Here is a 233,674-nt window from a genome sequence, read left to right as displayed (position 1 = left end):
GAATCGTTGTCCAAATGCTGTGAGAAATACAAAAAAACCTCATCATCGTCTGGTTGTCTCTGCTAAACAGAAAACATTTGCATTACCACTTCCAATATTTTAGTTTTGAAACCATTATTTTTAGCCAAACCCTGGGGCCAACTCTTTTGCCATTGAAAAAACACCAAAGTTAAGACTCGAACTGAGCATTGCAGTTCTCAGTTCTATTTAGATTGATACCAGCATTTGGGAAAAGCATGTTAATTCTGCATGTTAATTCTCTTCTCTGCTGAGAAGAGAATGATGTTGCATTGGAAATACTGTGGCATTGCATAGTAACTGAAAATTGTGGGGTACATGAATAAAAATTGCACCAAGAGGAGGAATTATTTTGTTTCACTTTGGATTTCCTTGCTCTGTTAACAGCTTCAAATGACTTTTTCTACAGCTAAACTAATTCAGAAGCAACTGTAACTTCAATTAAAGTTTGAAACTTGTGCATCTGTCATAGAATGACAATTATTTCCCCAAGACTTCTTCTCCCTTCAGGCCCAATCCAAATATCTTCAGTGCATTGCAATTTCCTGCCTTGTCCTTGCAGCAAAAACCAATGAAGAAGATGAGGTCTGTATGTTTAATTTTAAACACACTAAACTCATCTCTTGTGTTCAAGCTGTTTGTGTTCAGGTCACTCAATCACTTGGGCACAATGAGGAAGTGTTAACTTGTTCACCCTAAGCGGTCCTTAAGGGCTGCCAGTAACACTTTCAGTCCTGTTTCATCGTTGTTTGGAAGACTTGTGACCTTTAGGGATGAAGGACTTGTATTTGCTTATGGAATGGATGTGTTTCCCTCCTCCTGCTCTTAAACCTCTCTCCTTTCTTCAGAACCCACAGCTCACAGTAAAGCTTAGTCTGGAGGGGACACTCAAGATGCACACACATGGTTTTGTGTGCACAAGCGTGCTGCTGTTCCATTGTTACAGGTCCTGGGAGGGTGAGATAGGTGAGACAGAGCAGAGGTTCTTCAGAGGAAGCTTAAGACAGGTGAGTTTGCTTGGAGTCAAAACTGGTTTCTGAACCTGGTGAGGAAATGACTCAGGTCTGCACGTCAAGGTGAACGTGTAGAACCAGCAACTGCCCGTGTCGGTGTGAGATTGCACAGGATCATCTCTCATGGCAGAACGCACTGATGGACCCTTTGGACATTTACAGACAAGAGCCAAAAGCGTTTCAGATTGCATTGATCCTCTTCCTTCCATTTTGAAAAAGAAGAGGAAACCTAGGAGCTGGAATCGTGCACATCTCTTCAAATGCCTTCTGCTGCAGTGAGATGCTCTCAGCCTTTCGTAGGATGTGTCACACTGACGTTATTCTTCTTTTCCCCTCATCTAAGGAGGAGAAGCTGAGTCAATGACCACAGGAAATGAGAGAACTGCGGCAGGCCCTGTAAAACAGGCCCAGGGAAGCAGAACTAACGAGAGAGGGAACGTGCATGAGTGATGCAGCGTTCAGGAGGCTCCCTGGGCTGGCTCCGGTCACCGTTCGGATGGGAGCTCCTAGGAACGTGCTCTTCTGCAGGAGGGTTCTGCTTCGCCCTCTGGGACCCTGTCAGCTCATCAGATCCCTTCACAACACAGAGAAACACACACAGCACTGAGTAGGATGTTTGGGTTCTTTATTAATGTTTTTTTTTACAGGTAATACCATCGGTGAGGATACGGAGTGGCTGTAAATGCTCCCCGGCTGAGATCTTGAGAACGGAAAGAATGCTACTAGATAAGCTTCATTGGGACCTTTACACAGCAACACCAATGGATTTCTTACACATTGTAAGCACTACGTTTTGCAAACTCTTTTTTCTTTAAAGAAACAGCTCCTTATCAAATAAGACTAGAAAACACAGATGCGCACACACACACACGCCCACACATCCTTCCCAAGATGCTTTGAAAACTACCTGTTCTTAACTAGTTCCAGATCTTTTGAAGAATGTTACAGTGATTTTTTTAAAATTTATTTCTAAAATTTTCTATTATTTAAAACCTTTCATTTTGCTCAAAAAATTACTCTCATCTTCAAAGGACAACTAAAATGGACATTAAAAAGATTCTCATAATGCACAACTATATGCCATTTTAATTTTTTTTAAATACACACTGCAAAAATATTTCTAACTATTTCCATTCTATTAATACTGTACATAGAAAGCTGTCAGAGTTTTGCTACATTTCACACACAGGTTTTTCTTAAACCATTTTCCTTTTCACTCCCCTAATTATTCACCCTTGTTTTAGGCAATGAGACTACCCCAATCTGGCACTTAGTTCACATTGCAGTTACTAAACATTTGATAGAAACAATGAAACTTTGTCTTCTGGAAATGATCATGTGCTAATAAGGCAAAAATCATGTGATACAAACACATCCTGGATCCCTTCGTTAAGGTTATGTGCAAATATTAAGCCATCTTAGGCTGCTGATTGTGAAAACTGCCTTTCTTAGGTGCTTGTTTCCTCGGTAAAGTCAGGGTGCAGTCACAATTATTGATTTTACTCTATTCGTATCTGCCGGCCCGAATTGAATCTCCTGGATAGCATCTGGATAACGTAGAAACTTCAGAAATTGTTCGGAAACACAGACCTTGTACATTCATTATAAGCTCAAAAAGCCAGTTCCATTGTTGGCAAGTACAAACACAAAACAAAAAGGAAGGGGGGGAACCCTTTAGGTTTCCTGATATGAGATGAAATTAGTCTGTACTTCTGGTTGTCTGGTTGATAGCACAGGAAAACATACGAAGTTCACTGACCTCTGCTTTTTTTCTTTTTTTTTTAATATATATATATATATATATATTCTGTTCTCTGCAGTTCCCCGCGGGCGATGTCCCGCCGGCCCCAGCCCCTCGGCGGTGGGCTCAGAGGAATCCTTCCCGCCACGTGGCGCTCTTGACCAGGCAGCTGCAGCACTGGATGGCGTCCCACCAGCTCGTGCAGTTCAAGGGCTCCACGCTGGCCTTGGTGATCATCACCTTGGAGCTGGACACGCTGACTCCCGACTGGTTTCCTGTTATTACTGATCTGCTAAAGAAAGCACAGGTAGGAATCAAAATGGCCTTTGGGCGCAAATCTTGAAGCCAGGACACCGAGAAATTAATAAAGCACACGCATATTTATGACTAACGCTGCACCTGAGCAGCCTGCTGAGACGCGTGTCCATGTTCTGCCTTTCCTGCAGGCCCTGCTAGTGCTATAATAACAAAAAAAGAGAGTAAAACGGCAGTGAAGGGGTGGGACTGGGGAAAGCGCATTCCCTTTGGCTGGAAGGGAGGTTTCCAGATTGCTTGGCCACAGATATCCCCCTGCCCCCTGAGCAAGGAGAGATTCTCCCACAAAGGGAGCGTCCAAGAGCACCTCAAAACCTGCCCACTGCGTTCCCAGCTCCCTCTGAACACTGCAAAACCTCCCAAGTACAGTTCTATGGCTTTCAAAACAAAATCAGTTTGGCTTCTAATGATGCACCAAGCTTTTTGTTTTTTCCCCTAAAATCTTTTCTCCGGTTTGCTAGAACACATGCCTTTTAAGAGAGAATACCCAGAAGGCTAAACACCCATGCTGTCAGCTTATCATCGACCCGTTCTGTGGTCTTGAATTTGTCTGAAATAACCCAGCCTCCTCCTGTCCCTCCTGACTGTTGTCACCTCCTAAAAAGAGGGAGCACTTGCCCCCTTTTGTGCAGCAGTTCAGGAGCTCCCGGTTAAGAGTTTCGCATCAGGGCCAACATCCATATTGCTGATATGCATCGACTGAGTACAGCCTGTCCCTGCCCTCCCCCGATTGCAGAGTTACAGGAGCAGTAATTTATCATGAATTTACAAAAACACAATCTGCTCTTTTCCTTACGGATTAACAGCACTGAATTCATCCACTGCAAAATGCTTGTGGATCAAGAGCTAATGCGTTTGCAGCCATCCAGCACTGTTCATATTTCTGGTCAAGCCCTCCAGGGCCACCCCAAGGCAAGGCCACCCCAAGGCAAGGCCACCCCAGGGCAAGGCCACCCCAGCACCATCCTGCTGGGCTGAAGAATGCCCTTCAAATGAGGTCGAGTGTCCAGCCAGTTTTAGCGCCTTTCACACCTATTATTGCCCAAATTGCTCAAGACACCGTGGAGAGGGATGGGTACTACAGTGGATTCAGACACCTGTAGAGTGAGGAGGGTGGGAGGGGAACACGGGGCCTCGGAGGAGGCAGCTCCCCGTGTCCCCCCTTGCAGTGCTGGAAAGGGACTAGAGGAGAATTTCTGCTTTGGAAGCAGCAACTGCAGAACTAGTAAGTATCAGCGAACTTCTGTCTGATCCAACTGGGCAATACAAATTGCCACAATCTCCATAGCAAAGAGTTTTTACAAACTACAGAGGTCAGTTTAAACCTCTGTTGCACTTTTTAAGACCAGCCTTACACATCCTTTTAAAATAACAGTTTTCTTTGGGTTTTCTATTTGTTTGTGTTCTCATTTTAAACAACAGGCCTAGCATTTTCATGTGATTTATATGCTCGTGTGGACATGTAATCCAGGCAGTACTGGATTAATAACACTACCACACCTACAAATCCTGTCACAGGCCAGGAAAGGGTCCCACGCAGTGATACAGGATCAATAAATAAGGGATGAAACAGGAGCAAGGAGACCCTCATGCTGTGTGAGAGCTGCACACATCAGTGTAGGGAGGTTTCTGTCCTTCCTTCCCTTGCTTGTCATCTTACCTTGCAGGAGAGGAGTTCCCAACACCGAGCGGTGCAGGATTGGTGTCCCGAGCAGCTCTGTTAACAGATAACGCTTTCTAAAACATTACATTTGCCAGAACGGGCACTGAGAACAGAGCGAGCTTTGTGTGCGGGGGGAAAGCCACGCTTTTCTCTCCAAACCACAATGAAGGCAGTGCCCACGTGTTCCAGAGAGAAACATTCGGTGTCAGAGATGTGGTGCAGATGATGTGTGAGCAGACGGGACGTGAAGCAGCGGTGAAAGCGCAGCGGGTCCCACGAGGGACATCAGAGCTTCCGTCCAGCTCGGTGAGGGCACAGCAGACACAGAGACAGGACGAGAAACGTGGGACAAACACACTTACCTGCAGGTTTAGTCCCTGCTGCCTGCAAGGGGCAGGAGCCGCCAGAACTTCCCGTGGCTCCGGTTTGGTTATTTTCAGGCCACGTACCTGTTACTCGCTGAGATTTATTTCCAACTTCTAATTTCTGCCAAGGGCATCCAGAGGCTTCAGCGACTGCTGCGTACAGCACACCCGGGGCAGGAGCTCAGTGCCTGCGCCAGTCGCTGCCTCCACACCGTCCCCTCTGTCCCAGACTCGGGTGGGGACACCCAGGCTGCCTCACTGGGCTCCTGTCACCACCCCGGTGTTCACAGCCACATCTCGTCCACCTCCGGTGACACCACCCAGTACAATGTGGGGGTACGTGGTGCAGGTTTCCCTCAAACCTCCTACTAAGGACGGGTTTTCTGCTGGTCCTACAGCACCAGGACGAGCAGCAGCTGCCCCAGATGTACGGGGTGTGTAGGGGACATCACACTCGGAACACAGAGACTCAGGGTTAACAGAGAGAAACTGGGATAATTGTGAGGGTTGGGAATTTGGACACAGCACTTTGTTGCTCCAGTGGATGTAACTAGGGTACAAAAGGTGTTTTTAACAGGTGTTTGTTAAACAAGTCAGTTTTGGTTTTATTAAACCCAACTTTGGTACAAGCAGGTCATTCCTGAGATTAATTTACAAGGTTGTTTTAAAACAATTATAAACTAGGGCCTTTCCCTGTTCTTGGGTGAAGTTAGACTGGGGCACAGACATCACGCTTATTTTATGTTCCTTAATAAAAAAACCCCCAAAACAAAATCCACAAGTATTTGTGTGGGGGAGGTCAGTCTGTTACAAACACAGAACCCACACCCAGGAACGCCGAGTCTCCAGCTTTAAACCATTGCCCTTCCATTAACATATAACATCTAGTTGTCCTTTAAACTGGTTCCGTTCTCGCCCAGCCCACGGCAGTGGAGGTGCCGGCGCTGGGACCCGCAGGTTCCCGTCCCCGAATTGCGAGCGAGGTGGCAGGAGCTCTGGGAAGGGTGTGGGTGCGCGGCAACCCGAACCAAGGAAGGGTGCGGGATCCGGGTTATAAAACCTGTAAGTCTACAGAAAAAAGCTACACGGAGGAGTTATTGCTGAGAAACATGAGGATCCGGCTGAAAGGTGAGGGGTGTGAGGAGGTTCCCCAGTTACACCCCAAAACCAGCCCCAGGAGCCCCACGAGAGCAGCAGCTCAAGCAGCAAAGTGGGATCGCGCCTGGCGCTACCCCAGCCTGCTGGGTCAGAGTTAACGGCTTAGGACGGGCTCTCGCCCGGAGATTAGCGCTCTGGTTTTAGTGCAAGCCATGCAGCAGCCTTCGTTAGCAATTTATCTGTTGGTAAGTATCTTAGATTTCATCAGAGAAACCTGATCAAAGTTTTCCCAATCAGAAGATACGGTGCATCTTAGTCCTTGCTATATAATCTCTTCTGTGCAACATATTGCAAGCTTAAAGGTGAAAGCACCAATTAATTTCTTCTGCATGAGATGTTTTGGCCTTAATAAATCTTCTAATTAACATGTCTTCCTGATGTTATGGAGCACGCACTGGGAAGACTAAAAAAGCTACAGAAAGAACAAAAGAGAATCAGTATTTAAGTTTCAGTTATTTACATGAAGACAGCATGAAAGGTCAAACACAAATGGAACGGATGCTGCCTCATAGCAGAGAGCACTGGGTGCACGGGGGACATTTAAACCATCGCAACTCAGAGCAGCTCTTGTGGCTGCCAAGATCTGGTCTGGAACTGGTCACCAGAGGATTGATCTGGATGTTTTTCCCCAAGAAGGGATGCGCTGTATGGGATGGGGAGAGCTGTGGAGGAGTATGGGCATGGAAAAGGTTGTGAAATATTCCACGCAAACCACTCGGTATCCACTGCAAAGTCCCCACTAAAGCTTATCCTTCAAAAAGGTAACAGGCTCAAGCAACAACTGTGACCCAGACTCAGCCTTTCACCAGCTGCACTCTTTGTCGGTGGTCGCCACAGGTGATAAATATTAGTATCACACCAGCTCCAAGCACCCGCTCCTGCTCAGCTCTGCGGGTGGACATATAGCATCCATACAGCATCCATACAGCATCCACACCGCACGGCACCGCAGCGGGAACAGCCCGGCCGTGTGAGAAGCTGGGACGCAAACGAGCACAGGAGGTGACCAGAACTGCCCTCTGCCTTTCAGCAAGCTGAGCGTTCAACACAAAAAGCAAAGGTCTCGCACACAAGCCAACTCCTGCAGCATCAGCACAGCCCGGCTGCACGTTGCTAAACAGACTCCAGAAGCAGCCAGGATCACCAGCTCCGCTCCGCTCTCCCAACCGCGGCTGCAGGAAAAGCTCCCACGTGAAGCAACGCTTCAGCAAACACTGTCCAGCTCCTCTTTCTGGCTTTAAGTGCAGCATTGGTCTCTGCCCGGTACCATATAAAACCCAGAGACGCCCTAAAATAGCTGAATACGTCACACACGGCAATGGTCCACAGAGCGGACACCAAGAACGGGCCGTCAGAAAAGCTTCAGCAGCAGCTCTCTGAAAATACAGCCCCAAACCTAAACTGGGCTGTTTTGGCCGTGTTCTGGGTGCATGATGTGCTTCTCCAGGAAAAACATACAGCTCTTGTTAATACTAAACACCACCGCCCCAGCGAATCTACCACCCTCCATCTCTGCCCCTTTTCCACCCCATCCTTAAATCACCTCTTTGGGCACCATTCCCCCGGCAAAACGGACGTAAATCCACCCGCTCGCTTGCCAGACCCCTCCAAGTGATGTACCAACACGCTTCAACACTGCGGCTGCCCTAACACGGATGGCATTTGACTTCATTTCTTAGGATTTCTCTCCAGATTACAGGTGAGGTGCTTTTCTGTGTACTATATGATTAGTTAATTCTTAATTAATTAGCTAATTTTATTTTCGGATGTTCCCAACAGCCACAAGACACCCTGTGACTGGTAAGCTTGCAATCATTACGCTTTATTCCTTCAGAAGGGAACCACTGGGTAACGCAGGAAACCCACTGCTGAAGAAACGACACCACAAAAAACTCAAAATACATGAGATTTAATAAAAGAAAAAGAAAAAAAAAAAGTACAAAGTGAGCGGAAAGAACTGAAAATTAAACAAAACAAGTGAACACGTTTGGAATGGCAAAGGGACGTGGCACGTGGAGGGGCCGCAACCCTGGCCGGTCCCCGAGGCCCCTCCGACGTGACACCGACAGAGCTCAGAGCCACAAAAACACACTTTAAATTAGAAAGCAGACAACATACATGATGGCAAATGTTTACACGATTGAAAAAACAGACAGTTTTTCCCATTAACGTGAACCTTTTACAGATAAATGTATGAAGCAGCTAAAAGGTGGGTAACTGAACAGCTTTGCTCATTTCTGAAGGGCTTTTCACTTCTAGCCTAGAAGATGTAAATCTTCAGACTGGAGTGAGATTCGCATCAGCATGTATTTGTAACTTGTTAAATAAAGATAAGGTACAGAGCTATCCTATATAGCACATACTGAAATCTTGTGTCAGCCTGTAGGAAAAATCAGGTACTGGAGAGGAAAAACTACCGAGTGCCATCAGGGAGGTTACGATGTTGACTGCTCTGGAGAACACGTTACTACAATGGAAAGGTATGTCTGTCACAACATAAAGTCAACGTACACATAATAATAATAATAATAATCATTAAAATATTGTTACATACATTCTGAATGTCTTCATCAGAAAAGCTGGAAATTTCTCCACAATGCCCACGGGTTTGAAGGTTTTTAGTCTTTCGTTATGATTATTCTGAACGAGCTGTTATTCTAGGAGCAAAGGGTGGAGCTCTGCTGAGCCAGGGCAGATGGAACCATTTGCACAGGTCTGCACAGATTTGCCCAGATCTCCCTGCAGGAGATGGGGAGAAGACGAGGGGCTGGGCAGCGATGGCGTTTGCAGCCCAATATCAGCAGTGATGGGTCTATCTCCGCTTTTGTGGCGTTGCCCTTGAGAAGCAACACAACGAACTGAATAGCGCTGCTCACTCGGCCAATTAGTGCACTGGAGTTTCTCTCATTAGCAAAACAAATCCAAATCCTGCCCCTAAGTTGGTGCACGACCGGGCTGCAATCGGGGTGAGCTGGGGTTGTCTCCGTGCATGGAGCAGCAGGTTGGGCTCCTCGTGCGCTTCTCTGAGCAAAACACACGGGCCCTCCTACCATTGGACAGTTACTCTTTAAAACACACCTAACCTGGAGGAACAGCCTGAAAAATCAAACGTCCAGCTTTCAGCAGACTGCTAATACGTGTGCATGACTTTTATTCTGAAAAACAGCCTGTTCTAAAAGGTACCTGCGAGATCTTCATGAGGTTGTTTCATACAAGCACTAAGTAGCGCTGATGTAATTTTCAATATATCCATATAAATGGCCAATGTCCAGATGAAAACGGTTTGACACCTGAGCATGTATTTAGGGGAAGAAACCAAAACAAGCTGGTTTAATGGGACAGGGGAGTGGAAGAAGAGCCCGGGACGGCTCGGGCGCGGGGCCCTGCTCCCCATCGCGAGTCCATCGGGGAACTCGCTGCCGTCTCAGCTTAAAGACAGGTCTTTAAGAAAACAAAATCAGAGATATCCTGCGACATTAATAACTAAATCAAAACGCACACCCCCACACCCGACACTTAGCCAGCCGGTGCTTTTATAAACTCTAAAGACACTATGTGGGGTTAATATAAAATATTTGCTTTCTTTTAGCCTGTTATCTGATGGATGGATGGATTTGGGTCCAACTGTTTTTCTGTTATTCTGTTCAGTTATCATCCTGCCTTATCACAAAATGGAAAAAAGAATAATATTGATCGTAATTATTGCTCTAAGCTCGGTCACCCAGGAAAACACGGCCGCGATTCGTTGGCATGAGGAGCGTCAAAGGAAGCACCTTCTAAGAGGAACGAGCCTATTGCCATAAACAGGGGCACAGCTCAGGATTAGGGGACTCTCCTTATCAGGCACATAAGAAGTTTAAGGTTAAAGAGTCAAAGTAAAGGTGAGCGCTTAAATAACTTTTCCACAACAGTAAAATACGTTGGTAAGTGACAAACGGAAAGTTACACAAATCCTGTAGTTCCACATTATACAACAAACTCTTATGAAAAATCTTTCTATATAAATGTTCTACTTCAGCAGTAAAGAAAATTCTAAACATTGTCCCGTTAATTTTCATAACCACTCTCTCTCTTTATATATATATATATATATATTATAAATGATGTAGAAAGTGTTTAGAGTAATTCAGGATTAAAATATATAATTACTGGGCTAAGATTCCCAGGGCGGAAAGTCTAAGCATTGTGTTTTTCTACCCATTCTAAAAACTTATTCAAATTGAGAGTTTTGTTAGAAAAATAAATGTTTCGGCGTTCTTGATACCGCTCCTCACGTCTGTGAGTGGACAGGGAAGGTGGACGAGTCTCAGGCAGCCACCTTGGCCAATTCAAACAGAAACTCTAGACCACAAGCATTGAGCTGGTGGGTAAGATGAGCTGAGACAGACAGTTACGGTCACTCTATACACAGCTGCTCCATCACTGGGTTTAGAATGAAACACCTTACTTTAGGGATTAGTTGATTTTAACCAAATGTACATGATCAGGTTACTTCCTTAACACCTCCTGTCAGTCCTGTACACACAGCAGCGAGGCCATCGCTGCAGCCACCGAAGATGCTCATGTTCTCTTTCACTTTGGTCCATTCACACAATGTTATGAGAAGGGTCACGGGGTGGGAAACAAGCAACTTAACACATGAAAGCACCAAGTCCACTCTTGGCCTGAAAGTCTGTGTGAGATTAACTGAAAGAAACAAAACATAAAAGAGATATGAATTAAAGTTATGCAAATTAAACAAAAGCAAAATGTAGCGACTTATAACAGAAAAAGGAGGAGAAGGGCAAACAGCGGGAGAGCGCAGCCGCGGCACACACAGCACCCGAGAACCCCAGCACCAACGCTTCCATTGCCCCTCGACACCTGCAGTTCCTCCATCTCCAGTTTTATTAAACCTACTAAAACCACTGTGTGGAAAGAGGAGATGATAACAGGTTCAACCAGCACTCCTAAGCATTGAAACAAGAAAAAATCCCCCCATCCGCAGGCTCACGATACATTGCCAGCCCCTGCGAGGTCCCAGCACCTTCCCCTCGGTCCCTGGCACGCCGCCCGAGCTGCGCTTTTCCAGCCACCACCGAGGAGCCCCTGCAGGCGGCCAAGACCAGCAAAGTGCATGAAACCCCTTGCTATCGCAGACAGAGGGAGCTGGTCCCCGTCACCAGAGCATCCCAGCGAGCCGCACGGCTGGCACGAGCGAGCAGCGCACAGCTCGGTGTGCTCCCCTTCCCCAGAGCAGAGCCGGCCCCAGGCTGCCCCGGCAGTCAGCGCCTAATTCACAGGCTGGTTCAGCTGGGTTCAGCCCTATTTTGAGAACAACTATTTCACAAACCACTCTGGGCTCTGTGTGTGAGGTGGGACGTGCCCAGTGCACGCGGAGAGGTCTGCAGAGCAAAGTGCTTTGGTTTGGTTTGAACACCAACACACCGACGTTGCAAGGAAACAGGTTAAATAATACGCACTGTTATCTTCCATAGGAAGAAACAAATTACCGCAAGTCAGTGTGCAGACCAAGCTCCTCCAGTGCTGCAGCTCACAGCAGAGACACCACAGAGCACAAGATCCCGTCAGCAACGTGAAGCTGAACGTTGTGCTGTCACAAGCAAACCCGGGTGTTGCTACTCCCCATGGTGTTTTGCCTTTTCGCCATTAAAAGGCTCAGAAAGCGTTGCCAGCAGCCCGCTCTGGGTTTGACAGAACGCAGCTCTGACACTTCAGCTCCTTCATGCAAGGGGAAGTAACCAAAAAATGGTGGAATAGCAGATTTAGCAGCCTGCCCGATGGCACGCTTCTCATTCTGCTCCCTAGCCAGTGTCAAGACTGGCTTGAATGGGAGCAGGATCACCCCCACACACCTTTTCTTCTTCAATCTGTTTGCCCCACTCCTGCTCCATCATTACACAGCCAGGCAGCCGAAAGCATTATCACACACCCTCGCCCCGCACTCCTGCCGCCTTCAGCAGCGTCAGGTAACCTGCAGCATCTAAGAGTTCTGCCTTTAGGGGAGAAGAGCTTTCCCGTAAGCGCAACTGTGACTTGGAGCCTTAACGAATTTCTAACACACCTTCAACACTAAGCTCTGTTCCCTTCCTTACAGCTCTGCCTCCAAAAATAAAGGAAGAGCACCTGTCAAAGAGGGACCCAAACCTACAGAATACGGGAGGACAAGGGATGACACCTACAAGACCATGTCAAGATTGTCCCCACTCCTCTGTGCTGGGAGGAAGCAGCTTATTTCTAGTCACCTTTCCGTCAGACATCCATCAAGGATCCTGTGAGGTGACTGTCACAGAGACAAGGGCAAACCCCGCAGGAACCTCAGCCTTCCGAGAACAGCCCCAAACTGCGAATCCCTCCCACCCGCGGGCACCAGCACAGGGGGAGCCCGTCTCTCCTCCACTTCAAAATCCCCCAGATTCCAAAATCCCCCTCTCCATTCGCTCTCTAAGCAACTGAACAAACGTTAAAGGGTCTGAGCAGACACCCAGCTTCCCCGGGGCAGAGCAGAGAGACGCGAGTTCCATCACTTACTTTTTCTTGTCTTTGTCCTTCTTCAGCGGCTGCTGTGAGGTAGCCTGCAAGGATTGGGACTGCAAGGTTTCCACCGCTACTTTCCGCCTGTTGAAGGCGTTCATCTCTTCCTCCAGCTCCCTCCTCTTCTCCTCCACCTTCCTCTTCTCTTCCTGGTGTATCCTTTTTAAGTGCTCAAATTTCTCATGCAGCTGGTAGGAGACAGACCCTCTGAGCATCACATCCAGCACGGCTGTCCCTCTGCATCTCCCGCGGAGCCGCCGTCCCACCTCCCGTACGAATCCCCACCAGAGACCGGGTACAGCAGCAGTGCCCACACGAATCCCCACCAGAGACCGGGTACAGCAGCAGTGCCCGCATGAATCCCCACCAGAGACCGGGTACAGCAGCAGTGCCCGCACCGTGTGAGCCCCTCGGCAGAGCTGCCCTGGGCAACCGCAGCCCCTCCACCAAAACCCACAATCAGTTCAGCCCTGCCCGACCCCACGTACCAAACGGGAGAAAGCGTGAGCCCTGGGCCAGTGCGCTGAGGATCACGGCTCAGTGTCCCTGTCACAGGGATGGGGACACTGCGGGCTCCTTCATCCCTCACTAGTTTTGAAGACAAGGGGTGAAGTCTGCCTAACGTGGACGCTCACCGAAACATCCTGCATCGCACCGAGCAGCACCCGAGCCCCTACACACCGCACAGGACTGGGAATAATGGTTCTGTGGCACCTAAACCAGTGATGCCGTTTTGAAAACATTACCCGTGTCCCCTTCTCCGAGCGAGGGAAGCGGGGGGTGTTTGTGCTTTGTTTGGTGAGGCTGCTCACAAGCTGTGTGTGCTTTCCAGCATTCACACGCTGCCCAAACCCTGAGCCTATGGCTGCATTTTGGGCTCCTCTCACAGGTTTTTGGCACACCCACCTCTCTCTCCTTCTCTTTCAGCTCTGCCTCCGTCTCCTTGACTTTGTTAACAAACATTTGTCTCATTTCTTCCTCTTTCTTCTGGAGCTCGCCCAAGAACTCTTTCCTTTTGGTCTCATACGTTTCTTGGAGGCTGAGGAAGAAACCAAATGAAATCCAGACTCTTCAGTCACCAGTGACTTAGGGATGGGAAAATGCATGTCTGTCTGTGTTGCTTAAAGACAAACAGGGAAGGGAATGGTACCAAAGTCAGCTACAAAGTTCCAACCCAGTGCTAGTATTTTCCAGCCCAGCATTGTGGATACCACCTACAAACCTCCCATTTTTGGGGGGCATAATTACCAAACTACAGCTCTAAATTGCTGCTGGACATGAAGGCCGCTCACCTGAAGGGTTGGCTGTCTGGATCTGTGTCCTTGAAGCCCATCTCCTCCAGCTTGCACCTCCTGTACAGCTCGTAGTGGCGGGTGTGGGTCTGCTCCCGAAGATCTTCCATGTTGACTCGAATCAGCATTTCCCGTAGCTTCACAAAGTCACAGTGACTTTCATTCTCAACTGATGGAAGCAAAGAGAGAAGTCAGCAAACTGCACACGTGGCAGGACAAACAAATGCTCATATAGATGAGCTCCAGAGACTCCCCTCCCAAGGATCTCTATCCATTGTCCCGCACAGGGCACAACACACCCTTGGACGCAGGGATTCCGGAGGGGGCTGGAGCACAAGTGTGATGGAGCGGCTGAGAGACCTGGGGGGTTCAGCTGGAGAACAGGAGCTGAGGGGAGACCTTCTGATCTCTGAACTGCCTGAAAGGAGCTTGGAGCCAGGGGGGTCGGGCTCTGCTCCCCAGGAACAAGCGCCAGGAGCAGAGGAAACGGCCTCAAGTTGCACCAGGGGAGGGTGAGGTTGGATCTGGGAACAATTTCTTCCCCAAAGGGCTGTGGGGCATTGGAACAGGCTGCCCAGGGCAGTGCTGGAGTCACCAGCCCTGGAGGGCTGGACAGACATATACATGAAGCTCTTAGGGACATGGGGCAGTGCCAGAGTTAGGTTACAGTTGGACTCGAGGGGTCTCTTAAGGGTCTCTTAAGGGTCTCTTCCAACCAAAATGATTCTGTGATTCCATTCCCATTGACTATTACTACCTGCCATTAGGAATGGGAGTTCAAAGGGAAGACTGGTTGCACAGGAGGCTGCACAGGACATTTCTGCCCTGTTCAGCACCGGCACCTTCACGCACACACGCGGGAGGGCAGAGCTGGAGATGGTGCCAGCGCCTGTACGGGGACGCGCACAGGGGGTCGCGTTGGGCGCCCGCTCGCAGCACCTTACCCTGCACCACTCCCCACGGGTACTGCCGAGCTCTCACCAGCTTGTTCCCAACCTTCACCTCCTCCGTGCTGCCCACCACGGCGAAGGGCAGGTGAGCCTGAAACACAGCCAAGACTCAGCGCATGGGCTGACCCCTCGGGGATCAGCCTGCCTGGTAGATCCGCTCACCCAGGCACAGGTCTACTGCAAAATGTCCTTCCACTGAAGCACCCATCTCCAATACTCAGGGTAGTCTCTGCTATGAGCTGGGAGGAGGGGTGACCTTATTAATGTTTACAGATATATGAAGGGTGAGTGTCAGGAAGATGGAGCCAGGCTATTCTCTGTGACAACCAACGATAGGACAAGGGGTAATGGGTACAAACTGGAACACAAGAGGTTCCACTTAAATTTGAGAAGGAACTTCTTCTCAGTGAGGGTGGCAGAGCCTGGCCCAGGCTGCCCAGGGGGGTTGTGGAGTCTCCTTCTCTGCAGACATTCCAACCTGCCTGGACACCTTCCTGTGTAACCTCATCTGGGTGTTCCTGCTCCATGGGGGGATTGCACTGGGTGAGCTTTCCAGGGCCCTTCAACCCCTGACACTCTGGGATTCTGTGATATTACAACAGAGAGCAGCGAAGGGCCAGAGCACAGCTTACTAGCAACGCTGGCCGGGCTGAACGAGACAGGAAAATATGGTCAGAACACCAAGACCATGACTGATCTCCGCCTGTCCATTTGTCAGCTCGTTCTTGCAGCTTCTCCGCACGCCAAGAGCGGGGCGGTCCCTGCCGTGCAGAAAGCACAGAGACACCCGCACGCAGGCCCTGGCACGGCAGCTGCTGTGGGCGCTGGAAGGGACGTGTGCGGGGCGCGATGTGTGCTCACCACTCACCAAGCTGCAAAGCACCGAGCATGGCAGGGAAACGGGGAAACAAACGAACGGGGAAGGAAACAAATAAATGGGAAAGGAAACAAATAAATGAATGGGGAAGGAAACAAACGAACAGGGAAGGAAACAAATAAATGGAGAAGGAAACAAACGAACGGGGAAGGAAACAAACGAACGAGGAAGGAAACAAATAAACGGGGAAGGAAACAAATAAACGAACGGGGAAGGAAACAAATAAACGGGGAAGGAAACAAATAAACGAACAGGGAAGGAAACAAATAAACGAACAGGGAAGGAAACAAATAAACGAACGGGGAAGGAAACAAATAAACGGGGAAGGAAACAAATAAACGAACGGGGAAGGAAACAAATGAACAGAGAAACCCCGTCCTGGGGCATTGCAGGAGCGGAGCCCGGAGCAGGCCCTTCGGTAGGATGAAGTTGCAAAAGTCCTTCACATTTAAGAGGAAACGGATTGTGGAACTTGTGGCAAAGTGGCCAAAAATACTTTCATTTGGGGAGAAAGGGGGAAAAAACAAATAACAAAAGAAAAAGCAAGCAAGCATGACTTGTTTTTCTCCCCCATGCACGCAGCTTGCAATTACTTTAAAAAGAGTGCATCCTCCAAATTTTTCATGAACTCAGCAGAAAAAGCCTATTAAAGTGAAGTGCATATCTAGTCGACCCAGAAATCAACTGGCTATTGAAATTAAATTTAAAAAAAGGGAACAGCTGAAAGAAAAGACAAAGAATTTAACCAGAAACAGCTATACAAGAAAATGTTCATTTTGATGAAAAAAGCGACATTTTATTTTAAAAATTAACATGTGAACATCCCAGCCGTTTCTACTGCACTGATTTGGGAGACAGGAAACTGGGAAGTGTTTGCACGTGTGCCAGGTCTGAACCGGACCTGAATTTCAAAAAAAGACAAAACAGGGTCTAACAATTTGTCTTATTTTAAATTGGGTTTCCTCTGCTTACCCTCCTCAAGTCGGAAGGCCAATATAAATCTTAACTGTACAATTTTTCTTCAAAGTTTCGCCCTCCTTAACTGAAAAGTGGCCTAAAAGCAGACAGAATGCATTTTGAAGAAAGTCTTTTTCAAAAATGCAATAAAACAAATTTTAGAGCCGAGCTGAGTTTCTCCAGAGAGCCCACAGATTAAATAAGAGCCACAATTTAATTAACTCTGTATGCAATAGCCTGAGGCATCTGTCAGATCCACAGCTCGACTTTCAAATAGATTGAGCGTCTGGACAATCCCAATGCAACTTGCCCTTCAAACGCACTTTCATGCGGCGATTTGGTTTGTCGGGCCTTTTGGAGGCAAAGCCCCCGGCGGTGTCACTCACGTTCATCACGGAGTTGATCTCTGCGACCGCTTCGTCGTCCGTGGGGAACTGGTAGATCTGCACCCCGTTGCTGACCAGCTCGCTCATGATCTTGATCTTGAACTTGTGCAGCTCGCTCTTGGAGATGGTGTCTGCCTTGGCAATGATGGGGATGATGTTCACCTGCAGCACAGGAGGGAAGGAGCAATAACCCGGGGAGCGGCTCCGGGGAGCGCCGTGCCCGTGGGGTGACCTGGCTGCTGCTTTACGCTTGGTGAAACCAAAGGTGCCACATTCTGCGGCACAAGCCCGGCTGAACACTAGAGGGAAGAGTTTTCCAGGACTAATTTGACTGCGAGACTTCCAGATAAAATGAAAACAAACACATTGTGATAAATACACAAGGAGCAGATCAAAGCCCCTGCCTTTGCCTATGTATGTTGTTACACGCTTGGAGGGAGGCAGAGACAGCACAACTGTCAGGTCTCGAGTCCTCACCGCTCCCAGCTGTGCTGATGAGCCATTTGAGAAGGCAGCGCAAGGATAAAACACTGCAGCGAGCTGACGTGAGGCCTCCCCATGCGGGAGCAGAGGGAGTGGGGACTCCTCCAGCGCTCTCACAGCAGCTACAGATCCCCCCCGAGGATGCCCCAGCCGCTCCATGAGGATCAGGGCTCGGGCACGCTGTGTGGATCGCACAGACCGCCCGGGAAAGGTGCCACCTGGGAGAAGCGTCTTCACGCTGCGGTCGCTCCACTTTGGCTTCGCATCAGCGGACGCCGAGCACGAGGCACCGCACGGCTCCTGGTGTCACAAACCACCCATGAGCTGCGCCGTGGGGAGGTCCCCAAGTCCCATCTACTGCGACAGAGAGCAAAACCCCACGTCCTTCAGGAGGGACGCGGTTCGGTGCGGCCTTGGGACAGCTATAGGGGGGCAGGATCCGCCACAGGATGATGCTGCTGTGCCCAGAAAAGCCACGTGCGACACTGCAAACCGCTGCTCAAACAAACAACAGCACCACTCGTCTGCCTGAACAGCAGCCAAATTCACAGCAGTCATATGCGAGAACTCAGAGAAATCAGGGGAAAGTCAGATTTGCCATCTCACATTTTCCAACAGTCAAGGCTTTTTATCCTACAGGGCAGAAATCTGTAGCAGCCATTTGGTCTCCAACGGGTGCCTGCTAAAATAAATTACGTTGCTTTCCCAGCTCAAGTTCTCTTTGTGGCTCAGTAATTTTTCCATACTTCTTGATTTTTCTGCCCCTGCTGGTTTAGCACTCACTAAATACAAGAGCACTTACTTGCTCAAACAAAAAAAAAAAAAAGTCATCTTAATTTGCTCATTGCAAATCTGAGAGGATAAATTCCTTCTTTTTCTCAGCCGCTGATCTGGCCTCTTTTACCAAGGACCGCAAACCCGCAAAGAACGAGGTCTGCTGGTCTCACCCCACCTCAGCAGGTCCGTGTCCTCATTACAGAGGTAACAAGGGCCATGGCCACAGCTGGGTGTCTCGCTGACCTGCTCAGAGCTGCGGCTCAGACCCACCTGCACGCACAGCGACAGGCTCAGCTCCGGGCTGCTGTGTTACCACCACCTGCCCCGGAGCAGCCGACGGGCTGTGCAGCCTGCACAGGGCTCATTTCAGTCCATTTCCAGCTGGTGTCCCTCCTCCTCTCGTCTTCCCTTCTGGGTTCCTTAATAGTTTAAATTATTACTGTTTTTATTTCGACTTCACACACGCCTTGGAAACCCACCAGCTGGACTCCCACAGTTACCATGCGATACCCGGAGCACTGTACAATTATCTTGTTGTTTCCTTTCTCTGATTTTGAGCATTGGCACCCAAGAGCTGTCTAAATCTAGAATGAGCTCATCCCTTTATAATAAGAAAGGCCAGAAGAGTTTGGAAACAAGAAACAAAAGAGATAGGAGATGCTACTGAACCGAAGCACATGTCTAATCCTGCCCTCCTACAGCACCTTCCACATGTCCACTTCTGCGCAAAGGCCACAGTCTGTGGCAGAGAGATCAGTGCCAATAACCTGACATACAACTAGCTAGAGAAGAAAATGCACCTCTCCTCTCCCTCCTGAACAGGTTTTAAAAGCCCAATAAAAGGAAGTGATGCCAGAACCATGTGAGGTTTCATTGCCCACTCTTATTTTTACACAAATAATGTTTACCTTGGGTTGCAGGTGAAATCCCAGAGCAACATTCTTATATCTCATGGTGGAAGAGCAATAATCTCTGCTTAAAGACCTAGTAATAAAGTCATAAAGCTAACTACTGGAGTGCCATCGCACTGAACGCGGCAGGGGACTGGGAGTCCCCGTGCTGGAGCTGGAATTCCCAACAGAGGAAGCCGGAGCTTCAGACGAGGCAGCAAACTCGCTCGCACGCACATGAAACACAACTCATCAAGCCATTCTGAGCACCGAGTTACTGCTCACCTCCAACAAGAAAACTACCAAAAATGAGCTGAAATAAGTCACTTGGTAGAAGACAACTTTGCTAACATAATAAGGCTACCTGCATTTTTACCCTGTGGAAGACAGCTGGGCTTTCCCCATCTCCAAACTCTAAGTCCCGGTGAAGCCAACAGGCAAATCTCACTTTGGAAACCGAAGGGAAGAGGCACAAACCAGCCTCACGTGGCTCCACGGGCCAGTGACCGCCCAGGACGGGCAAGCAATTAGCCACAGCTTGTAACCAGCACACACTGATCGGAAACTATTCAGGGACAACAACCGGGCAGCACCAGGATGCCCATGGCAGTGAACGGCTCTGCCCTCACTTTCCAGGGCAGTGCTGTGTTTTAAATCAATCAATCAATCACCTTCTCATCTGACACAGATTCCATCTTCTGTATCTTATTTATTTATCTCCTCCTTTTCCCAGGTTAAACCCGATGGAAAGCCAACCCTGCCAGGTCACGCATGCTCCCCGCTACCAGCCAGCCCCATTTCATCCCCCTAGATCCAGTTCTGGAGATGCTTCGAGCCCTGGCTGTAATTAAACACCCCAAACAGCAGCTGGCCATGAGCTCAGCCAAACAAATACTGTATTACAGCACAATGGGAGATTCTGTTTACAAAACAGCTTTACCCAGAAGGGGTTTTGTAAACTTTACACTGAAAGCAAGATTCATTATTGAAACGGTCACGCAGACTCAAAAGCCTGCCCAACACCTGATGCCATGCCAGCGGCACGCTAAAGCAAAGGTGTGACTGAGCCCGGTTCCTACAAAACCCTCGCTAAAACCAGGCTCAGAGGCTGAGCCAGCAAAGCACGCAGCAAAGCATCACCTCCAATACACCCTCCATGATCAACAGTCTCTACTTGCTTATTCATTTCCATGTGCGTGCTCGTGCGAGGCCACCGCACCGTGAAATCCAAGACGTTCTCACCCTGTGCTAAGAAGGGAGATGTGAGCAAAGGGATAAAATGACTTCAGAGAGAACTCTTTACGTGGAAGAAGTATAAAAAGCTTGTGTGTGCACAATGTTCCCATCTCTGCACAAAGGTTTTATTTTGGTGCTACCCAAGGACCACATTAAAGGCAGCCACGGGGAGATGTGAAAAGTAGGGAATGCAGAAGGAAAGGCAGAGACAAGCTTTGCGGGACCACCAGCACCAAGGGGAATCATGCAAAACTTCACTCCATACATATTTCTGGGAACATGTAATGCTGGCATCGCACCAAGAGACAAGAGTTTCTGACGGGAAAGTTTTCGGACTCCTGCTGAAGTGGGTGTAAGAGCCACCACGGTGACACACGGCCCAGGGCAGCGGGAGCCAGCGCCCGCTCTGGAGCGGGGCCGAGGAGAAGGGCCAACAGCCCCGGGCGGCTCTGCGGGGGGAACGCACCCGCCGGGAACGTCCCACAGAGCTGCACAGGGACAGCGGCCAGGGGAGAGAGCGCTCCCGAAACGTAACCCCGGGATCCCCGGTTACTGCAGGGTCCTGACTACCTTGTCTGGCCCTTCTGCGGACTGATCAGCATCTGCCACCTGAAAGGAACCACCTTGCTGCTCAAATACTGCTCTGAAAGAGAGGAAATTCTTGCAAAGGAAAGACGAGATGCTGCTGTCACTGGTGACCTCTGAAGCCTCCTGCAGCTCCCTGGAAGCCAGCTGGGGCAGCTAAAAGTGGGTCAGAAACCTCCGAGCTGCAGGAACATCAGCAGTGGCCGGTTAAAAACAACCCCACTGCTCCCCAAGGCAGAACAGGCTATGCACAAAGAAACAACCCCCAGCCAGACCCGCTCACAACCCACTTGTAGGATCCCTATGACCTCGAGAACTTCTCACCATATTTATATTTTCAGAAGATATCGTGATCTCCTGTCCAGATCACCTGGCACTGCCAGCAGTGGCGGCTCACACAGCCAACACCTCTCCAGCCCTGGGCTCCTCTGTCCTGACCCCCACCCTGGGACACCCCCCAGCCCCTCTGTCCCTGCTGACAGACCAGGACAGTGGAGGTGGCTCCGCAGGAGCTGGAGCACATCCTTACCTGCACACCTGTAAAGGAAAGCTAATAGAGATGCTGTTGATGGCTTTAATAAATACAAACTAATGTGGATAAGAGTCTTACAGTGATGGACACTCTAGACTTCACACAGCTAGCTGGAAAATGGGTTTTTCACCTGAGAAGATAAAGCACAGGACCTCAACAATCACCAGGGCAGATGGAGCTTTACCAGAGTCCTAAAAATGGCTCAGCTAATGTGCAGGAAGGACTCCACGGAAAGAACAAATCCTTGCACATGACAATGTTAACAGAAGCACCACCACTTCCAGAAAGAGGTCCCCACCCCCTTACCTTGCTATCCAACTTCTTCATCGTCACCAGGTCCAAGGACTTGAGCGAGTGCCCAGTTGGGGTGATGAAGTACAGGCAGACGTGAATCCTCGTGTCATGATAGTTGAAGAGAGATCGGCGGATTTTCAGCTCTTCTTGCAAATAGTTTTCAAACTGCGTATCAATGTACTCAACTATAGGCCTGTAACTAAAACCATACCATTAGCAACCCAGATACTGGGGCTCAAAACTGAAGAGTTTGAACACTTATGAAGTTCTCCTAGACTGACATGGTATCATTTAAAAAGTTATAAGACTCAAACAATTTATGCTTAGAAGAGGACAAGCATGGCATTTACACACAGACTCCATAATCCAAAGGCTGCAGGAGTCTCCTGAGCTGCGCTGCTCTAAGGACAGCGGAGCACGGAAAAATGACTATTTCCACACTCCAAACTGTGCCCAGTTCTCGGGGCTGAGCCATCTGGCTGCAGCAGCGCAACATAACCAAGGAGAGACCTTGGAGTCCCAGAAAGGCTTTACCTGGAGCTTGAGCAAGATGTAATTAAATGAGACATGTCCAGAGGCACCGACCGCTGCCAGAACAGATAATTCCCAACCCTGCACTGAGGACAGCGTGTTAACTGCTCACGCTCCCAGAGGACACCATTCCCTGCTGCAGAGACCTCCTATGACCTCTGTCTTTGGCTGCTCACCCAACTCCTTCTACACTCACTCCACAAACCGGCGCCACTGCAGGGAGCTGCTCCGTTAACAGAAGCACGGACACCCCTCTGCGGCGCTGCAGGCAGGACCGCAGGCAGCTCACGCCTAAGCAAGCCCAGAAATGCCAAACAGATGGCACGAGACCTGCCTTTCATCTTTATTTATCTGATCCCCAAATCCAACCGCGTCCACAATCGTCAGCTTCAGGTGGACGTTGCTCTCCTGCAAGTCATAGGTCCGTGGCCGCAAGCGAACCGCGCTCTCGTAGTGACTGGCCTCCTCCGTCTCAAACGTGGTATTGAAGAGCGTATTCATTAGTGTGGATTTCCCAATGCCGGTCTCACCTAGGAAGGAGAAATCATCAGCTCACTGCAGCAGGAATTTGTCACAAAGAACAGTAATTACAGAGCAGAACTAAATTACACTGTGAAAGGTTACTACAAATTGCTCGTGGACAGACATATAATTGTCACAAAGGTAACCGCATTCTTGAAGGCCACCCCTGCTTAACGCAAAGCAAACACAGAGCACTTTGGTCTCATCTCCCAGTGAGGACCACACAGCAAAACGCAGAATCCTCCCTTCCGTGTACCCCGCTTGGCTGGGGATCCTGCACCGGAGAGGCTGGGGAGAGCAAAGTTTTAGTAGAGTCTTTTGAGTCTTCAGGTGAGAAGGAGTAAAACTCAGCTGCTCCTCCTGACAAGGACTATCTGGGTCAGCTGTGGGCCGTCCCAAACACAGTGACAGCTCCAGGGAACCCTGCGGATCGGCACAAGGCAACGGGTGCTGGGTGGGTTGTGGAGGGGACAGGGAAGTCTGACAACGAGGTTTCCTCTCCTTTCTGTGTGATTTCTGACTTTAACAGGCTGCTTTACCATTTGCTCTCTTTGCTTTATCTTGGCACTGAAGTCTCTGGGGAACTGGCTTTTTGGAGTTCTTTTGAGCTGGGAATCTGGGAATTTCAGCACAGAGAATAAGCAGACAGCTCTGAACCTGCTGGGACAACTTGCCAGCAGACTGAACAACTCTTTTTGCAGCAGAAAAGACTCTGGATAAAGGCTCATGATTTGGCTGTGCAGCTGAACTTCGGCCTGCCTGGAAGCCTTGAAGCAGCTTGTCCCTCTTCCACAGCCCAACCCCGCAGTGCCATGTGTCCCACTCTGCTGGAACCCTTTCCCCTCCATCCACACACCACTCTGAAGAGACCAGCAAGCCCCACACAAGGCTGAGCTGCCAGGACCTGGCTTGGTACATCCAAACAGCCCAATAGGGTCCCATTCTGCATAGACACATCATGGACATGTCAGCTTTGAGATGAGGGCAGCCTGTGCAGCCAACAGCATCGGCCAAATGCTTTTCCTCCCACCCCCTCCTCAAAGGCAGCAAGTTGATCCACTAAAGCTTTTGCCAAAAGTATTTCTAATTTGGGGCAATAAATCTTCAAGAGTCACTTGCGAAAGTCACAACTTGGAAGCACCAAGCTCCAGAGAGCTCAAGTTCACGGACATTTAAACGTATTTTTTAAGCATGAGGGATTTCTGACTTGTCTGAAGTCACTGCTGAGGCCCACGGCACGGCAGGACACACCAGAAACTCTGGTCCCAGCCTCGCCGTGCCGCCAGCTCGGCCCGTGTCGGTTTGCAGGGGACGCTGCTCACCCACGCAGAGGATGTTGAAGCTGAAGCCTTGTGTGACAGACTTGCTGACCAGCTGGTCGGGGAGACTGTCGAAGCCCACATGGCCCCCCAGGGAGAGGTTCCTCTTCTCTTCATTCTGGTGGAGAGAAGAAGCCAGGTGAGCAAACCACACCGAGATGGCGAGAGGAGCCGAAGGAACAACCCCCCTCCCGGGCACTGACACGGGAGCTGCTGTTTTGGCAGCCACGGGGCAAACCCTCCAACAGCCACCAAAAGAAAGAGAAGAAAACATCCTGCTCGCAATGGGGAACTGAGAGAACCAAGCCACCAGGCTACAGAGAAAAAACACCAGCGTGAGCTCCAATGGCACGCAGCTGGGAGAGATTAGCAAAGGAAACCCCACCACTGTGTGTTTTAGCACTCATTCCTTCTCATCCTTTTTAATTTTATTTTCTTAAACCCTGCAGCGGTGAATTCAGCTCGACCAACTCAGCATTTTCCTCCCAAGTCCCTGATTTTGCTCCTTTGCTCCTGCCATCAGCAGCAGGGCTTTATTAGCTCGGGCGTGCTGGGTGCACAGGCAGGGCCAGGAACCCTCTGGCTCTGCCATCTGTGAGCAGTTTTCCACCGTTGCCTCCCCCATACGCACGTTGTTCTTCCTCCTGCCTCCTCCCTCCCCCAGAGGAAGACTCTGCTGATCACCTGGAGGAAGTTTGCCTAGAAACTATGAAAATAAACACCCGAGGAGACAACAGGTCTACGCCCTGTGTTAGGCAGCCCAGACCTGCCGTAATTCCAGAAGAGCGGATTCAACAGAAGGGTCATTCCTGTTTCTAGTGGTTACGAATAGAGGAGATTGGATTTGCACAAATATTTCAACGGACGTTGCCGCCTCTCCGCACAAGCGAGCGACGCTGAGCGCAGGGACCCGCCGCGGCCTCTCGAACGCGCTCATCCTGCCCCGGAGAGGCACGGACACGTTTTCAGAGCACGATTCATTGACCCTCGCGGTTTCTTTGGTAAATGAGTCTGTTTCTCTTAATCACCAGCACGCAGTGGAAGATGGGGACGTCTCGCTCAGGTTCTGTCCCCAACAGTTCAGACTTTATACCACAGCACGAAGACGATGAGACTATGTCCTGGTTTTGTTAAAAACAAGTTTCTCTTCCACTGAATTTTGCCTGTCAGCTAAAGCCTTCATATTATCTGCATTTTCCTGGAGAACCAGACACATGTTTTGGTAAACCTAGCAATGGAATGCAAACTTATTGATAAGCATGGATGGACATCTCGCAAGAGGGGTGACGAGAAACAAGTGACCGAGAAACTGGCCAACTGTGTATAACATCCCATTCACGTGAATACTTCATATAAAAATGGGAGATCACAAGGATCTCATCCCTTTTGCCTTTGCTTTTTCCCTTCTGCTTATGGCCGACATTAGGAGAGGACCTTGCTAGTCGTTCCTGCGAACTGAGGCCAGTGACAGACTGAATCCAGCTCCGGTTGGCTGCAGAGTCCAGTCCAGGACTTTGGTTGCCGGCTCTGCTGTTGCTGAGACTTTCAAGATTAGTTTTGTATATTTTGTATTATTTTCTCTATTCTTATTAGTAGCATTAGGAAAACATTGTTAATTCTTCCAGCTCTCTTCTCTCTGTCCTTCTTTCCCTCCCAATCGCCTGTCCTGAGTGGGAAGGGGGGAGAGGGAGGGGCAAGAAAAAGGGGGAAGTGGGGGGGAGAGGGGGTTAACAATACATCTGCCAGGGTTTTATTGTCACCCCGCAATCTAAACCCTCGACAGATGAGCGTTCCCTGAGAAGAGCCTTAGCAGGCTGTCAAATCTAAATTAACTCCAGAGAAAAATAAAAGAAACACCATGGTAAGCCTTGCGTATTGCTCTACACCTGCAATAAGATTGCTACACAAAACATAAACCTTTGCTCGACTGCATCTCGAGTCAAAGTTCCCTTTAGTTCTGCCTTGGGTAGAGCAAATATTCTCAGTTTTGTAAAATAAACCATTTCTATCACAAGAACAACTTGTGAACAGCTGAAGCAGCTCTTATGTCTCACACCCAAACGTCCTGGCTGGCCTGCTTAGCATTTGTTACCAACTTTCAGATTATTTCAGCCCCGCGCTCTCCCAAGGGACAGAAACACAACCGAATTGGAGCGGGGCTCCTGCAATCAATTCTGTTGCATCCCATAGGATCGATCGTTCTCACTAACTAAGTGGAAATAGCAATCATTTAAAGTTTTCCTGTGGGAGAGACGGCATCAGTTACGGTTTTAAGGTAGCCAAGAGTTTAGGTGAATTAAAAAGAGCCCCTAAGATAGGGAAAGCTCCAAGTTAAACTTTCTTCCATCCATCCGTCACCACACCAAGCATCTGCAGGGACAGACCCCACCTGCAGGTGATTCCCTGGCTCAGAGCTCTTTAGGTTTGTTATCCCCTTACAGAAGAGCCGCTGTGTGCGCCGGCAGAGCTGGGGGCTCCTGGCCCCATCTGCCCCTTGGAACTTCGATGCCAGTTCCCAGCACTGCAACGCAGCGGCGGCCAGCAGAGCCGTTCCCAGAGTCACCCGGCTTGACAGTTACACTTTGGGTCTTTTCATTGTAAATAATAAACACAACAACAAAAAAACCACCCACAAGCAGACAAACCAGAAGCCCGGGATGACACTTGGGAAGGGAAATTATAATAAATAAAGGCTGCTGATGGTGATGACGGGGCTGAGAGTGCCCGAGGCTGGGAGGAGGTTTCCAGGCAACAGGCAGCACCACTGCTCGGGATTTTAAAATAGGCTCCAGCTCAGCAAGGCTGCATTTTAAAATAGGCTCCAGCTAGGAGAGGCTGCATTGAGAACTCAGTCATGCTCCAGAGAGGAAACCCAAATGTGTTCGCACAGGCCCTTCTTTTCCTCTTCTTTTTTTGGCATTCAGTTGCTGCTCATTACGGGACAAGAATACACTGACTCAAAACCGCTCGTCATCTCTTAAAGCGGCTAAACCAACAGGCCAAATTTCAGTGAAGTGTCTTTGTCGGTGACCTTGAAATGCGGTTTCCTTTTATTTCTGTAAGCAGCAATAATAACCTGGTTCGGGTTCAAGACGCTGATGATTCCAATGCAGAAACCCGTTTGCTGTGTGTGCAGCGTGTTCAGCTGTCGCTCAGCCTCCAAAGGGATTCTGCTCCCGTTGTTGTGTTAGGACAAACAACCACAACAACTGCTGCAAAGTCATAAGACTAAGAAAAACATGGAAAAAATAAGTTTTCCCTGTTTTATTCTTTCTCTCCAATCCATGGAGCTCACAAAGTTGACAGCCTTGGGAATACAACCGACTTTTCTGCTCACTTGTGCTGTATGGTGCGTTGACTGGCCCTAGGGAGGAATGTACCCAGCACCCCAATGAGCACCCACCAGCACCTCTTCCTGCAGCCACCGTGCGAGTCCCGCCCTTGGGGCTGCCCCGCTCCAGGGTGGCCCAAGGACAGACAGACACGGCTCACCCACCAGCAACGACAGCAAGGTCACGCTCAACATTGAATTCTTTCCAGCAGGAGCGGCCAGCCTGCAAGGCTCAGCATAAATAATCAATCATGAATACAAATGCTGCGATAAATGAGGGCAGCAGTAACGCAGCGGTGTGGGGGGGCTTATTGGTTTAGTTTTAAAGTAGCAAGTGATAGGACAAGAGGAAATGGCCTCAAGTTGCACCAGGGGAGGTTTAGATTGGATATCAGGAAAAAGTTCTTCATGGAAAGGGCTGTTGGGCATTGGAACAGGTTGTCCAGGGCAGTGGTGGAGTCACCATCCCTGGAGGGGTTTAAAAGGCACTTAAACGAGGTTCTAGGGACATGGGTTAGTGCTAGAGTGAGGTTATGGTTGGACTCGATGATCCTGATGGTCTATTCCACCAAAATGATTCTAAAAGCTAAGAATTCCAGTGGGCCGTTTTGCAGGTTTGGTGCCGGTGCTGTGCCCGCCCTGCGGGACAGGGTCCGTGGCAGAGCTGGGGGGGTTTGGTGATGGTGAGAGCCAGGCGGGAGCTCAGCTCTGCCCCGCCAGTCGCTCCGGTCCCTGCCAACGCTCCCACCCCCCACAGCACCCGGTGACAATCGGGTCCCTCATCTCACACCCTGGAAAGACAACTCTGCTGCTTCTCCCCGGGCAAGACCCCATCCTGGGGCTGCAAACAGCCGGGAGGCAGCCGACCCTCCCTGCGGCCCATCTGAGCATCTCACACCACAATAATTACAGTTTGGGGTGGCCCCAGGTGCCAACTCCCACAGTAAACAGCCACTGCAGCCCCAAACATCACTTCTTGGGTCACTAATTGCATCCCATGATGGGCAGCTACCAGAGTTTAACTCGGAGCCTTTGAATGTGCTCTTTGAAGATCTTTTGTGCCTTGAGTTGATCTTTAGGGCTTGAAGCAGAGACATAAGGGGAAAAAATTGTATTTTGAATCTGGAATTTGGTGGGAAACAAGACAGTCATCAGGTCAGAGCAGAATTTATTAATCCAAAGTCCTTTAAACATTTTCACGGATGCTCTTCAGGGCTGAGGAGCAGAGTCCACCAAGGCAACAGGAGCACAAACGGCATCTGGGGGCACGGCCGTGGGAACAACAGCCACCCCGGAGGGAAATCCATCTTTGGCTCTGGTTTGACAATATGTCACAGCACCCTTCTCCTGCCATGCAGCAGAAAGACAGATGTGCCCTTGGTCACACAGACGGCCAGACTCCGCTGAGCACCGCAGGACTGAAAAGAAACCTCCAAACATAGCGCTTCAAACCTGCCGTGCGGCACCAGCCGCGCTCCGTGCAGCGCTGGGGATGCCCTGGGGATGCAGGACGGCACGAACCTGCCCCAGGAACCGAAAATGGCCTTTCAAACCCACATCAGCTTCCCAAGGCCATCCGCAGCAGGGTCCCGCGCACTGAGCCCTGCTGGGAGGACGCAGGAGGCAGCGTCGCTGCGGGCAGCTGCCCACAAACCACATCCGTAGGAGATCATACGTTATTCGGCTCCTTATTACAAGTGAGACAAGAAAAGGCAGCAGAGAGACCAAATCCAGATCGCTATAGGAGGCTCAACACAGCATTCACATATTAATTAGGCTCTTCCTAGTAGACAGAGGGATTGAGGAAACCTGTGAGAAGTGCGTCAGGCTACAGCACCAACCAGTGTGCCTACGATCCTTCAAAAAATAAAAAACCTGATTGCAGTTTCTCTTCATGCTTCACCTCCAAATTAGCACCGGTTTCACTTTGCGTCATTACATTTGTCAGCAACTTCTCAGAGGAAAAGCGGCCTCGTGGCTGGCTGCACAGCCCACGGGGTGTCGGCAGCGAGAAGCTCAGCCCCTGTGCAGCCCCCCAGGACCGTTTGCCCCGCGGGGGCTCCCGGTGCAGAGCAGAGCAGCTCGCTCCGCTTTCCAATGCGCTGCCTCTGCTCTCGCTCTTACACCAGGAGCTGTATGAACAGACTGGGACTTGGATATAAAGCACCACACTGACATCAGCTGCTTGAAAGATACTGACAAGTATAGTTTTTTTCAGTCGATCTCAACAAGAAGTGCTCTTTGGTGACATATGCTCGTGTTCTCTGCTTGAGACAACCGTCGGAGTTTTGTTTTCCTGAAGGAAGCAGGTGAAAGCATACAGATAAACAAAAGCGTAACTGAACGCCACAATCATAAGTAGTGATATTTCTTTTTTTTAAATGGTGATATTTATTTCTTTAAAATAACTTAGCATGATGGGAGTTATAATGTAAATCTACTCATTGCTGTACAAGCAACATGTGAATATGCCCTGTAAAACCAACAGCAAAAAAACACACTGCTGTTTATCAGCTAAACCATGATGTGAGTGAAGAAGACTCCTAGTTTTATACCCCAAGGGAAAACACAGCACTTTTCTGTATCTAATGTGCCTTTTCTCCTTTCTACAGCCTAGCAAACCACAAACAAGAGAGATGAAGAGCTGACATTTTCCAAGGCAAAGCAGCAAACGGGGAAAAAGGAGGGGGACCACAGTCATTTCTTCTGTGTGCTAAATGGAAAGGGTTTACACTTCGGCAACGAGCATCAGATGCTCCCTCCAGCAGCTCCCCAAGCCCCAGGCCTGCGCCCAGGGAGCGCCGCGGCTCTCCTCATCCCAGCTTCTTGTTCCAAGAGCCCAGGGGCACTTGAGGTTACTCTCTGCCTGGCCTTCTGCCACTTACATGTTCCGCAGCAAGAGGATGCGCCGTAACCTCTGCACGGCAATCTTCCACTACCAGGGCACGCTTTTGCTTATAAACTCCTCAATCCCAGGTGTCATCTTGACCTTAAATCATGCCAAATCCACCAGCACTTCGCAGCGCCCGTTCCCGCCGAGCCTGGGTACAGCCCCAGTGCCCACCAGCAGTTGTGCAGTGCTGGATATACCCACGGACACGGCGTTTGGCGCCGCGGGAGCGCACGCGGAGTCATGGAGCAGCGCGCCAGGCACCCTGTGAAGTGCAGAGCAGAGACAGATCCGCTCTCTTCCAATTTGCAATCAAATCAAAACAGAGAGATGAAGCAGCACTAGTGGACAGATTGCAGCTCCCCGATCAGCATGACTCAGGGAGCGGCGAGAGGAAGAGCTGGAGAAGCTCCCGTGCGCCCAGGGCCTTGTGCAGCTCTCCTGCGGTGGACGGGGCGGTCGCTGCTCTGCAGGGGCTGCTCGGCACGGCTGGGACAGCTCACACTCACCAAGCAATGACTTCGCCTTCTCAATGTATATACCAGTGGGGTTTGTAAGGTGCTGTTCCCTTGCCTCCTGAATGGAAATGTGTGGAAGCAGGAACTTATTCGGTCCTGATGCAGGGAGTCCCATTTGCAGCTGAGCTGAGAAAGGACTGAATGAGATCTGGCTATCAGATCCAAGCTGGTCCCATGTACAGCATGGCCTGGCCATGAGCAACCGGGCAGCTCAAAATCATAGAATCATTTCAGTTGGAAGAGACCCTCAGGGTCATTGAGTCCAACCATAACCTCACTCTAGCATTAAAATCGAGCTGCCCACAAACCCATGGAACAGCGAGGTCCTGCTTTGGGGTCCCTACCCCAACCTCACAATGGTGTGATGCAGAGGGGACCTCCCCAAACACGCAGCACTGCAAGATTCCTTACAGAGACGCTGGCAGTTTCACCCTCAGTTCACAAGTAAACTGAGTCACAGGGCAGTTGAGTACCTGCCCAGAGACCTTTGGGCAAACAGCGCCAGGAGCCAAATTCGGGTTCTTTGTCCAAGCAGGCACTCCCTGGGCTGGGCCCGGTTTCTGGATCAACACAGAAAAACCTGGCAAATCACCTCCTCTCTCTGGAGAGCCTTCCCCGTCCCCAAATACCCGCTCGACAAGTGCCACTTGACACGGGCAAAGGAGCAGCAGCAAGTGCAGGCTCAGGTTTCCGTGAAGAAAACATTTCTTTTGCTGAGCTCAGCGACCGGGGGGCAGTAACAGCAACAACACATCTGATGTTTGAAAATCACCTCTGTAGTGCCAGCAACATTCAAAATAGACACTTCCACACATAAAAAATATTATCTTTCTAGTTCTCACAGGCTAAGGTCTATTAGATGTAGCACAGCATCAGTGAACGAGCCTGCACTTCGCAGTCTACTAAGCAGTGGCCCAAGAGAGGCAATAAGACCAGATTTGAGGTTGTCTAGCAACAGAGGATGCTGAGCACAGTAAGTCTGGACAGAGGGCTTAGGAGCAGTAAGCGTGAGCTCAGCTGCCCTCGGCACCTTGAGCTGGGGGGCTCAATGTGGACCTCAGCAGCTCTTGGGCTGAGGTTGTCACACCTCAATGCCACCTGACCCCAAGCAGCTTTGCCAAGTACAAGCACGTAATTCTGAAGGTTTCCAGCTAATCTTAAGCATGTGCTTAAAATTCCAGATCCTCGTTGAGGAGCACTTAATAACAGGCTGGGGAAAGAAGAAAGGGAGGAAAAAAGCCAAAGCCCACTGAGCAAATTTTAGATGTGGGGTTTCTGCTGATTTACCACTTGGTTTACAACAGCAACCTGCTGCGTTTCAGGTCCTCCGCTGTCTCTCGCTCCGGTGGGAATACGTGGCCAGACAGGATGATGGTGTGGGCACCTCTGCCTCCACTTCTCTGTCCCCAGGTACACCCCACCATTCTGGGCAGTCTCCCTCCCAGCCCGCCCTGCAATCTCCCCTGGTAAAAACCACACACTGAAAATAAACCCACCACAATTCTCTGCCCTCCTTTAAACTGCTCTCCTAAGAATGCCAAGAATTTTCCCAGACACTCAAGCCTTTATTCATATCCCTGCAGCTCCCAGCTGCACTCCAGGCAGGCAAAAACATCATGGAAGGAACCAGATGCAGAGTCACCACCAAGACACGCCAAATCGAAATGAAAGACACTTTCCATCACAGGGGCAAGACGACTCAGAAGCTGAGGTTCTCTCCTTTAGCGCTAACTAAAGGTTGTGTTGCCTGAAGTGATGACTCCCTAGAAAGTTTTAGGCCCATTTTTAAGAGCTATTCATAAACCCTGGGGTCAGGGAGGGCATTGCAAAGAGCAATGCTCAGCATTTTGGGAAAACAGGGGGGTTTTATAAATAAATAAATCATTGGTCCAGTTTCGATGTTTCACAATGTCCCATACACCCCATGTTCATCTTGGGGAAGAAAATGCTCTGCTGCACACCTGTAAAAAACCAACGCGCTGAACACCTGCCCAGGTTGAAGAAGGTGGACAGGGATTCAATGAGAAAGCAAAACTCCTTTTAAGGAAAGAATTCCTTCGGCAAACTCCTCAGCTGCCTTCCTGCACCAAAGCTACCGGTGCCGAGGTGGTGTCTGGTTCGCGGCACATTGTCCCGGCAGCCCGGTAACACACCGAGCGCTCCCAGCAGTGAACTGGGAGCAGGGACCTGCACTCCATGCGTCCCCTTGCGCACCAGCCCGCTCGCGCCTGCGCTCCGGAGCCACCGCCGAACTGCAGACACGGCCTTGCCTCCCTACAGAAACACCACACAAACATTAAACACCTCTACAGAATCAAACACAGCCTTAAATCATCGGGTTTTGCCGACTTTCAGAGCGAGATTTGAAGGGAGAGTAGAGCTTCCCATCTTTTCCTATACAACCCACATCCCAGATGATGCATTCGCAACCTGTGAATGCAACATCAGCTTTAATGTTCTGCAAACAAACCAACCCTCTCTGGCTTAAATTCCTGCCTGACTTTTTATAGTAAAAGCAAAATTCCCACAGGCTCCCTTTTCTTAAGTTGTTATTTACCAATTTCCCTATAACATTTACAAAGCCTAATAAATTAATTGTGAGGCCTTTCTGAATTAAGAAAGGATTGAACACGCATTTTGTCCCTACCACAAGCCCTGGATGAGAGTTTACAATGGAACAAAACAGGATTTGCGGCGCATTATACACACAATGTTTTGCAAACATGAACGTTGCCTTTGAGAATAAGGAAAGTTGGTTAAAGCAGAGAAAACTATGGAACCAAGAATGACAGACATTTCCTCCAAAATGACCTCAAAGGATGAGAAAGTTCAGCTTTTTGTCAGCCTGAGAAATCCATCCCCCATGAACTATTCAAACTCAAGAAAGCAAAGCCCAAAACACAAACATAACCCTTCAGTCTGTTTAAAACCAAACCCAAACACGGACAAACAGAAACACACCAGACTACCCTAGTCGGTTTCTTTTCAAAAATATTTATTCAGAAGGTGCTGAGGTTTTTCATTTAATGGAACCTCCTGATTAAGCCTGACAATGGGCTAATCTGATCACCTTATCTAATGAGAGACTTTCCCAAGTTCAGCCCAGCTTGCTCTCACTGGGGGGACCAGCAGGACCAATTCCCTTCCCCACCACCCTGCGGTGAAGAGGAGGAGGAGACACCTGGAAAACACAAAGCCAGGAGAGAAATGGAGTGCCTACCCCTATGGAGCGGTATGGAAAAGAGCTGGGGTAGTTCAAAATAAACGTTGGAAAGGGGAAAAGGATCCGGGTCCCCATCATACCGAACAAGCCATGCTGGATATCAGCCGCCCAGATTATTTGTTTTAGTTACCACTTAAAATAAACATAGCTAATTCCCACATACGTGTCCAGAATTTATTGCCTGATTACTATTATTCAGTATATATTTAGACAAGGGAACAGAGATATAATGGGAACCCAGGCGTTGTGGTCACCACTGTGCTTTTTCCCAGTTTGCGTTGTGCAACCATCTCACAGCATCTCCACAAAGGCTCTTGCAGCTACTGGACAAGTCTCCTTGTGGTACTGCCTGGAAGACACCTATTTCTACAGGAGTTTTACACACCACAGCCACTGAGCTCCAAGGGCTCGACCAGAGTCATCATGCTAATAAGCCAACTGCTATATATCCTATTAACACGTGCCTCCAGAAAGCCTCAGTCTATTACCACAGAATGCCTTTAATCTGAAGACTGAAGGCAACAGAATAAGAAAAGCTCTATCTGAAAAAAAAAGTATATAGCAAAAAGATAAGCTGAAAGAGCTATTCATTCCGTGAGAAACTACAGAATAAACCTACAGTCACCGATACAAGCTGGAAACACCCTTTGGGAGAAGGAGAGTGTTCCTAGGAGCCCTTGTGACTGTGGCAAAGCTGAAAGCCAGGATGAGCTGGTATTAGGAGCTGAGGCTGGGCTCAGCCTGCTGGCAGCGCGGTCTGGATGACAGACCCAGCGACGTCCCTGCGACCCGAGCTGCCCCGCCATGGCCGTGCTGCTCCGCGCACACCGGGCACCTGCGGGAACACATCCGATCTACCACCACCCGGTCGGTCTCCTCTCTGACAACCGGAGCGACCCTGGCTGCTGCTGCGGGAAGGTTTGATTTTTCCAGGAGCTGCGGGAAGATGCTTCTCGGCAGCCCACGGCTGCAGGCGTGTCTGTACAGCCCTGCGCAGGCCGACGTGAACGCAGCCGAGCGGGAGCGGAGGGATGTGTCCTGCCTCGCTGCTACAGCAATAACCAGCCAAAACACCGGGGAGGACATTCCCCACATGCTTCCTCGCACACGTAATGTGACAGTGGCACAGATTCCTCGTGCACCTCATGTGGAGGCGAGGACGGGAGCAGCCCCCAGCCCTGTGATGGAAACCAGCACTGGCTCCCTGTGACAATGTGCTGTGGAGGCTGCGGGAAGGCCCCGAGGCAGGGTGCTCCATGGGAACCTCTCTCCGGCTGTCTGACATCTCTGGAATTCCATGTGTGTGGGAGACGGACGCTTTTTGGCTTCGCAAAGGAATCTGAACATCTAAACAAAGCGGTGCCTCCGCAGCCCTGACCCCACGGGCCCTGGGCAGCCCGGAGCCCAGCCCAGCGACCAGGGGTGTATGTGAGAAGCCCGCGGTTCTCACCGACACCACGCTCCACAGCCCTCTGAAAATCTCACCGTCACCTTGTTTTGGAGGGTGCTGCTTCCCCGTCTGGCCACATCTTTTGCATCCAAATGTCACAAGTTGGAGGTGAACACGGCGGCTTCTGCCAGGGAAGAGGCTCTGGAAGGAAAGCCCATGGAAGGACCGAGGAGAAGCAGCACCTTCCTGATTTTCTTTTCTCACTTGAGCTGCTCTGGGAGCAGAGATGGGCTCTCCTACTCATCTGACACTTTTACGATACATTAATGCGAATGCAAAGCTTCAGGTTTATACATGAAGCTACACAAAAGTGGGGAAAGGGAGAAACAAGGAGGCTGCCCCTGAATGCACGGGCCACACCTCATCAAAACACAGATACAGGACAACACTATTTCTGAGGGTTGCAGCTGATCTGAAACAAGCAGGGCAGCTTCTCCCACCCACAGCCTGAAATGTGCCCACGACATGTTCCGAATAATCAAAGTTAATCACGTAGATTTGCCCCTACCCCACAGAGGCGGGGTACAAACCGTGTGCCCACACCCTGCACACCTCCCTCAGCCTCCCAAATTCCTCTTAATTGCACAACCCAAGAAAAGCCATTCAGCGTCATGCCATCTCTTCCCCTCCCAACCTCCGAGCCAAAGGAGCAGGAGAAGGAAAGAAGACGAGCATGACTGTCACTCCTGCAGACAGAAAAACAGCCCTTGGTTTGCACGGTGGTGACTCGAGCTGACAGGACTGGGGACAGCGGGGGCACTCGGAGACAGGGCTGTGTGTCTCCCCGCAGCTGGCGACAGCGCCGGGATTCTGCTACAGCACAGAATATTTAGGGAGCTTTCGGACTTCCAGCAACGCTGGGGACTGGCTGCCAGCTGCCAGCACAGCACTGACAACGAGCCCTGACACTGCGCCGGCCTCCTGAAAGAGTTATTCTTCAGGCTTTCGTTTGTTCTGCCGATGCGGAGGGCACACACGGCTTCAGCATCTGCCAGCTCACGTCCTCCCACCCACCACCTCGGCGCTCGCTGCCATCGCGAGCGGCTAAGAGCAGCTCTGGAGCTCCCACGCAGAACAACGTGTTGCATCTCTGCTGCAAGAGGAAGAGACGCTCTAAATCCACCGACAGCAACAGCACCGCGGCAGGGAAGGAGAAAAAAATTAAACCAATCTTTTTCTGGACAACGTTTGTTCCCAGCACATACATTCAAAATAAGCGTTCAACAGCGACAGACTGTGGTTGAGCTAATGGGTCCTGTGGTTGAAGCAGCTTCCTGTACGAGGACAGGCGAGCCCCACGGGGAGGGATTGCAGGGCTTGGAGAGGCAACCACCAATTTGTCTCCTCCAGTGGGAGAGCATGTTCCCCAGCCCTCCTTCCCCAAAAAGACACGCTCCAGAGCTGGCCGGGACAGGGAGGGACAGGGCTGCCCCCGCTGGGCCGCTTCCTGGTACAGGGCACCAGCCTGGAGAAAAACCTGTCCCTTCTGTTCCACCCTGCATGGGGGATCACTTGAGTGTTTCCAGGCTAAAGGGAAAATAATTGAACGACAAAAACAGACCAGGAAATTTAAGCCTGGAACTTCCAAATGGTGCCGCTGGCTGGGCAAAAAAACAGGGCAGGGGGAATGTCTGAATCCAAACAAGCCCCAGTTTCCACTGGAACTGAGCCATGGAAACATTTTCCTTGGGAGTTTGATTAAAAGAAAATGTAAGCCTGTGCTCAGGACCTGCAGTGATAAGGTCTCTGGCAAGCGCTCTGCCCCAGCCCCGCGCACAGAGCTGTCTCAGCCCGCTCCTCGTGCCCGTCGCTCACAGACTGGGGTGCAACACTGGCCCCGCACACGGAGGAGCCGGTTTAGGAAACACAAGCTTAGAGAAAACAGCAGCAGCAGAAATACACCAAGTTTATCACAACCCAGGCAGTTATGGCAGGAACAGGCACCATTCAAAGGTCACTCTCCCCCCGGAGCCGGCAGGTCACAAGAAGGGACATTTGTTTCTGTGATTCTAAGGCACGGGTGTGTAAACAGGTAACACCCACAAGAAGCTGCCAAACTGGCCAGACCCCCCAGCTCAGCATCCTGCTACCACAAAACAAATCCCAGTGTCTCTTTCCAGTCAGAAAGATGTTTGGCTTTTCTCTGTATGAAGTGGTGTTTTTTCTGGCAAGTTCTCCTAAGGAGCATTAATTTATAGTACAGCTACCAGTAAAAGGCTGGCTCTCAATCACTGACACGAGGGGACATCGTGTCAGGACTGCACAGAGACAGTGCCCGCAGCAGCTACGTGTGCGCAGGCAGTGCTCTCTGCACGGGACGTCACCCTCCGAAATCCCTGCTCCGTGCACACTGTCACGGTATGCAGACAACGCAATCAGCCACGACATTACCAAAACGTATGGCATAACGTTAAATTCTGATCTCAGCCCAACCTTCGGGCTGAGGACACCTGCTCCTCCGCACATGTGTGCACTGAGAACTCACAGCTGCTCAGCTCAGAGCCCAAGCAACTGCCCGTGCGCCTCCAAGCCAGACAGTGTTAATGCAGATTGTCAAGCGACAGCACTTTGGGAGGCCCATCGGTTTTATTTAAGAGAGAAAGCAACAGACTCAGGGCTTTGCAAAAGCTTCTCAAAAGCAAAACCGTCTTACAGTCTCGGTCTCACATCTCATCCCATTTATTCTCCTACGCGTCCTCAGTCACTTCTCCATCACTCCTTCCCTTCCAGCTTTTCTTGCTTCCTCCGGAGCTTCTGCGTTTCCCTGCTGCATTTCACGCACTTTCTGGCTCCTGCTCGCACGTGGTGGTTGGGCCGTTTCCCACTCAACATACCAGCGTCCTTGCTCACTCTGCCCGCGTCTGCTCCAGCAGACAGCAGCGCACGTGCTGGCTCAGCACTGGCTGCAACAGCAACGGAGAAGCTCGGAGCACTGATGACAAATTCAAGTATTTCAGAATTGAACCCAATTTTATCAGCGTTCTTTCCGCTCTGGTGGTGACTGTAATGAATACAACTGGCCTGGGGTTTCTAGAAGCGATGCCTGCAGACCCAGCCCTGCACAGGGTGGCGATGAGCAACGTTCTCCCAGCAGAAACTTCAGTCTCCAGGGGCTGCGGCCAATCTCTCTCACAAGCCGCACATTCACAAAACAAAGGCAGTCTTCAGCACCGCTGGTGTGATTCTGCTGCCTTAGAGGCTGCTTTCTATGGGCAAGTTTCCTTTCATTTGCTTTTGTTGGTCATTTCCAGCAGCAGCACTCCAAGGGAACTGTATTGTGCTGGGGACAGAGGCGCTCTGGAGGACTGGACAAGGGAAGCTGCATCTGGAGAGTTTTGAAAACACATTATCCAAACCTAAGGGTCACTACATTCCAGGATGTCAGTGTCAGCTGGACACTTAAAAATAGCTTCACCAATCTGAATAGCATGACCTACTGCCTACCAAAAACCTCCTTCAGAGGCTTTTTCTACATTACTTGCCACTGCGGACACAAACAGCTGGTAAAAATAAATTAATTTATCATCATCTTTCTTGCTGGTAACAAGCTATTCCCACCCAGACTTTATTTTCCAGAAAGTGAGGTGCAGTGATATAATACAGCACCAAGAAAACTGTAAACCCGGCAGAAAGAACACCTTGGAACACCTTAATGATGAGGTTTCTGTGATGTTGCTGGAGGAACAGCAGACGCGCTGGGGATGAAGGAAGCAGCAGCGGGACAGCCCTGTGCCCCACACCACAGGGACACGAGGCGCTGCTCTCCCACCGCTCCTGCCGGATCCGCGCTTCCAGGCCAAAAGCAAACTGGTCCAAAGGCAAAGCCCAGCAGACCCCTACAAACTCAGCCCGGCTCCCCACACAAAGCAAGCGGGTTTTCTCCCAGTGGAGCTGGGTGCTAAAGTCACATTGGATCCCAGCCATTTCACTTTGGTGCCCAAATGAGTGCCAAGCACCTTCGGGAACTTTTTTTCCCTCTCTATTTTTAAATAAGAGTGGCAGAGTATTGACACAAGTACACTAAGCAGTCAAGTACCCACACCAAAGAATGCAAGATTAAGATTAAGTAGGCAATGTTTTAGGTTCCCATAACACCCGTGAAAACCTGCACAGGCACCAGGAGGCACAAGAAGTTAAAAGTATTTATATATGATACAAATGCAGAAAGAATTGCAGTGAGAGAGTTACGGTGTTTCCATTCCCTGCAAGTCAGGCTTTCCCTTCACCCCCTCTCCCCAGGGTCTAGAAGCATTTGCTTTCTTAAATGAGAGTCCACAATCAATTTTCCTTTATGCAAGTTTTAAGTAAGTTACAGTCTTGCAAATTCATTCTTGAGCTGGAAACTTTTGGGCCAGGATTCAAAGAAATGAAGCAGAGTTTGAGATTCTTGGCAAAAAGTCGTTTACAGAAAAAACAGTAGCAGGGACTTGTTTGTGCTCAAGCGACATACCTATAATTCAGACAACCACCATTGCTGTGCCCATTTATTTAGCAATCTCACACCAGACATTTTTGACTTTTGAGAGCTATGCTATTTAATGTGGTAAAAATGCTTTTAGCTCTGAAAGGCTGCAAGATGCATCACCGAGCTATGTAATCAGAACCGCTTTCCAACAACAACAAAAAATTCAAGCCTTAGACAAAGAATAGTTTTAAACCGACACAGATTTGAGCCAGATTGACTTCCGATAGCAGTTATACAACATGTGAGCTGCAGAGAGGCGGCGGTGCCCAGGTCACACTCCATATTTGCTGTACAGTGCTCTTCAGAGCCCAACCAGCCTCAAGGGTTTGCTTTACCCGTGTTCCAATCACTGCGTCTCTCTCGGTATTATATACACACCGGTAAGTTACTGTTTCAGTGTTTGGATACCAGTGGTATGTAAACTATCCTTATTTAGGAAGCTCTGACCCCGTTTCTTTCTGCCCCTCGTTGCAGGTGCTTCATTCCTGCAGACACGCAGATATTGGATGCCCTTTGCGAGCATCTTGGACGCTCAAGGGTCACAAAAGGTTTCCATTACCGCTTTCAGCATCAGACCAAGCACCGAGGCCTTGGAGCCTCCCGGCAGCACGGCACCCCCTTCCAGCGCCCCGTACCCCCTTCCAGCACCCCGGATCCTCCTCCAGCCCGCCGTGTCCCGGCTCCAGCCCGCCACACCGGGCAGGACCTTCCCGCAAGGACTCTCCCCCGAGCACACCAGCTTCACCCCTCTCCAACCCCCGCGGCAGCCGAACCCCGCACCCCCGCCGGCTCCTCCCGGCCGCGCCGGGTCCCGCGGACACGCACACGGAGCCGCCGCCCGGCGCATCCTCCCCGGCTGCCCTGGCCCCGCCATCGGCTGGATTTATTTCCCCACACACACACCCCGAGGAAGAAAAAACACAAGTTATTCGCCCCAGGAGACGCGCGCAGGAGAGCGGGGCCGCTGGCTGCTCACCGAGAAGCGCTCCAGGTCGGTGGCGGCCATGGCCGGGCTGGCGCGGCGCTCCCGGCTCAATGGATCCAATATGGCCACTTCCTGGAAACTCCCTCCGCGCCGCCCGCCGCAGGCACCGCCCGCCCCGCCGACCGACAGACCGGGGGACCGGGCACCGGCACCGCCGGGGGCGGGCAGGGGCGGGAGCGGCCCCCGCAGCGCGGCCCTCCCCCGGGGGGCGGGCGGGAGGCCGGGCCGGGCCCCTCCCTCCGCCCGCGGCCGCGCACGCGGGCTGGGGGCGGCCCCGGGGGTCCGCGCACCCCGGGTCAGCTGCAGATGGGGCTTTGGGGTGAGCGTTCCGCGCAGCATCAGCCGCAACACAGCAAACCTTCGTGTTGGAGTGGGACTTAGCGATGCTTATGAACGTCTCCAGGGCGGGGGGCAGAGGATGGACCAGACTCTGTTCAGTGGTGCCAACACCAGGGTGAGGGGCAACGGGCACAGACTGAAACACAGGAGGCTCCATCTGAACATGAGCAGAAACTTCTGTACTTTGAGGGTGCCAGAGCCAGGACCAGGCTGCCCAGACAGGCTGTGGGGTCTGCTTCTCTGGAGACACTGAAACCCACCCGGACACCATCCTGTGCAACCTGCTCAGGGTGAAGCTGCTTTAGCAGGGGGGTTGGACTAGATTAGATGATCTCCAGAGGTCCCTTCCAACCCCAACCATTCTACGAGTCTGTGACTGTAGAAGTACCAGGAGCATCCCCTGAATCCTGCAGAGGATCTGTGTACATGTGTATATATGTATATATATATATATATATATATATATATATATATATATGTACACACACACAGGTGTATAGAGACTCATTTCCCCATCTCAAGAAACTCCCAAGTGTTTGGCATCCTGGAAGGACATGAAATAGTGCAGGGCAGCAGTGCCTCTTCACCAACGTGCCTGTCACACGGGAGTTACACCCAAGTTCAAGTACACTACAGGGGACTGTCAGGTCTTTCCTCTTCATTCCTTCCCACATGAAGCACATAGCCAGCATCCTCAGTCTTTGTAATCTGCAGACATTTGTATTTTACAAGCTGTTAGCACAGAGCATAGTTTTCCTTGCTTTCTGGTGCCCTCTGCTGCAGTGCACCCAGGAAGGAACCGCTCACCAGAGCCGCATGTGCTCTCTCATGCAGCAGGGTCACCACACCAGAACCTACAGCCCTCAGCCGCCTGCTGGTTTTGTCTTCGGCTTTCCCGTCTTTCTGTCGGTCGCTGTGTCCTCGGCTTTTCCCCTCACCCTCTCTCTCGAAGCAATGCGTACTGCAGCATCCTGTGCACAAAGGAGAGCCACAAATATCCTTGTTACCTAATTACGATACAGCTAAAGCTCCGAGCCCCACCCCAATTCCTAAAAACACTGAGCAACTGTGCTTAGGCCCTGTTGCCAGTTGTTTTTCAAAAGGTTTGCCAAATTCCAACTTTTCGGCAAGGAAAAGGAAAGATACCCAATATCCCAGTTCCTTTTATTCATTGCCCACAAAAGCACAGTCCCTGGAGAGCCCTAAAGCAGGACTGAAGTACTCAAAGACAATCAAACCTCAACAACCAAATTAAAACAGAACTTAGACTTAATTAAAATACTCTTCATGTTAACTTCTCTCTTCTCCCTTACCTGCTATTTGTGATCTTAACAAAGGTCTCCTGCTCCCACGGCAATATCAATAAATGGGACGGCGCTGTGTGGGTGGGCGCTGAGCTCCGTGTTACAGCAGCTGTGCAAGATCCTGTGTTATATCTACACATCTTTGGTTCTTCCCAAGACTCTTTGGGATCCACCTGCGCTGCAGGAGCTCTGGGAAGCACGATTCATCCCAGGAGGAGACTGTGTTGGTGCTGGAGAAATAAAACAGGATATGAAAACGAGGGGTAGATAATTAAATAGAGGGGGCGAGGGTTATCACATGTAAGCGCTTGTGATCAGGCGATGAGGAAGAAGGTTGTATTCTCCCTTGAAGCAATTTCAGGGCATTTTCTGAGGAGGTGGTACCCAAGTGATGTGCTTTTTGAAATATAAATCCAGAGCAGGTCAGAAGAGCTGTTTTTCTGTCCTTCCTGAGTGGACCACCTACGACCAAATTAATTCTGCTAATCCATATACTAGTTCCGGCTAAAGATAGGTTGCAAGAACATTGTATTTCTCTAAAAAGGCCATTGCTGAACACCATCTGTTAATTTATTTTCTTGGATCACCAAAAATGACAAAAAAACCCCACAAAGCTCAACCTTCTTCCTGTCACAGCCACAGCTTTTTGTTAGTGCAGCCTTGTGCTGGAGCTGCAGGGACAGCAAAGCTGCCCGCGGGGCCGGGGACACCACGAGCCACAGGTCCCTCTGCCCTCAGCAGGGCCGTAAACTCCTGGAACCATCATTCATTTATCCTGTGGAGGTGTCACATTAGTGCAGACCTGACACTCACTTTGCCATCTTGTTTCTTTGGCCGATTCCCAAAGGTTCTCCAGTTCTCTCCTTCAGCAAAAGTGGGGAAGGTAGAATCTGGTATTTCTAGTGCACAGATGCAAGTAGAATAGTTTATATAGAAGCAAAGTTAATTTTCCAGGCTGCCTTTACATATCACAAAGAAGCAAAAATAAACAGATAAAAAGGTTTAAAAGTTTGGCGCTTTTGTGGGTTTTGGGAATCCAACCTTCGGATTCCTGATTTAAGACAATATAAAACTCTTGCTTAACACATGCTTAAATGCCTTTATGCTGGGTACTTTGGGAGAAGTGATTTACTTTAATTCATTAAGAGCTCTTTTCCCTGCCGATAAAGTCCGGAATGTAACAGCACAAGGCTGACAGCAGCCGATTCTCAGGAGCTCCTGGTTTCTGTGAGCTGCAGCCTGGACGCAAAGGCTCGGGGCATGAAGGACATTCTGAGGCATCGCAGCAGATCAAGGGACTCGGCTGAGCTGCGCTGCTGCAGCCACCTGCAGCCGAGTGCTCTCTGCCTGTGTCCCCAGCATGGGCCACGTCCCTGGGACAGCAGGGCACTGGGGAAAAGCTCACAGTTATTTTTAACCACCTTGTTATTTCAAAAAGCAGACTATTTCTAATGCCAGTTAAAGAGAAACCCTGCCGATTCCAAAAGCTTCAGGTGCATAAAAACCGCGTCAAGAGGAGAGAATTGGATTTGCTGGCTCCTTTAACTGCTAAGGCTTCAGTTGTTATGGAAATCATTCCTAATGGTTTGAGAATTAGATGTATATTACAGCTGGATGCTCCTGCAAGGATTTTAAACTCAGTGGAATATTTGTACCTGTTAAATCCACAGTGAATTTAGGATGAGTTGCAATTTTGTGCAGGTAAAGAGCTGGGGCAGAGAAAACAGAGGGCTGGAGAGCAATAAACGTGCACAGAAATGCGATCACAGGCCCTTTTACTTCACACGAAGCCACAGTGGGCAAGCGATCGTCCTACCAGCCCCATGAACACCACAGCAAGAGCGAGGCATTCTGAAGGCAGCTGCATCCCCCAGGGCTGGGTAGAATCCTCCATCTTCAGACCCGCGTGCTGTAGATAAACAGAATTCTTCACATTTCTCAGCAGGGGCTGGAGGAAGCAGCTGGGCACTTCTTGCTACGTATCCTTCTGGGGAATATTAGAAATCAAACAGCTCAATAGCTACGCTTTTAGCAGCGCTACCGCCAAGCACCTTATTAGACTTCCATCAGTTATACTGATAATATACGAGACCTAGAAGTCTTTTTCTACAGAAGTGCTGTCTTTCTAACCTGGAAATCAAGAGGAGCTGTAAATCCATTTCCCCTATGGACACTGAGCAGTCCCAGTGGATGTAAGTGGGATGGCTGGAAACAGACCCCAAATTTCCCCGCCTGCTGATGTTAAGCCAGTATTTCCACACTGTACCTCACGCCAGGATTGCGTTGTCCTGCTGGAATTCCCCCAAGTTCACAGGCACTATCTGAAAATCAGAGGATGTCTGGGAGGGGTCCTTGCATCATCTGCATAGAACAAGCAGTATTTAATAAATACAAACTCTGAGATACATGGAGAAGTGCATTTGAATGGTTGCTATTGAGAAACACCATCTGAACTGATTACTGAGGTCCTTGAGTTACAACTGAACCTTGCTCATTTATGAGAAAATGCCTTTTATCTGCAATACTCTTCCCCCCACTCCCTGCCCCTTCACTGACTTTAGCTCGATTGTTTATCTATGGAAGGTTACTGCATTTCTCCACGGAACAAAGGAAGGGCTATTTTCTTCACAATGCGTTCTCTTTGTTTCACATGAATATATCAACAAGGAAAGTGGAAAACCATGGGCTTTGTCGTCCTATTTATTCTGGGAACCCTGATTTCATTTCAGAGGAAAATAAGTTCTCCTTGAGGTACAAATCCCAGCCGCAGTCAATAGCACCTGAGCTTTGCCCTTCAGCAAAGCATAAGTGCCCTGTCCCACAGAGACTATCCCCTGCCTTCCCTTTTTCTCCCTTCATTGCTTCCACCCCAGTATCTCACCTTCCCTATGGCTCTGCAGATATCGTGTGGGAGAGAGCAGGACCTGGAATGCCACCTCCTTCTGTTTGGAAGTGCCCGGAGAAACCACTTTGCTCTGACTAGGTGCTTGGCTTGATCTCCCACTGTACTTCCTGGTGTTGTGCAATGTCAATAATTACAGTCAAATAACCTTTACCTTCCTCCCCTGCGGGGGTGGCGAAAGGCCCCAGACTCTCTATGCCACTCACTGCACTGTAATGCTGATTGTTGGAAAGCTTGTGGAACATCTCCCCGGGAAAGATAATTCTCCTTAGTCTCACAGTTCAAAATAGAGGCCGGCTCTCTACGGCTTATGACGTAGAACTAGCAAACTGCACTATTTGTGTTTAAAAAATAGTAGTAAATTAACTTAATCATGGGTTTCTGTACTTTTTTTTTTGTCTCAGCCAGTAAATTAAAAATATCAAGACAGTTGGCTTGAAATCTCCTACGAAGCGGCCCACAGAATTCTGTATATAGCCCTGCAAAAAAAATACTTGCTTTGTAGGTTTTTAGTGACACAGAAAAAGAGGCAGAACTTCTCATGCTTTTTAAGGCTGGAAATTTCAGATGGCTGAAGAGCATAACACCCATAATGCTCCAGGCTTTTATTATCTATATCAATAAACTGCGTTCAAACAGCTTAAGTTTTGCAGCACAATCTGATCAGAATATGACCAGCCATCAGTAGACTAAGAGGAGGTCACTGGGATCTGGTCTGCGGTAGCTGGCACTCAGCCTGAAGGGTGGGCAACCAAAAGGCATCAACAGGTAAAGGGAAAGGTTGGCAAACAGGATGCACCCCGTGCTGCGGTCTGGAAATGGTACGGAGGGTTAGGCAGAGGCACTGTTTTCTTAATTACAGAAAGCATAGGGCTAATCTAACACCCTCTCACAGGCTGGGAACAGGAGCATAACCACACGGCACGGGCTGCCCGCAAAGGATGAGGCGAGTGCACGTGGAACAGGCGGTTGGATGCATCACTGGAAAATTACCTGGGGAAAGAGCTCCTTGCACCAGCGCAGTCGAACGAGAGCAACCAGCCCACGCATGGCACGGCCCGAGGTGCTGGCAGACACTCCTCTGCTGTGACCTCCTGGGGACGGGGACATGCCCTTCTGCTCTGCAGCCACCAGGAATGCCGGGACCTGCAGCGGGGAACAGCATCAGTAACACCCCTTCTTCGGGACCCCCACCCAACACAAGCTCCCGGTGAGGTGATGGGACCTCAGTCACCCAAAGGTTGCGCTCGGTAGGAGCAACTTCTCGCTGTGCATTTGTAACATAAGAAAATGTGTTTTAAAAGAGCCTTTTATTCTGAATTGTTTTCCCTCCTCCCCTTGCTCATTTGCAGATGTGAGTTATAATCCTAGGGTATAGCTGGAAGTTTGCAATGCAAAAATCACAGACTGCTGAGATTTTCTTATGCTTGCCATAGATTCTAGTAAGGAAAATAAATCAACATTGAAAGCAAGGCATAGCAATTAGGGTTGGGATGCATGCTCATTATTCGCTCTCTGCAGCAGGCAAGGCAGAACCGCAGCGATGCCCTGAGCCAGCAAGCGCTGCTAACCCAGCAGAGCACTAGACAAGTGGCTGCCCCAGCAGAGGGCAAGGTTGCTCTGTACGCCGTGTGAAAGGCAGTAATAAGAGGTGTGTGATTCACGTAGAAATACTGAATTGCTACAAGCAGCACAAAGATTACACACTATTATGTGAAAGAACATTAGAGCAGCAAAACGATTTTGAGGAGCTGGCTCAGCGCCAGCTTGTTAGCAAGAGATAAAATAGCTTATAGGAGATTTGCAAGAAGATGGAGAGAGAGAGAAGGGGAGAGACTGCCAAAGGAAGACTCTGAGCAATCTGCGGGCAGAGGTTCTTCGACAACCAGTAAAACGTGTGAAGAGGCAGAAGGGAGGTCAGCATCATCGAGAGGGGAGAGAGATGCACTGCATGGGGATCGACACACCTCCCATTGCCTTCAAAATGGAGACTTTGGCACTGGCTGATACTCCATTTTATTCAAGTTCTAAGACAATGAAAACAAACCGAATCTATTTTCTGTTTTCTTATCCATCCTTGTACGGACAGTTACATATATCTGTCTTCTTACCACACTGACTCTGTTTGTTCCATGTTCAGTCTCTCTTGCAGTTTTCCTAGACAAACTGTTCAGTCAGTCAGGAACTGATGTAGTCATCTCAATTGCAACACTCAGTGGAGAAGAAAGCAAGTCTGCAGGCTGCACATCATCCCTCCAGAAGGTCTTCAGTCCTGCTCCTTCAACTGGGGAAACGTGTCTGTCTCTGATTTTTTTTTTCGCCTATGGAATTGACAACAATAATAACGTTAAATGCTTAGGCAGGAGTAACTGATGGGGCAGCAGAGACAGCTTCTCTCTTTATAAAAAGCACTCTCCTCCAGGTGTACATGAATAGATGCAAACATCTTGTATAGATTTCATCTATACAGATACTTACATTATAGACGCAATACAGATAAGAGACATATAAATAATAGGTATGATATATATAGTATCACATAGAGTTGGATATATTTCAGAAGACTGACCTGTCCCCCTGTCTTCTGAACTATTTTGAGGCACAAGACTCCAACCCAGAAGAATGGCAGCTGGGGCAGAACACCGGGGGCTTCTCAGGGAATGGAAACCTGACTTTGCAGAGAGAGTTCTACCGAAAGCTGCGCCACTGATCTGCTCTTGAAACAAACAAACAAACGAACAAAACACAGTCTCGAAGAGATGAGAGACTCTGGTCTCACCGACACGCGTCTCTTCTGTCACTTGGCGGAGACATCGGAGCAGCAAGTGACACGGGGCCGAGGGACCGGGGGCCGGAGCCGGAGCCGGGGGGTCGGGGGGCTGGGGGCCGGGGGCCGGGCCCGGGCGGTTCGCCCGCAGCGCCGCCCCGCGGGAGGAGCGCGCTCCGGTGCGGCTCCGCTCGCTCAGAGGCGGCGGCGCGGGCGGGGCGGGGCGGGGCGGCCCGATCACCTCAGCGGGAGCGGCCGCGGGGGACGCGCTCGCCGCCGCCGCAGGTGCTTCCTGCCTGCAGATCCCGGCGAGCCCCCGAGGGCGGGCGAGCTCCGGGGCTCCCTCCGCCGCGGGGAGTCGGCGGGCGCGGCGGCGGCGGCTCCGGCACCACCTGTGGCGGCGGGATGGCGGAGCTCGACATCAGCCCGGCGGCCGTGCTGGGCTTCCTGCAGGAGCACGGCGGGCGGGTGCGCAACACCGAGCTGGTGAGCACCTTCCGGCCGCTGCTGGAGGCCGGCGGGGACGCGGCGGCGCGGGCGGAGCGGCGGGAGCGGTTCAAGGCGGCGGTGAACGCCGTGGCCGTGGTGAAGGAGCGCGACGGGGCCAAGTTCGTGGTCCTGCGGCGGGAGCTGCGCGCCGCCCCGCCGCCAGGGGGCGCGCTGGCGCCGGGGGGCGATGGCGGCGGCGGCCCCGAGCGCGACCCCGCCGGGCGGCTCTCGCCGGTGCCCCCCGAGGAGCTGCCGTCCCCGCGGGCCGTGTCGGAGCTGCGGGGCCTCTTCCAGGGCGGGGGCGGCGGGGTGCCCCTGCCTGCCAGCGCGGGGGGCGCCCGGCGGGAGCCACTCTCCAAGCCCTGCATGCTGCCGGTGCGCTGCGTGCCGCCCCCCACCGCCGCCGCCCCGGTGCCGCCGGAGGAGCCAGGCTCCCCATTGTCACCCCCACCGGAGGAGGACGCCGGGTCCCGCTCGCCTGGCCTGCGGCGGGGGCCCAAGAACCACCGGGCCAGCGAGGAGCCGTCAGCGGTGCCGCTGGAGGAGGCCGAGCACCAGTGGCTGGTGCTGGCGGCCGGCGGGCAGTGGACGCAGCAGCTCCACGGGCTCCTGCTGGGTGACGCCAGCCTGGCCGCCCGCAGGGACTTCATCTCGGGCTTCACTGCCCTGCACTGGGCTGCCAAGAGCGGCAACTGCGACATGGTGACCAACATCATCCGGGCGGCCGAGAAAGGGGGCGCCCGCGTCAACGTGGACGCCAGGTCGCATGGCGGCTACACGGCCCTGCACCTGGCCGCCATCCACGGCCAGGAGAAGATCATCACCATGCTGGTCTACAGCTACCACGCCAAGACCGACCTGAGGGACTACAGCGGGAAGAAGCCACACCAGTACCTGAAGGAAGGGGCCTCCTCTGCGGTGCGGCGCTTGCTGGGGGACCCCAGCCTTTCCCACAGCGCGGAGCCCTCTGTGCCCATCAAGAAGTCCACAAAGCTTGCGGCTTCCATCTTGAGCTCTACTAGCACTTTTCTGGGGGTCATATCGGATGACATGGCTTTCTACGATCTCACCAAAGGCTTAAGGAAGCCCTCGTCCTTAAACAAGCTCCTGGCTGCCACTACGGGTCCCAGGAGGAAGCCAAAGACCAGGGGGGGTTTCCCTTCATATTCCTCCCTCTCTGAGGCGATGGAGGAGGAGGAAGAGGAGGTCGTTGTGAAACGCAGACCCGTGTCTGAGCTGTTCTTTGGCCACTAGTCTCCGCCTTCTTGGCATCAAAATCATTTAATAACATGAGTGGGGTCTCGATTTTTCTCTCACGGAAGCAGCTTGGATCTCTTCGCTCTGTGTGTATCATTTTGGATGTTTAACTAAGTCATTGATGGGGTCTTGCCCAAAGGCTGCTGGGTGAAAGGCAGCTCAGACACCTGTGCAAAGGGAGCTGCCCAGGGAGCGTTACAAATGCTGCGTCCTGCTGATGGATCGCCGGAGACCACAAACTTTATACTTAAAGCTTGAAAATCTGTAACAACCTCTGTGTCTGTAGACAGGTTAAAGTGCTTAAGGTACGGCCTTCTTGATCTGTGTTCCTTGGCTGGAGGGCAAAAGTGGGGTAAAGAGTTGCATATTCTACACTGTGAACAGCAAGCTGGTAGCTGGCTACTTTAACATGGCTTGTTATATAACGGGCTTAAATTATTAGAGGAGAGATGCATAGTTTTCTATGATGTTTCTGATTATTTTGGTAACAGAAGAGGAATATTTCTATTAAAAAAAACAAGTGTACTTTTTCAAAACAAAGTTTCTCGCTATCAGAAATACTATCATAACAATCTCAATTATTGCCTAAAGCATTTTATTAGATAAACGGATTTAAAACATTTAAAAACCAACGCTCAGCACTCAAATGACAGTGTCCTGTCTACCTCAGGTTGAAGCTAGGTTGGCATTCTTAATTTATTCTTTTTCCTGAAAGACTTTTGACCAGCTGGTACTAACAACGTGTCTTGATGATACTGTGAACACTGAAACTTGACAACAGCTCCGTCACTTAATCTGAATAGAAACCTTGTTGATAGTGAAAAACTGAACTGAAAAACTGGGAATCGGATCCTGCGGAGTTTCTGAGGAGCCACCTGGAATCAAAGTTGAGTTTGTGTGTCTGATTCTTCCTATTTAAAACTTGGCCTTTGATTTTGATCTATTTACAATAAATATTTGTAAAAATTGGGCGTATGTTATGTTAGGTGTTTCATGATAGAACGTCTGCATGACCACAGTGTTTATCACAGCAGCATGAGTTATTGGCTTAAAACTAACTCTTCTTTTATGTTGTAAACATAATTGTTCTATATATAGAACTACATGTAGCTCCGAAAAGCATGCTAACTGCAGGTTAATAAGACATTTGCAGTGAGATTATTATTTTTTTAATTACTATTTTGGTTAAAGTTAATGTGAAGAGGCAGAGCTCAGAACAGAAAGCGTCTGGGTCCTGGGGCCAGTCGGCCAGACTGTCTTGTTTTCTCTGAAAGCGTAACTAAACCCCTGTATAATTCAGAGGGGAAGGGTGATGGCCATACTGCGCTTGCTCTGCTTTCCAGCCCTCAGGTGGTTTGGTTTCTTTACCAAACCACTTGTTTGCACACTTTGCCTTTCTTTCCAAGTCATTGACTTCAGGAATGTTTTGTTGTCAGCCTTGAGTTAAGCCTGGTGCTTCTAATTGGCTGTAATTGGCTTCTCGCAAGCACCAGGAATGCTGCAGGACGCTGGAGGTGGAGGCGCTGCCCTCCTTCGCTGCAAAATGTTCTTCCTGACTTTGCTGATGTTTTTTTTGCGAGCATTATCAGTGATTGCAGAGGGGGCTGATCCACCCGCTCTGGGAAGAGGCTGGGGTATTCTGCACCAGTCTGCTTCCCTTGAACTAATTAAGTTGTTAAGCAAACGTTAGTGATCAAGCACCTCATGACTTCTATATCTGGAGTAGGGGTAAAGAAAAATAAAATCCTGTTTGCTGCACAGCTGTTGGTGTGACCATTGGCCAGCGTGGCCATGGGGAAGCGTGGCTGGTGCTGCACCGCGTCAGCTTGTGCGCGTCCAGGAAAGAGGAAGAAAAACCCAAACCTGTCACTCTGTTTTCAAAAGTCTTTCCAAGTTTACTGACATGAAGTACTTTGTGTGTTAACTGAAACCACAGAAGCACACGCGTGTTCGTGTTGTTGCACCGGCAGGACTGATGCCGCCTGGCAAAAGCGTTTCTGTATCTGTGAACTGGAAACACTCTCCGGTTTGACTCGGCCTTGCTGGGATGTTTGTTCATTAGTCACAGGAATACACGTGATACTTGTTCAAATTACATAGCTCAATTTTTACTGCTAGTTCTGAGTAAAACCCACTTGAGTCAGAGGTAAGGCTCCGGGATGGAGTGTTTTCTGTTTAAAACAAAACAAGCAACCAACCTGTGATCACCACAAGGAAGGTGCAGAGAAGGTTTCGTTGCTCCTATGTTGCTCTGTCGAAGGAAAAGCAAGAAGTCCCAGCTGAGATAAGGCTCCTTGCAACACGTGTCTTCAAGGAAACTGTGCACTACTCGTTCCTCGGAGGCATCCCAGCAATGAGCTGGTGCGACAGCAAAACGCCAGCGGCGCCAGAGCCCTGGTCCGAGCACGCTGCAGCGCTGGGACGTGCCAGCAGGGCTGGGACAGGTGGGGACTGGCAAGGTCAGGCGGTGAGCGAGTTCCTGCCGTGACTCAGCTCAGATGAAGGAGGAGTATTTAGACAGGCTGCGATTCGTATATAATGGTGTACCCAGTGCTGCATGGCTTCAGGTGCAAAGAAATACTGAGGGGTATTGAGAAGGCGCTGTTGTAAACTCACAAAAATATATATATATATATATTACCTTTAGTTTAAGTACAACCAGTCCGTCAGCCTTTCTGAGGTTTGCTTCCGTCTGTTGTTGTTTACACTGTGGGACAATTGTGGGAGTGTTCTGGCAGAGATGAGGCCGGGACTGTTTTCTGAATCACTCAGCTTGATGGATTCTCCTTAATTTCACTGTACCGAGCCCAAATCCGGCTGAACGCTGTAGGATTCTCACCTGAGTGACTTGACGGCAGTGACGTTCAGCCAGGACGCTTCCCCAAGCCACAGAGCCGGGAGGTCTGTGGGGCCGGGACTGCGCAGCGTGTGCCACGGGCTGGGCAAGGAGCCCTGTGACCACCGGGAGCCGCCCTCCCCGTCAAAGCTGGTTGCAGGAAAGGATAAAACCCAACATTGGAGCCCCTGTGCTCCGCTCCTGCCAGGTGGAGATGGCTCAGGTGGTTGGTGGGGAAGGCTGGAGATGGGAGGTGCAGATAAGGCACAGGGCAGGGATTCGGGGGCTCAGGGTTGCATTGTGCCTCCATTACTACCCTGCCTACTGGCCACAGCTCAGTTTTCCAGCCATAAAGTGGAGATAAACCCCAGTCACTTCTTTAAAGCACACAGTTAGCACTGATATTCCAAATCGAAATTAAGATCATTTTTTTAGACCTGTAGGCAGCAGCAGCAGTGTCATCCACAACCCGTGGATGCTGTGCATTCAGCAGAGTGCCTACACAAATAAAACTGGCTGGGAGCGGAGTTGAGCAGCAGAGATCAGCAAAGCTCATGTTTGTCTCCCCTGGCTCAGGCTGTCTCGCTGAAGATAACTCATGTTTGCCTGCTCCTCAGCACATTTTGTTCTGAGGAATATCAGCTCAAAAACCTGCACGGAAGACATTTGCAAACAACCTTCAAGCCGCATTTCTCTCCACAACGCCAGACTTTGTCCCCCAGACATGGCTGTTTGAGCAGCATGGTCGCTGTCAGGCTCAGATAAGCTTGTGTCCATCTCCATTCCCTTGCCAGTGCCACATAGAAACGCTTATTCTACAACAGCCCCAGGAAACGCCACTCCTGTGCTGCAAGATCTCAGCTTCATCACAAAACCAAGGTCTAATGGAAAAGTCACTGAATAACTCAAACAGCCCAACGGGAGCTGCAGCCGCCAGGCGAGGGCAGAGGCCTCTCCAGGCAGTCCCGAATTCCCCATCGCTCATCCCTTCTGCCCTGCACGGGTCCACCGTGACCTACATTCCTTGGACGCATTTGTCTCCCGATTTGCATATTAATCTGAGCAAAACGGCAGCATGGCAGCTTTTGCTCTTTCCAGTGATCTGCACTAACATGGGACCCCCCCGCTGAAGAGGTTGTTAACGGGGACTTGGCTGGCACAGGGCACGGGCACGAACAGCGCAGTGGTTGTTCCACAGGAGAAGAGATGACACATCAAAAGCTCTGTATCCTAATGAGGAACATTCCTATTCCAGTTCCAAGGTTTATTTCACTGATTTCTAACACAAAGCAAACCCTTAAGCACATCTAAGCCTTATACCCCAAACTGAACCATGACCAGCTGCTGGCGGTTGAACGGTGGTGGTTGGTCACCTCCCGGCCCTTTTGGAGTGAACTGCCAGGGAAGTCCCATCAGGAGGTGCTTCAGATGGTGATGCAGCTGCCTGCAGTAAGGGCATCCTCGCCAAATAACCCAGACTAGTTTAAAAAAAGAGAATAGATAGATAAATGGCTGTCACGAAACTCATTCCTCTGATAACACTGTTATACCTGCAAAGACTTCCAACAGAGCTGCTGCAGCAGCACACGGTGTAGAGCTTGCACCATTCCTCCAGTGCAATAGCCCAGCGTTCTACCACCGACTCCTCTGGAGCCTGGGATGTTCTTGTTCTTCCATCACAGGCTGAAGCCATCAGAAAGACACTTGCCTGTTCATGCACATTTTTAGCAGAGTCGCTTATTCTCTAAATCAAGACTATCAGTTCAGCCCATGTTTTCTCTCTGTGGATTTATCTAGGAGACGAGTCAGCTTCAGGGCTCATGAGTCTCTCTGATAACCTTTAATGCTGCTTCGTTCAGCAGTGAAATTCATGTGCTGCTTCTTGAGCGCACTTTGAGAAACCCAGAGGTTTCCTGATTCCTACAGCCTGATTATTCTTTAACGCGTACGTGGGCTCCCTTCAGGCGCAGATCAGCTTTGCAGTGCTGCTCTCCGTTTATTTTTAAAATTTTATTCAGATGGTTGCCATGAATTCCCAAAGCAGAGAGAACATCCTTCTACTTATTAAATGCAGCTCTCACAAGTACCAAATAGATCTTTCACAGAGTACATTTACATTAACCTCTGTGCCCCTCCATTCCTTAATTAGCTCCACATGCAAAAGTCCTACAGAGTAACACCCCAGCAAAGAAAACAAGGCCTGGTTTAAAAACAAAAATTAAAATCCTTCGGTTAGTGCCTGAAAGGCTGAACCAGCAGGTCCTGATCCAGCAGTGACTCCCACACATCCCTGTGGGCATTAAATCAAATTCTAAATGAGCTGCTACTTCCAAAATCCCTGCAGTTGCTGCCAAGACACCATCAGACGGGCACAGAGCAGCGTGTGCTCCCACGACCTGTCCCACACCTGTAACGCTCATCGCTGGCCCTGGGCAACAAAACGGGTCCGTTTGTCCTGGAACGGGCCCCACCTGCTCTTCCTTAGCAGGACACAGGCTACTGTGGTTTCTCCCCCCGCGCTGCGTGTTCGTGGATGGCCAGATGAGCTTGAGATCGTTCCTGGAAAACCAGCAGCCTCCCACAAACCAGGGAGATCCAGGCTCTTGCATTTTGCCCAGTTCACCTTCTTCCTTCTCTATTATTTTGCTTTCCCCTGGCTGTAGCTGTAATTAATTCAGACAGACACATCACAGCAGGTCTCCCATAGCAGCCCTCTCGTGGTGGGGCTCTGGTTACCTTGCACTGGGGATGTTAAGGCAGCATCAGGTTTGCTGGCTGCAGGAGAGTCCCCGGTGTTCCTGTTCTATCTCCCCAGAGGCTCTGGCAGTGGGAGCCCCATCGTTCCTTATGTTCCACCAACATACTCGACTTTGCGAGAGAAACAGCCCAGCAGGTCTCAGCACTGGTAAAATGCCGAGGCACTGAAGCCCCTGGAAACCCACAGCTTTGCTGGGCTCCGGGCAGCAGAATCACAGAATCATTTTAGTTGGAAAAGACCTTTAAGATGATCGAGTCCAGCCCTGGCACTGCCCCATGTCCCTGAGAACCTCATCTCCGTCTGTCCAGCCCTCCAGGGCTGGTGACTCCAGCACTGCCCTGGGCAGCCTGTTCCAATGCCCCACAGCCCTTTGGGGAAGAAATTCTTCCTAATAAATTGATTAGAAAGCAAAACAACACAAAACAAAACCACAAGGCTCACCTCAGGATCCAGAGTGCTGGTGCTTTGGAAAGGGGGTTTCCGCTTGCCAGCAGAGACATGTCAGTGTCATCGCTGTATCTGTTCTCATTTGCCTGAAACCCACCATTCTAACAAAGCAACAAGGAGCACAGATGTGACTTTTTGGAAAACAGGCTGGAAGTCGTTTCTAACTGTTGCTCTTTGAAGTAAACCTGAGAACGGTGGCAGGAGCAGCAATCTGCCTCAGGACACACACGAGAAACCAAACAGCACAGACCCATTCTTTCAATTAAAGACAAGCGTTAGCTTCAATTATCACACATTTTCAAACCAGCTCGCTTTTCCTCAACTAGGAATAATAATAGAGTGCAGCTTCAAGTCAGGCTTCTGAAATAATGCAAACAGCTCACTTAACATGGCTCATTTTTAAAAATTCTCCATTCCCTTAGCATTACTTCTGCTACTTTAAAGACCGTTTTGAAAGGCAGCCTTCAGATTTACATATTAAAAGGATGTATTTATGGCCGTTTGAGAACCATGGACAAGATCTGTGTCTGGCTGCTTTTCCCTCACATTGGGGCAATAACCACCTTGGTCACTGCGCTCCTGGAGCTCCTCGTGCCCAGGGAAACTGTGTTTTCAGGACTGAGCACGGTGTATTTTGCTCAGATCGCTGCGACAAAGCGTTAATATCACAAAACCACTCTTTGCTGTATACCATCCACTCGCACACTTCATTACAAATGTATTCACTGATACTCAGTACACATCATAAAACTGACTCCTGGGTCTTGGCTGGGTCTTTGCCGCCTTGCTCAGGGTGCTGAGCTGTTTCTCCTGAAATGTGAGCAGGGCTATAGATACAAGTGCTTCTGCATAAATATGCAAACGCAGAACAGAACAATGCTTCTCTGTCAGAGTCTGGACAGTACCTGCGATACATCTATTTGTTGTGCTACAAATACAGAGCAGCTGGCAACCTCGGAGGCTGGCAAGGTATTTGTGCTCCATTGCAGCATCGTGGGACTCCCAGGCCACTTCTCGCTTGGCTCTCCATTTCCTCCTTCCCCGGGGGGCCGGCGAGTCACCCTCAGCAAACAGAACACACACAGGGTCTCCTTTCCATACGCTGTCACCTCTTGATCAGTTCATTCGTGTTGCCCAGTGGGTAAACTCAGATGAAGAATGTGATCTGAGGTGAAACAAACCCAGACCTGCGTTTAGTGGAAGCTCACGCAGCCCCAAAGCAGACGATGCCTCAGGAGCTGCTCTCGGCGGTGATGATACCGGAGTCAGGACACACACCCCTGGTGAAACATTAACATCTCTTTTGCCTGTGGAAGAAACCTGAGTTTGATTAGCAGCCACCTTATTCATGGTCTAGGTATGTGGCTCAGATGGAATATTCCTCTCACTGAATACCTAACAAAAAAACCACCACACTCAGATTTTAAATGCAGCAACATCACTGGTTTGACTCAACACACAACATTAGTTTAAAATATTTTAGACAAGGGATTTATTTAAAGCCTCATTGAAGCAGAGTAATCTGCCCCACTCGTCCCAGCTGCCCCGCAGCGCAGCTTCTCCCTCCCATCCAGCACTTCTTGTGTGCACTGACAATGGAAAACTGCCTAAACCCAACCCCTCGAAGGGGCTGCTTCAAAAGTAAACCCTTCAAAGGCACGGCGAGGACTTTGCAAATGACCACGCGGGAGTAGGGTCAGAGTTTATCATTCCCCAAAGGGTTTATTTCGGGCGGCTTCATCACTGATCAGCTTTTTGCTGTCAATGAGGATGACACTTTCCTGCCCTCCTACCAAACAGCCCATCGGGATCCCCCAGAACCAGGGAACACTCACGGTTGGCCGCTGCCAAGAAAGGAAATCATTATTTACTTCCATTATAGTGTATTTTTACTGTGCCGTTCATATAAACAGTAGAAACGAGGAGTCTCACTGAAGTAGTCCATAAGCATTTCCTATGGCTTTGTGCGATCTCCATTTCAAATTTGAACACCCACATCATCTCTCATTTCAAATACTCAGCCCACCCACGAGAGGAGAATACTGGTATCATTCTTTTATTGAGATCATGTCAATCTGGAAACAGATGTACGGACAACAAGAAGGGGAAATACATGCCAAGTTAATAGGAGCAACACATCCTATCAGTCGTTTCCAAAGCACACACTGTTGGCTGCTGTCACTTGGCCCATCCAGGGGGAAGGCACATCCAGCCTGTGCCCAGAGCACCCCAGCGCTCCCCAGCACTAAGGGGATCACACATTCACCAAACCCAGCCCAGCGAGCGCCTGGGGAACGCCACGAGTTACCGTGTGTGAAAGCTGATGCTCTGCCGGTGGGTACTAGAGCGGGATGCTTTTCTCTAGGTTTTCTAATTGTTCTTCGAAAAATTTAATCTGCTCTTCGAGGTCCTTCTGTTCGATCAGCAGGGAGGTCTTGAGCTGAACGAAGTGTCGGTAGCCCTGGAGCTGCTGCTCGGTGAGGTATTTGGCGAGGATGCCGGCGACCACCCTCTCCCTGCGGTCCAGGTTCTCCTTCAGGTCTTTTGCATCCTCCCGCTGCCTGGACAGGAGCTTGTGCCGTTCGTCCAGCGATTGCTAATGGGGGTAAAACAAAGCAGCACGCTATGAAAACTCATCGCTCCTGGCAGACTCGAGATCTTCATTTGGAAGCCACACTCAATTTAGTTTAATTACTTCCTCCTGTGGGCTTTGTGTTCCACATGAGTTTTTCCTTGATTGAATTACTCATTCGTGTGGCTTGTGAGGTGAAGACACCCAGTAAACCCCACCAAGTCTCACTTCTTCCATGTTGCCCTCAGGAAAATAAATAATAAGAATCAATATACTTAACATTCTGGTAATTATAGAGTAACCTGTGCCCATCCTTCATTTAATTAGAAGTCCTTTAAGGGATATATCTTTGCATTCTCTGAGCTGCATGTGTCTCAAGTGCCAATATCATATTAAAAAGATAGCGTGACTTCTATTAAAAGGTACATACGATAAAAGTATCTTTGATGCAGACATAACAGTTCAAAGGCTTCTTTTTAACAAACCCATGAGAATCAAGCCTTGTCTGTCCTACAGGATTTTAATCCCTTTCACATTTCAGGTAATTCTCTTGCAGCTGTATTGATTTACACGAGGACAGCACTGCTGGAGAACACCCAGTTTCAGGACAGTGCCCACAAATCTACCACAGAGCAACGGTCACCATCGGCGCCCTAAAAACGGAGCCAAAGCTGGAGCCTGCTGGTTTTCCTAACGCCGGGGCAATGGCAGCGACCGGGATATGGCTGTAAAAATGCTGCTACGTAACCAAATCTTCATTGAGCGTGTTATTCAAGTTCTCAAATACATTATGTATTTACTGTGCAGAGTATAAAGATACACTAAAGCAACAGCTAAAAAGTGTATTTCAGACTTGAAAAGATTTCCCAGTGACACTAGATAATTCCTAATTATCCAGCAAGACAGGCCAGTTGAGTTAAACTGCAGGGAATTTTATCTGAAGTTACGACCACATCTTCCTCCTGCTCCCTACAGTTAAAACAAGTACGTTAAGTGAAATACAATTTCAAAAGTAGTAATTACTGCATCTAAATTACCAATGAAAAACAAAGCAGAATGACAAAACCCCCCCGAAGTGCAGGTTGGGAGCTGCTCCCAGTGATCTGCCCAAGCTCTGGTGCGGCCCCTGCAGAGCCGCTGTTCCCATCACCACCTCCAGCACGCGTCCTGCCAGCAATCATGAACCCAAAGATACAGAAATCCTTCCAGTTTTAGGTCAGCCTGCTCATCTGGCAAAGATAAGAGTGATCCGCAAAAGCGCCTCATTGGAGAGACTGGCCTTGCAGCTTCAGACATTCTGAAGCCCGCCCAATCAGTTGAGTCTCGCTCTAACACACGTATCTTGAGGCTGTTGGGTCAAGCATCCTTTAGGTGAATGTTGCTCATTATACACTAAAATGATTATGTACCCAGTATGCAAATGTGCAACCAACTGACTCTTTAGGACTGCCCTGAGTGTGATAAGATTTTGTATGTAACAGCTGCTACTTTTCCTCCTGCTGTGCTGGCTTTACTCCAGCATCCAGGCTTGTGCAACTCCGTACTAAACATCTGTGTCCTTGAGCTACAAACCTGGCTTTTCTTTTGCACACTGGGTAAAAAACCCTGGTTTTGGGTGCACCAAACCCGTGCTCCACACCGAGGTCATTGCCTCGGGGACACCAAACTCTGCCCGAGCAAAAGCTGTGTGGGATTCCTGTAGAATTTACAGCTTTAGAGCTATCAGACAAAGGAGGCGAGCGCAGCCTCACCGGCGGCGAACAAAAACTAAACGCCCCGCTCGCTTGCCACTGACCCTCTCCTCGGCATCCGTGTTGCCATCGATCCTCCTCATGGCATTCTGGACCCTGGCGAGGCGGCTGGACAGGCACAGCAAGAGGCTCACGACCTTCTCCAGGTCCCCGATGAAGGTCTCGTAGCGCTCGAACTCGTTGGGCTTGCAGAGGTGGCGCAGGGCGGCCGCCAGCTCGGCCCCGCGCCCCGCGCACTCCCGCGCCTCCCCGAGCAGCAGCTCCCGCTCCTCCCGCAGCGCCCGCAGCTTCCGCCGCAGCCGGGACGCCAGCTCCAGCTGCAAGGGGCGGAACAAAACCGTAGAAAGCTCTTATTGCCAAAGAGAATCTCTATTATTTCTAGAATTTTTTTTTTCCTGGTGTCGTCCTTGCCAAATTTTTGAGTTTTAAAATAATTTTAAGCTCTGGGAAAGAAAAACCAAAAGGAATACATTTTCTAAGCTGTACTTAATTCTCAAACTCTGAAAAGCAAAGTACTGGTGATCGCCTTAACTGGTGATATAATCCCCAGCTCAGAGAGTGAACTACAATGAAGATGACAACATGATGACAGGTGGGTTTGCTCCGAGACCTGTGCATGAAGTCACAGTCCCATTGCCAACCTTTATAAGAACTGCCTGGAATTTCATTTATAATATGCCCAGTTCTGGGGTGACCCAAGCACGCCACGGTGCCTGCACAGCAACATGAGCAGAGGAGGCTGCTTGGTACAGAGATGTTGATACAGAAAAAGGCTCCAGGACCTGAGTGGGAGAAGAACTCTCCCAACCTTTTTGAAAACAGCCAATGCCACCATGAGCAGCAGCAGTGAGACAGTGGGTAACAAAGAGTGTCACCACCCGCGGAGCAGGAGGGGTTTTGGGAAGGCAGGCTGTCATTCCCTGGGGTAGAGCATGGCCAAGTCTCTACAGGAGAGGAAAAAAAAATAATGAACTCTAATTATTCCAAGCTACATGTTGCCCTTCCCAGCTGCTGCAGTTCTATCATAGTCCAGCTCTGTCTGAGCTGCTTCTGTTCCCTGCACGGATGGACATTAATAGGGCAACGTAGAGCGCAGAAACTTCTGCCAGGTCTCTCTTATTATTTAGGCTGCCATTTGTAACGGATCTCACAAATTTTGAGGCCAGATTTGAACGTTAAATTGTGAGCGAGCTGCCGCACAGGAGCCGGCCTGGCGAGGAAAGGTCTCACCAAGCCTGCGCGCCTGCTCCAGCTCCAGCCCCAGCGAGAAAGGTATGTGGGAGTAGAGGTCTGAACCAAACCTGGAGTCAATTCAATACACCCATTCTGATCAACACGCTGATTTGCCAGAACTTCACTTACTGGCAAACGTGGATTCAAAGTCATCTATTAAACAATATTATTGGGATAAAAGTCAACTAAAAATAACCACAGTAATATATGTGACACTAATAATGTTTCTGTGCTGTGTTACGAAGCACCGGTGCCTCTGTTGGGCATCCACCTACTTTCTTGGACGTGATGTCGTCCAGGTCGCTGGCGCCGTCCCCGCTCCTGTGCAGGATTTGGGTTCCCTTGGAGGCAGGACCTTCACTCCTCCGCTCCGCATCGTGTTCAGACCCAGGACATTCTTCTGCTGCACCTTTATGACTTTTCCTGCTATTGGAACAAAGAATAAATACCTGTGGCAAACACTTAAGAGTTTTGTTCACGAACGCTGCGTTCATTGCTCCAAAATCACTCTCCTCTCTTCTCACAGCAGCAATTCTTCTAAGCTTTTAAAAGATATAGAGGAAAAGATTTGCAGCTCAGGCTTGTTACAGTCCCATTTTTTGAGATATAATTGAACCATAGGCTCAAATATTTCTTGATAAGTAAATCAGGAATATGAAATATTTTGCTAATGAAACAAAAATTAGAAACGTGCTCAGCTCATCTTGCTACAAGTATATATATTACATTCATATGGTAACATAGCTTAAAATACTTGTTAATTGGTTTTGTCTACTTACTCACACTCCTGTGCATACTGTACATCTCCCTTTTTTCTGTGTGATCTATCCAGCATGGAGACGTTAATGGGAAAGAGACCGTCCAGCAGGTCGAGAGCCGTTTTTCTAAGAGGATGAGGCACGAGAATATCAACAAGCGAACTGTCTTTGGCAGCGATCTCCATAGCGAGCTCTTCACAGCGCTGGTCTTCAGGAGACGGCCGCCTGCCCTCGGGCAGACCTGGCTCTCGGGCAGGGGGAGCATCACCTTGGCTGTTGGGCACGGATGTTTGCTCCGCAATTAAACCTTTGGCCGTGTGTCTGTCCCCTCGGCGCGGCTGAGCTAAGGCTGGACGGCAGCACGTTCCTCGCTCGGGAGAGGCTGCCAGACACTCCACTGAGGTGTTGCCATTTGGAGATTTAGTTCTGCATTCCTCCTCGTCGCCGTTTATTGCAGGACACTCCTGAGCATCCTCCTTGTTTCTTGGGGTAGGAACAGAGGCTGCAGGACTCGGCTCCTGCGTATCCTGACAACATGCACGTGCAGTCGCATCATTGTCTTTACACTCGTGATTCTCACATCCATCTTTCTCAGGATCATGGAAACTATAAGGAGACACTTCTTTTTACTTTAGACACTTTCTCTACAATAGATGCTTTTGCAGACTGTTTAAGTAGCTACAGTTAATTATCGTTATCTTTCCAGCTTTTTTTAATTCAGATTCCACAATACCTATTAATTTTAGAGTTATGTTTATGATGCTGCTGTTCTGTCCAAAACTCCCGGTGCCATTCATACTGACCTGCTAAGCCTCTTAGCTAAACTAGGAAATTTAAGAAAAACTTCAATATCTTACTAACAACAACTTTTTTCTAACATGATCAGGCCTCTAGGAAACCATTTGGATCTTTTTGAATGACTGAAACAGCAGAAATTCTATTACTACACAAGTATCAGCATCTCTGCCTTGTTGAGACACAGTTCAGACACTTTTGTCCCCGATGCTCCCCAAACGAGCAAAGCAAACAGAGTTAACACACAGACTTTCCAGTTAGCTCTGTGTAAACAGCACAGTAATTTTTCCCTTTAAAGACCCCATCAAAAGCCCCTGTTATCCCACTCCGAGCACACAGATTTGCCAAGACTGGGCATTTCCAAGCTGTTGCAGGTGCCGTTTGTGCCGGAGCTCAGACGAGGGAGCTGTGAACTCAGAGAGCGAAGGAGAGCGGCTGCCGCGGGGACGGCAGCTCAGCTGCTCTCTGCACCTTCCACTTCTGCTCCACGCAGCTGAAATTAACTGTCCCAAAACAGAACAACTAGAACATCCCCGTCTGGAGAAGGAGGAACCCCAAGACAGGAGGGCAGAAGCAGCCGCTGCGTCCACACCTGGCACAGCCTTACCTGGGGGTGCCGGGAGAGCTCCCGCTGCCCCGGGACGGTGCCTCTGCCCCCTCGCTGCGTCCCCGCGGGTCCTGGGAATGAGAACAGAACACTGGGGCAACCCGCACTGCACCGACAGGCAGCTCTTTCATTTTACCCCCACGTTTGTCATCCCCAGAAACAGGAGCCAACAGTAAGTCTCTGGGTAGGTACAACAAGGTTTTCAATTTTGTCTGTCTCTTCTTGTTAATGAAATTGCTATTATGCTCTTCCCAGGTAGAATCATAGAATGGTTTGGGTCGGAGGAGACCTTTGAAAGTCCTCCAGGCCACCCCTTGCCATGGGCAGGGACATCTCTCACCAGCAAAGCCCCGTCCAAGCGGACTTTGAACACTTGGAGCACAACCACAGGAAACAACTTTCTGGTCATTGTTAAGAATGTCAACATACAATAAATAAATCAATCCATCACTGTCAAGGAAGCACCCAGCTCTTTTCCCTACAAAATCAAAGAACAGCTGGCAACAAAATACATGTTCTCGCTGGCTCTCACAGCAATTCAGAAAGCAGGTGGCACTGGTGGAACTTTGTCAGCCTCCTCAGTTGGGTAATTGTAGCAGCATATTAGATTATTGGTTTTCTAACCCTTTTATCTTCTTTATTCTCCTTGAAAATATTGACAGCTACTGTCCTTCGAATCCAGGAGCAAAAAGGCCAGTCATTTGTAAAACTGTCTCTATAATACCCTTTTCTGGGATAGCGCTCTAATGAAGCTGCTGCAGTTCACAACAGCGACTGCTGAAATGCAACCAGCCTTCTCTTGCAACTCTTCCCGTTAAAGAACACCCTGTTCGTCTGCAATACTTTCTTACAAGCATTTTCAAGAATAACAAATTCTTACCGTCGATCATAAATATTTAGAGCATTAAAATCGGTAGCGTTTCTCTCAAAATCCCCTCAAATTATTTCTCCTGCACACTGCAAAGCAGAGCACGCATTTTGCTTCCAAACGGCTACATGGTGTTTCCTATAGATTAAGCAAATGTGGCTTTTCTCCTCCATCATACCACTGCTACGTGCTAAAAAATTCAAGTCTTAATTCCTCATTCGTGACATTCAGCAGTTTTTCCTGTGAATTGCCTCAGAGTTCTCTAAGAACAGGTGGGTAGTCGTAAGATGGACTCAAACAACAGCTGCTATCTTAACATCTTTCTTACCTGTGTGGAAGGAGGAGTGGATTTGGATCTCTCGCGAGCTCTCCCAGCTGCCGGCTCACCGGCCTGGGGGATGCTTTGGGCTGACACCAGCGGGCCGGTGCGGGTCCCGTCCATGTCGCTGGGAGACGGGTCGTGCTTCAGCGTCCCCGCGGCGGCAGAGCTGGGATCACACCTGCCGGGCACGCTCGGCGGGGGAACCAGAGCCAAAGGAGGAAAAGCGTCTGGTGGCTTTTCCTTAGAGAAAACCTGGCAGGAAACCTCTGTGTTTTGCACCTTCCTGCTCCCGTTTGGGTTGGAGACCTTGCCAGGAGGCCAGTTGGGATGCGACAGCCTCTTCTGCAGGGGCGGCTTATGCAGCGGGAGGTGGTGTGAGCTACCTGGTCTTTGACTGATCTTCCTCTCCATGTATTCAATCAGTGCGGTATGCTGGATTTGCTTCAGCTCTGTCCTGGAGATACTTGAACTGGAAAGTGCCCTCCCTCTGTTTTCCAGAGTCTTTTTCCGAGCTGCCACTACGTCTTGCTCAGTGATTTCATCCCTGACTTGATTCCATGACACCTCCTTATCTGCCAGCTGATCAAGTTTCTCAGGTTCAGAATAACAGAGTTGTTTCTGCTCCTTTGTTACCCTTTTCCTTCCTGCTATTCGACCTGTTTGTGGCCTCTTAATTTCTTCATCTCTGTTGAAGCTTTCCATGGGTTCTAGATGAGAAGGGGAACAAGGAACAGGTTTGGCATCCTCACTTGCACTGGATAAGGAGAAAGACCTCAGGTGTTCAATTGAAGGCCTTCTAGAGGATTTCTGCCTCAGTCTAACGGGCAAACTCATCTGTAAGTCTTTTCTTTTAAAGGAGGTTTCTCTCAGAACCTTTTTCTGAGCCACTTTAAGTTTCTCTCTGTAGTCATTCTTGAAACTCTCATCCACGGACGAAGCGGGACTCCTGCGAATGAGACCTTCAGGCTGGAGCGGGAGATCGTCAGCACCGCGCTGATGGTGGTGGTCGGTCCTTTGGAGCCGATTACTTTCCCTTTGTATCTGCAGACACCGCGCGGGGGCAGAGGAGCTGCTGGCTGGAAACTCCCCTGGTGAGCTCCTCGAATCCTCCTGGCATGGGGTGAGCTTGCTGGGCTGCAGCATGTTGGTGGTTTTTCCCCCAGAAAGATAGTAAAGCATGGGAGTTGTCTGCCTGGTTATTTGTTCACCAGCCAGGTCATCCTGACGTTTCTGATGAGGGACAGAAGGCTCCTCTTGTCCTAGATGTGTGCTCAGGTCAGGGCTGCTGGTATTAGTCTGTTTTTCTTTTGTGGCTTCATGTAAAAACGGAGATGTGGAATCTTCCTTTGGCCTGGAAAAAGATGTTTGATTGGGATGATCACAGCATTGCCCGTTTCCCTGGTCTGGCCCCTCACAGTGAGGGTGCTCCAGTCCCACAGCATTGTAGCTGCAGGACAGGGATGATCTCTGTGTTCTGACTTGCTGATTCAGGAGCAGTTCCTTAACATCACTCCCAATTTTTCCTTCGGAGTCGCAGGACTGATTTCCATCTGTACAACTGTGAAGCTTCCTGGAAGCAGATTCCATTAGAAGAGCATTCTCCATATATTTTAAGTCACAACTGCCCTCAAACACATCCTGATCCGAGTCCGGATGCAGCTGGGCGAGCAGCGGGCACCGAGCGCAGGACGAGGACCCTTTTCCTCGGCTGGGCTCTGGCGCCGCGCTCAGCGGATCCGCCTCTCGCAAACCCGGCTTGCACACAACGCAGGGACACTGTTCGTCTTCTTGTGCATCGTTAACAGAACTCGGGTGGGTGTGCACTGGGTGATAGGGCCTGGAGCTCTTCTCTTCAGGAATTTTATAAGCATGAACTGAATTATAAGCAGAAAGTATTTTAGGGACATTAGCCACAGAGTCAGTCTTTAAATATTCTTGAAAAATGAATGAAGAAGGTCTCCTGAAAATGTGTGGGTTGCTTCTCTTTATAGGTTGTTGCGATGGATTCCACTCTCCATTTTCCTCTGTCTTTAACCCCTGATTTTTTGATAGAGTGACCTCATTTGTAGAATCAGCAGAAGAAAGGCCCTTGTTTTCCAGAGTCCTTATCCTAGCAGCCACTGTATCCTGCTCGGTACCTTCATCCCTGGGTTGACTCTGCAGAGCATCCCTGCCAGCAAGGGGACCGTCCTGCGCGCCGCACTCGCTGTGACTGTCAGAGTTGCATCTCCCTCTTGCATTTTCAAGGTGTTTGGTGACTTTATAGCTATCGAGCCGCGCGGGAGGAGAAGGTGGAGGTGCAGGCAGAGGCAGCGGTCCCTGCCGTGAAGTCCTTTGGGCAGGAGTGACTCCACAGCGTTCCACAAGGCTGGGGCTCTGGGAGTTATTCTGGACGCTCAGATCCGGTGCCTGGTGTGGATGCGGGCACCCGAGGTCAGAGTTCGCTGCGCTGAGAAGGTAAATACCTCTCACATATTCCGAGTCCATGTACGGTACCTGCTCTGGAGGCAAACAGCAGTTCTCACCATAGCACATTGGGGTGGGATACTCTGGAACGTTTGATCCCCCTGAGAAAGAGCTGTAAGCAGAGTCTGCTCTTCCAGGGAGGTGCAAGGGCTGATCTGCGCTGCCCAGCGACTTCACCGGTGAAACACAATTACTGTTTCCAGAAGAGGTCCCAGGCTCTACCAGCTCCCCAACGCTGGCCCCTGGCCCGCGAGTCCATCTTTCTGGCTCATTTCCAGATGAAGCCATGTTGTAGCATTTCCAGAGACCAAAATCTGATTAAATGTCCACAACCGACTTCGTAGAAAAGCACATTTTTCTTTGTGGTCACATCCTAATAATATCTAAAGGATCCTAAAAAGAAAGAGAAACAGGTGAAAAATCAGAGGAAAATTAGTTCCTGGACCTGCCTAGAAACAAATCGGAGAGGTTGAGAATCCCAGCTCAGATATGATGCTAATGCTGGAGGTGCTTAAATACAACGCGCACCTGGCTGCTTGAAGTCTCAAAATAACTTAGAGTTGTGCTTCCAAAAATGCTTGTGGACCCAGAAGAATTATCCAATAGAAAGAAATCATCATTATAATCCGTCCTATCAGCCTTCTCCCCACTCTGTAAAAGCTTCCATCACCCTCCAACACCCGCACAGGCAGCACCAGCCCAAGAAAAGCCTGACAGGTACCAGCCAGAGGCCTTATGCAGTAACTCTCATTTAAACGAGTTTTAAAAGACTCAGAAAACTGGCACTGAGGGAGATTTTGGGGGTGATATAGATGTTTAATCAAAAAACTTCCTATTCCTGCCTCATTGCAAAGACAGTCCTGGTATCATTCATTTTGAGCCAAAGGAAGAGATGGAAAGGAGCCAGAACACACAAGTTAATCTAATCTATACAGTGAACTTGGACTGGTGGGGCACAGTAAATAAATTAACTAGTTTCTGGGAAAAGAAAACAGCATAACTGAACAGTAGGAATTTCTGCTGGGCTTTTTTTTGAAATTTCAGTAAGAAACGGACTCCAGGGGGTCTGCAGAAGTTCTCTCTCTTTAGAAGTTATCTAAAAGTCAGCTGTGAAATGTAATTGTCTATCCCTGAATAACAGGGTCACATAGGTACCAGGAAGCATCAACAGCTGCTGCTGACATTCCCCATCCTTTTCACCACAGCGGTTTGGAGAATTTAAAGAAATAAAAGCCTTAGATACCTGGTGAAAGGAAAACTTTGGGTTTTCTGAAGCTACACAGAAAGAAGAGCAGCGGGGAGCACGACTGCACCGACATTCAGTGCCAGCTCAGACTGTCCCGCAGTCGCTGTCGCTCCGCAGCTACATTACCCACATGAAATCCCGGCCCATGGCGTGGGGTCTCACCCAGCTCTGCGGTGTCGGGAGGTGCTGGGAGGTGCCCAGGACCCAAGCCCATGGGAGCCACGTTGCATGGGAGAACCAGAGGCAGATTCCTCTGTCATTCTTAGCCCCGTTTTTTAAATCAAAATGTTGTTCCAGTGGACCTTCCCCATGCAGCTCATTCCTCGGCTGCTGTTAACAGGCCAAGCCGAGGCTCTGCCTGCTCGTGCTGGCACCGCTCCACTCAAGTCAATGGAGCCGCCCTGATTTACAGTGGGAATTTGGCTCTAACTTTTCACAGCTTTGTGTAGAATATAAATAACAGTTGTGCTTTGGTTTATATATATCAACGAAAGTACATTCTTGGTTTCCCAAGATCTCTTTCCCTCCATTATTTCAAGCGACCTGTTGATGATTTACAGTGAGGTCGGCAACAGAGTGAAGACTCTTTGTCTCAGGTTTTTATGATGATACCAGAAATAATAGGAAATAAAACTTCAATATCTTAGAAGATTGAGGTAAGACCACCAGGCTAGAAAAGAGCAGCAGGAGGGACACGTCCCTGCCTGTCCCAGGTGCAGGACATTTCAGCTCACAGGACATTCCCTGCTCCATCTGTGTGGTCCCTCCCATCGCTCCTCCGAAGGTCCCGCAGCCTCTTCCTTCTGCTCCGTGGACAAGCACCAGAAACACAAGAAGACTTCCCCGCATTGGGTGCCCTCTGGTCCATGGATGGCACTTTGCATGTATGTTTTGATCAAGATCAAGTTTGCAATTTCACATCCTTGAAACGACTGAAATATTATAAGAAATGAAGTAATATATGTTCTCCGGAAGTCTCTGCTAAAATTTAAATCATATGATACTGAAACACATCTTAGGGAAAACAGGTCATATTTCTTTCGGGGAAGATGTTTCCTGAGCTCTAGAAGCTGAATCGTTGATCTCAGGGTGTTTAAAGAACAATGTGAAAACTGCCTTATCTTTTATATAGAAGAGAAGAAAATTAATGTACTTAAAACTCAAGCACCATTAACAACAATGTTATTGTTCTCCTCAGCTGGTAGATGGTGGAGCACCCTCATGGACCAGACTGTCCCTGGGCCTTAGAACCACCCTGGCAAGGCTGCAATACAACGTGCACACTCCAGACAGGCTCACATTGTAAACCTCTGTAAGCAAAAACGTTAGATTAAAACTATATCAGAAGCCAGAACACCAGAAGAGGAAGGGAAACGCATTAACAGTGTGTCACTCCATGTCCAAGGAAGAAATAAAGCTACTAACAACCTACCAAGATCCAAAGTGTTGGTGGCAGTGGGTTTTGGGGTTTGTTTTTAAAAAGGTTAACTTGACTTCCATGCACTTATTTATTATATTGACTCCAGCACTACCTAGGAAGCCCCACACAGGGCACAGCCCTGGAAGCAAAGCCGTTTGCAAATATAAAACATGCACTCTTTGCTCTCCAGATCTGACAATCAGAGCATCATAGAACAGCCTGAGTTAGAAGGGACCCACAAGGACCATCGAGTCCAACTCCTGTCCCTGCAAACTAGACCGATGACATGAACAAAAGCATGTAAGAGAACCCGTAAGGATCAGAACTCCTCTAACGCCTCAGGCTGATGGCTGAGGAAGAACAAAATCCAGGTGACATGGGACATTGTGTGCACTGGGCTGGGCTGTCTCTGGCCTAAGATAACCATGGTTTATGTCTCAAAACAAGACTTGTTCCAAGTTTCCACCATAATAATGACAGAGAAAAATAATAGTAGTGGCAAAGCAGTGGGCATGGCCAGGAAATTCACATTTTTACAGCCCACACCGTACGTTTTCTCAGCTCAGGTACCAGTGCTTGCATTGCAACTTCTTCACCCAAACGTTTATCAAATCTCATCTGGGATTAAAACACCGGCCACCAACTCAGCCTCTGGATTCCAGGGAAAGTGGTTTGGATTGCACAATCTTGAATTCCTTGCAACCAACTTAGTAGGTCAAAGCCTCACGTCTCTGCCAAATTAACTCTGTACAGAGAAAAATCAGCAGCTGCAGCCTGCAGTCAGTTAACGTGTCACCCGCTTTAGGAGCAAGCTTTCTTCTGCTTACACTTTGTTCTTGTTTGACCTCATTTAGGCCGTACTAGCTGCTGCTCATTAATCCGTAACTCACCTGCAGTTACATACAACGCTTGCCCAAAGCGTCACCCACCTGAAACACAGCGATTCTCTTCATCCAGCCTCTGATTTATCTCCAGCAACCCCAGAAAACCAGCCCTGGCACTGAATGCAGCCACGTTTGTGTGCTTGCGCAGTTCAAGTTTACCAACACGATCTTTCCATCAGAGAAACAATTAAAATCTTCCGTAATAAACACAGGCAGCGTTCAGACCTCCTTTTGAGGCCGGGCTGATGGTGCTTACAGCTGAGGAATTGTAACTTGGGAAAACCAAAGAGGATTTCTGCCCCAAAACACTCCAGAGACAAAGGCAACACTATGTGGGGGCACATGGCAAACCTCCTGGATCTATTTCTGTCAAACTGCCTTTTTTAAACAAATGGCTCCATGGAAATAAAGGGGGAAAGCACAGCCATTAATCCATATCAAATGACAATATGCAACTGTTCTCCAAGCAACGAGAACGGTAAGTGTGTGAAATGCAAAGCAAACACCGTGACCAACCTACCAATATTATGTCATGTACATGATTGTAAATGACCTGTTTCTTATCAAAGGGTAAACACCCCATGTAAATATTAGCCAAAATTCTTCAGATTCCAATCAGTTGCACAGTCCACAGCACCCAACCCACGTGTTTCACAGACCATGGGCTCTAATTGCTCCCAAAATATCATCTGTGGGGCTCTGGCTGTAGCGGGCAGTCCCAGCGGCTGTCCCGGGCGGTCTGCAGAGCCTCAGGCTTGGGGAAGGCGAGAAGAGTTGCTGGTGGGACACACACCTTCAGTCGGGCGTCAGCTGCTGATCCAGCCCCGGTTCCTGAGGCTTCTTGCAACCCCAGGTTAAACATTTCTACACGTGGTTTTAATGTTTTCCAAGATACATCCTGCTCCACCACCTGTTCTCTGCTGCTACAGAGGGGTGGGAGCCGATGGACTTTGGCAGCAGATGCTCTGGAAGGAACCCGAGTTAGTCCTTGGTGAGCAGAAAGGTTTGACAAAACACAACACATCAACACTTCGTTTTCCAATGTTGCTCTTCCCTCTCTTGCCACCTCCACGCCTGGGTCTGTTCCCACCAGATTTACAGCAAACAAGATATGAGCAGCACACAGTAACCAGAATGTTATTTCCACTCTTTGCTTGCATAAAGCAAATATACAGATAAGCATCACAGCAGCTGTTGAATGACAGAGAGACACCGTGTACCACACACAGCCACCTAAACTGCATCCACACGCACTGAAATGACGTTTGGCTCGTTACCTCTAGCGATCTGAAGGCACATTCACAGTCAGTTTAGCCAGCGCACATTTTCTACCTCCAGTTTTATCTTTAGAAAACAAAAGCTAACGCTTTGGGCCCACATTCCAGCCATTTCCACAGGAAAGACCTGAAAGTCAGTGGAAAAAGCAACTGTGACCGTCAGAACGCGCGGTGTTTTGGGCGCAGCTCGTACCGTGTCAGAGGTGGTTTCCCGGTCTCTCCCGGTCCCTCCGCACACCGCGATGTCTCGGAGGCAGCGGCTGCTCCACACACGGGTACAAACCTCTGCCTCCCCGGGGGAAACTGCCCTTTGCTTTACCCGCCGCACGCAGCGTTACAGCGGCAGAGCAAGACAAGCAAACAGCGGGCTCGGCCGTTTCATTATCTCGCCAGTCAATTATTAACAACGGTGCTTTTTCTGCCCGGCGGACACGACTCCCGCGTGGGCACAACTGAAAAATTCCATGAAGACGTTGCCAAGGCCACGGCGGAGAGAGCAGGTGAGGCCCTGGGGCCCCAGCAGCCCATCCTGCATCCCACCGCGACGGCATCACCGGGGGAGCATCCTTCACCCCCCCAACCCTCAACCTGTCCCCAGCCGGGGTCACACCAGAGCCCTTGCTGCGGGGCAGCCGGGAAGCACCGCTAGACAACAGCTATTTAAACCCAATTGAAAATAGATTTAATCCAACAAATCAGTTAGATTTGATTTTCTTCAAGAACTATGTGCTGCTTTCAGAGGGGAAGAGAAAAAGGGTTGTATGATAAAGCTGAAGGAAACACTGAAGCTGTGTTTTATATGCTGCAGGGTTTTTGTTTCTAAGGTTTTCGGTTGGGTTTTGTGAAGTGTCTTGTTCATAAAACAGCACAGAAGGCACACGGATTGAGTCTCATCTATTTTTGTGCAACTTCGAATCAGCCCAAGCCTTTGCAATAAATACTTTCCTGCCTCCAAATATACGTGATGGAGCCTGATAATAACATTTTATAACATCCTTATCTGGTAAGATGAATTCCCGCTAGTTTCCAGCTGGGCTTAGAAAATAAGCTGATTTTAGGCCACTATTCTTTTCCTCAAACTAAGCTGCCAACTGGATAACGCCATGCAGGCAACAGCTCCTGGATTTGTTCTTACGTATCGTCTCTCAAGGGAAACCAGGGGATTCCTTCCACGTTTCCCACAAAACCAATGTGCTTGCTTGTGGCTGCCTTCAGTTTCCACGCGGTGTCCGGGAGTAACTGTTCTGCAGCGGGACGTGGATCCCACCGCTGGTTTTCCACGCTCTGCAGGCACCCCAGAGAGCCCAGAACCCAACCCTGGTTTAGTGCACAGAAGCAGGAGAGGACAGTGAGATTTCCCCAAGAAAATGCTCCCTTCCACACCTCCTGTGTGAGCAGAATACAGGATTCTCTGAAATACAGTTCACTGATGACTCATCTAACCCATATTTGAGGTTTTTCTGTGAGCAGCCATCCAGGCTCCTCTTCAAAATCCCAAACACAAACAGGCCATCCCTACAGCTAATATATATATTTTTTTTTAATTCCACCAGCACATAACGTGATCAGTAACCCCCGGAGTATGGAGAAGGGCTCCCGGGCAGTTACTCAGTAACTAACTCGGTGTTTAGTCACTGCATTAAACGCTGTTTTCACAAAGCGCTGCCTGGGTATCTGATGGAGTCGAGTGTTCCGGCACAGCAGGCAAGGGGACCGCTGCCAAGGGTCTGGGGAACAAGAAGGAAAAATACCCACATCTTGCACTGCAAGGAAAAGACAAACCTGAGCAAGTCCCCTGTGACGAGCAGAGCTCCAGTGGGGCCGGAGCCGGTGACAAGCAGAGCTCCGGTGGGGCCGGAGCCGGTGACAAGCAGAGCTCCGGTGGGGCCGGAGCCGGTGACAAGCAGAGCTCCGGTGGGGCCGGAGCCGGTGACACTGGTCGTGTCCTCCCTGCGCAGGAACCACCGTGCACTCCTTTGATAACAGCACGTTTGGGGCAGGTACGTCGAGGTGACCGATTTGTTAAAGTGCTGCAGACAAGTCCAACCTTAGTCCTGCACAAATAACGAAGGTTCAAATATAAGACATGAGAAAATACGGAAAGCCAAAGTCGTCATTTTTCCACCCGGTGTCTCAGAGGGTCCAATCACAAACTGCTGCTGAGTTCAGGCCGGGCTCCTCACTTTGGAGAGCTTGGTTTAGCTCTGGGATTTGCCACAGTTCTTTGTAAGGTTTGGCCCTTACATTAGAATTTTATATATATGTGTATATATATATTATTTTTTTAATATCTACATATATATATTTCTATTTTTTTTATATATATATTTTAACACATTTGAACACATCAAAACTGAGATAGTTTCCAGACCCTTCCAATCCCAGCACGCTGCCCGACGTCCATCTCCTGACCACTCTGGACAAGAACTGCACAGACTCAGAGTTCAGGGGCCCTTAAATGAAGTGTCCTGTACGTAAACTGGGGACAAACATCATCCCTCTTGCCACACTGCTGTCAGGATAAACCCGTGAAAACCTGTTTGTCTCTGAGAGCCCCACAACTTCCCTCCCAACCTGGGGGCACCAAAAGCTTCTGCAAGGTGCAGAGTGACAGTGACAGCTCGGAGAAAAATCACTTGAGACTTTGCAAAACAGCACAAAGCCGCAGGAAAACGGCCCCGTCAGCACAGTATCGTGTAACTCCCCGCTCTGAACCACCAGACCTTTACTAGTAACTTGCAGTAATACACAGCACTATGCATGCAATAATATAATGTATAATAGCTCCTTTAGGGCCCCACCTGTCGCAGCAAATCCATGTTTTGCAAGTATTAACAATTAAAGCTCTGCGCTGCCTTTGCACAAGGTGCTGTAGGTTGGGGGTGAGTGTTTGCCCTTTGCTCTCTCGGATTCAAGCCCAGAAGAGCGGAGCTGCTCCCCAGGGACAGCAGAACAAACCCGCTCCCCAAGACGGGGCTCACCGCAGCCCTGCCCCGGCTTTGACATGATAACGTGTTTAATGACTAATAGTGATTGAATGAGATGCAATGGAGAGACTCCAAAAGAGAGAATTTACAGCTGCTCTTGGCACTTAAAACCACTACAATACATTAGAATTGAGAATCCGACGGAAGCGAGGCAGAAACCTCCCTGCGCGTCAGACGCAGGCACAGCAGCCCATCGTTCATCACTGCCAGCAAACAACTGAGGGTTCTCGGGAGATCTACACGTCATGAAAAAGCCCACTTGGGTTTGTTACCTATAAACTTACATGGTAACAATAATAAACAGGGCCTAGAGTAGAAACAGCCACAGGATTTGGTAAAAACAACCGAGCTGAGGCTCCTTTGATCTGTTCCTGAATGTTTAGAGTGCATTTACATGATGTTTTCAAACTCTTCTTTGCAAACAGAAATACCAATATACACAGTGGATTTCTTCACTGGGAGCTAAGACTTTCAGGGAAAGCTGGATTTTTACAGCTAATGCTTTCAGAGATGCATAAAATCTCATTATGTTCATGATGAAGTTGTCGGTGGTTGACACCAGGACATCCTTCATTTCTGAACGTGGCCACTGCACAGAACTGCTTGGGAGCAGAAAAGCAGTCATTAGGATTATGGCCAAAACTCGGCTCTTAACACGACTTTACAGACCTGCTCGATCTGCGTGTCGCTAGGATGTGTTCCACACTTGTGTGCTTGAAGGCAAGGACCTGAAACTCAGATAAAACACAGAAAAGCTCAGCAATCAACAGCCCCCAGGGAGCTGCTTGCTCACCATTCACCAGCATCTCACATTCTGCCACTACCCGTTAGCAGCAGCCGTACAGCGCCCACACCGCAAACGCACAGACTGCAGGGGTATCAGATAAACACAGCATTAACTAATTCCTCATGGCTGTGACAGCCTTTCATCCAGCCTCAAATACACCGAATCTGATACCGGTTACTCATGTGAGCCCTTAAGGCAGCGGGATAAATAAAACCACAGCTGGTTGCTGTTGCCGTCTCACATAGATAAGGAGGCGCGGACGGGGCTGATCAGAGCCCCCTTCGCCCCGCGGCGCTGCTCCCCGAGCATCTCCCTTCCCGGCCTGTTTTACAAGGTGTTGGAAAGCGAAATCCAAAGGGGGAAGCAATGCAAACAGCAACTGCTACCCAGAAAAACTTCCAGTTGCCCAGTAGGCTATTACCTTTTGATGTTATTTTCATTACTCGGCATCAGCTGGGATACAGATGGCTGCTCGGAGCTATTGGCTTCACAAACTAGGTCAATGGTGGCACAGATATAAAGTAAAATTCAAAATCCTGGGGTTTACCCACCAAAACCATCTCAGCAGCAGCAGCCTAATGGACAAAACAACATTCCCAAGAGAACTCATCAATCCCAGACTTCACAGATGCAGCTGCCCTACCTAGGAATCGAATGGGCTAGCAGGGCAGAGACTGAGACAGGGGTATTATAGATATATTCATTGTTTTTTATTAGAATCCAGTAATTCCTATTGGAGTTAATCCTTCTGCATGACATTACAGCAAACATAATCAATGTTTTTTGGTACTTCATATTATTGAGTTAATTGGCAACAGTTTATAGAAGGTAACACAAAGCCACTGCTATTGTTCTAAGCCATGCTGATATCCTGTGGATCAAAGGCAGGTCCCCACGTTCCTTCAGTCCCCATTTCATACAAACTGTTCTGCAGCATCACAACATACTGAAGTTTCCTTTGCTCACGCTGCTTTTAAGGCTGTTTTCCCAATGCACAGCAACACAAGCAGCTGCAGGGAGGGGGGTTTCCTGCCCCAGCGTGGGGCAGAAACAAGCAGCACAGCTTCCAATATCACCTTGAATTGGTGTCACTGCCCAAGGGCACAGCCACACCTTTAGTCACATAAATCTGCACTGGGAGCTTTGACTGAACATGGTTACAGGATTCGTCCCTAGTAAAATATATAATCGCAGATATGTAGGTGAGAACAATGAAATAATATTCAAAAGCCTCATTAGAAAAGTAAACCAATATTTAGCCAACCAAGGCTTCCAGTTGAAACCGCGTTGCAAGCCCATTTCAATGTGTCTGAGCTCTTTGAACCCACAGAAAAATCTCTAGAGAATATCGTATCACACAACAGCGGGACGTTTTAGCTTCTGAATCAAGGGGTGGCAACAGCCTGGATAAGCGCTTTGAACTTTACTGTTTAACATTGTTTCTGAAACCCGCTGAGCCTCATTGTGTACGGCTCATATACATCACCAGCGACCCCGCGTACGGCTCATATACATCACCAGCGATCCCTGGGCCCCAGAGCAGAATCTGCTCAAACCATTTAAATGGCAACACCTTCCCCCCCTGGAGCCACACTCGGCTTGTTCGGTTTGTGATCTGGCAGAAACCCGTCAGGGTTTTTATTCCGTTTTCTGCTGGTTCATTGAGCTGCAGGAGTTCCCAGAGGAACTGGGTGAACATGGAGCGGATCCCAGAGCAGAGGAGCGCGCTGCAGGACGGACGCGTTTCAGCAGCACCAACACTAACACAGAAACTCATCCCAAATCAATTCGCATGCTCTCAGCGTTAGTGCTGAGTTGAGTTTCCTTCAATACAAAACGGAGTCTGGGTACAAAAGACAGAAAGCAGCAGGGCCCGTCCCTGGCGGCACCGACCGCGCATCCCTGGTGCGGTACCCGGGACTCCAGCCTGTGAACGGCGCTCGGCAGCAAACGGAGGTTCACCAGAAACGTGCACCGGGTCCGCTCAAATCTATGGCAAAACTCCTTCCTTATACTGGCTAAATGAAAAGGCATTAAAAAAAATAAACAGGGCATTCTGTTTCAGGAACATGTCACTCGTCAGAAGTTGTACACTTCCTTTTTTCATAGATTATAAAACTTGACTTTCAAAGCAACTTGTCACTACACTGAAAAAAAATTTCAGGAATCGCACTTGTAGCTAAGTATTTAAAAGAAGCACAGGATGCTAATAAAAAACTCCTGAAGAAACAGCGATTTATTTATCTTTGAAGCATTGTAAAATGTGAGAGAAGCGAGAGGAGAGGGACCCGATGGCTCCCCCGGACCAGGCTCAGGCTGGGGAGCAGAGGTGCCAGCTGCCGCCTGCCCTTGGCACGGGGACCCGCTCCTCTCCTCTGCACTCAGGAAAACCAACACATTCTGCTGGTGTGTCGATCCGGTTACGCGATCAGCGCTCCCACAACGCTCCAGCACAATAGTGTCTTTGTCACGGGGAGGCTAAATAAATAATGTAGCCATTAGGAGTCATAAAGAAAAGGAGCATTACGCGATTGAGCCCCAGATAGAGCAGGGCAGCTCCGCCGTGTCCCCGCGAACCCGCGGGCAGCAGCTCCGACCAGCACCTGCTCTCTAAGGGAAAATCACGCAGGGTCAGAGATACAGAACGTGAAGGTCTGGGCATTAAGTACAGTTCAGAATAACAACTGCTAACAGGGATTTCTTCCTCACACACCTTCGTTTTTGGCAGTGGAGCAGAGAAATCTATAAAACCAGCAGGTTCTGAACATCTCTTAAATGTAGCTTTTGAAAAAATACCAGCCTGTCTCACAATGCAACTTGAGTAGACATATTTTCACAAGAAAAGGCAATATTATCCTAGCAATCAAACACTAATATCTGTTTCAGAGGTCTGCAAGCAAACCTGGCTCATTAATCACATAACTTCCCGCTTGGTAAGCATTCGTTCAGCCAGCACTCCGGAAATGCCAGTTAATCATTTAAATTCTGGAGTGCTCCTGAACTTCAGAAGGCGTTGGGATGACAGAATAACATACAAAGCCATTTTACACTTCAGATTAATATTTTGGGAAGCATACATTTTCTTTTCTGTGACCCTTTTCTGCTAATAAGGGCCTTGTTCTGCAAGCTCCGCACCACGGAAACGTCACAACAGAGGGAGTTTCCATTATGGAAAAAACTCGGCAACAAGTTTCAAGATGTTTTTCATGTGCTAAACTTGTAAGAATTTATCAACAGACAACAGGACGCAGGAGAGGTGTCTGTTCTGTAAGTGGGTACACGAGACGCTACAACTGATCTCTGCTTTTCAAATCTGACTTTATATATTAAAAGCAGCAATTTTCCTACGTACCCAACATGAAACTCTAAGTCTCATCTAATGACTGGCAATTCACTAACAAAACGCACTAACACGGAAAGGATTTATTTCTATTTAATATGAGCAAGTTGTTCTTGTTTTAACAGTCTGTTTCATATAATTTAGGCAAAATTACTTGAAATACATATATAAATCCATATAAAGGTGCTTTGAACTCAGTGCCTCTCAGATGCAGAGCTGGCAGAAGCTGTTCAAGGGACAGATTTGGAGCTACGCGGCGATTTAGACACGCTCATGCAATAAGTTAGTGACAAAAGCGGAAAGAGAACAAGTCTACCGTCCAGTTCCCTGCTCTGCGGAGCAGACCAGCTCTCCTGGGTTAACTAACCACGACCAGGCGAGCTCTGTGGGGGCATTTCCAGAGGTCAGTTCAGGTTACGGTCTCAGATGCTGAAGCCCAAGACACCCAAGAGCACACGTGCAAGCTCACAGTCCCTCAGTGTGTTACAACAGCTTCTACCGACCCTTCCGAAATGCCACCCAAGACACCTCTGAAACACCCCAGGAGCAAAACTAAAAACCACATCGCTTACCACAGGCCTTGATATGGATTTAAGTGTCTCCTCCACATCCGCACGTGAGATGTGCCCTGGGAAAGGAGCTGGTGCCAAAGGAAGGGAGAAACCAACGCGTCCGAGTGACCCCCCACCCCTGTCACCCTGAGCCCGGTTGTAGCTCTGTGACTGACCTGTAGGGCTCCCCAGCCCTCGCTGGAAAACACCACACGGCAGAAGCTGTAGCTGAGCTTCCCAAGGAACAGACGCTACGTACGGAGAAAGCCACGTTCTCCAGTTAAACAACTCCGCAAACCCTCGACTGAAAGCAGAATTCTCATGAGAGTGGGGCTGGAGACTCAAAGTTTCACAGCAGAGAGCCAGAGACACAAACCTTGGCAGCCGAGATCTGCCAGAACCGCTTGCTGGCATTGGCCCATCACACGTGTTTTCATTTTGACAACTGAACTGGTTAAGTAAGAATTGCTTCAGTTCATCTCATCACTTTTTCCGCCTGTCTACAAAAAAACTTAAAAGTAACTTTTGGCTTGTGCCAAAGAAGACATTCCAGTCCCAGCCCAAATTAAACATTCTATTTCAAGGTATTTGGAATATGAAAAACTATCAAAGAGCCACCAAAGAGTGGAAGTGCACAGTGTGTCACCTGGCAGGGCTGCGACTCACACTGAAATCGGGACACTCTTGGGCAGTGAATTGCTGCCCAGGTCTGTGGGCAGCGGACGCCGTGAGGACGGCACTCTGACCCCCACAACCCCGCAATTCATTGTCCTAGAGCTGCTGCTACAAAAGGCCTCAGCAGCTGGGACGGGGAAGGAATAACAGGAGGGAGGCTGGGACAGGTGCAAACGGCACATTCGCGGTAAGCGGAAAGACGCTATGCCTGGATTAGATAAAATTAGTATGAGCTCATCTGATTTTAAGCTGGAAAGACCCTTGGATGTATAAATCCCTCAGCAATGTGGAGCATGCACGTATGGCACAGCTGACCTCCTTCCAGCCTGCACCAACCGCACATTGCGGACAGCAGCCCAGCTGTGACCGCTCCGGGGTCACAGCCGCCCCACGTTGTTCCGCGGGTACGTCCAGTGACAGGCACAGGACGCTCTGGGACAGCAAGGGGCTCACAGCACACCCCCAAGGCAGCAGGTCACGCAGACACGAGGCGCGAGCAGCACGTGTTTCACCCCGTACCCAACACCTCCCAGCTGCTCCGACAGGAAGGCAGGTCCTGTATTTACAGAATGATGCTAATCTGTGAGAGCAAGTACAGGCACTCTGCTAATCTGCATAGGAAAATAACCTAAATCTCATTGGAGACATGTAGTCTACAGCCATTCATGCACACTGAGCCAAAAACGTAAATTCTGTGTCACTTGTGATCATGCACAGGACCCTATTCTGGCAGAATTTTCTAACTGCCTGGTTCCCATTGCGGCTTGATGTGCCTCCAACAAACCACAGGAAACCTGTGGAATTGGTGTAAGCGCAATGTTGGTGTAACCAGCTCCACTCCCGGGCTGGACCGTCAGTCCTTCATTCCCTCATCTTGGCACCCAGCATCATTCAACACCAAAACACTTCGAGCCATAGAATCATCACTTTCGTGACAGAGAAAGATCTTCTGCGTCACCAGAAAACGTGCTTGTCAGATTACTTATGGAATATTAAAGTGCATTTATTCACTCTTAAAGACATACATAATTTGACAGAACATTAAGTTGTGTCGCTGTCCTTTTAAGAAGCTTTTATTTAAGGCCCACTGAAGTAAATGGCACCTTTACACTGATATTAACGTTTTGGATCAGATCTAAATCAGACCCCAAAAGCAGGCAGGAAATACGCAATGTAATTAATCTTTTGCATACCCTTGAGATAAATATGTCCCTTGTTTAAAGAAAATGTACACTTGCCCTCTGTTGTTTGAGTGTGCAAATAATGGCAAACTGAAGCAAAGGTGCCTCGCACTTGGCCAACACCAGCGGTGGAAACCCTGAGGAAAATATGAGAACCCAGGTACTAGAAATCAGAGGGAACTTTTCAAAGAATAAAGTTTACAAGGTATATGCAGATTTGACATCAATGACATTTCTAACACGGTTTTTCCTTTGCAAATAACTTCTAAGGAAATTAAAACTTCATTTTAATGACAAATATTAGCAAAACATTAAGAGAGGAACTATGATTAGTTCATCCCCCGCTCCCCCTTTCACTGTCTGTTCACTCTGTATTAAAACTCTATACATACAAAATTATACTGGAAGAACACTCAGAGCACTCCCACCCCACCTGTGTGCCAGCACCACCCTGCAGATATTCTACAGATCCATCTGTAAACCACTGTTTTAAGGCAGCGAGTCTCCTCTGGGCACGGCGGGAGGCCCCGCCGGTGCAGCTCCCGGCCCCAACCGGCCAGGACGGTGACGATCCGGTTCACCAATACAGCTCATTGATCCGGCTCATGATCGGAAGCCACAGGTCAAAGGCGGAACCATGACCGACACTTCGGGACCGGCAGAGCCGGCCCAGCCGCGGCTTTTTGGAGACTCCGGTGTGGCGAGGACAGAATCTTCTGACATTTCAGTTACCAAAAAAAACCCCAACTAAAAGCAAAGCATGTGCATTTTTCAGAGACTTATTAATCGGCCAGACTTGGGAAGATTTTCAGAGGAAACAAAAACAAGAACATCCCTGATGCAAATTCATGCAAAACAAAATTCAGTTCCTTTCTCCAAAGTGTGGGAAACAAAGTTGTTCAATGACAGGTCAGATAACAGGCAAGACATTATTTCCCCCCCAAGCTGCTTATTCTTAGAAACACAGGTTTCATTTTGTCCATATTTTCCCAAATTCTGGGCAAAGCAAACAAGCAGAGTGAAAATTCTCAGATGAAAGACACTGGCAAAGTGCGAATGAGGAAATGAGCGTGTTACACCTGAAAAGCCCAAACCCCGGGCAGTGCTCACAGGTGCAGCCCGTCACCCCGGCTCAGGGCGGGCACGGGGGCTGCGCTGGGGGGGTGCAGATCCAGGGCCCCCCCGCCCCATCGGGGAGCTCAGGACGTGGGGGTCGGTTTCCAGAGCCGGCCCTGCCAGCACAAATCCGGCCCCTCGCATGTTTGGGCTTGTACCTCAGCACCAAACAAACCCAAACCAGAGGCAGCATCAGAGCTTCCACAAACCCTCCCGGCAAACTCGCAGGTAAATACATTTGCATCTTCTCTCACCATTTGTAAACGGCTGGAAAGTCTCATGCGGTTCCCTCCCACACGCACTTGAAAACACTTTTCTTTCTCTCCCCTCCCCTATTTATTCAGCCTGGATTTCTGCCTTCTAAGTGCGCACTCAAATTGTTTTTCAAGTTTCAACTTTAACGTTCCCTCATTAATTTTCACACTTAAGCGCATATCATTTGGAGATGTTTCTGCTTTTTAAACGTATCACTTCATCACTATTTTGCAAAACACTGAACACTCTAGAGTTAAGTTTGGAATTCTTTAGAATACACATCTCCATTGAAAAACATTCCGTTTCTACCTGACACCGCTTCATTCTTGACATTAAATGCTGCTAAGGAGACCTTTCTTTCTGAGAGAAGAATCCTATTAACAGGTCTCTGCACAACAGGAAAAGAAGGGCTCAGGCAATTACTGCCCCTGTGATTTTTGCAGGAAATAATTATGTAGCTCAGGTCTTTAAATCAATAGAAAGATTAAAAACCCTCCTGCTGAAGGCAGCACAAATAAGCCACATTGTTACAGCGGAAAACTGGTTTAGCACCGTAATTCCACACACTCTAAACTATGAAAGGCTGCTTTTTACCACTGAATATCAGGTTAGACGCAACCATTTTCAAAAACTCCGGTGTTCCGAGCAAACGTTACCTGGCAGGTGCCTTTAGCACCGCACACCCCGGGAGCAGTGACACCCCACGGAAACACAGCCGAGCCCCCGCTTCCACCCGTGACTGCTCCGAACAGGGACAGGGCTGCTCGGCCCCACGGCTTCCCCGCGGGGACCCGACCGACAGCCCCTGAAAACGCCGGGTCAGGAGCTCAGGGAACCTCGACGGGCTCCGCTGCACCAGCTCCCTGCCCCTGCACCCCCCGCACAGCCCCGTCCGCCCACCCGCGGCGAATCTCTTCCAGACGGGCGGGCACGGCAATTAGAACCGATCAGGGTAATTAACAGACACTGATCATCCCCGCGAACATTCATCAGCTCAGGCTGGAGCTTCCTCCGCCCGGCCCGCAGAGACAAAGCCCCCTCCGAGCATCCCATCCCACCCCACCCAGCTCACCTGCCCCGTGCAGCTGTTCCACCCGCGCCCCGGGACGGGAGGACACGGCTTCCGGGCTCCCACACGGGCTCCCACACGGACAAAACTCCCCGGTGTCCCCGGCCGGAGCTACTTGTACCCCGGGCAGGGCCCGGCCCAGGGGGCGGCCCGGGGGAGGGGTCAGGGAATGACCCGGAGCCGGCGGGGGGAGAAGCGGCTCTGGGTCCCCCGGCTCCTCCCGCAAACGGGGGGAAAGCGCCGCGAACGCCGGGCAGAGCCCGGGGAGCCCGCAAAGCACAGGAGCGGTGGAGACCCCGCTGCCAGACAAGGCGCTCAAGGCACCGCGGTGGCTGGAGGGTGGACTTGGAGTCACCTCGCTTGGAAAAGACCTTTTGAACCATCGAGTCCAACCACAAACCTGCCACGGAGCCGCGCACCAGACACGCGTCCCTGTGTGAAGAGTGAGAATGGAAAAGAATATTCCAGAATTCATTTTCCTGCAGTTTTAAGAAGTTAAGCTATAAGTTAACACCTTTCTCACTAAGGGTCACATAAGGACTCGCATCTTAACCATATCCGATAGTAGCGCAAAATGAACCAGACCCCCACAAATTGAAAAACGCAGTTTCCCAACTCCTGCCTTACAGCCACAACTGAACCCGACAGCAGAGATGCTGCAGGAACGGCCAGAACTGCTATTTTACTCAGGAGCAATAAAAACATGTCTAAAAAGTCACATCTGGCACCCAGCGCCTCCCCTGCCCCGCACGCTGTCCCGGGGAGGTTTGAGCTAACAGCAGCGGACTCTCCACTTTCCACAATTCTTCCTCTTCAGGGCTTCCTTTGCTCTCCAGCCTGTGAGCAAGAGCTTTCCAGGCAGGGAAAGCTGAAAGGGATGATAACGAGCGCAGCAAACTCTGTCCGCACCAGTACACCCAGGCAGGAGGAAGAGCATCCAGCATAAGACCCTAGTTTCCTAATATTGAAAATAGTGTATTCCAAATATTGTCTTTTTCTCTTCTGAAAAAAGGAGGTAACTCCTGCAGTCCTGCCTGTGTGTTAACAGAGAGAAAGGAAATAGAAGTTCTACTTTTTCCACTGAATCTTTCTAGATGTCTACAGTAGGTAAGCTGTACCTGGCTGTAGTGCTGTGTGAGTTCGCATTATAGCTAAATGACTAGAAGATACTCCGAAAGCAGCAGGTCACCGCCTCCAGCCTTCGTCCCGAACAAAGCCACAGACCGGGCTGCCCCACAGCTCCGTACGGCGTGTGCAGCCGGGGAACGGGCCATTCAGCCCCAGGGCAGGGGAAACTTCACAGGGAAAAGGCCCAAAGTCGAGGAGGAAAAGGCGAAGCCCACCCTGACAGCAGCGGCACGAAAATGCATTAAATATATTCTGAAAGGTGCATTTTGTGGAGAGAGATATATATAGCACCTCCCTGCAACAGAAGCAGCAGGTGCAAACAAACGACAGTGCTGTTCATTAACTTTACAAGTTTTATTTCAATAACAAATTAACTATGTTATAAGACTGTCTCACCCAGGCTCCCCACGGGCAGTCACCCTTGTAAGCACATGCAGAACTTGTCCTGTAACAGCTCTTCAAAGACCCACGGGAAACACGTCGAAGCCACAGACGATGCTCCTTGCAGACAGTGCACAACGAAACCTCAACCTTTAGGCTTTTGCCGATGCCACAGAGCCCAGAAACCCCATACACAGAGATGTCCCCCCAGAACCTTCACTTGTACAAAGTGGATGCGTTTGACTTCTCTTTGACAGCTGAGAAATGTGGGTGAATTTTATGAGACTATGTAAAAGAGCAGGATGTCTCTGGCAGGGCAAGGTTTAAATCTACAGTTAAAATTCTCCGTGTTCTCTCACCTGTTTCACGAACTTTTCAGTCCACTTCAGTAAAATGTTCGGAAGTTACATGTTTAAGAATCCCCTCTTCAATGCAGTGTATATATAGAAATCTGTAGGATCATTTTGGCACTCACCCTACAGAATAATGGCTGGGGACTTGCTATGCATTTAGCATTCAGACGTACCACTCATGCCCCACTGAGCCCCGAATTATCCACCAGAGGCTCCATTGTCCTCAGCTTGTCCAGCGCTTGCAGTGAGGCAAACAAATATCCACCTTTTGTTGGGTTATTTTCCTATCGTTTCAGCTCCCACCACAAGATCTGATAACATGGAAAATCAGTGCAAAAGAGAGAGCAGGAATGCACATGCGGTGTGTGAAGAGGGTTAGAGGGCAGCTTGGATTGTCACGGAACAGTAGAAACTGTACTTATATTTGTTTGAAACTAAAGTGCCGCTATTCCAAAGCCCCGAGGGAGGGAGCAGTGGGTTTGTTTGGTGTGAGCACACCTGGCTGAGGGGGTATTTTTAGCATTAGTCAAAGTATAGATCACCGTATCCAGAACAGTCTAAGCACGGCTGACCTCAGGAGCGACGGTGTTGCCCTCTTGCCCAAATCAAATCAGCGGAAAAGGTTAGATTGTTTCATATTGCAGATTGGTATCTGAATTAACCTTCCTCTCCAAATTTAAAAGTGCCAGACCAGCATCTTTGTAAGGTAATTGAACACTCTCCGAACCAGCAAAGCCTCACTCTGAAGCCTTAAGATGTGCAAGTTAGATTGGGGGTGACATTTCACTAGATTATTGATAGCACAGCTCTCATTAAAAACAACTGCCAGGAAAACAGATTATTTTCCCTGTATTTTCGCAATTAAATAAAACTAAACTCCATCCTTTTAGTTGCGTTCCGCTACAAGAGTTTCTGAATATTTCTGATGCAATCAATACAACTCCATTTAGAGCCTTTTGGACCGAAAAAGCACTTTGCTTTCTGGATCCTGCACCTCAAACTGGAGGTAAATCTGTGCAGTGTGCGGGAATGGAAGCCAATCTGACACACTTACGGACACACTTACCCCTCTCTCAAGTGGACATTCTTGTCTATAGAGATGTGAAATGTGATAAATATGTTAGTGGAAAACAAAAAAAAAAAATTTCCTTTTTTATTTTTAATTAGTTTATCATTGTTAAGAGCAGTAATATTTAGCTTTATTTCTGCAGGTACACACGGGTTTAACTAGAGCAGCCGACACTCTGGTGCCTCCCCAGCCCCCTCTGGAGGCCGGCGCGCACTCCTGGGATGCGGCATGTGGAAAAGGTTTGCTCTGAATAAGGAATTTCTTTATAAGCTGCTCCCATGGGCCTCAACACTAACAAGCATGAGGGTTCAGTTCACCAGCTGCGAATCTTCCTCCTTGGTTTCTAATCAGAAGGAAACCCCCTCCCCTCCCACAGCTGCAACATATATAAGGGATAAGGCTCAGCTCCTCTTTCTTTCTTGAATATTTTAGGGGAGTCGTTTTTTGGGCTGTAGCCCTAAAGAGCATGGAGAGCACTTGGAGAATTTGCGTTTGCTTCTGTTGCTGCCTTCACTGGTTTTCTGCTGGTGTCCAGTGCTCCCCCCAGCGCCGCGCAGGCTCCGAGCGGCTCTCCGGGCTCCTGGTGGCTCCCGGGGACGTCTCCAGCGAGCTGAACCCCGTGCTGCAGCTGCCGGGGGGCGCGGGACGCGGCTCTGCCCTCCTGCCGCCCCTGCTCAAGGTGCTGGCCCAGCGGGGCCCCCGGCGCTGGGACGGCGAGGCCCCCCGGCTGCGCCCGGACGCCAGGGCCCTTCGGTACATGAAGAGGCTCTACAGGATGTCGGCCACCAAGGAGGGAATCCCCAAGGCCAACAAAAGCCACCTCTACAACACCGTGCGACTTTTCACTCCGTGTTCTGAGCACAAGCACCGCCACAGGGACCTGGTGAGAGGTACGTGTGGGGCGGCCCCAGCCACAGGGGTTACCTGGGGGTTTTCCACGTGTTCTGTGCTTGTGCCATAATGTAAAGCTATCTCATTTCTTTAGAGCTGTTGCTGTTCTAATCCTGATGGCTCTGCTCTTAAAGCCTACGAGTTTTCATAACCTGCTTCTCCTTGAATGGCATTAGACAAAGGCCTCTCCATGGTTTGGGAAAAGCCGCCCAAACGGGATTATGTTCAAGATCATGCTGAGGTTTTGGGCTGATTCATCTTGTTATGAATCAGAGAAAACTCTACAATCACTTGCAGGAAACGTGGAAAAAATGGTTGTACATAATGGGCATCACGTTTCCTTCTACTGCTGAGTTTGCATAGAAGAAAAGTGATGCTCAGGAAAGAATGAGAACTTTTTAAGTTGTGCTAACAAATAAATTCCTGCCTTGCTGTTACTCAGACTTGCCAGCAGCTCCTGGTCGAGGGATTTAAATAGAAGTAGGAAGAACAGCCAGAGTTAATGCTAAAAGCTCTGAAAGCGCTCACTTTAAAACTCCAGCTATTTAATTTAACGGCTTGTACAACCTGGAGTTTCTAGTTCCTGTTTTACCGTATCAAGACTGAAAAGACAATGGCTAACTTCTTCCTGTACTCGTTGGTTGGTTTGTTTTAACGAAATTAATCTTAATACTTCTTAAAACCCTGAGTTTTCTTGGTTTTGTTGTCATTTCTTAACTTTTACATCTTATGTCCCTGACCAAAGCAGAAACTCCATGTAATTGAGTTCAGGGAGGGCATCTACATTGGGTTCTTCTGCTGCTGGATTATTTCTGCTTACCCGCTATGCGATGTTATTTATGTCTAGGGGGAACGTTAAGATGTACTAACTCTACGAAACGGTGTTTCCCTTCTCAGGAGACGTTCACTCGGTGGATCTGCTCTTCAACCTGGATCGCGTTACTGCTCTGGAGCACTTACTCAAGTCTGTCTTGCTCTATTCCTTTGACACGTCGGCTCCCGTTTCTTCTTCCATCACAGGCACCTGCCATTTGTCCGTGAAGGAACACGACTTTTCCAGCCATGTCTGTCCCAGCCTTTCTCACTCTTTAGCTTTTAGCCTGCACTTCCAAGTTAGAAAACGCAAGTGGGTTGAGATCGACGTGACTTCTTTTCTCCAGCCTCTAATTGCTACTAAGAGGAGGAATATCCATATGGCCGTGAACTTCACTTGTCTGCTGGGTGATCCACAACAGAACACTGAACTGGAAAATGCCATTAATATGGTGCTGGTCCCCCCTTCTCTTCTTCTGTACCTGAACGATACCAGTGAGCAAGCTTATCACAGGTGGAACGCGCTTAGACACAGATGGAAAAACCCCGTGCGGCCCCGGCAAAGGAACAGTCCGCGACTTAATCCTGCGGGTGACAAAGGGAAAGAGAATTCACAGGGTAAAAGGGCCTCTCGGCAGCGAAGAGATGAGAATCTGAAAGAAGCACCGGCAACTCCACCTTATAATCTCAGCGAGTATTTCAAACAATTTCTGTTCCCTCAAAACGAGTGTGAGCTTCACAACTTCCGCCTGAGCTTCAGCCAACTCAAGTGGGACCGATGGATAATCGCACCGCACAGGTACAGCCCCCAGTACTGCAAAGGCGACTGCCCCAGGGTCGTGGGGCATCGTTACGGCTCCCCCGTGCACACCATGGTCCAGAACCTCATCTACGAGCGGCTGGACCCCTCTGTCCCCAAGCCCTCCTGCGTCCCCGCCGAATACAGCCCCCTGAGCGTCCTCACCATCGAGCCCGACGGCTCCATCGTCTACAAAGAGTACGAGGACATGATAGCCACCAAGTGCACGTGTCGGTAGTGGGAGAGCCCTGGCTGGTTCTACTCCGGGCTTGGGGATTTTTGCATTCTCAAAGCACCCGTAGCTTCAGTCGACTGAACAGTTGGCGTCACTCTAAGAGCTCTACTAAATCAGTTGGGATTTGGCATTTAGAGGGTGTTTGCATCATAGCACTTATTTTTGTAGCCGCTCAGCCTTTCGAGAATGTGAAATTGTAAATAATATATTTTTATTGGAAAAATTTTGCATTTAAAATGTCAAAAAGGTTGCGACTTCCAGATGTCTATTTTAAGCTGTTTTGTTATAGATTAAAAAAGAAATAAATGCCTATCATGCATATGTACGTTCAGCGCCTGCTCATCTTCATAAAGATGCTCCACATAAAGAAATCTTCCCTGTGACATCTGCAGAAGTGTCTGGGAATAGGGGGAAGTCTCGAATGTTTAAATTACTTTTCATTCTTTTTCCTTACCGTGTTTCCACGCAAGAAAACTCTTCCTTACAGTTCTGTACCGAGTTGTAAGGTTGTTTCTTGCTTTTTTTCGTTGTGCTCTTTGGGCTTTCCCAACAAGGGGTGGGAGGAATTTAATGACAGCTGTGTGGCAACTTGTAAAAACTTAAATCACGCAGCTATTTGAGTCAGGCCCAGCATCAGCTTATTGTTAAGAACAGAAGGGTTAGATCGAGTTCAAGAACCAAGCTCAAGCTGTTTGTGGGGTCAGGGCGCAGGATCCCACACGTGCAACAGCACTTGCTGCTTTCTGAGCTATGGGGAAATGTTCAATCATGTCAGCTTAAAAATAAATAGAAGCCTATTAAATTAGTTTATTTAAATTCTGTTGAATTGGTTTAGTAGACTGAAGCCTGAAAATGTGGGGCCACAGCCTCATTTCCTCTCACAATAGAGTAGTAGGTAATGGTGCTTTAATTCTACATGCATTCAACCTAAATCTTTACTTCAGTTGATTTATTTTTTCCTAAACTTGTCTAGTTTGAAGAGTTCTGTCAAAACTGCTGCTCTCAGGCTGGGGACCCAAGCTGGGAGAGCTTTAGGCGGGGCTCACACAAAACCAGCTTTGGCAGGGAATTGTGTGGTGTCTGGTGTGTTTTGTTGGGGGCTGGTTTGTTCTCGCACTGGTTTTTAAAGTTGTTTTCTAATGCATTGATACATAAATGCTGTGACTTCCTAAAGCCGCCTCCCCAGACCCCCCGTTCAGATCCCGCCTGTGACATTAGTTCCACTTGTCAAGGTCTGAAGAACCCTGATCTGTGGAAACACCATGTAAGTTCTACCATGTGGAAACATCATGTAAGTTCTACCATGTGGAAACATCATGTAACTTCTACCAACGTGAAGTCCCTCGCTGAAGGTCGTGCCAGCCTGCAACTGTTGGACTTCAAAGGGCTTTGGCTCTAGTTCAATGTATATTTGCAATAAAGGCCAAAAGCTCAAGGCAAACATCTTGCTGTCAAATAAAAAACCCCAGTGCAGTCTTTACATTTGGTTGGTTTACATCAAATTGCCCAACGCAACATCACCCTGCTAAACCCTTATAAAAAGTGGGAATTCAGCCTCACCCAGGGAGCAAAACAAAGTTAAATCTTTTTTTGACACAAACAGCAAAGCCTATTTAAGATAACGCACCGGAGTTGAGCTGAAGAAACCACATTTTTGGGTCGGTTACACGCAGCCTCAGAAATAATGATGTTACCTCAGAAATGGATTGAGACAACCCTGCATCACCGTGAGTGAGACACACTCAAATAGTAACTGTAATACTCCGGAGCTGTTGCTGCAGAGGCGGGAAACCACCGTCCCCAGCACCGGGCAGCCTGTTCTGCGGGGGTAACTTGTATTTGCTGCTCATGAGAGGATTTTCGAGCGCCGCCACACACGAAGCGTTAGCGCCTCTCCTTTGGAAGCCCCACTCAGGGCAAGCGCCCCCGGGATCGCCTGCTTCCGTTTACAGTAATTTGTGAGTTTACAGCGGTGATTTGCAGCAATCAGTGATTTTATAGCGGTGATTCCACAGCCACACCGGCCGGCGGCAGCAGCTCCCCGCCCGCCCCGGAACGGGAACCGCCACCCCGGCCGCCGCTTCCCGTTCCGTTCCGGGGCGGGGGAGGCGCCGGGTGCCGGGGAAGGTGACACCGCCTGGCCATGGGGATCCACTTCGGGAACCTGGCGCGGGTCCGCCACATCATCACCTACAGCCTGTCGCCGTTCGAGCAGCGCGCCTTCCCCAACGTGTTCTCGGACGCGCTGCCCAACGTGTGGCGCCGCTTCAGCTCCCAGGTCTTCAAGGTGGTGCCGCGTGAGTGTCGGGGCGGGACTCGCCCGGGTTTTCGCCCTTTTTTTTGTGGCATTTTTTGGGGGGGAGGCCGGGCGGTGTGGCCCTGGGGCGGTGTGGCCCTGGGGCCGTGTCCCGGGTCCGGGCCCGCTCTGAGTGTCCCCTTTCCTTGCAGCCTTTGTGGCCGCGTACCTGCTCTACTCGTGGGGCACGCAGGAGTTCGAGCGGCTCAAGAGGAAGAACCCGGCTGACTATGAGCACGACCAGTAACCGAGTTCAGGAGGAGATCCTTACCCGCTGGGTTATCAACCTGCTGATGCTGAGCTTGTTCGCATGACTATAAGGGCATTAAGAGGGAGATAAGTCTCATCTAATAAACTTCAACTTTGCCCCGTGACTTTGTGTGAAATCTGTGCTTTGAGATGTTTAAGGCGAGAAACATCAAATCCCTGTGCGGTTCACTCTGTACAGAGTGACAACCAGGCAAAAGTTCCATAAGCATAGAGCATTTCCAGCCTTTTCTGACTCATTTTTCTTTGAGAGGTGTCCCGGTGTATCCAGCGGAGCCGGGGCCGCTCAGCCAGCGGTGATCTGAAATCCCGGCTCCAAGGTGAACTCGCTGCTCCCTGTATCTTTCCATCACTCCTTTGTCCTCTGACCCTGATGTGTCTGACAAACAGGCCCTGTGATGTGGCGTGGACCAAAGCCGCCCGAGCTGGCCGGAGGCTCAGACGGAACGTGGACTTTGGCCTCCGGACAGGGGCTTCTCCCTTCACACGGAGCCACGCGGCTGCGGGCACGACCTGCACGGGGAGGCTTCATCCCCACGTGAGACGGGAATTTGTTACCGTGAGAACCTCCCCTCGCTGCAGGTTTTGGGGATGTGCCCGACAGGCGCTGGGAGATCGCGTCCGTGCTCCCTCCCAACAGAGGTTGGGCCAGGTGATCTTCCAAGGTCCCTTCCAACCTGGGCTGTTCTGTGGCAGTCGCTGCTACCTGGTTATCATATTAATTAATGTTGATCAGATGATTAACGGCAATTCTGATATCTAGTTAGCCTTAGTAGGCTGGATTAGAGGTTTTATTCTTGGAAACTGCTAAACACTTGATTTAAAAACAAGTGCTGTTAGTAGAGTCACTTAAGTACATGACAAGGAAATTCACCCCAGGGTTCCAAGTGTAAAAACAAGCTGCAGTGTTCAAGGTCAAGAACATCTGGCTGGTTCCTTTCTCCTTAGCTTTTCTGTTCAGTCCTGAGCTGTCTCGAGCTCGTGTCCCACACAAAGCAACACGTTTATCTCCAGCCGTGCTGCTCCTGGAGCTGGTACCGGGTTTATCTTATCCGCGGTGCGGCAGTGACGTTTCCCTGTGTTCAGCTGCTCAGGGCTGGGCTGTCTGGAAGACAAGGATGCTCAATCACTTCAGGAATTTGGGGGTTAATGCAGTTTTTATAGCTGAACACTTTATTCTTTTGGGGCATTTCATATTAATTAAAAAGCACGTGAGACTAAGCTCAGCCCTAGGGCTGTTCCTATTGCTCTTGTGTTCCTGAGGGTGGCAGAAACAGGAGTAACGCAATTTGACCAGTGCTGCCCGTTGTGCCAAAAATATCCTGTGCTTAAATTAACTCTGCGCTTCAGTGCGTTGGTATTTCTAGGCAGCTTAAGCAACGGGGGAGCAAGGAACTGGCTACTGCAATTGCGAGAGCTGGCAAAGACGGTGAGAGGCAGGTTTCATTCCCAACCTGTGCTTGCGTCCCACTTATTCAGCCTCCAGGAGCACCCGTGGCAGCGGCCGCGTAGCCCATATGAGAGCACAGGTGAACGGCTCCGTTGGCAGCTTCACTGAATGCCTGTTTCTCAACGTTTCAGCTCTGCCGAAGGTGCGCAGCAGCTCACGAGGTCTCTGCCCCCGTTTCACAGCCAGCTGAACTGCCACTGAACCGGCTGCCAGACGACAGCAAACAGCGCGGCACCGGCACCGCGGCGCTGGCAGCAGCCGGGCTGGGACCGCGCACCCGGTGCTGCACCGCGCGCTGTCCTGCGGCTCCTCGAGCGCTTCCCCGGCCCCTCGAGCTGATCCCCAGCAGCGGTTCCCCAGCTCCTCGAGCCATTCCCCAGCTCCTCGAGCTGTTCCCCGGCCCCTCGAGCGGCTCCCCAGCCCCTCAAGCCTTTCTCTGCCCCCCGTGCTCCCCCAGGCCGCGGGGCGGGGAGCCAGCCCCTCTGGCCACGGGCCACTCGAGAGTCCAGCCCGTGGGTACTTCAGAATCTGAACAAGGAGTGTGAAAATTTCTCAGTCATCTTAACTAATTTCTGTTCTCCCTTTGCTAAATGTCAGGAGTACCAATGTTTTGTGGGGATTCTTTTTGGTTGTTATAAGGTGCACCTTTGCTGTGCTGGACTTGCATACATGGAAACAATTGGTCCAGTTTTGGTTTATTTTGTTTTTTCCTTCAGTTTCTTGCACAGAGTAAATGAACTGTTTCCACCGGGCACTGGTATGGAACAGAGACAGAAACTGCTGACACTATTAGTAACCCAGGACACACAACAACTTTGACATATTGTCACAAAATACGAGTCTTACGTAGGCAAAGTCGTTGAGTAACGGGGCCTTGGAGAGGGCGCCGCTGTGGGAGCTGCAAAGCTGCCGTTTCTAACCTGGAAATCCGCACAGACGCCGCCAGGCCCTCCTGCCGCCCCCCGTCTCCCTGCCTCTTCTACCAGCGCCTGGTGACACCAGCAGAATTGGGAACTGAGATGCACATAAAGAAAGGACTTCACGGGAAAAAACAAGCGAGAACTTTGAAGTTTGGCTGTTTGATGTGCCACGATCCACTGACCCGTTTCCTTCGCTTCATAAGACCCAGGAAGGTAAAATAACGAGGGGTTTGATTCCTCCTCCCAGGGATGGAAGACAAACAGGGCAGAGGAAAGAGTATGAGAAGAACCCCAGAAGAACAGATTTTCCAAGAGTGGCTGCAGACAATGTGCTGGGAAAGGTTTTTATTTAATCCTGGTGAAGTTTGGGCTAAGGGGCAATCATCTGACAACATGGCATTATCTTAACCTAAGTAACTTGCCTTCCACGCTGGCACTTCTGCTTCCATGTGAAGCAATCACAGAAAATGGCAGCTTATTACACCCAGGTTTGTATTTGCAATTTAGCTAAAATTTGCAATTTCGCTGCTTTATGCAGTACTTTTCTACTTGAAGTAACTTAGAACATTGTGTCCTCCCAAACCTGCACACACTTAACATGGATGAGTTGATATTCTCTTCATGTTACTCTGCAATCTCAAAAATCCTGTACCTGACAGATGTGACGTACGTGGGACAGATGTGGGAGCCAGAGGCACAAAACCTCAGGGATGAGGAGGAGGAGCAGCGAGTCCCAGCACATCCGTGTACAGACCAGGAACCTTCGACATCCACTTTGTCCATCTGTCCCCGGGTCTGTAAATTGAGAAGATTATAGAGAAGATGAGGTGACAGGCAGCTCTTCAACATCCTTTTCTCTAGGATGCTGCAGTCTCATGTCACAATGGAACAAACAAATTAATTGCAAACTGTCCTTCCACATCAATGGGAGCTGTGACACCTTTTAAGAGACGAATGGTGTGCTACTTCAGGGATTAGTTGTCCAGAGATTATTATCTTTAATGACACATTAGAATCCTTGGAAGAAGCCTATTATTTATCACGCACAACGCACTTCCTACATCCCCAAACCCATCTGCAAAGTACTACATCCACTTTTGAAATGCTGTGTGTGTGGAAAGGAAGGTTAAGTACGTTCCTCGTGATTCTTTCGTGTACCAAGACTGAGAGGCAGAATCAAAAGCGTGATTCTTTGCTCCAAACAAGGTTAAGACAACACGCCCAGCTGACAAAGCCGCGCACACCGGGAATGTCACCAACGTGAAGTAACGTTACGGCTTTTATCTTTACCAGAACGCTTTGGGCCAGGCACCCTTTGGCTTGCAAACACAGCGCGGGGTTCTGGTAATGCGTTGGGTAGGCTTTAAAAAAAGGACCAGTTGGCACATCTGGTGCGCTGGGCAGCCAAAGTACAAGTGGAAGGAGAGTAAATCATTAGCTCGACAGACAGGCCTTGAACCAGATTGCTCCGGCAGATGCTAACTTGGTAATTCCCTCTTGCTCCGAAACGAACTTTGTTCCTGTAATGACTGACAGGTGATGCAACGATAAGAGAATGAAGTCTATAAAAATCCAGCTGAAGCTTGGAAGGTTCTACTTGGGGCTTTTCCTCCCTCCGCCCAAAACTGGTCCTGCGGTGAAGCGACAGCTCCTCTGCCAAGATGCACTGGTGGAAAGTGACGCTGGTCGTGTTGCTCTGCACGCTGCTGCTCAGCCAGGTAAGCAGAGATGAACTATCTGAAGTGGGAATGCAAACGGTCAGGCAGTTATAAAAACTGTTATAGTTTGCATTAATAACCGTCAGGAGCTAGAGGTGACAGTACGGCTCTTATAGAGGATTCAGCACCATAAAAACGTAGAGTAACTGCCTAGTGAATACTGAGTTACTCTGGGGCATAACTTACCCAGTAATTGTGCTGTCTCTCCCAAGAAGATTAAAAAATGTAGCTGATTATCATACTTCTCACTTCTTTGGGGTTAGGATACAAGCAATTATACTTTAACAGAGCACGCTACAATGAAAAGGAGGGAGATTTAAAGTTTTTCACGTAATGCTATCGACCTCAGCACCAGAACGACCAAGCGCCTGTGGGCACCGCGGCTCTGACGGTCACCGCGGCTCTGACGGTCACCGCGGCTCTGACGGTGGCCCCACGCGGTTCGTCTGTTGCAGGCGCGGGCGGCGGCGGTGCCGGCCCGGGCAGCACGGGAGAGGCGCATGACGCCGTTCTGGAGAGGAGTCTCGCTCAGGCCCGTCGGAGCCTCGTGCAGGGATAACAGCGAATGCATCACCATGCTCTGCAGGTAAACCCTGGTCTGTGCTCAGGCTCAGCGACACCCAACAGTGGGTTGTGAAGGGGAAGTTCCAGCTTAATCTCACCCAAATGAGATAGGGATTTAATTTTGTGCATAAAAAAAGATACCAGGGATAGGGATGTGGCAATCGCTTCAGACCTCTTTTGCAAGCAATGCAAACAGAGCAGAGTCCACGTGCCCAGGATTACATTGCAACCCCAAGTAACTTGTCTTTTCAAAAAAGAACACGACATTCCAGACAGCTTTCCAATAATCAGACACCTCTAAAATAGCCCGTCTTAAAGCCATTACTATTTACTTTAAAGCGTATGTCAATTAAAAGCAGTATCGTACCCTAAATTAATCACTTTACAGCGATTCCTTAAGCTCATAGTTTAAGAGGCCACTTAAATATCAAAAGCCATTCAGTTCTCGTGAACATAAGCAAATTGTCCAACTGTACGCAGTTAAATTGATTAGTTAGAATTACTCCTTAGTGACTGAAAGGTGATTTGTATGGTACCTACTGCACATGTCCCAGAAAGCAAATAGAGACAAGGCAAAATTAGCCGTTTTGGTGGACGTGGTAGTTGTGCTGCTGTTCTGCACACATTCAAAATGCATCGTTTGGTTCTACTGATCAACACGGGCACTGTATCAGCAGCTGCAGGAAGATACAGACAGAAAGGCATTCCTGGTGTAAATTCCATACCGCAGCCTGACCCTATAGCACAGGGTAAGGTGCGTTTTGGAGTTGTTGTGCAAAGCAAAGAACAGAAGCTCAATGGAGACAACGGGAATCGCTGCAGGACGGGAGGGGGCGTCTCTGGGGACGAGCCTGACCTGCCTCAACCCGCTTTGTGTTCCAGGAAAAACCGCTGTTTCCTTCGAACCGCCGCCGAGTGACCTGGCAGGATGAAAACCACCCAGCGCTGTTACTGTGAACAACCCTCCCCTCCACTTGTGAAATATTTATTGACCGTTCAAAGCTAGAACAGCAAATCGAGCAATAAATACATTTAACATCTGTCAGACGAACTGCTAAAAGGACCTCAAAGAGCTCGAGCGTGTTCCGTCCCCACGGCTGCACCTCGGCGGCACGCGCTTCAGGACGCCGCTCTGGCCAAGCTCAATAAAAGGACTCTGCATCCCACGTTTGGTTTGGGTTTTGTGTTTATTTTTTGTTGGGTTTTTTGGTTGTTGTAATATTTAATTACTTTTTTTTAAGGTGTGAATTAAAAATTAAAACTCAGCAAAGCAGCGTGTGTCCCTTGTGTCCCGTGCGGGGAGCGTGGCGAGCGCGCACCAGGTGTCTGCACTTACTTCAAACGGGACGTCAGACGTTCATCCTGGTACCCGACGGGGGGAGTCGCTCCGGTCCCATCGCGGTCCCGACAGCCGAGCTCTGACCAGCGCCAGGTAACGGGCGACTACAAAGAGGGAGCAAACAAACCGGTAATGCTGACAGCATCTGCAACACCCCGAATGCAGCCAGTGATAACTGCAACAAAAAGTATTCATTTTAATTACTTCTAAACAAATTTACTTCAATGTCCTAGACTGACTTGAGCCACTGGAGCATCTACTATTTAAAAACGCTGATCGAAATCCATTTGTATGTTCACTTGAGGGCACAGAGGAACAAAGGCGCTGTGGGTTGGACAAATCTCAAGTCTGGGACACAGACACTATTTACCGTGGTCATCCACACCAGGATTGAAAACACCTGCCCCAAGCTGCAAGAACGCCCACGCGACAGAGCCAGGCACAGGGGCTGAAGTTTAATACAGAAAATCTATTTGATATTTATTAAACTTAGTTTCTCCAGTTACAGTTTCGCATTGTACAAAGCATTTTAATGACACAGTAGTTAAAAAGATCTTTACAAATTGAAATGTGATACCCTTTTCTCCAAATATTTTAATTGCCATAAATTTGTTTAAAAATACACATTAAACGCATGTTTCAGACACTAAACTTTCTATAATCTCAATACCACAAAATACATAGAATATACTATACAGATGTGGAAAAAAATCTAGTTAGTATATAATACTTTGCTCACCATTAACAGCTTTATTACGTGAAATGCACATACTGACTTAGAAATCCTAATTTTGAGCCCCAAAGTACCCTTTGAAATTCCAAATGTATTGCAACAAATAAAATCACAGGGGGGTTTTGTGGTTTTTTAAGTTTTGGTTGACGACAGATGCCTAAATATTTTGATAGAAACAAAATGTAACACATGGACTCGTCATGTACAAAGCATGAAACAGAGACATGCCATTAGTTACTAACAGTACCTTCTGTTTGACTAGTAAGGGCTTCGTTTATAAGTGACGGGTTAAAAGTTACCTCCCCCCCAAAAGAAAAACCCTTCTGCACCAAATAATAATTTCAAATAAGATAAAGGATTTTTAATAAATATATAAGCACTTTATCCTCCATATACAAAATTTCCTAAAACAATTTAAAAGGGGGACCAGATACAAATGTCAGGAACTGTGCTTGCAAGAGTCGCGCCCGGTCCGTGAGGGCTGGGGACGTTGTGCGCAACCACGGGCACGAGCACAACCCACGGCGCTGAGCACAACCCACTGGGGTGAGCATAAACCACGGGCGCGAGCACAACCCACGGCGCTGAGCACAACCCACGGCGCTGAGCACAACCCACTGGGGTGAGCACAACCCACTGGGGTGAGCACAACCCACGGGCGCGAGCACAACCCACGGCGCTGAGCACAACCCACGGGCGCGAGCACAACCCACGGCGCTGAGCACAACCCACGGCGCTGAGCACAACCCACTGGAGTGAGCACAACCCACGGCGCTGAGCACAACCCACGGCGCTGAGCACAACCCACTGGAGTGAGCACAACCCACTGGAGTGAGCACAACCCACAGCGCTGAGCACAACCCACGGCGCTGAGCACAACCCACGGCGCTGAGCACAAACCACGGCGCTGAGCACAAACCACGGCGCTGAGCACAAACCACTGGGGTGAGCACAAACCACACGGGCTGTCAGGGTAGGTATAAAACCGAGGACGGGGACGGCTGCGTCCCAACCAGTCACCCCAGGAACCGACACGCTGCCGCTGAGCACCACTGAAATGAAAAGAGGTGAAGCGTTTACGCCAAGATACCGCGGGCGAGTTCTGAGTGTGACCCAGCATCTCCACCTGCTCCGCAGGGCGCATCGGGTGAAACTCGGCACAACGTCAGCAGGACGCGGGCACGGACCGCGCCGCGAGCTGGACACCACGGAGCGGCCGAGCGGAACTGCCGGCGCCGCTGGTCGCAAACGGCACCGCGGCGCTGGGACCGAGTCCTCGGAAAGCCACGGAGCTGGATGCGCATCACGATTCCCCGATTGCTCGAGTTCACGGAACTTTCCCACCTGGGGAAACGCGTCTCCCAGGACGGGTCCGGATGTGAGTGAGTTGGCTGGCGGAAGCTCTGGCTCCCCGTTGTACGGCCGGGGCACGGAATGCACCGCGTTCCTTGGAAACACAGCGCTTTCTGTAACACCCGTTCACCAGGCGCAGTCATTTAAACCCTGACCAAAGTATTTGTCGGAAATCTAAGAATTTGGAAGTTGTTTACTCCCCAATGGGCAATTCAAACTCGACTTGCTCAGGCCCTCTTGTGTCTGCCTTAGTACAAACACTGCAGTGACAGCAAACACCCGTCAGGCAAATGCAATATTAAATACAGCAAAGGTAGTCTCTCTCTTTCCAGTAGTTTGCCATTTTGGCAAGCTACATAATTATCTGCCTACGGCTTTATTTTACTTGCCCCAGGCAAGAGCTACATTATTTCCATAAAGTACGGACTCTCTGTATGTTGGGGCCATTCATAAATACATTTCGGGGCATTTTTTTTGTTATCACAGCAATCAAGCCTCAGCAATCTAAAGGAATATACATTGCACTCCTGTATAATATGCAAGATTCGTCACCAATAAGATGGTGATTCAGCACTCAATAAATAATATATCAATATAGTCAGTTGCACCATTATCTAAAAACAAGTATAACATATACTTTGGACAGACGGAGTTCATAGATATATACATATATATTAAAAGACACATACAATACAAATTGCATACTGCCATCAAAAGCCAAGCAGAGCCATCCGTACGCTCTGCTCTATGGCTGAGAGTTTCAAATCAAAAGAAAAGTCTCGGGCTGTTTTACTCTGGTCTCCTGAAGGTTGGTTTATAATTACAGACGGTTGTACCTTATCACCCAGGACCCTGCAACGTGTCAGCAAATTCACAGCGTATCGATCTCTGAGCAAGCCTAGTCTGATTGAGCCGTTTCTAAGATTCGCCAACTGGGACTGCATTCAGCGAGGGAATTAAAATTACAGCGTTGATATGTATTTAATACGCAACTGTCTGGGGAATCCTGGAGGAAGCAGGAGTCGGGGGCTCCCTCCTCGTCAGTCACCAGCACATGGAACCGAAGCGACACCATTTCCAGGGCTGCGGTGCCGGCTGCGAGGACACGTCCAGCCCTTCACCCGCTCTGTGGCACCGGGATTCCGGCCCATTACGCAGTTGTGGTTTGGGTTTGGTTTTTGCTCTTTTTTAATCTATGAGATCTGACAAAAGTACATGACTTTTCCCAAATTAAGATGCGCTTGAAGAATTGCGAAGTTTAAATGTACCTGTCTGAAACAGCCCCAGAGGCGTAAGGCGTTTCCTTGACTGACAAGCCCGCCGCGCAGCTCCGGACGGACAGACAGACAGACAGAGCTGGGCCAGCACCGAGAGGATCTGTGACCGCAGAGGGAACCGCTCCGCCGGGACCCCGACAGCTCGGGGCCACTTTGACAGCAGGTACAAAGTCTTCCGGTCGTTTGAAGACAAATTGTATAAGATGCACTGATCTAGGGATAAGCGATACATTTTTAAGAGACCGATTTAGCGTGACACCAAAAGGTATTTGTGGGACTCTAGTTAAGGAAAAAAAATTCCCAGAGATGAGAGCATTCCTGCCAAGAGGAATGGTAACTGTGCACGACGGAGCAAGCCAAAGACCGGCCCGGGGGCCAGTGCAGCACTACACAAACATAACTACGAACGCAACTTCCAAGAAGGTTTTTCTTATATAGCGTCAAAAGTGTGCTAGGCACTTTAGAGTATTAAAGGAAAAATAGTCGACAGTGTCCCGTTAACCAGGATGCGGAGCTGGAGGGTACAGAGTTCCGTCTCAAACAGCAAACACCAACAGAAACGTGAGCTCGCACAGTGATTCAATGGAAAGGACGCTCCACCAGACCTGCGGGTAAACTCAGCTCTCCCGGGAGGAGTCGCCGGTCTGTTAACCACGGACGAATTCGGACGTAGCAAAGCTTTTCTGGAAGTACAAAACACGCTGGAACGCAAAGGAAGCTCTACGAATATGCAGCTACCTTGTAGTAGGTTACTAATTTGCAAAACTTCTAAACTCTTAAAGCCCATAGGACATACTGCAGTACTAAGTAGCGTAGAATTCTATTCCTTCTCTCGAGGTTGCCGTGATTTTGGCACTTAACTACAACTACACAAAAATTTAGTGCAATAATTTTCCTGAACATGCACGTTCCTATCTGGTACAAAAGAAAGAGTTAAATGGGAGAGAAAACAAAGCAGCATTCCACAATCTCACTCCAGAGGATTCCGAGTTTGACTCTTGGAAAGGAGACCACCGCAAGGAGGAGGCAGTTTGCGGGATAGACGCCGGGACTTTTACAAAGGAAATGGAATTTTACCAAAGTACTGCAGAAGACCACTGCATACAGTATACCTGGTCCTGCTGTAAAACATCTTGTAAACAGTTCAGAAAATCTTCATCTAAAAGTAAGGCATAAGGCACAGCAGACGTGGTAGGGGCACTCACAATACCGACGGCAGAAGCGCTTCGGACCTCTGACTCGCGCAAGCACCTCGCGTGGAAAGGTACTTTGGTTTGCACGGTGTGGGAGCAGCCACCTGCAGCTCCAAACAAGCCCCTCGCACCCGGTCGCTCCCTCACAAGTGAATGTTACGCTCCGTGAAACACGAACAGGACCCTTCATGGGGTCAATCCAAGCGTTCGATTCGTTCTGCACCGAAGCAGAGAACGTCCCTGCGCTGGCTGCACCGTCAGCCCGTAGTGCCCAACACCCACCAGCCCCGCGGGGGAAAACACCGACCGCGGCTTCTGCTCCGGATTCCTGCCTCCTCAGTCAATGGAAATGATGCAAATGACGGTTTGGTAGGAATTTCACTACTGTTGGTTTTTTAACCGATTTGCTAAGTGTCAAAAAATGACAAGCAAGGAAACGAGACGTATTTTAAGTGAAGAGATACAAAAAAGCCCAAGATTGTCGGTTTCAGAAGCCTTTCCTGTACGCGTCGCGCCCAGCAGACCGAACGTCGTTCCTACACCATTACTTCGATATTACATTAAATGCAAATTACTGTAATGTTTTGTGATTATTATAGTGTTAATCGATGTTTTGAAACTGCCTTGAAAACAATCCAAGTCAGGTCCAGCTAAATACTTTTCCATATAAATTTCTTTATAATTCATTTAAATGAAACATCTTAATACGTAGAAGAATATCTGGAACTTTTCTATTTAGTACAAATTCTGCAATAATAAATCTGTAGTTGTCATTTATTAGTCGACTCATAGGCATTAGGCATGGAAAGTATGGTGTCCCTACGGTTAGAACCTACCAACCCTACTTCCTTTTACAGGCTCTACCACCACAAGACATCACAGAGTAACAAAGCTCACAAGGTACTTCAATAAAGTGTCTATGTTTAATTTTCGCTAAGTACTCAAAAGGGTAAATTTAGGGAAGAAATAGCTAAAAACTGCCCCAAACTGGGCTTTTCAAAATTAAAATTAAAATAATTAAAATAAATAGGATTTAAACTGACTATTTCTGTATTATGACTGGAATTCCAATGGTCTATCCATGATAGATCAGCAAAACCACACCTTTAAGTGTAGCAAATTTTAAAATATTTAAATAACTTAAAAAAACGGGAATACTGAAGAAGTCCATTGACCAGACGCTTAGGGGTTAAAACACAAACCACGAATGAGGGCGGGAGACGTGGCCGCGTTCCTTGCTCGTAGTGTCCCGGACGATGTGTTATGGCAGTCTTCCTTATTGACACGACACAGTGTTGTGGAGATCGATCAGAGGCAGCGAGAGAAACGTGTTCCGTTTGCCGTTCCTTCAGTTCCAAATATCACTTGGCATCCAGGCGCAACCAGTGTAGCCCCTGACGGGTGTAACGCACCAGGTCTGTCATGATGCTCGAATTAAAAATCAGAGGGCCCATCACTTTATCCAGTTCAGCAAAGAACTCTAAAACAACAGAAACACCAGTTAACCTGCACGTACTCCTTCACACGGGCTGCAGCGCGGAAACAGCACACCCTACCCCCATCCCTTCAGCATGAACCTTTTGGATTAAGACAGGAGAAACAAAAGAGGCTCAGTGATGGAAGAATAAAGGTAAAATGTCCTTTCTAAGCAACTTCTCTACTCTTTGGCAGAAGACTGGTTGATAAGGAAAATTAGAGTACGGTTAAACTGTGGGAAAACTTGGCTGGAATCAGAGGTTTAACTTTCCATCTTACTTCCGCAGAGGACCTGGTCGAGCATCCCGCGCACCACAAAGCGCAGCTCCAAAACTCAAAGCCCGTGAGCGTTTCAGCACAGTCGGTACCTCTGACGTTATCACCCACCTGTGCCAGCTCTTACCTTTCTGTTCTTTAGACAGCTGCTCGGCTTGGTCCCAAATTTCAGTGGCATAGAGGAAGTTGGAGGTGACCTGGACGTAGCTGGCTGCCATCTGATGGATCCTCTGCGGGATCGTCACCGAGGACCCGCTCCCTGAAGGGTTGGCTGCCCCAGAAGAGTAATTTCCTGAATTCCCTGGAGACAGCTTTGGAGAGACTGGAGACGGCATACCCACGGGCTTGCTGCGCCGCAAAGAGAAACACCACATTGGAAAATGCATCTAGATACATCTATATATATAGATGTACTTTAGGCATGTGATGCTGTGAGATGCCCTCAGAGAGCTGTCTCCCCCCTTCTCGGGTGTGAGACGCTAAAGCTCTCCCACGTTATACATCAAGAAGTCAGGATTTGCCCTAAAACAAAACTCAACTCCTGAGGATCCTCCAACTTTTATGTTTTAGCTTCACGTACAAAACGTAATTACCAAACCTCATTGCCTCTTAATTCAGTAGTCTTAAATTCATTGTTTAAATTAACCGAACCTTAAAGAACAATAATGAAAACATTACAACTGCATGGGAACTACCGTGCCATGATTTACACTTTCAGATAACACGATGCAAATCTGCAGTGCCCTCAACCTCACAGGGTCACCTCCCAAAGGCCCCTTGGGAGGTCTTACAGAACAGATTGAATTGCTACACTACGCAACAGACAACCCTGAAAGTACCTGTAAGCACCTGGGCTTGCAGCATTAGCAAAGCTATCGTTTGAATGGGAAAAGCACTAAATAAACCACCAAAACTCACTAAGTGACGTGTGTTAGTGACATGATGACCCTTTTTCCTGCTGACAGGCTCTGCAGAGCGGCAGCCTTCAGACCTCGTGTCCAAGACTGACACAGAGAACCACGGCAAATCCGCACCCTCAGAACAATCACCCCAACAGCTCAGAGTGCAAAGCCGCACTCAGCACCCCACACACAGGTACAAAACAGCCACAAGAAACACAGGTAACAGCTTTTACTACTCACCTTCCCATACCAGGTGATGGTGCTTGAGAATTATTATAGGAATTCTGTTTGGGGAAAAAGAAATTTGTCACCTGATTTATGTTTATACTTTAACCAGTTACGCATTATCTGGTTATTTAATTGGTTATCTTCGAACAAATTAAGTTTTGTAGTTTTTTATTTAAGCGATAACCAAATTTCTGAATAACACCAAAGTAAATTCAAATTTGGGAAAATACCCTTTTTTACCCACGACTAAGACATAAACGAAGGGATTATTTTAGCAACATATAGGGTGTATTCCAAGTTCACATGTAGCAGTCTGAAAGCTGGATTGAGGAATTCTAAGTGATTAAGAGCTTTAATTTTATTAGGTTTTAATATTCAAAGAAAATACAGATGCAGTTACCTTCAGATGTTCGGTCAGAGTTTTAGAATATTTCAATGCACTTTCCTTTTTCAGTTTGAAAAGCCGTAGGTACAGCAGAGATTGGCACCGGAGACTGAGCAAAGCAGAACAACAAAGCATTCACAGTCACAGCCCAGTATGAACTCAGTGAAGTCACAAGCCCAGCAGCTGCGTTCCCAAAGCTTCCTCTGCCGACTCAGACAAGGCAGCTCTCAAGTGGTAACTCAACCAGAAAAACCCATAACCACCTTTAAATCCTCAGGGAAATAAGAACAGCTCTGTGTGCCTTAAGGCAAAACTATTTTTTTTTGTGATTTTGCTGATACAATTAGTTCTGAGCTTAGGAGACAAGACTAAGTAACTTCTCCACAAGGGTTTCATTATTCTGCGCTCGTGTCAGGACATTCTGAGCCCAACCCGTTCTGCTGCGGCCACCCCTTCCATTTCCACCGCCACGCACTGGTCCTGGCTGCCTGCCCCTCCTGCAGCCGTGTCGTTAACTGAGGGCGCCCGTGCCCATTCTCCACAGCCACTTCAAATCTAGACGCAGCACTGGGCGAGAGCACAGCGAGGACCCCCATCCTTTCTGCTCCTCCCCAGTACTTCAAAGACTTGGCCCTCATTGTCACTGACCCTCTGCCCCAGCGTCGCTAATCAGACGCAGCACTAAGCTCTATGCACAGCCAAGTGAAAAACTCTCAGATTCGGTTCAGAAACGCTTGAAAACTCAACATAATACAGCATTTCATGTAGATGAAACACTTCAAATTAATCAGTGCACTGTATTAAGGTCAGAACGCACATACCAAAGCACTGCCAGCCTTTTATCTGCAGCCGTAGCATCCGGTGCCAAGTAATTCTTCAGTTTCATAGTGTATCTGCAAACAAAGACATCAAGTAAACAACAAAATGAAGATTACGGTAGCATTAGCAATAACCAACCACTGACGTTCTTTGCATTTCTACTTTCAACTGTCTTCACCATTTCAGGAACCTCTCTCAGACCCCGAACAAAACGCTGACTAGGTAGCAATTGGAATAATTTGCTTCTCGTGCTTTGTGTTGTAGAGAGACCTGATGAGCCCCAGCAGAAAGGATCTCAACCCGCAGGAAAACACTTTAAGCCCCAGCAACTGGAACAAACTGGTAAGTGGTCCAGTTTTATGGTAAGAGATCTCAAAAGCTGGTGGCAAAACATTAGTAAATCTAGCGGCTCTTCTTTGCCTCTTTCCCACCCACTTGACTTTTGTATATGCTTTGCAACGCTTACTTGATTAATTCCACAGTTTCTGAATACATAGGGAACGGGGACTTGGATTCCTGAGCGTTTTTCTCCAATGCATTCCCACACTCGATGAAGGACACGACAGCGTCCAGGTAGTACACGGCCTTCTCAAACCTGTCGGACTGGGGACATTGGGAAACGGTTTCAAGGACAAAACCCAGACAGGACGCATTAGCTCGGTGCAAATGTAATTGCGGTTTTGGACCGTGAATTTTAAATCACTATAACTAGGCTCAAACACATCTTTATTAATCAAAATAGGAACCGTTACAATCGATACATTTCTGCCAATAAATGTAAAATAAATGGCAAGTAATGATCAGTAGAAAAAAAAACACAAAGTGAGAAAAGCACATTTGAATGCTGTATAACATAACCGCGTTTATTTCAGAACGTATTCCAACATCAAACAGCAAATTTCAACAATACACAAAACCGCAATTCCTCTTGCACCAATCTAACACCAGAAAGCCCCAGGAGAGCAGGGCAGCAAAAAGGTGAAAGCAGGAACCAAACCCCAGTGTAACGTGCAGACTCTGGGAAAGGGCTGGAGATTTACTCACCAATGCATCTGCATTATGTTTTAACTTCTTTGCTTCTTGTAAATAATGATCAGCTGAGTAAGTCCTGCAACAGAGAACACAAATGAATGGACGCAGCTCCACCCATATTGCATTTCCTTTTATGACTTTAGCTTCTTACTGTTGTCCAATGATAAAACTGTTTAAAAAGTTAAGTAGTATGATTAGTTACAGTATGAGTTGGTACAAGTGAAACCCAAAGTCTGCACAAGATGCTGAAATATTTTCTTTTCCAGGTGTTTCCTTTGACCGCCCAGGACTAAAGCCCAATCCCGCTCTTGTGGAGCTGGAATTTCAAAAACCAAAGCCTCCTCCCTGCTCTCAATGACCACAACGCCTGACTGCAGGGACACGGGCTCTGCTCAGAAGAGACCAGGCAGCAGCAGGGCTGGGAAGCTGAAAAGGACCCAGCAGCGTTTACACCACAAGACCCCCGAGCTGTGTGAAGTCTCCTGCTCGCAGGACGGCGCAGCGCAGGACGCGGCTGCAGGACCGCGCTGTCCGCCCAGGGCAGCCGGACACACGTCGCTGCAGGAACAACGAGCGGCTCCGCACGCCTGGCGTTTAACATCTTCCGGGCAGCAAAACCAGGACTCCTCTCGGCATGGAGCTGCCTGCGCTCCCACCGCCCGCAACGGGAAAGGCACCTTCCACTGTCCTCACCTGTCATCAAAGACAAGTTTTGCTCTTCTTGACTTGGAACTTTCCGTAGACTGAGCAGGAGGGCAGCTCGATGAATTGTTCAGAATCTTTTCCTGAAAGGAAAATTGATGCCAAATCATAAGTTGAAAGCACAGTTAGGTCAATGCTGCCTTCTAGAAAAGCCTTCCTTGTGTTAATTTCTCTCATCACTCCATGCATTATATGCACTAAGGTCAGTTTTGCAGCTGCTGTAGCTGCCGTTCACCACAGACAGCAACACGGGCTCCACGGGGCTTGCACCCATTGCTGGCACAGAGGACGACCCAGAGGCTGTAATCAAGCTCCTCACTAACACACCAGACCCCATTAGAGGCAGAAATGCAGCCCAGGCTTTCCAGACGCTCCTGGCTCCAGGAAACCCCTCTCTCCATCTCCATGTCACTGTTTCTCAGGTCTGTTTTTCCACTTTAACAAAGAGGTGATGAATATTTTTATGATTTCTCATTTGTCTCAACAATGCACTCTGCTCAATGTCTTTGCCTTGGGAAAAAAAATACATTTTTGGAAGGATAAGTAACGACTTCAGGGAGAAAAGTCAGCTGTCTTCACAAGACACTGTCCCTGCTCCCCTAAATGACACATGGCTCAAAATGACACTTCAGGCTAAAGACTGGACACCAGAAACATTCTGAGAGCCATAAGTTAGTCTGTTCTTAGTACCTAAACAGCATAAAACTACTCCCCAGCTTCGCAGGATTTCACACTCTTGATTTATCATGACCAAAGGCCATCTATGTAGATATATTTCATAACCTGCATTTATCAGATTATTGCTAAGCAGAAGGATCCTGGATTTGGAAGGAACCAGATTTGCACAGCAATGTACTATCTACTGTTGTAACGCAGAAACAACAGCATACCAAGCAATGCAATGCAGGACGGGCATGTATAATACTACTTTAAGAAAGGCATGACCAAGCGTATCTGAAATATAAACCGATAAACATCTCACAAATTAACAGCTGGCACAGGGACACCTCACGCTGATGAACAGAGAGGACAAAGCCCCAGCCTGTGCGGTAAATTCACCATCTACAGCTCCTGGAGGCGTCTGACGCAGCCATTGACACACACAACCCGGCCAGGCTTCCAAACCCCATGGCACCAGCGCCCCAAGAACCGCCCGTGTCCCCGCTCAGATAAGCACCAGCTCCACCCTGATGACTACGGTACCTTCTGCCATTGCTAATCTGCCGTTGCTAACGTCTGCTTGCTGCTTTACTCCTCCCCAAATCAATTCTCTCTCCTGAACAGTTTTAGGCTTTGTTTCTAAGCTCTGCAGAGACTGCAAATCCAAGTACTGAGGTTTAGCAGTTGCTTAAACTCCGTGGAGGCTCCGGGGCTTTGCCGCAGGGCCGCTGGGGACACACACGGCGGCTCCAGCAGCACCAGCTGCACACGCTGCGACTGCCCAGACAAACCGGGATCCCCCCCAGTTAAACACACCGTGCTCAACAACTGGCCGTACAATCCAAACTGCTCATCACAGGTATTCAACAGTGCACCTCAGATGTCCCCACAGGCTCCTTTCCGTCCAGTAACACACATTTATTTACTGATGAAAAAGCATGTTACGATTTAGTGACCTGAGTACCATCTTCCTGTAATATTTTAAAATTCCACTGTCTAAATACCTTCCGAACCTAAATCTCTTGAGGAATATTTTCTGCACTGTCTTTATAACCATGTTTTCTCCACTCCAACGGCTAGTGCTGCATATTCCTGAGTGGGAGTCCAAATCACCTGTCTGGAGTCCCCCAGTCATACAATGAGAGCTGCAGCTCCACATCCCAGCACTGAGCGGGGACCGAGCTCCCGCTCTCCTTACAATTCAGGGCAAGACCTGCATCTGTTCCAATAAGAGTAACCTCACTTAGCAGCTGTTAAGTTCCAGTTATTGCTGTATTAACAACTCTCTAGTGATATTTCTTATTAACAAATTAAACAACAACCATCGCGAGCAATCAAAAGATTACTAAACACATTTCACTAATTAACACAACAATTTGGTAGGAATTTAGTATGGAACAATCTCTCCTAAGTTATTTTCTAACTTACTGAATTCCGAGGTACGTCAGCACTACGACGTGAAACAACGCATACCTGAAACTACTGACATCTCAACTTGAACCGCCAAGGGTTGTTTAGACCACACTGATCATGCCGAACCGCCCAGCAGAGGAACAGGCTGAGGCACGGACAGACGAGCCCGTTACCTTGGCGTCCTTGGCGCTGCCGGGGCCCTTTCCCTCCGTCTTCTTCTGCTTGGACGAGCTGCTCTTGCTGCCGCTCTCCTTGCCCAGGGCGCTGCTGGACTTGAGCGCCGAGGACTGGCTGACCGTCCTCTTCCGAGAGCCGTGGTCCTGCTTGGGGTCCTTCTGCAGGGCTGCGGCGGCGGGCGACGGCAGCAAGTCCTTCTCTTTAACAGCGCTGGGCTTTGAAGACCTGGACAAACCAACACATTCAAGTTTATTTTTTTTCCTTAAAAACAAACACCACAAAAACAAACAAACAAAACACCCAACACCACAAAACTTGGTAATTTTAAACAAAAACTTAAAATAAAAGAAAATAAATAAATCAATATTTTTATTGTGACACTCAGCAAACTGGCTATGAAGGGAAAGAAAGGGAATAATCATCCTGATGAGCAGGTTTCTACAAAGCCAGACTGAACTCGTTTTCACCATTTCATCTGTTCTGACCTGAACGCCCAGCAGGCAAGTTCTAACCATCAAACCACATCCCTACTACAGGCCTTAAGCAAACAGGCTCAGCCCCTGCCCTGGGCTTCCCAGAATAATTACTTTTACACATTCTTTTTATAAAATCATATTTTTTCATTTAATTAAATGCCCTTTAGATAAATGCAGAAATAATGGGTAAAAAAGTATAATCAAGAGAGAAATTCATCTGCTTGTTCCACATCTGTTTCCTAACAAACAGTAAGACACTGTTTGATTCAGAACGGGCAAACAAGATTTCGAGGATCTGATGTGCTGCAGCGTCTCACACCTTTGTAGTTTGGAAATGACTGCAGACAAATAATTTCCATGACATAATCACATCAGTTTTCAGTTGCTTGGTCTGAAAAAGCAGTTTCAAAAGGCAGCAGAAAAAAGCTCCGACTCTTTTCTTTGGTTTAACACTGACCAAGAAATCAATGAAATTAAAGCCCAACAGCTATTGAAAAAAGCATGGAAAATTCCAGAAATAACAAACAAGTAAAAGAATCAATGTTATTGATTTGCTAATTCTGTATTACTTTGCTTTTGGGTCACTCCCACATTTCTTTCACTAATCTGTCACACGGACGTGCGGCTAAATCCATGGATCCAGATCGCAATGCCATCAGCTTCCCAAACAACACCAGGTAAGGAATTTATTCTCAGTTTAGGAACTTGATAAACAGAGAATTGCCAGACTGGGTTAATTCAAAAGCACAGATTGGGCAAGATCAAAAAGCCAGACGCACAGCTGATTTCTAAACCAGAACCAAACCCGCTGTGCATTGGAGGAAAACCAAAGCAGGCAGCGTATATTCCATAACACAGCAGCCCTTCGCAGGAGGGGTTACCCTCTGTTCAGTAAAACAACCGTCCTCGGCCAACATTTGTGGTTATGGGAATTAATTTCCCCCAGCTACTAGAAGAAACTCGCAAGTAAGTTTTCTGAAGGGTAAGAAAGCAATGACATTTTCCCCAGCGATTAGTAATGAGGAGGCACTTTGCTGGGAGAAGGAGGCGAGGGAGCGGATGGGCACCCGTCTCCTGCTCCATCGCCCCGAGCCGTCAGCGTGAGCACCGGCCGGATACTCACTCCCTGCTGCTCGAAGTCTTGTGTCCTGATGGAGCTTTTTCTTCCAGTTTCGTCTTCTTGCTTTCACTGGCTCTGCTTTCATCCTCATTCTGCATAAAGCAAACAAGAAATACATCCAGGCAAATGTCCACACATACAGCGGCACTAAGAGGGGCAACGTTTCACATTAAGACGCCTCATTTAGCAGGTGTTTTGCAGTGTACAGAATATGATACGTACAGACCATAAAAACATGCCCTACAGCATCTAGTCCACATCAGATACTTGAGCAGACCCTGGTATCGGAACATAACAAAAAACAAAGTCTGGTTTCTAAAGTACCAACCTGCATAAAAGAAGGAGCAGCTAGATCGTTCATTTTAGCATGAACATATTATCACCGTGACATACCAGAAATATCTTTCACAGGCTTCAATAAGAGATCAGGAGGCAGATTTGATGCTGGGAAGCCTGACAGAGCTGTCTTACCAATGCCAGGAAAGTGGTAAAAGCCTTGCAGTCTATTGAAGTAAGCTCAGAGATGCTGAAGACTAGATTTTTATATCAATTTAATCCTAAAGGATTTTGAAAGCAAATTTCTAAGATGCCTTCAGCAAGCCTTGGAGGTATCACAGTGAATCAAATGGAACATGTGGCCTCACAGAACAAGTCGCCTGGTAACACAACCCAGATTAAAACCCAATGGTTTTGGTTCTGTTCCAGGGATGCTGCAGCCCTGAGCCTTAGGATCGAGGAACCAGAGCAGCAAATACCGCGTAGAAATCCAGCGGTGACAGCTGTGTCAAAACCTAAGAAGCGGAGGGGTGGGGGCAAGGGTGGGTTTGCTTCGGTTGCCTCGAGCAGGCTTTTATCTCCCCTGCGCGCACCAGAAAGCATCCGGGTCATCTGAGGATCCAAACCAATTAACACCAGGCTACTTGCTGGGATCAAGCCCACGTTTCATTGGTCTTACCAAAGCCTTCTGGTTCAGGAGTAAGAGCACAGGTCTGTAATGCTGTAACTCCAAACATGTACTGAAAGGCGTAAAAGTAGTACAAACATGTACTGAAACTGCTCAAAGAAACAGCATGTGAGTGCACCCCCACCAAGATTAGGAATTATACAGTAAACGCGTGCAAAAATAATTAATCACTGTACTGCTCAGAGTTATTCTCATTTTACAAGAAAAGCTCATAGTTTCTCACTTCATTTTCTTATCCAGGTAAGATAGGAATCTTAGTCGGGAAGAGCACAGCGGAACCCTCTGTCTGCAGTTACGTGTCAAACCTCCTGCCTGATACTCATTTCAGTAAGTGATCAAGTTTACTCGGGTCGTTCAGTAGGAAAACCAGCTTAACTGAAATTCTCTCTCTCCTCTGGAGAGTCAAACGACTCTCTGAGTGCTATCACATAATCCTTTGACCCCACCTGTCAACCAAGTCTTACAACCACTGCCAAACCCCTGTCAAAACGATGTTTTCAGAATGAAATCCGGAGTGGCACGGCGCTCTGGGAATCCCCGAAGCGGGACTTCACGGAAACCAGCAATCTGAAAGAGCTCAGTGGATCGCTCAGCCCGCCTGAGAGGTACAGGTTTGCTCTTTGTATCGACTGTCCACGTTCTGAGGGTCCTAAAAGCAGTTTAAAATGACACCACTGACTGCTTCTTACCATTCCCCCGCCCAGGGCAATTACTTCTATTTATCTCCCCCATCGATTCCTGTCCATTTTACTGCCTCTCCAGGCATTTCTGCTTTTTATTTATAGTTGAAAAGATAAAATGCTTTTTTGGAAAAGATTAAATATTATGGAGAGACCCCTCCGTGCCTGGTCCAGCAGCGCCCTCAGCTATGCTTTCTGCTGCTGTGCCCCAGGCCCATTTCTGCCCCAGCCCTTGTCCTGGTGATACACAATATTGCACGATTCAGTGCTTCAAGGGGCTGATCCAGCTGAAAACTGCCCTTTGTGGCCAGAAATAGCTACAAAAATAGCTAAAGTCATCTCCCAAACCGCTCAGTCAGTACAATGGGGAGTGCTGGGGCTGCTGGGCTGCACACCTGACGCCAGCAGCCACCACCAAGGGGCTGAGAGAACAGGGAAATCTCTCTCTACAGAATTATCACCTGCTTATGTTTCCTTTTGCCTTTTGTAGAGCTCTTGTCAGACGTCTGCTTCTGGGATTCTCTCACGTGCTTCTCCGGCACCGTTTTCTTTTCCGCTTTGGGTGCGTCAGCATCCTTGTAAGGCTTCCCTGGTATTCGTGATAAGAGGCTCAGGTCAATCTTCACAATAAGTGGGTACCTTTCATCAGGATCACTGAGTGGTGACAGCAGCTCTTTCTCTTCCATAGGAGAGAACATTCTTTGCCGAAAAAAGCTGTCATCCTCCTCCATGGAAGATTTAACAGGAGTCCTATTGCTCTCAGAGTATTTGGGTGTTTGTGATGAGGGAGGCAGGCTCTCATTTTCATCTGAGTCAGAGGATGAGGTATCTGTTTCTATGAATTCCCTGGATTTCTGGGCAGATTTGCTTGAAGCCTTGTATTTCTTTTTCTCCGTTGTAGGCCGAGGGGAAGATTTGGGCTCTTTCTTAATATTAGGTTTCCTGGAGCCTTTTGTGGCCGCCTTATGCCTGTTTGAGGGTATATTTGTTGCCATGTCTACTGGGGTTTCACTTTCTATTTTAAGACCGCCTCTTGGCTCTTCAACCGACGTCTTTTCCACCTTCTTGGGCTGCTTTTTACCCACAGTCCTCCTCTGCGTGGAGCTGTCGCTCTGGGCAGGCGACTTCTGCCTCCCGCGACTGCTCTCCGAGCCCTTCTGGGTGGGTTTGGAATCTCGCCCCGGCGTAGAAGAGATCAAATCCTTGGACCCGCTCTGATCGGCGTACCCGCTCCCCGGCCCCTGATCCCGGCCCTCTTTCTTGTAGCCTTGGGAGGACGGGATATTGCTGTCCACGGAAGAGGCTGGTGACACTTTATGTGAGTTAACTTTGTTCAACCAGTTATCCAGTTGCCATTTGTTTGTTGGCGGTGGCTCTGGCTAAAAACAGATAAAAAAACCCCAGCATTAGATAAAATACTTCACATTTCCATCTTTTCCGCAGGACAGCTGCATTACGCTGCGTGCCAAAGCAAGAGGCACACCCAAAACCTGCAGTAAATAACACGTGAAACGCAGGTTGGTGCACACAGGTACACAGAGCAGCTCTCATTTTCCTTCAGTTGGAGCAGCTCTTTTATCACCAGGCGATATTTGCTGCCACGGCTTTCCAGACTAAAAGCCGGCACTTTTTAAGCACTGTTACCATATTTGACTTCTGCTCTCCAACAGAGAACTGCTGGCAAAACCACCTCAAATTCAAACACCAAACGCGTGTTTGTATAGAGACTGTTACATGTCCAATGACAGGTACTTCAGCAGAATTGTCCATCTCCAAAATGACCCCACAGACTGTTTGGTTTGGGGTTTTTTTAACAGTTTGAGAACGTATTGATCCTTTCTGCTTTTAAAACCCAGGATTCCTGCCAAGCTACTGCAGACAGCCCAAACACATGAGAAATCCCACCTCGGGGGATGCGCTCTGGGACGGTTCATTAGCTTCGCTGTCACTGGAACTGCTTTCGCTCTCAGAGTCAGATCCTGAGCTGCTTTCAGAGCCGCTGTGGCTGCTCGAGTCATCCCTTGAATTATCGGCTCCTTCGCTGTTATGTTGTGAAGGTTCAGAATTACTGAAAGCAAAAATGAGGAAAAATAAACAAACACTACTCTAGGCACAAATACACCCTAAAAGTCCTTTCAGTAGAGAGGATAAAATGTAATATTTTAATTGACATTTACTAGAAGATTCAACATAACTGAGCACAGTTCACCCAGGCAACAAACAGCAGCCTTTGTTTTCTCCCCCTTCCCAAAGCGGTTAGTGTAATTTGCAGGACACCGCTATTTTAATCACTGGTTAAATTCTAATTCCCTTTTGCTTTAACACCAAAAGACAGAGGTGAATTTCAGCAGTGCGAGCGAGTCCCGCGCGTCCCCCGCTGCGGCGATGCCCACCTGCCGGGCGTGCTCCGCGGCACCGTCTTATCGCAGTCCTGCAAGGCAGAAAGAGAGCGTGAAGCTTCTACAAGGTATTTTAGGATTTTATATGCAATTACGTTGCAAAGCATTGACTTGAAGCCTTTCATTTTAAAAAATTCTTCAGCCTGAATAGCATCTTAGTTCAGTACTTGCAGTAGTTTAAACTCATCCGCATTTCCCTTAAGCAGAAAGAAAAAGTTATCTTTCTCCAAGCTTTCACCACAAATCTATTATCTCAGAGTCCCATATATCGCCTACAGATCTCAGAGTTCCTGCTTCCACTGCTCACTAATCCCACGTTTCCATCTTTGTGAATCAGACGGTTCAGACCCTACAGTGCTATTCCTGAGCACCCGGAGCACCAGGTCACCAACCAAAAGGGGTATCTCCAAGTTTCCCACATGAAGAAAATCAAGTACTGGGACTGGGAACAGGAAGAGAAGACACGGAGGAGGGTGGATGGACACAACCAGGACAGCGGATTACACTGCTGGGTACCACACACCCTGCACGCATCTTTAATGCAGCATGCCAAATAGCATTTCTCACAGAATCTGCACCACGTTAATACTGACAAAGAGGAAAAAAGAGGCTTTTTGATAAAAATTGAGGTGCTGCTATACTCCCTGTTACAGATACGGAATCCTTTATCATCCCAAACACAGTCCCAAGTTACTAACGCACAGACATTCATACCGCGTGCTCTTCAGGAGCGGCAGAACACAAAGGGCTCTACCACCAGCAGGACACGACGTGTGTTTTGAAATACACCATCGCCATTCTCCGTTCTGAGAAAGCCCTTTTGAAATCACTAAAACAAGACTTTCTAGATCAAAGTGCACGGTTTTCACAAAACAGGTCATTTTCCAGAAGTTGGTCCAAAGAGATTCCATTTGATTTTCATTTTTTAATCATAAATCTCCTCTTAAGCCGCTGAGTTTGCTGTTGGAACACTGAATGTGGCTGAAGCGCTGAACCGCGAACGCGTTCGTTATGTTTTGCCAAAACTCGGATTTAATGAACGTACCTGCTCGCCATCGCTGTCTTCGCTACTGCTGAGTTTTAAGTCATCTTTCAACATACTAAATAAAAGGGAGAAAGTGAGACAAGTTTTTCCATGTACTCTAATTACTTTCAGAGCATTCTGCCATATTTCACCACGCTATTGTTCACACCACAAAGCGGGCTGTGGGGGTGAAACCCAAAGGATAATGTTCTAACGTGTAATGTTTAAGAACGGTAAGTTAAGTCACTCTTTAGAGAATAAGGTTCTAGCACTTGGACTCCTTAGTCCATTCTGTTAAATTTAGAAAGGAAACATGACACCATTTACGAAAGCAGGAGCAGCTCACTTGTGTATGCTCAACTCTTTATAAATGGCCAAGAACACTGATTGAAATAGACTCCAGAAAGTTACCACTAGTGGCTGTTTCCTGTCCTGTGGCAACAGCCCAACTTTTCTAAGCCGTAATTATTTTATTCTTATTCAAAGCCATCGTTATTTATGGTAGTCATACAAACACACGCTATTTCACAATTCTAGAAGTATCTGAATGCACTGAAAACATATAGCAAGGTACGGGGACTTTGTGCTTATAGAGAAACAACTTTGATTACAAAAATAAAACGTCTTACTCTGTCTGGTTCGATTCGCATCTGGAGAGAGAAAATGAGAAAGGATTAAATGTTGAACAGTTGAGTTCCACAGTGCAGCTGCTCTACCGACAAGCCTCCAGGATCTAGTTCCTGAAGGATTTTTCTATCCTCCCTTTTTTAGTGAACCTCATCTGAGCTTCCTTCCAGTGCACCCAGTTCAGCGCGTGCCCAGTGCTCCTCTTGCTCTGGGCCGCCTGGCACTCCAGCTCCGGGCAGAGCGGACTCCCGGTGCGCTGCACCGCTGGCACAAACCCACACGTCCAACCAACCGGCTGCGTATGAGCATCTTCCCACACCTCTGGGGGCCTGGGAAACCGACTGTAAGTCCAGAATAACTGAGGGGGGTTCTTTTTGGGCTATTTCCTCCCCAAAGGTCATGCGCTTTTTCATCTTGGTAATTCCTGCACTTTGTGATTGCACCACCACAAATGTCCACTTAGAATGACAAGTTTTACGAATCTACAACCCCTTTCATTAAACACACGATCAGCTGGTAAACCTTTATTTGGTTTGGAAACGATCTTTTAACAGGATATAATTGGCTTTTAGGTACGTGAAAGGCGGACTGCAGCCATCTACTATATTCCAGTTGCTTTTTACTTTTGATTCCAATTGCAGGATTGCCAAAGTGAAATGTTGGGTCAGTGTGCGTAACCAGTGGAAACGAGAACGATGCTAAAGTGCCTGTGCAAGAACTGACACATTCTACTAAAAGAAACAGCTATTTTCCATATCTCTTTAGCTATGGTTTGAGAAACATTTTATCAACAGCCACTTACGCTTTGGACTGATGGCCATTGGATGTTTTTGATGAAGGATTATACCGTTCTAGAAGAAAAAACAAATGCACAGTTGAAAACTCAGACAGCAAAACAAGTCATGTCAACGTTGCCACAAGTGTAGGGCCCCAGCTCAACCGGCCAGGCCCAGCCTCCCCCAGGCGGAACGAGTGAGGGGCTGAGAGACAAAATGCTAAATACAGCAAATAATTTCATCAAGAAAATCTAGAAAATTATCTAAGTTATTGATGTCTAAACCAATACAGACTCAGTTTGTTATTAACGGTGTGAAAAACTGTTTTGCTCCTATCAAGACTAAGCTATTGCTTTCTACATGCAGGAAACAGGACACAAACCAGCTCGTCAGGTTCTGACTCGTTTCAGCATCCCCACTTCGCTTTTGAGCGCGTGAGCAATCTTAGATCCAGAAATGAAATCCAGAAAACAATTTGTACTATAGGAATACATCCTGACACAATCTGCTTTTGGGGGTCTAATCCTGGCTAATCTCTAAGCGCAGTTCAACAGAAACCAGAACATTCAAACCGGAGTTCAAACCTGGTTGTGTGTTCTGACTGGTTTGCCTCTCCAGTCACACACCCCAGGATCAGTGGCTCCTGTAGCATAAGACTATGGTTTAGCATTATGGAATTAAGTTTTAATTTGTTTCCTTAATTTCCTACTCTATCAGGTGTTTAAATTAAGCTGCTTGTGAATATCTAGGAATAAACCATTCTTCTTTCACTACTTAATCTGGTTAATCACTCCAGGAGGGAGTGGAAAGACTTCTGGAAGCTAACAGCACCAATCTAGTTCAATTTTACTTGGTACGTCACTCGTGCTGAATTCTTAATTTCAGTAATATTCAAAACAATGATACAATTAAAGATAAATCCAAGCTGCTTTTGTCTAAAATCTGAAAATGCATTCTGGACAAGGAATTCAAGGCTATTACTGAGCAGGTTACTATATGAGAGTTAGTTCTTATTTTTTAAAAAGACAAAGTGAAAATGAGCAGTGAAACTGCAATGTGCTTTTTCCATTGAAACAGACCCATAAGCGCTATTTGGCTTCTGATATGTCCCCAAGCAGGGAGCTGTATTATTGTATTCAGCTCTTTTTAATTAGATCAACCAAGGAGGGATTTTTTCAAGAATTAGAAAACGTGACAAACTAAAACTCCGTTATTGTTTGTTCCTAGAAGGTCGTAACAACCCCGGGAGCTCAGGTTTAACTTTCTAGAGCTCAACAAGAAATGCAAATCAGCCAATTGCTTCATACGTTACAACTTGAGAAAGAACAGAAATCTCCACTTCGACTCCATCCCGTGGCAGTCTGGAAAGCCTCATCTCTAAAAACATGACACGCTAAGAGTCACAAGAAAAACATTAAACATATTACAGGAAGTTGAATATACTTACTCTGCTCTCCAGTGCCAAAACTGGACTGTTGAGACTCCTAAGGGAAGAAAAGATCATAAACATTTGTTTCACTGGGAATTTGAACATCTCAGAACCATCCCTCAGCAAGATATTCTTGCTGCTGAAAGGATGGTACCTGGCATCTAGCAAAGAAAACAGATAGTGAATCATAAAGTGATTCTTTATGTGGCCCCGACTCCTCCGGGCAGCTCAGTGTGTTCGCCCTCCTGACACACAGGAAAGCTCTGCTGCTGCTTTTATGTACTTGCATTCCAATTCTTTTCTCTTTCGGACACGTACAGCATCGCAGCGGCCGAGCAATGGGTACAGTAACTACCTATCAACAAAAACAATTCTCAGCTACTAAGGAGCCCAAGAGACAATGAAACTTCAAATAGGATACGTAACTTCCTTTGATACAGAAGGAATCTGTTCGTGGTAAATCCAGCCCTGAAAGATGACGCCTTGCAAATTTCAGCACTTGGATGATCGTCAGTATTGCCGTCCTGGAACACAGGAGATCATCGGTTCTTTTAAAACACTCAACTATGGCTTTAACAAACATGCAAAAGCTACCGAGTGACTGAAAACCTCCTTCTAGGCTACAGTGCCCTGTTAGAATAGGACCTTCCCGACCTCCTTTGAAAATGAGGACAAGTGGTGGCACCAGAACTAAAAACTGGAAACGTTGGGCTCGATTCCTGAAGTTACACACACGCGTTTACTCAAATGCCCCGGCAATGGCAAACCAGAAGGGCGATTCCGCAAGAGCAGGTTTTGCCGGCCCAGCTGCGAACCAGTCCTCCCAACCGGCCAAACCGGCGACGTGCAGCACCTACAGACACGATTTTCAAAATCTAACTTTCTAAACACATGGAAAAATTGCACAGCAAAGCACTCTTAGATATTTCTGATTTCCCTTGTTTTTTCAAAAGTAAAAGCAGTTGCAACAACGCATCGAACAAGTTGTTATTCTGACAGGGAACCTGATAGGGAACTTTCTTGCAGGGTGTTTCAAATGCCTCTCATCTTTGTTAACTGAAAGGGACAACAAAACCAAAATGAAGCTATGTTTAAAGTGCAACGGGAAGATGAAGGTGGAGAGAAGCCTTGTGACTTCAGCAAGCAACAGCGACACTTCCAAATCAAACGTGACCTGTATCTTTCACACAGGCAAGAGGGGCGCACGAGAGGTCCCCTGGGCGTCCTTTCCCACTGGCAGCTGCACAAGCGGACAAACCGCGACCGGCAGGAACCAAACGGCATCTCCAGAGCGGCCGGGGAGCGCCAACCCAGGGACCGGCGCCTTCCTCAAGGGCTGCAGCCCCACCTGCCCCCGCTCCGCTTCACCTACACACGCTTTAACGAGCTGTTCCGTTTCAATGTGCAACTTTTTCCATCTCTCTTGCCAGCTATTTTGTCTTTGAATACATATTTCTTTAAGAAACTCAGATTGAAAAAAAAAAAAGCTACGCTTTCAACTCCAAAGTTATTTATAGCGGTATCTTCTAAAGGCTTCAGAAAGAAGAAATCAAAAACAACTTAAAGGAAGGAAACCCTTTTCACCAAAGTGCGCTAGACTGCTGAGGTTAGACAGTGAAGACACTTAAGCAGGAAACAAAATCGCAGCTTGTGCTCAGGCACAGAAGCCGCGGGGAGAACAGCCCGGCCGGGCGAGCGGCGGCACCGAGGCCTCGTCTGTAGGTCACCGGCTCGGCCGCCGTCCCGCCTGTGGACCCGTTTCCCTTTAACGTCTCAAATCTCAGGTCAGATCTGCGGGTTTTTTTCTCAGCAGAAGGTTCCTGTGTGACAGTGACAGGCCCTGAGCCCGGCCTGCCCGGGACCTCCCGCCAGGGAGGAGAACGGAGACCGGAGCAAAACGCACCAGAGCTGCCTCGCCTTGAGACAAAACCCTTCCACCCTCTAAGAAACAGCTGCGTTTTTTAATAGCTTTTACAAACACAACAGTAGTTTTGGAGTTTTGGACCACAAGCCCGTGGCTTAAAACAAGTTATACAGGATAAAATTATGGAGTGTTAGGCCATTGGATAACATTTTTTTACCAGGACTCAGGAATCCACATTTTTTTCATAGCATCCATAAAACTTTTCCTGACCTATTTTCATGAAGTTTTAGCATCTGATTCAAAGACTTCCTGATAATTATTAGCTATATTTATAGCAATGCAGAGAGGCCCCGCTCGGAAGTTTGCAACCCTTCCAGCTACTCGCTATTTAAACACAGGGAAAATCACCTTATCCCAACAGTCTTACAATTAAAACTGGTCTAAAGGGAGCTTGATTTTATGTGTACAGGCAAAACAGCCCAAACTTCTGCAGAGAGAAGGAACGCTGTGGAACACCGCAGCGTCACTTGTGAGCGCAGCATAGGAGAGAAGGCGCTTTCCTCGAAGAGCGCTGTTTGATTCAAGCGAAGCTCTGCTGTGTTTTGTTTGCTGGACGCTGCTCTGGATGCGCACGGCACAAGCCTGGGGCTCGCTGACGCGCTGGAATGCTGCGAGGCTCCCGCTGCCAAGAACGACAGAGGGGAGAAGGCAGAGGAAATTACAGGCTCTGGATGCGGAGAGAAAATCTGAGCAAGCTCCATGGCTAGGATGTGCAGCCGCAGGGAAATAAAGCCAAGCTGGCAAAAAGTCAAGAGACTCGGAGCAGCCATAAATGGAATTTTTTTGCAAACTGGGTGAAGAAACACAATCCAGGTTGATAGGTTCAAAAAACCACAGCTTGCCTTTTTTGTTCAATCAAGATGACTGTGCAATGCTAGGGAGGTCTTCTCCGCCTCACAAAGACACATTTCTTCACGCTTTCTTCCCCAACTGAGTCAAATACCAGAGAAACGCAGAAACGAGCAGTTCTAGGAGCCCACAATCAAGTGTGCTCAGAAGTATGTGAAGGGAAAATACCCCCAAAAGGTTCAGGAATAAGTTTTCACAGCAGACAGAAAAGTACCTTTGTTGATGAGGAAGGGTGTGGAATTTCTGTCTTTACAACAAAAGGTAAAGAAGGATTTCCAGGTTCAGTTTTATATAACACAGCAAATAAATCCTAACTAAAAGTAATACAGACAAGATTAATATTGATCTTGTGTTAAGAAAACGGATTACATGACTCATTTCTAGATATGCCTTCAAAAGTAAAGCTGAGAAGTGTATAGTACGTTCAGCATTTTGAGGTCACTGGAGAGAAGCAAGATGCAGCGAGAGGGACACGCGATGCGGGGGCGATGCAAACGGGGACACTGAATTTGCACTGCCGGGGGCTTGTGGGTGCGCATTTACAACACGGGACCTGGAGTCTTGGGCCAGGAAAAGGTGGTGCCAAAGCATTCACATAAGACAATTGGTTTAGACAGGTTATGCTGGAGATCTCAGTGAGAAAATGTTCTTAAAATACTTTACTGTTGTGTTTTGGGGAGCAATTTGGATCAAACAGGAATCGGTAACAGCAAGAGCAGCAGCCTGAGCAGAAAAAGTGTAGTCTGTGGTATTATAAAGGTAACCTTTAAATGACAAACAGCACCGTTTCTTCAATCTGAAGCTGTGCCAAATTTGTGGTGGAGCACCCCAATCCACTTCAGAGATACGCTGAGTCTGGAGGAGTATTACATAGTCGAGTTAAATGTTTTACGGGTAATCAGCAGACACAGGAAGCGAGCCCCGAACGCAAGTGAGTCAGCTCTGCCGCCGCTGCCCGCGCCCCGGGGAAGCAGCGGCCGCCCCGCTGGGCAGGGGCAGCAGCCCAGAGCCCGCGTCCCCAGCGGCGGCTCCAGCGGGCTCCTGGGAACCCGCCCCGCGCCGGCAGCGCCACCAAACACCGCTCGCTTCTCTTGACATCTCAGAGCTCAGCTGCTTCCGTAGCTATGAAGCATGTGGAAGGTCAGGAAGAGATCTTTCCAGACAAGCGATGTGAAAGCTTCTTTAGCAAAACATCAGATTTTAAAACCACCTTTTTTTTTTTTTTTTGTATTTGAAAATTTAATAGAGCTATTAATGGACTTCAAAATTATGAGGAAAATCCACTTTATGCAGGAAAGTACACTTACAGTCCTTAGCATTCACCAGCCAGTCTCCACCGCTTTGCGAGACGGAAGCAAACACAACACTTCCCTGACACAGAATGGTGCAAAGAGCTTCCCTAATATGGAAAAAGGTGCAATGGCCCTTTCAGGCTCCAGGGCTATCTTGAAAGAGATTTGAATTTATGAAACAAAAACTAAAAATGAAAAGGAAAGCTATATTATAGAAGTCTTTGCAGACTGTTCTGTGTGTGCATAAACCGGAGGAAAAATGATGGCATTCTTCATAAGGCTACTGCTGACATATTGTTGTGAAGCAAGACAAAGGGATAAAAAACACTGGAACAAACCCAGAACTATACAGAATTGAATTTAAGAGAGACAAAAATCCTGATCTTTCATAGGAATTACTCTTTCGACAGCGTTCGGTACGTGACCACAGCACTGACCTTTGTTGGAAAAGGAAACTTTGACGGTTCGGTTTTGCAGGGCGTGTGGATCGCGGTCAGCGGCGGAGGCCAAGAATGGGTCATCTCCTGCAACCAGAGCAAAGGAAAGCTGTTAGCAAAATTAAAGCAAAGATTCCAAGTTACCATCTCGATTCAAACGGTAACCCAGTCTCTCAATTTTCAGTTCACTGTCCTCACTTCGCTAAACTTTATATTTAAATCTTAATTTCCCAAATGTGTAACCACGATTTTGCATATATACCTGAATCTTAAATTGCTACCCATGAGAACAGACAGTTAAGACATAATAACAAGTAGAAAGGCATAAATCAGTAAAATCGGTTGGCCTGAACACGAACTGCAGTAGGAGTCAGTCTGATCACTGCAGACTAAGGAGCACGTGTAGGATGCAGGGGCAGAAAGAAGAATCCTAGAAAAGGGAAACCTATAAAGTCTGGGGGAAAATCAAATGCCTGAAGCTGGGAAGGAAGCGCCTGTGCTCACTCAGCAGCTCCAAGGACCAGGCAGCGCTGAGGGTCAGAGCAAACGCCAAGCTGTGGAAATGCTCGAGGGGAATGTGATGATTCCTGTGAGACAGTGGACGTACGACCAGGGGACCACATGAGGGGTAACGAGACTCGTGGAATTAAATAACCCAGGTAGAAAGTTCTGACATGGGGTAGCAAAAAAAATTACTATAATCTAAACTTATGTTGGAATGCAAGGACTGTATTTTGGTGGAAGACACGGGTAACTGTGGTCGGGTTAACGTGAGCAGGAGGCAGCGCGGCCGCACGGGAGGGGACGCGCGCCCAGCTCTGCTCCCAGCGCTCCCGTCCGCCTGCCGGGGCAGGACCTGCAGGGCTCGCCCGGAACGACGCGCAGTCCCTTTAACAGACACAACCAACTGCAGAGCGCCTTCCACCTCCTCAGCCAGCTCTGTGTTCTCAACAAGTCATCACCGAAAGCACAGAGAACTTACTTTGAGGATCTCGTCCACACAGCTCACATCGCCAGATGCTGATGCCTACAAAGCAAAACTCAAGATTAACATCTCCCAAAGCAAATCAACATGAATTTTAATATCAGATAGATCTGTATTTTTATGGTATGAGTCACATCCAGTTATGAAAAGCAAATACGCGAGATCTATAATCTTACTTTTCACTTGACAGTTCAAGTGATCTCAGGCAATCAGGGATACTAAAAACTTCTAGAGAGAGAAAGAGAATCGCAGCTTCCAACCATTTCCTGGCAGAATCCACTGGATAACAGCTGGATTCAAATGCATGAGCGTGAATGTACAGTAGTGACAAACTGCACCATCAAGCCAAACATACCTTACAGCATCAACCTAAAATAACCAATAATTATGAAACAATGAATCTTCTGCAGCCCTGACTGCTACAAGCAGAGCGGAAGCAAAGCTGCCATCCCATCCTCTGCAGCAGCATTAGCACGTCAAGTCTTCACAAATAAGAACGCAATTTCCTTACCTGTGTCCTGGATCTTATTTTGCTATTTGGTGAAGCCCCAGGAACAAAGGCTTGTCTCTAGCTCCCACAATTCAAGCAGTTAAACAGCAGATGCAAAGACATCATGAGGAGAGGCACTGTCCTTGTGAGCTGTAATCAGAGTCTGTACCGTAACGATTTGGGAATTACCAAACGACTCCAGGCTGGTAAGGCAGCCGGGTCTGGGTGCAGCACACCTGACACAAGCTCTGAACCCTGCTCGGTTTGCTGTGCTTTAGGGTTGCCTTATTTTCCCCAGGTGAAGGTGTAATAATCACATCTCGTAATTGCTGCACACTTCAAAAGAAAATCTGACACGTGCAGATAGTATCACTAGTCTAAGACAACATAGCTCCCAGTAACGACAATATCCCTATCCAGCACCTCAAAATATTTGTGAATATCCTGCTATTTCACCAACTTCTGACTACTGACATACACTATGAAAATTCACCCCTCCAGGTTAAGTCAGCCTTTCTGAACGTCTCACAGCCTCATCCACATGGAAGAGGCAGAAGGAAATAATAATTACTTTTATAGGTTCCACATTTAAAGTACACATCTTCACTGCTTAAGTTTAATGTTCTTTGCCTAAAAGAACTCCTCACTATTACTAAAAACTAAATTTTGGTTACAAAGATTGGGGTTTTCAAGAAGCTGGAAAATCCCAGCCCAAAGAGACTTCTATTTAGGACGCCAGGAATCAGAGAGCAACTTACATCTAGTGGCTGGGAGGGTATTTTCAGCTTGGTGAGATGTGCTTTGCTGCTGGGCTTCAGGTCGCTGCCGCTGCCGCTGTGCGTCTGGCCGCTGTAGTGTTCGGGTACCTTTGGTTCCATGGACTCCTGCCCGTCCATCGGCCTCACGTACGCCGTGGGTTTCTGTAACATCGAACTGGACTTGGACATTAGCGAGGGTGGGAAAGACTGAGTAGAGTGTTGTCCGCTTGAAAACGAGGGTACACGGGAGGGAGAGTCCCAGTTGGCGTCAGGATCGCGGGGGGATTTGGAACGTTGGTGTTCTTTGCCGTGGTGATCATTGCCGTGGGATCTCGAATGGCTGGAGCTCAGCGAAGACACAGCAGAGGGTTTTCCGGGGCTGGAAGAACGGGGTTTGGAGTGTTCGGACCCATGCTGGCTTTTTTTGCGGCTGCCGCCGCCGCCGTAGGCGTCGCGGTCGTGCCGCTGGCCGCCGGCGTTCCCGGCGCCGCCGCGCTGGGCGCCGTGCCCGCCCTGCAGACCCGACGAGCGCTTCTGCGACTGCGAGGACGTGCTGGGCGCCGGCCCCACCGGGGTCCATTTGCTGCTCTGGTGGGAGCCAGCGCTGTGTCTCTGATCACCAAAGAAACTTTGGTTCGATTTTTCATCTGGTGTTGAGGGTACGGTTGGTTTGGGAATTCCAACAAGCTTTTGTAGCGATCTGTCTCCTATAAGATCCTTCATTTCATCATAGTTACCGAGCATGCTCTGAATACGACTAGACAATTTGTCCTCCTTGCTGGTCTGTGAAAATAATTTTGAAAAATAATGCGTTAAAATTCACAACTTCACTTTCAGTTAATCGACTTGACAACCACTGCAGTTTATCTAAATTTCAGGGCTATGATCATGAGTAGCAGCCACATCTTTTTTGCTGTTGTTTCCAATTGCCAATTCCAGCTCTCCAGGCAGCGATGTGGTAACTCCCTGAAGCACAAGAAAAGCCCTATTCCAGCAGCAAGAGCAGCTGGGGCAGCGTCAGCAAACAACGCACCACGGAGCTGGGTGCCAGCTCTGAAGCTGCAGATGCCTGTCACCTGAAAGACTATTCGTGTAATACAGAATGTATTAATCCTGAAACGTTTTAATTAACAGTAAAATAAAATCAGCTCAACCTCACCACTGTTTGTCATTTTTTGTTGGTATTTACACCGGCACAATTCTCGTTGCCAACAAGATTAGATATGAGACAGCGTTCTAATACAACCGGTGTGTTTCAGATCAGGTACACTGGATCTCTACCCATACAGCCCAACCAGCTTTAGTCAACGTCACACATGTGGGATCTGGTTACCAAGCACAGGAAAGTGATGGGAGGACGAGAATAATTAAACCAAAAAACCCCCACAAACCATCTCTCAACTTTCCTCCCGCAGGAGAGTTTTCAGTCTCAATGTTTTACATCCACCAAACCGCTGAATCGCGATCAGTGAATGGGTTTGTGTGCAGAGGGACCGGAACTACCCACGGAACATCTTAAATGGCACTTTTTTAGCTGTCCCAGGATTAGGTTATTTTTCCAGTTCTGTTGAGCAAATCAAACCCGGAAGGAAACGCAGCCCAGGTTTAAAGCTCTATGAGATCACAAACAGGCAACTCCTTCAAAGCAAACAAAAACACCAGATATAAGCAACCGGCACACCAGTTAAAGCTGACAGTTCTCTCATATCAGGCATTTCAGCACTTAAAATCAACCCCCTATTTAAACATTCTCTTTCTGAGCCAGATTACTTTCATTGCACGTTGGGAAGTTTAGCAACGGGCTAAACACCCCCAAAAAAGCCACTTTGGTGTGACATGATGGGCAGCTGAATTGTTTTGAGTCACTGTAGCAAAAGCAGAAGAAAGAAACAGAAAATGTCATGGTTTTATCGTCTCTTTCCTCACTTCATCAACATTATTAGAAATCTGCCAGCAGAGCTGGTTTGTAACGGCCCATCCTTATTTTCCAGCTCTGCTTAAACACCTGGTTGACACAAAGAGCTGTGGATCCAGAAAGTTTACAGATAAAGATACATTTAAACCACAAATTCCCATATGACTTCAGCCATAAAAACTGCGTTTGTAAGAACTGCATAGACTCACAACTTTGTACGGCTCAGCAAAGAGAGGAGAGTTAGGCGGAAAGGCTTCTTCACCCTGCTGAATTTCTTGATTTCGCCTTTCCCTTTCTTTCATACGCAGCACATTCCGGTCTTCACGGTTCATGTTGCTACGAATAAAAACAAACAATTTCTGGTCAGAGGAGGGAGGAGGAGGGTCAGGGAGCCCCGAAGCTGCTCTGCCCCAGGAACGGGCCCTGGAGCTCCCGGAGCCGGGGGGAGCTCTGTGCGGCTCCGGCAGCGCGCGGCGCAGAGCTGCAGCCGCGCTCCGCAGGCAGCTGCTCCAACCCAGACCAACCACAAACACACACAGAAACGGAAAGAAAAATCCACCAAGTCCTCAGGCAAGTAACTCCTTCAACCCATTTCAGCTGTTTGAACCATTTGCTGTTTCAACCCACGCTGCCCATCTCCCATTCATTTCTAAAATACTTTTTCTGCTCAGCATCCCCCAAATGTTCTGCGATGCCACTATCTCACCCTCCACCCCGTCAGCGCTCCCCATCTCCTCTACATTTGGGGTTATCTGGCTCCTGACGTACCTTTCTTGGCACCCATGCTCCAACATATTCTGACCTCAAGCTTTGATGTTGTTTCCTGGTCTCCCTTCCTCCCAAAAGACATTTCTACTCAAAGCAGCAATTTCAGTGAAGCTCTGGCAACACTGCACCTTTTCCTTCCATCACGCCGTGCTCTCCCGCTGCAAGACGCGTGCTCTTTCACCTCCGCTAACTGCTCAGCCAGACGCGCCAAACGCCATTCAAACCATCCACACCAGAAACACGATCTCCATTTCTCGTTCCAACATCTTACAAAATCCTATTTGGTGTTTCGTGTTTTATGTTAATCCAGAAAGGCCACAGCGTTGGCTGGAGTTCTGTCAAGCCATCATCAATCATCATCATCATCACCTCGGGCTTTGTCACTCGCACTGCCGGGGGACAGGACGCAGGTGTGGGGCTTTTGGACCATGTGTTCAGTGAGAAACAAACACAACACCCCAAATAACCCACGACGCACACAGCCACATCGCCAAGGTTTTGCTGGCAAGGCTGTGAAAGGAGAGGGGCCCGGCCTGGCCGCTCCATCTCCAGCCGCCGGCGGGCAAACCCTCATCCCAAACCCTCGAAACGGGACCCAAACCCAGCGCAGTCCGCCCGGGCACCGGCAGATCTGCAAAGCACCTCTGCAACACCGGAATGAGTTTCATAAGCAAGAGAAAGCAAACAGTTCATTTAGGCAGTGCTGGTTAATTGGCTGCGATGAAACACTAATTCTGTTTGACAACATTTGGCCCTGAACGATAAACAGTCTTCAGAGAGAACGCGCGTTATCTGGCGATCGGCGCGGGGCGCACCCAGCTGCACCAGCCACAGACAACGCAAAGCCATTTTAAAGGAGAGGAAAGGCAAGCTGCAAATCCTGCTTGTAATGAGGAATGCTACATTTTCAGAAGTCATTTAAAAATACCAAGAACTGCCTTAATGCTGCATCCAACTGCCCCCTAAATATACCTGTTTCAAAGATGCTTCTTGTACCACGAACAGCAGGGAGCACCCGAGGAGCTGGGACATCACGGTGCTGCTGACCCGTGTGCCCAGTGCGGCATCGCTGCTGGTCCTGTCCCTAAATCACGTACACAACCCAAAAATGCACCCCTGCCAGTCGTTAATACAAATGCACTCACGTGCCAGCTCTCAAAAAACAGAGAAACTAAAGAAAAATAACCCCCCACAACAACAAAATCAGCAAAAACTCACCAGCACACCAAACCGAAACATGCTCCGGCGTCACCAAGAACTAGTGAATGCTTGTCACATAAAGGTGACAGTGTAGTCTTACCTTCTGCCTTTCTAAGTTATGGCAAAGAGAAAAAAAAGCAGGAAAAAATAAAACATTTCCTACTAAAACGACACCTCTTTGCACAATGAACTACAACCAGCTCGCTCCTCCAGATAAAGTTTAAAGGGCAATCACCACGTTGCAAATACAGAAGCACCAAAGTCACCTTCACAGTTTTATAACACCGAAATAAGGAACAAAACTAAGAACAAGAGTATGTGTCACGAAACAGGAGAAAACACCTTTTGGAAAGGCGACGGTGTTTATTCTGGTTTGTGTTTCTCCCGGCGGGTCCCGCGCAGCTCTGGGCCGGGGGTGGTTTGCGGAGGCTGCAGGGAAGAGCTTGGTTAGACAGGCAGGATTGCTCTGATCCAGCTCGGCAGCCACGGACTCACGCTGGGCTGCACCGTGAACACGAGCGCGCTGGGGCCGGCACCTCCTCCAGAGACCTGGATGCCAACGAACTCCTGCCCAGCTCCAGCACAGAGCTACCACCATAGTCGGACCAGTAATTCAATAGAAATACAAACCAGTGAGTCACCATTAACACAAATGTAAACGTTTCTCATTTCTATAACATCAACATAAACGTTTCTCATTTCTACAATAAAAATATAAACGTTTCTCTCCCACCCTTCACATCAGGGGCTCCTTCTGCACATTCAACAGGGAGACCATCAATACCGTAAGAGCTGGACGTGAACACCTTTGGGTGGGAGAGCTTTAAAACCAATAAATCAACTAAAGGCAAGGCGGCCCAGGTCAGGTTAACGTTTGACGAGCGCTCGCACTTTGCTGCCGGCGCTTCTCCCTCCCCGGCTGCCAAGCGCGCAGAAAGCCCCGGAAAGCACAATGCGCCTGGACTTGCTGCTGCTCGGAGCGCAAATCATCACCCACAGCCAAGAAAAACTTCACAGGACTTTATTAAGAGCACGTTGTTAATTCCAGTGCCTCGGTCAAGCGATGAAGAAGGTGCTACCTCCTGCTCATCATTTTATCTCATCCCTCCGACCTGCACCGGGCTGCCCAAGCACAACCAGCTGTGTCTGCTACCTGAGAAACCACCACAGCACGATGACGGGCCAAAGGACAGCGACCAACACGAACGCTGAAAAAGGACCTGCGGATCCCTTAGAACTGAAGAGGCTCGCTAAGTGTAATGCCCGGTTAAACAAGGTTGGATGGGAAACGGGTACGTCGCTCGGCACACGCGAGATTCAGCACACGGAAGCCTGGGCTGCGCTTTGACAAAGGTAAAAGTTCACACCAGCAACCGGATTTTAGAAGCCGAGTTAAGGAGGAGATTTCTAACATCAGCAGTTGCAATAAAGCTCATTTAAAATCATGTTTTAAATCCATTTCTAAAACATGCTACTAAAATAGCTTAAAATCATTTTCATCCAGGAAGAATTTGCAAAATTGGTTTGATGTAATTTACTCAAGGGATCTTAAAAGATCTCAAGCTACCTGTTCTTTAAAACGTCGTGCTCTTGTACAAAAGCATTACGCCATCACGAAAAGGTCCGGTTCTCTCCCCCCGACGAACGTTACACAGAAACAAGGGTCTCCCTGGTTTCCTCCGCAGAGAGCGGAGCTGCTCGCGGGACACCAGCTCCCCAGGTTTCTGCATTTCTATTTGCTTCATCTTGCAACACCAAAATACCTTCAGGGACAGGAGGCTTTCTTAACCAAGGCAATGATGCTCTTTGTAACACCGCCTGAAGCTCAAGTCCTGAGATCCCTGTCACACAGAAGCAAGAGCGCTGCAGAGCAGCCGGGACTCGGAGCTTTGCCGTCCACCGAGAACACACAAATTCCTTTCTCACACAAATCTCAGCTCCCCAGCCTTCAGCCAATTCAATCTCACGCTCAAACGACGGCATTTTCCTCCACCTTTCAATTCTCCATCGCTGGCAGATTCTATAAGTTGCACGGTGCAAAAAGATGGAGCATCATGAACACAAAACCCTCCCATGCAGCCCTTTCAAGTCCCCACAGGTTGACTAAATCATATTCTAATACTGTTTCCCAACAATATTCTGCAGCTGAATTGGGCAGACACTTAATAATCAAATTCCTGTGCCTACATGTTCTTCTCTTTAAACTTTGAAGCCAAGACAAGTGGTGTTTAAATTTTATTAAGCAATAGTTCCTCAGACGTCCACCATTAATCTCGCTGTTATAGTTCTAACTTCCTCACATTAATTTACTTTCATAAAAGACATAATTACATCGGAGTGTTATGAACTCGACAGCATAAGGATTAAGGAAGGATTATTCACTTAACAGAAATTCTCTGATAAGTATGTTCAGTGTAAGATTTGAAACAGCATATAATGTTTTAATGAAGTGCCATCTAAACTAATAGAGTGAAAAAGGCAAACGGGAACAGTCACCTTCACGTCCAGGTTCACATCCTCCTGCCACCTGAACACAACTACAAGTTCACCCCCGACACCCCCCGGGTTTACCTGCCAGTTCCTGCAGCCTTAGTGAAGGATCATCCGCCCGCACCAGCCCACAGGACATATGGGGGACATCCTACAGCGACCAAGGTGCCCACACTGCTGCACAACGTTCTACAAGAACATCGGGTCGGAGATAACAAATCCTGCCGCTGCACAAACCACTTGGGTCTTTGGGAGCTGCTCACAGGAGTAAGGTCTCTTCCACGCGAGAGCGCGGAGTAAATACCGATAGCATCTCTGCCTCTTCCCTTGCTCTTTCAAGCACGGCTTATTTTCTAAACATCGCTTTTATTTGATGCATCTTCACAACACAAGTATCAGAGCAATACAATATTTGGCGCTATTAGTGCCCAGCTACATGGCAGTTGGAGCAAAAGGCAGGTGTTGAATTGGCAGGGGTGTGGACCCAGGCGCCCGAGCGGCTCAGCCCACGTTGTGCTCCTGGTGGGGCTGACGCAGCCGTTCACTGGAGATGCTGCAGCTGAGTTAGGGAAACCCGTGCATGTCCAAAATACGTATTTTGGGGACAGCGCTATTGTGAAATACAGGTAAGTTTGAAGGCTCCATGGACCCCAACAGTTCCATCAGCATTGCAGAGCAGGGATTAGCAACCTGTTTAAAACAAAACAATGAAAATCCAGAAAAGTCTTGTTAAATTACTGCCTGTGTGTTCTCCATCGCAGTGTCCCGGGTGGACTCTGCAAGAGCCAACAAGCAGCGTGGTCAGGACTGATGGACAGCGCAGGAGGACACTGGAGAGCGGGTCGGCAGAGCAAAGGAACGTCAGCGCTTTGGGACGCAACAGCGCCCCTTGGATGGACCCTCCCGAACCAGGAGGTCCACCTCCTGATAAACCACCTGATGGTTTATGTTTTGTATGGGTTATGCTACAGAACAACAGAGTCACACAACCAAGTGAATGACGTTTTCAGACTGTTACAAGAACAACCAAAGGGGTGGAGGAGAAGCATCAAAAAGCCAGGTGAGTTCACGCTCGTTGGCACATACGCGTATCTGCGGAGTGACGGCTGGAAGCCGCGGTGCCGGGGTCCCTGCTCGCCGGTACGGCATCGCCAGGATTGGAGACTTCAAAAATCCACAATTTTGAATCCCAGAAAGGAGAGAATAAGAATTTTAACTTTGATTCCCAGTTTTCAGCCCTGACTGTATGCAAAGTTTACCAAATTCATGTGGTCATTATTCACAATCATTTGCTCCCTGTCTAAAACCTGCCGCTAGTACTTGAACAATGCGACAGCTTTGAGACCTGGGATACTTTCTGGGAACTTAAAACTTGCTTTTTAAACTGAAATACACTGAAGATGATGAGAGCACATATTAGCGAAACTTTGGAAAACCCCACCAGGGCAGAGGAGTGTTTGAGATTTGCAGACAAGGCAAAAAATCACTTGGAAGCAAGAGGAGGCAACCAGAACTATCTCGAGAGGTAAAGTGAAATTCAGCAGGAAAGCCGCAGCTTTGATGTTTGGTGCTTCCACACAAACCCCAGTTAAAGGAGCTGGAAAGCTGGAACCTTTCATCCTACCCAGTAAATAGCACCTGTATTTCATAAGCCCTGCAAGCAGGCTGAGAAAAACATCCACATTCCAGCAACCACCGAGTACCAAGACTTTTAGAACAGCGTCAATTACTTCAGGAAAAGTTGATCAACATTAATTTAGCCATACAAACCCTTTTAATAAAATGAGGTTACCTTGTTTTCAACCCTAATGCTGTCGAGTTGTTGGGGATATTTTTCCTCCCTCAAAGCTCTTCCAGCTTTTTCTCAGCTTTCTGGACGTGGCCTCACACCCAAAGTCAGGCTGGTCACACATCCATTGCGTTTAAGCACCAAAAGGAGCCCGAGCCCCATCCCAGGACTGCACAGTTACACCACAGACACGATCATTATGAATAATCATCACGATAAAGTATCTTCCGCGGCAGATCTAGAAACAGTTCTCAGTCTACCAGAAACTCAACTTCTGCATGTGATGAAAAGCCTGAGCGTTGTGCAAGCTGGGTCTGAACCGCTGCTCCCAACGGACCTTTAACTATAAGCTAAAAGGCAGACACGGAACTGTAAAACATAGAATCGTAACAACATAACTTCAACTCAGTGAGAATCACTGAATCTTGCCAGTAGAAAAAAAAAATACACTTTTTCTTGTACAAACTTAAAGAAAAACACAAGCGCCCTTGCACAAGCCTTGGCAAAACGCCGCTGAATCTCAAAACCCCGAATGCAACAGCCCGGTTCGGTCTGCAGACTCGTGGCGGGTCAGTTTGTTAGGAAGCTGGAACCCGGAAGGGGCTCTGTGAACAGATCAAACTGCTCCAAGCGCCCCACGGCAGCTCCTCCGGGGAACGCAGCGAATTCTACCGAGTACGAGCCCAGGTATAATTAACTATTTACTTACACATAACAATTCATTTCAATTTGTTGTAAAACTTAGTGTTTTTAAAATTATCTAAATACAAGGTAGAGTCCTGCTAGAAAAACGGCTCCGTCCTACCGCCGGTGAGGTCTTTATCCCGTACCCTCCAGCCGAAGCCAGGACGGCAGCCCGTCCTGAGCCTGTGAGCGGCGGCTCCGTCCCGGCCCTGTCCCCACACTCACACCCACCAAACGGCAACGACACCATGAAAACAGCTTTGACTGTCACTTCAGCACGGATCTTGCGTCATGTGGCCATAAAAGAACGCAACTTTTTCCTTAAAAAAAAAATAATGATAAAATTGGAGAAAAAACAAAGAAAAAGAAGCCTCTTTTTTAGGAGGTTATTAGTGATGAACAAATTTAAGCTGAAGACTCCCTGTTAAAACTCTGTCTTAGTAAAACATATTTCTAGTAATTATTGGCTAAGAAGGTATCACGGTACAAGCTCCTCACTTGTATTTTTTCCTCGTTAAATATAATTGGCGCAGGTATTTCCTCAGAATTAACCACTGCTCCAGGAAACACCTTTTTGAGGCGGCCTACCCCGTGCTTTACCGCGGTACATCAACATTTTAATATGATGCTCACTTATCGTATGGGCAGCAGGAGGACACAACTAGTGTAAAACAATAGATAGGGTGGGTACAGTGGTCAGAGCTACACGGGAACTGCAGATTCTGGATTTCACGGTAAATTTCGAAGAAACAAAGAGAAACTCCCTTCCACCCCCCCCCAAATACATAAAACCCAACCCAAAGCACACAACTGAAAGCATGGGGAAGCTCTTTGCCACAGGGGACCACCCGGGACGTCAAAACCAGACAGGAGATAGCAGCCCACGCCATCTCACCTTGGCCAACCTTTATGCTTCAGGGCCCTTGAAGGGAAAAGAATAAAATACTAAGATAACTTTTTAAAATCAAGCGTTTTCCAAAGGCAGTAACTTCCATTAGGTTACTGCTATTATTTATGCCAGAACTCAGTACCAGCTACCTTAACTTTACGTGTTCCTCCATTAAGTCCTTTAACTTGTTCCCCTATATTCCATGTTTCCAGAAATCTTTATCTTAATGGCTCAATCTTAGAGATTTGGACTTGGACCAAGCAAGTGTTTAATTCTCTTTAAATACGGAAATGCTTGTGCTCACAGTAACAGACACTGCAAAACGAAACTGGTAGATTTCGGATTTCTTTTCCAGAAACGCTGGTTGCTGCTCTGCCCACAAAACACGTAACATGACACAAAAACTCATTCCCGGTTTGATGTGGCTTTTTTTTCTTTGCTTTCACCCTCCCTTATAGGAAAACCACTCCCTGCACAAAGAGAACCGGGGACTCTTATCTCCTCATCCCGCCGCTCTAATGATTTGTGCACATCAAAGCCCGATTGAAAGCATTAAAGCACTTCCAACACTGAAACCTCTTTAACGCCTTTTGGAAATCAAACACCGACACAAAAAAGTCCTGGTGAACATACAAAGGTGTACAACTACGAGTCGCTATTGATCTGTTACAGTAACGTTAGCACAGTATTTTGACGCATAATTTATATTAAAAATATCGCAGATGACCAACATGAACGTAACTATGCATTTCAAACAGACACTTGCAGCACGATCCCACTAAGGAAATTTCTGGCTGTTGTGCATTTTCTGACTGTTCCTCCCAGCCCCGAAGCACCAGAGGACAAAGCAGAAGAGCCGCAGGGGCACACGAAGCCACCAGGACTCGTCCCCATCTCCCGGCGTTGGGACCGGCGACGCTAACATTGCCTTATAAGGCTCCTGGGTGGCTGCCATTTATCTCGAGTCCGTCCTGTCTACGGGGAGCTGCCTCCGGGCTCGGGATCCACGGGAGCAGCACAACACCTGCTCTGCCCCCTCACGTTTGTTTGGTTTCTGTATCTGAAACACGTTTCCACGTCTCGTGTCGCTGCCCCATTACCAACCACGATTTAACTCTCCAAGTAGGTTCCCACGTACCTGCTCAACTTCAATGACAAATAGGAAAGAGGCTGTTCAACGGTGGGAAATTTCACCTGTTGAGGAACGTATCAAACATGGGGCAGTTCAGCACCATGAAACTGTAGAATCTGAGATAAGGATGAGCCTGAACAATTTTTACTGTCTAAGAGTACTTTTTAACTGGTCATTGGTTAGAAACACTCTTTTGCCAATGCTTGGTTCTAGAAATTAAAAATACAATGTTTTTCCTTAAAATTGGACAACGAATGTAAATACAATGAAATATGATCCAAACAAGCGCTCCCCCCCGTCCCCAGGAGAATACAAATCCCAGCCCCAAACCTGGGTGCCTGCGCATCTCACGAGCGCACACGGTACAAGTTCCAAAGGCACCGAGTCTGGGGACCTGCTTTGGTTTGACAGCCTCCAACACCCCCACGAGCCTTGGGGGACACACACAGTGCAGGGGGCACTTCCGTCCCGCCACCAATGAGCCACTGAACTGAAAAGCTGCGGGAAGTTTTGAGTCCAACCCAAAAGAGAAGCTTCAAGCGACTCTGGGCAAGTGCAGATAACGGGGAAACATGAGCCTGCTGCTGGGAAATAACCACGCTGCTCGGGCCGGGCAGAACCGCAGCAGACCCGGCCCCGGCTGCTGCGCCGCTCTGTGCTCCCAGCGCGCTCACCGGGAATAGATTCGTGTCAGTAAGAACCTGCTGTGGGGCAGCAGGAGGGAGATCTGGAACAACTAAACCTGTCCTGAAGAACACCACCCTTGCAGGTTCATCGTATTAGTGAAGCACACTCTGTTTAATTATCAAACATGGAAAGTGACACGCTCTAGTAAATGATCAATAAACGTTATGACATGCACAGAAACTAAGACAACTGTAACAAAGAGAGATCGCCAAAGGCAGCCGTGAGCTGTCTGGTGAGGAGCTGCTGGGACAGACGCAAGTGCTGGAAAACTTTTCCTAATGAGCCGCTAACAGCAGAAAATTACTTGAAGACTTCAGGGCAGGAACTTCTTCCATGTTTGTGCAGCACTGAGCACAAGGAGATGCTTTTTCTTTTTCTCCTGTTGACACCCGGCGCTACTGCCAGTTAGTAAACCTGGGTTTGCATTCATCAGCAAGAACTCGTGGATCAAGTAAGAACAAGAGACGTGACAACTTGAAGAACGACAAGCTAATGCACTTGGGGAGAAAATACAGTTCACTACATTGGGAAAAGGGGCTGAACCACAAAGTTGGAGAAAGAAACTTGGAAAGCAGCAAGAGCTGGAGAGCCCGGGGAGCCGGCAGACACCCCCGAGACACGAGCGCACGAGGCGAGCACATCACAGCCGGGGGAAAGCGGCGTTTGGCGGCACGGCCGGAGCCGGCACAGCCAGCAGACAGCGGCAGATCTTCCTCTCAGAGAGCGCCAATGCAACTACTCAAAGTGGGAAACCGCAGTTCAATAGGAAGAGTTCCAGTATCTAAAGAGAGGTGAACTCTGGATTCCCATAGAAGACAGCAGGACTACTTTTAAAATTCAGGAGAAAAGCTTTCTGACGGGAAGGAGCATGAGCCTGGGCAGTTTTGTTTCCTAAGCGGGGACAGAACCCGTCACGTCACAAGCTGTTAGACACTAGTAACTGCAGAGACGGAACTGTCCTGCAAGAGAATAATTGTCAGATAACTCTTTCACCCTTAGTTTTGTAATTCTATAAACCTGAGTTCTTATTTTCTTACTTTAATACAGTTACCAATACATTTTACGCACAGCTAACCCTCTACCTAAACGTCATCCATTCAAGCTTCCTGACTCATTTGCAGACAGTCCCTCTTCACCCTACAGCCTCTCCAGCTCCCCACAACTTGGGGCATTTTTTCCTCACTACTTAGAAAAAAATGACATCAACACTGTTTCTTTCTTGATAACAACTCCAAGGCAGGCGGACTTGAGTTATTTCTCAGCCTCTGTTAAAGGTAACTGAGGCTCTAGGAACACTGGAGAAAGGAAATACGCCTGTAGAACAAACCACATGTGAGTAACAATCTGAAATTATGTGGCTGAGAACAATTACAGCAGCAGAAAAGAAACCTCAAAGTCACTAAAATCTCCAGCCTATCCTTCCATCCCCAGAGCCGCAGACCCCAGAGCCGGCACCGCGCGCCCAGCCCCCAGCCCCCCAGGCGCTGCCGCAGAGCAGCCTCTCGGAAGATGCTCGTGCTCCTTCCACACCCCAACAAACACAAAGCTGCCCACAGGACAGGTGCCGACTTCACGTCCCAGCCCTCGAGATTCAGCCTCAGACACAGGTATCACCGGGTGATATTTCTACCCTCAACAACGCAGAGCTCTGTTCATCTGGAGCAAAGAGTAGCAATGATTAAAACACTCACAAAGCGAGGTCGAGCAGGAAGGGAAGCACCAGGAGCAGTTACAAGCAGTTATGGCAACTCTTCCAAGTGCTGAAAAATACAGGAGGGGCAGCAGTTTCCCCATCACCTGGTCCCTGGATGCTCCCGAAGGCGCTGGACCCGCTCTCCCACCAGTATCGCACAAGTCAGGCGCGTCTTTAGTCACAGCCGACACCCCGGAGCAGCCACGGTGGAAGAAGCGCAGCAGAGCATCCTCGCCAGCCGCCGGGAGCTGGAAAAGGAAGGAGGAACCAGGGCGTACGTGCCAATTCATCACCTACCGACTAATGTCAGCGCAGATTTCTGCTGTAACTATCTACAAAACCCGAACACCGTGAATTGTATGGCATTTGCAGATAAAAATACGCAGCATCTTCTCATCAAATAGCTGGGTTATAACCATGCAAAAGCATTCCAGCCTACTAAAAAGAAAACCTGGAACTCCAGCTACTATTTCCCTGAAGTTTTATTATGCTTTACGAAGTTGAAGTTCATTCTGTGAAGTTGAGTTCATTGTAACTCAGAAGCATGTAAAACACACAAGTATATATATGAACTACTTTTTTTGTTGGTTGCTGTGTGACTTCATGCACAAAAAGCTTCCCCAGGGGCTCAGTCTCTCTCAGTGTTTCACAGAGAGGAGAAAAGTCACAAAACGAGAACTGCAGAGACATTTAAAGGAAACATCAGGGACCTGAAACCGTTTTTGAGACTGGAGCTGAAGTTTACTGTCTTCTTTCACGGCTGTTAAAACTGCTCAACAGGAGAGCTTGCTTTGCGCAGAGCCGCAAACACGCAGCGCAGCAGTTAGGAAATTAAAAAAGAGACATTAATAAAGCCAAGAAATTAATAATGCCAAAGCATAAAATTTTCTATTTACTGACCAACAAGAACGGCACAATCACCACGACAAACCACCGTATAACTTCAGTGTAACAACCACGCACAACCTATGTGACTAAGACTCTATATGTCGCACCTTGCTGCGGCAGGGGACACAGCAGCGGCACCGTGAGCTTAATAACGTGTCTCTCATTAGAGGGGATATCAAAATGACAAATCAAGTGTACAAACACTCCTCCAAAGCACTTGACTAGATCCTATTTCGCAACACCCTGGGGCTGCAAAGCACAGTGTTCCAGGGAGTTAAGGTATTCAGATGTTTTAAAGAAACATAAGGAACTAGAAATACACCCATGGGGAGCAGTTCGGCAGCTAGAAGGGAACTGGCAATAAGGCGACAACTAAAAGCACAGACTTGAGGCGAACAACGACTGGTGCTCAGTAAGCGCCTGTTCCACGCTCCGAGGCAGGTGGGGGGTCTGACTGACATCACCGGAACACGGGAACACTTCAAACCGCCAGAATCTCCCCAAGTAAACGATCAAAGCAGGCCGGCATTAGCCAAGGAGCCCGGCTGTGAAACAGAGGGGCCCGCTCCTGCGAAGCAGAGCTCTCCCTGCATCAGAACGTCCTCTTCGCGGGCTGTATTTGCAATAAGGGCAAAAACACGCTCAGTTTTCCCCCGACATTAAGCTAACAATTTTTAATTTCAAGCCAATAAACGACACAGCAACTGAAAGCACTAATATCTGCATCGGACATTTCAACACTTCCTTGCTTTCTGTTCATTGGTGGGGGGGCGGGAAGCACTTGTCAGCCCAGGTTCCAGAAATGTTAAGCAATCACTTTTTGGATCACGCAGTATAACACAACCCTCTCCAGGGATGACACTTTGTGTAACAATTGTCTGCTCACCCACACGGGCGATGCGACTGGGGTCAATAACCCCCGAGTCTCCGTTCTCCCGACCTTCACCAGCACCTGCCCAAAACCATTTCCCACCAGCAGCGCAGCTCCCAGTGCCCCCAGCCCTCCCCGCTCCATCCCCAGAGAAACGCAGAGAGCAAAGGGGCAGGAACAAAGCCCTTACATCAATTACTGGAACAGGATTAAACCCAACAGCTCAGAGAGGGGAACGCACCAGCCCCGTTAGCACCAGGACCCATCCTAAACGTCGGTTTTAACGGAGGCCACCCAGGTTTTGCTCTCCCGGGAGGGGAACCCGGGGGGACAGGCCGGGGGGAGCGCTGCCCGGCACAGCCCCCCGGCCCCGCCGGTGTGCGGCTGCTCTCGGCCGTCTGCGGGGAAACACCGCGGACCGAGGCGGGAGAGACGGGCCGGGAACCGCCCGAACCGCAGCCCGGCGGGGCGGGCCGGGCCCGCGCAGGTACCGCTGGCACGGAGGGCCGGGCCGGGGAAGCTCCCCGGGAAATGAGCCAGGGAACGGGGAGGAAGAGCGGGGTCCGACGGCAGCCGCTCCCGGGATCCTGCCCTCCCCCCGCCCCGCTGCCGGCCCCGGCCGCCTCTCACCTCCGCTGGCCCCTCCGCTAGGCCCGGACCATTTCCTGGTGCCGCCACCGGCCCGCCGGGCTGGGAGAGGAGGACGAAGAGGCCCGAGGGAGCGGGGGCGCCGCCGCCGAGTCACCGCCGGGCCAGGCAGCGCAGGGGCGGGCTCGGCCCCGGCGGGGGACAAGGCCCGGGCAGTGGGAACAGCTCACAGGCGGGAGGTGCCGGCGGCTCCCCAGGGGTCCCGCCGCTCCATCGCGGGCCGGGGCGGGGCTGGCGGCGAGGCGAGGTCGGGGAGGGCCGGCGCCGTGGGCCTGGGCGGCCTGAGCAGCCTGAGCCCCCGGGCCGCTCGGTCCGGCCGGGCCGCGGCTCCTCCCGCAGCCGGGCACTCGCGCTTCCCGGCAGCCCCCGCGCGGCCGCTGCTCACGTGACCCGCCGACGGGGGGGGAGGAACTCCACGAACACGTGACCCCTCCGAGCGGTCCCGCCCCTCCCGCGTCACGTGGTAGGGCGCGGAGAGCGGCCCCCGTGCGCTGCGCCCCCTGGCGGCGGCGGGCGGTACCGCGGGCGGTACCACGCGTGCCCGGAACCGCTGGAAACGGTTAAAGACCCTAAAACTGCGGCTCCTCCCCGAGCCGTGACATAGGAAACAAGAACCACCCTCCTCCTGCACATCAACGCATTCTTGGGTAACCTGAAACGGAATTAGCTCTAAAACCTACAACCGTATTACAGAAACATCTACAAACAAAAACTACTTCTTCCACTGCAGCTGATTTTGAAACGTACCAGAACATAGTTCTACTTTAGACTCATATTTTAAAAGTAATACTTTATTATTTGTTTGAAATATGTCAGTAAAGTACAGGAGAATGGCACAAAACCCCCTGCACCGATCCACTGCACAGGAACGCCGCACAAAGCCCCCGTGACAGCTTAAGCCCAGAGCCAAGCTCAAACCGTTTGGAACTGGTTTTAACTGGCAGCTCAACCTGAGTTTGTTACGACACCGAAATGAGACCAACAGCACAACAAAACGTGATCAAATTGGGGTGGAACCCCAAGCTCCCCCAAAATTAAAAGCAGCCCAGCTCCCCTCCTTCGTCCGGGCAAGGGGCTGCTTGGAGAAAGCAACGCTGTGCTGAGTAACAAAGAACGAGAAATAACCAAAATAGCCTTTTATCAGGTTTCAGTGCTGTTTCTGGTTACGCTCTGCCAGTGGCATTTCTGATGCACCAAATCTCAAAAGTCAAACTTACATTCTGCAATTGTGTTTTGTATTGCCCGTGTCCCCCTTACACCTCCCAATTAACACAATTAGGCTGTGAAATCCATCTCGGACACCACCGGTGTCTCAGCGTCTGGTTAAGGCAGAGCGGGATAAATTCAGGGGGTTTCAAACAAGTGCTTTGAAACTGGGTCCCTGTATAACTTCATAAAGAAGAGTAAGCTCATGTGGTTAAGATATATTGATTCACTTCTTTAAAAGTGAAATCCAGCTGATAGCAAAGGTCCTATTTATTCGGGACTCCTTCATAAATCAATCCATCTGTGTAACTGTGTAACACGGCTTCAGCAGGGGCACCCAAAGCACCCGCGGGGGCACCCAAAGCACCCGCGGGGGCACCCAAACCAGGGGTCCTGACGGTCAGATGCTTGGTTTAACGCAGCCCTGGACCGCAGACCGCGTTCCCCTCCCTCTTTCCGCTCTCCCACCGTTCAGCGTTTCTCCTCGAAATGCGAGGCCTCCTCCTGGGGCCGTTTTTCTAGGAGGCTGCACCAATTGCTTCCCTTCAATTAGCAACAGTAGTTTCAGTTGTAATTAGAAGGATTAAAATGGAGGCTGGTCAGAGCTACACGGGTCTCATGTAACTGCTCAGGAAATCCAACAATTTCTACTTAGTTGGTGGGTTTTCTTTTTGTTGTGTTTTGTTCTGAATAATGATCTTTTGTACTTAACCTGGAGCCTTGGGAGACAGTAATTAAAGAAATACCTTTCCCGTTGAAAGCAAATATTGAACCAAGCCATCCAGTAAGGTATCAAGATATGATCTAGTGAAAGATGAACTGGTGAGGCTCCTGACAGGCTGGTTGGGTTTGACTCTGTAAAACAAGAATACGTAAAGACAAATTAAACAAAAAACGCTATTTAAAAAAACAACAATAATATTGCATTTGAAATTCAACATTTATAAAAAACAATCTGAGTACAGAGGGACTTATGGTTGGTCTCAGTTTATCAGCATTTGGCACTATCAGATACTGAGTGAAAGCAGAAATCCTTCTCTTTGGATCTCCACTCGTGAGCCAACAGTGGATCGGAAATTAAATCAACGTCTCCTTAGTATCATCTGTAATTGCGTTACCTTATGGAGCTCCCACAGCAGAACCAACAGGCACGAGCGTTTCCTTCCGTCCTTGTGAACGGAGCCGATTTGTGCGACTGCGGACACCACGCAAACCGACCCCCTCTCTTAACGACTCACTTCGGTATTTAGTAGCGCTCCAGCCACCTTAAACTTCTCTTTTCTCGGCAGGGACAACTTAAAGGGGAGAATTAATACACCGGTGTGAAGCAACACACTTCCGACCAAACCATCCACACACAGGCGCAGCAGCACTGAATAACTGAACGTACAGATGGTCTGAGCAGCACAACTATATCACATCTGCATCAAGCGTGAACTTAGCAACTAGTGTTTAATAATTTATTAATTTTTCCCATTAAATGGTACATTCACTCAAGAATTCAACAATTTTCTGGTAATTTTATTTACAGTCTGCAGAGTGTTCTGTAAAACAGTAATGGTTACAGACTAAAACACACAACATAGATATTTTCAAACACTTAAATATGCACAGTTTATTCAAAAGTAATTCTAGACACTACTTTATCCATAAAAATATAAAAAATAGTTTAGTTACTATATTTTACGTAAGCCCAGATGTTTAAGAATTCTCCCGCGGGTGATGCCCCGTCCCGCAAACCAGGGCCCTCCAGATGTGAGCTTAAGAGACGGCACCGCAGATCCAAACACTAATTAATGCCAACTGCTTTGAGCCACCGAAAGAACAAATCACTCTCCGTTTGCAACCAGCAATAATTGTTCTGCAGCATGTTTGGATTTTGCCTCTGTTGTGGTGCTTTTTGCACTGACCTCTCCCACGTTGGATTTTCACGGACACGTACACAACTACACCCGGATCAGGGACTGGTTACGCTGCAGACTGTAATGCCAGCGCGCCACACGCCACGATCGCTAATGCTGCATCACGCAACAATTCTTTGCAAAAATATCAAGAGGGAAACACTTTCCTTTGGGACCTCTATTTAAAGGAGACTCCGTCTATTACTGAGCATCCCATTAAAATAGCCTTTTTTCCTGTCTCCTTGAAAATAGCGCCCATTTTTGTTTGTTACTACTATTTCTCTGGTTTTACTGACTGTATTCTGTATGGAAATCTAATGGAGGTTGAAAAACACCCACTCAAGCCCTTCTCTCACTAGGATACACTGAATTTACAAAAAAAGGCACAAAGATGAACCTCCTAAGCAGCATCAGTCCCAATTCTTGCCCTGCGCGCCGCTCCTCCCTTCCAGGACACACCACACAGACAGCAGCTAGGAACGGGCGAGTCCAAGAGCCTAAAGCCTCTGCACCACACACGTGGGATACTGATCATTAACACATGAGCACTACTTAAAGCTTTATGTTGCAGTTAAGACTGGTCCTGGAAGCATCAGGAAAAGCCATCAGAAAAAAGCTCTGCAGGTTTGTTGAGGGCGACACTGACGCGGTGCCCCCGGGCCGGGCAGCGCCAGCTCCGCAGCCAGCGCTGCCGCTCCACGGGGCTCCCTATGTGCAAGCCAAGCTGCCGGCAGGGGAGCAGCAGCATATGATGCATGTTATGATCTGCAATAAAAAGCTTTTGCTTTCCAGCATGTAAACATCCAGGTTACTGGACCTCAGCTCATATAAACGAATCTGATGATAGATTTTTGAACTAAAAAAGTAAATTTTCCATAAAAGGATAAATCACAAAAATACTCTCTCAGTAAGTCTCACGTGCCATTTAATACCTCTCATGTCCTATGAACAACTATGCAAAACATTTAGAAAGTTTTAGCAGTAGAAATGTTGACCAGTTAAACTGCTAGGCAACCATGTGCTCAAAACACCTTTGCAGAGCGTTACCACTCACTCAACACCAGTTCCAGACGGTACCACGCTATTTCTTCTTCTTTTTCCTGGGTGGCTCATCATCAGAACTACTCTCTGTGCTGCTGCTGCTGCTGCTGGAGGAACTAGAATCCGACTCGAACTCTGAAGAGGAGGACGTGCTGCTCGAGGATGGAGAAGACGAGGAGGTAGAGGAGCTCTCGTCACTGTCGCTGTCATCGTCAGAGGAGGAGGTAGAAGAGTCGTCGCTGTCAGAGGAGGAATCGCCAGCGGAACTGGCACTGCTGCTGCTGCTGGAGCTGGTCACGCTTCTGGATCTGGAAGGAAACAGACCCAGGTCAGAACAGGCCTGCTGGAGACAGCGTTCCGAGCCGTGTTCTCCAGCTGGGGTACAAGCCGGAGGTCAATTATCTGCTCTGAAAACCTCAGGCCTGACAATCCAAACAAAACCCCCCACCCCTCCAACTCTGAGCAAACGCATTTTGGGCATTTGAGCCAAGTGACACCACGTACACGAAGCAGAACAGGGCTGCAGAAAAAGGGTCATTTTGAAAGCTGGTGAGGATTGGGTTCACAGTGACTTGGCTAAATAGCAGAACAAAGCTGCAGGAAAAGCGTGAATGTCCTGCGGTGCTGAAGCCATGTGGAAAATGAACGGGGACAAGTTGGTTCCCTGACACACCACAGCAATACGGAGTGAAATTCTGGCAATGTATAAGCTGGTGGAAGTTCCATCAGTGATTTCACAACTGTCAGAACTACACCCAATGGAAACCGTTCTTAGATGACTCCTGGCAAAAGAACCCAAAGTACCTGCGCTGATGGGACGCTCCTGTTTGCGGGCACAGGAGACGGGGCGGACACAGTCCATGACAAAGACACAGTTAGGAACATACCAAAGGGGATTTCTGTACCCCCTGCATTTTGTTTTCCATTTTTAGCCCTTACCGAGGCTGTTGTTCTCAAGATCAAGGTCCCTGATTAAGGTAATACAAATTCCAAGAAAGTACAATTAAATTACCCCGCAGGTCTTTCTCCAAACAAAGTGCAAAGGTACGAACTCACCCGACTTCCTGCCAAGTCAACCAAGCAGCACACAAGAATACTAGATATAACAATGCAGAATCCGCTTTCCATTTGAAAATTAACGTAGTAGTGTTTATCAGAGAGTTTGGTTAAACATAACAGCTCGGGAAATGGCCACGGTAAGGCTGTTAGAAGAAGAGTGAAGTTTTTCATCATAGCAGCCACGGTCACGTCAGCTGACACGTCTGGATGTGCGTGTGCAGCTATAAACCACTGATGCTTTCCTAAGACACCTGTGATGGTATTTCTCTGCACGCAGACACAAAGGCTGTTTATTAACAACAAATCCGTAAGGGCTGGTTAAATACAGACTTAGTGCTGGTGGAAGAGTCTTAAGATAAGGAAAACAAACAAAGCAATGGGATTAGTAGTTGGAAGTTTCATTAGATGTGGAGACCCATTTAGATGGACAAGGATTGTTCAGAAAATCCCCTTAATGATAACTTGGACTGAACTTTCTTTTCCTCAACACCTTTCCTGGAATCCATAGAAGCAGCTCACGGACCTCCAATATTTCGGTGATAATCTGAAATGCACTCCCAGAACTACCAGAATATAACAACACTGCTTCTCCCGGGGAAAGCAATAGCTACATCTATGAGAGAGAAAACAAGCAGATACTTGTTTTCAGGTGACGCAATATGTGCTCTGTTGGTAGTTACAGGGAGAGGACGGAGGTGGGAGCAAATAAAATTCACCGATTCACCTTGTCCTAATTAGGTAATGCGACAGTCCAGGTGCTATGGATTGGCCAGCATAAGATTTTTGTCCCTACTAAACCACTTTAAAGTACAACACTTCTCCAGCAGATACGCATCCACCCTTCTCTAAACAAGTTCCCAAACGGCAGTATCCTGTATGGTGCCCTGTGCCAGTCGTCAACAACAGCTGCATTTTGTAACACTTGCTATCGCCCCTCAGACTTCTAGTCCTTCTAATTCTACTGCAATCATCCAGCAGCCCCAGGGGATTTGAATCATGCTGCTTAAAATCAACTCTACAGTTTTGGGCACAACCACAACTGGGTGCCCGAAGAAAGAAGGGCAGACAGGATTCTACCCTTCAGACAGGTAGATCAGTGTGTGATCCGAGCGTGAAGTGGTCTTTCAACCGATAATGCACACGTTGGGGGACGCAGGAACGTCACAGCCAACGTGTCCCCAGCAGCCCCGTGTCACCTGAGGTCACAGCTTCGTACAACAGCTGCTTCGCCTGTTCCTGTTTTTCTGGTTAAGCCTGTAGCTTATTACTGTTTATATCAAAACAAACACTATGTGAAAGGTCAGTGCTCACTGCTGCCAGCCCCTAACCTTTGCATTTTTTTCTCTTAATTTGGAACTTGATATATTCAACGGTAACACTTTGCTGAATTTTTTGCATTTAATTCTTCCTGTATCATAACAAATATATAAACATAGCAAATGTTCCAGAAATGAATCTGATATTGATGGATTCAGTGCTTGCATAAAAACAAGATAATTCTAACCTAGAAGAGTTTTAAAGTGTTAAGGAAAAAGTTCCCAAAGCACCCCCTCCCCATAAACCCTTCTGCTCTTTCAGTTTCGCATTGGTTTAGAGCTCCAACACCCTGAGAATCAGTCACCCCATCAGGGGGCTGCGGCGCGTGAGGAAGCTGAGGCAGAAGAGCCCTGAAGCACCGCTTGGAAACCTGTTCAGTTACCGGCTCACTAGTTCTGAGTAACTCCAACAATAAACGGGCACTGAGAAAGGAGCCTTTGGTAAAACATTCTGATAGCAGAAGTAAGACACTCTCCAAGAAGCACTCTGATAAAGCCCCGTTCCGCAGGACAGCCTAAAAGAAAGGCGTTCTAAAATACTGCTGTGGCTTAAGCAATGACTGCCAAACCAAGGAAACGGCCTAGTGTTGAAAAGCTTCTGGAAACTGTGTTTGGAAGATCAGATTTAGAGACAGAGGTCAACTGAAGGCAAAGACATGATGAGGCTGCTACTGCAGAGACATCAGCCACAAATCAAACTCACCGTGATCAGCAGGAGCGTTACAGCCCAAAAGGGCTTTGCTACTAAAGACAGAAGTGAATTCCCAAGCAAAAGTTACAGCAAAGTGAAGCAGAAATAATGTCAGAAGATAAAGAGCTCTTGGCTCACATTAGTGCTGGGTGGAGGTTTGTTTCTTGGGTTTTGTTTTGCTCTGGGACTGAGAGGGTTTGGTTTGGTTTTAGGGTTTGGGTTTTGGTGTTTCAGCAGCTTTATTTCATTCTCCAGACAGCGCTTTGGAGAGAGACAGCTGCTGTGAGAAAGGGACGGAAACAACAAAAGGGAGAGCAAGACAAGCAGGTGGAGCGATCACACGCTAGAAACCAGCTGTTTAAAATACACTTGATCAGCTTTGAGGCAGAAATAGGGAGATTTTTATTACTGAGGCAACATCACGTGGAGACAGAACCATGAGCAGGAGAAAGGCAGAGAACAGCAGAGAGTTTCTGAGCAGGGAGGAGCAGCAGTTTTCCAGATGTGTGCACACGGCTCACTGCGCCAGGCCACACGCAGCAAGCTCAAAACTCCGTTTGCAACCCTGCCTTCCCCCAGCCCCCCCGCCAAACAGCCGCACAGCTCCTCGGCATCCCCGCCTACCTCTTCTTCTTGGTCTTCCTTTCTGCAGCACTTTCTCCGGTGCTAATTAAGGGAGGAAAAAAAGCAACGGCTTTCATTAACGCAGGAGGAAAATCAAACTCAGCAGAGCTGAGTTTAATATTAGGAAACGAGTATCCCACCAGCAGAGAGCCATACCGCCCAAAGTTCACTCAGCACCTCTTTGCAGTCGCTATTCGAACCAGAACAACAATAATACACACAGATCAGGAAAGGAAAAAATACCTGCAATTCCCCTCTAGTTTTCTGTGTTCCATGTGCCCTACTCTCCATATCATATGGGCAACAATGCTTTGGGCTGGGAAAAGCGGAGGAGATAAGGATACTAAAAATGTTCCGTGTTTCGCAATTTAGCAATAACTGAATTGACTGAAACAAAGGATAAAATAGTGAATGATTCTGTAGCTTTCACCATGTATTTCTTTAAATACACAGAATGTATATTGATGCTTTTCAGCTATTAGTCTTTCAGCCTTCCATGTATTCACACACTCACAGAAAGTTCTTCCTAAGAAAACACAGATATTTTTTTAACCGGTCTTCACTTCTGGACTTTGTTAAGAAAATAAAATTCTGTCAGTCAAACACACCAGCCACACGCTCTTCTCGATGCACTGAAATGCATGGTGAAAGCTACACAACAATTCAATGGTTTATCCTTTGTTTCAGTCAATGTACTACATTTCAATAGAAGGACTCAATGACATTTGTATGCCAGAGAAACCAGATTTTTCATTTCTTAAATTGTCACATGCATGGTGTGGAAATATCATAATTACACAGAAGAGTTTTCCACGCTCCCCACGACCTCCTGCCAGAACGAGGAGGATTCACTGATCTTCACGTTCCAAACCAGATTATAATTCCTTCTGTATTGCTGAATACTGTTAACCTTTATATTATTAAAGCCTTATGCCCTCACTACAGGTAACCAGGTGTTTCACAGGTAAGAGAAGTCACTGTGAATAAAGAGAATTAGATCCCAAAGTGCGTTTTAGAAGATGGGACCTAGTTCAGGATATGAGACTGACCCAGCAGTGGCACAGGTCTGTGCCTCCCTCTAGTGTTTAATGTATATATAAGTATAGGGGTTCACCGCTTGGTGGAACTATCACTAATTCTTACTATTACTAACACACGACTGAGGGGGCCGATCCCCTGCAGATGACCAGATCTCCTTCCTGACTCCTGGTCGCTCTGCCTGTGGCGCCCGCTGTCTTCAAAACCAGAAATAAGACTCGGGCTCCCTGGTTTGGTTCAGTGCAGTAACACCACTGAGGAACAGGCATTTCCTCACCTTTACTTCCTTCCCACCTCCTACTCTAGGACAGGCAAGCACTGGGCTTTACTGGTGCCAGTAAGTGAAACCTCCATAACGTCCATAGGAATCGTGGGGTCAACACTGGGCAAACAGGAGGATCCTGGAACAACTGCTGAAATGAGTCAACGCTGAAAAATCTTGTATGTGGTTGTCAAAAGTAAATATTAACTTCATTAGACTCTGTTTGCCTTCTGGTTAATGATTCATTAGTAGATGTTTAAAGATGACTATAGGAATACTTTGAAGAAGGCCTGTAGGAGACCCGGGTTCTCTGCTCACTTTAGATGAGCAGGTGCTCATGAACAACATTTCAGTTTTGAGGGACCTGAGTGTACACATTCCACCTGGCACACAAACCAGCACCGACATCGAACAAGCATCACAGGGTCTGGAAGATGACAGCAAATGGTCTAGGACAGCATCTCTCCCACCCACCCACAACATTACCTTTTCATTAACAAACTAGACATTTCCATTCTGCCACTCTTACCTTTGTTGGAGTAGTAGTTGCTTTTCTTTCTCTTTAAGAATTTTCGCTAATTGAGCTGTCCTCGAAGGTCTGTGCAGGTATTTTCTCTTCCCTGTACATTCATATGTCCAATGTCCAAACTCTAAACACTTTTGACATCTCACATGCTGCTTGTTTGCCTCCCTATAAAAATGCAGAATTGCTTAAGTGACTGATTGCAAGGCTGTCCTACCTATTGAAAAAGCTGCTTTTAAATGATGCAGATTCTTGGCAGTGTACGCAGTTATGATTACACCAGACATTCTTGGATGCTTTAGCTGTTATACATCTTAAATCAGGACAAGAACAGTAACATCCGATACATATGGAATTTAGGCAAACACATTTCCATTTACTAAAACATTCTCATTTCAACTATCTATAGCAGAGAACAAAGAGACACTTTTCCTCTATTCCACAGCTTCATTCTACATCATCTTTTGCTAAAGTAGCAAATGCTGAGTTACTGACCTCAAGTGGCAACACCACACTCACCAGCCGCACCCGAATTCCACATCTAGTTTAATCCCAGCTGCTGGGTAACCTATCCTGCAGTTTTCTCCCACGCTGAAGATTCCATAGTTTCCCACCCCCTTGGCGTATTGTAAACAACTTAAACATTCTGAACAATGCTACTACGACCATTCTGTCAGTGACCAAAGATTAATCCTATCACCAAAGCCACATCTGGATCAAACTCATTGGCACAGCTTGAGCACCACAGGTGAGAACTGTACAACAGCTGTTGGGAATGATTACACTGCACACAGTTTATTACTATCTAATAATTGCATATGGCTCCAGCTTGCTTCAGGTATATAACTTAAATGATGTTTTAGAACACCGCTAGCAAAGAGCAGGTCATCTCCAAATCCCAGAATTTAACAGTCAAGCACCAAACTGCCGAATTCTCCCCGAGAGCCCAGGCCTCAGACCGAGATGCTCCTGGTTGTAGCTTAGCTGAATTTACTAAGATTCATTAAAGTCTGGCAGAAGGTTTATCACAAGAACAGCGATTCCTGCTGACTTTGTACAACGTAAATCAAGCAAGACTTCGCTTCCTCCTCCGCACCGCCCAACCACCTGAACTATCAGTGAGCATTTCCTAGCCGTGTTTCCGTTTTCACACTCTGGCGAAAGCCTTCCATCGTTTTTAGCAGCCAGGCAGGACAGAGCACTCACCTCTTCACAGGCTGGCTCTCACTCCACTGTTCCGAGGCTGTTTTGTTATCCTCCTCCTCCTCAAACCAGGAAGCTCACACAGCAGCCAAGTGACTCACTCAAGGCCAGAACCACAAACCAGTTCTAGGGCCAGGGCCAAAATGAGGACTTTGTGGATCCCATGCAGTTCACTGCAACTGCTGCAACTTATTTCCACCTTCTATCATTGTTTTCAAAACACCAACATGCTAATTTTTCAAGACCAGCCCATCTAAACTATCTGAAGGTAACAGCCCTGGCTGAACAAGGAGGAGGCTCCAAGACTGTTCATTTAGTATTCAGACAATACAAGGGATGGAGCAGCAGTAAGCAGCTTGCTCTCAAAAGGAGCGTGGAATTTCAAGGCAAGATGTGAACGGCTTCTCCTCCAACTCTAGTCCACACCTTTTGTGACAATCCTAAGGGAAACTACCACTTTCACAATGCAAGAGATATTTAGCTTCACTGTCCAGCCTTAGAAATACTGATCTAAATGAGCACTAGAAAACTAATTAAACTTCCAACCTATGCTGCACCATTAAGTCAGGCTTGAACAGGCAGCAGTATGTCCAGCAACGAACAAAAACCCCAACGCCTTTGAATGGTTCTTGTCTTACCCCGGACTCCGGCTCCATCCCAAGAGTTACGTGTCAGCAGAACAAGGACGCTCCCTCCGCTTCACCAACACACAAAACCATAACAAGTCAATGCTTTTCTGTCCCAAACCAGCCCAGGCCTGGCTGCACAGGAACAGAAAGGGAGTTCAAAGCAATGATAACATAACTCAGCAGTTCCGGGGCTCTAGCACTACTCCCGTGAGCAGGGCAGACAACTCTGCGTAAGCTAAAATGATACGGCTCAAGCCCTAAAAGCAAAATAATCACCAGGAACACAGATCAGAATAGCTCAACATCTATAGATCTATAAACACCATACCAGCACCAGCAAGGTTTAACACTAATGAAAAGCACAAGACTGAACTTAACTTTTAACAGGGAACAACGACCACAACCGAGAAGCAAAGGCCGGAGCCGTTCCTTGACTCACACAAAACAGCAACTTAAAAGAACAAGAATTCCATGAGGACTTTGAAATTCCAAGTTACCCTCCATGCAAAAACAGGGGGGGGATAAAAAGAAAAAAACACCAAAAAAACCCTAAACAATAAAAAAGTAAAGAAAACGCAGAAATCACCCATATTCTGTCCCACTCTTATGACCAGGCAAAAAAATCTGAACACGCTCCAAGAACTGAAACATGAGAAATGAATTATACTAAGGAAGAAAAAAAGCATGAAACAAATAGTAAAAAAACAAAAACCAAAAACAAACCAACCCAACACAAGTAAAACATGAGAATGGAACAGAGGCACCTACTTAATATACATAACCAAGCAAAAACATCGGCTTTTCCTCACTCCAGAGTTTTGCAATCAGATCCATTCGGTATTGATAGAATTACTTGAATGCACTGTCTGTATCTCAAATAAAGGCCACTTGATTTCTTTGGGATTTTTCCCTCTCTCTCTTACTGTTGTGTCAACATAACATGAACACAGAACTTGTTTTTTCTGACCTCTGTTCAAAGTTTGCGGCCAAGCTCAGTAAACGCCTGCACCACAAGGTCTTACCCGCTTCACTAAGCTACGGCAGCCACCACCCGTAAAGCGGCCTTTTCCCAAAACCGTGCTAACCAGCGCTAACACCTGAACTCAACGTCTGCGGAGCTCCTCTCCTCTTCCACAGCTCCGGCTTCATTCACGTCATTTCACAGAATCCCGGAGTGTCAGGGGTTGAAGGGCCCTGGAAAGCTCATCCAGTGCAATCCCCCCATGGAGCAGGAACACCCAGATGAGGTTACACAGGAAGGTGTCCAGGCGGGTTGGAATGTCTGCACAGAAGGAGACTCCACAACCCCCCTGGGCAGCCTGGGCCAGGCTCTGCCACCCTCACCCCCAACAAGTTGCTTCTCAAATTTAAGTGGAACCTCCTGTGTTCCAGTTTGGACCCATTGCCCCTTATCCTGTTATTAGTAGTCATCGAGAAGAGCCTGGCTCCATCCTCCTGACACTCACCCTTTATATACTTATAAACACCAATGAGATCATCCCTTAGTCTCCTCTTCTCCAACTAAAGAGCCGCAGCTCCCTCAGCCTGCAACGCCGTCCCCAGCCAGCTCAGCCCGGCCGGCCTCCGGGGCTCCTTCCTTACAGACGAGCAGTAACCGTGCCTGGGATACAAAGCACCCGCGAAGAGGGGGCGAGGAGCCCCCAGACACCCCCCAAGCCCCCAGACACCCCCGGCCGCGCCGTCCCGGGCCTGCCCCGGGCCCGCTGCCCCAGCCCCCCAGGGCGCTGCCCGCCAGGCTCCGCTCCCCCCCGCCGCCCCCCGGCCCCTCCCGCCCGCCGCACTCACGCCTGTCTCCGCGCGATCAGCCGGTGCATGGGAGTCGCCATCTTAGCGGCCAGGCCGGGAAGTGAGGCGGGGCCGCGCTGCATGCCGGGCCATGGCGGCCACCGCCTCCACCCATTGGCGGCAGCGGCGGCCACCACAGAGACCAAACTTCCCCCCGCGGCCAGAGGGGCCGCTCCGGCAGGGCTGTGCCTTCCGGCTCGGCTCGCCTCCCTCCGTGTTGTCACGGCAGCAGCGGGCGCGGGGTCGCGCTGTGGGGCCGCTCATGGCTCCGGGCCCTGGCCCTGCAGCCTCGTCGTCCCCGCGCTGTCCGCCTCGTCCCCGCCGTCCCCTCCAGCAGCCCCGGCGCGCCCGGTCTCCATGGCGCGGCGCCCAGCGGCTCCTCAGGACGCTCGGCCCCGCTGGGCCCGGGCCTTGCCGAGCGGCTCGGCCTGTGCTCTGTGAACTCCCTGCTGGATCGCAGCTGCAGGTCTGCGACAAGGCGGGAGGCGCCACGGCTCTCTGGTCGTAACATGAAGGCTCAAAAAAATGTTAGCTGGATTTCAGAAAGGAACAATTAAACTCATTATCACTCCTAAAATGTTTGAAGGATTTAGTAACGCACTAATTTTTAGCGGGTCAACTTTCTCTATGCCACGCTGACAGAAAGAGAAATCTCAGTGCAATTGAGAAGATGAATTCTGGTACTGGTGTGAGCACGTGACCACAGCTTAATTGTCCATTAAACAACCTCAGGGCTTGGGGATACTGAAAAGTCATGTTCGTGTCGACCCACAGTGTTCCATACTTGATTGTAAGGAAATATGGTTCAGATATGGTCTCTTCTCCCAGGCAATCAGCAATAGGACAAGGGGCCATGGGCTTCAACTCTGCCAGGGGAAATTGAGGCTGGAGATGAGAAAGCAATTCTGTGCAGAGAGAGTGGTCAGGATTGGAATGGCTGCCCAGGGAGGTGCTGGACTCACCGGCCATGGAGGTTGTTAAACTGAGATTGGACATGGCACTTAGTGCCATGATCTAGTGAACGGACTGGAGTTGGACCAAGGGTTGGACTCGATGATCTCTGAGGTCCTTTCCAACCCAGTCCATTATGTGATGCTGTGATTCTGTGATATATCCAGGAATTGTAAGGCAAACTCTTTCTTCCGCTCCATCCAGACCAAGGGACTGTTGTCTCCCAGCTATGCCAACAGCAGCTCGTATTTCTGGCTCCTACCTCATTTCCTCGCAGTTGCTGGCGTGGGAGGGGAGGTCTGGGCACAGGAGAGGAGGATGAGCAGCAGCGGCTGGAGCTTCCTGAGGACGTGGCCTGGCCGGCAGCCCCCGGCAGCCTCTGCCAGCTGGCGCACGGAGAGCAGCCCCTGCCCCGCGTTCAGGGCTTCAAATGTTGGCTTTATCAAAACTCATTGTCTCACTAGATCAGTTTTTAATTGATATCTTAAACGTCATTGCAAAAACCCTCAAGCAAGATTTCTTACATATGCCAGATTACTCCATGAAGCACATGGGCTTTTCCTTACACAGAGGCTTTAAAGATGTACTGTTTATTAGAACAAACCACTTAAAGTCCTTCTACCTGAGGAATCTGAAGGTGTTCACGTAAGTTCCAAGTCTGCGGGTTCCTGCAGCCTGAAATCTGGGTTTCGTGGCCATTCTGTCATTCAGCGTTAATTCACCACGGGACTGACGGTTGCACCAGAGGACGCGACTCCGGGACCCTCCGGACTGAATGTGCAGAGTCACCGCACGGCGCTGGAATCGCTGGCGGGGGGACGGTCCAGGGAGCTGCTCAATGAACCGACTGCGCCTGTAAATCCTGCCCTTGCGCATCAGGCTGCTATTTAAAGTTGCAGTGTCAAGATGTGTCATTAACCTATTTCTGAATATGCTGGGCAGGGAAATTGCTTTCCAAAATGTGCCCCTCTCCAGGCAGGAGAGGCAGGAGGTGCAGAGACAGCGCGGGAGGGAAAACCGAGGAAAGTGCTGAAGGGTCAGGGGCACCAGCACTGAGATGCCGTGTTGGCTCCTCAGAGACCTTCCTCACTGGGCTCCCACCCACCAGCACTTTTCCCTGCAAATAAATTGCTTACGAAACAAGGTGTTTTCTTACCTTTTGCCAGCTGGTGGGTTTCAGTGAGCTGGCGTCATCACAGCGTGTTTCAGCACATCGGGGAAGGGAACCCCAGGTGAGATCCCGTCTGTCCTGGTATTTCAGGTGACTTGCTTGTGAGAAGCAGAAACATGGGAATCCCTTCCTAGGCATAAAATGAAGCAAAACTCAAAATCTCTCAGTTGCGTTTCTCTGTCTCATAACTTCCCGAGCATGATGTGTTCCCTCATTCCCCCTTCTGGATTTGCCTTGCAGTGTAAATTGCTGAACGTATCACAACAAGATATTTGTGTGGTGAGAAGGGTCTCCTCCTCTGGCAGAGTCACAGACAGTATTTGTTTCAGCTACAGAATGGGAGATCTGGGAAAACAGAAGTATTTACAATATATCTACATTTAATACCAGTAGGTCTGTTCTAGTAAAATCAATGCAGATACTCAATATTTATATCAGTAACTAAGAGCAGCCTCTGGCTCTGTGTATTAAAATTCCAGGCTTGCATAATATCAGACTCCTTTGGTATCCACGGTATAAACAGACAACTAGAGGATAGTACAGAAAGCTGAACAGAAAAACATGGGCACGTCAGCTGGAGTGTTACTTGACGTTCACATGAAAGAACCTTCTTGAGCCTCACATCAGATCAGTCTGTTTTAAGAATGCATTGAAACAGAAAATGCACCCCCAAAATCTGTAATCAATATGGATGCCTAACCGCAGTTCCCATTGAAATAAAGACAAAAAAAAAAAAAAGGTTTTATTATTAGAATGCATTTAAATGAACCTAATGTATGATCCGTGACGTTGACCCGAACACCCCTTTTCTGGGGGTGGCTTTGGTGTGGTGTTGCTATGGGGCTGTGCTGTTATTCGGACTGTACCCTCAGCGACTGCCAGAAAACTCGGCCCTATTTTTAGATCCTCCGCTCACATTTCAGCAAACGCCGAGAATCTCTTTGTGTCAACAGCTGATGAACGTCCTCCGGTGGAGCGCGAAGCACGTCGACACAGCGCCGACGTCATTTGTGCGTGCAGTTTGTGGAAGCTGACATCACCGCATCTGTCACTGCAAAGTCTTAAACTGATTTAGACCGAATTCAGGTGTTTTTTCTCTCCTGGGCACAAGGCCAGCGGAGCGCAGGGCGCACAGGAGCCTCGGCGGAGCGGCTCGGCGTGGATGGACAGTGGGACGCGGTGCCGGCTGCGGTCCCGACCCGGACGGGACGAGAGGGGACGGGTGTCACCACACCAACCGTTTGTGCGTGTCACACAAGCTGCTGGGACTTTTAGGAGGTTTGTGGATGGTCTGGATGGAGAAAAGAGGGACTGAGCTCCTGGTGCGCAGCCACAGCCCTTTGTCCCTTTGAGATGGGCTCACGGGGCCGAACTCTGGGGGCTGTCAAGAGGATGAGTTCCGGTGCCGTGGGGAGGGCATGACAAGGGGTGACAGTAGCCTCGATCCTCAGTCTCTTAGGACTTGTCTGCTTTGGGATCCAGAGCTCAGTTACCCACCAGGTACCACTTCCAGTTGTGGTGGGAACCATTTCACAGAATCCCATCTCTACGTTCATGCCGACTCAGCTGTAAAGCTGTCTGTTTTCTACTCCCAGCTCTCTTTCACAGGCTTTCCAAAGCTTTGGTCGCTGCAAGATCCCCCTGATTTCTGAATTAATGTATTGCTGGTTTGTTCACAGCAGCTGTTCTTTAGTGTAAGTACCTGTTCCCATCCCCACTGTGGTTACAGGCAGTGATTGTATCCCCTCTTGTATTCGTGTCACCCGCAACACTGAGTGCCCACCCCCCTGACCATGAGAGGGTCCCTTCTAGGGGTCTCCTCAATGCTTTTGAACATGCATGACAAGAACTAAGTGTGGTATTATTTCATGTACAAGCGGCACTAACACTTTCCCGTCTCGGGTGGAGATACCTCAGCATCTGAAGATACCTTTTTCTTTGTGTTTGCAGGGCACTTTCCACCACAGCCATCCTCTGATCAGCCTGGCTGGATGCAGGTCAAGCCATCCTCCTCTGCCCTGATCTCCTGCTGATGTGCTTCCAGGTTCTAACAGATTTTTTTAGCTCTTAGTTCATGTGTGCATGACCTTAATCCTTGTACCACTGAATTTCATTCTGGTCTCATTACTCCAGTCATCGGGATCACGCAGTTTTTCACGGGGAACACCTAATTTTATGTCTCATTCAAAAACATCATCACAGTTTTAAAATTTTATCTTCTAAAGGGATGTACCTTTGCATGTAGCGTTGATCTTTTTTTCCTTTAACATAGCCACATTTTGAAATCATATGATACCACCCTGACTTTATCAGTATGTTGACAGTTCTGTCTCTGGACTCGCAGCTCCGTTCGGTGCGTCCAGCGTTCGCTGGGGAGCTGGCACTGTCATTACAGCCTGGCCAGATAACGCCTCTTGCATTTTGCTGCCACGTTTCATGGACCAGCACACTGGGAAGCATCTTCCACGTCTGAAATGCGTCCATGCGGGCAGGCTGCCCCCAGGCACTCATTTCCAGTGCTAGCAAGGAAATGCAGAACTGTGAACTGGCCTCAATAACACAGCTGTGACGTGTACGGAACACACAACGGCCGGGAGCAAACCGCAGTCTCAGGAAACACTGGTGTTTAGACTCACACGTTTGTTGCTATAGAGCCCATCACTTTCCAATATTGTTTTTCTTGTGTCCATTTCCCCTCCTTTTTGCTATTTGCTTTTGTTGTGTTTCTTCGGGTAATTTTCAGTTGTTTGTTTGGGGTTTTGCTTGGTGGGCAACTGTCCAGCTCTGATACTTCAGTAGCTGTGGTGGCTTAGTTCATGACCACATGAAATCTAATTACCTTTCGAGCTTGATAGAAAACTGCGGAGACCAGAATAAGAGGGAAAATAATCTTTTCAGCATTTATTTCACTGCGGATTCTTGAGGTAACTGCGCTGGTGAAAAGGGCTCCCGCGTAACCTCGCACAGCACAGAGACACAGTATTTTCTGGGAACTGTGTTACATGGGGTATGATCCACATCGGAATCCAGGGCAACACAATCCTGCAGCTGAGGAGATTGCAAAGCCCCCTTGTATTTGAATATCCCAGAATAGCACTATGAACCATACATGAAATGACACACAATGACTATTTACAGCAGCCCAAAGAATAGCCTGTGACAGATAGGACTTATTTTAAGCCCGTATTGATTTTCACATTTGGCTGGCATTAATGAATGGCAAGACATGCCACTGTAAACAGAGTCTGAGGATACGGGGCATACGCTGAATGAAAGCGTGGTGAGGATACGTCGAAGAACAGACAAAATCACCCATAGCATAAAAATTAACCACGATGCATCAGCCTTTTCCCTGTTTTTCATAGCCCTGGGTTTGAGGACGAGGTTTTCGCAGAGACCCGAGTGCAGCTCAGAGCCCCCAAACGCTGTCAAGCGTATCAACAGCAAGCTCTGCCTGCTTTAAACAAATAGCCACACGTTATCATTACGTTTTGAATACATTCTCTGGCCCATGCTTTCTTATATATAGCAGTAGGTGATCAAATACATCACTGAATTCTGAAAGCCTTGAGCATATGATGTGATTATGGAACTTCAATGCTTTTGCTGATTTGTTCACATCATCTCCGATAGTCTAAGGATCGCTGAGACACTTTGTTCCTGGAATAGTTGTCGTCTGTTTTAAGAGAGACAACCTGCATCTTTAACAGCCCTTTCTTGATGATTCTTCTGCCTTTTTCTCCTGAATTTAAAATAGAATTACTGATTATTGCGATAACAGAAGAGAACAAAAAGTATGCAGCTACTTATCACTTTACTGATAAGCAACTAAGTGGCAACATACACAAGGTTCAAAATGGCACACACAGTATGTTTAAATAAGGAATATTTATGTCTGATAGGGATTCACAGATTATGTATTTAAGTGCATTTTAAAAAAGGCAAGTTCCTTGCTCAGAAGAAAACAAAGTCTGCATTGATGCAGGAAATGAAATGACTTTCTTAAATGGATGTGGCGAGGTGCCGTGCTGCCCCTCAGCCGAGCCCTGCCTTGGTATCTCTCAATGTCTTGAGAAGTTCCTTCCAGTCATGCGTCTCCGTTAAAAGCAAATGTATCAGTGCTGTAAACCCGATTTGAAAATGTGCAAGAAGCTTGTAAAAGCCATGATGAACATTCAGGTTTCTCCCCATCATTTCCAGTGTGTCAGATTTATTTATTCTTCATTTTCACGCCCCAGGTCTTCTGGAATAATTAGATCCTGTGACAGAGTTCTAAAAATGTAACATAATAAATCTCCCTATTAATTAAAAGCCGAAAGCCACTGAGCTTAAAATTCATGAGACCTTGGCAATTCCAGACCAGCAGTAACTCAACGTCCAAAGCGAATGGGCAGTTTCACACGGAAAGGCTTGAACAACCTGATGATCAACTCGCACCAGAGGACTCAGCCGCGGGCACCAGGGAGCTCTGAAGCGCCTGCACAAACCTGCACGTTCCAGGCAACTTCCCTGAGCGTCCGCAGAGAACCGCAGCCAAGTGTTGTGCCCCGTGTTGGATGGAAGAGTTTGGGTTTGTTTGCGAGCGAGGGCGGGTGGAGCAGCAGAGTCCACGGGGAGCTGGACGGGGCAGGATGGACACGGGATCCGCGTCCTGCCGGGATCGCTGCTGAGCTGCGGCGTCAAACCCGGACCACGGGATAGAAACAACAGCGCGACTTGTGTCTGTTCTTCCTTCAGTGCTTTACTGTTGTCCTGGGGAATGGACAGAAATGCTGTCAAAGAATGCGCTTTCAGATCAGGCCGCCCGTTATTCCAGACACTTTTTCTTCCCACTCTTCTTTCTCCTTATTTTCCCTCTCACTTTTCACATCTTCTCCTTCCTTCTCTATGCATTTTACCCACCTGGCTTCATTCCCCAGTTTACTTTCCACGCTAACATAAGCAATACAGAAATTAAGACTTACCTATTGAGCACCTTTGGGTTTTAGATTGCTCCTCTGAGGGTGATTGTCACTCTCTAATAGCAATTGTTTTGAGCTGTTACAAATCCAGCAGACAACAAACACTGATTTATTCTGTGCTCCCACCTGGAGCTGCCACACCAAAGGCCAGAAACGTTGACCGAGGTCTGATCTCAGCAGGCATATCTGGATCGGAAACTGGATTCGGATAAGACCAGACACTTCTGTTATTCCAATTCCTTTCCGAAAGCGAAGCTTATCGACTATGTATCGCTGGTTGAGCACACACCCTTGATCTCCACGGGGAAGGTGAACCAGGGGGTGCAGAAGAGCCAACATTGTCCGCAGTGCACCCAGGGAAGAAATGAGAAAGCCTAACTGAGGAATGCTTATTGCAAGAATGCAGGCTAAGCTACGTGTCTTTCAGCTGTCAGCAGATCCTAAATTCTTATTGGAAATACTTCTTACAGTCTTTTCATGTTTTGTCCGTTCAAAGTCTCAATTTTTTGAGAAGAAAACTTTCAGCAAATAGAGGAGAGTGTGGAGAATCATGGCAACTGTTGCACTTCAGTGGCTGCATCACGACTCCTCAGGTTTCGAGCTGATTTATCTATTTTCCCCAGCTGGGGGGTGTGTGTGGCGACCGTCCCATTGGAAGCGAAAAGGAAAAAACAGAAGCTAAACCAACCAACCAAAAACCAACGAGAAAACAAAACCAATCCAACAAAAAACCCAAACAAACAAAACCAACTGAGCAAACAAACAAAAAATGAGAAAACAAAACAAACAAAATGAAACAAAACCAAGCGACCGAACCAAAAGGAACGCGGGTGATGTTCTCTCAGTCCATCACGCCGCGGGTGTGCGTTGTACGATATTCCCCACGCGGAGCAGCAGGCTGGTTTCGTCCCCTGGCACCTCGCTCTACGCTCAAGGACGCCCGAGGTTAATCACTTGGTTATTATTCTGTCATTAGCGGCGTGATGCAATTCCCAGCCCCCCGCAGCTGCCAGGGCCCCGTCACGGTGACGGTGACGCTGCCAGGAATGGCAACGCGTGCCGGGGCTGCTCCGCGGCCCTGGGGAAGGAGCCCTTCCTGCTTTAAATATTGAATTTCTCTGCCATGTGTTTTCTGAACCATTAAAACAAGGAGCAGCGATGTAAATATAGGGCTGGGGATTTGGAAACGTACGCTTTGTAACACTATACATGGTGATATCTTAGAGTTAAAACACTCTCAAATGTTAAGTTTCACAACATCCGTGAACATAAGACAGGGTACAGAAGGAGGTTCGTGTTGGGATAAATCAGCCAGTCCCTCGTGCTTTCCTCCCCAAATGCTCCCCCGCAGCTCTCCCCCTCCTCGCTGGGGGTCCCTGCCCCATCCACCCCCCACCACCAGCACTGTGGTACTTGATGGCGCTCTTTGAGATTTTTAATTACATTTTAGCTTTTTAGGTATTCCTGATGAGTAAGAAGGACTTGTCTCCAGCACAATCAGAAAACGCTGCCCTGGAAAACACAATTTATCTGTACAAATCCCTAACACAGTGATAGTGCCCCAAGCCCTAAAGATAGACTAATATTAAATTTTTATGCGCTGATTAGGGAGTCACAGTTCGGCAATCACATGCTGAATTTCATTGGCAGCATAGCTGGAACCAAACTGTCTGTTAACCAGACTCTCAGACTATGGAACTATGAACACAGCTTTGCGTTTTCTCGTGTAGTTCAGAAACAACCCGAACACAGGCTGGGTCACTTGGCCCACTCATGTTTGAGCCCTGGGGGCTCCCCTGGGTGCTGTCACTTCGGCTGCATACGGAGCGACATCAACAAGGCTTCCATTGATTGTTTTGGTACTTGAGGTTGTTAAAGCAGAAAAAGATGACATTTTGGAAGAGCCATGATCGGGCCACCAAGGCTGCGCCTCTTGAATTGGCCAAACACTGAAGTTTTTGCCCAGAAAAAGGGTCGGGGGGGGCAGTCTCCCGCGGAGGGGGTGTGGCCACCAGCAGCCCCGCCCCTTGCGCGGTCCCGCGCCTGCGCCGCAGCGCCCGGCGATCATCTCGCGAGATCTCCCCCCTTCCCTCAGAGCTGCGCTCGGCGCCGGCTCGACGGGATCTTTCGAGAAGTTCCCCCGCCCCGCGGAGGCAGCGCCCGCCGCGCATTTAAACGGGCCGAGCGGCCGCTCCACAGGCGCCTCAGCTCCTTCCCCTCGTCGCAGCGATGTCGGTGGTGGGCATCGACCTGGGCTTTCAGAGTTGTTACGTGGCCGTGGCCCGCGCCGGCGGTATCGAGACCATCGCTAACGAGTACAGCGACCGCAGCACGCCGTGAGTGGGGCTGAGGCGGCGGCTGAGGGCGCCCGCGGGGCCCGGCCCTGCCCGCGGTACCGGGGCGGGAAGCGAGCGGGGGCTGGGGGGTGTCCTGCGCTCCTCCCCGCCAGACGGGCCGGGAGAAGCGGGCTTGTTAAATAAGTGCTTAAAGAAGAGGACCGGTATCGGGTGAGGAACGCGGAGAGGTGTTCCGGATGACTCTCTGCTCCTTTCCTTTTTGTGTAGTATGACTAGCTTGTGCTCCTTGAGGAAAGGCTTGTGTGATTAAAAACATAGGGTCTGTGAATATATGTTAAAAAAAAAAAAAGGCAACCGTACCTTTCACCGCTGGAAGTCCCGAAGCTTAACTTCTATATATCTAATTGGATCCCTGCATGTTCTCCTGCATTATGAGGCCAGTTTCCCCAGTGTAGCTGGACCTGGATGCTGTGCTGAGCTCTGTGAGCCTGTTGCTTCCCCTGGGTCACAGATTAGAAAAGCTCCTTAGTAGTCTTTCCTTCAGTCTCTGTGTTTCTTTGTCCAGCCGAGGTTCTCAAAAAAATCGCCCTTGTTTTGAGTGTTGGGTCTTTCAAACTCTCACTTGAAAGCAGCCACCAGATTGAGAAGTTGCTGGGATGGGGAAGCGCAGCGTGGACAGGCAGCGCGGCTCAGGCGTCCGTGTTCCTGGAAGGGGACCAGCTCCAGTGCCGTGTGCTGGTGGACTTGCTCTTGAAGCACGTTACACTTTGCAGTGTGTATAACATATTCTAAATCTGCTTACATAAATCAGCCTCCCAACACGTTTCTCAAGAAGAGTGTGCAATGCCTATTTTTAATAAGAAACTTGCTAAGAAGGAGAGAGAGAACTGGGATAAACCTTTTCTCAGATTGAACTGCAAAATAAAGGTGGAAAAGGAACTTGCTGTACAGCAAACCTGGAGGGGAACTTTTTGGAAAGCTGGCTTAAGAGTTTTTCTGCAGCTTAGTCTTTGTTGTAGTACAGCTTTATTTTAAGCAGATAGTAAAATTAAGAACTGTCTTGGTGAGACCACTGTATCAAGTGTTGGGTTGTCATTAGACAATACTTCAGCTCTGTTTGCCTGTCTCTAAGCAATGAATAAAAAAAGAAGGAAACTTTTCATTTAATACATGCACCATAGGAAGGACTAGTCTCTTTGGCATTCTCTATAATATGGAAGTTTAAAGGTTATATGTACTAAGAAAATGTTTAATATGAAGTATTTCAAAGTGCCGAAGCGCTCTCGGCATCTGGCCCTTGGGGAGCTGTGGTTCTGCTTATGTATGTTTGAGATATGAACACAAATATCAGTCACCGAAGGAGACGAGCAGTTTAAAATATCTGACACAATGCATCTTTCAGGAAAGGCTTATGAAGCTTATGAAAAGCTGAAGTGAAATTGGAAAAAATGAGCATAATGAAAATGATAGAGTTTTTAACAGGACTTAATCTCCAAGTACTGTTCTGAGGGAATGCAGAAAACCATTCTGTAAGCAAACACATCTATGAAAAGAAATTTTCAATGACTTTTCAATGCCTGTCTTGGAAACAGAAAATCCTGGTTGAAGAAGTCAGTGCTTGGCATTTCTTTACAGGGAGCTCTGGGGGGACATGCGAGGTGTAGGGACAGGTCTCCTCAGGAATCTACTCAAGCTCAGGGTTAAACATCAGTTAATGTTTTCTACGATGACATCCAGCTTTTGGGAAGGATTAGCAGATGTGTTATTGTAATCATTTGTATTAGTAAAGGTATCGTGAACACGATACCTGGCTCAGTGGCACAGATCCTGTCACTGAATCTGTGTTCAGCTCTCTTCTTGAACTCTTCCAGAATACTATGAAATTTGAACTTGTATATCCAAAAGCAGCACAAAACACATTTGTCTTTGAATATGGTATTCCTAAAATGGATTAGAGAAAGGTAGCAAAAATCGGGGGGGGGGGAGTTTCACTATCTCCATGAGGATGAAGGGACTGGGATTAGGGGTAGTTATAACTGGTGTTATGGATCTAGTGCTGGTTTTCAGTGCTGAGTGGGGCCAGGGGTGTCTTCTGGGGATGTGGGAGTGAGTGGGAGGCTGAGGGTGAAGTAGTGTCTGTGGGTGCATTAGCAAAGTTCAGAGCTCTGCTTAAATTGCTTCATTAGAACTCTGATGACCTTCACTGTGATTATGTGTTTCTACTTAAAATGCCATGGTTAGTTATTCAACTGCCTGTAAAATTGTGTACTAGTATAATCTGTATTTAATGAGTTAACCCTGGTTCTGATGGTGAACTGATCTGGGGAATGAGACTGGCTGAAAGTGGTCCCTTCTTTCCCTCTTGCCAGCTTACCTTGCCTCTGCACTGGGTCCCTGGGTGGCTCCCCAAGGCTGAGCTGGGAGCAAGGCTGAACTCCGGAGGAGGGGAAGGAGCGGAGCTGGTACAGCCCTCTTGCCTGTTGGTACAGCCCTCTTGCCTGTTGGTACAGCTGAGCAGGGGCAAGTGTGTTTGAGAAGAGTATGTGCCTGTCGGGGGTTTGTTCCCAGTGTGTGATACAGAGGCCTGGATTTTTGATTACTGTGCTGGATGGCTCTCTTGAGACAGACTGGCAGGTTGAAATGATTCTCTAGTCTAAGTTAGTGGATTTGTGGTCATTGGGCACTGATATGATGGCTTGTGAATTTAGCAGTGAAGTAGTTGGTTTTTGTTTGTTTGTTTTGGGGGTTTTGTGTGTGTAGTGGGTGATTTGTTTTGTTTTTTGTCTAGGAGAAAATAAACAATTCATGTTGGTGTCTTACTTCCTTTCTGGAGACCAGAGTAAATTAATAACTAGCTTCCAGCTCAAGGCTCATTAGATTTTTAGCTGTGTGCTCTGCAGCTCCTCTTCCCTCAGTAGGGGCCTTAGGCCCGTTTCATTCACCAAGTGAATGCTGTTGCACTGGATGCTTTAGGGTGGGCCTTGTTTCACTTGTGAAGTTATTGGAGGAAGATATAAAACCAATGCAATTATATCACTCTAGTTGTCAATTATGGTTTTGACAGTTGTGGTTTGGAAGACCAATTCTAAACCTTAGGCTGAGCTGGAATCAGTTTGTTGTGGCAGCCCATGGTATAACCCTGCTGGAAAGCGCTTTCTTGACCTGCTGCATGGAGAGCAGCTGAATCACACTGTTAGGATGTTGTGTGAACAGTAGATATCTGCTTGAATAATAGCAGCTTCTTTCCCCAGTAGATTTACCTCAGTGGTACAAGGAACCTTGGATTAGCGCACTGGATTTAATTTTGCTAGGGCTTCTACAGTTTGTTAAATATGTAAACCAAGAGGCTTAATAGGACTAGGAGTCTCTCCAAAACGGAGGATTTTTTTTTTTCATTCTAGCTTATTCAGTACTGCAAGCTGTCATAAAGTGGTTTGGAGTGAAGTATGTTTCTTATTTCTGTAGTTATTCCATTGAGTACAGATGAAACTGAAACACTCCTGTGTCTCTGCAGGTTTTGTCTTCCTGCACTTGAGGAGTTTGCTTTAAAACTGAAAAGTTTGGTTAGCATTTGGTACAGACAAAGATTTTAATATCTGATTTACCTTGTGGATTTCTTCAGAGCAGTTGACTGTTTCCTGTATTATTAGTGAACAACTTAACTTTGAGTGGCTTAGATACATGGGTAATTATTGAGATAGTGTCTAGCCAGTTATTACTTAGATGTGAAACTTGAAGCAGCATGAACAAGTCTGGTTTCAGTGCTGCTCTGCAGGGAAGAACGTTGCTGTTTTAACTTACATTGCTTGTTTCCTTCCAGAATTCACAGAACATGCCGTGCATATATTGCAGTGAGTGACCAGCTTCCTTAATGGACTAAATGTTGCCTAAAGTATCTCTGTTCTAATTAGTTTTATCAACCCTTTTTAACAAAAAGATATGCAGTGTGGTTCTGCCAATCACATACTAACTGGAAATCTTCTCGTTATAGATCATGTATATCCTTTGGACCCAAGAATCGCTCGATTGGCGCTGCAGCTAAAAGCCAGGTGGGTATATAGTTTGGGTAAAAGCAACTTTATTAGACAAAAATCAGATCAACACAATGTATTTTTGTATCACTGAAGCTTACTAATGTCTCTGAGCTGGTGTCCCACTGTTTCTGTAGCTGTAATGAACAGCTGAGCTTAATTCAGCTGTTCGGAATGTAATGCTGCTTTGTCATCTTGGATAGGAATCTAAGGGTTGATCCTTGCACGGGGTGAAGTGTAAAAAGCCAAACCAAAACCCACAGAAACCAAGCAACCTTTGCCTCTTAAGAGATTCTGATAAATACTTTTTATTTTGGGGTTGAGAATGTGAATTTTAGAGCTAAGCAGTAGCATTTCATCCTCTCTTGGCTTGTGCCAGTTCATGTGCATTACGATAGCTTTTAATTATGTGACGACAATCTATAGAGTTCCGTTAAGTCTATAGTTTTGACAGAGAGGGGATGTATTTGAATGTAAATATATATATAGCTTTCTGGAGTCTTTGTGGTTAAATTACAACATGAATATCTGTCTTGGGCATTCTTGCTCATACTTGGAATTTCTGTTGCTGTAGGTAGGTAAATAAGATTTGGGGACTGAGAAGTTCAGCTGATTTGTCCTGCTCGTGACAGTTGGGTCCTGCTGTATCGTATCTTGTGTTGCCATAAAACCGCTATAAAACATGATTTTTTTCGAAGTCTTCTACAGGAAGTGACTACTCAAACACTTGGTTTTTCTTAGCCTAAAATACCTAGAGATGTGTGAAGATTCATTATCTAGAATACAAAATTGACTGGACACAACCATGTTATTCAAGACCAGAAGAACTGTACTAGAACTAAATACAGATGTTTTTTCTGGAATTGAGTGTCTGCTTAGCTTAAAGAAATTCATTGATACAGAGATCCAGTAGAGATGAGGTATGTCCTGCAGAAACTAAACTTACAGCAAATCAAACCCAGGTTACTTCTGAAATAGGCACTTGACTTGAAACTGAATGACAAGTAAATGTTGGATGGTACAGTGCTTGTCTGGATTGTCACTCGCTGTATTTTTGCAGTATGTGTCTTGCTCTAATGTAAACAAGGGAATTAAACCAGTGAAAACCCTACATGAAAACAGCTATCATGAATTTTCACTTCTCCATTTGCACTGGTGTCTGCTATTGATAAAAGGCAGTTCAATCAAGTGGGCAGAATCAGCTTGGGGCCCTCCTGACTTTTTAAAGCTTCACAACAAGGTCCTGGAGCTGTTTTGCGAATACCCACGCGTTGACTGTCCCATGCATGTGGTCAGCCTGAAATGGAGTTTATACCAGTTTGTTATGTTTGCAGAATGACTGGCTGCAACGCAATAGAAAGGTAGGATGGTAGTAGACAGGTAAATGGGAAAGACACTTGCTAATGTGTTTAAAGAGTGTCCTACACATACACTATAAAAGTTGAGTGCCATTTTAGTCAATTTTTGATAAAATCTTGGCTCAGTTTTCTACCATACATTTTATTTTAAATTTCAAATTCCTGTAGGTTACCTGAGCAATTGGAGGGAAGTTGCCTTCTAGCAACTGCCTTGACTCTCTTAAGATAGAAATGACAAAAAATTCTGGTGAGAGAACAAAACGCAGTCTTCTGTTTGAAATTCAGGTGTTCCCCTGACACGTTGTATTAAAGATTTCTTTTCCTCTAGGTTATTTCAAATGCAAAGAATACAGTACAAAGTTTTAAAAGATTTCATGGTCGTGCATTCTCAGATCCCTTTGTTCAAGCTGAAAAAGCAAGCCTTGCCTATGAACTTGTCCAGCTGCCAACAGGCTCAACTGGCATCAAGGTAAGCCTGGCATATTTGAGACAGAGCCAGAGGAGGAAACTGATAAGTTTCCTTTTATCTCTTCCTTTTGAATCTGCTTGTTGTAGTTTCTGTTCTCTTGTGAATGGCAAGTCTGCAATAGGGAATAAAGGCTAATAGTGCAGATGGTCTCTGCAGGTGTTGGGTGAGACTGATTTTACAGTTACACAATTTCTCTGCTTTGCAAAGCGAGTCCCACACACACTGTTTAGTACTGCATTTTGCCTTCACTCCATAGTGAATTTGGAAGGCAGCTGCTTGACTAATGTACTTATTTAGCTGCTGTGCAGATGTCACAAGGGTGAGAGATGTCAGCTTAGTTGTAATTCAGATGAAATGGTGAAAATCGGTCTATTTCAACAGTGACTGAACACCTTATTTGAGCAATAACTGTTTAAGTTACTCCAAAAGAGCAGGGAGGAGGGCATCCTAGGCATTGCCTTGCAATCGGGATTAAAAAAATACCTGTCCAGAGCAGCTTTGTGGATGAGAGTTCTTAAATGTGCATTCCAGGGTTTGTGATTATCTGCTTGTGCTTGACATGCACAAGCTGGGCTATTGGAGAGAAGGGTGATTTTGAGCTTGATTTTTGGTAAAGACTGTTTCTTGCATGTGTTCTTATGCTTGTAGCGCATGCTTTTTACTGTAGTATAATCCGTGTGTACACAATTTTTATTTGAAGGCCATGTATATGGAAGAAGAAAGAAACTTTACAATTGAACAGGTGACAGGAATGCTTCTTACCAAATTAAAAGAGACTGCTGAGAATGCGCTTAAGAAGCCTGTAGTTGACTGTGTTGTTTCTGTAAGTACATGATAGTAAGTTTTACATGTTTGGTTGGTATCATGTACTGAAAAGGTTGCATCATGAAATTGCCTGTTAAGCTTAAATATTCAGGTATTTGTCTCTTCTGTTTGAATATTTCTCTTATTTCCAGTGGACGGACTTCATTAATGGTAAAATGTCTTAAATTGCTGCTAATTAGCAGGATAAATAATATTTGATACCTGTTTCTAGTTTTTTGCTCCTAAAATGAGTGGCTTGTGAGAGGGAATGCAAAAAGGTTCACTGCAGTAACTTAGTCTTCCTGCAGTGTTTTCTTTGCTTTTTCTCCACTGCATCGGAAATGACCGTGGCAATTGAAGGATACCTGGGCTGTGCTCTGTACTGACTCTGCACACCTTCTGTGACTCTTAGGTACAGATGACTCTTCTAGATGTTTATACTGCCTGATCTTCTTGCAGGTTCCTTGTTTCTACACGGATGCAGAAAGGAGATCTGTGATGGATGCTACGCAGATTGCTGGTCTCAACTGTCTGAGACTAATCAATGAAACCACTGCAGGTAACAACTTCCTTTCTCTCCCTCATTTAGTGTTGTAGTTTTGTTGAATGAAAGGGCTTTTAATCTGTCCTTGATCCCGTTTTAATGCAGCTGCTAGGAGGGGCTAATACTGTTTAATGTTCTGTCATGTTCCTTTAGCACTGGGAATTTTGTTTAATGAGGTACCAATTTCTGTAGCATGAAATGCTAATGCTGTTTACTGACGTACCATTTATTTATGCCCTGACTATGCTCTTTGGCTCTTGTTTCTGTGTAGTTGCCCTTGCATATGGAATCTATAAGCAAGACCTGCCTGCCTTGGAAGAGAAGCCACGGAATGTTGTGTTTGTGGATATGGGGCATTCTGCGTATCAAGTTTCTGTTTGTGCATTCAACAAAGGAAAACTGAAGGTAAACAATCTGTTATGCATCCATTTGAATTGCCAGTAGAAATATTCATCAGTAGATACAGGGCCTGTGACAGGCAAGCTTGCCCAGACAGCTCAGTGCGTATTCTGAAAATCATGCTTTGTCTGGAGTTAAAAGTAGGGCAAGGAACTAGAGAGCTTTTGAGCTTTTGCCTTAATCAGCAGACTTTGGCAGAGCAGAAAAGCCCTGGAATGAATTATTTGTTCAGAAATTAGCATATCTGAGTGGATGCTGCCTTCAAAACCCACTCTAGTTCAGTCATGAGATCTGCCATTAAAACGGGAATCCCTAGGATGGTCTGAGTGACAGTCATCTTTATAACACTTACTGTGGTGCTCATGCAAGGGAATAAAAACATTCGGAATTACTTAAGGCTGCAAATGCAAGCTAAGCAAGTTGCAGTTACTAGTAAGTGTAAGCTGCTGAAGCATCACTGTCTTCCAGCAAATACTAACATGCCTTAGTTGACTCTTTTAAGACTACAGTCTGGATTTTTGCAGTTCCAGTAACTTTTTCTTAAACAATAGAGAAACAAACACAAATTCTAAAGCATAGGGTAGTGAAATGAAGGCAAGAGTTCTGAAAACACGAGTTTTGTTGTAGTTGTTTCCTCTTGTGAGGAAGTGCGGTCTGCTTTTTGTTTCTCTCAGGTTTGTCTTTTGAACTTTGAATCAATAGAGGTACTGAAGGGATGCTTTTTGAGTATGGAGTGGAGGGCGGGACAGCAGGGCAGTTCAAACAGTTCAGAGACCAAACGTTGTCTGAGTGTGTATTGAGAATAGTTACTGATTTCTATTCCTAAAAAAAAATTAAGCTGCTAGTATATATAAAGAGCAGAATCAGCTGAGGTGGATAGGCTACAGATGTTCTTTGCAGAGAATTCCTTCATCAAAAACAAGCACCTATTTGCAAGAGTTAATAACATTTATTCTCCATGTTTTATTTTTAGCTTGGTGTAAGCATGTTCACCCTTAGGAGGCATCAAATATTAAACACGGATATGATTCAAACTGACAGTGGCTGAGCAGAGTTTGGAAACTTTGGGCTGTTTGCAGTACCAGTTACTGAACAGATTGTGTTGCTAAGCCCTGCCCCATCTTCCTAAATTTCTTCCAAAAGTTGCCTCCTTATCAGAGGAAGGCTGGGTGCCCACGGCTGCTTTTTAGCATTAGACATAGCAGGTGACTTTTTTCTTTCCTTGAAGCTTGTAACTGCTGTGTGTACACATGGCAATTCTTGTGCGAATACCATTCACCAAGAGGTCTGAGATTTGTGTAGCTGCCAGAATTTGTTTGTGGTAATGGTGGTTCTTTCTCCAGCAGCATTGCTGGCTACAAAAGGCATAGGATGATCATGGTTTAGATTTGGTAGGCTTTAAAAAAAACCTTAGGATGTCTGGTTGTTACTGCAGTCGCAATCCACATAAACTATCAGGTGTTAGTGATTGCTACTTAGGTTGCCCCGAAATGTAAGAAAATAGCTTGATTGGCTTCACTGAAGTAATGACAAATCGTGTTATTACTGAAGAGTTCAATTTCTTTCAGGTCCTTGCTACAGCATTTGACACCACACTTGGAGGCAGGAAGTTCGACGAGATGTTGGTGGAATACTTCTGCGAAGAATTTGGGAAGAAGTATAAACTAGACATAAAGTCAAAGATTCGTGCGTTGCTGAGGCTGTACCAGGAGTGTGAAAAGCTGAAAAAGCTGATGAGTGCTAATGCCTCTGATCTCCCGATGAACATAGAATGCTTCATGAATGATATAGATGTCTCTGGAACAATGAACAGGTAATGTTTATACTTTACAAAGCTTTAGAGTGTTTCTTCTTTCAAGTTGCCTTAATCAATAAAGAAGCTTGGTGTAAAGCACCAGTTCTTAGGACTGGAGGGCGATGGGAAGTGCGAGAACAGCATGTGCATGGGTGCTGCTCAGAATGAGAATGTGTGGAGACTGGTCAGTGACGTTGGGTTGGGAGGAAGGGCTCTGAATGTTGCAGGTGTGCCTGGGTTGTTAAGACCAAGTTTGCCTGGGAGAATATACTGAAGTATAAAACTAGGACTGGGGAGAGAGAAAGCCTTGCAATACATAGTTGAAATAGCGTTCTTTCAGGTTGGGCATTCCATTGTACGTGCGGTATTGACTTGCCCATGGTGTGCTGTATGGCTTTATTGTTGACTTCTCTCAACAGAGGCAAATTCTTAGAGATGTGCGATGGACTCCTGGCAAGAGTAGAGCCGCCCCTTCGCAGCGTGCTGGAGCAGGCCAGTAAGTGTGAAGGCGTTCTGCCGTCTGCTCTGGGGGAGAGATCCCTAACCGGCCTCCTTGGGGTGTTGACAAAACTTGGACACGTGGATCTAGCATAGCTAACAATTTCTTGCTTAGCAGTTACGAGCTTTAAACCTCTTTCACGCAAGCTAAGATCTGAAATTATTACTTAGAGAACAAGCTTAAAATAATGGGTGGTCTAGTCAAACTTGTAGTTTACAGTGTCAGAGTATTCATGTAAAACAAGTATTTAATCTATAAAAACTGTTGTCTGACTCCTTTCTAGAGTTAAAGAAGGAGGATATTTACGCCGTAGAGATAGTTGGTGGTGCCACAAGAATCCCTGCTGTAAAAGAGAAGATCAGTAAATTTTTTGGCAAAGAAGTCAGCACAACTTTGAATGCAGATGAGGCTGTGGCACGAGGTTGTGCGCTGCAGGTAGGAAGTGCTGTTTGTCTTAGCTGTGAGTGTTTTGATTGAAATCCATAAATACGTGAGCCAGAGTCCACAGGTAGCATGAAAGATGCTCTGTGTGTATCCCAGAATGGATTTCAGTAAGCCAGGAGAGTGGTTGGAAAGATGAGAACAGCAGCTTGAAGTGATTCCTTTGTGCTGTTTAAGCCAAACCAGTGGATCAGTGTAGCTTGTTGAAGTGAAACGTGTGCTCTGCTTCTGTGCCTGCACTGGGGGCTGATAAAGCTCATGTGATGATGTTGTCTGCTCCAGGCTCCGCTTGGGGCCTGGGTTAATAATGAAGGCGGGGGCGGGGGGGGGGGGGGGGGAATAATCTTTACAGCACTGTTGATAAAGCTGTGAAATGACAATTGCTTAATAACGTGGATGGGAATGAAAGCTTGGGTTCTTGCTGCTGGAAGTCTGTCCTGAGCTGGAACCAGTTGCTGGTGAATGGCTGGAGTTACTAGTGCTGCTGTCTCTTGAATGCACCTTAATTTTCCTCTGATCACCTCATTTTTCTCTTCTGATGTTTAATGTGTTCTGTTCCATCAGAGGTACAAACTAGCTATTGGGATCTGCTTCAGAAGAGTACACACACAACCTGGTACTGTGTCAGTCTGGAAAGTAACTTTAATTGAGGCTTTCTGATTTATCTTGGCACTAAAAACAAATCAGTAGCCTAAGCATAGCAATCCAAACAATGTGATGAGTCTGAACTAAAACTTGTGCATTTCCATTTTCAGCATGAACAGGTGATGCCAGCTTCCTGAAAAGGAAGGGTACATATGAGCGTCCAGTGCTTATCATGCAGGGCCCAAGTCCATCAGTATTAGTCTCCTTTAACCTAGAGTAAATCTGCCCATAAAGCAGCAGAAATAGCTACTTGCTGAATTAAACGGCTATCACCTGAAGTCTGAATGTTTGTAATATGGTTCTTGTGCTCTTTCAGTGTGCTATTTTATCCCCGGCTTTCAAAGTGAGAGAATTCTCTATCACAGATTTGATACCGTATCCTATTTCTTTACGATGGAATTCACCAGCGGAGGAAGGGTTGAGGTAAAGAGTTCAGTTGTCTTGCATGATTACATACGGCTTAAAACTAACTGATGACAATTGAGTAACAACACATTTAGAACAGTGCCCATTTAGCAATTCAAATGGATACTTTTTTCTGAAGTTGATGATAGTAGAAAACAAAACCAAGATTGGGTGGTAGTTTAAGCACTTCCTATGTGGCTATTGGTCTTTTTTTAACCTAAAAGGGTAGGAGACTCTTGCCACTTCTGTAACAAGCTTTTCGTTAAGGTATGAGAGTATCTAGAAAAATTTTAACTTTATCAGGTGCATTATACCACATCCTGAACAAATACTCTGTTTTCTCCTGCAGTGACTGTGAGGTCTTTCCCAAGAACCATGCTGCTCCATTTTCGAAGGTCCTCACCTTCTACAGAAAGGAACCTTTTACTCTTGAGGCGTACTACAGTTCTCCCAAGGAGTTACCTTACCCGGATCCTGCTATAGGTTGAGACCATTCTGTATCTTTAAGCTTTATTAATAGCCTTGTAGATGTTTCAGGACTTCTGTCTAATTATAGTGTGGAAAGTGCAACCTACTTCAAATGCTGTAGGGACAGGTTTCCAAAGTCATGGGATCCTCACTAAGATTAGTGGAGTGACATGAGGCTTATGGATAAATAGGCTGAATAAAGAGCATCCGGATGCTGGAGCAAACCTGAAAGGAGCACACTCAGAATTGTGTGGTCTTTTACTATGATATAAGTAGTGCCGGCTTTTACAGCATATCGTAGAGGATTTCTAATAGCTGTGGATCCTGGTATTGCTGACTAAAACACTGAATTGTTGTACTTGAGTAGGATTTGTTATCCTCTGAGCACATTGAGGTGATCTGTTGTCAGCAACAGTCAGGTTTTACTTTATATTCAGTGATTAAGTTAATCAAATGGTATGTTTTTCTCTCTGGGATTGTTTAGCTCACTTCTTGGTTCAGAAGGTCACTCCTCAGACAGATGGATCCAGTTCAAAAGTGAAAGTCAAAGTCAGAGTAAATATCCACGGTATCTTCAGTGTTTCAAGTGCATCTTTGGTGGAGGTTCATAAATCTGATGAGAATGAAGAGCCTATGGAGACAGATCAGCATGCAAAAGAGGAGGAGGTAATAGATGACATTGCTCTTAGCTGCGGAGAAAACTGCGTTTGTGATTAAGGTTCTAAGACTTGTAAGGATTTAGTAGATGTGTCCAACAACTAAAATATGAAGGTGTGATTAAGTACTAATTGAAGTAGGTCATGCCAGTGACAGGTTTGAAACCATGATTGTGAGATATAGGTGAAGTGCTTAATGGTGCTAGGAGTGAGCTGTGGCTTGCCTAAGCAGACTAAAAGCTTAGTTTCTGTCCTGAGACTCTCCTTCAGTTTTCACTATTATAGAATCATTTTGGTTGGAAGAGACCCTTGAGATCATTGGGTCCAGCCATTGCTTCTTTTGCCTAAAGAACACTAGGTGTTAGTGAAGTGATCAGCCTAGGAACTGAAGAAATGATCTGTATTATATGTTCTTTAATATGTCACGTTGGATCTGTTTATGAATTTCAGAAGATGCAAGTAGACCAGGAAGAGCAGCAAAAGACTGAAGAACAGCAGCAGGTCCAACCTGAAAATAAGGCAGAGTTGGAAGAAATGGAGGTAATATGAACATCTGAGGTTTCTGTTTCCTTACAGGATGCTTCTGGAAGATTCATGAGAATCTGCAGTGTGTGAGCGTGTCTGCTGCCGTTGTCATTGCTCTGCAAGCGCAACTTTGATCTGAATATGTTGGTAGTCTGTATTGTGACTAGAGCTTTAGAGATACATAAAAGACATGGATAATTGCAGACCTGCCAAGTGATCTAGTACTTATAAAATGTGTGAACTCTCCTGTTTATGGAAGAAATAATTTAGTTTTCAGTAACTTAAATTCTAGAAAAGTGTAAGTGTTCCACCACAAGCACCATCTCCCCTGGGGATGTAGTCAGTGTGCCCAGAAAAGGTCAGTAGTTGCATTGTCTCTGACTTGAGCAGCTGATGTGTCCGAATGACAGTATGTAGTCCTGATGTTGGGGTGCGCTAACTCAGTAATACTTTGTTATGACTCTTGAGTACTCGACTGAATTGACTGGTGAGGCCGTTTTAACTTGGAATGTATTTCTTTGATGGAGACTTCTCAGGGTGACTCAAAAGACAAGAAAGTGGATCAGCCACCTCAAGCCAAGAAGGCCAAAGTGAAGACAACTACAGTGGACCTTCCCATCGAGAACCAGCTGGTGTGGCAGATTGGGAAAGATATGCTGAACTTATTCATTGAGAATGAGGTAAACTCGTACTTGCCCAAGCTAAAAACTGGACTAGTTGATCTACGAAAGATTTGCTGTTCATTAAACATGGGTAATGGTCAAGGGCAGTCAAGGAAAGATGAAAAGAAAAACGTGTGCAGTTTTTCTGAGGTGATTAACAGTGCCTCATGGAGCCAGAATGCATTGTTCCTGTTAAGTGAACGCAGTAACTGCTGAAGAGCAGGTCTGCAGGAAAGCGGGTTCACAGGGTGACCTCCACGTGCTTGATGGTGCTGCCACCATGGCGAGGGCCCCTCGGCTGGAGTGAGGTTGTTCTGTACTGCAGTGGGTATCCCACCTGAACCAAAGTTAGTTTTTATCCATGTGCTGTGTTTAGAGCAGTTCTGTAAACCACAATATTCCCAAGTCTTTAGCCAAGGCTTTGCTTGCAAGGTGTCCTGGCAGTAAATGTTAAATAACTAGTCGTTCAGCCAACTAATTGGACAACTTGTTCACAGGGTAAAATGATAATGCAGGATAAGTTGGAGAAGGAGCGGAATGATGCCAAGAATGCAGTGGAAGAGTATGTGTATGAAATGAGAGACAAACTCTGCAGTATTTATGAGAAATTTGTTAGTGAAGATGTAAGTATTGCTAGCTTGACTGTCTTCTAATATATTTTGTTACAATGAACAGTTGTATTTTAGTAACCTTTGACCTGTGTCAGATACTGTGTTTACTTAAAGTATGTTTTCAGACATTAAATTTGGAGAAAAGGGTTTTAACCTTCTACGTGTGGCCTGAGTACAAGCAGATGGTACCCAGGATATATTGTGTTCTTTTCCAAAACAGTTGCAGCAATTAAGATATTATCAGAGCATGTGCTTTCAGACTGAAACAGTAGGAGCACTTGCATGATCATTTTAAGGCAACCTATTCTGGTTTGGCTCTTTTTCAGTATATAGGAATAGTTTAAGGTTTAAAAAAAGAAAATCGAAGAACAACCCTATCTAGGAACATAATAGGTGGGATTAGTCTGACTAAATGCAGGCACCTGTGTCTGAACAGGTTGTCTAAAAATCTCTTAGTAATAAGCTTTCCCTGCTGTACTAATAGAGCTTGGTGTGTAATTAATATAATTCTAAGTTAGATGACTTCATTAGTCAGATGAATCACTGAACTCCGCTAGATCCCCATTTACTATGACCGGAGCCTTGCCAGCGAGGTGTGTGCAGGGCCTGGATACCCAGCTCACAGCTAAAATGGGACCAGTCAGGCAAGATCCATCACACCTTTGCTAAAGAGAAGGTTCCCTCTGTTCTCAGACTTGCTTGCACAGTGATGGTGAAAATGTGAAGGAAAAAAAAGGGGGGGAGAAACAGGCTTTTATGTGACAGTATTGATCTAAACTGTGGGTGTCGTGGATGGTTCTTAGACCTGGTTTCCACCTCAAAGCCATACTGAAGAATATCTCTGATTTTTCACTAAAATAGGGTAGTTTCAGACATTCCAAAAAGGTTCGAAGTATCATTTAATACCATTTGCCATCTAACAGAATTATCTCATGTATTTTGTATGGATTGCTTCAGGACCGAAATAGTTTCACACTGAAATTGGAAGATACAGAAAATTGGCTTTATGAAGATGGTGAAGACCAACCCAAACAAATTTACATTGATAAACTGACAGAATTGAAGGTACGTGGCTCTCGCATTCCCATTGGAGTTTACTGACTCTAGAGACCTTTGTCCAAGCGGGGCGCTGTTTGTTCTGGCTGGTTGGGAGATTAGTACTGGTACCAAACAACTTAGTTCAGTGCTGAAGTGTACGAGGAGCAGATCTCCAGTAGACCAGCAATGGTGCAGGGTCGAGGGACACTCAGTCTGGACGTGGAGGAAAGAGGAAAAGTTCCAAGGAGTTCAGAACCGTCTGTCCTGTCAAACCCTGCAGGATCATATTGTGATGCTGTGTGTTTGTTCATAACCGTTGTACTTTGTTTCAGACTCTGGGTCAGCCCATTCAGGCGAGATTTCAAGAATCGGAGGAAAGACCAAAAGCATTTGAGGAATTAGGGAAACAAATTCAACAGTATATGAAAACCGTTCATGCATTCAAAGCAAAGGTATGCAAGGAAGTGGGACAGATCTTTTCTGAATTTAAAGGAAGCTCCTTTAAACAAAATGCTGGTGCAACCTCCTGGCTTCTGAGTTCCTGATATTTCCCATATTCTCAGGAGTGGATGTTGGCTTGAAAATCTGAGTCTTTTTTACTCAAGTGTTGATCTCATGGAGGGAAAATGCTGGCAGCAGTGGAACGTCTGTTCTCTGCTTACAGACCTGAGGGTGATCAGCTTAGTTGCTCTGCTGACTAGAACAGCCTTCTGGCCAAGTGGTCTTTCTAGTAGTTGGAAACCAAAAAATTTGAAGAAATAAGCGTGTGGTTTACATGTTCACAACAAATATTTTCACAGTACTACTAATTTGGCTGTTTCAGGATGAACAGTATGACCATCTAGATGAAGCAGATGTAGCGAAAGTGGAGAAGAGTGCAAATGAGGCCATGGAGTGGATGAACAATAAACTTAATCTTCAAAACAAGAGGAGTCTTACTTTGGACCCAGTTGTAAAAGCTAAAGATATACAAGCTAAAACTAAAGTAAGTCTTTCTGTGTAATTTACTGTATTTCCACTGGTCTTTCTGGTTCTGGGTCTAATTGTGTGTGCTCAGAGGAAGACTCTGAGGTAAGAAATCGGGAGTGGGAGAGTGAGTGGATGTGAATCTGCTAAGTGACTCGGGGGCCACCAGCCCTCAGCTTGAACATCTATCTCGCTGTGCGTGGCAGAGGTTTATTGGAGCAAGGGACTGAAGTAGGTAAAACCATTTCTTACGGTGCTCTCTTTCTGTGCTTTCTAGGAATTGACGAGTATTTGTAATCCCATAGTCACAAAACCCAAACCCAAAGTTGAACTGCCCAAGGAGGAGCAGAAAGCGCCGGAACCCAACGGCCCCGCCGAGGGGCAGGGGGACGCCGAGAGCGCGGCCCAGGCTGCCGGGCAGGGTGCTGCTGCCACCCCCGACAAGAAGCTTCCAGAAATGGACATTGACTGAATTCCAGCACTTGTTTATACTATTGCAAACTACAATAAAGCTTTAAGTTGTCAACTTTGTATGTTCTGAATACAAACTGAAGCAGATGAATACCACAGTACTCCTAGCAACTTCTGGAGAGGTTTGCTCAATGCATCAAGTCAGAACCCGCAGGTAGCTACTACTCCACTAAGCAGTATTTCTTGCTGGTATGGTTGTGTTTAGAAGTTTTGGTATTCTTATTAAACCTACAGAAACAGCCCTAAGCAGATTCTTCATTTTTAATGTCCAGGATGAGTCAATCTTATTTTCAAGTAGCGAGACAGCAGCCTCTGGTGCTTGTTCACGCTCTTGGGGGCTGCAGCAATGGTGTTTGTGTGAAGTGCCCGTTACCACAAGGACTGCAAGAGGGTAAGGGGGAGGGGGCTGCTCTTCCTGGAGCTGAGCCTTAATCTAGGCCTTGCTTTAGTGTTAACATGCTACACTAGATTTTAGTTCGGTTTGCACTCAAACAGTTCATAGTTAAACAAGGTCTGCAGAGCAGTGGGTGTTAGTATCAGTGGGTTTGGATGACCAGATTAATGTATCTGATGTGTAGAGCAGCGTCTGTACGCTCCTGCAGACCAGACCAGACTGAAATGTGCTCTTAGACACAAAAGTAAATTCCTGGCAAACTTGCCAGCTGTTCAGACCATGTAAACTTTCTGTGTCTAGTTCAATTAGCTACTTGTAGAAAGAATAAATACTTGTACTTTAGCTGCCTCCACCAGCAGTTGATTCTGACTTATTCCTCACTTTCTCTGAAGGGGATAGATACGCTTACTTCTACGAGGCCTTCATTTGGAGTGCTTGGTCTTTTGTCAACTTGTTCTTTTTTTCCTCCCCTTAGGAAAAGATTATTTGGCGTTTTTTACTCTAAGCTTTATGCAATGATCTGCTTCTAGTACTGATTGTCAGTAAAATTGCAAACATTAATTTGTATGTGTTAAAGTCTAAAGCTGAAACACGCATTCAGACATTGCAAGAAATAAATGCACTGGATTCTCCTGGGTTGGCTGCTCAGCTGTTGATTGCCGGGGCTGGGGTGAGTGTGGGGGCTGGGGTTGCTGCAGGTGTGCAGGGAGCTCCTGCGTGGAGCCTTCAATGCCTTCCCTGTGCTTTACAGACGTCAATTAAAACCCGTGTTAATGAAGTAGAGCAGATGCATCCCGGGGGTTCCTGTGTAGCGAAGGGTCCGGGCGGGCTCGCGGCGGCGGTTTCTAGAGCCAGGGCGCTGCGGTCCTCCCGGCCGCCGGGGGCGCTGCGGGGCGAGCGCGATGGGGCTGGGCCGCGGCTCCGCCCGCCGCCCCCTCATCCCCGCAGCCGCGGCGCCGGCCGGGCTGTTCCGGGAGGGCCGGGCCCGGTTCCTCGTCTCGCCGTCCCGCGGCGGAAGGCACCGGTGAGGCGGGGAGCAGGTCGGGGCGGGCGGTGCGGCCGGGCCCGGCCCGGCTCTGGGGAGCGGGGAGCCGGCGGTGCTGCTGCTCCCCGCGCTGTGCTGCGGCGTGAGGCGGGGAGGGGCAGTGGCTGGAAACGAAATAACGATGGTGCCGCTGCTGGCGTGGGGAGCCTGAGCCGGACACTGCGGTGGGGTTTCCGCGGTGCCGCCACCTCCGCTGTTGAGCAGCGAACAGCCCCGGGCTGGCGGGGCCGCAGCGGGTGGGGCCGGCGGGACTCGGCCCCTGTCGGGCTCCGGGCGGCCCAGGGCCCGGCGGGATCGCAGCGATCGCGGCTGCTGCGGAGACACGAGCGGAGCAAAGGGGAACCAGCGGGTGCGGGGCGGGAGCGCAGGTTTGTCAGCGTTCGTCATGGAAGCGCTGAGGGACTTTAATCCCTTGGGGCGTTGGTTTGCCGGGAGCAGAGAGCCCAGAGGTTCCGGGGCCGGGACCGTGTGCGCTTTGCTGGCAAAGGTCGGTGTTTTCCGTGCTTTCTACGACGATAAAAGCTCCTGGTCTCTGGTTCCCAGAGGAGCGCTCAGGAGCTCTGCGCTGGCACCCAGCACCTGCGACTGGCGCTGCTCGGCTGGGGTGGACAGGGGACTGGTGAAATGGGGCTTTATTGCCCAACTCTAGAGCTGGACGGCAGCGCGGCCACGAGATGCCTCCGCAGGATTTGAAGCTGCTCGTTGATGTCTTGGTAACTTCAGTCGTAAATGCAGCTGTTTGTTTCTTTGTTTTACAACACTAGGCGAGAGATACTGTCTTTAGCCTCCAACACTTAGAGACAATTTGCTTTCTGATTTTCCAATGTTCTGTTAAGGTGGTTTTTATTTTCTACAGCTGTCAATATGGTTTATCCTGTTTCTATCGTTATATGTGAGTTACTCGAGTTTCTAAGTCGTCTTGTAGCAGTATAGAGTCAACAGCCCAAATGAATGGCTGGGCTGGGATGTGCTGATTCAGTGGATGTTGTAGCGTGGTGTTAACTCCACAGCAGCTCCCCATGTCTTCAGAGGACAGAGAAGCTCAGGAGGACGAGCTGCTGGCTTTGGCCAGCATTTACGATGAGGACGTGTTCAAGAGATCCGAGTCTGCCCAGGGGGGAGAAACAAGGATTTTTCTGGAGCTGCCCCAAGACTTCATCGTTTCTGTGAATGGTGAGCTGGACGTTTTGTGTTATTCCAAAATGAGGTTTGCCTGGGCTCATTTCCAGGTAGATGCTTCGGTGTTTGCTGCTCTAGTGCGCCGTGGGAGCTCTGAGCGGCAGAGCAGGACCGACCCTGTTCTGTGCTCGCCGTGCCGTTTGGGTTTCTGTCCGGGTGGGTGATTTCATCCTCATGTGTGTAACCTCCTTAGCGAGCTTTAAAGTTAGAGATGAGTGATAGTATTTCTTTGGAATAATTAAGTTCATTTATTACATGTGGGTTTTTTTTTGATTTGAGGATATGTCTTTCCATGGCCTTTGTTTGTGGAGGATCTGGTGTTTCACAGTTCTGGTGTTTCCCGATTTCACCATGTACACACCACTCCGTGAACTATGACTGCACTGAGAAGTTTAGTTATTGAGGGTTGGACTTCAAACCCGGAAACGTATCACCTGAAACAAGAGATATTGGGTGCGGTCAGCAGGAGCTGCATTTCATTATTTTCGTTATCTTGTTATTTCTCCATCGTCTTTGGTTCAGGCAATTCCGCAGAGACCCTCCAGAGCCCCCGCAGCGAATACACCGTCAGCTTTCTGCCTCCCCTTGTGCTGAATTTTGAGCTCCCACCTGACTACCCGTCGACCTCCCCACCCGTGTTCACGCTCCGTGGAAAATGGCTCTCCCAAGCCCAGGTTTGCGAAACAGTTTTGACACTTGAACTGAGCTTTTGTGGCCTGGGGTAAGTTTATAACCGACAGTGCTCTGGGGATGTTAGTGCAGTAGATGAAAGTCAAATGAAGACATAAACGATCACAATGCTCATTCTGTTGGCTCTTCTTTTGTTTCCTCCTTACGGTTGTGTGGTCACCATGCTGCGGCGTGAAAGCTGCGCCTGTGAGCATTATTTTTGTACGTATTTCTCGTCTGTACTAGCACCTCCAGAATCTGAAATGCGAGGTGGCACTGAGGAGGAGCGTGGGAGGAGAGGCAAACAGTGACGAGTCGTCAGAACGTCCTGAGCCCCGGAATTGTTCTTGTTTTCTAGCTCAGCACTCTTTGCAGGCACTTGGACAACATATGGGAAGAGAACCGAGGCTCCGTGGTCTTGTTTGCCTGGATGCAGTTTCTGAAGGAAGAAACGCTGAGTTATCTGCAGATTTCCTCCCCGTATGAGCTCAAGATGTGCCATGGAGGGAGCGGGCAGAGTGGGCCGCCGCCGGTCCCTCCCGACGCTGAGCAGCGCGGGGATGCAGCGTGCGCAGCCGCGGCTGGGGCAGAAATCCTCGATGCCAGAGCCGTGCAGGACGTGGAGTCGCTGTCCAGTCTGATCAGGGAAATCCTGGACTCGGATCAGGCTCAGAGGAGGAAATGCTTTGACAGCAAGATGTTCTTGTGCAGTATCTGCTTCTGCGAGAAGCTGGGCAGCGAGTGTATGTACTTCATGGAGTGCAGCCACGTGTACTGCAGAGCGTGCCTGAAGGACTACTTCGAAATCCAGATCAGGGACGGGCAGGTCCAGTGTCTCAACTGCCCCGACTCGGAGTGTTCGTCGGTTGCCACTCCCGGCCAGGTAACGAACGTGGGAGCGGTGACGGTCGAGCTCTGTAACGTGCTGGTGATTACGGCAGACAAGGTGTGTCTTGTCCTGCTGAGCACCAGGAGTGTACCTGGGGAAGGTCTGTTCTTCCTCGGGAGTCACTCGGGGCTCTGTTAGTTAAACCTGGACCACTTGGCGCAGAACTCTGCTCACTGTAGTAGCACCGGCCTTGGCCAGAGGCCGGACTGGATTCCTGTTGCATTTCACACTGCGTGCTTTTCATTTGATTAATCACTGTTAAATGGCATTTCCAGGAGCATTTTCATGACCTAGTGGAGACTCTAAAGTGGATTCCTCCCCGCTGTGGGATCTTTGCCATTGAGTCCCTGCTTTTGCCGCTGGCAGCAGGCTCAGCGTTTCAGACACGGCATCTCCCCTTGGTCTCTGTCCAGGTGAAGGAGCTGGTTGGAGAGCAGCTGTTTGCGCGGTACGACCGCCTGCTGCTGCAGTCCACCCTGGACACGATGGCAGACGTGGTGTATTGCCCCCGCCGCGGCTGCCAGACCCCGGTCATGAAGGATCCCGAGAGCATCATTGGCATCTGTTCCTGCTGCAACTACGCCTTCTGTACGTTCTGTCGAATGACGTACCACGGGGTCTCTCCGTGTCGACTCACGGCAGGTTAGTCATTGCATTTCAGAACCGCATTGAATAGCAGCTACGTGGGATGTGAGAAAGAGGGAAGGTCAGAGATTGAGCAAGGAAGCTCATCGCCACGTGAGCTTTGTGAAAATGCGATTCATTTGCAGTAGGTCTGTTGTTGGCCATTCAAAATATTCCTTTGATGACGCTCCCCAGCTCAGGAAGTCCCCAAACTGCTGATGGGCAAATTGTGAGAGGCCATGGCAAGGGAAGAATAGTTGTACATGTGCCTTTTTTGACCCTTTCCTGTAAACCCACCACTTTCTCTTGTCAGAGCTGAGATTGGAATCAGGTGGATGCTTCTCTGTTCCGTGGGTCTTGAAGTCACGTAACAGAGCTTCACTGAATGTGTGTTCGGAAACAGCATTTATGTTTTTCCATTATTTTACATGGTAGATATGTTCTAACTCCATGGACTGGTCTCTTTTATGATGAAACTTGTAGAAGCGTTGATTTTGGAGGCAGAGGGCTTTTAATGTTCTCATCTTTTTCTTATAAATATTCATGTTTTACTTGCCTTTGAATTAACGATGTTAGTTTCCTTTGAGAATACTTTATGCTGTTATTAGCTGGTCTTCTTTATATAATGTATTAGAAAAGCTGATTTGTTTTGTTGGTTTGGGTTTGGATTGTTTCTTTGTTTTATTCCCCAGAGAAATTATTGACTTTGCGACAAGACTATTTAGAAGCAGATCAAAAGACTAAAAGACTTATGGAACGATGCTATGGGAAACGAGTGATTCAGAAAATCCTGGAGGAGATGGACAGTAAAGAATGGCTGGAAAGCAACTCCAAGCCCTGTCCTAGCTGTGCTGCCCCCATAGAGGTAAATACAGAGGGGAAATGCTGGAGAATCAGAGTAACTCTTAACAGAACTGAAGTTAAGTCAGGTTTGTATTTAGCCTGGAGCTAAGATTTATTTGTAGCCTCCAAGTTCACCAGGAAAGGTGAATTTCTAGGAAAGCATTTCTAGAGAACCATTTCTGTCTGTTACACAGACAGGAGGTGACGGTTCTGGAGCGCAGGGACTTGAGTAAGTGCAGCAGCTGGGATTGTTCAGCGTCCGGTACGAAAAGATCCAGGTTGAATATGGATCCGTATGAATCCCTTTGTTTTCCGTGCGTTTCAGGCTGCTGCTCTTTCAGACGACAGCCAGGAAATAAAACTGGGTTCAGGAAAATCCTAATTGCCATGGTTGTTGGCATGATAACCGATTTACAGGTCTGGGATTCTGGCACCAAGTTCTCTTATACAGTGAAAAAAGATCAGTGTTATGGTGGAGTCAGGGTAGAATGTTTTCCTTAGTTGATGCAGTTTGAGGACTGATTTTGTTTAGAGACAAGCCTGACATGGTCAGATTGTGTTAATGCTCTTTCTCGTTTCCTTCCCCTCCCAGAAAATAGACGGTTGCAACAGGATGAATTGTACAAGCTGCAAGAAGAATTTCTGCTGGACTTGTAGGGGTGTTCTGTCAGACGAGGACCCCTACGCACACTACAGTGACCCAGCTTCCCCCTGCTTTAACAGGTGGGTATTTACAGGCATTTCTGCTAGTGTCGTACCTCTGATATCTGTATTTTCTTCTTACTGTCTCTCCCAGATTATTCTTGCCTTGAAATTGCTAGCTACACAGTTTAAGACACAATTTCTTCTCTCAAATATTCAGACTTCACAGGAGGGCCTGACACCAACAATAGAAAAAACCAGGAGTGATTTGGGATATGGCTTTTACACAACGTTTCCTTAAAACCCTGGAGACGCGCGCTGGGGCTGCTCCTGCCTGCCCTGCTGCTGTGCCGAGAGACAGCCCGGAGGGCCGCGGTGCCTCGCGGACGCTCAGGTGTGTGACCGCGACACCGGCTCTGGGTGCGCAAGCTGCAGCCTCGGCTCAGCTCGTGGCTGCGCGGGCGTGTGAGAGACGCAGGGCGGAGCTGCCGGCCGGACAGACGGAAGGGCGGCAGGTCAGCGCTCGGTCGTTACAGCAGCCTCTGAACCGCTGTGTTCCGCTGGGCTGTGCCCGGCGCTGGGCTGCGCGGTGTCTGGGCGCAACAGTCCAGAGGCCAGCAGTTCGTTCAGTCCTCCGCTGGCTGTTCCGCTGGAACGGCTGTGGCTGACTGGATTCTTTTCTTTTTACCTTGGCCGTTCTTTTTCACATTCCCTTCTCTCCCAGCAGTCATGTTGCCACTTTTGTATTTTCTGTCGCGTTTAGATTGAGGTTTTTGTACGCGTGTTATTTCTGTATGTCCCGATGTACCTCCCTGGCTGTCTTGCAGGTTGTTTCACATGATGCTTGTTGATGGTGAGCCCTTGGAACCTGGAGATTGAAACCCAGTGGCCTTCTTGAGCAGGAAAAGCCGAACAAACGCGAGACAGATGCTTTCCATTTTGGTCACGTTTGTTCTCTTTTCTCTCCGGTACGTGGCACAGGAACGGTAACTGCCGTGCGCTGCAGCATCCGCGCGCTTCAGAGGCTGTTGCCAAAACCAAAGCAGCCGTTTTACCCGTCCTGCGGTCAGGATCACCGTGGGAGCCCCTGCCAGTCATATCGAGTGTTAAAGACAAATACAGCCAGTCAGAAGTGGAAAAGTACAGAAAAAATGTATGATGAGGAAGTGCCCCTTTTTCAAAAGCAAACGAGCAAAACCAAATCCCAAGTCACTGAAATGTTGGGGAGTTTCCTTCAAGGAGACAGACCTTTCGAGTATCTTTTGCTTCTCTGGCCTTTCCTGAGCTGTTCTCTGAAAAGCAGCTCGTTGCTCTGTCGCTGATGCTTCCCAACGGTGGGGAAGCTGATCCTCCCCGCCCCTGCCCGCTGGCTGTGCCGCCGGGCTCTGTGTGTCGCCCAGAGCTTTGGCAGGAGCGCCCAACCACGTTCCAGACATTGGAGCAGTTTGACTTATCTCTGTGTTGTCGATCAGATTTTGAAATGCACTTTCATGGATACATAGTTAAGATTAATACTTCAAGATATTGAAAATTACCTTGTCTTCTCAGATTATTAAGTAATTTATTTTTTACTAATTCTTCATATTAGAATTTTGATGAGCTGATAGTTTTCCTTCTTGAGTGGATCCCTTATTTCCATTGTGCTTGCACTTCAAATTATTTCAGAAACCAAATTGTTTCCCCTAAGATCTCTGTTTTTTCAGCATAAAAGTAATTCCTGGAGGGAAGCACTATTTTTTAATAAAGTTTTCCACTTGCAGAATGATCTAAAAATTTTATTTTGAAATTACAACTGCGTGTGCTGTGTTCAAAACAACTCGCAGGGTCCAGACGGATAGCTGGGAACTGGAAATCTCGAGACACTCCAGGTGAACACCTCTCGCTCAGTGTTGACTGCTGGTAAATACATTTATACTCAGATATGTGGGCAAAATGAGTGCTGATTTAGCTCCTCTCACGGAGGATGAAAGTCTGTACTGTTGGGATTGGCTGTGATTAAAAAGATGAGAGGTGTGGGACAGTGTGTAGGGAAAGGTTCCGTTGCGTGTGGTTTGAATTGTATTTCCTGCACCTTTCACGTGCACTAAATTCACTTTAAGGCGGTCAGTAGTGTCCTGGTTGTGTCTGTTGGGGCAGCACAGGTCAGTGTGGGGCAGAGCTGGTCTGCGTGGCCATGGCCTCGTGCTGCGGGGACGACTCGGAGCTGTGCACGTGCTGCTGGATCCTCCCCCTCCCCGGGCTGAGCCAGCGCAGTTCTGTTTGAAGTGGGTGCAATGTCAAAGCGCATTGCGGAGCAGGAGCGAGCCCGGGTGCACTCGTCCTCACCGAAGGGAACACAGCCCACAGCGATCAGCCGTTTGGTTTCTGGAACACTGGGCTTTCCTCTATCTTCACATTTAAGCTTTGGGGCTTCAGTCCCCATTGCAGCTGCTTCACAGGTTAAACAGTTCATTCCCCACTGCATTTGCCTGCCGGGAATAAGTGGTGGAAGGTTCTGGAGAACTGTTCATGCATTCAAAGCAAAGGTGTTTCTGTGCTTAATTTCTGGCAAATGCAAGGAAGTGGTGCAAATGTTTTCTGGACTTTAAGTAAGCTCCTTTAAACGTAAATCTGGTGCAGCCTCCTGGCTCTGAGTTCCTGAGCGTTCCCGTATGTCCCTCGCTCTCAGAAGTGGGTGTTGGCTCGAACATCTGTCAGTCCTCTGCAACAGAGCAGGCGCTGCGGTCCTCCCGGCCGCCGGGGGCGCTGCGGGGCGAGCGCGATGGGGCTGGGCCGCGGCTCCGCCCGCCGCCCCCTCATCCCCGCAGCCGCGGCGCCGGCCGGGCTGTTCCGGGAGGGCCGGGCCCGGTTCCTCGTCTCGCCGTCCCGCGGCGGAAGGCACCGGTGAGGCGGGGAGCAGGTCGGGGCGGGCGGTGCGGCCGGGCCCGGCCCGGCTCTGGGGAGCGGGGAGCCGGCGGTGCTGCTGCTCCCCGCGCTGTGCTGCGGCGTGAGGCGGGGAGGGGCAATGGCTGGAAACGAAATAACGATGGTGCCGTGCTGGCGTGGGGAGCCTGAGCCGGACACTGCGGTGGGGTTTCCGCGGTGCCGCCACCTCCGCTGTTGAGCAGCGAACAGCCCCGGGCTGGCGGGGCCGCAGCGGGTGGGGCCGGCGGGACTCGGCCCCTGTCGGGCTCCGGGCGGCCCAGGGCCCGGCGGGATCGCAGCGATCACGGCTGCTGCGGAGACACGAGCGGAGCAAAGGGGAACCAGCGGGTGCGGGGCGGGAGCGCAGGTTTGTCAGCGTTCGTCATGGAAGCGCTGAGGGACTTTAATCCCTTGGGGCGTTGGTTTGCCGGGAGCAGAGAGCCCAGAGGTTCCGGGGCCGGGACCGTGTGCGCTTTGCTGGCAAAGGTCGGTGTTTTCCGTGCTTTCTACGACGATAAAAGCTCCTGGTCTCTGGTTCCCAGAGGAGCGCTCAGGAGCTCTGCGCTGGCACCCAGCACCTGCGACTGGCGCTGCTCGGCTGGGGTGGACAGGGGACTGGTGAAATGGGGCTTTATTGCCCAACTCTAGAGCTGGACGGCAGCGCGGCCACGAGATGCCTCCGCAGGATTTGAAGCTGCTCGTTGATGTCTTGGTAACTTCAGTCGTAAATGCAGCTGTTTGTTTCTTTGTTTTACAACACTAGGCGAGAGGTACTGTCTTTAGCCTCCAACACTTAGAGACAATTTGCTTTCTGATTTTCCAATGTTCTGTTAAGGTGGTTTTTATTTTCTACAGCTGTCAATATGGTTTATCCTGTTTCTATCGTTATATGTGAGTTACTCGAGTTTCTAAGTCGTCTTGTAGCAGTATAGAGTCAACAGCCCAAATGAATGGCTGGGCTGGGATGTGCTGATTCAGTGGATGTTGTAGCGTGGTGTTAACTCCACAGCAGCTCTCCATGTCTTCAGAGGACAGAGAAGCTCAGGAGGACGAGCTGCTGGCTTTGGCCAGCATTTACGATGAGGACGTGTTCAAGAGATCCGAGTCTGCCCAGGGGGGAGAAACAAGGATTTTTCTGGAGCTGCCCCAAGACTTCATCGTTTCTGTGAATGGTGAGCTGGACGTTTTGTGTTATTCCAAAATGAGGTTTGCCTGGGCTCATTTCCAGGTAGATGCTTCGGTGTTTGCTGCTCTAGTGCGCCGTGGGAGCTCTGAGCGGCAGAGCAGGACCGACCCTGTTCTGTGCTCGCCGTGCCGTTTGGGTTTCTGTTCGGGTGGGTGATTTCATCCTCATGTGTGTAACCTCCTTAGCGAGCTTTAAAGTTAGAGATGAGTGATAGTATTTCTCTGGAATAATTAAGTTCGTTTATTACATGTGGGTTTTTTTTTGATTTGAGGATATATCTTTCCATGGCCTTTGTTTGTGGAGGATCTGGTGTTTCACAGTTCTGGTGTTTCCTGATTTCACCATGTACATACAACTCCGTGAACTATGACTGCACTGAGAAGTTTAGTTATTGAGGGTTGGACTTTAAACCCGGAAACGTATCACCTGAAACAAGAGATATTGGGTGCTGTCAGCAGGAGCTGCATTTCCTTATTTTCGTTATCTTGTTATTTCTCCATCGTCTTTGGTTCAGGCAATTCCGCAGAGACCCTCCAGAGCCCCCGCAGCGAATACACCGTCAGCTTTCTGCCTCCCCTTGTGCTGAATTTTGAGCTCCCACCTGACTACCCGTCGACCTCCCCACCCGTGTTCACGCTCCGTGGAAAATGGCTCTCCCAAGCCCAGGTTTGCGAAACAGTTTTGACACTTGAACTTGTCGGTAAGTTTATAACCGACAGTGCTCTGGGGATGTTAGTGCAGTAGATGAAAGTCAAATGAAGACGTAAACGATCACATTGCTCATTCTGTTGGCTCTTCTTTTGTTTCCTCCTTACGGTTGTGTGGTCACCATGCTGCGGCGTGAAAGCTGCGCCTGTGAGCATTATTTTTGTACGTATTTCTCGTCTGTACTAGCACCTCCAGAATCTGAAATGCGAGGTGGCACTGAGGAGGAGCGTGGGAGGAGAGGCAAACAGTGACGAGTCGTCAGAACGTCCTGAGCCCCGGAATTGTTCTTGTTTTCTAGCTCAGCACTCTTTGCAGGCACTTGGACAACATATGGGAAGAGAACCGAGGCTCCGTGGTCTTGTTTGCCTGGATGCAGTTTCTGAAGGAAGAAACGCTGAGTTATCTGCAGATTTCCTCCCCGTATGAGCTCAAGATGTGCCATGGAGGGAGCGGGCAGAGTGGGCCGCCGCCGGTCCCTCCCGACGCTGAGCAGCGCGGGGATGCAGCGTGCGCAGCCGCGGCTGGGGCAGAAATCCTCGATGCCAGAGCCGTGCAGGACGTGGAGTCGCTGTCCAGTCTGATCAGGGAAATCCTGGACTCGGATCAGGCTCAGAGGAGGAAATGCTTTGACAGCAAGATGTTCTTGTGCAATATCTGCTTCTGCGAGAAGCTGGGCAGCGAGTGTATGTACTTCATGGAGTGCAGCCACGTGTACTGCAGAGCGTGCCTGAAGGACTACTTCGAAATCCAGATCAGGGACGGGCAGGTCCAGTGTCTCAACTGCCCCGACTCGGAGTGTTCGTCGGTTGCCACTCCCGGCCAGGTAACGAACGTGGGAGCGGTGACGGTCGAGCTCTGTAACGTGCTGGTGATTACGGCAGACAAGGTGTGTCTTGTCCTGCTGAGCACCAGGAGTGTACCTGGGGAAGGTCTGTTCTTCCTCGGGAGTCACTCGGGGCTCTGGGAGTTAAACCTGGACCACTTGGCGCAGAACTCTGCTCACTGTAGTAGCACCGGCCTTGGCCAGAGGCCGGACTGGATTCCTGTTGCATTTCACACTGCGTGCTTTTCATTTGATTAATCACTGTTAAATGGCATTTCCAGGAGCATTTTCATGACCTAGTGGAGACTCTAAAGTGGATTCCTCCCCGCTGTGGGATCTTTGCCATTGAGTCCCTGCTTTTGCCGCTGGCAGCAGGCTCAGCGTTTCAGACACGGCATCTCCCCTTGGTCTCTGTCCAGGTGAAGGAGCTGGTTGGAGAGCAGCTGTTTGCGCGGTACGACCGCCTGCTGCTGCAGTCCACCCTGGACACGATGGCAGACGTGGTGTATTGCCCCCGCCGCGGCTGCCAGACCCCGGTCATGAAGGATCCCGAGAGCATCATTGGCATCTGTTCCTGCTGCAACTACGCCTTCTGTACGTTCTGTCGAATGACGTACCACGGGGTCTCTCCGTGTCGACTCACGGCAGGTTAGTCATTGCATTTCAGAACCGCATTGAATAGCAGCTACGTGGGATGTGAGAAAGAGGGAAGGTCAGAGATTGAGCAAGGAAGCTCATCGCCACGTGAGCTTTGTGAAAATGCGATTCATTTGCAGTAGGTCTGTTGTTGGCCATTCAAAATATTCCTTTGATGACGCTCCCCAGCTCAGGAAGTCCCCAAACTGCTGATGGGCAAATTGTGAGAGGCCATGGCAAGGGAAGAATAGTTGTACATGTGCCTTTTTTGACCCTTTCCTGTAAACCCACCACTTTCTCTTGTCAGAGCTGAGATTGGAATCAGGTGGATGCTTCTCTGTTCCGTGGGTCTTGAAGTCACGTAACAGAGCTTCACTGAATGTGTGTTCGGAAACAGCATTTATGTTTTTCCATTATTTTACATGGTAGATATGTTCTAACTCCATGGACTGGTCTCTTTTATGATGAAACTTGTAGAAGCGTTGAATTTGGAGGCAGAGGGCTTTTAATGTTCTCATCTTTTTCTTATATATATTAATGTTTTACTTGCCTTTGAATTAACGATGTTAGTTTCCTTTGAGAATACTTTATGCTGTTATTAGCTGGACTTCTTTATATAATGTATTAGAAAAGCTGATTTGTTTGTTTTATTCCCCAGAGAAATTATTATCTTTGCGAAAAGACTATTTAGAAGGAGACCGAGAAACTAAAAGATTCTTGGAACAACGTTATGGGAAACGAGTGATTCAGAAAATCCTGGAGGAGATGGACAGTAAAGAATGGCTGGAAAGCAACTCCAAGCCCTGTCCTGGCTGTTCTGCCCCCATAGAGGTAAATACAGAGGGGAAGGGTTGGGGAATCGGTGTAGAATGTTTTCCTTAGTTGATGCAGTTTGAGGACTGTTATCGTTTAGAGACAAGCCTGACATGGTCAGATTGTGTTAATGCTCTTTCTCATTTCCTTCCCCTCCCAGAAAATGGATGGTTGTAACAAGATGACGTGTACAAGCTGCATGCTGCATTTCTGCTGGATTTGTATGGGTCGTCTGCCAAACAAAGATCCCTACGCACACTACAATGACCCAGCTTCCCCCTGCTTCAACGGGTGGGTATTTACACACGTTTCTTCTAGTGCCGTAACTCTGGTTTTTTGTTTAAAACTTTTGCTTTAAAACCCCGGAGACGCGCGCTGGGGCTGCTCCTGCCTGCCCTGCTGCTGTGCCGAGAGACAGCCCGGAGGGCCGCGGTGCCTCGCGGACGCTCAGGTGTGTGACCGCGACACCGGCTCTGGGTGCGCAAGCTGCAGCCTCGGCTCAGCTCGTGGCTGCGCGGGCGTGTGAGCGACGCAGGGCGGAGCTGCCGGCCGGACAGACGGAAGGGCGGCAGGTCAGCGCTCGGTCGTTACAGCAGCCTCTGAACCGCTGTGTTCCGCTGGGCTGTGCCCGGCGCTGGGCTGCGCGGTGTCTGGGCGCAACAGTCCAGAGGCCAGCAGTTCGTTCAGTCCTCCGCTGGCTGTTCCGCTGGAACGGCTGTGGCTGACTGGATTCTTTTCTTTTTACCTTGGCCGTTCTTTTTCACATTCCCTTCTCTCCCAGCAGTCATGTTGCCACTTTTGTATTTTCTGTCGCATTTAGATTGAGGTTTTTGTACGTGTGTTATTTCTGTATGTCCCGATGTACCTCCCTGGCTGTCTTGCAGGTTGTTTCACATGATGCTTGTTGATGGTGAGCCCTTGGAACCTGGAGATTGAAACCCAGTGGCCTTCTTGAGCAGGAAAAGCCGAACAAACGCGAGACAGATGCTTTCCATTTTGGTCACGTTTGTTCTCTTTTCTCTCCGGTACGTGGCACAGGAACGGTAACTGCCGTGCGCTGCAGCATCCGCGCGCTTCAGAGGCTGTTGCCAAAACCAAAGCAGCCGTTTTACCCGTCCTGCGGTCAGGATCACCGTGGGAGCCCCTGCCAGTCATATCGAGTGTTAAAGACAAATACAGCCAGTCAGAAGTGGAAAAGTACAGAAAAAATGTATGATGAGGAAGTGCCCCTTTTTCAAAAGCAAACGAGCAAAACCAAATCCCAAGTCACTGAAATGCTGGGGAGTTTCCTTCAAGGAGACAGACCTTTCGAGTATCCTGCACCTTTTGCTTCTCTGGCCTTTCCTGAGCTGTTCTCTGAAAAGCAGCTCGTTGCTCTGTCGCTGATGCTTCCCAACGGTGGGGAAGCTGATCCTCCCCGCCCCTGCCCGCTGGCTGTGCCGCCGGGCTCTGTGTGTCGCCCAGAGCTTTGGCAGGAGCGCCCAAACACGTTCCAGACATTGGAGCAGTTTGACTTATCTCTGTGTTGCTCTTGTATTAACTTACGGTGCTGCTCCTTATCCCGCCAGCGGTGAGCGCCGAGGGGATGCGCCGCATATGTGGCCAGGCAGAGGATGGAAGTATCTGTCAGATTCTTCATCAGAAATTTGAGTCAATCGTTTTCCTTCTTGAGTGGATCCCTTATTTCCACTGTTCTTGCACTTCAAATTATTTCAGAAACCAAATTGTTTCCCCTAAGATCTCTGTTTTTTCAGCATAAAAGTAATTCCTGGAGGGAAGCACTATTTTTAAAAAGTGTTTGCACTTGCAGAATGGTCTAAAAAATTGTTTTGAAAATAACAGCTGTGTGTGCTGTGTTCAAAACAACTCGCAGGGTCCAGACGGATAGCTGGGAACTGGAAATCTTCAGCCGCTCCAGGTGAACACCTCTCGCTCAGTGTTGACTGCTTGTAAATACATTTATACTCAGATATGTGGGCAAAATGAGTGCTGATTTAGCTCCTCTCACGGAGGATGAAAGTCTGTACTGTTGGGATTGGCTGTGATTAAAAAGATGAGAGGTGTGGGACAGTGTGTAGGGAAAGGTTCCGTTGCGTGTGGTTTGAATTGTATTTCCTGCACCTTTCACATGCACTAAATTCACTTTAAGGCGGTCAGTAGTGTCCTGGTTGTGTCTGTTGGGGCAGCACAGGTCAGTGTGGGGCAGAGCTGGTCTGCGTGGCCGTGGCCTCGTGCTGCGGTGACACGGGCTGGGGCAGCGGGGGTGACAGGGACTGCGCTGCTCCCAAGAACGCGTGGGGACAGAAGGGTGATGTTTCCACACCGTGTCCTGAATTCCAGGCACCTGGGGCCCCGTGTTCTGCAGGAGGCAGAGGGGACAGAGCCCCTGAGGAGGGGACCAGGAGGTGACTGTGTTCATAGGACAATCTGCTCGTGCTGCAAATGTGGAACAGCCAAAACCAGGACCCGTGTTCCCTGACAGAGCCAGGCTGGCGACCCACCTAACGTGGCGCAGACTTTCTTTGTTAACTTCTACACCCCTCCTCGCCTGCTCCGTTTCTGTGCCTGCACAGAATGAGTGCTGGAGTCTTTGCAGATGTTTTGTGGTAGAAGGCAGAGAGCTGTGACCTCCTCCCCTTTCAGGATCCCCACTTGTTAATGCAATGTCTGCTGACGGGCAGGACAGACCCACTGCAGGTGTCTTGTGCAAACCAGACAAGGGGGAAGCTCTTGCATCAGGAGCAGCAGTAGCTATAACATTCCTACCAAACTGCTTTAATAGAGCTTTGGTTCTTGGTGATGGAGAAATCCTGTGCAAAATAACAGGTGTTTCTCCTGCTTTGAAGGCTGTGGTGTTGCTGTTCAAAGCTGGTTATTACGAGTCCAGTTCAGCCTCCTGCCCCGTTCCATGTTTCACTGGCACAGTGAGACTGAGCACCAGATACAGTCAATAAGACCACTTAAAAAAAGATGAAGATGTTTACTGTGGAAAGTGATATTACAGATCAGCAGCTTACAAATTTCTGCATAAAGAACATAAATGCTGCCCAGTTTGTGTTGCCCCACCTGCGTGGAGCTTCTGCAGTGCAAGCCAGGCTGAGCCCCCAGGGAGCAGAGCGGGTCCTTTGGGGCTTCAGTCCCATTGCAGCTGCTTCCCAGGTTAAACAGCTCATTCCCCACTGCCTTTACCTGCGGGGAGTAAGGGGCAGGAGGTTGTGGAACACAGAACACTGGATCCCTTCCTCATTTGGTTAAATAAGGCAGGTGTTGCCTCTGTCTTTTTAATGGAAAGAAGCAAGCACACTATCATTTTGCTAATTTAAGACCAAATATGAGTTTCTGCAGAGATTCCCTTTCTTCACAGCTGGTTTTCAGCAGAAAAGCTGCTAGGCACTGTGAACACTGAGGTTAATCGCTGTACGGCTTCTTAGCCTGGCTGCTCTCTGCTCCCGCCGCCTTCATGCTGTACAAGGGCTCCACAAGCTTGTTGTGAACCAGCATTAAACCTAACGGAGAAGGTACAAAGATGACTTCAGTAGACATATCAAAGCAAAATTCTCATTCATGGGGTGCTCATGAAATCAGACATTGCTGGAGTTGCTGTTCCTTTGCTCCCATGCCCACACAGCCATTACCTTTGTGCTTTTATTATCACTACATCTCAGCTGTTTTATTGAAGGAATTACTCCCATGGGAGTTGATGGAACAGAAACATCTCATGCAAAACACGGCTTGGGCCACCTACTGAGTACAAGAGCCGAACGCTCACCTTTGAAGTATTTCACCGTCTTCACTTTGAGTTCCAGCGTGGCTTCCTCATCGCACACAAACACGGTGTTGGGGTGTTGCTGGAAGGCAGAGACCGTCCACATGTGGTTGACGCCTTCTTCGATGGCTTTGTACAAAGCAAAGGCTTTGTGGGCTCCCGTGATCAGAATCATCACCTGCACTCCAAGCACAGCAGGTCAGTCAGGGCCGGGAGCGCGTTCGGACAGCACAGCCCCAATGCTGAACTACGGGAGCCACCCCGGCCCCTATGGGGACACCCGACATCTCCCAGGGGAACTTCACTGTATCATCCTTCTGTTTGCTCTGGTGTCATTTTATTTGTCAACTAAATCATAGCCTGGCGGGTCATTTTAATGATTCAGATCCTTTGAGCTCCTGTTGGGCACCCATTGAGAGTTAACGAGTATAAAATGAAGGCAGAGACTCGGTTAAAGCTGTCCCGTGCAGCTCACACGAGCTGCTGGGTAGCACCAGGTCAGCTGGTGATTCTTGCCATTATTGCCCCAGATGAGATTCTTAACCAAAGAACCTTTCTAGCTCCCTGTGGATCACACCCATACTGCAGGGTTACACAAATGCATTAGCAGAGCAAAAACGAAGACAGAGCAAGAGCCAGTGACCGCTTTTCTCCGAACCTCTCTGGCGTCCATGACAGTGCCTACTCCAACCGTCAAAGCCATCGTGGGGACTTTGGAGAGGTCACCATCAAAGAACCTGGCGTTGGCCAGTATAGTGTCCATAGCCAAGGTCTTCACTCGTGTCCTGGATACCAAGCTGGATCCGGGCTCGTTGAAGGCAATGTGACCGTCTGGGCCGATACCTGTGACAGAGAGCGCGAGAAGCACATCAGCGGCTGCGACAGTTACTGCAGGAAGTGGAGCCAACAATTACGAGGACATTGGGTGCTTCAGGAATAGATACAGATCTGAGAAAAACACTTGCAATTTCTGCTCAAGCTCGAATTTGCTTTTGGTAGGAATGATAGCAAAAGCCCCCTTAGAAGTCAACAAAGACTCTTCCCTGATTGTGCTGGGACAACAAGTAGCTGCAGAACGTTACAGCAAACGGATGGGAAAAGTTTGTGTGCACTCCCTGACTACTCCCAGCAGTTTCCTGTTAGCGTTGACAATTACAATGTATTTTGTATTCAGTACAAATCATCGAATCATCGAGTACCAGGTTGGAAGGGACCACAAAGATCATCTGCTCCAACCTTTCTTGGCAAAAGCCTGGTCTAGACAGGATGGCCCAGCACCCTGTCCTGCTGCATCTTAAACGTGTCCCTGCCTGCTTCTCCTGCTTCTTCCCTGAACTGGGTTCCCTGGGAACCCTTACTGGGTTGAAACACTTAACACATTGGTACATCGGAAGACAAGCAAGCACAAGAGCGATGGAGCATGGGGCGGCTTTCACCGCAAATCCACTGGAAATGAGCTCTCCCGATAATAAATGAGGTGGCTGGCGGAGGAAAGGCAGCGCTTCCTGCCGGTGGCTGGAGACCGCTAGTCCTTTGGGTTTTCACCTCCAACGAAGAGTTCGATTCCTCCAGCTGCTTTGATTTTCTCCTCAAATGCGTCACACTCTGCCTGCAGATCGGGTGCGTTTCCATCCAAAATGTGCACGTTTTCTGCCGAGATGTCAATATGCTTGAAGAAGTTATTCCACATGAAGGAATGGTAACTCTCCGGGTGATCCCGCGGGAGACCTGGTGACAGAGCACGGAGGGGCTAAGACCAACGGAGAGAATGTCGCACGCAACCACCTGCCTGCCCTTGCAGTGGTTTGGTAACAGAGCGCTGCCTTCTCTGTCCTCCGTGACTCCCTCAACTCCCATGATTTGGTTTTAATTCCCTAAATAGCACGATTAAAATCAATCACAATAGCTCCAGTAACACGTGTGCTCATATTAACATGCGATGGATGTTCCAGAAGAGCAGGCATGCACTGTGCCTCAGCTCTTACCACCTTTTCAGCCTTCCTCGCGGTTTGTATTAACAAAGACAATTAAAAAACTGTGCAGAAGCCTGGGAAATAACTTATTGTATACATTTTTTTCCCTTTGAATGCCATAAACCCACACCGGACTGCCTGCTCCCTAATGCTCCTTGATAGGATTGTTCACAGAAGCCTTAACCAGAGTAAAACTGCCATTGGCAAATATTTAGTCTGTATGTTTTTCACCTTTGGAGCTTCAGGCTTGCCCACTAATCCCTCTGTACTCTTTCTTCTGAAGAGGTTATTTCACCACAGCTCCATAAACAACAGTCCAGTTGGTTCTGGAAGGACACTCGGACGGGTCCTTGTAAGAGAGCTGGAGCCAAAGTGACCTTTAGCACCCCAGAGCAGAGGTGGTGGTTGACACCGCACCCCGTCTCAGCCTGCAACAAGACGGACCCTTAGCTGGTCAGTCCTTAAGTTCAGGTAAAATACAGCAGCATCTAATGCGGATAGTACCAGGTTACACCTGATACCCTTTAACATTTCTGATACAGGTTTTCAAATTGTCCCTATTAACTCCCTTGGCCAATGCAAATTTTATCCTCCCGACCTTGAACGTTTTGCAGGCGGATTTTCCACGCCCACCGGGCACTGACGGGACGTTTGGTGCGGGGCCCGTCAGTCCCTCAGCACAGACACCGCAGCGCGCGGTACGGAACACACAGCTCAGCAGAGCAGCCGCTCACTCACCCACGTACTCGTCCATGTTGAAGGTTTTCACGTACTTGAAGGAGAGGTCTCCGTTCCGGCAGTACTCCACCAGCTTCGCGTAGCAGCCCAGCGGGGTGCTGCCTGCGGGCACCGCGGCTCAGCCCGGGAGCGGACCCAGACGGACCCGATCCGCTCCTGGGCCAGCCCCGACCCCGCTCCGCTCTCGGCTCCGCTCCGCTGCTGGACCCCGACCCCACTCTCAGCCCAGCCCGGCCCCGCTCGGCTCTGCTCCCCGCTCGGCTCCGCTGCTGGACCCCGACCCCACTCTCAGCCCGGCCCCGCCCGTCTCCGCTCCCCGCTCCGCTCGGCTCCCGGCCCCGCTCCGCTCCCGTCCCGCTCGGCTCCCGGCCCCGCTCCGCTCGGCTCCCGGCCCCGCTCGGCTCCCGGCCCCGCTCGGCTCCCGGCCCCGCACTCACCTGTGGGCAGCCCCAGCGTGAAGAAGCGGCCGGGCCCGGGCCCGAAGTGCACGATGCGGTTGCGGATGTACTTGGCCGCCCACTCGCTGGCCTGCGCGTACGTCTCCAGGATGACGAGCTTCATGACCGGGCCGGGCCGGACAGCGCCGCTACGCCGCCATCTTACCGCCCGCTCCGCCCCGGGACCCCGCACCGGCCGGGCCGCTGCCCGCGCCCGCCCCCGGGGCGGTGGGTGAGCGCCGGTCCGGCCCCTCCCGGCGCCGGCGGGACCGCGGGGTCAGAATTCAGGGTTAGAATTGAAGGAAGTGGTTAGATGCACCCGGCAGTGGAGTGGCTGCGTGCTACCAGTCTGTCCGAACAGCACGGCCAGGACCGGGCGCTGCGCGTCCCCTGTCCCGGGCGCTGTCCGTCCCCTGTCCCGGGCGCTGTCCGTCCCCTGTCCCGGGCGCTGTCCGTCCTCTGTCCCGGGCACAGTCCGTCCCCTGTCCCAGGCGCTGTCCGTCCCCTGTCCCGGGCGCTGTCCGTCCCCTGTCCCGGGCATTGTCCGTCCCCTGTCCCGGGCACAGTCCGCCCCCTGTCCCAGGCGCTGTCCGTCCCCTGTCCCAGGCACAGTCCGTCCCCTGTCCCGGGCGCTGGTGAGGCCAGACCTCTAATCTGAGCTCCGTTTTTGTCACTCGTGCTGCCTTCGAGCTGTGATGGAAACGTGCCGAAACCCTCCTTGTGAAGCCTTCATTCGCTGTTGAGATGCAAAGCTCTTATTTCCAAGTTAGACAGCTTTGACTTTCATTAGAAGAAAGTCTAACATCCATATTGCTTTGCTAGGATCCAGCCTGTGCAGTTCCTATGCATTTTAATAATTGTAGCGCTCTGGCTAGACTGAGTGCTCCTGATCTCATCTTGTGGACGCTGAGAAGTCTGGGCTTAGTTTGGGTTTGGACGGGACTGCCGGGTGTGACGGCTGCAGCCGGGCGCTGCGGTCGGACATGGGAAGAATTTTAGGCCACAGAGACTCAGTCAATTGGGAGCGCCGTGTGCTTCCATCAGCAGCGGTCAGCCAGCTGGCAGGAAAGTGTTTCGGTGGCTGCGGTGCTGGGTGAGGAGTTGATGGCAGCGGCAGCCTCAGCTTTCCTGCAGCACAGCCTGGGCTGTGGATCTGCGTGAAACAGCTTCTCCGCTTCCCATCGGGGCCGTATCGGTGCGATAGACCCATCGGTTCTGCGGACACGGGCGGGAATCAGCGGGTCCACAGGCACAGAACCGAGGGGCTGAGCTAACCGAGGGCTGTGCTAAACGGGATGGGGCAGCGAGGACCTGGCTGAGGGCTGAACCATTCCCACCCTGCACCCGCTTCAGTCCATTCCCCGGGGACACGGGGAATCTGCTGCACGGCCTCCTGCCCTGAGCAGAACATCGCGGTACTGCAGCAGCTTCTGCTGTGAAAGCCAACAGCGCTGCAGGGCCGGGCAGGGAGCGCGCACCAGCACCGCGACTGTGCAGATAACCCACACCGCATCGCTCGGCGTTACCACGGAAACACGGCCAGGGCTCGGGGACTGCTGAGAAGCAAATACTGGAGGCACAGAGCGCACAGGAGCTGATTGCAAGAGACACTGTGGATTTTCCCCAGCAGTGAGCTGTGGGGCAGCAGCCACGTTCCCCCAGGGTGACTGTTGGGTTTGTCGGCCACCAGCGCGGGCTGTGCTGGTATCACCCCATCCTCTTGCCCTCTTCGCTGCACTTTGTCACCTCCGAGATATGGAGAGCTCCTGTATTTGGGGATCGGCTTCACAGCGTCCTACCACTCTGCTCGCACAGCCCAGTCAGGATGGATTTGGCAAAAGTGTCAGGTTTAAATTCAAATGCCGTGGGTCTCTGTCAATGGCAAAGGGTCTGGCTCGCGCCTGAATCTCCTGTGCAAGTCGCTTCGACAGACACGGTGCGCAAAGCTGCAGGAGGCAGCCGGCAGCTCCCGGTAAAAGCAGAACATGTTTTGATGAGAGAAAAGATCTACAGCAGTGCAAGAGAAGCAGGCACGTGCATCTGCGGCCACAGCTGCCCTGTTCTGCCCACGTCCCGTGGATCTGCACGCGTTGTGCCGTCGCACGTTACTGAGGAATCGCTCCAGGGCTGGGATGTATGTGTGAGTTGCATGCAGGGTATTTTTAGGTATGATAATTCATGCATGTGATTGTGTTTGCAGCTAGCTGTTCAAACGGTGAAGAACTTCCTGGTATCTGAAGGGGCTGATTTTCCTTCCTTGCAAAGGCAGCAGATGGGAGGGAACAAACACTTTGCTGCAGAAGAAGTTGAAGTTTAACCAGGGGGTTCCAACAAGCACAGCATTTTCTGTTTCTCTGTGCTGAAGCGGCTGGAGTCAGCAGCGCTCGGAGCACAGGGCTTTCGCCGCTGGGAACTGCTCGGGAGCACTCGGACTTTTTTCCTAAAAAAAAAAGCAACAATTACAAATGTATCTGTGTACAGGACCCTCTCTCCAAGTCCTGTAATTAAAGTGGCTTTTTAACATCCACCACGTGTCACATCTTCCTGCTCCCACATGTCCCACTTACCTTCTCACCCCTATTTATAAGAAAAGGAGAAACAAGATGCCACGTTGGATGGACCTGAGCGGAGCTGCTCCTTCCTGCCTAATTACACAAAGATAATTGTCTGTGCTAGATGGTGCATTTTATTCCAGTGTGAAAACAAGACAACACGTACATGTCTACCCAAACGCTATGATGGCACTTGTTGTATGTGCGCCCCCGGGGCACAGCAATACCGCTCGCTTCACCGTCTGTGATAAAAGGGTTTGTCAATAAGAACAGTGAACACTCTGGCCAGCCCCTGGGACAGGAGGGACCGCGGGGGCTCCGTGGGCAGCGCAGTGAGGTGTCAGTACAGCAGTGAGGTGTCAGTACAGCAGTGAGGTGTCAGTACAGCAGTGAGGTGTCAGTACAGCAGTGAGGTGTCTGCACAGCAGTGAGGTGTCTGTACAGCAGTGAGGTGTCTGCACAGCAGTGAGGTGTCAGTACAGCAGTGAGGTGTCAGTACAGCAGTGAGGTGTCTGCACAGCAGTGAGGTGTCTGTACAGCAGTGAGGTGTCTGCACAGCAGTGAGGTGTCTGCACAACAGTGAGGTGTCAGTACAGCAGTGAGGTGTCTGCACAGCAGTGAGGTGTCAGTACAACAGTGAGGTGTCTGTACAACAGTGAGGTGTCTGCTGACAGCAACCGGTTGGGATCAGGCTCATGATAAAGTTTCCGTGCTCCTTCGCCCGGCCTTGCGAGCGCGTGGATAACCCAGCCTTTGTGAACCACACCTTCCCTTTTCCTTTCTCCTAACCTGCTGGTTGCAGCCTGCTTGTATATGATAAGGTACGAAACGGGGGAGCTTCGGAGGCGCAGTTTGACCCGTTCGTTTATAGGAATGTTTTGTCTTTGCTCTTTTCTTAATTGGATCATTTATCACTAAAAGATGAGAAGAAAGGTCTAGTTTAAATGTCCTGTTTTTTTCCTATTAGTCTGGCTCTCAAGCACCCTGCCTTTGAGGTTTGTTATTTAGCTTTTAGAAATCAGCATTTATTACAGAGTGTTCCCTTCATTGCTCAGTCATACACCATTAAAGGAACACTTGCACCACACCAGGATTTCAGTAGACTCGCTGTACGACTATTCTCTAATACTTTCTATTACTTTCAAGTACTTTCAGAGCGCATCCCGTGCGGAAGTCACTAAAAGCAATGACTGCAGGCTTCAGAATGTCTCTTGGGAGAAAAGACATTTTGCACTAGAGGAAAAGTCAAAAACCACCGAGTCATGGAGTGATTTGCCTAAAACCAAGCGGGAACTGAAAGCAGAAGCAGTCATGTGCTGCAACCACAGCATCATCTTTGTCCAGAGCTTCCCCGTCTAAGAAAATAAAACACACAGTAAGCAGCTGGGAGAAATTGCCATTACCCCTCCTGAATTAGTCTGGCTCAGACTGGGTGGCCTAATTAGGCCCTGATTTGCCTTCAGCCAGCCCCAGAATGGCTGTGACACAAACTGTTCCACCGTTTCTTCAGGATGCTTCGCAGCATCTTTTCTGAGGACATGTACAGGTTGCTTCTTATTTTAGTCCCCACGATGTCCAGGTCAATCAGTGCAGAGCTCATTAGCACTGTGGCCACGGCCTTACTTAGGGATGTAATCCCACCTCAGCGGCTGTGAATCCGAGTGTGTCATCGGCTGGTTTCTTACTGCAGAGATTCTTGTTGCAAGTTGTGAATCTCGCGGAAGGGTGAAAGCAGCCAGGCCGCCAGCGCCTGCAGCTCCCGTTGCAGCTCCTGCTAAGGGGTCTATGGTGCAAGGAACCCGTGTTCTCCTCACGTCTCCGGCATTTCTCAGGAGTCACTCTTTGAGGTTATTCCTGGCTAAAATCCTCTACGATTCCTGCCTTGCCTCTAAACATCAGAACTGTGATGTTTATTCATCTACGACATGGGTGAACTCCTGCAAAAATACAGAAAAAAAACCCCACGACATCCTGATTATGGTGCTGAATAATGAGCATTAAATCATGTATTTATGACTGAGTACGCAGTTCAAAACCATTCCCTCAGGTTTAAATGCTTGAGACTCTCTGAATTTGCAGCTTGGAATCCCAGCGGGGCTGATTCAGCCTTTCTTATCCTAAAGCTGATATATTTAAGCCTCATCAACCCTAGGGACTGATGTGGGTAGTTTTGTACACACCTGACTATGGCTGAACTGCACACGTAGAAAATAAAGGTTACGCAAGCTGGAGGGTCTCTTAACCAATGTAACATTCAACGCAAAAACTCTCTGAATAAACAAACTCCTCTCTCTGTGTGGCCTCCTACGCGTGCTTATTTTGGAAATGAGATTTCAAATCTGCGACACCATCTGCTTTATGTGGATACTGAAGATGTGCCGGTGCGTTCGGAGGAGTTGGCCAACATCTCGTGTTTGCTCCAGCGGCCGCGCAGTGCGTCGGGGCCTTTCCCTGCCCGCGCGGACACGTTGGCACCGCGCTGTGGTGGCAGCGATGGGTTTGGGTGACTGAGGGGACGTTACCGTGGCTCAGGATGGAGCAGTGTGGTGTCGGTGACAGGTTTGGGTGACTGAAGGGACGTTACCGTGGCTCAGGATGGAGCAGTGTGGTGTCGGTGACAGGTTTGGGTGACTGAGGGGACGTTACCGTGGTCCAGGATGGAGCAGTGTGGTGTCGGTGACGGGTTTGGGTGACTGAGGGGACGTTACCGTGGCTCAGGACGGAGCAGTGTGGTGTCGGTGACAGGTTTGGGTGATTGAGGGGACGTTACCGTGGTCCAGGATGGAGCAGTGTGGTGTCAGTGATGGGTTTGGGTGACTGAAGTGACGTTACCGTGGCTCAGGACAGGGCAGTGTGGTGTCGGTGTTGGGTTTGGCTGACTGAAGGGACGTTACCGTGGCTCAGGACAGAGTGGTGTGGTGTCAGCGATGGGTGTGTGTGACCACGGTGACGTTAACGCGGCTCAGGACAGAGCCGGTTTCTGTGAGCGTTGGGTCCCCATTGAAGCCACGTTGGTTTTCAACATGGGTTTACGTCCATGTTCTGACTCCCCGTGTTTAACGCCTTCTATGGCAGCTTTCGCTCTGAATAATTGTACATGAAGTTTAGAACATACATGTAGCGCACAGAGCTTGCGGGGTCAGGCCTGCAGCTCCACGAACTGCCAGGAACGCGCCCCGGCCCACAGGGACCCGCGGGCTGAGCCGGCCGGCCCGCGCACCGCCGCTGGCTCCGGGCTGCCTCGGGGGTTCGCCACCCTCGGGGCGCCGGCAGAGCCGGCCCGGGGCGACCCCGCCGCCGAGCGCTGCCGGGGGCAGCGCTCGGCGGCGGGGTCGCCCCGGGCCGGCTGTGGCTGCCGCTGCCGCAGCCGCAGGACGCGGCCCCGGGCCCGTCCCCGCGGGCGGGCGGGGCGGGAGGCGGGCGCGCCCGAGCGTGACGGGCGGAGGGCGGGAGCGGATCCCGCAGCGAGCAGCGACTCGGTTTTCGTCGCCTCCGCAGCGCCCGTCGGGAGGCGGCCGGGCAGCGCCGCCGCCGAGCCCCCCAGCCCCGCCGCCCGCTCCCCGAGCCCGCCGAGCGCCATGGCGGCCGCCGAGCCCAGCAGCGGCCGGTACCAGCAGGTGAGGGGCGGCGGGTACGCGAGCGCCGCGGCTCCGTAGGCCGCGCCGGGGAGGCCGGGCCGGGCGGGGACCCGTCGCCGCTGCGCTGTGTGTGGGGGGCGCTGCCGCTGCCTCCCCCCGGGGCCCGGGGAGCCGAACGGCGCCTCAGCCCTGGCCCGAGGCCGGGCGGGTCCCGGGGCAGCGGGCCGGCCTGGGCTGGGCCTGCGGGCCCGGGCGCCGCTGTCCCGCTGCGGGGACGTGGGGGAGCGGGGCGGTCACCGGGCCTGCGGCCTCTGGCGGCGGCAGCGCCCGGGCCGGCGGCCTCGGCCGCTCGCTGGGGCGCGCCGGGCCCGCCGGGCTCGGGCTGCGGAGCGGTTCCGCGGCGGCTCCGGGGCCGCGCTGCCCCGGGCCTCGCCCGCTGCCGGGGCCGGTCCGGGCCGGGACGCGGAGCGACCTTGCGCGCCGGGCGCTGTCCGGCCGGCACGGCCTGCGCTGCGCCCCGGCCCAGCCTCGGGTCAGCGAACCGTACCGAGGGCTGCGTTAGTCCCGCGTGGTTCTGAGATCACCGTTCATTTTATTCCATCTTTACATGCGGTCTCGCGTGGCTCCGGTTGAAATCTGCGTAGGCCAGAGACTGTTCCTAACGAGCTCCCTGGTAAATTCGCGGTGGTTCTTCCTCCCTGCCGCCCGGAGAGGACGAGTTTTGTCCGCAGTGCCCGGGTCCATCAGGCCCCCTGTGTGACCCGGCTCCTGCTCACACGCGGTTCTGACACGCAGACACGGAGACTTCATTACTTAAAGGAAAGAAATCCCTCAAGGCGGTGTGCAGCGCTCCAGCTTAACCGAGGTTCTTGTAAGAAATTGCTGTGTTATGACTTGGTGGTGTTTTCAGCATGGGTAGGCTCGCTTGCTTTGCTCACTTCAGAATACAAGATGCCCCTTCCTGTTGGGATAGAATAGCGGTCTGATTGTGGCATCTGGAGGTCATATTTTTACATACTAGTAATGTAACAATTAAGCAAGACTTAGGCTTTTTTCTCTGTTTTGTTCTGTGTAAAACAGATGTGTTCACTTATGAAGACAAATCCCTTGTTCTCGGAAAGGGTAGGTATAAATAACCAGGTCTCTTCACTAATCACCTTTCCCGTCAGAGTCCTGCTGATGGTGTTAAACCCGACGAATGTCTTCACAAATGCCTTTTCCTGAGGGATTTAGCTTCGTGTCCCATCGCCTTGAGCCCGTGGAGACAGGTGACAAAATACGCTGAAGGACACTATTGCGTTGCTCTTCAGCAACCCTGCACCTGACCGATAAGCACGGTCCTGGTTTCCTTAGGGAGAAACGGGTAAAGCTGCTGTTTCGCCAGCTCCTGTTCGCACAGCAGACAGACACACGGCAGACAGACGACACACGGCAGACAGACACACAGCAGACAGACACACAGCAGACAGCCCCGCTGCTGGGGAGCGTGACGGCCTGGACCTGCAGAGGTGAGGGAGGCTGCGCCCCAAAGGATTCGTGTTGCTAAAGACAAACAGATGGTGGAGGCCCCGGGAAGTAACTGGTGTAACTGGAGCGCGGAATCGGAAACTCACGTATAAATATACTTTTATGTTGCTGCTCAGAACTTGCTTTTTTCCTCACCTTCTGCCCAAAGCCTGGTATTTGTATTGTTGGGAAGTGCGGTGTTGCCAAACTGGCTCCTAGTGCTTGTGTTGCTTCAAAATACCCTGCGAGCTGTGGAAGTAAAGATGCAGAGTTGGTATTTAGATGAAAAGGAGATGGGAGGGTGGGAGAGTGTCTCTAGCATTGAATATGTGAATTTTTCTCCCATACATAGAAACTTGTATGAATGTGCGGTTAATTAATGTACCATGTGCTAACGAAGAAAGACTGTTAGGGAATCGATAACCGTAAGGGCTGGAGCCCAATACAGGATCCAGTAAGCGAAGCCTGTAGGAATTCAGAACAAGCTCATTTAATCTGTTAAGTTACTGGGTTATGAGGCAGTGGAGGAGAACTGAGAATTTTAAAACTTGATAATTTTGGGGGAAGAAGGGTAATGCGTTAGTGGAGTTTGTCACATAGTGGTTCCCATGCAGCTGAACGTCACACACCATCCAAGATGCCAGGGCCGTGTGAGCTCTGCCCCGGAGGTGTGACTGGCGCATGCACCTGTGTGCGGAGCAGCGCTCTTGAGGTGTGGACGCTATTTGAACCTGTAGAATATTTGTAGGATTCCCTGAGTGTGCGTATTTTCAGGAAAAAAGACGATAATTAGTGATGGTAAGCTGAGGACAGCAGAAGTCGAGAGCTGCGTTTGACACCTGCGTTTGTTCCTCAGCCCTGCAGCGGGGCCGGGGCTGTGCACCCCAGCTGCCTCCGCCGCTGCACAGCCGCTGCGCCTTCACTGGTGCGGGTGCTTTAAAGGGACGTACAGTGGCATATGATCTGTTTTCTAAAGCTAAATTTCTAGCCCTTGCGCTTTGTTCAGGCATTAGATAATCTGATAAAAAATAGCCTGCGATGACGCCTTTGGATGATGTGGCGGTTTGATCTAACATACTGAGGAAGTGCAGCTTGATGAAGAGTAAAGCTAAAACTCACGAAAAAGGGTCTGTGTTTCCATCGGGAGCAGGGCTGGGCAGTTCGTGTTTGCATTCAGGCAAGTAGAACAGGAGGTGTCCATTGACAGTAAGGCTTTAATTACAGCTGTCTAAGATTAAAGCCTGCTGCTTATGTATGGAGCCCCTGAACGCTCAAATCTAGGTGCAGTGTACGGGCGCAGGTTTGTGCTGACCCGAGCGCTCTTTGCAGTCTGGCCAGAGCGGTACAATTCCCTGCTTGCACAGAGGCGAGGGCGTTAGATCAGTGTGTTTCGCAGAACCACGTTCTCAGGCCATTAACTGCAGTGAGTCAGTGAAGAACAACAAAATAGAGCACGAGCTCTATTTTGATGGGCATAAAATACATTTTGGTCTGTGTTTATACCTCGGTAGCCGGGAGGGTCGTTGCGGACCCTTCACGTGGATCCCCCCGCAGGTTTCTGGTCCGTGCTCGGCGCGTCCCGCTGCGTGGCAGGGAGCGGGGCCGCTGCAGGAGGAAAAGCCTCTCAGGAGCGGGAGCGGAGGCCCCATGTGGAGATTTCAGTGGAAATGCAGAGTAGCTCAGGCGCTGGTTCTCCCACGCGGGGCGCGGGCAGGAGCGTCAGCATCTCCCTGGAGCCGGGAGGGTTTGCTTAGACAAGGCGAGTGTCAAACCTGTCACCACGAGCCGCGCAGCAGACACCGAGCGCTGTGCGGGGCTGTCCCCTGCGCTGCAGTGAGCGGGAGCTGCCGTCAGGGGAAAACAATTATTTGCTCGTCAAGCAGAGGGCTGATGCACGTGGGTTGACTTGTCTGATAGCTTATCATTATTCCTGCTGATTAGTAAGCTGATATTAAGTTACAGGAATCTGCAACAGCATTGGGCAGAAGTCAGGATTTCAAATCGGGGTATGTTTGCAGTGAGGCCTCGGTCTATAAAAACAATTCTCGTCTGGTTTGGAGTTGGCAGAAACTTTTATTTGCTTCCAAAAGGCCAGAGATGTGGAAGGAGAGGAGTAGGGAGTGTTGCAATGGTTGTGGCGTGTCACCTTCTGTGGGCAGGTTGGCGGAGCACTCGCAAATTTAGTAGTGATACACAGTTTTAAATTTTTTTAACATTTGGCTTCCAAAGGTTGTGATTTCATCCTTCTGAAAAAATAGATCATGTCGCCTTTTCAAAAAATACCAATTCGCTTTCTGTCATTAGCCTAAGTGAGTGTCATTAGCCTTTCTGAAAACTCACAGAAACCACAGTAACAACCAAATGGGATCTGGTTGGGGTTATCTGCATTCTGGGATTCCTGGGGGGTTTCTGTGCGGTTCTTTCCGTGCCAGAACATAAAATAAGGACTGAAATGCGGTAAACTTTCATGATACACTGCTGAGTGAAGGCGTCACTCATGATATATTGCTAAGATTAAGCTTGTAGCAATCCTGGTCTAGTATAAAGAATATTCGCCTGCAGCCTAAGGGCTTGGGGCAAGGTTAAAAAAGAAATCTAAAATTGTGCTAAGTTTATAAAATTGGGAAAAATTAACAAAAATGTTTATTGTAAATGCTTTCTTCAAAGTTTACATGGAAATATTTTGAAACATTTTGCAAGTTTTGAGCTATAATGCTACTGTGCTGCGTGTATTTACACGATATGTGTCAAGCGGGGGGAGCGGCAGTCAGAGCTTCTGATGGTGTTTTATTTGGAAAATAAGCGTCCCTGGGTCTTACCCCATTCTGCCAGGCAGCTTTCTGGTTTTAGCCATCCGGTGAAAAATCCAGAGGTGAACGTGGGTGTTGCCGTGGGGCGCGTGGAACGGGCGCGTGGAACGGGCGCGTGGAACGGGCGCGTGGAACGGGTGCGTGGAACAGGTGCGTGGAACAGGTGCATGGAATGGGTGCGTGGAACAGGTGCATGGAATGGGTGCGTGGAACAGGTGCATGGAATGGGTGCGTGGAGCGGGCGCGTGGAGCGGGCGCCGGCCGTGCCAGCCCGGTGACTCATTCTTCCTGCCACTCCAGCCCCCACTGCCTCGCTAATCAGCACTTAGTTGAATTTTAGATGCCTGCAATCATTAAAAAGGCTGGAAGGCATTGGTGTACCTTGCCCATTAGGAGAACAGTCTGGGTTTTATAAGTGTACACCTCCTACAGCCTGGAGCTCAGCTTTTAGGAGTAACCGTGTTTTTTGTGGCGTTACCTGGATTGTGGCGGTTTGAAGGCAGTTCCAGGCAGTTCAGTTTGCTTTCTCCCACACTGGGTAGTTGTAAGAATATGTATTTCTTTTTACTACTGAAAGAAGAACCTTCTAAGAATTCCAGTGGTCAGGCTTAATACTGCGCTCGCCTGTCCGTGTCCTCTTTTGCTTCGCTCTGGATGCGTGGTCACGTCTAGCGCTGTCCTTTCCCCCTCCTCGGGGTTGTACTTCTAGGTTGTGCTTGTGTCCTTCCTCGCAAACAGCAGGGTTTAGCGCCTGCCCTCACCAGCGGGGAGGCGGTGCGGGCTGTGCGGTGCCCAGCGGCCCTGTTGGAGCCTTTCCTCCTGCCTTCATGGGCCAGGTCTGGGGCAGGCACAGGAAAACACGTGTACAAGCATTGAATTTTCATGGTAGACTGAAAAGAGGCACGGTGGAGCATTTTCTGAGAAGTCACAGACTCCAGGGCCGGAGAGGCTGAGTCAGCTGGTTCAGCTCTGCATTTTACTGCATCATCCCTCGCGCTGCCCCTGTGCAGCTGCTCTTGAATTTCTGAAGCAGCGCTCTCTCTTTTTAAATTCTTTTAAAGCTTATTTTAATAGGCAATCAATTCGCAAGTTAGTTTGCATTTTCTTCTAATGACCGAACTCCACGGGGCTTATAAAATGAGGCGGTTTTGTTTTGTGCGGGCTCATGCTGAGTTGGCCGGTTTGAAGAAGGTGAAGATCCCTTGCTGTTGCAGGAGCGGCTGCAGCTCATGGTGTTAATTGCTTGCGTGTCCCAGGCTCATTAGAGCTGCAGGCCTGGAGCCCCGCGCGCCCGCGGCCTCGCTGCTGGGCCACAGGGGGGCTGCCTGTCAGCAGCCGTGTTTGGAGGTGCTCTTGGTGTCACACGATTAAATCGGCATTTAATGGAGGGCCGTCCAATTGATAGCAGAGAAAATAAAACAATCTGTGCTCTTCTCAGCAAGCTTGCAGGGCTGGGCTGTGTCTCAGTGCGGACGAGCAGCTGTGCTTTGGATGTGAACGTCCAATGAGTTGCACTTAAAGCGTCTGAAACAGGTTTGGCTTTGACTTTCACAGAGGACACGGGTGCAGTCTGCTCTCTGATCTTAAGCAGCAAAAGAAATAAAAACCCAAGACGCACAACAGTTATGTGGAAAATAAGATCTTCATTTAGAAGTGTGAGCCTTTTTATTTGCTGATAAGACATGCAAGTAAAAGAAGGACATATCCCCATGTTAAATGCTTGGGAAGGGCTAGAATGGCAAGTGACTTTCCAAAGAAAAGAGAGCAAGATGTGGGGGTGGCTCCAGGTGTGCGGGAGGGGTCGTGCAGAAGTTGCGGGGTGGCTGCTGTTCCGCGGGGGGCACGAAGGAGCGCCGCACCTGTGCTCAGGCCTGTGCTTCCGTCCCAGGCTGCTTTTCTGAAACGAGCTGGTTTTCTGCATAAAACCTCCGTTTCTTTGTTGATGAGACGATGAGAAATGGCAAGAATTAAAAGCGGAGGTGGCAGCTGGTCTGTAAACTCCTCTCTGGTGTGTTCTGCTTTGAAGGCTCTGGCCTGATACTGTCAGCTGCTCCGATCCAAGCCGCTCTGCACACCTGCTCCGTGCCGGGGACGCCGTGCCGGCTGAGCCGGAGGGTTATTTATACAGAGCCTGTGGGAAGCACAGTGCACAAAATAAACTGTCTCCTTTTCAGTTACACGGTGTGAAAGGTTGAAGGGAAATGGCAAGATTCATAGGTATTTATGTCATTATGTAACGTAGCCATGAAAAACCTCTCCTTGGCAAAGCCACAGGCAGCAATGGGGCCTTTTTATGGGTATCGTCTCCTGCAATTTCCTCAGCTAAACCAGATGCAACTGCAGCTCCTAAGCAGTGTGAGCTGCGGAGGTGCCGGGGAAGAGGAAAGGAGCTGGAAAGATGTATCTGTGCTTTGTGGTAGTCCAGGTGTGTGAGGGTACGATTTAAAACCACAATAAAAATGAGATGGCATATTGATGGTTTCAAGTGGGAGTGCTGAGCAGCTGCTCGAGTGTCCCGTGGTGTCGCAGAACAGTCTTCTTCCAGAAAAATCTGCTGTGTGCAATTCAAACTACAGGGGTGATTTCACAGAACCCAAGAAACCCCGTTAACCTCTCGTGTGTGGGTCTGTCCAGCTGCAGAACGAGGAGGAGCCGGGTGAGACGGCAGCTGTGGTGAGCGACGCCCCCCCGCCCTACAGCAGCATTTCTGCAGAGAACACAGGTACGTTCCACCGGCGGGTTTGCTCTCTTCTTCTTCCCAACCTCCTGAATTGTTCTCTTTAGTGACGGATGGCACTGCAGCATCCTTACTAGGGCTGCAGAGGATCAGAATTGATCCATAGAGACTGTTGTTACTTGTGGTTTAGAAGATGCTTTTTGGCTGCGTTCATCTGATGTCATCCCATCAAGTGGTGGTCAAGTTGCATTTCGCAGTGTTCTCAGACTGAAGCCAGTTATAATCAAAGGGCTGTGAGGATTTGTGGTGCCCCTCTCATTATTTCACATTTGGATGGTGCTGTGCTCCTTCCAAAAAGAACTTGTTACTTAAAAAAAGATTAAAGAATTCACTCTTTCTGGAGTTTTTAATAACTAAAGCCTTGGTCACGAGGGTTATACTTCTTGTGAATCATCACACTGTCTTGTAGCTCACTAGTAGCATTTAGCAAAAGAGCTTCTTCCGCGTTGGTTAGATACCAGAGTGTTTTGGCTTAGTAAGTCTTCTCATTTTTTTCCGTATGGAACTTTCATAGCCAGTTGCTGAACTCAGGTTTGTGAATCACACGCAGCATACTGTCCATCTCTCAAACAGCCGGCCAGCTTTGGATTGAAGTTTGAATATTGCGTTTCTCAAGCTGCTCGTTGGGTGTCCTGCCTTGGCACACTAACCGTAAAGACATCCCATTAGGTCTGGTTTTAGTGTGTCTCAGCGACAGGGGCTCAGAAATGCTGTATTTGATGTTTGTTCCAATCCCTTTCCTCTCCATCAGAAAAGAATTCGCAGTCTCCATGGAGAAGTTGGTCACCAGCGGCCTGAGGGCTGCGGTGATCCTTCGTGGACTCCCAGACCATCCCAGCTTGGCAGCATGGCTGCTGCTGTTAGCGAAGACAGGAGAGACACGGCACACATCACTGCTTTGAAAATAAGGACAGCCAGGCGTCTTAAAGTAGTGCTGTGTATTGCCTTCGGGCAGATGACGTGCTCCTGCGTTTCACCGCGTTTTGGGGTGGCAGGGGCTGGGAGGGGACAGGGGACACGGGGGACAGGCTGCAGCAGGCTGGGACCTTGGGCTCGGCTGAAACGCTTCTCATTCCCAACACCGTGTTCTTAAGGAGCTGACAAGTTACCTTCTATTTAACTTCTTTTTTTTTTTCTTTCCAGCTTATTTTGGCTACAAGGATGAGTCAGGATTTCCTAAGCCTCCATCTTACAACGTGGCCACAACACTGCCCAGCTACGATGAGGCAGAGAGAACCAAGGCTGAAGCCACAATTCCCTTGGTTCCTGGAAGGGTGAGCACGTCCTTCGCGCTTCTTATGCACAACTTCTCCTTTAACTCCTGCCCATCAGCTGTCATGACTTGTTTTTAAAGCATTCTAGGGTGCTGATATTACACACTCCTAAGGGCTCTGTGGCTACTTGTTTTCCCTCTGGGCAGCTCTGATGATGTGAGAGATCTGGGCAATGCCAGGTCTGGCACTGTGCTGTGTCTGTGGGCCCTGGCACTGCTTGTGGTTGGGTTTTGGGTTGTTTTTAAAGATTTGGGATTAATTGCTCAGCCATCTAGCACATCTGCCTGCGATACTCCTGCTGCTTACCGCTGACTCTTTTAGAGCTCGGTGTAGCTGACACAAGGATGGTAAAACCATTCTGTCATTATCTCTTGTTCAGTCTCTTCCTTCACCCTGTTAGCATTAGGTGTCCGCTGCTCATTTTACTTCATAGAAGCCAAATTCCTTGCTGAGATGATAAGTTTAATTTTTTTTATAATAGGGGAATTCTTTACAATGAGAACAGGAACATGCTGGATCTGGACTATCTTAGAAAAAATGAAATATATTGCCAGCGACTTAATAGTTCATGGCCTGTGTGCCTGCATCATCTCGGGATAAGAAGCAGGAATTTTTCCTGCCTGTATTTGCAGACTTGTGGGATTTAGGATTCCACCCCCGCAGGGGGTTAGATGTCCAGGGAGTGCTCAGTGTTCCTCCTGTGCACGCTGCTTTTTGAGGGCTGTACAGCGCGCTGGCCCGTTCTTGAACGGGCAGAACTGGGATTGCTGTACGGACCCGACCCACTGGAATCCAGCCACGTCTCTCCTCCCCTTGGTTTGCAGGATGACGACTTTGTGGCACGGGATGACTTTGACGACACCGACCAGCTGAGGATAGGAAACGACGGCATTTTCATGCTGACTTTCTTCAGTAAGTACCTGCTGAAACTTCATTTTTTTAGGCAGTGACCCATAACAGCTGGTGTTATTTTCACACTCAGGTTTGTGTGGCACCAGAAAGAACTGGTGTGCAAGGGGTTTCTTTTCCTTCCTTGGAATATAAAGGTGGCTTGACCTGCGGCTTTTCTCCTGCTTTCTCAGTGGCATTCCTCTTCAACTGGATCGGATTTTTCTTGTCTTTCTGTCTGACTACTTCAGCTGCAGGACGATATGGGGCCATTTCTGGGTTTGGTCTGTCTCTCATTAAATGGATCCTCATTGTCAGGGTAAGTTGTACAGTGTAAAAACATGGATGTAGACACTTGTACTCTTTGTCTGTATCTCATTTTTATCTCACTTATATTGGAGTTAGTTATAGATTTGGATTTTTAGAATAAAATAGATTTTGAGCCCTTTATTCACTGGGAAAAGATCTTTTTAGTCATTCAGTCCTGTTTATATGCTGGAATTATTATTGTAATAAAAGAGAATAAAGATTGCACGCGCAGGTATGGCTCTCTCTGACAGAGCCACTGTATTGGATCAAAACGTGTTTGTGTGCTGAGCAGTGACAGTGTTCTTTGTAAAACCTTTGTTGGGATAACGCGAGCTCTGCCGTCAGCACAGGGATGTTCCTCTCCAGTATGATGTTCCTCTCCAGTGTGATGTACCGTAGGTTCTCCTCTGAAAAAGAATGTCAAACTAATTTCTAAAAGGCGGGGTAGCAGAGGAGGAGAGGGAAATAGGGACTTAAAGGAGGAGGTGAGAGGTTTGCCTTTGGCTGGAGGGGGAGCGGCGGCGCTGGGACGGCCGAGCAGCCCGCGGGTGCCCTCTGCTGCAGCGGGAGCCAGCGACCGGCTGCATTTCCAGTGCGGCTCCAGGCTGTGGATACCAAACACCCACAGGGCTCCCCCCACCAGATCGCACAGCGGGGGCGAGAAACAGAAACCTTTCTGGGGGAGGAAAAGAACAAAGGATGTGGATGTGCTGATGCTGGGAGGAATGGAAAAAAAAACCAAACATTTTTGGAGGGATTGAGAGAATCTATTTGTATCAGAAAAGCTGTGAAAAGATGGTGTCTGTGAAAATGGCATTCAGCTGAAAATTTGGATTTCAAGTGAAAACATCGGAGGCGCGCACAAGGAGCGACAGAGCGCGTTAGTGTTGGGCTGTCCCTTTGGGGCTGGGAGTGACAGTTTGTAAGTACAGCGGCTCTTAACTGTCTGTTTCCTTTTCAGTTCTCCACCTATTTTCCCGGTTACTTTGATGGCCAGTATTGGCTTTGGTGGGTCTTCCTTGTCCTAGGTGAGTGTTCTGGGGCAGAGGGTGCTGCAGGCTCCGGACGGTGCCGTGGGGCTGTTGTGGGCGCAGCTTCACCGGCTGGGAAAGGCGCGTGTAGACGTGGCAGCCTGCGGGAGCCCCAGTGCTCCTCTGACCCAGTTGACGCCTTCTGCATGATGAAATACCTCTAAGCACTGACCTTTGGGTGTCATTCCTTGGGGGCAGCATCCTATTTATCATCCCGAAGGAGTAAAGAAGAGAACAATGCTTGTCTTCATAGGAACTGATGTTTTATCTGTTGTTATATCTTAAATGGAAGAGTGGGTTGTGGTTTGGTTTGATTTTATTTATTATTTTATGGTTTATTTTACTTATTATTTTATATTTTATTTTAGTTTACTTTTAAATGTTATTTAGTTTTTTCCCCGTCCTTTGGAAGTTCGTGGTTCTTATTTAGAATCAAAAGTTTTCTGGTTGGCTGAGGGAAGTTTGTTTTTGAAATTGGATGAAATGGAAAGATGGGGTGTCATTGATAGCCAACAAATTCTTGTGTGTCGTTAGCTATTGCGCATCCCAGCAGTCGAGGCCCCTGTGACTCAAAATGCTCCCTCTAACTACAAAAGCAGCACCCGTGGTGACTGGACAAATGTGTTTCTTCCATCCAGGTTTTCTGCTGTTTCTCAGAGGATTTATCAATTACGCAAAGGTTCGGAAGATGCCAGATACTTTCTCTACTCTCCCCAGAACCAGAGTTCTCTTCATTTACTAAAGGTAAACTTTCTGCGTTCTTGGAGTTGTTCTGTTTGCTTTTGACTCTGTTTAGTGACTCTTTTAGGCCTGAATAATTCTAGAACACAAGGCAGCAGCAAACAGTTGTTCCTTGGTGTCCCGTCAGCAGCTCCTGTTTCTGCGGGGTCCGGGCTGACTTGGTGGGGAGCGGAGGAATAGTTGACATCTCTTCCTGAGCTCTTGCTTTGAGGAATTGTATATTCGTTAGACTGCATGACTGGAACTGTAAGAGCAAGATGTTTTCCCCTTGGTGTTGCACTATATTTGGCAGGTGCGTCTTTGAGAATAAATTGCATGTCTGAAACATGTGCTATGTGCTAAACGTGAGTAAAGGTCACCAGATATCGTTAGGAGATTGGGATGTCAGCCAAAGACACCGGCACAGAGAGAACGATTTCTCTGGGTTTTGTGTGCTGTTTGAATTTTGTGCCAAGTTCCTGAAGAAATGAGGCTCTTGCACACCTTTGCTCTTTGAGAACTTCCCGCACGCTTGAACACGCTGTCCTGCCTGAGCATCTTCAAAAACCTTAATGCCTGAAAGGCGGAACCGCGGTGTGTCTGCTGCCTTAATAGGGCTTTAAAGGAGGAGGCTTAAGTAGCCGAACCCTTCCAGTGTAATTTCCTGCTCCCAGCAGATAATGGCCCCGATTCCCTGGCCCTCCCGAGGGGAAGGAAATCCTGTCATAAGTCGCTTCCCAGATGGCGAGTGCAACATGATGCTCCCTTTAGAAATATCAGCATAATGCTGCATTTCCCCAGGACGGCGTTGAAGCAGTTGCAGCTGGGACAGTGCCATAAAGAAACCAAACAACCGCCAGCTTGAAATTGGGGGGTCATTAAATTGTTCAGATTTTAAAACCGAGGCTTTATTTTTCCAAATGCACTTTCCTTTTATTAGAAACTGCAAATTGCGTAAGATTCTCCTTCGTTTCTAGTTGCTAATGAGAACACGCTGCACAAAAAGGGCGTTGTGCGGTGTTTTCCAGCTCGACTTTTCCACTGGTGATAGTGTGTAAAAATAGTTCAGTGCGTGTATTGAAGTGTGTCAGTTCTGTTTGACACAGTGACGGTTTGTGGCCTCCCGCGGGATCTCTGGTACCCTCTGCAGTGTCCGCTGGCTCCGCGCGGGCTTGTTCCCCAGCCGTGTGCTGCACCCCGTGTGCTCAGCCATCGGCGTCACCGCCTGCGCTTGCTTCTCACTGAACCATTTTCTTCATTTTACTTCTTTACTAAAACTGAATTAGTCACGTGTTAAAGGAATTGTGTGGTTCCGTGTTGCCCACGCTCTTCCTGTTGGGAGTTTGGAGTTACCTTTTTAGAGACCTCGGTTGTGAGGATGGACATGGAGAGTTTTTTATATTTCTGTTTTAATTCGATTTTTTGGTCATTTTAGGGCTCTCAAAAAGCAGCCTCTCCTTTAGATACACTGAGATAAACGTCCGGAATGATTTCTAAATATTACAGCTTCAGCGCTGCCCCTGGAATAATCTTCAGTGCTGAATTCTGAGCAGGGAAACCACAAGCGACTTGGACTTTCAGTGTATTCCTGCTCTCAAGATCAGATTTCCTCTGTGGGCCGTGATGAGAAGGGCACAGTGGATGGTCTTTTTCAGTTTAGAGCAGGGATCATTTCTGGAAAATTGGGAGGAGAGGATAATTAGTGCCAATCAGCAAATAATCACTGGTGAGGATGAATCTAATTAAAAGGTTGGCGTTCACTGCTCGGTCTGCGGTGCCAGGACGGGGCGTTGTGTCTGGACTGAGCATGTGGTTACTACTTAATCTCAGGTTTAGGAGGTAACTGGGCTGGGCTGGACAGTCTGTGAGAGCCGAGTCTCCTTAGCGCCACAGCACCTGGTAGAAAGACACAGAACTCGTCCCCACGCGGCTGGGTGCAGCAGCTAAAGACTGAGGCACGTTTCACACTGCAAGTGCTGTGTCGTTGTTTCTAAGAGCATCGTCTGGTTTAGCCTCTGATTTCCCCTAAGCAATTTTAACCCTTCAGAACTGAAAAATATGCACAAAACCACCAAGTGTTTTGCTGGAGTCGTGTCATTGTGTCCCGAGGTACTTCGTGAGCGTTTAGACATCCTGCACTCTTTGTGAGCGATATCCTTCTGCTATCCAAAATAACCGTCTAACTATAGTTTCACTGTTCAATATCCTTCTCCGACAGCTGTTTGGGGCAGATGTCTTCCTGCGCTGGCCAGCTCTCCGCCCAGGAGCCGCGGGACACCTGCGGGAAGTGAATCAAGACTCTGGAGCAGAAGAAAAAATAATCACCTGCTTTAAAATAAATAAATAAAAGTACTGTTGGAAATTTAAAACAAAAATAGAGAAGCATTTCTTTCTATTTGTTTCTAGATGTCAGATTTTAATAATTAATGCAGAATTCTGTAATCATTGACTCGTTAGTGGCTGATGTTGGAAGCAGCTGGTGCGGTGCAGTCCGTGCCGTGCCGGTGCAGCCTCCGCAGCGTCGGGCGCTGGTTTGGGCAGCGGGGCCGGCAGGGCCAGGATCGGCTGTCGATCCGCTCCGGGCCGTGCCAAGGGGGTGATGATGTCAGCGGTGATGTCATCGCTCTGCTCACACAAAGACATGATGATGTCAGCGGTGATGTCATCGCTCTGGTCACACAAAGGCATGATGACGTCAGCGGTGATGTCATCGCTCCGGTCACGCCGGCGCTGGCTGGGGAACGCGGGGCCGTGCGCTGCAGGTTCCTGCGGTGGGACTGGAGCGAGTGTTATTCCCAAGGGGGCACAAGTGTTCTTTTTTACTAGTCTGTATTCTCGTGTTGTAGTATACTTTACCTTCATACTACCGACTTTTTGGACTATATAGGGACTTTCACGGTACACATGGGTAGTGTAAAAAGGAAAGATCACATTGCAATTTGTACAAAAAATTACCTTGCAAAACAAAGGCCTTTTAAATTTTTTCTTTGGCTTGGGACTTTTGAGACAATTCCTAACATACCTGTAATTCCCGCTTTTATAATTTGTGTTAGCAGAGACGATGATGCGTTATAAATGTAGACTCAATGTGCACTTCTGTGCTTTCTGCCGAGTGGTAATTCACTTTGGAGTTTTACGATGTTAAAACTGTAAATATAGCAGAACGTTAATAAATGTCACGTAGCAAATATTCCTGTAGAGCAGTGTTTAATTCAGTTTCAATGCTGTACCGCACCCGGTTGTTGGTTCCAAGTGCAGGTTACCCGTGGGAGTTCCACGACCTGGCCGTAGAAGGTGTAACACACATCTCCGAGGTGTCTCTTCCTTCTTGTAACCGGGATTTCAAACCCTGAGACAAACTTCAGCCTCAGCCCGGCAGGTCAGGAAATGCCCATTCCCTACATTTTTGGGGGTGTTGGATTTTTCTTAGTCTCACATAATTTATCTGCCTGGTAAAGCGGTTTGTTAGTGGTTTTGGTTCACGGCTGAACTTCTCCAATGTATATTCCTCACAAACAAGCCATTGGGGCTGACAGAGACGGATGGAGCTTACGCAGAGCCTTCCTTTTTAAACCAGAATAAGCGTACACAGAATTCTGAAGTTTATCCTGCAAGGCAAAATCTGTCGCATTAGTGAACTCTGAATCACATTTGCCCAAACTTGGTAGATCAGCCTCGCGTTTACTCTCTTGGCATTTGGGCCTTATTTGGTCTTGTATATTCAGAGAACTGGAATATTTGGCATTCCTGTTTCTCTTCACTCGACGGCTGAAGCTGGGAGCCGGCGGCTCCGAGCGGGGGCGGCGCGGGGGCTGGAGACCCCACCTGTGTTTTTGGCATGGGTTAACACTGACTCTGGGCTCACATAATTATATTGGCCTGGGACAGCTCAGCCTCCTCGTACCGCGCAAGTGGCAGGTCTGTGGTCACCTGCAGTGACCAAGAAGCTGTGTCAGCTGGGTGTTGTCCTTCCAGCATCGCAAACCTCTGAGCAGGTTCAGGCACGATTTGGGCCTGACCTCCCTGAAACGGGTTTCATCTTTTGATTGTGGGAAACAGCACGTTGGGTCCCTCTGCGGAGAGGGGAGAGGCTGCGTTGGCTCGGCCCTTACTCGGGGCAATACCTGTGATTCTATGGCGGGTTTAAGTGGTGACCAGCAAGGGGGTTTTCCTGAGCTCACCAGGGGGCCGGTTCGCATCTGGTACCAGGAGTGCCTGAAATGGCACCTCTGAAACACCAGCATCACATCGCTGCTCCCCATCGCCCCCATTCTGGATGTGCTCACGCTTTGATAACCCCAGGGCTGCTTGGGCTTCCACCAGCGGTGTGCGCCTTAGGCCAGGCTGTGCTGGGCACGCTGGAGCGCTGGGATGGAGCGGTCCCAAAAAACACGTTGGCCTTGGAGAGAGTAACAAAAAAATGCCAATAGAGATGGAGATTCTGTAGCCAATCACCCTAAATTTAATAATCTCAGCATTTCTGTGCAAGAAGCGTCAGGCTCTCCAGTGTCCCTTGCAGCCCGGGGCGCCTGGCCGGGGGAGGCTGTGCCTGCTGCCGAGCGGCTGCAGAGATGCTGCTTGTTCCTGGTAATGCCGCGGTCGGCGGGAGCAGGAGCTGCCGGCCGGGCCGTCCTGGCGCGTTATCCCACGGTAAGTCCCCAAATGGGTTGAACTGGTTTGCATCAGTAACAGTTCTATGCAGAAAAGCTCGGCTGCGTTACAGAGGAGCTGCTGCTTTATTTTCCCCCAATGCCAGAATTGTTTGTATAATAGATTTTTTGAAATATTTTGCAATTACTTGAAGGTTGCTCTAAGGCTATTTTTCCAGGTGTTGTAGGAAGCACATCTTGCCATCTTATTTCCAGTTCCCATGAAAGAAGGAGAAGCAGCTCAAGGGGACCAGGATCAGATAAAGGGAGAATAGCACATGCTGGAGGAAACTGAATCTGCCCGCGGAGGAGGAAACGTGGGATCTGCCCGTTGTCCGTGCGCTTCCACCGGGAAGGGATCGCTGCTAATTGTCCGTGGCATCCATGGGAAATAGAGGATTAAGCTGAGGAATAAAACCATTAAAAGGGAGACCTCCCAGTTACTTAAAGACTTTTTTCCCCTCTCCTCTCTCTAGCTAATGCACAATTGTATTTCCAAGAAGTTGACAAATATTGCTAGATTTAGGAATGAATTCTATAACCCTTTTTGCTTCACCGCAAAACTCCTTTCTCACAAGCAAAATGCTGCAATGAATTCATTGCTTTGTGTTTTGGCCACACAAAGCCAAGGGCTGACTCATTTTCGGCGGCTTTGTTGGTGGGGATGATTCGGGGCTGTGTGTCCGTGGCCTCTCCCGGCGATTTGGCCAAAAGCCCAAGCCAGCGTGTCAGTGCTCCCTGTTCCCAGAGCGCGGCTGGGGACCTGCTGCCGCCTCCCTACGCCATGAGCTACGTTTTCATAGTAGTTTGTTTCTTTGCCTCGTGTTTGAAAGACGGCATAGCTTTAATTGGAAGGAAGGGGAAACAAATGTGTTGCAAAAATACCATAAAGCAAACCTGGTAGCAGTTGGATTAACGAACATTTTAAAAGCTCCTTGAACGCAGAACATTTCCAAGCGGTGACGCTTGTACACATCCCACGGACCCACTGCACAGCGTGGGCACCACAGCGTCGTTCTGCTCACCCGGCCCGGCCCGTCAGAGCCCGAGCCCATTCGCTGCCACAGCCAGTACGTTTGCATCAATTCAGCAGCTGCTTCTCAATAGTAGTTGAGTAAAGTTGCATATATTTTAATTTTAGGTATCTCTTTGTTTGCTGAAGCCACCTGGGCACCAGGAGATGGTCCTTGCAGCATCCTTTGGGCACCAGTGGGTGCTGTGTTGGGGCGGTGGGTGCTGTGTTGGGTTGGTGGGTGCTGTGTTGGGTTGGTGGGTGCTGTGTTGGGGCGGTGGGTGCTGTGTTGGGTTGGTGGGTGCTGTGTTGGGGTGGTGGCTGCTGTGCCGGGGCGGGGGTGCAGGTATCATCCCTTCTGCCCATGGGCATCGTCCCCAAGCGGTGTCGCCTGCGGCAGCTGCCGGGTCCAGAGGCAGCACAAGGGGCTTCGTGGGCCAGTTTGCCCCATGCCCACAGTCACGGACAAAGCAGACGGCAGATTGAAGCGCGGAAGAGGAGAAAAGCCCATCTTCGACCAGGCTTTGTGTTTGTTTTTGTTGTTGCTTTAACTGAAGTGACTGGAGCGCGGTAATTAAAGGCTCAGTGGCTCTAATTGGAATAAGTTTAAACTGGAGGTCAAAATCCCTTCTGGCACTTCCTCTGCCTAATAACCATCAACAGAAATCAAACAAATCCAACTGGCTCCAGCCACTAATCTGCAACCAGCAAAGGTCGCGACGGTGATAAGGGAGCGCGGGGCCACAAACAGCCCCGCACGGAAACCCCCGCTCCGGCGGGTCCGACAGCCCAGCGCCCGCGGACGCCGATCCGAGCCTGCTCGGGGCGGATGGGGACGGTTCAGCATCCCCGTGTCAGTGCCAGGGGACGAGTGACAGTGGGGCCGTCCCTGGCTGCGTGCGATGGGTCGGACCCGGAGCTGCCCTTCTGGGGGCTGGAGAGGGGATGGAGCATCTCATGCCAGTGATGGGGATGGGGCGTGCGCTCAGCATTGCTCAGCATGGCTGTTTCACCAAAGCGCCTGTTTTCTTTGAGCAGAGGAAGAAACTGAGGTTGTGATGGGGGTTGGAGAAGGAGCTTTTGCAACTTGAGTGTGAATTCCTGGGCGTTGTGCGCAGCGCGGGGCTGCACCCCCAGCCCACCCACCGCTGCCGCTTCCTGCCCCCGCCCGAGGTCACTGCCCTCGCCAGCTCGCCACTTTAACTGCTTTTCTAATTATGCCCTAACCTGGACCTTTAAAGTGATCTGTGAGGAGGAAGAAAAAAGCAAAGCAAAGGGGTTGCAGATGTGCAGGGCAGCCAGGACCATCCCAGGACGGCTGGTTGGGCGCCGCGGGGCCGGGATGCAGCCTCTGCCCGGCCTCGCCGGGACGCCTCCACTCACTTCTGCCTCCAGATCCCGTCATTTTAATGTTGTCGGCTCTTTGTCGCAGCTCCTGTCTCTGCCGGCCCGCTCACACACTTTGTACTGGTTCGGTTAGAGGGTGCTGCTGAGTTACTGCAGCGTGTCCGGGGCTTCATTGGGGAGTTTACTTTCCATGTGAACACAGACCCTGCACTGTGGCTGCCTGGACGCTGGGGCTGCCCCAGCCTTGCTGCAGTGGCTGTTTACCCGACACCGTCCTGCATGGGATGGAAAACCGAGGTCCTGGGCTGGGAGCAAGGTAGTGGCTGCACTGGTTGCTCCATCAGGGTTGCAGGATGTGGCTCCCCCGTGCAGCATCGTCCTGCCCCAAACCAGCTGTTCCTGCTGCAGGTGTTGGGATGGAGAAGCTGAGGCCGCCCTCCTGCTGGCACCGCGACAGAGCCGCCCGTGCCAAAAAGCACATGGGGTGATGCAGTGTGGTGCCAGGGCTGGGGCTGCCGGGCAGTGCTGCGGCTCTGGACACGGCTCCTGCTGCTGGCTCCGCCACTTCTGATAGGTGCACAGAGCACCCAAAAAAATGGAAACGGTGCAAGAGCTGTGCTGCCATATGCTGCTCTGTGAGGCCTTGCAATGCCATGAGGTGCCATGAGAGACTGTGCAGTGCCGCATGATGCTGTGCAGGGCCATGCCGTGATGCAGGGTGCTGCAGGATGCTGTGAAGGGCCCTGCCGTGATGCAGGATGCTGCGGGATGCTGTGCAGGACCATGCTGTGATGCAGGGTGCTGTGCAGGACCATGCCGTGATGCAGGATGCTGTGCCAGGCCGCGGCTGGAGAGCAGCAGCTGCAGCTGCCCTGGCTGAGCCCCCAGCACTCCCAGGCAGTGGCTCTGGCTGGAGCTGCTGGACCCGTGGGAGGCTGCGATGCAGCTGCGATCGTTGCTGCCGCCCTCCCACAGCTGTGACCAGGGCGGGAGGGCTCAAAAGCCCCAGGTGTGTCTGGTTGTTACTTGCTCTGAGGCTTCTGTGTCTGCAGGAGGTGATGGGGAGCCCTGTCTGGGGGGAAACCATCTTCCCTACCCTGCTGTCCAGCTCTGGGGTCCCCAAATAGGCTACAACCTGCAGCAGCCCCATCCTTTGCAGTGGGGTGTGCTCCTTCTTCGTGCAAGGACATGCTTGAGTTACTGCTTTATTTCTCCAAGTTGCATAGAGGTAAGTGGGACCTGCAGAGAATCTTACTGCTAACCATGATTTAGCAAAAAAACCCTTTCTGCCCACCTCCCCCCGCCCCAAACCCGCTTACCGATGCCCAACAAATCTAAAGATTAGTTGAAGTCTGCAGGTGCAATCAGTAACACAAAGAATAACACAGAGCTCAGCTTTGACAAGATGGTGGTTTATAACTCCCAAAAGAAAAGTAAATTCAAACCACTGAAACATCTGTAGTCTGAAATATAAAGTGCTGGGTGGTGACCACTCTAATGGGGGTAGAATGGGATTCACTTTGGAATAATGAGCTGATGTAGACATCAGGTTCTCCTGAGCTTGGCTGGAAGCTCTTCGTGCCCACGCTTCGGGTTGTAGATGGGGCTGTTGTTTCCTCAGACCAGCCCTTGGATTTCGGATGAGGCCGGCGCTGAGTACAGGGAGATGGGGGAGCCTGCTGGGGTAGATTCTCTAGAGAGCCGAGGGTGGGATCTGGCACTGACCAGCACTTGGTTTGGGTACCGGTGAGGAGCTGCGGCTCTTGCAGCCGCCTCTTGCTCTCCCAGGGATGCCGCTGAAGGATGCTACCAGCAATCCCACCAGTTCCTCATGTTCAGGTGTCTCTGGAGCTCCGTGCGAGGGGACGGGCCGGGTCCCGCCGGTGGAGGCTGCAGACCTGCCTGGCTTTGCCGAGTCCTGCTGAGCTGGAGGTGAGCACGGCACCGACGCGGGGCGACCTGAACGGCTTGATCGGACCTCGGGGCAGCTGTCTCTGCTTGCAGCTACACTGAGGCAAATTAGGCCTGGTTTTAGGGCTAGGGTTTGGGAAAAGCAGAGCTGCAGATGCTGGAGCGCTTTGTGAGCGCCCGAGGTGAGCAGGAGCTGGAGGCTTGGCTGCAATGGTACGTCTGGGATTTCTTGCTGGGAGCAGGACCTGGTGTCAGCAGCGCTGAGCTGCCCTTTGTGTCCGGTGTGAAAACCCATTTTCTGCTCTGTTGTGGCTGGGTAGTGCAAGTTCAGGCTTAACTTTTCTTCATTACGTTAAGTGATTTTTGTTCATTTTAACACAGCACTTTTGTCTTGGTTCTCTCCTCTTTGTTCCGATGTGTGTCCTGCTTATCGGGATATGACTTAAACCTCCCCTGTTGCTCTGGGAAGGTGTTTGTGCAGGAGGCAGGACGGACTGACAACCAAGGGGTTGTCTCACCCCGTCTCACACAGAACAGCCTTTGAAAGTTCAGCAAGAGCCAGGAGGAGAGCTGCAATTAAGGCAGTTTGCTTTTTGGGAGATGCAGTACTTCTATTAAGCAAGCGCTCTGTTTATGTCCCTGCTAATTGAAGTAAATTGCTCTCTGCAATCAAATCGGGAAGTTCCCCTTCCGATCACGATGTGAGTTGTGATTTAGTACATGATTTCCAGTATTTAGTCTGCTTTTAGTGTTCTTCCTTTAATTAATGTTGTGTATTAAGTGGATTTCTCTGAGCCTGCAGTGGTGCTGTTGGAAGGGCTCCGTTGCCTCTTAGAACAGAGGGGAGACGGGGGGGTTTCTTTGTCTTCCATTTCTTTTTCCCGTTCCCCTGCCTGTGTTCCCTGGTGATCTGAGCTGGAGCTCAGGTAATGTTGAGCCTGGCTTTGTCCAGCTGTTAAGCCCCAGCAGCAGCCGGTGTTCCAGTGTGGGCTGCTGCATCCCTATGGGCTCAGCAGGAGGAGAAATAGATTTAATCTGGTCCAGCAGAAAATTACTATTCCAGATTAGAAATTAGGACCATCAAGTAAGCATGAGTCATGCTATTTGCTGTGGTCACAGAACTTCCTCCTATTAATCTTACTGCCTGTTTTCACTGCTGGCCTCTGAATGGGAGAGGAGACAGTAATGTACATGCCGTCTCCTGGTCCAGCGGCTCTCATCTGCTGCTCCTCGGGCTACGCACAATTGCCAGTATCCTTTTTTTCTTTTTATTTAATTCTTTCCATTCTGTATAGTATCTCAGTGTTGTCCCGAGTGTTTTGCAATAGCTGTGTTGAAAAACAAGGCCTTATCTGCAAGCAAACATATACTACTTCAATTTAACTAGTGCAAAACCCTGTTTCAGATTAATACTGTTTTATTTTGGTTAAGTTTAAATCAATTTTGAATCGGCATAAAACCAAAAGAACTCTAGAACTGAAATAAGGAAACGCACAGAAGGCTTCACACCTGCACAACCGAACCGGTGGCTTCCACTTGTTAAGATGCAGGGGTGTCAGTGTCTGAGGATGCGGATGGACGTGGTGGCTGAGCCGTGTCTGGGGGAGCAGCCGGACACAGCGGGAGGGGACGGTGTCCCCTGCGGTTCTCCAGCCTGGGCACTGGGACCCCCAGAGATCGGTGTGGTTACGAGGGTTTGCACAGGCAGCAAATAATCCATCAATGAAGTGTAACTAAATAATAGTAAACTTGCACCCTTCGGTGGGCAGCAGGGTCTAGAAAAGGGGCCCTGGGGGGTTTGCCGTGTGGCCAGCGCTGGCTCTGCGGCTCTAGGCTCAGTTCTTGCGGGGTCACGTGAGCGCTTGTGTCACCCCATGAGCAGGTTGTATGGATTGAGGAGTTCAGCTTGGTCCTGTGGTTTCAAAGTCTAAAGCCAAATCCATCCCTGGGACAATCCCAGGGGAGGCAGTGGTGCCGAATCGGCACGTCCCAGGGTTTTGCTCTCGCTCACGGTAAGAGCCTATTTGGGTTGCTCGTGGTGACTTGAATCACCGTCTCTGTGGCCAGTAGTCAGAAGAGAGGAGCCAGTTGTGTTTTGGACTGCGACAGCTCTGTACTGTGATGACATGATCAAAACATTAAGGATCCTGCTTCTTGGGGAAATGCAGGAATCCAAAACATCTGGTAAGTTTGTTTGTGCTTATGTTGCCTTCCTTCGTGCCTTTGTTCATCCCCTCCAATTACTGCTTCTAAGTATAAACTTAAAACAGAGACTAGGCTGAGTTTGTGGGGAACATATGGACGAATGGAAAATAAACAGCATGAGGAATTCCTGCCTAATGAGCTCTTGGATGATAAGATACCACCAAAAAAAAAAAAGACAGAGCTCTGAGCTTCAGCTCTGTTGAGAAGAAAATGTCACTAATGATACCCAACAACGCTTTGATGCTGCGCTGCCGTGTATCTGTCACGGTCTACCCGGGGCTCCAGCCCACTGAGGACTCTGTTGTGTGTGTTTTCTGTGCTGGGCCAGGACTGGGGGCTCGTTGCAGCCCCGCAGGGACCCGGTTGTGCTGGGGCCACGGCTGTCGTCCTGCAGCCCCGGCTGTGCTGGGCTGGAGCCCGGTGGCCGAGCTGATGTTGGAGCCGCGTCCTCCAAGCCCATCTGCCCGCGGCACCGGCTCCGTGCTGGCTGTCCCCAAGAACACGCGTTCCCTTTCTGGCCTCTCTCCATGCGTATGCAATTAATTACTCCAACTGAACAACAGGAACCCGGTCCTTCCTCCTCAAGTTCAAGGTTCGCGTCTCTCTTTCTTCCTGGCAGAAGAATAGATGTTTCCTTACACTCGAGGCAAAAGTCCCCCTACTAGCTTTGCTGTTTATTTGTGGTTAGGTGGCTCTTTGGATTATTTTTGGGTTTAGGGTTTCTGATCAGCGGTTACAGCCTTTGCAATTCACGGTGTTCATCTGGGTGCCCAGGTCTGACCCGCAGCGCTTCTAAAACTCCCTTGATTTTCTCTAATGGCCATTAAAAACTCCTGGAGCAAACTGGAGGCTCATGTGGCACATCTGACTGTGTATCTTGTTTTTCAGTGCAGTGATTTGCACCCACAGACTCCTCGTAAGATCAAGGAAACAGTATTTTCCCATCCGAACACCACTGGGGACAGTGCAGGGACAAACATCTGGGCCACACGGAGCTGACCACGCATGAGCGCATCGCCTGGGGGCTCCCACAAGACCTCAGAGAATAAAAGCAAAGACCAGAACTGTTTGCTGGGGTGGGTTTTTTGGGGTGGGGATATTGTTCAAGCTGCTTCTGTGATCCAAAATAACTGCTGCTTAATAAATGCAGCGCTAGGCTGTTTCCTTCCAGCAGGCAGGAATGCAGTTATAAATGCCTCTATCATTCTCTTCTCTCTGGCCAAAATGCCATTTAAGCATTAGACCACGCCAGGCAGAGTGAAGTGGCAGGTTTTGATCCAGCTCGACAACAATTAGTTAAAAATCAAAGAAGCGGGCGCATTGGTTGTTTCCGGTTTATGCTTTTTTTTTTTTCCCAGGGGAAATTGGGATTCTTTAATTGGCTCAGCTGGAGAAAACCCCAGATCAAACAGCGAGAGAGCTGGAGCAACAAAGGAATGTCCTGGTATTGCTTTTTCCAAGTTTAGAAATGGAAGTCAGGGCAGCCTCGGGATTTGTGGAAATTCCTCTGAGCATTGTTAGGAGGCAGAGGAAGTGGTTTCAAGTTGAGCTACTGGTTTCTGCATCGCAAAGCGGGGCCGGTTCCCGCTTGCCCAGTTCAGATTGCCCCGGCCGGGCTGCGGGCGGCCACGCGATGGCCTGGACGTTTCCCTCGGTCCCGCACAGCTGGGGGGTCTCGCCGACCCCCGCCCGCTCCGGGGCGCTGGGGTGGCGCTGGGGTGGCGCAGCGCCCAGCAACGTACCTGGAAACACTTTTCCATTTCTGCTGGTGTTTCTTTCTTGCAGCTGTTTGGTACAACCGGAATTGGAAAGGGTTGGGTTTAGTCCACTGTCAGCTTCTCGAAGAACTTTTCCCATTTCTACATAAAGCTGTAGATATAGATCACACTTTTGCCTTTTTACTGCTTGTTTCCCGAAGTCATTAGGTAACAAAAAAGCCTGAAAGACTCTCGAGTAGATCATAAATCCATTGGGGGGGGTGAAGAGAAGAGAGATCCTGGTTTGAAGTACATATTCCGGTGTGCTGTGACAGGATTAACGTTTTGGTGGGTTTTTTTGGTAGTTTAATTTCCTTTGTTTTTTGGACAGCATGCCCACCTGGCTGGGGGTAGAGGGTTT

The 233,674-nt window shown here is 48.9% G+C and overlaps 13 protein-coding genes and 3 long non-coding RNA genes across 50 annotated transcripts; 9 read left to right on the top strand and 7 right to left on the bottom strand.

The window, feature by feature from the left end:
- Positions 1-2,818: 2,818 nt before the first annotated feature.
- SEPTIN8 (septin 8) lies at positions 2,819-41,495 on the bottom strand. 11 transcript variants are annotated; one of them, XM_065029454.1, is made up of 10 exons: positions 41,292-41,495; positions 24,442-24,556; positions 22,932-23,127; positions 22,079-22,265; positions 17,270-17,431; positions 15,044-15,140; positions 14,100-14,268; positions 13,714-13,846; positions 12,805-12,995; positions 2,819-3,064 (listed from the first exon to the last, which is right to left on the bottom strand). In XM_065029454.1, exons 1-10 carry the CDS (start codon positions 41,319-41,321, stop codon positions 2,899-2,901), a joined length of 1,446 nt encoding a protein of 481 aa, XP_064885526.1. In that variant the 5' UTR covers positions 41,322-41,495; the 3' UTR covers positions 2,819-2,898. The 11 variants fall into 11 exon arrangements, with proteins under 11 accessions (XP_064885526.1, XP_064885527.1, XP_064885528.1 ...); XM_065029455.1 differs by having other exon boundaries at positions 2,819-3,061; XM_065029456.1 differs by having other exon boundaries at positions 22,079-22,259.
- A 6,348-nt stretch (positions 41,496-47,843) lies between these two features.
- On the bottom strand, positions 47,844-48,714 carry LOC135575395 (uncharacterized). The gene is made up of 2 exons (XR_010466053.1): positions 48,415-48,714; positions 47,844-48,166 (listed from the first exon to the last, which is right to left on the bottom strand). It is a non-coding gene; the product is annotated as an uncharacterized LOC135575395 (long non-coding RNA).
- Positions 48,715-48,812: 98 nt separating this feature from the next.
- SOWAHA (sosondowah ankyrin repeat domain family member A) lies at positions 48,813-51,333 on the top strand. Its single transcript, XM_021301123.2, has one exon. The coding sequence runs from the start codon at positions 49,018-49,020 to the stop codon at positions 50,353-50,355; it is 1,338 nt and encodes a 445-aa protein (XP_021156798.2). The 5' UTR covers positions 48,813-49,017; the 3' UTR covers positions 50,356-51,333.
- Positions 51,334-58,090: 6,757 nt separating this feature from the next.
- Positions 58,091-84,714, bottom strand: SHROOM1 (shroom family member 1). Of its 7 annotated transcripts, XM_065029437.1 has the most exons (9): positions 84,563-84,699; positions 74,460-74,652; positions 74,381-74,393; positions 65,312-68,164; positions 64,116-64,186; positions 62,735-63,319; positions 62,231-62,381; positions 60,767-61,039; positions 58,091-58,995 (listed from the first exon to the last, which is right to left on the bottom strand). In XM_065029437.1, exons 4-9 carry the CDS (start codon positions 68,057-68,059, stop codon positions 58,741-58,743), a joined length of 4,083 nt encoding a protein of 1,360 aa, XP_064885509.1. In that variant the 5' UTR covers positions 68,060-68,164; positions 74,381-74,393; positions 74,460-74,652; positions 84,563-84,699; the 3' UTR covers positions 58,091-58,740. The 7 variants fall into 7 exon arrangements, with proteins under 7 accessions (XP_064885509.1, XP_064885507.1, XP_064885511.1 ...); XM_065029435.1 differs by having other exon boundaries at positions 74,381-74,652; XM_065029439.1 differs by having other exon boundaries at positions 62,231-62,378; positions 74,381-74,652.
- A 3,175-nt stretch (positions 84,715-87,889) lies between these two features.
- Positions 87,890-90,553, top strand: GDF9 (growth differentiation factor 9). Its single transcript, XM_065029431.1, has 2 exons — positions 87,890-88,380; positions 89,279-90,553. Exons 1-2 carry the CDS (start codon positions 87,957-87,959, stop codon positions 90,229-90,231), a joined length of 1,377 nt encoding a protein of 458 aa, XP_064885503.1. The 5' UTR covers positions 87,890-87,956; the 3' UTR covers positions 90,232-90,553.
- A 1,719-nt stretch (positions 90,554-92,272) lies between these two features.
- On the top strand, positions 92,273-92,898 carry LOC102089463 (cytochrome b-c1 complex subunit 8). The gene is made up of 2 exons (XM_005512434.2): positions 92,273-92,525; positions 92,677-92,898. The coding sequence occupies exons 1-2, from the start codon at positions 92,372-92,374 to the stop codon at positions 92,769-92,771; spliced, it is 249 nt and encodes an 82-aa protein (XP_005512491.1). The 5' UTR covers positions 92,273-92,371; the 3' UTR covers positions 92,772-92,898.
- A 139-nt stretch (positions 92,899-93,037) lies between these two features.
- LEAP2 (liver enriched antimicrobial peptide 2) lies at positions 93,038-98,722 on the top strand. Its single transcript, XM_005512435.4, is given in 4 exon segments — positions 93,038-96,800; positions 96,802-96,879; positions 97,335-97,465; positions 98,326-98,722. Coding segments are annotated over 4 exon segments (330 nt in total). The 5' UTR covers positions 93,038-96,716; the 3' UTR covers positions 98,363-98,722.
- A 514-nt stretch (positions 98,723-99,236) lies between these two features.
- On the bottom strand, positions 99,237-143,678 carry AFF4 (ALF transcription elongation factor 4). 4 transcript variants are annotated; one of them, XM_065029427.1, is made up of 23 exons: positions 143,275-143,678; positions 140,884-141,133; positions 129,763-129,889; positions 127,639-128,421; positions 126,388-126,432; positions 125,406-125,492; positions 120,922-120,958; positions 119,501-119,549; positions 118,701-118,721; positions 118,093-118,147; positions 117,042-117,079; positions 116,554-116,716; positions 115,110-116,027; positions 113,008-113,096; positions 111,405-111,633; positions 109,150-109,241; positions 108,469-108,532; positions 107,891-108,027; positions 107,427-107,498; positions 106,621-106,714; positions 106,233-106,276; positions 105,218-105,438; positions 99,237-104,818 (listed from the first exon to the last, which is right to left on the bottom strand). In XM_065029427.1, the coding sequence occupies exons 3-23, from the start codon at positions 129,883-129,885 to the stop codon at positions 104,700-104,702; spliced, it is 3,480 nt and encodes a 1,159-aa protein (XP_064885499.1). In that variant the 5' UTR covers positions 129,886-129,889; positions 140,884-141,133; positions 143,275-143,678; the 3' UTR covers positions 99,237-104,699. The 4 variants fall into 4 exon arrangements, with proteins under 4 accessions (XP_064885499.1, XP_064885501.1, XP_064885498.1 ...); XM_065029429.1 differs by having other exon boundaries at positions 140,990-141,133; XM_065029426.1 differs by lacking the exon at positions 140,884-141,133.
- Positions 143,679-145,936: 2,258 nt separating this feature from the next.
- Positions 145,937-156,823, bottom strand: ZCCHC10 (zinc finger CCHC-type containing 10). 2 transcript variants are annotated; one of them, XM_065029432.1, is made up of 4 exons: positions 156,592-156,823; positions 152,960-153,121; positions 151,131-151,172; positions 145,999-147,748 (listed from the first exon to the last, which is right to left on the bottom strand). In XM_065029432.1, exons 1-4 carry the CDS (start codon positions 156,672-156,674, stop codon positions 147,481-147,483), a joined length of 555 nt encoding a protein of 184 aa, XP_064885504.1. In that variant the 5' UTR covers positions 156,675-156,823; the 3' UTR covers positions 145,999-147,480. The 2 variants fall into 2 exon arrangements, with proteins under 2 accessions (XP_064885505.1, XP_064885504.1); XM_065029433.1 differs by lacking the exon at positions 151,131-151,172 and having other exon boundaries at positions 145,937-147,748.
- Positions 148,201-150,249, top strand: LOC110366170 (uncharacterized). The gene is made up of 2 exons (XR_002426307.2): positions 148,201-148,417; positions 150,078-150,249. It is a non-coding gene; the product is annotated as an uncharacterized LOC110366170 (long non-coding RNA).
- A 6,441-nt stretch (positions 156,824-163,264) lies between the features above and the next one.
- On the bottom strand, positions 163,265-164,965 carry LOC135575394 (uncharacterized). Its single transcript, XR_010466052.1, has 2 exons — positions 163,678-164,965; positions 163,265-163,465 (listed from the first exon to the last, which is right to left on the bottom strand). It is a non-coding gene; the product is annotated as an uncharacterized LOC135575394 (long non-coding RNA).
- Positions 164,966-165,667: 702 nt separating this feature from the next.
- HSPA4 (heat shock protein family A (Hsp70) member 4) lies at positions 165,668-182,813 on the top strand. 2 transcript variants are annotated; one of them, XM_005512437.3, is made up of 19 exons: positions 165,668-166,010; positions 169,963-170,020; positions 171,689-171,829; positions 172,530-172,652; positions 173,093-173,192; positions 173,449-173,582; positions 175,145-175,389; positions 175,791-175,867; positions 176,154-176,305; positions 177,273-177,379; positions 177,711-177,844; positions 178,314-178,495; positions 178,936-179,025; positions 179,538-179,690; positions 180,170-180,295; positions 181,241-181,348; positions 181,654-181,773; positions 182,145-182,306; positions 182,565-182,813. In XM_005512437.3, exons 1-19 carry the CDS (start codon positions 165,904-165,906, stop codon positions 182,757-182,759), a joined length of 2,514 nt encoding a protein of 837 aa, XP_005512494.1. In that variant the 5' UTR covers positions 165,668-165,903; the 3' UTR covers positions 182,760-182,813. The 2 variants fall into 2 exon arrangements, with proteins under 2 accessions (XP_005512494.1, XP_021156780.1); XM_021301105.2 differs by having other exon boundaries at positions 165,756-166,010; positions 179,547-179,690.
- Positions 182,814-183,924: 1,111 nt separating this feature from the next.
- Positions 183,925-190,805, top strand: LOC102090610 (E3 ubiquitin-protein ligase RNF14). Of its 8 annotated transcripts, none has more exons than XR_010466049.1 (9): positions 183,925-184,176; positions 185,211-185,370; positions 185,899-186,050; positions 186,404-186,928; positions 187,348-187,576; positions 188,251-188,423; positions 188,994-189,124; positions 189,264-189,437; positions 189,871-190,805. XR_010466049.1 is itself a non-coding variant. In XM_065029415.1 (8 exons), the coding sequence occupies exons 1-8, from the start codon at positions 183,940-183,942 to the stop codon at positions 189,920-189,922; spliced, it is 1,662 nt and encodes a 553-aa protein (XP_064885487.1). In that variant the 5' UTR covers positions 183,925-183,939; the 3' UTR covers positions 189,923-190,805. The 8 variants fall into 8 exon arrangements, 4 of the variants coding, with proteins under 4 accessions (XP_064885487.1, XP_064885488.1, XP_021156777.2 ...); XR_010466048.1 differs by having other exon boundaries at positions 185,208-185,370; XR_010466051.1 differs by having other exon boundaries at positions 184,120-184,176; positions 186,421-186,928.
- Positions 190,806-191,779: 974 nt separating this feature from the next.
- RNF14 (ring finger protein 14) lies at positions 191,780-198,269 on the top strand. 6 transcript variants are annotated; one of them, XM_065029419.1, is made up of 9 exons: positions 191,870-191,926; positions 192,490-192,659; positions 192,957-193,119; positions 193,648-193,799; positions 194,140-194,664; positions 195,084-195,312; positions 195,959-196,131; positions 196,274-196,404; positions 196,998-198,269. In XM_065029419.1, the coding sequence occupies exons 2-9, from the start codon at positions 192,621-192,623 to the stop codon at positions 197,047-197,049; spliced, it is 1,464 nt and encodes a 487-aa protein (XP_064885491.1). In that variant the 5' UTR covers positions 191,870-191,926; positions 192,490-192,620; the 3' UTR covers positions 197,050-198,269. The 6 variants fall into 6 exon arrangements, with proteins under 6 accessions (XP_064885493.1, XP_064885492.1, XP_064885494.1 ...); XM_065029421.1 differs by lacking the exon at positions 192,490-192,659 and having other exon boundaries at positions 191,780-191,926; XM_065029420.1 differs by lacking the exon at positions 192,490-192,659 and having other exon boundaries at positions 191,813-191,926; positions 192,960-193,119.
- Positions 198,270-199,073: 804 nt separating this feature from the next.
- Positions 199,074-203,273, bottom strand: GNPDA1 (glucosamine-6-phosphate deaminase 1). 2 transcript variants are annotated; one of them, XM_065029425.1, is made up of 6 exons: positions 203,028-203,270; positions 202,591-202,692; positions 201,425-201,607; positions 200,538-200,722; positions 199,883-200,057; positions 199,074-199,619 (listed from the first exon to the last, which is right to left on the bottom strand). In XM_065029425.1, exons 1-6 carry the CDS (start codon positions 203,149-203,151, stop codon positions 199,522-199,524), a joined length of 867 nt encoding a protein of 288 aa, XP_064885497.1. In that variant the 5' UTR covers positions 203,152-203,270; the 3' UTR covers positions 199,074-199,521. The 2 variants fall into 2 exon arrangements, with proteins under 2 accessions (XP_064885497.1, XP_064885496.1); XM_065029424.1 differs by lacking the exon at positions 202,591-202,692 and having other exon boundaries at positions 203,028-203,273.
- A 5,733-nt stretch (positions 203,274-209,006) lies between these two features.
- On the top strand, positions 209,007-223,620 carry NDFIP1 (Nedd4 family interacting protein 1). Its single transcript, XM_065029413.1, has 8 exons — positions 209,007-209,196; positions 216,108-216,195; positions 217,354-217,484; positions 218,309-218,396; positions 218,567-218,691; positions 219,643-219,709; positions 220,351-220,456; positions 222,651-223,620. The coding sequence occupies exons 1-7, from the start codon at positions 209,158-209,160 to the stop codon at positions 220,452-220,454; spliced, it is 642 nt and encodes a 213-aa protein (XP_064885485.1). The 5' UTR covers positions 209,007-209,157; the 3' UTR covers positions 220,455-220,456; positions 222,651-223,620.
- Positions 223,621-233,674: the final 10,054 nt, after the last annotated feature.

This window comes from Columba livia, chromosome 14, assembly GCF_036013475.1.
Source record: "Columba livia isolate bColLiv1 breed racing homer chromosome 14, bColLiv1.pat.W.v2, whole genome shotgun sequence".
Taxonomy (NCBI): Eukaryota; Metazoa; Chordata; class Aves; order Columbiformes; family Columbidae; genus Columba; species Columba livia.
Note: the sequence above shows the minus strand (reverse complement) of the source record. Positions and strands in the feature narration are given on the sequence as shown.

What these genes read in the sequence shown, in the direction of transcription:
- SEPTIN8 (XM_065029454.1), bottom strand. Translation starts at nt 41,321, where the DNA reads ATGGCCGCCACCGACCTGGAGCGCTTCTCG. An exon ending in AGATCAACTCCGTGATGAAC is followed by an intron (nt 15,141 to 17,269) that starts GTGAGTGACACC and finishes GCTGTGTTTCAG; the next exon opens with GCTCACCTGCCCTTCGCCGT. An exon ending in AAGGACAAAGACAAGAAAAA is followed by an intron (nt 3,065 to 12,804) that starts GTAAGTGATGGA and finishes TGCTTTCTTTAG; the next exon opens with CAGATCAGTAATAACAGGAA.
- SOWAHA (XM_021301123.2), top strand. Translation starts at nt 49,018, where the DNA reads ATGGCGGAGCTCGACATCAGCCCGGCGGCCGTGCTGGGCTTCCTGCAG.
- SHROOM1 (XM_065029436.1), bottom strand. Translation starts at nt 68,059, where the DNA reads ATGGCTTCATCTGGAAATGAGCCAGAAAGATGGACTCGCGGGCCAGGG. An exon ending in CAGTATGCACAGGAGTGTGA is followed by an intron (nt 62,382 to 62,734) that starts GTAAGTAGACAA and finishes TTGTTCCAATAG; the next exon opens with CAGGAAAAGTCATAAAGGTG. An exon ending in ACACGGATGCCGAGGAGAGG is followed by an intron (nt 58,996 to 60,766) that starts GTCAGTGGCAAG and finishes TACCCCCATTAG; the next exon opens with CAATCGCTGGACGAACGGCA.
- GDF9 (XM_065029431.1), top strand. Translation starts at nt 87,957, where the DNA reads ATGGAGAGCACTTGGAGAATTTGCGTTTGCTTCTGTTGCTGCCTTCAC. An exon ending in CCACAGGGACCTGGTGAGAG is followed by an intron (nt 88,381 to 89,278) that starts GTACGTGTGGGG and finishes TTCCCTTCTCAG; the next exon opens with GAGACGTTCACTCGGTGGAT.
- LOC102089463 (XM_005512434.2), top strand. Translation starts at nt 92,372, where the DNA reads ATGGGGATCCACTTCGGGAACCTGGCGCGGGTCCGCCACATCATCACC. An exon ending in GGTCTTCAAGGTGGTGCCGC is followed by an intron (nt 92,526 to 92,676) that starts GTGAGTGTCGGG and finishes CTTTCCTTGCAG; the next exon opens with CCTTTGTGGCCGCGTACCTG.
- AFF4 (XM_065029427.1), bottom strand. Translation starts at nt 129,885, where the DNA reads ATGAACCGTGAAGACCGGAATGTGCTGCGTATGAAAGAAAGGGAAAGG. An exon ending in TTTTGGCACTGGAGAGCAGA is followed by an intron (nt 119,550 to 120,921) that starts GTAAGTATATTC and finishes TTTTTCTTCTAG; the next exon opens with AACGGTATAATCCTTCATCA. An exon ending in GCAAAAGGAAACATAAGCAG is followed by an intron (nt 113,097 to 115,109) that starts GTGATAATTCTG and finishes TGCTTTATGCAG; the next exon opens with AATGAGGATGAAAGCAGAGC.
- ZCCHC10 (XM_065029432.1), bottom strand. Translation starts at nt 156,674, where the DNA reads ATGCAGCGCGGCCCCGCCTCACTTCCCGGCCTGGCCGCTAAGATGGCG. An exon ending in CAACTACTACTCCAACAAAG is followed by an intron (nt 151,173 to 152,959) that starts GTAAGAGTGGCA and finishes TCCCTTAATTAG; the next exon opens with CACCGGAGAAAGTGCTGCAG. An exon ending in AGGAAGACCAAGAAGAAGAG is followed by an intron (nt 147,749 to 151,130) that starts GTAGGCGGGGAT and finishes GTTTCCTTCCAG; the next exon opens with ATCCAGAAGCGTGACCAGCT.
- HSPA4 (XM_005512437.3), top strand. Translation starts at nt 165,904, where the DNA reads ATGTCGGTGGTGGGCATCGACCTGGGCTTTCAGAGTTGTTACGTGGCC. An exon ending in TACAGCGACCGCAGCACGCC is followed by an intron (nt 166,011 to 169,962) that starts GTGAGTGGGGCT and finishes TTCTCGTTATAG; the next exon opens with ATCATGTATATCCTTTGGAC. An exon ending in ATAAACTGACAGAATTGAAG is followed by an intron (nt 181,349 to 181,653) that starts GTACGTGGCTCT and finishes ACTTTGTTTCAG; the next exon opens with ACTCTGGGTCAGCCCATTCA.
- LOC102090610 (XM_065029415.1), top strand. Translation starts at nt 183,940, where the DNA reads ATGCATCCCGGGGGTTCCTGTGTAGCGAAGGGTCCGGGCGGGCTCGCG. An exon ending in TCCGTGTCGACTCACGGCAG is followed by an intron (nt 187,577 to 188,250) that starts GTTAGTCATTGC and finishes TTTATTCCCCAG; the next exon opens with AGAAATTATTGACTTTGCGA. An exon ending in GCTTCCCCCTGCTTTAACAG is followed by an intron (nt 189,125 to 189,870) that starts GTGGGTATTTAC and finishes GCTGTCTTGCAG; the next exon opens with GTTGTTTCACATGATGCTTG.
- RNF14 (XM_065029419.1), top strand. Translation starts at nt 192,621, where the DNA reads ATGCCTCCGCAGGATTTGAAGCTGCTCGTTGATGTCTTG. An exon ending in CGGTTGCCACTCCCGGCCAG is followed by an intron (nt 194,665 to 195,083) that starts GTAACGAACGTG and finishes GTCTCTGTCCAG; the next exon opens with GTGAAGGAGCTGGTTGGAGA. An exon ending in TCCGTGTCGACTCACGGCAG is followed by an intron (nt 195,313 to 195,958) that starts GTTAGTCATTGC and finishes TTTATTCCCCAG; the next exon opens with AGAAATTATTATCTTTGCGA.
- GNPDA1 (XM_065029425.1), bottom strand. Translation starts at nt 203,151, where the DNA reads ATGAAGCTCGTCATCCTGGAGACGTACGCGCAGGCCAGCGAGTGGGCG. An exon ending in CAACATGGACGAGTACGTGG is followed by an intron (nt 201,608 to 202,590) that starts GTGAGTGAGCGG and finishes CTCTGTCACCAG; the next exon opens with GTCTCCCGCGGGATCACCCG. An exon ending in CTGTCATGGACGCCAGAGAG is followed by an intron (nt 200,058 to 200,537) that starts GTTCGGAGAAAA and finishes CTTGGAGTGCAG; the next exon opens with GTGATGATTCTGATCACGGG.
- NDFIP1 (XM_065029413.1), top strand. Translation starts at nt 209,158, where the DNA reads ATGGCGGCCGCCGAGCCCAGCAGCGGCCGGTACCAGCAG. An exon ending in CATTTCTGCAGAGAACACAG is followed by an intron (nt 216,196 to 217,353) that starts GTACGTTCCACC and finishes TTTTCTTTCCAG; the next exon opens with CTTATTTTGGCTACAAGGAT. An exon ending in GTGGGTCTTCCTTGTCCTAG is followed by an intron (nt 219,710 to 220,350) that starts GTGAGTGTTCTG and finishes TCTTCCATCCAG; the next exon opens with GTTTTCTGCTGTTTCTCAGA.